The sequence below is a fragment of the Melanerpes formicivorus genome, unplaced genomic scaffold (genome assembly GCF_026170545.1).
Source record: "Melanerpes formicivorus ecotype bairdi unplaced genomic scaffold, bMelFor1.0.p_v2 SCAF_12, whole genome shotgun sequence".
NCBI classification, from domain to species: Eukaryota; Metazoa; Chordata; class Aves; order Piciformes; family Picidae; genus Melanerpes; species Melanerpes formicivorus.
In genome coordinates, this window is record NW_027142364.1 from 147,536 (window position 1) to 390,989 (window position 243,454).

General features: G+C 57.6%; 5 protein-coding genes across 10 annotated transcripts; 2 read left to right on the top strand and 3 right to left on the bottom strand.

The window, feature by feature from the left end:
- The first annotated feature begins 18,323 nt into the window (after positions 1-18,323).
- On the top strand, positions 18,324-33,802 carry CCNL1 (cyclin L1). The gene is made up of 11 exons (XM_068144876.1): positions 18,324-18,669; positions 18,933-19,007; positions 19,246-19,355; positions 25,757-25,877; positions 26,265-26,329; positions 27,871-27,970; positions 28,098-28,202; positions 28,686-28,827; positions 30,387-30,498; positions 30,607-30,705; positions 32,182-33,802. The coding sequence occupies exons 1-11, from the start codon at positions 18,373-18,375 to the stop codon at positions 32,531-32,533; spliced, it is 1,578 nt and encodes a 525-aa protein (XP_068000977.1). The 5' UTR covers positions 18,324-18,372; the 3' UTR covers positions 32,534-33,802.
- Positions 33,803-43,319: 9,517 nt separating this feature from the next.
- Positions 43,320-83,397, bottom strand: LEKR1 (leucine, glutamate and lysine rich 1). Its single transcript, XM_068145675.1, has 13 exons — positions 83,314-83,397; positions 83,019-83,100; positions 69,294-69,508; positions 64,297-64,416; positions 62,942-63,117; positions 60,481-60,666; positions 55,661-55,742; positions 50,737-50,814; positions 50,404-50,607; positions 48,921-49,014; positions 45,806-45,958; positions 44,576-44,875; positions 43,320-43,697 (listed from the first exon to the last, which is right to left on the bottom strand). The coding sequence occupies exons 2-13, from the start codon at positions 83,064-83,066 to the stop codon at positions 43,320-43,322; spliced, it is 2,034 nt and encodes a 677-aa protein (XP_068001776.1). The 5' UTR covers positions 83,067-83,100; positions 83,314-83,397.
- A 23,204-nt stretch (positions 83,398-106,601) lies between these two features.
- On the bottom strand, positions 106,602-151,318 carry TIPARP (TCDD inducible poly(ADP-ribose) polymerase). 5 transcript variants are annotated; one of them, XM_068144858.1, is made up of 7 exons: positions 151,182-151,318; positions 149,795-149,900; positions 126,997-128,012; positions 112,019-112,187; positions 110,568-110,752; positions 108,532-108,807; positions 106,602-107,339 (listed from the first exon to the last, which is right to left on the bottom strand). In XM_068144858.1, the coding sequence occupies exons 3-7, from the start codon at positions 127,947-127,949 to the stop codon at positions 106,892-106,894; spliced, it is 2,031 nt and encodes a 676-aa protein (XP_068000959.1). In that variant the 5' UTR covers positions 127,950-128,012; positions 149,795-149,900; positions 151,182-151,318; the 3' UTR covers positions 106,602-106,891. The 5 variants fall into 5 exon arrangements, with proteins under 5 accessions (XP_068000959.1, XP_068000963.1, XP_068000960.1 ...); XM_068144862.1 differs by lacking the exons at positions 149,795-149,900; positions 151,182-151,318 and adding an exon at positions 133,338-133,481 and having other exon boundaries at positions 110,568-110,749; XM_068144859.1 differs by lacking the exons at positions 149,795-149,900; positions 151,182-151,318 and adding an exon at positions 133,338-133,411.
- A 262-nt stretch (positions 151,319-151,580) lies between these two features.
- On the top strand, positions 151,581-156,560 carry SSR3 (signal sequence receptor subunit 3). Its single transcript, XM_068144863.1, has 5 exons — positions 151,581-151,763; positions 152,552-152,678; positions 155,013-155,111; positions 155,349-155,480; positions 156,033-156,560. Exons 1-5 carry the CDS (start codon positions 151,625-151,627, stop codon positions 156,097-156,099), a joined length of 564 nt encoding a protein of 187 aa, XP_068000964.1. The 5' UTR covers positions 151,581-151,624; the 3' UTR covers positions 156,100-156,560.
- Positions 156,561-160,350: 3,790 nt separating this feature from the next.
- On the bottom strand, positions 160,351-241,023 carry KCNAB1 (potassium voltage-gated channel subfamily A regulatory beta subunit 1). Of its 2 annotated transcripts, none has more exons than XM_068144864.1 (14): positions 240,111-241,023; positions 190,128-190,171; positions 178,249-178,286; positions 176,251-176,330; positions 174,989-175,033; positions 174,174-174,218; positions 173,738-173,781; positions 170,936-171,022; positions 165,790-165,875; positions 164,377-164,497; positions 163,712-163,806; positions 162,288-162,408; positions 161,467-161,555; positions 160,351-160,793 (listed from the first exon to the last, which is right to left on the bottom strand). In XM_068144864.1, the coding sequence occupies exons 1-14, from the start codon at positions 240,380-240,382 to the stop codon at positions 160,704-160,706; spliced, it is 1,257 nt and encodes a 418-aa protein (XP_068000965.1). In that variant the 5' UTR covers positions 240,383-241,023; the 3' UTR covers positions 160,351-160,703. The 2 variants fall into 2 exon arrangements, with proteins under 2 accessions (XP_068000965.1, XP_068000966.1); XM_068144865.1 differs by lacking the exon at positions 240,111-241,023 and adding an exon at positions 216,518-216,770 and having other exon boundaries at positions 160,355-160,793.
- Between the last annotated feature and the right edge of the window lie 2,431 nt (positions 241,024-243,454).

The following is a 243,454-nucleotide window of genomic DNA, read 5'->3' on the forward strand; positions in this document are numbered from 1 at the left end:
TGGCTCTGCCTGATGCACAACATCTCTGGAGAGCTGCTGGCACCTCCTTGGCTCTGCCAGATGCACAACATCTCTGGAGAGATGCTGGCACCTCCTTGGCTCTGCCTGATGCACAACATCTCTGGAGAGATGCTGGCACCTCCTTGGCTCTGCCTGATGCACAACATCTCTGGAGAGCTGCTGGCACCTCCTTGGCTCTACCAGCAAACCAAACATGGGTGCAGGGCATCCCACCCTCATGAACCTCCTTTCCCTCCAAAGCTCTGCCAGCTCCTGAGCCATGGCACACAATGGGCACAGACCATGTGTTGGCACAGGCCAGAAGGAGCTCTGTGCAGAGCTGGGTTGGACTTGGATGATCTTTGAGGTCTCTCGCAAGCAGATCTCTTCTGTGACTCTGTGAGGGCCAAGGCATTAAGAACACTGCATGGTGCTCTGGGTGCCACCCTGCAGGGGTGCTGCCAATGCCACTCTCCAGTGCTCTGGGTGCCACCCTCCAATGATGCTGCCAATGCCACCCTCCAGTGCTCTGGGTGCCACCCTGCAGTGATGCTGCCAGTGCCACCCTGCAGGGATGCTCTGGGTACCACCCTGCAGGAGTGCTCTGGGTGCCACCCTGCAGGGGTGCTCTGGGTACCACCCTGCAGGGATGCTCTGGGTGCCACCCTGGAGGGGTGCTCTGGGTACCACCCTGCAGAAGTGCTCTGGGTGCCACCCTGCAGTGATGCTGCCAGTGCCACCCTGCAGGGATGCTCTGGGTACCACCCTGCAGAAGTGCTCTGGGTGCCACCCTACAGTGATGCTGCCAGTGCCACCCTGCAGGGATGCTCTGGGTACCACCCTGCAGAAGTGCTCTGGGTGTCACCCTGCAGTGATGCTGCCAGTGCCACCCTGCAGGGATGCTCTGGGTACCACCCTGCAGAAGTGCTCTGGGTGCCACCCTGCAGTGATGCTGCCAGTGCCACCCTGCAGGGATGCTCTGGGTACCACCCTGCAGAAGTGCTCTGGGTGCCACCCTGCAGTGATGCTGCCAGTGCCACCCTGCAGGGATGCTCTGGGTACCACCCTGCAGAAGTGCTCTGGGTGCCACCCTGCAGTGATGCTGCCAGTGCCACCCTGCAGGGATGCTCTGGGTACCACCCTGCAGAAGTGCTCTGGGTGCCACCCTGCAGTGATGCTGCCAGTGCCACCCTGCAGGGATGCTCTGGATACCACCCTGCAGAAGTGCTCTGGGTGCCACCCTACAGTGATGCTGCCAGTGCCACTCTGCATGGATGATCTGGGTGCCACCCTGCAGAAGTGCTCTGGGTGCCACCCTACAGTGATGCTGCCAGTGCTACTCTGCATGGATGATCTGGGTGCCACCCTGCAGAAGTGCTCTGGGTGCCACCCTGCAGAAGTTCTCTGGGTGCCACCCTTCAGTGATGCTGCCAGTGCCACCCTGCAGGGATGCTCTGGGTGCCACCCTGCAGAAGTGCTATGGGTGCCACCCTGCAGTGATGCTGCCAGTGCCACCCTGCAGGAGTGCTCTGGGTACCACCCTGCAGGAGTGCTCTGGGTGCCACCCTGCAGGGATGCTCTGGGTACCACCCTGCAGGGATGCTCTGGGTGCCACCCTGCAGGGGTGCTCTGGGTACCACCCTGCAGGGATGCTCTGGGTGCCACCCTGCAGAAGTGCTCTGGGTGCCACCCTTCAGTGATGCTGCCAGTGCCACCCTGCAGGGATGCTCTGGGTGCCACCCTGCAGAAGTTCTCTGGGTGCCACTCTGCAGGGATGCTCTTAGTGCCTCAGGACTTTCTGCTCTCCTCAGTCCCTTCCTGCCTGACCAAAAGTTCCTTTCCCTTCTTCTTGCCCTTCTTTATCTGGAGGAGGGGGGCAAAAAACACTCAAGTTTGCTGTTCCTGGAGAGATTTGAAAGATTTCCTCTGGCTGGGGAAGAATTTTGAACACTGAACTCCTTTGACTTTTGGGTTGGGTTGGGTTTTTTCCCCCCTCCTGTTTCCTTTATGGGTTTGCTTTTTTGTTTCCCCTTCCTAACTGAGTGGAAGACCAAAAGTTGCTTTGTCCTCCCCAAAACTCCCCCCAAGTCATTCCCAGTTGGTTTGGTTTTTCTTTCTCCCCCTTCAAATGATTCCAGCCTGGAGGAAGAGGTGAAGGGAAAGGTTGAAAGCACAAAGAGAAGAGAGGGAGGGGAAGGAAAAAAAGAACAAGCAGCAGCTTGCAAGGGAAGAAATGAACCTGAAGATCATTCCCAGGCTGAGGAGAAATAAAAGCTGGGGTTTTCCTACCTAGGAAAAAAAAACTATGGAACTTTAGCCAAAAGTGGGATTTTTATGGTCAAAAAAATAGTGAAGAGGGAGGAAAAGAATCAGGGCAGGGGGGGAAAATCGTTTTAATGATCTTGAGTAAAGAGCAGCAGGGGCTGGGGAGGGGGCAGTGGTGCTGGGGGCTTGCCAAGGGTCATCCAAAGCTCCTGGGGAACAGGGAGAAAGAGGAATGACCTGGGATAGAAAGTGGGATCCAAGCCTCTGGAGCAGTGCTGCTGAGTGCAGCCTGTCCCCAGTGCTCAGCACGAGGCTTGTGTCTCCTGTCACAGCTCTGTCTGCTGGAGGGATCAGAGGGGTTAGAAGCTGTGTGGCCAAGCTGTCCTTCAGCTGTCCCCTGAAGGGCCACTACTGCCTCTACAGCAAATCCAGTTTCACCCTGGTCAGCCAGCAGCCTCCCCTGTGGATCCACATCATGTTCCTCTTCCAGCAGGTAGGTGCAGCTCCAACGTTCACCTTCTGCTTGGAAAACTTAGGTCAGTGGTTTCAAGCCTGCAGGCACCAAGCTGGGTGGCAGTGGTGCTCTGCTAGAGGGTCAGGAGGCTCTGCAGGGGCACCTGGCCAGGCTGGCTCCATGGGCTGGGCTCAGTGGGATGAGGTTCAACAAGGCCAAGGGCTGGGTCCTGCACTTGGGGCACAACACCACCCCAGGCAGGCTCCAGACTAGGGAAAGAGTGGCTGGAAGCTGCCTGGTGGGAAAGGACCTGGGGGATGTTGGACAACAGCAGCTGAAGGTGAGCCAGGGGGTGCCCAGGTGGGCAAGAAGGGCAGCAGCAGCCTGGCGTGGAGCACCAATGGTGTGGGCAGCAGGAGCAGGGCAGGGATTGTGCCCCTGTGCCAGGCACTGGGGAGGATGCATCCTGAATCCTGGGTTCAGTTTGGGGCAAAAAGGACACTGAGGGCTGGAGCAGGTCCAGAGAAGGGCAACCAAGCTGGGGAAGGGTCTGGAGAAGAGGGCTGGGGAGGAGCAGCTGAGGGAGCTGGGGGTGTTCAGCCTGGAGCAGAGGAGGCTGAGGGAGACCTCATTGCTCTCTGCAGCTCCCTGGGAGGAGGCTGGGGCCAGGTGGGGGTTGGGCTCTGCTCCCTAGTCTCAGGTGATAGAAAGGGAGGAAATGGCCTGAAATTGCACCAGAGGAGGGGTAGGTTGGAGAGGAGGAACAATTTCTTTGGTGCCAGAGTGGTCAGGGCCTGGCACAGGCTGCCCAGGGAGGTGGTGGAGTCCCCATGCCTGGAAGGGCTCCAGAACCCTGTGGCCATGGCAGCTGGGGCCAGGGTCTGGTGGCCATGGTGGGGCTGGATTGGATGTTGGACTGGGTGCTCTGGGAGGTCTTTTCCAACTGAAGTGACTCTCTGGTTCTCTGAAGCTGTTTGTGGAGGCACTGATGGAGCCACAGTCCCCAGCACATGGCCCTGCCCCACGGCTTGCATCCTTCCTTTGAGTCCCAGCGTGCTGGAAACACAGCAGAGTGATGCAGCTAGGGAGGTCCTGGGCCAAGGAAAGAACTCTGTGCTGTGAGGAGCTCAGCCACACCTCTCCTGCCTCCAATTAAAACTTGGAATTAAATAAAAGCCCAATTGGGCTGGCAGCTGAGTCTGGAAGGAGAAAGAGGGAAGGCAGCTCAGCCTTGCTGGGATGAGAGAAGGAAGAGATAGATAAGGAAAAGAAGGGAAGGAAGGAAGGGAGGGAAGAAAGGGAGGGAAGGAAGGGAAGGGAGGGAGGGAAGGAAGGAAGGGAAGGGAGGGAGGGAGGGAAGGAAGGGAAGGGAGGGAGGGAAGGAAGGAAGGGAGGGAGGGAAGGGAGGGAAGGAAGGAAGGAAGGAAGGGAAAGACAGAAAGAAAGGAAAGACAGAAAGGATCCCAGTTTTTTTGCACATTTCCTTCTGGAGCAAACATAGAAACCATTTCTTATTGATCCCCTTGGAAAGGTTGGGGTGCAGCAAGAGGACTGTGGCCAGCAGGTCAGGGCAGGGTCTCCTCCCCCTCTGCTCTGCCCTGGTGAGATGGAGATGGAGAATTGGGTCCAGGTCTGGGCTCCCCAGCTCAAGAGCCTTGGCTCTGGCTCTCCTGGCTGGCTGTGTGAGGACACTCATCTGCCCTTCCTGGAAGAGCTGCTGGCCACCTTGAGCTCTGTGTCACCTCCCCTGCACCTCTCAGGAATCCCTGCCTGGGGGGCAGTCTGTGGCCTCAAGTTACAGCCCAGAACACTTGGTCCTTCAGCATCACTTCCTCAGCCTCCTGCCAGCACCGAGGAGCACCCCAAGGCCTTTGGCAGGCAGGAGCTGGCTCACACCTCGGGGGCTGGAGGCTGCTCTCATCATGCAGCAGTTCTGCAAAGAGGTCAGGAGCGTGGGCTCAGCACCACAGAACCACAGAAGCATTCAGCTTGGCACAGACCCTCAGGAGCACCAAGTCCAACCCAGAGCCCTGCTCCGCAAGGCTCACCCCTAAACCACAGCCCCAAGCACCACAGCCAAACCACCTTCAAACACAGCCAGCCCTGGGGACTCCACCACCTCCCTGGGCAGCACATTCCAAGCCCTGACCACTCTGCATGGGAAAATATGTTTCCTACTGTCCAGTCTGAGCCTCCCCAGGGGCAGCTTGAGGCCATCCCCTCTTGCTCTGTCACTAATGACCTGTGAGCAGAGACCAGCAGCAGCCTCTCCACAACCTCCTTGCAGGGAGCTGTAGCCAGCCAGGAGGTCTCCCCTCAGCCTCCTCTGTCTCACACTAACCATCCCCAGCTCCTTCAGTCTCTCTCCATCAGACTGATTCTCCAGGCCCTTCCCAGCTTCCTTGCCCTGCTGTGCCCTGGCTCCAGCACCTCCACAGCTCTCTTGTCTTGAGCTGCCCAAACCTGGACACAGCACTCAAGGTGTGGCCACCCCAGAGCTGAGTGCCAGGGGACAATCTCCTCCTCCTCCTTCTTCTTGCACCATCAGCCAGCTGTTTGCTAGTCCCTGGCAGCAGCTGATGGGAACTCTGTGTGCCTCCAGCAGCTCCTCTGGGTTCACTTTGCATCACCACCAAACACCCCTGCCACGGGCTCCAGACCTGCCTGCAGGGCAATTGTCTCTTCCCTTAGGAGTAAACAACAGGAGGAGCTCCATGTGTCACAAGGTGCAGAGCCAGGCTGTGGTTTGAGGCTCCCAGCCCGAGGGAACAAACATTTGTGGCCAGTGCTGGTGGTGGTGCTTTGAAGAGGCCGAGGGGAGGACCCTCTTAGGCAACAGCAGAGTTTGTTTGTCCAGCTGGGCCTCACTTCTGACGTGGAAAAGCCACCAGTGCCTTGTTTTGGATGGTCCACACTAAGGGCAGAGCTGAATCCTGGTCCCATCTGATGGATGATGAACACTCTCCCTTCCGTGTGATCTCCTCTCCCCACTCTGTTGGACCTTGCTGACATCTTGTTCTGCTTCCTCCAGCACTCACAGCTGGAGGTGGAGGAATCCACCTGGTTTATTTTCCTTGTCTTCTTAAGCTTCTTGCCTCCTTCTCTGGAGGCTTGCAACCCCCTCCTGGCTGTGTTTCATAGTTTCATAGTTTCATAGTTTCATTCAGGGTTGGAAGGGACCACAAGGATCAGATAGTTCCAACCCCCCTGCCATGGGCAGGGACACCCCACACTAGATCAGCCTGGCCAGAGCCTCATCCAGCCTGGCCTTAAACACCTCCAGGGACAGGGCCCCAACCACCTCCCTGGACAACCCATTCCAGGGCTTCACCACTCTCATGGGGAAGAACTTCCTCCTCACCTCCAGCCTGAATCTCCCCACCTCCAGCTTCATTCCATTCCCCCTAGTCCTATCACTACCTGATATCCTGAGCAGTCCCTCCCCAGCCTTCCTGGAGCCCCCTTCAGATACTGGAAGGCGACAATGAGGTCACCTCAGAGCCTTCTCTTCTCCAGACTGAACAGCCCCAACTCCTTCAGTCTGTCCTCACAGGAGAGGTGCTCCAGCCCTCTGATCATCCTCCTGGCCCTGCTCTGGACACCTTCCAGCACCTCCACATCCCTCTTGGAATAGGGGCTCCAGAACTGGACACAGTACTCCAGGTGGGGTCTCACCAGGGCTGAGTAGAGGGGGAGGATCACCTCCCTTGCCCTGCTGGCCACACTTCTCCTGATGCAGCCCAGGATCTGATTGGCTTTGCGGGCTGCAAGTGCACACTGAGAGCTCATGTTGAGCTTTTTGTCCACCAGCACCCCCAAGTCTCTCTCCTCAGGGCTGCTTTCCAGCCAGTCCCTGCCCAGCCTGGATTTGTGCCTGGGATTGCCTCGACCCAGATGCAGGACCCTGCACTTGCTCTTATTGAACTTCATGAGGTTGGCTTGTGCCCACCTCTCCAGCCTGTCCAGGTCCCTCTGGATGGATCCCTTCCCTCCAGCTGTCTGCTGCACCACACAGCTTGGTGTCATCAGCAAACTTGCTGAGGGTGCACTCAGTGCCACTGTCCATGTCCCCCACAGAGATGTTGAACAAGACAGGTCCCAGGACTGATCCCTGAGGGACTCTGCTTGTCCCTGGCCTCCACTGGGACATGGAGCCATTGACAGCCACTCTTTGGGTGCGGCCATCAAGCCAGTTCCTTATCCATCTAGTGGTCACCCCTCACACCCATGTGTCACCAGCCTGGAGCCCAGGATGTGGTGCGGGACAGTGTTGAAGGCTGTGCTCAGCTCCAGGTAAATGACATCAGTTGCTCTCCCCTCATCCATTAATTTTGTCACCTGCTCATAGAAGGCAACCAGGTTGGTCAGGCAGGATTTGCCCTTGGCAAAGCCATGCTGACTGTTCCCAATCACCTCTTCACTATTCTTTTGAGCGAGTAGTGACTCCAGGAGGATCTGCTCCATGATCTTTCCAGGCACAGAGGTGAGACTGACTGGCCTGTAGTTCCCTGGCCTGTAGTTTCCTGGTTCCTCCTTCTTGCCCTGAGACCTGCTTTAGGAGAGGTTACTCTGGCAGTGGGGTTGGACTGGATGATCTCCAGGGGTGTCCCTTCCAGCCCCTAGCCTGCTGGGACTCATTAGGAGCTCCTGGCTGAAGAGACTGAAGGAGCTGGGGATGGTTAGTGTGAGACAGAGGAGGCTGAGGGGAGACCTCCTGGTTGTCTACAGCTCCCTGCAAGGAGGTTGTGGAGAGGCTGCTGCTGGTCTCTGCTCACAGGTCATTAGTGACAGAGCAAGAGGGGATGGCCTCAAGCTGCCCCTGGGGAGGCTCAGACTGGACAGTAGGAAACCTTTTTCCCCATGCAGAGTGGTCAGGGCTTGGAATGTGCTGCCCAGGGAGGTGGTGGAGTCCCCAGGGCTGGCTGTGTTTGAAGGTGGTTTGGCTGTGGTGCTTGGGGCTGTGGTTTAGGGCTGAGCCTTGCGGAGCAGGACTCTGGGTTGGACTTGGTGACCCCAATTCCCTCAGTCTGTCCTCACAGCAGAGCAGCTCCAGCCCTCTGCTCCTCCTCGTGGCCCTTCTCTGGACACCTTCCAGCACCTCCAGATCCTTCCTGGCACAGAGGCTCCCGAGCTGGACACAGAGCTCCAGCTGAGCTCACCTCCTCACAAGGCTGCACTGACAGATCCCCAAGCAGTGGAAGGAGTTTCTTTGGTGTTTCTTTGAGCTCTGGGTGCCTGGTGGCCCTTCAGAGGAGCTGAGGTGAGACATGAGGGGGAGGGAGAGCTCTTTGGAGTGTTTCCAACTGGAGTTTTATCCAAAGCCAAACAAGCCTGGAGAAGAGTAGGCTCAGGGGAGACCTTCTTGCTGTCTACAGCTACCTGAAGGGAGGTTGTAGCCAGGTGGGGGTTGGTCTCTTCTCCCAGGCACCAGAACAAGAGGACACAGTCTCAAGCTGTGCCAGGGGAGGTTTAGGCTGGATGTTTGGAAGAAATTCTTGGCAGAAAGAGAGATTGGCCATGGGAATGTGCTGCCCAGGGAGGTGGTGGAGTCACCATCCCTGGAGAGGTTCAGGAAGAGCCTGGATGAGGCACTTGGTGCCATGGTTTAGTTGATCAGATGGTGCTGGGTGAGAGGTCGGACTTGATGGTCTCTGAGGTCTTTTCCAACCTGGTTCATTCTATTTCTATTGTAAGTCCTCTGGAGCTGAGGGTTGGCTTTTGCAGTGCTGTGCTGCCTCCTGCCGGGTGAGGGACCCTGTGCCAGAGCCCTTCCCGCAGTCATGCACTGAAAAGTGGCTTTTTTTTTTCCACCCAAAGTGCAGGGAAGGGCTTTGCAGGGGTGGCTCCACCAGCAATGCAATAGGACATCTGCTCCCAGGCTGCCTGGCACAGGAGAAACCCAACGAGAAAGGCTGAGAGACCTTCACTGCTCTTCTCCAGGATCAACAATGCCAGAGAGGTTCAAGTGTGTGTGGAGCTCTCCACTCCCAGCTGCTCTCCCACCTGCCACCCATTCCCCATCTTTCCTGCCTCCAGCCTTCCCAATCCTTCTTCTCAATGCTGCTCAAGACCTAAGGAACAGCCTCAGTAACTGCTGCTGGGAGCTGATTGCTTCTCCTCTGCTCAGAGAACCAACCAGGTTGGAAAAGACCTCAGAGATCATCAAGTCCAACCTGGTACAGCAGCTCAGGGAGGGAAAGAGGTTGGATATTGACTCTGTGAATAATGAGTTGGTTAATGATGCTGATTGAGAGGGAGCTGAGCTAGGTGGTGATGAAGAAATGCTGAGGGGCCTGGGGCTGAGAGCCTGCAGAAGAGCAGCCCCAGAGGGGAGCTGAGCAATGCTTAGCAAGAGACAAAGGCTGGGGGGCAAGAGGCTGGGGCCAGGCTCTGCTCAGTGGTGCCCAAGGACAGGCCAAGGGGCACAAAGTGGCACCCAGGAGGTTGCATGTGAGCAGGAGGAGAAAGTTGTTTGGTGTGAGGCTGCTGGAGGCCTGGAGCAGGCTGCCCAGAGAGGTTGTGGAGTCTCCTGGTGTGGAGAGCTTCCAGCCCCCCCTGGGCACTGTGCTGCTGGGCAAGCTGCTGTGGGTGCCCTGCTGGAGCAGGGGCTTGGGCTGGGGGAGCTCCAGAGGCTCCCCTGTGCTCAGCACCGCTGAGGCTCTAACCTGAGTACTGGGCTGTGGTTTGGGTTCCTTACTCCAGGAAGGACTTTGAGGAGCTGGAGCAGGTCTAGAGAAGGGCAACCAAGCTGGGGAAGGGTCTGGAGAAGAGGGCTGGGGAGGAGCAGCTGAGGGAGCTGGGGGTGTTCAGCCTGGGGAGAAAAAGAGGCTGAGGGAGACCTCCTGGCTCTCTACAGCTCCCTGGAAGGAGGATGGAGAGTGAGGAGAAAGCTGAGCTCTTGGTGTCTCAGCCTCCCTTCTCGCCATCCCGAGGCTTCTCTGCAGGCTCGCAGCCCCCCACTAGATGGCAAACGACCACTGCCCAAAGCCCTCGGAGCCAGCTGCAAGGAAACGCGGCTCAAGCTCACCCCAACCTCTGCTCGCAGCTCCCCTCCCAGAGCCCAGGAGCTTCTCCAACAGCCTCCACGGAGTGTTCTTAAAGCCTCTTGCACCTTCCTGAATCCTCGCAGCGTGTTTGCAGCCCCCCAGGATCCCGGGCTGCATCCCAAGCAGTGTGGGGCAGCAGATGGAGAGAGGGGATCCTGCCCCTCTGCTCTGCTCTTGGGGAGACCTCAGCTGCAGTGGTGCTGGTGGGGGAAAAGCTGGGCAGGAGCCAGCAATGGGCACTGCCAGCCCAGAAGGCCAAGGGCAGCCCCAAGGGCTGCCCTTGGCCTTCTGGGCTGGCAGTGCCCATTGCCAGAGGTGGTTCAACCCCAGGGAGACCCTGGAGGGGAGCTGCTGGCAGGCTGGGGAGGGACTGTTCAGAAGGGGCTGTGGGGACAGGACCAGGAGCAATGGTTTGGAGCTGGAGCAGGGCAGAGTCAGGCTGGACACCAGGAGGAAGTTCTGCACAGGGAGGCTGGGGAGAGGCTGGCACAGGCTGCCCAGGGAGGTGGTGGAAGCCTCATCCCTGGAACCACTCCAGGTCAAGCTTGTTGGGCCCCTGAGCAACCTGCTCTAGTGTTGGGGATGACTTTCTTCAGTGTAGAGGGGGGGAGGGGGGCTGGGCAAGATGCCTTTGGAGGGTCCCTTTTCCAGCTGGTGCATTCTGTGAGCCTCTCAGCTTGTCTTGCTGCACAGAAGCAGCTCTCACACAGCTCAGCTCAGCTCAGGAGCTGCAGTGGCAGGCACCTGATCCACTGTCCTGGGCAAGAAGAGGTTCTTCTAAGCTATTTCCACTTCACAGAACCCCAGACCCCCGAGCTGGAAGGGCCCTCAAGGATCATCCTGTGCAGGTGAAGGCTTACCATAGTAGCATAGTATCATAGGCAGGGTTGGAAGGGACCACAAAGGTCAGCTAGTTCCAACCCCCCTGCCATGGGCAGGGACACCCCACACTAGATCAGCCTGGCCAGAGCCTCATCCAGCCTGGGCTTAAACACCTCCAGGGACAGGGCCCCAACCACCTCCCTGGACAACCCATTCCAGGGCTTCACCACTCTCATGGGGAAGAACTTCCTCCTCACCTCCAGCCTGAATCTCCCCACCTCCAGCTTCATTCCATTCCCCCTAGTCCTATCACTACCTGAGATCCTGAGCAGTCCCTCCCCAGCCTTCCTGGAGCCCCCTTCAGATACTGGAAGGCCACAATGAGGTCACCTGGGAGCCTTCTCTTCTCCAGCCTGAACAGCCCCAACTCCTTCAGTCTGTCCTCACAGGAGAGGTGCTCCAGCCCTCTGATCATCCTCCTGGCCCTGCTCTGGACACCTTCCAGCACCTCCACATCCCTCTTGGAACAGTGGCTCCAGAACTGGAGGCAGTACTGCAGGTGGGGTCTCAGCAGAGCTGAGCAGAGGGGGAGGATCACCTCCCTTGCCCTGCTGGCCACACTTCTCCTGCTGCAGCCCAGGATCTGATTGGCTTTCTGGGCTGCAAGTGCACACTGAGAGCTCCTGGTGAGCTTCTCCTCCACCAGCACCCCCAAGTCTCTCTCCTCAGGGCTGCTTTCCAGCCAGTCCCTGCCCAGCCTGGATTTGTGCCTGGGATTGCCTCCACCCAGCTGAAGGACCCTGCCCTTGCTCTTGTTGAACCTCCTGAGGTTGGCTTGTGCCCACCTCTCCAGCCTGTCCAGGTCCCTCTGGATGGATCCCTTCCCTCCAGCTGTCTGCTGCACCACACAGCTTGGTGTCATCAGCAAACCTGCTGAGGGTGCACTCAGTGCCACTGTCCATGGCACCCACAAAGATGTTGAACAAGACAGGTCCAGGACTGATCCCTGAGGGACTCTGCTTGTCCCTGGCCTGCACTGGGCCATGGAGCCATTGATAGCCACTCTTTGGGTGCAGCCATCAAGCCAGTTCTGTATCCATCTGGAGGTCCAGTTCTGCAGTGAGTCCCTGCTGGCACTGTGCTGGAGGAGCTCCAAGAGGGCTGAGCTGCCTGATGCTTTGCTGCAGTCAGTGGGAAACCTGCCACCGACTCAGAGCCCAGGAGGAGATTGCACTTCGATGCTGCAAGAGAAATAAAGCTCCTGGCAGAGGGGCAGAGAGGAAGAGGCAAGCTCCTGGTGGACCTGGTGGTTGTTCTTGCAGTCAAAAGAAACAGCCTGAAAGAGCTCTGGAGGTTAAGAAGGCTGCTGAGAAGGCTTTAAAGGCACAAGCAGAGCTTGCAGGGGCAGGAAGAGCTGGGGGAGCTCACAGACCATCAGCTCAGTCCCTGCAGTGGAAGCAGGAGGCCACCTTGTCCTCATCACTGTGGTCTCTGCTCTCTGACCTGCTGGTGGGAGCAGCCACTGGGTCAGGGATCCCAGCAGCTTGCCAGGTGATGCAGGCAAAGAGCTGCTCCTCAGCTTGGTGGAGAGCACTGGGAGGTGGTGCTGCAACACCTCTGCTGTAGAGCAGGAGAGGGTGAGGAGCCCCCCAGGGACGCCCCCCAGGGACGCCCCCCAGGGAGCCCTCACACCACTTCCATGGAGTCATAGAATTGTTTTGCTTGGAAGAGATCACTCAGATCAAGCCCAGGCCTCAGCCCAGCACTGCCAGCTCAGCACCAACCCATGGCCCTCAGCACCACAGCTCCAGGGCTTTGAAACCCCTCCAGGGGTGGAGACTCCACCACTGCCCTGGGCAGCCTGGGCCAGGCCTTGGCAACCCTTTGGGGTATGAAATTGTTCCTTATGGCCAACCTAAACTTCCCCTGGGGCCACTTGAGACCTCTTGTCCTGTCATTTGCTCCTTGGGAGCAGAGCCCAACCCCCACCTGGCTGCAGCCTCCTCCCAGGGAGCTGCAGAGAGCAATGAGGTCTCCCTCAGCCTCCTCTGCTCCAGGCTGAACACCCCCAGCTCCCTCAGCTGCTCCTCCCCAGCCCTGTTCCCCAGCCCCTTCCCCAGCTTGGTTGCCCCTCTCTGGCCCTGCTCCAGCCTCTCAGGGTCCTTCCTGGGGTGGGGAGCCCAGCACAGGAGCTGTGACCTTAGCAGTGCCCAGCACAGGAACAGAGTCTCCTCCCTGCTCCTGCTCTGGAGAGCCCAAGAGCCCTTTCTGGTAACTGCTGTGGCGCCTGAGGCCAGGCCCTGCTGGCACCACCCCTGCTCAGACCCAAGCTGGCAAACACACAAATGCCACTGGCTGGAGGGGTGGAAGCTTTGCCTGCTGTCTGCATGAGAGGAAGCACCTGCTGAAGCCACCAGGCCCCTGCAGCTCTCTGTTTTCTAGGCTCTGCAGCTGCTCCTGTGCTCTATCAGATCATGCTCTGGGAGGTGGCCACCCCCCCAGCCCCAGCCCCAGCCCCTGCAGCAGGATGTGGTCCTGTGGCTTCAGGGTGCTTGCTGCTGTAGCATGGCACCTCTCCCGGGCTTGCAAACTTGCTCCACAGCCTGAGCACGCCCAGGGTTGGGCTGGGGGCAAAGCTGCAGCTGGCCTGGGGAAGTCATCTCTGCTTCCTGCTGCAGAGTGGCTCACTGGGGCTAGGCCAGGGCTGAGCATGCAACCTGGATGGGCAGAAAACAGGAATGCCTCAACCCAGGCATGGTAAGGGCTGGAAGGGAGCTCTTGAGATCCTCCAGTCCCAGCCCCTGCTCCAGTAGGGCACCCACAGCAGCTTGCCCAGCAGCACAGTGTCCGGGGGGGTTGGAAGCTCTCCACACCAGCAGACTCCACAACCTCTCTGGGCAGCCTGCTCCAGGCCTCCAGCAGCCTCACACCAAACAACTTTCTCCTCCTGCTCAGGTGGAACCTCCTGGCTGCCACTTTGTGCCCTCTGTCCCTCAGCCTGTCCCTGGGCACCACTGAGCAGACCCTTCCCCAGCTTCATTGTCCTTCTCTGGATCCTCTCAGCCCCTCAGTGTCCCTCTTGGGGTGAGTGGCCCACAGCTGAACCCAGGATTCATGGTGTGGCCTCACCACTGCCAAGTACAGAGTCACTTTAAAAGCCCCAAGCTCAGGGGTGGTCCTGCCCTCCCAGAGACCAGCTCAGGGGTGGTCCTGCCCCTCCAGGGCCAAGCTCAGGGGTGGTCCTGCCCCTCCAGGGCCCAGTTCAGGGGTGGTCCTGCCCCTCTAGGGCCCAGCTCAGGGGTGGTCCTGCCCCTCCAGGGCCCAGCTCAGGGGTGGTCCTGCCCCTCCAGGGCCCAGCTCAGGGGTGGTCCTGCCCCTCTAGGGCCAAGCTCAGGGGTGGTCCTGCCCCTCCAGGGCCAAGCTCCTCTGAGCAAAGCAGTGAGCAGAGCTTGCTGCCTGCCCCTGGGAGGTCAGCAGCACAGCTGAGGGCCATGCAGCAGCCTGTTTTGTGTGCTGGTCCTCCCTGGCTTTGAGGTTTGAGGTTTGACCTAGCAGGGCTGAGTCAGGGCTGAGGTACAGCAGAAGCCACCTGCTGCTCAGAACCCCTTGGCAGCAGAGACATCCTCTGCTTGCTGTCACACCTCTGGGGGGGGACACAAAGCAATCCTCACCCCCTCCCAGAGCTGCCTGCCCACACTTTCCTGACAACCCCCAGCTGCCTGTGACCTCCTGTGGTGGTGGAACACATCCAACACAACCTGTGGGACACCAAAGCCTCTCCAGCTTCTGCCCCCCAGCCTCACCAGATGCTGAAGCACAGGGCTCCAGCCTCAAGTGTTGATGTCTTCACAGGTGGCCATGGCCTGGTCTCCTCTTCCCCTCAGCAGCCACCATGGGCAGGGTGCAGCTTTCAGTGCCCATCCCTGGAGGGATTTAAACCCCACATGGATGTGGTGCTGAGGTGCTCTGCTGAGACCCCACCTGGAGCTCTGGGTCCAGCTCTGGAGCCTCTGCTCCAGGGAGGATCTGGAGGTGCTGGAAGGTGTCCAGAGCAGGGCCATGAGGAGGAGCAGAGGGCTGGAGCTGCTCTGCTGTGAGGACAGACTGAGGGAGTTGGGGTTGTGCAGGCTGGAGAGGAGAAGGCTCCCAGGAGACCTCATTGTGGCCTTCCAGGATCTGCAGGGGGCTGCAAGAAAGCTGGGGAGGGACTTTTGAGGGTGTCAGGGAGGGATAGGACTGGGGGGGATGGAGCAAAACTAGAAGTGGGGAGATTACCCAGGGAGGCTGTGGCTGCCTCGTCCCTGGAGGTGTTCAAGGCCAGGCTGGATGAGGCTTTGAGCAACCTGAGCTGGTGGGAGGTGTCCCTGCCCATGGCAGGGGACTGGAGCTGGATGATCTTGAAGGTCCCTTCCAACCCAGAGCAGTCTGAGAAGCTCTGTGTGATGATTCCTATCAGAAGAGGCTGGGAGGGTTGGGGTTGTTCAGCCTGGGGAAGAGAAGGCTGCAGGGAGACCTTCTGGTGGCCTTTCAGTGCTGAGCAGAAAGCTGGGGACAGACTTTTGAGCTGGCCCTGCTGGGACACGCCGGGGGAGGATGGTTTGAACTGGAGGAGGTCAGATGTGTGCTGCACGTACAGATGAAATGTTGGACGCTGAGCGTGCTGAGACCCTGGCCCAGGTTGCCCCCAGTGGTGGGGGATGCCCCATGCCTGGCACCACTGCAGGTCAGGCTGTCAGGGGCTGTGAGCAGCCTGCTCCGGCTGGGGATGTCCCTGCTGGCTGCAGGGGGGTGGCACTGGGTGACCTCGGCAGGTCCCTTCCCACCCTGGGATCCTGTTCCGTGCCGTCCCCTGCTGCTGCTTTCCGCATCTGCAGTCTCACGACTCCAGACGAGGCCCCGTGGAGGCGCAGCAGAGGATGCCCGGCAGCCCGGTGGCGCCCGGCAGAGCGCCGCAGGAGGCAGCTACGCGCCGCGGCTGCGGGGACAGCCGAGGACACGGCCGGCGGGGGGCGGCCAGCTCCCCCCGACAGCACGGCGCACGGGGACGGGGCGAGTGCTGGACCTGCCACTCAACCCGAGACAGCCAATCGGATTGCGCCGGGGCGGGATTTTCCGTCCTGCTGGCGTGCCGTAGGGGAGTTAGTTCCGGCCCGGCCGCGGAGGGAGCGAGGTGTAGTGCGGCTCTCCCCGGGAGTGACGCGGCTGTGCCCAGAAGTGATGCAACCGCCGGGGACTTCCCGCTCCCCGCTTCCCGTCAGCCGTGGTTGTGACAGCGGGGCGAGCTCTGCTGCGGCCTGGCCCGGCCGGGCCTGGCGGGAAGCGCTGTGGGGCCGCCGTCGCCGGGCTTACGTTGGTGGGGGGAATCGCGCCAGGGCCGTTGTGGCCCTCCGCCGGCCCCGCGCTGAGCTGATGGCTGCCGGCCCAGCGGCCTGGTGCAGAGCGGCCTGGTGCAGAGCGGCCTCGGCGTGCTGCTCGGCTTGCTCCTCGGCGGGAGACGGTCCGAGCAGCCTCCTGCTGCCTGTCCCTACTGGCCCGGCCCGTTCCCAGCAGCTCTCGCAAGGAGAGGGGCAGCCGGTGCCGGAGGGAGCGCCCGGGCGAGCTGCTCCTGCCGGGACACCCTGCTGGCAGCTTTAATCCCTGGGAGCAGGGGAGGGTGGTGGAGCGCTGCGAAACCCTGGTGCAGCCCTCCTGCCGTTTGTGAGCAAGTGGTCGGTGGGCTGTCACCCCTCAGGCAGCACGGAAGGCTGCGGTGGGAACGCTTCCTGCCCTGACAGGGCTCTAGAGGACGGCTGGCGGCTCCCAGAGTCTGCAGCTGGAAGCAAGCGCATCTGAATGCGGCATCTCCGCCGGCAGAAAGCAGCTGAGCTACCGCAGACCCTCCTGCGATGCAAGCCTGGAGGGGCTCAGGGGAGACCTTGCTCTATACAGCTCCCCGAGAGGAGCCAGGCGGGGGCTGGGCTCTTCTCCCAAGCACCCAGCACCAGAACAAGAGGACACAGTCTCAAGCTGTGCCAGGGGAGGTTTAGGTTGGATGTTCGGAAGGAGTTCTTCATAGAAAGATTGGCCATGGGAATGTGCTGCCCAGGGAGGTGGTGGAGTCACCATCCCTGGAGCTGTTCAGGAATAGCCTGGATGAGGCACTTGGTGCCATGGTTGAGCCGATCAGATGGTGTTGGGTGGTAGGTTGGACTGGATGATCTCAAAGGTCTCTTCCAACCTATCCCCATTCCTATTCCATCCCCATTCCTATTCCATCCCCATTCCTATTCCATCCCCATTCCATCCCATTCCTATTCCTCTTCTATTCTATTCCCCCAAGGAGCAAGTGACAGGACAAGAGGAAACAGCCTCAAGTTGCACCAGGGGAGGTTTAGGTTGGCCACGAGGAGCAACTTCTTCCCCAGAAGGGTTGCCAAAGGCTGGCCCAGGCTGCCCAGGGCAGTGGTAGAGTCTCCATCCCTGGAGGGGTTTCACAGCTGTGGTGCTGAGGGCCATGGGTTGGTGCTGAGCTGGCAGTGCTGGGCTCATGGTTGGACTCCATGATCTTCAAGGTCTCTTCCAACTAAAACAATTCCATGAGAAGAAGAAAATTGCCCCCACAAAATATCACAGTAGGTAAAGCCAAGTTTAAGATCAGGTTTTATTTACCTGTGCACCAACTGACAAATCTTTACATTCTCTTCTAGTTTTCTCCAGGTGTGAAGCAAACCCAGAAGGATGTAGGGGGAAGGGGAGAAGCTCTTCTTTCCCTAATAAATGTGTTCATCTAGACCAGAGTCTTAGCAAATAAACAACAAGAATCGCTTGGCAGGACTGAGGAAACAATGAATTGGTAGCAATTAAAGCTCAGAACAGTGAATGGAGGTCGTGGCCCAAGCAGCTCCTACTCCTCTGTGCTGCTGAGTAGCTAAATGAGGCCTGGAGAGATTTAAACCCCACGTGGATGTGGTGCTGAGGTGCTCTGCTGAGACCCCACCTGGAGCTCTGGAGCCTCTGTGCCAGGGAGGATCTGGAGGTGCTGGAAGGTGTCCAGAGAAGGGCCACAAGTTGGAGCAGAGGGCTGGAGCTGCTCTGCTGTGAGCACAGACTGAGGGAGTTGGGGTTGTGCAGGCTGGAGAGAAGGCTCCCAGGAGACCTCACTGTGGCCTTCCAGGATCTGCAGGGGGCTGCAAGCAAGCTGGGGAGGGACTTCTGAGGGTGCCAGAGAGGGATAGGACTGGGGGGATGGAGCACAACTAGAAGTGGGGAGATTGAGACTGGCTGTGAGGAAGAAGTTGTTGCCCATGAGGGTGGTGAGAGCCTGGCACAGGCTGCCCAGGGAGGTGGTGGAAGCCTCCTGCCTGGAGGTGTTTGCAGCCAGGCTGGCTGTGGCTGTGAGCAACCTGCTGTGGTGTGAGGTGTCCCTGCCCATGGCAGGGGGTTGGAGCTGGCTGAGCCTTGAGCTCCCTTCCAAGCCTGGCAGTTGTGTGATTCTATGAACCCTCAGTGTGGGGACATCCAACTCCAGGCAGCCACCGGTGGGGCCGAGGCAGGGGCCTGGATTTGGCACCGGCGGGCGGTTTCAGCCACCGTACCTAGGGGAGAACGGCAGTGCCGACCCCAAACCGGGCCCCGCTCCCGCTGCCGGTGGCGGCCCCGAGGCCGCGGCGCCGGGCGGGGGCGGGGCCGGCGGGACTATTTGTTTCCCGTGGTGCGCGGCGCAGGCGCCGCTGTGTGCTGCGTCACGGCGCCGGGCCGCGCTAGTCTGTGCGTGGCTGGCTCGGGGTGCGGACGCCCTCCGCCATCATGGCCTCCACCACTACACAGCCGCCCCCCCCGCCTGCCGCCTCGGCCGCCGCCGCCGCTGCCACCACGGCCACGGCCGCCCCTCCGCCGCCGCCTCCCGCCGCTCCGGGAATCCTTATCGGCGACCGGCTTTACTCGGAGGTGTCGCTGACGATCGACCACTCGCTGATCCCCGAGGAGCGCCTCTCGCCGACTCCCTCCATGCAGGACGGCCTGGACCTGCAGTGCGAGACCGACCTGCGCATCCTGGGCTGCGAGCTCATCCAGGCGGCGGGCATCCTCCTTCGCTTGCCGCAGGTGAGTGCGGGCCCCGCGGCCTCGCCGTGCCGCGGCCGGGAGGAAGGGAGGCAGGCAGGGCGGGCGGTGGCCGCCATTGTGGCGCGGCGGGCAGGGCGTGAGGCGGCGGCGGCGGCGGGGGGGGGGCAGGGAGGGAGCGCGGCGCCAGCTGGTGCCTGACACAAAATGGCGGCGGCGGTGGCTGGGCCGCGGCGGTGGCTGGGCCGCCGCGACTGACTCCCGCTCCTCTCTGCTCTTCCTCCTCCTGGCTTTTGCCTCCCTAGGTGGCGATGGCGACGGGGCAGGTGCTGTTCCATCGGTTCTTCTATTCGAAGTCCTTCGTCAAGCACAGTTTTGAGGTGAGCGCGGGGCTGCGGCCTAGGCGGGGAGCGGAGGGGGGGGGGGGGGGGGGGGGGGGGGGCAGGGGGGAGCCTGTTAAGCGCTGCTCCGGGCCAGCCGGGCGCCCAGCAGGCTGCTCTCCAGGAGCCTTTCGCTCCCGGCCTGGGGTTGGGGGCTGCTTTTTCAGTTGTGTCATTTAGGCTTTAAAGAAAATAAATGAACTAACGACGTTCCTGTGGGAACGGGTCTTCCTTTCAGATTGTTGCGATGGCCTGCATCAATCTCGCGTCCAAAATCGAGGAGGCGCCCCGCCGGATAAGGGACGTGATCAACGTGTTCCATCACTTGCGGCAGCTAAGAGCCAAAAGGTAAGATCGGCTTCGTTAACGAGCCGCAGCCACTCTTTGTCACTAATGCACACTGCCAGTTTGTTGTTTTGTTTGGTTTTGGTTTGGTTTGGTTTTTTTTTTTTCCTTCAATTCACAGTATTTTTCCAGGCTAAGTTCAACGACCTAAAGTTGAGAAGGGAGTGCTCGTTGGCTGCGATGTAGGCAGTACAAGCTCAGTGCTGGCCTCTCCTCCCGTTGCTTTGGTTCACTTGGTAGATCTGGTTTTGTTCCTTAGCCCACGGGGTCGTGAGTCTTGGCTCTAGTTTTAGGTCCCTGGTTGTAGTTTTAGGTCTGCTGCTCGTTGATTTTTGTTTCTTTTTTTTGGGGGGTTTGGTTTTGGATGCCTCGTGGTTCTTGAAAGGTAGGCTTAGGTTTGAATAGCCAACCGGTGGGGTTGCTGTTACGTTCTCCAGACTCTCAACCCCGTCGGGTGCTCTTAATGGGGGTTTTTTGTGTTGCTCTGTAGCTGTCTAAACGCAGGGAATGGCGGCAATGAAGGATCAGTTAACAGATGACAGCTGAGCTTTTCCTAGTGGTGTTCCCATTGCCGTTCAGAAAAAGCCATTTTAGGAAGTATCTGCAACAAGGTATGGTGTGGCCTCCGGCGTTTGCAGCTTTAATGACTCTCCTTCACCAAGGAATGCGTATTTGAGGCTTGGAAGCTGAAGGCGTCTTTAATTGGCAGCTGTGAGAGCCGGGTGCTTGTGCTGGTGAAGTTGGAGTGTAAGCCCACCTGATCTGTGTGCAGACCTGGATCGTTGTCTGCTGAGCTGTAGAGCTGCTCTCGAGTTGTGAGTGCCTCACGCTGCTGTCTTTTGTCTGTAAAGCCGTGTATGTGTTCACCTGTAAAGCACATTAACTTGATGTGTTGGAAGGAACAAGGGATGCTTGAAGGGAAGGAGTTGTCCAGGTTGCTATTAAACACCGAGTTCCTTCAGCTTTATCAGGCAGCAGCGGTGCAGCCTGAGGCGATGTCGGCTGTGGTGGTAGTGGCTGATGGCTCCAAGTGTGAGTTAACCTATAGCTGAGGGACTTGATTTTTTTTCAGCTCAGTTCTCAAATTCCCATTTTGACTTCTCTGCCTCACCAGGTTACAGCAGGAATTTAAACCTTAGTGCTGTGTAACCTTCTCTGAGAAGCAGAGTAGAAGTCCCTTAGGGAAACCAGCTGTGTCTCGGTGTCTTCATGCTGGTTTTGCTTCTGTTGAACCTTCCACTTTTGCTTTTACTGCCTCGTGCTTGTGTTTTCCCAGTTAGCTGTAGAGATGAGAACGATCGGGTGCCATGCTTTGGAACTTAGCTTTGTCCTTTGACTTTTGAAGTTGCTGTCCCTCATGGCCCTGAGAGAAGTTGGTTCAAGATGTGCTGCCTGAATTCAGGGCCATTGTTTCTCACCTCGGTGATGATGAGGGAGTCTGCTTATTAGAGCTGTTGAAGCTGCTTCAGTGAGTGGTTTGTAATGTTCTGGCCTCAGTCCAGGGCAGGGAGGGTTAATTAATCACCACGACCATGCTTTTCTTCTCTGCGATCAGGATGCAAAGTAGTTGTTCCTTTGTGCTGTGTGAAGGCTCAGAGAGACTGAACTTAACCTGTGAACTTAAATCTTTCCAGCTAGCCTGTTCCCAATCAGAATGTCACTTGTGCATGTTACATGGTGCCTAAAATGCATCATGCCCAGAGAAACCGTGCACTCCTACCCATGCTTTTCTGGAGGAATGGGTACTGTTGCTCTGAGATTCTGACTTGAATCTGCATGAAACTAATCTTAAAAGATGCTGCAGTCTGACATTCAGACTTGCCCTTTTTTTTTTGTGTGTGTGTTTTTCCTTTCTTTTTGAGCAAGCAGGATGTAAAAAGTCATTCATTTTTTTTTCTGTACATGACAAGATGACAATTCCATCTGCTGGACACCTTATTAACTTCACCTCTTTTTTCCCTTGCAACCGACTATACAGCGACCAGCTACATTTACCAAAGCCTGGGTGATGTGGAGTGGTACATAAAGATGAAGCTGTCGTCATGGCAACAGTGAGTGAAGTATGGAAAATCCCCAAGGAGAAGCCAGTGCTCTGAGAATAGGTCACTGGAACCGGGGGACTAACAGGTTGGCCGCTGGTGAACCATTTGGAAGAACTCCTGTACCTTGTTATAAGCTTTTTTCTTTGCTGTCCAGGATTTTAGAACACTAGCTTTGATTTCTGTTCATTGATTTTTTTCATTTCTTTGATTATATATATATATATTATTTTCCCCCCTCCCTCCCCCCCCAAAGCTAACATTTTAGGCTGTAGTTAGTTTCTCACACACAACCCAGACCTTGAAACCAGCAGTTAGGCTGCTGTCCTTTCCTTTTCTTTTCTCCCCTTTGCCTCTAGTCTAGTATTTCTGTTAACCAAAGCCTTAACCCTGCATATGAAGTTGGAGTAGCTTGAGTAGGCTGTCTTGCTTTAAAGCTTTGGGTTCTCAGTTCTACTCTCTGTATAATTTGCAGTTTAAATCCAGTTTAAAAGAAACCCCAAACCCACGAGGATGACCCAAACCTTGCCTTTGTAAAGCTATTTATATCAATTGCTATGTAAGCAATGTACCTGTTGCATTGGAATACTCTGTCTGTAAGACCTGCAGTCCACTGGGTCGCTGCTAGGTGGTGTTTTGAATGCTGAGAAGCAAGAAAACCAAGTGTTGTGGACAAGCATTTTGGGTCTTCATGTAGTACTGCATGTAAAATGTCTGTGTGCATGGAGAAAAGCTCGTGTTATGAACGTACTGCTCTTGAAACAAAACCTCTGTGTGCCAAAACATCTGTGTTCTGAGCCAAGTGCAACTGTGGAACGTCTAGAATGTAGCTTGTGGTTGATCTGAAACGTGCCTGAAAGCTGCAGGAAGTCCTGGGAGTGGAACCAAATGTGACTCCTGATGTAATCTTGCCAATGCTTGGGTTCGAGATGCTCAGTCAGCTGCCTTTAACTTCTCTTGCAGCCAACAGGTTGGTGCAGTTGTGTGGGAAGTGGCCTGAATTCATGTCACACGCTGCTTAGAGCTCTTCAAAGTGTGCTGTAAACCCACGGTGCTTGGTACTCAACAATGTTGGAGCCAAACAGAACTCCCTTCCTTCTCTCTCCCTGCCTGGCAGCAGAGAGATGTGCTCTTTGAAACCAGACACTGCTGTTGTAAAGTACTTTGTGTGTGTGAGCAAAATGACACACAGGGCACTATGCCAAATTGTGAGACACTCCAAAGACACCAAAGGTTAATACTGCATCAGACAAAGCTGTAGCTGTGTTGAGAACTTAGCTTTTGGTTGCCAGAGGGACTTAGGAGAAGAATATTTGTAACTCATTTATTGCTACAAACCCCTAACAGTGTCTGGGGTGTTACACAGTCTAAATACAATGAAGTTTGTGACTTCAGTGGTGGATGGACTCACCAGGATGGGCTCTGTGTGCTCTCTGTTCTGATGTCTCCCCTGGAGCTTTAGTGCTCATCTAGAAGAGCAGATTCAAAGTAATAATGACTTGGCTCTCCAGGGCTGGAAGCTTCTGGTTTGTAAATGAGCTCAGAAGCTTTTTAATCTGTTTTGGGGTTTTGGACCTAAGATGATTATTTGTACTGAGAACTTAAGTACAGCAAAAGCAGTAGTGAAGTTCCTTCCTTTTTTTTCCCTCATGTTGAGAGGAAAGTTTTCCAAAGGGTAATAATCTCTGAGGTTTCTACTGATTAAGCAAAACAAAACTTTGCATTTATGGTGAAAGTACTGACTTGATAAAGCCTTACACAGTGGGCACCTGACCTTTGCCACCATAAGGTGCAGTAAAGCCTTCTGCAGACTTTGCTTTCTGCATTAAGTGGCTCAGAGGCTGCATTTGCCTTTATTTCTGGAAGTGCTGTCTGGGTCAAGTGTTGGTTTGCACAGCTTGTGTAGACCTCTAGAACTTGGGTCATAAGTGACCAGAGTAAGGTGGGGACAAGAGAGTAAAGCACACTTCAGAGTGTCTTAACTGAAAGTGTCCTGTGGCTTTGCTGTCAAAGTTGTACAACCCAAGTATGAGCTGATCCAAAGACTCTGCTGATCCTGAGGCCCTCTGGGAGGACAGTGAAAACTTGACATGCCCTAAGGCTCACAGTCTCTCTTCTTGCACTTCCAGCTGCCTGGCTGTGTTTCCATAATACTGGCTATAGGCAGCTTTCAGAGCATGCAGAGGTGTGGGGAGATAGTGATCTGCAGGCAGGGTGGTGAATGAGCCCATGCTGTCCCACTGCTGATTTGTTTTTTAGACTGGAAGTCCTAGCTGCCCTGTTTGATCCAAGATTTGTCACCTCTGAAGTGTGCTGCTAACAAGATAAGCTGAGCCTGGACACCTAGACTCGCTCTGAGTGATGCCTTCAGGTCCTGTGACTATAAAATGTAAAGCAATACTGGAGGAAATGTTGTTACAAACCCCAAGGTAGCTGAAACCATTTGGAATTGAGTTAGTTTTATTTATCCAAAGAGGTTCAGCTTGCTTCTTCCAGTCTCTCACTCCAGGCTGTTGTGTTCTGGAGTGGTAAGATAGAGTCACAGCCTCTGCTGAAGTAGTCACCTAAAAGAGGCTTCACAAAGTTTGCTTTTCCAGGTAGTTTGAGGAGAGAGCAAAGCCAAACCAAACAAAGCTCCTTTGGTGACTATGTTGTACCTAGGGCAGCTGAAACCCCAGGCCTTGCCCTGGTGAGCAACCCTCAGTGAGAGGAGGGACTTTTAGTTCCCATGGAAAACATTGCAGTCTTTGAGGAGACAGAAGTAGTAAGGCTTGTACTCAGACTGCAGGACCTTCTGGTACCAGGAAGCTGCAGTGATTCATTTCAGACCCCTCAGGAGCTGCTTCTCAGCCCTTTGGGAAGAGCAGGGATGTACAACAGGATGCTTTTGTGAGTGAAGTGAGTGGCTGCTTGAATCCTTTGGCCAATGGCCACGGGCATCCTTCCAGGTGACTGCAGCCATTGTAGCAGGAATTGTGGCTTAGTGAAGTTGGGAAGCCCTTCAGCTTGTAATTAAACCAACCTTTCCTTCCTGGGGTGGGAACTTGGGGCTTCTGAGTGATTTTTATCTGCTTTGCCTATCATGATCCACTTGTGGGACTTGCATGGAGTCCAAAGAGATGAGTTAGTAGCAAAATGTTTTGTCTGAGCAGAGAAGCTGGATTTTTCAGTCCACTGTGCAGTGCTTATTTTCCTTCTGAAGGTAATGAACAACTTGGTCACCAGTGCTTGGGCTGGACTAGGTTCAGCTTGTAAACAAAACTGGCTGTGTGACTGGTTGCACAAACATTCTGCTGTGTTGGAAAGCACATGGAATATGTGAGCAGCTCCAAAGAAGGATAATGCTGGTCTGTCTTGAGAGGAAATGGTATCAAACCCCCAGTGTGGGGTGCTGAAAGGTCAAACCTAAGCACAGACAAAGAAAATCTGACATGGAGTGTGAGATTTGGGCATAAAGCACCCAGTAACTCCTTGGAGTTAAAGACATGGAAAAAATTCTTTGCTGCAGAGTGGTCAGGGACTGGCAGAGGCTGCCCAGGGAGGTGGTGGAGTCCCCAGCCCTGGAGGTGTTCAAGAAACCTGTGGCCGTGGCACCTGGGGGCATGGCTTGGTGGCCATGGTGGTGCTGGGTTGAAGGTTGAACTGGATGAGGTTAGAAGGCTTTTCCAACCAAAACTCTGCTAAATGCTTTGGAGAGTTGAGGTGTTGGATTTGGAAGGAATTGAGAGTTGATAGTGCTGGAGTTGGGGAATCTTTGTGCAGTGAGCTCTTGGTTTACAACTGCCAACAGCAGAAGTGCCCCAGCAGCCCCTGGCCGGCGGGTGCAGCAGCGAGGGCATCTTGTCAAACGTTTTGGAGGTGATGATCTTTGCTTTCCTTCCCCTCTGTCACAGCAGCAGGGCTGTCTTGTTCTCTGAAGATCTCAGTCCTCTTCCAGTGCACACGAGGCTGCAGTCCTACAAAGCACAACCTTGCTACTTCCATGCCACCACCTAGCAAAGGTGTCCTGCTGGTTCCACCTTTACACCTCCCTCCTGAAGTGTAAAGGCTCTTTGAGCTCTTCACTGTCATCTTCATCCCAGCAGCTGGAGCCAGCATAGCCTGCACACACCATAGCCAAAGGTTCTTTTTTTATTTTCCTTCCCATTTTTTTGTTTTGTCTTGGCCACCTAATCCCTAGCTAGTGAGAAGCAGAAGCTTAAACTAGTTAATCTAAACTTGGACAGCACAAGATTAATGCTTAAACTTGCTTGCAGGAGTTGTAAAACGGTTTCTGTTGCCATTAGTTGGTTGGAAGGGAAAAGAGAGATGCCACTCTTTTTGGATATGCAAAACAGTTTTGATTTTATTTCTTGCAAACTATAGGACTCCAAGCCCCCTGATACTTGATCAGAACTACATAAACACCAAAAATCAAGTAATCAAAGCAGAAAGGAGGGTACTGAAGGAGTTGGGATTTTGTGTTCATGTCAAGCATCCGCACAAGGTGAGTTGTCAACAAGAATCCAGCTGTCAATGTTGTTCTGCCTTGGTGACATCGTTGTGAGCTGTGGGAGGAGAAGCACAGGCGTCAAAATGACCTGAGTCCTCCTCTCCATTCCTGACTACTTTAGCTCTCTGCCACAGTGCTGCTGACTGGGGTAGAAACTGGGCAGCGTTAAAGGTGCCTGGTTTGGAACGAGGGGGAGAAGTGGTGAGATGAGTTGCGTGAAGGGGGTTAGATGATGTGAGCTTACAGATTGGAAGCTTAGGAAATGAGACAGCATTGCTCTGGCTTGCTGTGTGATTGTGCTTGCTTCCTCCTTGTTGCTTTCCATGGCAAAACTGACGTTTTTCTTCTTTCCCCTCTCCTTGTTTTTTTCCCCCCCCTTAGATCATTGTTATGTATTTACAAGTCCTAGAATGTGAACGTAACCAAACCCTGGTACAGACAGCCTGGTAAGTTGCTATTTCCCATTCTTATGCTAAGCCAGGAAAATAGTAGCAGAAATAAGAAGCCTGCTGATCCCTATGCAAAGCAATCAGATGTAAGTTGTTGCACTTGGAAACAGAGCTGGAAAGCCTCTCGGTGCTTGTTTCTGCTTACTATTTTCGTGGCTTGATTCCAACCTCACCCACGGAGAACTCAATTTAACTTTGTTCTTTTTTCTACTCTTTAATTAAAGGGTAGTCCCTGATGGTAAGTCATAGAGCTCTGCCCTCTGCACCTCAGCCCATGACCTGGGGATGGCCTGTTTGGCTGCCCTTCTCTCCAGCCAACCCAGTGCAAGCTCTCATCCGAGATTCACTGAAGTGGTCCATATCCATCGGGCAGCATCTTCTAGTTCTGGCGGGGTGCCCACAGGATTTGTATATTTGCTTTCAGAAGTTCGCTGTTGACAATGTCTCTACGTGTGTTTTTATTCTGTTGTTGCCTAGCTACTGTGTAAGAAGTGGGTGGTTGTTGTTTCATCTTCGAAGGCCACCCGGGGGTCACCTCTCTGTAGCTGGTGTAGCGTTTGGCTAAACCGGAGTGTAACACAAACAGCAAGACCATTGCAGTGCATGCAGCATGTTGAACTTAGAAAGCCATACCTGGCCTGGTTTTCTCTCGAGTCAATACCTCCTGACTGCTCTTCCTTTCTTCCTGTAGCTCAGTTTAACTTAGAAATGGATGGAGCTCTCTGCTCTTTACCTGTACCTCTTGCCACCTCCTGCTTGGCAGTGCCACCCCGGGGGCAGAGCAGTAGCTTTAGCCAAGTGGGAGACCATTTACTAACGTGCAGGGCTTTTTCCAAGGCTCAGTGAGCAAAGGGGCTGCTTCTCTCTCTCTCTCTCTGGATGAAGTGAATGTGACTCGAGGCTCATTGATTTAAATGCAATGTCTTGATGAACTTCATAGGTTGCATCTAGCCTCTGGACAATGGTAGGTGCTAGCTGTGCCATGCTTTCCTGCTTGCATTTGAGTTTTAAGTGTGTTGATCTGGAAATACCAAGAGCACTGGTGTTCGAAACACAGCTGGGCAGATGAAAAGTGCTTGTTTGATTGTTAACTCCACTGGACAGTTCGTGGTATGTGGTCTAATGGCCATGGTGGTGCTAGGCCAGTGGTTGGACCAGATGATCTTAGAGGTCTTTTCCAACCAAAAGGATGCTGGGAGTCTATGTAACTTCACATACCTGCCTAGAAAGCAGCTGTTAACCTGCTGCTGCTTGCTTGGGGGTGGCAGAGCTTTGGCCATGGGGGTGTCCAAACAACACTGCAAAATCAGCTGAAAGTTTGGACCAGCTGATCTTTGAGGTCCCTTCCAACCTGGCATTCCTCGCGAGGTTGTTCCAGGGGCACCAAACGTAAAGACCCAATGGGGTGGTTCCAACCTGAGCCACGTGTTTTGTGTAATAACAGAAAAAATAATAAAGTCAATTGAGTCTCCAGTCTTTTTCTCCTCTAAATGCAGCTGCCAACCCGAGATCCAACCTCCCACCTTTCCCTCTTTCAGGAATTACATGAACGACAGCCTCCGGACAAACGTCTTTGTGCGCTTCCAGCCGGAGACCATAGCTTGTGCTTGCATTTACCTGGCTGCCCGAGCTCTGCAGGTGAGCGCTGCTGCCTGCCTTTCAGCCCCAACGACCTGGCTAACGACCTGCCTGACGGCTGCAAAGCTCGCAGACAAAAACCTGCTCTGCCAGCTCCTCCTCATCTCTCTTCCTCTCTTGCTTTCAGATTCCCCTCCCCACCCGTCCTCACTGGTTCTTGCTCTTTGGCACCACGGAAGAGGAGATTCAGGAGATCTGCTTAACGACTCTCAAGCTTTATACCAGAAAGAAGGTAACTCAGTCTCAAGCTGCGCCAGGGGAGGTTTAGACTCGAGGTGAGGAGGAAGTTCTTCACCGAGCGAGTCATTCGTCATTGGAACGGGTTGCCCAGGGAGGTGGTTGAGTCATCGTCCCTGGAGGTGTTCAAGAGGAGACTGGACGTGGCACTTGGTGCCATGGTCTAGTCATGGGGTCTGTGTTGATAGGTTGGACTCGATGATCCTCGAGGTCCTTTCCAACCTAAGTGATACTGTGATACTGTGAACTGGGAGCTGTTGGCTCTTTCTGGGCGAGGCTCAGTGCTGCCTCAGCTCTCCTCATTGCAGAGGCTCTGCCCTGTGGCTGCTCCTCCCCTGTTACTTGTTCTCACGCTGCCCCTCAGGAGTGAGCCACCTCACTGGGCAGCTGAGCAAAAGATGATGAAGCATTTTTAAAACATTAGATGAAAACATGAATTGAGTCAGGCCAGCTTCTCACCACAGTGCTGCCTTCACAGCCCAATTACGAATTCCTGGATAAAGAAGTAGAAAAGAGGAAGATGGCACTGCAGGAAGCTAAGCTGAAGGCAAAAGGTTTGAATCCAGATGGAACTCCAGCACTCTCAACCCTGGGGGGCTTTTCTCCTGCATCTAAACCATGTAAGTTCACTTTCTAAGCAGAAACTCCACACAGTAATACTTGAGTTCTAAATCAGTGTCTCAAGGTGATGAAAGGGGGGTGGGGGGGAAGGCAAGTTTGCTGCTTGAGCTGCTAGACAGGACAGTGAGACTCTCAAAACTTGTAACCTTGTAAAACACAGAGTAGAACCACTTTCAAACCAGTCTCACTGCCTTGAAAGAGCAGACTAGAGGGAAAAGAGATGGTTTGCTCCATCCTTCCACAGAAAGAGAGGGACACAGGAGTAACATGGACCCTGAAGGTCATTGTGATAGGAAAAGGTCTAGGCCCAGGGGTTTGCTGGGTGAGTGAAGAGACCCTGGATTTAATCTGTTGAGGGAAAGTGTCACAGTAATTCCTCATGGCTCCTTCTGCAGCAGGTGTCTCTGAAATTGGCTTTCTCTGCCTTTTTTGTGCTTGTGAGCTGCTCAGGTGTGGTGAGGGAGGACAGTTTGTGGTCAGGAAATGGAGAGGGAGGCTCTCAGTGCTGTCTTGGCATTAGAGTGACTCAGCTGCTGTCATGCATCTCTTGAGCCTGCCAGTAAAGCTGGAGGAGGTGTTCAGGGCACTTTGGGACATGGTGTAATGGCCATGGTGGTGTTGGGTTGCTGGTTGGACTCAAGTGATCTTAGCTTTTCCAACCAGAATGATTCTGTGATCTGTTGTTGGCCAACCAAATGTAAAGGCTGTCGTGAGCGTTGGTCCGGAGGGAGTGGTTGAAGGTAACAGCTGAGGCCCTTGAATGGCTGCTTCAGGAAGCTAAGGGATGCTCTGAGGAAAGCAGTTTCCTCCTCAAGAACAATACACCTGAGCTTGCAGCCATGTTTTGAGCTGGCAAATGTCCCAATGGGAGCTTTTTCTTACTCCTGTGGGGTGGGAGCCCAGGTTAGAAGAGTTTGAATGAAGGTAGGACCGTTGGTGGGGTTCTGAGAGACTGCTTAGAACATCACAATCTCCTGGGAGGAGGTTGGAGTCTGGTGGGGGTTGGTCTCTTCTCCCTAGTAACAAGTGGCAGGCCAAGAGGAAATGATCTCCAGCTGCAGCAGGAGAGGTTTAAGTTGGAGATCAGAAGGAACTTCTTCACTTAAAGGGTTCCCAAACACTGGCACAGGTTGAATCCCCATCCCCAGAGGTGCTTCCAAGAGGCAGAGATGCGGTGCTGAAGGGCTGTGGTTTAGCAGCACCCCTGGTAGAGTTTGATGGTTGGAATCATTGATCTTAAAGGTCTGTGGTCTTGAGGACCACAAGGGCAGCTCTTCTGTGCCATTTGGGCTGTGGTGGAGGAGCTCTCAAATGATGCTGGCTGCATGCTGTGAAGGCCACTGTGGTGTTCTCCCTGCTGCTGGCAGCTGGATTTGTTCTGTGTCCCCCCAGGGGCATCTCTGGGTGCCAGGAGTGTGCTGGAAGTGGAAAGCTGGGCTGAAACTGTAGCTGTTGAGCTGGTGCTGGGTTTGGACAGGGACTAGCAAAGGTGGGAAAGGAGACAGATGTGTTCATGATGATAAAGCTGCTAATTTGGAACTCCCAATTCAATTCCCAGCTTCCCCAAGAGAAGTCAAAACCGAGGAGAAGTCTCCGGTGTCTCTGAACACCAAACCCGTCAAAAAGGAGCCAGAGGAGCGGCAGCAGGCTTCAAAGAGCCCCTACAACGGGTGGGTACAAGCCCCTTCCTGCCAAGAGGGGCTCCTGAGCTCCTTCCTGGGGGCAACCAGCACCTCAGAAGTGTAACCCTGTGGTTTTTTTTTTCCCCTCCCCCTAAGCATGAGAAAGGAAAGCAAGAGGAGCAGGAGCAGCAGGAGCGCGAGTCGGTCGAGGTCACGGACAAAGTCGAGGTCACGCTCTCACACTCCCCGGCGGCAGTAAGTGGGGGGCTGGTCTTTGCTGGGGGGCTGTGGGGAGACAGCAGGGATTCTGGGGAGAGGGAGGGTTGTCCCTTTCATCTGGGGTACTTCAGCAGGGCTTTTTGTGGCTTAATGGCCATGGTGGTCTTAGGTTGAAGGTTGGTCCCTCCTGTGTGCGGTGGGTTGAAATCACACACCCCTCACCCAGCATGAAATTTGCCAGACCAGCTCAGCTGGAAGTGAGTTGTTTACATTGTGCTACTTCCTGTTCAAGATCTGTGAACAATTTTAAAGGCAGGGCCTAAAACTACCACACTGGTTCTAAGGGGCCACTCCAGGTAGCTTGTAGGTGCTTGGCACAGGTGCTACAGAAGGCAGCTTCCAAATGGATGGGAGAAGGTATCTGCTGCTCTTCAGGGCTTTGCTGCCTCTGGTAGCCATGGTAGCTGGGTTACAGTTACACCTGATGATCTTTAAAGGTCTTTTTCATCCTTAATGATTCTCTGAGTCTGTGACTGGGGAAGAGCAGGAGCTGTGCAGGGTCACTCAGTGGAAGCTGCTGGCTTTACATACATGTAGATATTCAAAGAGTCTTGAGGTTGACACCTGAAGCTGGAAGCTCCCAACTTGCATCTCAGTGAAGTATTGCTGACCCTGGGAAGACAAGAGGGCAACAACCAGTTTGCAGTCTGATGTCTAGGGGAAGCTCCTTGACAAGGTGGAGGAGCCATCACAAAAGGCACCACACTCTGGGTTTGGGCTTTTTATGAAGGAGCTCAACTCCTAGACATGTTTTGGGGTGCTCACTGTCATTCATTGTTGGTAAAAGACCTTTGAGATGGATGAATTCATAGAATGGGTTGGGTTGGAAGGGACCTTCAGGATCATCCAGCTCCAGCCCCCTGCCATGGGCAGGGACACCTCCACCAGCCCAGGTTCCTCAAGGCCTCATCCAGCCTGGCCTTGAACACCCCCAGGGAGGGGACATCCACAGCCCCCCTGGGCAACCTGTGCCAGTGTCTCCCCACCCTCACTGCCAAGAATTTCTTTATAACCTCCAGTCTCAGTCTCCTCTCTCCCAGCTGAAAGCCACTGCTCATTCCTTGTCAGAAGTCCCTCCCCAGCTTCCTTGTAGGTCCTTCAGTGGTGAATAATTAGGGACTCAATCTCAGAGGTGGTCTTCAACCTAAACGATACCATACTTTGATCACTTACATCTGTGGGAGGAAGTCTTGGATCTCTTCTTCCTGGGAACGATGTCTTCCCAGAAAGAGCTCTCAGGCACTGGAGGTGGTGGAGCCCCCATCCCGGGAGGGGTTTCAGAGCTGTGTGGATGTGGTGCTGAGGGCTGTGGCTCAGCAGCCCTGCTGGGACTGGGAGCTCTGGGTGCGTGGTTGGGCTTGCTTGGTCTCTCCCAAGCTCAGCAGCTGTACAGTTCTGTTGCAGTAAGCTGGAAGTTGAGCACTGATTTGACCTTCCCCCCCTCTCTGGCAGCTACAACAACCGTCGGAGCCTGTCGGGCACCTACAGCTCGAGGTCGCGGAGCCGGTCCCGCAGCCACAGCGGCAGCCCGCGGCGCCACCACAACCACGGCTCCTCCCCGCACCTGAAGGCCAAGCACGGCAGGGAAGAGCTGAAGAGCGCCAACAGACACGGCCACAAGAGGAAAAAATCCCGGTCCCGTTCGCAGAGCAAATCCAGGGAGCACTCGGAGGCCGCCAAGAAGCACAGGCACGAGCGGGGCCACCACCGGGAGCGGCGGGAGCGCTCCCGCTCCTTCGACAGGGCCCACAAGGGCAAGCACCACGGCGGCGGCCGCTCGGGGCACGGCCGGCACCGCCGCTGAGCCGCCGCCGCCCCCAGCACTGCCGCCGAGCCGCCGCCGGGAGGCACCGGCAGGGAGCCGGCACACCACGGACTGACTGCGCCGGGACAGCAGAGCCGCAGCCCCAGCTGAGGCATTAAAGCAACCCCAGGTTTCTGAGGCACCGAGCAGGCTGCTTTCCTTCTGCCTTTTTTTCTCTTCTTGTTTTGATTGTTTCTTCTCTTTGTTTGCATTCGTTTTTCTTTGCCTGGGTTCGTGTGGGGTTTATTTCCCTGTTGCTTGTGGAGCTCTTCTCTGGGTTTCTGTTGAGCTTTTTGTTCTTGTTTTGGTGGGTTTATGTTTGGGGTATTTCTTCTTTCAGTTGCTTTTCTGCTTGTTTGGGGAGGGTTGGAGCTTTGTTTGTTTGTTTATTTTGCTTGGGTTTTTGCCTTCCTTTCCCTTTTCTTCCCTTATCTTCTGTGGCTTTTTTTTTCCTCCCTTCTCTTCTGTTTTCCTCCCTTTTTTCCCCCTTAGTATTTTTTTCCTCCTCCTTTTTTTCCCTTCAGGGTTTTTTTTCTCCTCTTTTTTTCCTTCAGGGTTTTTTTCTCTCCTCCTCCTTTTTTTCCTTCATTTTTTTTTCCTTCAGGGTTTTTTCTTTCTCCTTTTTTCCCCCCTGTTTTTCTCTTCATCCTTTCCCCCCCTCCCCCCCAGTTTTTTCCTCCTCCTTTTTTCCCTCCCTCAGGTTTTTTCCTCCTCCTTTTTTCCCTCCCTCAGTTTTTTCCTCCTCCTTTTTTTCCCCCCTCAGTTTTTCTCCTCCTCCTTTTTTTCCTCCCCTCAGTTTTTCTCCTCCTCCTTTTTTCCCTCCCTCAGTTTTTTCCTCCTCCTTTTTTCCCCCCCGCCAGTTTTTTCCTCCTCCTTTTTTCCCTCCCTCAGTTTTTTCCTCCTCCTTTTTTCCCTCCCTCAGTTTTTTTCCTCCTCCTTTTTTCCCTCCCTCAGTTTTTTTCCTCCTCCTTTTTTCCCTCCCTCAGGTTTTTTCCTCCTCCTTTTTTTCCCCCTCAGTTGTTTTTTCCCTTCAGTTTTTTCCTCCTGTTTTTTTCCCCTGGTTTGCTTTCTGTTGGGCTGTTTTTTTCCCCCCTCTTGTTTGGTTGGTTGTTTTCCTGGGATTTTTGTTGGGGTTTCTTCTGTCTGTTTGGTTTTTCTCTCTTCATCGAGAACCCATTCTGGATTTTGGGGTGGGTTTTTTGTTTTTACTCTATTATTCTTTGTTTTGCACATCTTACCTTAGCAGTATCAAAGCTGGTGGCAAAGCCAGGGCCAGGTCCCCGTTGTCTCTGTGTTTTAGAGTCCTGTGTTGTTCATCCAGCTGAGAACTGGAGAATGGATTCCTGTCCAAGGGAGAGGAAAGAAAAAAAGAAAAAGGAAAGAAAGCAAAACTTAATCTTATTTTTATACCAGCCCACTGCAGACACTTCTATTTAAGTAGAGTTATTTGTTTAAAGGATGGTGGCTACCTTTCTTACACTGGTTTTAGTCTGCATGTGTTGAAAGATTTTTACAAGAAATAAAATATAAAGCTTTGGTTTCTTTCTTTTTTTTTTCTCCCCCCCCCCCCCCCTCCACTGCCTCTTGGATGTCAGAGCTGAAACAGTTCCCTTGCATTGCCTTCATTCCATCAGCTTCAGCCTTGCAGCTTCAGGGGGATGCTCAGAGAATTGGGTTGGGGGGGAAGGCACCTTGAGGACTATCCCAGGGGCAGGGACGCCTCCCACCAGCCCAGGCTGCTCCAGGCCTCATCCACCTGGGCCTTGGACCACCCAAAATGCTTTGGGTTGGAAGGCAACCTCCAAGCTCATGGTCTCTAACCCTGGCCTCATCCAGCCTGGCCTTGAACACCCCCAGAGAGGGGACATCCACAACCTCCGTGGGCCACCTGTGCCACTGTCTCCCCCCACTGGTGTTCATCAGGTGTAGATGTTGGTGTCCAGATTGCTCCAGCAGTGGGGGAGAGGAGTGTGGACCTCTGAAACTCACTGAGATGAGCAGAAGGGTGGAGAAGAGCTGTGGCCATGGAGATTTCTCTCCTGCAGCTGCTTGTGGTGGATGCCAGTACACCCATTCAAGAGCAGCCTTGCTGTGGCCCAGGGCAGCCTGATCTACTTGGAGGTGTCCCTGCAGGGGCGTTGGACAACAGACCTCTGAAGGGCCCCTTCCAAGCCAATGCAGTCTGTGAAGCTGCAGCTCTCCTCCAGCCAGATTGTGCCTGGAGGACAAAGCAGCACCTGGCTGAAGGGGTTGAGCTGGGGCATTTCTGTTTCCCCTTTCATGGCTGAGGGCAGAAGGAGGAAGAGTCTTGCTGCTGGGGCCTGGCAGGGGACAGCTGGGGGTGGAGGAGATGGAACAGGCCAAGAGGAACTGCATTGGAGCTGTTGGTTGCTGCTCAGGTAGCCTTGCCAAGGTGCTGGCCTGGAGCAGTCCCCTTGGGGCTGGAGATGGCAGAGCTCTTGACACTCCCCCAAATGCATCTAAGTGCTGTTGCTGAGGGCAAAGCCTGGGGGGAAGCCAGCTGGAGATGGGTCTGGTGTCCTGGTCACAGAGTCTGCAGAGCCCAAAGGGGGAACACAAAGCTGGCTGAGCAAAAGCTTGGCTGTAAGTGGGGCCTGGAGGAGATCAGAGAAATCTCTTCCAGGTTGTCTCCATGGGGTTTGTGATCTGCAGGACCCCTCCCATGTGGTGTTTGCTTTTGGGAGCCACTTGTTGCTGTGGAGACCAGGCAGCTTCCCTCCTGGCTACCAGTGTTGAGGAAGTGATGAAGCTCAGCTCTGAGGGAGCAGCACCAGCAGCTCCAGCTCTGGTGGTCATGAAGCATTAATTACCCTCCTGTGCTTGCAGTGCCCTTTGCTCCAGAGCTGGAGAGCAGAAGTTCCCTTCCCTGTCGAGCTGGTGAACATCTGGGGCTGGGGACATCCGTCTGCTGCAGCTGGCTGCCAGTGAGCCAGCAAGAAGCTGAGTGGTGGCTCTTGCACAGGAGCAGAAGTGCCTTCAGCCAGGCTGCCCTGGCCTGGGCTGTAGCTCAGGGCAGCTCTTGTTCCCCTCTGCCCCCTCCCTCCCTGCTTCCTGTGCCCTGCTTGTCCTTGCACCAGCACTGCTGGGCCCCCAGCCTGCTTCGGGGGGGAGGGGACCTGTCAAGGTCACCCAGGCCAAGCCCCTGCAGCCAGCAGGGGCAGCTGCAGCTGGAGCAGGTTGCTCAACCACCCTGACCTGCAGCTGGGGATGAGGCTTCTCCCACCTCTGGGCAACCTGGGCTGGGGTCTCCCCACCCTGCTGGTACAAAATGTCCTTATCTGGTCTGAAGGGGCAGGATGCCAAGGAAAGCAGAGGTGGAGCTGCTGCTGAAGCACAGGCAAGGGGGTTCTGGTCCTCCTCCCTCTTCCCCGTGCTTTCAGCCCTGCCTGTCTCCAGGGCATGACCTGCTGCTGCCACCACCACAGCAGGCAGGAAAGGTGGCTTGGGCTGCACCATCCAACCCAGGTGGCTGCAGGCCCTGTCCTGGTGAGGTGACAGATGGCAGCTGGGGAGAAGGAGGGCCAGGAGCTGCCCAGGCTGAGAGGAGCCAAGGGGAGGGCTGCTGGTAAGAGGAGCTCAAGGCTGCTGCTGGCAGCTGCTGGGTGAGACAGGAGGAGGAAATCCTTCCCCAGCAGCCTGGGGAGACACTGGAGCAGGTTGCACAGGGAGCTTGTGAAGGCCCCAAGGCTGGAAGTGTTGAAAGCCAGGCTGGGGAGTGAGACTGGATGATCTTTAAGATCCCTTCCAAATCACTCTGAGGTTCTGAGGTGGGGCCTTGAGCACCTTGGGCTAGCAGGAGCTGTCCCTGGGGGTTGGAACTGGCTGATCTCAAAGGTCCCCTTCCATGAACCTCTGCAACACTCCAAGGGGCTCAGGTCAAACTTGTGGCTGTCCTTCACCTCCAGCTCTGTTAAGGCTGTAGGAGGATGGACTTGGCCCAAAACCTTCTTCAGCTGGTTTGGGGAAACAAAAAGAGCTCTAAGACTGTTCCTGCTGGAAGCTCACCCAAAGCCAAGGCTCCAACCACCCCCAAGCCCCACAGGGGGGTGGCAGTGGTGCTGTGAAGGACAGCAGTAAGCTCCCTGCCATGAGGTGAGCAGAAGAGGGGTGGAGAGGAAGCTGTGCAAGAGCCTTGGGACATCCTTGGTCACTGCTGCTGCTGGAGGCTGTTCTTCCACCTCACCATTTCTCACCAGCCTGTGGCCTCTGTCCCTGCTCCTTGCTGCTCTCCCTGCTCCAGAGCAGGAGCTGGGGATGTGAGCTCTGGGGGGCAGGAGGTGCTGTGCCCACCTTGCCCTCTCTTCTGCTCTCCTCTCAGCAGGGCTGCCTTGCTTGGGTGTTGTCCCTCCCCACAGGAAAAACCTCTGCTGGGGAGGAGGCAGCTTTCCATCCCCACCTCCAGCCTGGCCCCCACCCAGCAGGACACACAGGGAAAGAGAAAGAAGTCCAAATGAGAGAAGCTGACCTGAAAAAGGTCTCTAGATTCCAGTGGAATGGGGGAAAAAAAACAACCACAAGAAGCATTTTTGGCTCCTCAGAAGCTTGCTGGAGAGGATGAAGAGCTCAGGCACACCTCAGAAGGGGGTCCTCTGGTGTGCCCCAACCCCTGAGGAGCAGCCCCCACAGCCAGCCTGGCTCTGGGGTTGTTTAGGCTGGAGAAAAGGAGGCTGAGGGGAGACCTCCTGGCTCTCTGCAGCTCCCTGAGAGGAGATTGGAGCCAGCTGGGGCTTGATCTCCCGAGGAGTAAGTGACAGCCCTGGCCCAGGCTGCCCAGGGCAGAGCTGGAGTCCCCATCCCTGGAGGGGTTTCAAAGCTGTGTGGATGTGGTGCTGAGGGCCAGGGGCTGGTGCTGAGCTGGCAGTGCTGGGGTAAGGCCTGGACTCCATGACCTTAAAGGTCTCTTCCAGTTTTGTGTGGCAGCTGCTGGCTGCCCCTGCTGCCGTTCTGGGTTCCCTTCTGTAGGTGGAAGTGTTGTGAAGCACAGAGAGCATGGGCCTGGCTGCACACCCGCAGCACCACCCCGGGCGTGCTGCCCTGCACACCACAGCCCAGCAGGAGGAAAGGGACAGGAGCAGAAGGAAAGGGAGAGGGCAGGAGCAGGAGGAAAGGAAGAGGACAGGAGCAGGAGGAAAGGGAGAGGATAGGAGCAGGAGGAAAGGGACAGGAGCAGAAGGAAAGGAAGAAAGGGACAGGAGTAGAAGAAAAGGAAGGGGACAGGAGCAGGAAGAAGGGGACAGGAGCAGGAGGAAAGGGACAGGAGCAGAAGGAAAGGAAGAAAGGGACAGGAGTAGAAGAAAAGGAAGGGGACAGGAGCAGGAAGAAGGGGACAGGAGCAGGAGGAAAGGGACAGGAGCAGGAGGAAAGGAAGAAGGGGACAGGAGCAGGAGGAAAGGGACAGGAGCAGGAGGAAAGGGACAGGAGCAGGAGGAAAGGGAGGGGACAGGAGCAAGAGGGAAGGAAAGGAAGGGGACAGGGTCTTGTCCCATCAAATGCTCCATCAGCATCCAGCTGCCAGGAGCCCCTGCTGGGTGCCCAGCAGCGATGGGAGAGTCTCACCTGCCAGGGGTGTGAGAGGCTCTGGTATGCAGAGCTGAGGCTGTGCAGCCTGGAGAAGGCTCCAGGGAAACCTTGGAGCAGCCTTCCAGTGCCTGCAGGGGGCTGAGCTGGATCTCCATAAAAGCTCAGAGTCATGGCCATGGTCTGCAGCAGGCAGGGTCAGCTTTGGGTTCTGAGCAGCTTCCTCTGCTGCAGCCCCAGCCCCAGCCCCCAGCCTGGCCCCTGCTGCCCACACTGCACAGCTCGTGGGGAGGGGAGAGGAACAGCAGGAGCAGCCCTGGGGGAATGTGGCATCAGCTGCTGCTGCTGCTGCCAGCTGAGTGCTCCTCAGCTGACCTCCACGTGGGAAAAAATGAGCTCCTAAGTCAAGAGAAGGCAACCACAGCTCCTTGGTGCTTTGGTGGCTGCATTCCTCAGGCACCTGTACAGTGACATGGACTGAGACCAGGAGCCCCAAACCAAGTCCCTCAGCAAGGCCACTGGGGCAGGACTGAGACCAGGAGCCCCACACCAAGTCCCTCAGTAAGGCCATTGGGGCAGGACTAAGACCAGGAGCCCCAAACCAAGTCCCTCAGCAAGGCCATTGGGGCAGGACTGAGACCAGGAGCCCCAAACCAAGTCCCTCAGCAAGGCCATTGGGGCAGGACTGAGACCAGGAGCCCCAAACCAAGTCCCTCAGCAAGGCCCCTGGGGCAGGACTGAGACCAGGAGCCCCAAACCAAGTCCCTCAGCAAGGCCATTGGGGCAGGACTGAGACCAGGAGCCCCAAACCAAGTCCCTCAGCAAGGCCATTGGGGCAGGACTGAGACCAGGAGCCCCAAACCAAGTCCCTCAGCAAGGCCCCTGGGGCAGGACTGAGACCAGGAGCCCCAAACCAAGTCCCTCAGCAAGGCCCCTGGGGCAGGACTGAGCCCAAAACTGCAGCAGCAAAGGCCAACTGCTGTCCTTGCAGAGGCTCTGGAGGCTGCTCTCTCAGTGCCTCTGTGACCAGCAGCTCTCTTGAAGGCCTGCAGGCAGGTCCTTGCCAGCTGGGCCTCCTCCACAGCAGGGAGGTGGTGGCAGGCCCCCATCCATCACTTTCCATGTCACCTCCATGGGCAGATGGAAAATCCCAACCAGGTCACACTGTTCATCAGCTCCTGCCAGAGCAGGGCTGCTCCTCACATAACATTTTCCATGGCATCTTCCCTGGCCCCTTGGAACGACTCAAGCCCAGGGGCTCCACCACTCCCCCCCCCGGGATCTTCCATGGCTAACACAGCTCCACATGAGGACATTTTCCTCCCTGCAACTTTCCTCTGCTAAAGGTCAGCCCAGCGTGGACCACCCTGAGTGATTTCCACCCTCCTGCTGCTGTCTGCCACCCCCAGGCCTCATCCTGGGCCTGGCACCACAGAACTTCTGATCATGGAATGGTGTTGGGTTAGAAGGGACCTTCAAGATCACCCAGTTCCAACCCCCTGCCATGGGCAGGGACACCTCCCAGCAGCCCAGGCAGCTCCAGGCCCTGTGTGATCTGATCCTGCTGGACACAACCCAAGGCAGTGTGGTGCTTGGGGAGGTGGCCACAAAGTCAGCTTGGGTGAACCACCTTCAGTCCCATGCAGGCAAACCTCTGCATTCATCCCCCCCAGGCACCACAAAGAGTGGCTGGGGCAGATTTCAAACATTTGCTGCCCCCTGAATGGAGGCAGAAGAAAAGGAGAAGCCTGAAGTGCCCAGGGAGGTGCTGGAGTCCCCAGCCCTGGAGGGCTTCCAGAACCCTGTGGCCATGGCAGCTGGGGCCAGGGTGGTGTGGGGTTGAAGGTTGGACTCCATGATCTCAGAGAGCTCTTCCAACCCAGCCAAGCCTCTGAGTCCCTGATGGGGAAAGCAAGGGAAGAGTTTTCCTCACCCCTGGAAGCCTGAGGGCACTCTGGGGGCAGCTCTGGTGGCTGCATGTGAGTGAAGCTGGCAGCAGCCAGGAGCTGCCTGCAGCTCTCCCTCCTGACCCCACTGCAGAGCTGTGGCCTCACTGCACTCTCTCAGCTGTGGGGCAGGCTGCTGGCAGGGGCCAGGCACAGTCCCACAGCAGCTGCCTGCAGGGCCCTGAGTTGGCTGTGCACAAAACCCAGCAGAAGCTTGGCTGCAGATTATTTCTCTTGGCAGGGTAGGGGCTGGAAGGGAGCTCTGGAGCTCATCCAGAACCAAGCCCCTGCTCCAGCAGGGCACCCCCAGCAGCTTGCCCAGCAGCACAGTGCCCGGGGGGGAAGAGTTGGAAGCTCTCCACACCAGGAGACTCCACAACCTCTCTGGGCAGCCTGCTCCAGGCCTCCAGCACCCTCACACCAAACAACTTTCTCCTCCTGCTCAGGTGGAACCTCCTCTCTCCCACCTACAGCTGTACTCTTGCTGCCCTAAGCCCTCCATTGTCTTCTCCTGTCCTCTGGCCAAGCCTTGCTTGCATCACTGCAGACCTTTCACACCCCACTGCCTCCAGCTGACTGCCTCCAACCTCTCCTCCATCCCTAACTGCCTCCACATCAAGCAGTCCCCAAGCTTTGAAGCACTTCCAGCAGCCACCAGCACACCAGGGAACGTGCCTGGAGAAGGCTCTGTTGGGATCTGCCACCTTCACCACTCCCGCTGTGGCCTCAGCAGGGCAGTCAAGAACAGGAGGAGGACCTCCTGGGCCTGCTGGCCACACTCTTCATGCAGCCAGCTCCAGCTTTGCTTGGCTTCTTCCAGCCCCTGCAGCTGAGGGCTGCTCCATGGCAAGCAAGATGATCATAGAGTCACAGAACTGGCAGGGTTGGAGGGGACCTCAAGGCTCAGCCAGCTCCAAGCCCCTGCCATGGGCAGGGACACCTCACACCACAGCAGGTTGCTCACAGCCACATCCAGCCTGGCTGCAAACACCTCCAGGCAGGAGGCTTCCACCACCTCCCTGGGCAACCTGTGCCAGGCTCTCACCACCCTCATGGGCAACAACTTCTTCACATCCAACCTGAATCACATCCTGCTGCTGACCTCAGCTCACCAAGCAGCCAAGGCTCCAGGAGGACAGCTGCAAGGAGGAGCTCCCTGGAGAGACAAAGAGAAGCCATGCAGGGCCCGGGTGTGGTTGGGAGGGGTTTTATTCACGCTGGGGACAGCTCCCAGCACGGTGCCATCACCCCAGGCACAGCCCTGGGGCTCAGATCTCTTCAGCAGGAAGATTCTCACCCCTCCTGCACTTCCCTTTCCATTAGCCCAACAAAACCCACTTGGAAGCCAGGGAAAACAAAAACCCCACCTCCACCCCTACCTCAGCAGTGGCTTTGCTGCTTCACACCATGCAGGCTGCCCCTGGAGTCTGCTCTTCACTTCACCACCACCTTCCAGCAGCCCAGCTGGAGCCAAGCATCAGCTCTGCAGGGTGGGGATGATGCTTCCATTCAAGGTTCTTCAATCCTTCCCAAGCAAGCTGGCTGGGCTTGGGCTGGGACAGGGAACCTGCCCCAGCTTCATTCTCCTGCTCTGGTTTTAGGGGGTTAAAAACCCTCCAGGCCCTCAGCAACCTCCTGCAGGAAACCACTTGATGGAGCAGCAGGAGCCACATCCAAACCAGCAACCAACCCCAACCCCAGCCCAAAGCACCTCCATTTCTGTAGAAGAACAGAAACCCAGCCCAGGTTTGAACCCTGAGCAGGGGCTGGCTCCAGCTGCTGCTGTCCCCCCCCACCTTTAAATGCTGCTGAGACACCCAAAGGCTTGCTTCTGGAGCCTGAGCTCTTCCAGTGTGGACAAACTCCATGTGCAAAGCTGCAGGCTGGGACCCCACCCCCAAGCCCTCCAGGCCAGCTCAAAGCTCTGTTGAGCACTTGCTTCCCTGCTTGCTGCTGCAGTATCCCAGCAGCAACCAAAGCCTGGCACCTATGGCAAAAGCTTCTCCCTCTGCTGGCCATGGCAAGGATGCTGAGAGGTGTGGGGAGCAAGAGGGTCACCTCTGTGGCACCAGCTGGGGATCTGAGTCCTGTGGAGAACACAAACACCCTCCAGGGGAGCAGTGCTGACCCCTCAGGAGGCACTGACTGCTCCCAGCTCAGCTGCTGCTGCACCAAGTGGCCTGGGACAAGCCCAGGCACTCCTGCTTGGCCTTCCAGACCTTCACCTGCACTTGGGGCACAGCAGCCCCAGGGGGGCTCCAAGCTTGGGGCAGAGTGGTTGGAAATTGCCCAGAGGAAAAAGAGCTGGGGGAGCTGGTTGGCAGCAGCTGAAGGTGAGCCAGGGGGTGCCCAGGTGGGCAAGAAGGGCAGCAGCAGCCTGGCCTGGAGCAGCACTGGGGTGGCAGCAGGAGCAGGGCAGGGATTGTGCCTCTGGGCTGGGCACTGGGGAGGCCACAGCTTGAGTGCTGGGTTCAGCTCTGGGCTCCTCACTACAGGAAGGACATTGAGGAGCTGGAGCAGGGCCAGAGAAGGGCAACAGAGCTGGGGAAGGGTCTGGAGAGAAGGGCTGGGGAGGAGCTGGGGGTGTTCAGCCTGGAGGAGGCTGAGGGAGTCCTCATTGCTCTCTGCAACTGCCTGAGAGCCAGGTGGGGGTTGAGCTCTTCTTCCAAAGGGTAGGATGAGAGCAAACAGCCTCAAGTTGTGCCAGGGAGGGCCAGGTTGGACAGGAAGAACAATTTCTTCCCCCAGAGGATTGCCAAGGCCTGGCCCAGGCTGCCCAGGGCAGTGGTGGAGCTGTGATTCTGTGATCTTTGGGACAAAGCCATAGGAAGTCTTTAACTCCTTGTTCAGAGCTTGGGGACATGCAGAGAGAGGAAGCTGTGCCCACGGGCAGTCCTCTGGGGCCACGGCTCTGCCAAGCTCTCATCATCTCCTCCACCTGTGACTGTGTCAGGGGGGTGGAGCTGGATGATCTTCGAGGTCCCTTCCCCCCCAAACCATTGTGAAGGTGCTGGCTGTCCCCAGAGAGAGCACTTGGTCACACCAGGAGCCAGCAGGTCAGCCACACCAGAGGGGACACGAAGCAGGAGACCTCCAGCAGGGTGCTGAGGGAAGGCAGTGCTGGCACCTGGCAGCTGCTTTAATGCCAGCTGCCGGGGCCGGGCTGCCCTGGGAGGCACAGCAGCCTTCGCCTCGCTGGGAGCGGCAGCTCCGCGCCGACAAGGCAACCCCGTCCCGGAGCGAAGAGCAGAGCGGACGCCCTCCTGGAGGCGGAGCTGCGCCAGCTGCCCAGCAGGCTGCCCTCAGGCCGTGTGCGTGCAGGCGGCCACCAGAGCCGGCCGGGCCAGCAGCCTCCTGCTCCTGGGCTGCTGCAGCGAGGTGGCCCTGGCCCTGGCAGGCCGCGGCGGGCTGAGGGCCGGCAGGGTCAGGCTGCTGTGGCACTTCCCGGGGGGCTCTGGGAGCTGCCGGGGGGGGCGGCGGCGGGGCCGGGCCGGGGCCGGGGCCGGGCGGGGGGCGGCGGCAGCGCAGCCTGGGCTGCCCCGCGGCGGGGGCGCTGCGGAGGAGAAGTTTGCGCTCAGCTTCTTGAGCTCCAGCACTTGCTCCCTGGCTTGCCTCAGGGCTGCGGTCAGCTCGCAGCGCTCCTGGCACTCCCTGCGCACCGTCTCCTGCAGCAGGCAGCTCTGCAAGCACAGAGAGAGGGCAGCTGCCAGCCCTGCCAGGGGCACAGCGACCCTGCCAGGGGCACACAGCCCTGCCAGGGGCACACCCGGGCTGCTCTGCTCAGCCCTAGCCCAGCACACACACAGCTGAGAGAAAGGAAGCAGCTCCTCTTCTCTCTCTCCTTTCCCTCTCCTCCCCCTCATTTCCCTCTCCCCTCCCCTCCCTCTCCTCCCCTCCCCTCCCCTTCTCCCTCCCCTCCCCTCCTCCCTCCCCTCCCCTCCTCTCCTCTCTGCTCCTCTCCTTCTTCCTCTCCTCTCCTTCTTCCTCTCCTCTCCTCCTTCCTCTCCTCTCCTCCTTCCTCTCCTCTCCTCCTTCCTCTCCTCTCCTCTCCTCCTTCCTCTCCTCTCCTCTCCTCCTTCCTCTCCTCTCCTCTCCTCCTTCCTCTCCTCTCCTCTCCTCCTTCCTCTCCTCTCCTCCTTCCTCTCCTCTCCTCTCCTCCTTCCTCTCCTCTCCTCTCCTCCTTCCTCTCCTCTCCTCTCCTCCTTCCTCTCCTCTCCTCTCCTCCTTCCTCTCCTCTCCTCTCCTCCTTCCTGTCCTCTCCTCCTTCCTCTCCTCTCCTCTCCTCTCCTCCTTCCTCTCCTCTCCTCTCCTCTCCTCCTTCCTCTCCTCTCCTCTCCTCTCTTCTCCTCTCCTCTCCTCTCCTCCTTCCTCTCCTCTCCTCCTCTTCTTCTTCCTCTCCTCTCCTTCCCCTCTCCCTCTCCCCCACCCCCGCTCCCCCCTCCCCCTCTGCTCCCTCTCCTCCCCTGCCTATGTGCTCCCCAGCAGCAGAAGGCAGGCTGTGGGCTGGAGAAGCCTGCAGCAGCCGCAGCAGCCAGGCCTTTCCTCAGCCCCTGCCTACCTCCTCCTGAGCCTGACTCAGGCTGTGGATCAGCTGTGTCCTCTCCTGGGTTAACTTTTCCAGCTCCTCTGCCTTGTGCTGCATTTCTCTCCTGATGCTCCCCAGCAGTGAGTCACTGCTGTTCTTTTCCATGGTCAGCTGGAACTCCAGCTCAGTAACTCTTCTTTTAAGGCTCTGAATCTCTTTCTCCTTATCCTCCTCCCTCTCTGCCAGCCTCCTCTGGGCCTCTTGGAGCTTCTTCTCCAGGGTTTCTGTCTCCATCCTCAAGCTGTTGGTGGCACTGGCTATCAGCCCAGGTATCTGCAAGGAGGTTAGACAAAACCTGAAGTGATTCACATCCAGGGGGGGTTAGGTCAGTACAAAATTAATGATCAGCCAAATGTTGACTCCAGGAAGGGGGAAAAAAACCATCCCACAAGGCCAGAAATACCCTCAGAGGCCACCAAAAGTGCTTTGGGTTTCCATTACCAGCCCCAAAGGATGGCAGAGGGCTGTGAAGGAACCAAGAGAGGCCTGAGGAGTGAGGCAGAGCCAGCTGCAGGAGGCTCAGCAAGTCCCAGGGCAAGGCCCTGCAGCTGGGTCAGGCCAGTGCCAGGCACCAGTCCAGGCTGGGAGCAGAGTGGCTTGAGAGCAGCCCTGAGGAAAGAGCCTTGGGGGTGCTGGGTGCTGAGCAGCTCCCCAGGAGCCAGCAGGGCCCTCCTGCAGCCCAGCAGGCAGCCCTGAAACATCCTGGGGGGAAATGTTGTGCCCCCCAGACACAGCAGCACAGAGGGAGGAGCTCTGCCCCTGCCACCTGCCCTCTATCAACAGTGTACAGAACCAGAGAGCTGCAGGGCTTGCAAAAGGCCTCCAAGATCCTCCAGGCCAGCACCAACCCAGCCCCACCATGGCCACAGGTTCCTGAACCCCTCCAGGGCTGGGGACTCCACCACCTCCCTGGGCAGCCTCTGCCAGGCCCTGACCACTCTGGCACCAAAGGCATTTCTCCTCCTCTCCACCCTCAGCCTGCCCTGGCACAGCTTGAGGCCATTGCCTCTCCTTCCATCACGGGAGCAGAGCCCAAGCCCCACCTGGCTCCAGCCTCCTTTCAAGCAGCAGCAGGGAGCAAGGAGGTCTCCCCCAGCTTCCTCTTCTCCACCCTCAGCTGCTGCTCCCCAGCCCTCTTCTCCAGCCCCTTCTCCAGCTCCCTTGCCCTTTTCCTCCCTTCTCTCCTGCTCCAGGGTCACTCACCTTCTTCTGGAGCTCTTCATGCTCCCTCTGGTACTTTGTGATGAGTCCTTGCTGCTTCTGTCTCTCAAGCTCTACTTCCACCCTGGCTTCCTCCTTGGCTTTCAGAATTTCTTCTCTGTGCCTTGCCTCCCTTTTGGCCAGCTCCATCTCCACCTGAGGCACAAGAGAGGCTTCCTGGTGTGGAGCAACTCATCCTCAGGTGCTCTTCACACAGGCTCACACAGCTGCCAGGCTTGGAAGGGAGCTCAAGGCTCAGCCAGCTCCAACCCCCCTGCCACGGGCAGGGACACCTCACCACAGCAGGTTGCTCACAGCCACATCCAGCCTGGCTGCAAACACCTCCAGGCAGGAGGCTTCCACCACCTCCCTGGGCAACCTGTGCCAGGCTCTCACCACCCTCCTGGGGAACAACTTCTTCCTGACAGCCAATCTCAATCTCCCCACTTCTAGTTCTGCTCCATCCCCCCCAGTCCTATCCCTCCCTGACACCCTCAAAAGTCCCTCCCCAGCTTTCTTGCAGCCCCCTGCAGATCCTGGAAGGCCACAGTGAGGTCTCCTGGGAGCCTTCTCCTCTGCAGACTGAGGAGCCACAGCCTGCACCCTGCCCCAGCTGAAGGGATGTGGCACTGGGCCCAGGGAGAGCTCAGGTGCTGAACAAAATGATTGCATCTGCTGGAGGCTGGGGAGGGGATGGCTTCCCCTGGCTGAGGTTGGCATGGCTGGAGCCTGCCCCAGAGGAAGCCCAGGGGAGATGTCTCTCAGGGTCCAGGGAGTCTGAAGTGGTGCTGGATGCCTACCTGTGAAATCACCTTGGAACCAGTAAGTCCCTGAAGCCTCCAGCTGGCCTGGGGGGCGCTGAGGGAGCTGGGGGTGTTCAGCCTGGGGGAGGCTGAGCGAGACCTCCTTGCTCTCTGCAGCTCCCTGGGAGGAGGCTGGAGGCAGCTGGAGCTTGGTCTGGAGGCTCCATGTGAGCAGGAGGAGAAAGTTGTTTGGTGTGAGGGTGCTGGAGGCCTGGAGCAGGCTGCCCAGAGAGGTTGTGGAGTCTCCTGGTGTGGAGAGCTTCCAACTCCCCCCGGGCACTGTGGTGCTGGGCAAGCTGCTGTGGGTGCCCTGCTGGGGCAGGGGCTTGGGCTGGGGGAGCTCCAGAGCTCCCTTCCAAGCCCCTGCAGGCTGTGTCAGTGCAGGTTTCTCTGGGTGGGGGGCAGACAACAGAACACTTCCGAGGGATGCAGAGGCAGCCTGCCCCAGGACAAAGCCAGCCCCGTGGCCATTTTTGGAGCTCTCTGAGGCTGTAATTGCTGTCTCCCGCTGGGAGCAGCCTCCCTCCCGCCCTGCCGTCAGGCTGAACAATCCGCAGCGATTATGCAGCCGGCCTGGCCTCCCTCTAAGACTCCATCCTGCCGCAGGGAGGTGAAGGAGGCACAAAAGGCAGAAACTGATCTTCATTGCTGATAGTCCTGAGACTAAGGACGGCTCCCAGACGCTCATCACCTCCTGGAGGCAGCCCCCGAGGGTCTCAGGCTGACAGCAGAACGTCCCAGCTATTGTTCAGGGGTCTTCTTCATTTCCCCTTCCCTCATTTGCCTCTTTTTTGGGGGGTTGGTTTTGTTTTGAATTCCTGACCTGAGCTCTGGCAAGGTTTTTGGTACTTAAGTGGCAAAGCTGCAGCTTAAAGCCAAGCTTACAGCTCCCAGCTGCTGGTGGGGAGGAAAGCAGTTTGGTTCTCCTCTCTCAGAGGCCTCTCCCAAGCTCCAGGGTCCTGTGCTGCTGCCCCACTCAGAGCTCAGGAGCTGCCAGGGGCTGGAACCTCTCCCAGCACAGAACGATCTGGGGGTGATGCTTGGCAGCAGCTGCAGATGAGCTCCCAGCCCTTCACCTGCACTTGGGGCACAACCACCCCAGGGAGGCTCCAGGCTTGGGGCACAGTGGCTGGGAGCTGCCTGGTGGGAAAGGACCTGGGGGATGTTGGTCAACAGCAGCTGAAGGTGAGCCAGGGGGTGCCCAGGTGGGCAAAGAGGCCTTCAGCAGCCTGGGCTGGTGTGGGCAGCAGGAGCAGGGCAGGGGCTGTGCCCCTGTGCCAGGCACTGGGGAGGCTGCTCCTCGAGTCCTGGGCTGAGTTTTGGGTCTCTCACTCCAAGGTTTGTCTCCTGGCCTCATCATCAGCTCCAGGCACTCAGGAGGCTTCTGCAGCTCCCAGCCCTGCAGGGGCTCAGAAATAGGCTGCACTGGCTGGAATCAGGGGCACCCCAAGAAGGACACTGAGGAGCTGCAGCAGGGCCAGAGAAGGGCAACAGAGCTGGGGAAGGGTCTGGAGAGCAGGGCTGGGGAGGAGCAGCTGAGGGAGCTGGGGGTGTTCAGTCTGGAGGAGAGGAGGCTGAGGGAGACCTCATTGCTCTCTGCAGCTCCCTGGGAGGAGGCTGCAGCCAGGTGGGGGTTGGGCTCTTCTGCCAGAGGACAGGATGAGAGCAAACAGCCTCAAGTTGCACCAGGAGAGGTTTAGGTTGGCCATGAGAAACAATTTCTTCCCTCATGGGTTGCCAAGGCCTGGCCCAGGCTGCCCAGGGCAGTGGTGGAAGGGTTTCAAAGCTGTGTGGCTGTGGTGCTGGGGGCCAGGGGTTGGTGCTGAGCTGGCAGTGCTGGGCTGAGGCTTGGACTGGATGATCTTCCAAGCACAACCCTCCTGTGACCCCATGACCCTAAGCTTCAGGCAGGAGTCTGTCCTGCAGAGCTGAGCCAAGGTCCCTGGAGGTCAGAGCTGCAGTGGGCTGAGCTCTGCTCCTCTCCCTCAGGCTTCCATGGAATTATGGGATGGCTTCAGTTGGAAGAGGCCTTTGAGGTCCTCCAGTCCAGCCCTTGCCTCACCCCCACCATGGCCCTTGCAGGGAACCCTCCCAGACTGTCTGGGAGCTGGGGAGTCAGGACCAGAGCTGAGCACCTGCCAGGCCTCCAGCACTCCTAGGGAACACCTCCTGCACCCAGCTCCAGGCTCTGCAGGGAGATCCCCCCCAGGCCCAGCTGCCCCCTGGCAGGTCTGCAGTGCCTGGCTCAGTGTCTCACAGCTGCCTGCCCCTGCAAGCAACCCCAGGAGCCACCCCTGGTGCCCACCCAGCAGTACCTTCTCCCTCCAGGTATCTTCACTCCTCATCTTCTGCCTCAAGGAGTCCTGCAGCTGCTCAGTTCTGTTCTGATGAGAAAGCAGCATTAACTCCCTGGAAACCACAAAAACTCTCATGTCAGTGCAGGCTCTGCCCAGCCTGCTGGCATGCCAGCTCCCTCCAGTTAGCTCCTTGCTGGAGACCTCACTGCCCTCTGGGGCTTGGCCTTCCCTCTTTGTTTGCAGCCCCAGAAGCCTGCCTGGAGCCCTGGGGCACAGCACTCAGCAACCACTCAGCTTCTGAAGTTTAAAGACAGCCTTAAAGTTGCTCCTCCTGCCACACACACACCTTGAAACCTCAGGAGCTGCAGGGCTAGAATCACAGAGCTGGCAGGGCAGGAAGGGAGCTCAAGGCTCAGCCAGTTCCAACCCCCTGCCATGGGCAGGGACACCTCACACCACAGCAGGTTGCTCACAGCCACATCCAGCCTGGCTGCAAACACCTCCAGGCAGGAGGCTTCCACCACCTCCCTGGGCAACCTCTGCCAGGCTCTCACCACCCTCATGGGCAACAACTTCTTCCTGACAGCCAATGTTCCACAAGCCCAGCTGTGAAGAGCCATGGGGCAGATCCAACCAGCTCAGGGCACTGCCAGCAGGAATTAAAAACCACTGCTAGGAATGGAATTAAAATCACCCAGCAGAGGTTAGAAGTTGACCTGCTGGGAAGTAGCCCTGAGGAGAAGGAGCTGGGAGTGCTGGGGGACAGCAAAGTCACCATGAGCCAGCAGTGTGCCCCTGGGGACAAGGAGGCCAAAGGTGGCCTGGGCTGCATGGAGAAGAGTGTGGGCAGCAGGGCAAGGGAGGTTCTCCTCCCCTCTGCTCTGCCCTGGTGAGGCCACAGCTGCAGTCCTGGGGCCAGTTCTGGGCTCCCCAGCTCAAGAGAGACAGAGACCTGCTGGAGAGAGTCCAGGGCCTGGAGCAGCTCTGTGAGGAGCAGAGGCTGAGAGCCCTGGGGCTGAGAGCCTGGAGGAGGGCAGCCCCAGAGGGGAGCTGAGCAATGCTCAGCAAGAGCTAAAGGCTGGGGGGCAAGAGGCTGGGGCCAGGCTCTGCTCAGTGGTGCCCAGGGACAGGCCAAGGGGCACAAAGTGGAATCCAGGAGGTTGCATCTGAGCAGGAGGAGAAAGTTGTTTGGTGTGAGGGTGCTGGAGGCCTGGAGCAGGCTGCCCAGAGAGGTTGTGGAGTCTCCTGGTGTGGAGAGCTTCCAACCCCCCCTGGGCACTGTGCTGCTGGGCAAGCTGCTGGGGGTGCCCTGCTGGAGCAGGGGCTGGGGGAGCTCCAGGGGTCCCTTCCAGGCCCTGCCACACTGGGGCTGTGTGAAACCAGCTCTGGTGCTTTGCTGACTCTCCTCTGCCCTTCAGCAGGTGCCAGTGGGAGCAGCTGAGGCAATGCTTTCATGGCTTTCCCCAAGCACAGCCCAGGCAGGGGCCTGTGCCCCCATTACCTCTCTTGTTTCAGCACCACCACCTCTTCCTCTGCCTGCTGCAGAAGAGCTTTCAGCCTTTCCAGCTCACTTTCAGACCGACCAAGCCTCCTCCTCAGCTCCTCCTCCTTCCTCTCTTTCTCAGCCACCTCCTCCTGGAAGTGTGTGCAGAGCTGCTGGCAAGCCAGGAGGGCTCCCTCCTTCTCCTTCAGCTCTTTGGTTAGCCTGCAGAGGAATCCAAAAGCATCACAGGCACTCCCCTCTGGGGAGCTGGAGCCACACAACCCCTTGTCCCAAAGCAGATTGTTTCCCCTCAGAACTGCCTGAGTCACCAAGCACAGCCTCAGCCTTTACCTGGACTCTGAGATTCTGCTCTCATATCTCAGCTTTCTCAGCTCATTCTGACAGGCTTCAAGCTCTGCTGCTTTCACCCTGGGGAAAGAGGAGCACACCATAAATGCTCTGAGGGGGTGTGTGTCCCCCCCACCCAAGAAGAGAGAGCCCTGCCTCAGGCAGTGAGCTCAGCTTGAGCAGCATGCAGCACAGCCTCCTGCAGGCCTTTGCCAGAGCCCCTGGCAGCTGAGGCAGAGGTGAGTGGTGGCTCCCCAAAGGGCACATCCTGCCTGGCCAGCCCTCTGCCTTTCTGTGAGGGACTTCCAGCAGCAGTGGGGAAGGGAAGAGCAACTGAGGGCATCTCCCTGGCCTTGACACTGCCCCACAGGACATCCTGCTGCTCTCCAGGCTGGAGGAGCATGGACTAGAGGGGTGGCCACTGCTGAAGGGCTGCACTCAGAACAGTCAATGTCTCAATGTCCAGATGGAGCCCAGTGGTGTCCCTCAGGGGTTGGTGCTGGCACCAGTGCTGCTTAACATCTGTGTCAGGGACAAGGGCAATGGTATTGAGGCTCCCTCAGCAAGCCTGAGATGACCCCAAGCTGTGTGGTGCAGCTGGAGGGAAGGGATCCATCCAGAGGGGCCTGGGCAGGCTGGAGTGAAGGGATCCATCCAGAGGGAGCTGGGCAGGCTGGAGGGAAGGGATCCATCCAGAGGGAGCTGGGCAGGCTGGAGGGAAGGAATCCATCCAGAGGGAGCTGGGCAGGCTGGAGGGAAGGGATCCATCCAGAGGGAGCTGGGCAGGCTGGAGGGAAGGGATCCATCCAGAGGGCCTGGCCAGGCTGGAGAGCTGAGCCCAAACCAATCTCATGGAGTTCACCAAGGGCAAGGTCCTGCTGCTGGGTTGGGGCAATCCCAAGCACAGATCCAGGCTGGGCAGAGAATGGACAGAGAGCAGCCTGAGGAGAAGGCCTTGGGGGGGGTCAGGTGGTGAGAAACTCCCCAGGAGCCAGCAGTGGTCCCTGGCAGCCCAGAGCCAGCTGAGTGCTGAGCTGCAGCCAGAGCAGGGAGAGCAGCAGCACAGGGAGGGGATTCTGCCCCTCTGCTCTGCTCAGCCCCCACCTGCAGCACTGCCTCCAGCTCTGGGGCCCCCAGCACAGGAAGGACCTGGAGCTGCTGGAGAGGCTCCAGAGGAGGCCATGAGGATGAGCAGAGGCTGCAGAACCTCCCCTGTGGGGCCAGGCTGGGAGAGCTGGGGCTGTGCAGCCTGGAGAGGAGAAGGCTCCAGGGAGACCTCAGAGCAGCTTCCAGTAGCTGAAGGGCTCCAGGAGAGCTGGGGAGGGACTCTGGACAAGGGCTGGGAGTGCCAGGATGAGGAACAATGGCTTTGAGCTGGGAGAGGAGAGACTGAGACTGGAGAGGAGGAAGAAATTCTTTGCATTGAGTCTGGGGAGAGCCTGGCACAGGCTGCCCAAGGAGGCTGTGGCTGCCTCCTGCCTGGAGGTGTTCAAGTCCAGGCTGGCTGAGGCCCTGAGCAGCCTGTGCTGGTGGGAGGGGTCCCTGCCCATGGCAGGGCCTTGGCACTGGGTGATCAGGAGGGTCCCTTCCAAGCCAACCCATTCTGTGAGTCTCTGAGTCTCTTGATCTCTTCTCTCTTGCATTCTCTGCCCCTGGTAAGGAGCAGACCCCCAGCAGCAAAGCCCAAAGCTCCTCCCTTGGAGCTCACAGGTTTGACCAGCTGGGAGCTGCCCTCTGCTCAGCCTCAGCCAGGTTCCCAGCAAGGTTCCTGCTGCAGGACAGCTGAGGTTTGGCAGCACTGCTGACAGGGTCCAGGGAGGATGTGACTGAACAGGAAGAGCTCAGGAGCTGTGCAGGTCAGAGCTGGAGGCTGCAGAGGGGCTTGCTCATCATGTCACCACTTCACCAGGGCCAAGCTTCCTATTTCCACTTCAGCAGCTACAGGATGTCCTTCTCTGAAGCTGTGCCCACAGCACACTGAGGATGTGGCTGCTGCCCTGGGAAAGCCTCAGCTGTTTGCTTAGCTGTGCTCAGGGAGGCCTCTCTGTCACACCCCACACTCACTGCAGCAGGAAACCACTGCAGTTGCTAAGCATCCCAAATATTTGCTGATCCCTTAGGAGGGGGTCCTCTGCACACAGGAACTGCAACCAGGAAGTGAAGAGCAAAGGAGGATGGAGCCATGGGGGAGTTGCAGGCAAACACACAGGAAGGCTGAGGCAGGCTGGGCTCCAGGCTGGCAGCACCAGCTCAGCACTCCTGAGCTTCCTAGTGGGAACAGTCCTTGGTCGTTCCTCAAGGGAACCCAGAAGGGAGCCCAGAAGGGAAGCCAGAAGGGAGCCCAGAAGGGAACTCAGAAGCAAATCCCAGAAGGGAACTCAGAAGGGAGCCCAGAAGGGAGCTCAGAAGGGAACTCAGAAGGGAGCCCAGAAGGGAGCTCAGAAGGGAGCCCAGAAGAGAGCTCAGAAGGGAGCTCAGAAGGGAACTCAGAAGGGAGCCCAGAAGGGAGCTCAGAAGGGAACTCAGAAGGGAACCCAAAAGGGAGCCCAAAAGGGAGCCCAAAAGGGAGCCCAGAAGGGGACTCAGAAGGGGACTCAGAAGGGGACTCAGAAGGGGACTCAGAAGGGGACTCAGAAGGGAACTCAGAAGGGAACTCAGAAGGGAGCTCAGAAGGGAGCCCAGAAGGGAGCTCAGAAGGGAGCCCAGAAGGGAGCCCAGAAGGGAGCTCAGAAGGGAGCCCAGAAGGGGACTCAGAAGGGAACTCAGAAGGGAACCCAAAAGGGAGCCCAAAAGGGAGCCCAAAAGGGAGCCCAGAAGGGAGCCCAGAAGGGAGCCCAGAAGGGAGCCCAGAAGGGGACTCAGAAGGGAACCCAAAAGGGAGCCCAAAAGGGAGCCCAAAAGGGAGCCCAAAAGGGAGCCCAAAAGGGAGCTCAGAAGGGAGCCCAGAAGGGAGCCCAGAAGGGAGCCCAGAAGGGAACCCAAAAGGGAGCCCAGAAGGGAGCCCAAAAGGGAGCCCAAAAGGGAGCCCAAAAGGGAGCCCAAAAGGGAGCTCAGAAGGGAGCTCAGAAGGGAACCCAAAAGGGAGCTCAGAAGGGAGCCCAAAAGGGAGCTCAGAAGGGAGCCCAAAAGGGAGCCCAGAAGGGAGCTCAGAAGGGGGCTCAGAAGGGAGCTCAGAAGGGAGCCCAGAAGGGAGCCCAAAAGGGAGCCCAAAAGGGAGCCCAAAAGGGAGCCCAGAAGGGAGCCCAGAAGGGGACTCAGAAGGGGACTCAGAAGGGGACTCAGAAGGGGACTCAGAAGGGGACTCAGAAGGGAGCTCAGAAGGGAGCCCAGAAGGGAGCTCAGAGGGGAGCCCAAAAGGGAGCCCAGAAGGGAGCCCAGAAGGGGACTCAGAAGGGGACTCAGAAGGGAACTCAGAAGGGAGCCCAAAAGGGAGCCCAAAAGGGAGCCCAGAAGGGAGCCCAGAAGGGAGCCCAGAAGGGAGCCCAGAAGGGAGCCCAGAAGGGAACTCAGAAGGGAGCTCAGAAGGGAGCCCAAAAGGGAGCCCAGAAGGGAGCCCAGAAGGGAGCCCAGAAGGGAGCTCAGAAGGGAACCCAAAAGGGAGCCCAGAAGGGAGCTCAGAAGGGGGCTCAGAAGGGGGCTCAGAAGGGGGCTCAGAAGGGGGCCCAAAAGGGAGCCCAAAAGGGAGCCCAAAAGGGAACCCAGAAGGGAGCTCAGAAGGGAGCTCAGAAGGGAGCCCAGAAGGGAGCCCAGAAGGGAGCCCAGAAGGGAGCCCAGAAGGGAACCCAGAAGGGAACCCAAAAGGGAGCCCAAATGGGAGCTCAGAAGGGAGCCAAGAAGGGAGCCCAGAAGGGAGCTCAGAAGGGAGCCCAGAAGGGAGCCCAGAAGGGAGCCCAGAAGGGAGCTCAGAAGGGGACTCAGAAGGGAGCTCAGAAGGGAACCCAAAAGGGAGCCCAAAAGGGAGCCCAAAAGGGAGCCCAGAAGCAAATCCCAGAGTGGATCCTGAAGTGAGTACTGAAGTGGATCCTGCAGGACATCCTATAGGGCATCCTAAAGTGAGTCCTGAAGCCCACAGCAGGGGGGTTGGAACTGGATGGTCTTTAATATCCCTTCCAACCCAAGCTGCTCTATCAGTCTCTGCAATGCTCCTCTGTGTCCCTTCCAACCCAAGCTGCTCTAGGAGCTGGAGTTGGTTAGCCTGGAGAAGAGGAGGCTCAGAGGAGACCTTCTTGCTGAAGGGAGGTTGTAGCCAGGTGGGGATTGGTCTCTTCTCCCAGGCAAGCAGCACCAGAACAAGAGGACACAGTCTCAAGCTGTGCCAGGGGAGGTTAAGGCTGGATGTTAGGAAGAAATTCTTCCCAGCTAGAGTGATTGCCCATTGGGGTGTGCTGCCCAGGGAGGTGGTGGAGTCACCATCACTGGAGGTGTTTAGGAAGAGCCTGGATGAGGCACTTGGTGCCATGGTTTAGTTGATCAGATAGTGCTGGGTGATAGGTTGGACTGGATGATCTCTGAGGCCTTTTTCAACTTGGTGAATTCTATTCCATTCCATTCCATTCCATTCTCTCAGTCTGTGCAATGCTCCTTCCCATGACACTTTGAGTCCAGAGGCTGTGTGTGACCTACCCAGCCCATCCTGCAGCTGGGGGTGAGCAGTGAAGTGCTGGCCTGAGCCGATGGAGCCCTCCCCTGAGTCCCACTCAAGCCATCCTCCCCTGCCAGACCTGCCCCTGCCCAGGCAGGGAAGGAGGAATGCTTCAGAGGAAGAGAACATCTCTGAGCTCCTGGTCACAGCCTCCTCAGCTGCCCCTGCCAAGCAGCAGGGCCTGGGTGGAAGTGCTGTGTTCCAGCTGTGTGTGCAGGGCCAGAGAGCTCAGCAGGGCCAGAGAGCTCAGCAGGGCCAGAGAGCTCAGCAGGGGGCAACCCTTACGTGAAGAGCTTCTTGTAGTGCTCCAGCTCAGCCGTCGCCTTCTGCAGCCTCAGCCCAGAGGTCTCCACCTGGTTGATTAAGTCTGGAAACAAACAAACAAACAGCTCACAGCCTGCATGGGGCACTGGGCAAAGCAGGCAGCCACTTCTCCACGAGGAAATCAGTCACTTCCCCACAGTGAAATAGACTCACTTGCCACAGTGGAATAAATTCCCTCCTCCACAATAGAAGAGTTGACTTCCCCACAGGGAAATCACTTCCCTTCCCCACAAGGAAGTCACTTCCCTTCCCCACAGTCAAATCACTTCCCTGCCCCACAGTCAAATCACTTCCCTTCCCCACAGGGAAATCACTTCCCTTCCCCACAGGGAAGTCACTTCCCTTCCCCACAGGGAAGTCACTTCCCTTCCCCACAAGGAAGTCACTTCCCTTCCCCACAGGGAAATCACTTCCCTTCCCCACAGGGAAGTCACTTCCCTTCCCCACAGGGAAGTCACTTCCCTTCCCCACAGGGAAATCACTTCCCTTCCCCACAGGGAAATCACTTCCCTTCCCCACAGTCAAATCACTTCCCTGCCCCACAGTCAAATCACTTCCCTTCCCCACAAGGAAATCACTTCCCTTCCCCACAGGGAGATCACTTCCCTTCCCCACAAGGAAATCACTTCCCTTCCCCACAGGGAAATCACTTCCCTTCCCCACAGTCAAATCACTTCCCTGCCCCACAGGGAAATCACTTCCCTTCCCCACAAGGAAATCACTTCCCCACAAGGAAGCCAATTCTCTTCTCCACAAGGAAGCACTTCACAGTTCCCCAGTGGGAACTCTCTCCTACCCAAGCATTGAGACCAACTTTCAGCTCAACCACTGAGACCAGCCTTGAGATCAAGCATTGAGAGCAGCCATGGAGACCAACCTTCACACCAGCCACTGAGAGCAGCCTTGAGACCAACCTTCACACCAGCCTCTGAGAGCAGCCATGGAGACCAACCTTCACACCAGCCACTGAGACCAGCCATGGAGACCAACCTTCACACCAGCCACTGAGACCAGCCATGGAGACCAACCTTCACACCAGCCACTGAGATCAGCTATGGAGACCAACCTTCACACCAGCCACTGAGAGCAGCCATGGAGACCAACCTTCACACCAGCCACTGAGATCAGCTATGGAGACCAACCTTCACACCAGCCACTGAGATCAGCCATGGAGACCAACCTTCACACCAGCCACTGAGACCAGCCTGGAGATGAAGCAGGCAGGCATGAACCTGTGCTGTGTCACTGAGTGTGTGCCCTGGACTGGCTGTGCCTCCCTCCACAGAGGCCATCTGCCCCCCAGCCTGTTCCTTCCTGGCTGAGGACTGCAGGGCAGTGGCCTTGCTGCTTCCCCCCAGGGCAGCACTCAGCAGCTCAGAGGGGGAATGCAGTTTCGTTTCCCTTCACTGAAGTGAGGTCTGGGGAAGGAGCAGCAGCCAGCCTGGGTTGAAGAGGCAACTTCTGACTCACCACAGCAGGCACTGATGGGAAGGAGGCCCTGGGGCAGTCCCTTGCCAGCTCTCACCGAGAAGCACAACAGCTCTGCTGGGCTGCACCTGCTGCCCTCACACACTCACAGGATGCATTGGCTTGGAAGGGAGCCTCAAAGGTCATCTTCTCCAGCCCCCCTGCAGGCAGCAGGGACACCTCCAGCTACAGCAGGCTGCCCAGGGCCACATCCATTCTGCAAGGACCCTCTGAGCTCTGTCCTCCATCCAGGTCACAGCCCACCTCACTGTGCCCTTTTCTGCCCACACCTCCTGAGCTCACCTAGGAGGATGCTATGGGAGACAGTGTCCTAAGGCTTGCTGAAGCTGAGCTGAGGTGGATTCCTTCCTCCAGCAGCCAAGTGGGGCCCCTCTGTAGCTAAACCAAACTCAGCAGCTAGCTGGAGGGAAGCAGGACAACTCTTCACCCCGCTGCAGCCAGCTCTTTCCACTTCCAGAGCCCCCAGGCACTGCTTCATCCATCCCATTTGCCACACTGCTCCTCCACCACCACACTCCCCAGCTCAAACCCTTCCCACCCTTAGCAGCTGGGCTGCTCAGCAGCATGTTCCCAGTTTTCACTCTGCAGTCCCCTCTAGAGCTCAAGAGGCTCACAGGCTGCTGTGCAACCTGGTCACCAGGGCTTGGAGCTGCCAGGACAGCAGGGGAGAGGACAATCTGCAGTCCCACTGCTCTGGACACCTTTGACCTGCTGCAGGGAAATGCCAGGCACCATGGAAAGCACACCCTGTGCACTGCCCTGCCTGGACTCACTGCCAGCAGGAGGGCAGAAACTCCAAGGGGCTGCCTGAGAAGGGCACCCAAGCCACTGTCCACCCCTAGAGTCACCTGGAAGCAGGCCAGAGGGCAAGGAGGCAAAGAGCTGCCTCTGTTTGCCCTTCCCTACCTGCTGGCTTTAACCAACAGTGGTTTGCAGTCATCTGCTGCTTGCACAGCACAAAGCCTGGAGGGAGCTGCACTCCCATGGCTGGAGGGCAGATGGAGGATCTGGGCTTCAACCACCCTCCCAGGAGCTCTGAGAGCATCCTCGAGCCAGCTGCCACCCAGCGCAGCTTGGAGGGAGGCCTGGGCCCCACCTCTGCAGCCTGTCCCAGTGCCTCTGGATGGATCCCTTCCCTCCACTGTGCCAAGCCCAGCACACAGCTGGGGGATTGCCCAGAGTGAAGCAGGAGGACACAGAGATGGTTCAGCCCTTCTAGAAGGTGATCACTGCTGCCAGGCCCTTACAGCCTCCCCAAAGTGCAGTCATGGATGACTTCTGACCATGAATCCCAGGAGAATGCTCCTGGCCTGCACCAGGCCTGGGAGGGGTGGGTTGGAAGAGGCCTTGGATTTTGTTATCTCAATCTGCAGCTGCCAAAATGTTGCCTGCAAACCCCCTGAACCTTCTGTTCCCTGCAGCAGGGCTGGGAGGCAGGAGCTGGGAGCATGTTCTTCACACAGAGAACCCAGCAGCACTGACTAATGAGCCCCTGGCAGTGCTCAGGGGAGCTGTGCTGGGCTGGTGACTAAGCTCTCCAGCATTCCAGCTGAAGAGGCTCCAGGGCTGGGCAGCACTTTCCCAAACCATGGCTTGTTCTGAGGCACCAGGCAACAGGGCACAAAGCACAGTGGTTGCCTCTGGTGCCCACCCCAGGCTGCACTGGGTGCTGGGAAGGGGACAGCCTGGGTGGGACAGAGAGCAGCAAGGAGGGGAGGATGTTGTTAGTGTGGCCAGCAGGGCAAGGAGAGTCTCCTGCCCCTCTGCTCTGCCCTGGTGAGGCCACAGCTGCAGTCCTGGGGCCAGCTCTGGGCTCTACAGTTCCCAAACAGGGAAGCACTGCAGAGAGTCCAGGGCAGGCTGGGAAGCTGCTGGGGGGCCTGGAGTAGCTTTGGGAGGAGCAAAGGCTGAGAGCCTGCAGAATAGCAGCCCCAGAGGGGAGCTGAGCAATGCTCAGCAACAGCTAAAGGCTGGGGGACAAGAGGCTGGGGCCAGGCTCTGCTCAGTGGTGCCCAGGGACAGGCCAAGGGGCACAAAGTGGCAGCCAGGAGGTTCCATGTGAGCAGGAGGAGAAAGTTGTTTGGTGTGAGGGTGCTGGAGGCCTGGAGCAGGCTGCCCAGAGAGGTTGTGGAGTCTCCTGGTGTGGAGAGCTTCCAACCCCCCCTGGGCACTGTGCTGCTGGGCAAGCTGCTGGGGGTGCCCTGCTGGAGCAGGGGCTTGGGCTGGGGGAACTCCAGAGGTCCCTTCCAGCCTCTGCCACCCCACAATTCTCTCATCAGCTCATGGCTGCCACTCAAACACATCACTGCTGAGCTCTCCTAGCAGGACTGCTGCACAGCATCAAGCACAAAGCCTGTCCCCAGCAGCAGGAGCTGGTAACCCACAAGAGGGCACCTGCAGCCTTCTCCTTTGCAGCCTCCTGGGTGCTGCTGGCCCTGGCACTGGATCCTGGATCAGTGAAATTCCTTCACCAGGAGCAGCACTGAGAGCTGCTGCTCTCAATCTGACCATGACATCCTGTGCAGAAGGCAGCATGGGAATGGCTGTGCCAGTTTGATGACTCAAGCCCCTGCCCAGGAACAGCACAGCCTCTCTGTGTGTGCCCAAGGTCTCCAAACATCTCAGCTTGCAGGAGAACAGGGACTGAGGACACACTGATAGGAATCAGCCTGCAATCAGGAGAGAGCATTTCCAGTGCTCCCTCTGCTCTTACCCTCCCCAAGAGGTCTCTCTGGACACTTGAGATGCACCAGCAAGGGAAGGCAGCAGCAGTCCTCAAGTGTAATGAAGCCAGGAGAAAAGAGGCTGCCTGAGCCTGCTCTGCAGCCCACCTCTGCTGCTGCCAGCCAGAATCCTCCCTGGCCTTCCACTCAGCAGCAGAGCATTGCTTGGAGTGTCCAGAGAACCCCAGAATGGCTTGGGGTGGAAGGGACCTCAAAGCTCAGCCAGCTCCAACCCTCTGCCATGGGCAGGGACACCTCCCACCAGCCCAGGTTGCTCAAGGCCTCATCCAGCCTGGTCCTGAACACCTCCAGGGAGGAGGACATCCACCTCAGGTTGTCCAGGAAGATTGTGGCTGCCTCCTCCCTGGAGGTGTTCAGGGCCAGGCTGGATGAGGCCTTGAGTAAGCTGGGCTGGTGGGAGGTGTCCCTGCCCCTGGAGCTGGATGATCTTGAAGGTCCCTTCCAACCCATCCCATCCCAACCCATCCCATCCCATCCCATCCCATCCTTTGGGCTATTTACCACCTTTTGCTTTCTTTCCCCCACCTTGAAATGGCCAAATCCTCTTACCTAAGGTTTCTTTCTGCAGTTCATGGCACTTGCTTTGGAGCTCCTTCCCTTGCTGCAGTGAGGTTTGAAGCTGTTGGGTTTTCAGCTCCACTGTGTCAGCCACCAGCCTGAGCTGCTTCACCTTCTCCTGGAGGCTTTCATTCTCTCTCTGGGCCTCTGCCAATTGCTGATTCAACTTGGGGACGTCTGAGGAGGGAAACAAATGGCACAGACTGCTGTGAGGATGGCCTCCTTCAGTTAAGCAAGGGTCCCAGCTGAGCTATGGCCTCAGTTTGATACAGGGCAGTGGAAGCCATGGACATTCACAACACACTCCCAGCAGGGTGGGGATGGAAGTGACCTCTGGAACTCACAGAATGGGTTGGGTTGGAAAGGATCTTAAAGCTCAGCCAGCTCCAAGCCCCTGCCATGGGCAGGGACACCTCCCACTGGATCAGGCTGCCTAAAGCTCCATCCAGCCTGGCTTTCAACACTCCCAGCCTTGGAGCCTCCACAGCTTCTCTGGGCAAGCCTCAGCACCCTCCTGGGGAGGGATTCCCTCCTCATGTCCAATCTCAATCCAGCTGCTCTCAGTTTGAAGCCATCAGCCCTCATCCTGTCCCTCCATGCTTTGGTCCAAAGTCCCCCTCCAGCTCTCCTGTAGCCTCCTTCAAATCCTGGAAGGCTTTTCTGAGGTCTCCCTGGAGCCTTCTCTTCTCCAGGCTGACCAAGTCCAACTCTCTCAGCCTGGCTCACAGCAGAGAGCTTCCAGCCCTGCCAGCATTGCTGTGGCCTCCCCTGGCCACAGCCCCTGTCTGTGCTGAGGGCTCCAGAGCTGCCCCAGCACTGCAGGGGAGGTCTGAGCAGAGCAGAGGGGCAGAATCCCCTCCCTGCCCCTGCTGCCCACACCGATGGGGCTCAGCCCAGGGCAGGCTGGGGCTGGGCTGGCAGCACTCAGTGCTGGCTCCTCTCCAGCTCTGCACCCCCAGCACCCCCAAGGCCTTCTCCTCAGGGTTGCTCTCTGCCCATTCTCCACCCAGCCTGGATTTGTGCTTGGGATGGCCCCAGCTGAGGTGCAGGACCCTGCACTTGGCCTTGTTGACCTTCACAAGGTTGGCTTGGGCTCAGCTCTGCAGGCTGCCCAGGTCCCCCTGCAGGGATCCCTTCCCTCCAGCCTGACAGCAAACAGAAGAACAAACACTCCAGAAAAGAAAGCTCAGATCCTGCTGACTCCCTCTGAGCCTGAGGGTGTCTGCACAACCTCTCATTCCCTCTATCAGCTTGGAGTAGGCAGGGAATGAGCAGGCAGGAGGGTAAGCCTGGGGGACAGGCAGTTAGGAGCTGCAGTCAGGGCTGGGAGTGCCTGGCACTGACACTGACATTGAAACTGCCTCTGCTGACACAGCCTGCAGAAGGCTGTGCTGCTCATGCTCATCCTCAGCAGGCAGGAAGGGCTCAGGCCACTCTGGTGGGAGCCAAGAGCTGCCTCAGTGGCCCCTGCAGCACAGCTGCCTCACTTAGCTGCACCAATCCACCACTGCAAACGTGAGAAGTGGCTTCTGAGGTCACAGAGAGCACAGGCTGCTGGGCTGCTGCTCCTGAAAATGAAGCTTAGGGACTTGCTGAGACACTCCACACCCCCCAGGCTTCACCTCAGCTCTCAACTTGCTGCTGCTGCTGCTTCACCAGCAGAAATATTTAGGAGGTGCACATCACCCACCACAGCCTCCTGCTCCTGCCCACAAGGACACCAAGCAGGGAGTGGTTTTGGCTGGAAAAGACCCTGAAGAGAAGCTGGAAAGGAGGAAGAAATTGCTGGCAGGGAGGGTAGGGAGACACTGGCACAGGCTGCCCAGGGAGGCTGTGGATGGCCTCTCCCTGGAGGTGTTCAAGGCCCTGAGCAGCCTGGGCTGGTGTGAGGTGTCCCTGCCCATGGCAGGGGTTGGAGCTGGCTGAGCTCTGAGGTCCCTTCCAAGCCATCCCATGACTCCAGGCTGAGTTTTCCATTCAGGTTGAGGCCACAAATGCACTGCCCTGAGGCTGCTGGTGTGCCACTGAGCAGAGCTCTGCCACTTGCCCTGCTTGAAGGTCACATCATCAGGTGAGAGACAACCACCTGAGCAACCTGCTGGGACTCAAGGAGTCAGAGCTGCTTGGAGTGCTTTGGCTTGAAGGGGTTTGGATGGAGCTTCTCCTCTCCAACCTGGGCTTGAACACCTCCCAGGGAGGAGGAGATCCACAACCTCCCTGGGCAACCTGTAGGTTGCCCAGGGAGGTTGTGGATCTCCTCCTCCCTGGGAGGTGTTCCAGGGCAGGTTGGATGAGGCCTTGAGCAACCTGTGCTGGTGGGAGGTGTCCCTGCCCATGGCAGGAGGGTTGGAACTGGCAGAGCTTGAAGGTGAATCTCTGACTCTCCTGTGCTACACTTCCCTGCCAGGAAAAGTTCTTTCCCTTGGCTAAGTTGGCTGCAGGATGATTCCACCTGCCAGAGCTTCTCTGCTGATGGCTTTGATCTGCAGCAAGAGCTCTTCTTTCATGGCAGCCCAGTGCTGCAGGTTGCTGCAGATGGCCTCCTTCACACTGTCCAGCTCACTCCTGATCCAAGTGAAGAGGGAGACAGCCTTCTTCAGAGCTGAGCAGTGGTGCTCCAGAGTGCTCCTGCAAGACACAAAAGAAGAGCAGCAGGAGGATGGCTGTGAGAGGACACAAGAAAACCCTCCTCTGAGTCAACCTGAGGAGCTGAAGCAACCTCAGCAATTACTGCTGGGAGCTGATGGCTTGTCCTCTGTTACAGCAGCTCAGGGGGTGAGGCTTGCTCCTCTGTATTGACTCTGTGAATAATCAGTTGATTAATAATGCTGATTGAGAGGGGAGCTCAGCTAGATGCTGATGAAGAAATGCTGAGGGGCTTGGGGCTGAGAGCCTGCAGAAGAGCAGACCCAGAGGGGAGCTGAGCAATACTCAGCAAGAGCTAAAGGCTGGGGGGCAAGAGGCTGGGGCCAGGCTCTGCTCAGTGGTGCCCAGGGACAGGCCAAGGGGCACAAAGTGGCAGCCAGGAGGTTGCATGTGAGCAGGAGGAGAAAGTTGTTTGGTATGAGGGTGCTGGAGGGCTGGAGCAGGCTGCCCAGAGAGGTTGTGGAGTCTCCTGGTGTGGAGAGCTTCCAACCCCCCCTGGGCACTGTGCTGCTGGGCAAGCTGCTGTGGGTGCCCTGCTGGAGCAGGGGCTTGGTTCTGGATGAGCTCCAGAGCTCCCTTCCAGCCCCTACCCTGCCAAGAGAAATAATCTGCAGCCAAGCTTCTGCTGGGTTTTGTGCACAGCCAACTCAGGGCCCTGCAGGCAGCTGCTGTGGGACTGTGCCTGGCCCTGCCAGCAGCCTGCCCCACAGCTGAGAGAGTGCAGTGAGGCCACAGCTCTGCAGTGGGGTCAGGAGGGAGAGCTGCAGGCAGCTCCTGGCTGCTGCCAGCTTCACTCACATGCAGCCACCAGAGCTGCCCCCAGAGTGCCCCCAGGCTTCCAGGGGTGAGGAAAACTCTTCCCTTGCTTTCCCCATCAGGGACTCAGAGACTTGGCTGGGTTGGAAGAGCTTCAGCAGGGGGCTGGACTGGATGAGCTGCAGAGGTCACTGCCAAGCCCCAGCACGTTCTGTGAAGACCAGCAATCAGCAGAGAGATCTCCCAGGGCATTGCTACCTCTGCAGCTCCTGGCTGCCCTCTGGGAGAGCAAGGAACTCCAGGGAGGCTATAAAGAGTCTTCTCCCTGCTTCTGCCTGCACCTCCTCAGGTCCTTGCACACCCTCACAGGAGGCTCAACATCAGCTTTCCTCTTTGGGTTCTTACCTGAGCTCTTGTGATTGATTGTGGGCAGCTTCTTTCTCCTCTTGGGAATACTTCAGGTCTTCTTTCAGGCTCCTTAATTCATCTTGCTTCTTCTTCAGCTCCACTGAGAGGTTCTTCAGCCTAGAAGGGAAAAGGACTTAAATTCATTCATTGAATCACAGAATGGTGCTGGGGGTTGGGAGGGAGCTCTGGAGCTCCCCCAGCTTAAGCCCCTGCTCCAGCAGGGCACCCACAGCAGCTTCCCCAGCAGCACAGTGCCCAGGGGGGGTTGGAAGCTCTCCACACCAGGAGACTCCACAACCTCTCTGGGCAGCCTGCTCCAGGCCTCCAGCAGCCTCACACCAAACAGCTTTCTCCTCCTGCTCAGGTGGAACCTCCTGGGCTCTACAACAAGCAGGAACCTCCCTGGGGAGGTTGTGGATGTCCTCCTCCCTGGGGAGGTTGTGGATGCCCTCCTCCCTGGAAGTGTTCAAGCCCAGGTTGGAGAGGAGAAGCTTCCAGAGAGGGGACATCCACAGCCTCCCTGGGCAGCCTGTGCCAGTGTCTCCCCACCCCCCCTGGCAAGAGGATGACTTCCTCATCTCCAGTCCCAACCTCCCCTCTCCCAGCTCAAAGCCACTGTCCCTCTCCCTTGGCAAAAGTCCTTCCACAGCTTTCTTGCAGTCCCCTTCAGGTGCTGGAAGACAGCTCTGAGGTCTCCCCCAGAGCCTTCCTCTTTTCCATCTGGGGAGGGAGTTTTACAAGGGCTGGTAGGGATAGGCTGAGGGGGAATGGGTGGAAGCTTGAGGAGAGGAGCTTGAGGCTGGAGATTAGGGAGAAATTCTTGGCAGTGAGGGTGGGGAGACACTGGAAGAGGTTGCCCAGGGAGGCTGTGGGAGCTTCCCCTCCCTGGAGGTGTTCAAAGCCAGGTTGGACAGGAGGAACTTCATCACAAACTGTTTATAGGATGAAGGAGGTTGGAAGAGACCTCAGAGATGATCAGGTCCAACCTGCCACCCAACCCCCCATGACTAACTAAACCATGGCTCCAAGGGCCACATCCAATCCCTTTGTGAACACCTCCAGGGATTGCTCAAGACCTCATCCAACCTGGCCTGGAACACCTCCAGGGATGGGATGAATCTTCTAGCCCCAAAAATAGAACCAGAATGAGCCAGAGCTGCTAAAGCCCAGTCCCTTGGGAAGCTTTCAACACTTCCTGCACACAGAGACAGTGAGCCACTGGCCTCCTGCTGACTCACTGTCAGGAGCAAAGAAATCATGTCTGCAGCCCCTGGCACTCTGCAAAGCTGAGGCTGGCAGAGGCACTGCCTTGCTCCTTGCCTCAGGACACAGGGAGGAGGGTTTAGAGTCAAAGAACTCCTCCAGAAGCAAGCCCTGTGCTGAATGTGCCTTAGGTGCACATCTGAGAAGGCTCCAGGGAGACCTCAGAGCAGTCTTCCAGTACCTGAAGGAGCTACAGGAGAGCTGGGGAGGGGCTTTGGAGAAGGGCTTCTAGTGATAGAAGGAGGGACAATGGCTTTGAGCTGGGAGAGGGGAAACTGAGACTGGAGATGAGGAAGAGATTCTTGGCAGTGAGGGTGGGGAGAGCCTGGCACAGGCTGCCCAGGGAGGCTGTGGCTGTCCCCTCCCTGGAAGCTTCTCCTGTCCATCCTGGCCTTGAACACCTCCAGGCAGGAGGCAGCCACAGCCTCCCTGGGCAGCCTGTGCCAGGCTCTCCCCACCCTCACTGCCAACAATTTCTCCCTGCTTGCCCAGGGAGGCTGTGGCTGCCTCCTCCCTGGAAGTGCTCAAGGCCAGGCTGGCTGAGGCCTTGAGCAGCCTGGGCTGGTGAGAGGTGTCTCTACCCCTGGCAACTGAGTGACCTGGAAGGTTCCCTTCCAAGCCAACCCATTCTGGGTCTCTCTGAGTGTCATGAGGCCAGCAGGGAGTGCAAAGGGCCACTTCCACCACCTCCTTGTCAGCTGCACTTCCAAGAGCCAGGGGAGGAGGCAGGAGAGCTGCAGTCTGTCTGCTCTGCTCAGCTGTGAGGAGGATGAGGAATGAAGATGTTATTTTGGTGCTGTTGAGCAGGAAGGGGGAAAGTTCAGTGGCTGCTGGAGTGCTGGCACCAGGAGAGCAGCGTGGGAACACCCTGCTCCCCAGCCCCTCTCCTCCAGCTCCCATCAGCTGTGAACATCAACATCCTCTCCCCCCCCTGCAGCCAGCATGCCTGCTGGGTGAGCACAGGAGGAAGCCTGCCCAGAGTGGGAGTTTGAATTACAACATGTTAACTGCTGGTGCTGACAAGGAGAAGAATAGCAGCAGAAGGAAGGCAGAGGGGGGAGAAAAAAAAGGAGGAGGAAGGAGTTTGCAAGGGCTTGTGGCCAGCAAACAAACAGCCTGCTTGTCCCCACAGCCCTGACAAGAGTAATTACCCTGTTTGTCTGCAGCAAGAGCCTGCATGGCACAGGGGCTCAGGGCAGGGGAAAAACAAAACAACCCCTTGAAAGCTCTGTCTGAGTCCCAGCAGGAGCAGCTGAGGCCTGCCTGAGAGATCTGCACCCTCCTTGCCTGGAGTCAGCAGGGACAGGAGGCCCAGAGCGGGCTGGAACCTGCTGTCAGGGGCACAAAGTCTCACTGAGCTCTCTTCAGCTCCAGGGACCTCCAGGATGTGCTCAGAGCTGGCTCTTAGAATCATAGAATCACCCAGGTTGGAAAAGACCTCAGAGGTCATCAAGTCCAACCTATCACCCAGCACCTCCTGACAGCCAGACCATGGCTCCCAGTGCCACATCCAAGGCTTTTCTGAACCACTCCAGGGACAGGGACTCCACCACCTCCCTGGGCAGCACATCCCAATGGCCAATCTCTCTTGCTGGGAAGAACTTTCTCCTAACCTCCAACCTAAACCTCCCCTGGCACAGCTTGAGACTGTGTCCTCCTGTTCTGGTGCTGGGTGCCTGGGAGAAGAGACCAACCCCCACCTGGCTACAATCTCCCTTCAGGCAGTTGTAGAGAGCAAGAAGGTCTCCCCTGAGCCTCCTCTTCTCCAGGCTAAGCAGCCCCAGCTCCCTCAGCCTCTCCTCACAGGGCTGTGCTCCAGACCCCTCCCCAGCTTTGTTGCCCTTCTCTGGACACCTTCCAGCCAGGGGACATCCACAACCTCCCTGGGCAACCTTTGTCTCTTGCTGAGCATTGCTCAGCTCCCCTCTGGGGCTGCTCTTCTGCAGGCTCTCAGCCCCAGGGCTCTCAGCCTTTGCTGCTCCCAGAGCTGCTCCAGGCCCCTCAGCAGCTTCCCAGCCTGCCCAGCAGTTCTCTGTCTCTCTGGAGCTGGGCAGCCCAGAACTGGAACCAATATTCCAGCTGTGGCCACAGCAGGGCAGATTAGAGGGGTAGGAGACCCTCCTTGCCCTGCTGGCCACACTCTTCTTCACCCCCCCCAGGACACCATTGGCCTTCTTGGCCCTGAGGGCACACTGTTGGCTCATGGTGGCCTCGTTGTCCCCCAGCACTCCAAGGTCCTTCTCCATGAAGCTGCTTTCTTCCCATCAGCTCCCCCCTCCCCTGTCCTGCTGCTGGGGGCTGCTCCTCCCCAGGTGCAGGACTCTCCATTCCTTCCTGTTGAACTTCATGAGGCTCCCCTTTACCCAGGTCTCCACCCTGCCCAGGCCTGGCCCCTCCTTCTTCTTCTTGCCCCCTACCCTTCAGGTATTGATAGGCATTGATCAGATCCCCTCTCAGCCTTCTCTTCTCCAGGCCAAGCAGCCCCAGGGGCTCTCAGCCTTGTTTTTCACACCCTCCCTCATCACCAACTCCTCAACAGCAGCAGCCCCCACAAAAAGCCAACTCCACTCAAGTGACCCTTTTTTTTTGCTTGGTGCTGCTTCCCTCCCCAGGCTATTCTGGAAGCAGTGACAGCCTCCTGCAGGCATGCACCACTCCCCAGCTGCAGCCCTTGCAGGCTCCCAGGGCAAGCCCCCACACGGCACTGCCAGCCAGGGGCTGTGTGGGCTGGGAGCTGTGCTGGAGGCTCCCAGCACTGCTCAGGCACTCCAGGCTCTGGGGACAAGTTCAGACTTTGCCCAGCCAGGTGGCTGCTGGGGCTCTGCTAAGCAGCCAGGTTGCACAAAGGTAGATTGAGTTGAGGTCAAATTCAACAAGCAAGAGAACCATGGCCTGGGCTGCAGCAACAGAAGTGTGAGCAGCAGGGAGGGGATTCTGCCCCTCTGCTCTGCTCAGGCCTCACCTGCAGCACTGCCTCCAGTTCTGGGGCTCCCAGCACAAGGACATGCAGCTGCTGGAGAAGGGCCAGAGGAGGCCACCAAGAAGAGCAGGGGGCTGGAGAACCTCTCCTATGAAGACAGGCTGAAGGACTTGGGGCTGTTCAGCCTGGAGAAGAGAAGGCTCCAGGGAGACCTTAGAGCAGCCTTCCAGGACCTGAAGGGGAGCTGCAGGCAGGCTGGGGAGGGACTGTTCAGAAGGGGCTGTGGGGATAGGATGAGAGCAATGGTTTGGAACTGGAGCAGGGCAGAGTTAGGTTGGACACCAGGAGGAAGTTCTGCACAGGGAGGCTGGGGAGACACTGGCACAGGCTGCCCAGGGAGGTGGTTGTGGCCCATCCCTGCAGACATTGAAGGTCAGCCTGGATGTGGCTGGAGGTGATCTGGCTGGAGGTGTCCCTGCTGACTGCAGGGGGGGTTGGACAAGATGACCTCTGAGGGTCCCTTCCAACCAGATGCCATCTGTGACTCTGGGCAGGGTGATCAGCAACACAAACCCTGTGTCTTGTGACCTCTCCTTCACTTTCCACGTGCTGACTGCTTCCAAAGCCTGCAGGAGCCCGGAGCTGCCTCCCAGAGGCCGTGCCAGCAGGTGCTGAGAGCTCAGCCTGGCGGCACACGTCTCAGGGCTGACGGAAGGCAGGCAAAGCTCAGCTGCGTTTTACAGGGCTTTGGAACGAAACGAGCTAATGGACAGCGAGGAGAACAACATCAGGCTAGGAAACAGGCTCTGACCTCTCAGCTTTGGCTTGGCTGTCAGCTCTGTAGTGCTCAAGGCCTTGGTAAAGGGCCTGCAGCTCTGCCTGGAGTCCTTTCTCCCGTTCCAGGCTTCCCTCGCACTCTCGGATCTCCTTTTCCATGGCTCGGACTTTGTCTTGCATCACTCTGAACTCATGCAGGATCAGATAGCTGACCCCACAGTACTTACACACTGTCTCATCCCGAGGCATCTGAGGGAAAGAGAAACATTGGGGAGGTGGTTAAGGAAGGCGTGGAGCAGCCCCGGAGCCCTCTCCGCCTGACACTGGAGGCTAATAACGACAGAGCTGCCCGCAGCCCCTCCTGCTCTGCAGCACCGCTCGCCAGGGGAGGCTGCTGCCCTCACAAACAGAGGCAAAACTCCCTGTCAGCAAGGTGGAATGGAGCTGGAGCAGCACACTGCCTTCCTGCAGGCCCCAGGGGATGGCTCAGCTGTGGGACTGGCTGCAGGGGAGCTCCCTCTGCAGCCCCAGACTGAAGGCCTCTGAGCTGAGGCTGATGGACTCAGGGCCACACAGCGGTTTGGGTCGGGAGAGACCTCTGAGGTCATCATGCTCAACCCTTCCCTAACTGTGCCAAGGCTGGGGCTGACCCATGGCCCCCAGCACCACATCCACACAGCTCTGAAACCCCTCCAGGGATGGGGACTCCACCTCTGCCCTGGGCCAGGCCTTGACAAGCCTTCTGGGGCAGAAATTGTTCCTCATGGCCAACCTAACCCTCCCCTGGCACAACTTGAGGCCATTTCCTCTCATCCTATCTCTTGTTCCTTGGGAGCAGAGCCCAACCCCCACCTGGCTGCAGCCTCCTCTCAGGGAGCTGCAGAAAGCAATGAGGTCTCCCTCAGCCTCCTCTTCTCCAGGCTGAACACCCCCAGCTCCCTCAGCTGCTCCTCCCCAGCCCTGCTCTCCAGACCCTTCCCCAGCTTGGTTGCCCTTCTCTGGCCCTGCTCCAGCCTCTCAGTGTCCTTCTGGGAGTGAGGGCCCTAAAACTGAGCCCAGGATTCCAGGTGTAGCCTCCCCAGTGCCCAGTCTGGGAGGACAACCCCTGCTCTGCTCTCCTGCTGCCCACACCACTGCTGCTCCAGGCCAGGCTGCTGGAGGCCTCCTTGCCCACCTGGGCACACCTTGGCTCACCTTCAGCTGCTGTTGACCAACACCCCCCAGGTCCTTTCCCACCAGGCAGCTCCCAGCCACTGTGCCCCAAGCCTGGAGCCTCCCTGGGGCGGTTGTGACTTGGCCTTGTTGAAGCTCATGGGGTTCAACCTGGCCATGTCCCCCTTGCAGAGCCCTGCTCCCCTCCAGCACAGCAACCTCCCCACCCAGCTGCATGTCCTCTGCCAACAAAATGCTGTGCTTGACACAGTTCATCCGTTCCCTCATGAATCTGTGATTGCCTGAGCCAGAGGAAAGGTTATTTACTGGGGGGGGGAGGAAGAGAGGCTGCCAGCTCCCATCCAGTGTAGCAGGAGCCAGGCTGCAAAGAGAAGAGTGAGCAGAATGATGTCACCCAGCAACCTTCAGCAATCCCCAACGAGGCAAGGAACTAATGATGACAATGGAGTGGCTGTGGCACTGGAGGGCTGTGGAAAATGTGAGCCATTTGCCAGGTGTGAAGCAGTCAGGGCTGATGGACGAGCCCCAGAGCACGTCAGGCACGTGGAAAGTGAGAGATCACTTCTTAAACTGAGGAACAAGCTGGGAAAGGGGCAAACCATTCAGCTTTGCAGGGAGCAAAGGCTTCACAAAGAGCAGCAGGGTCCATGTTATCTGGCTCCAGGGTGCACTTGGGACTCAGGTGTCTCAGGGGTTTGTGGCTGGGGTTATCATCCTCACTTCCTGAAGGCAGTATTCTGTGTGTCAAGTGACACAGAACTGAACCTGCACAGGAAAAAGGGGTAGAGCAAGACAAAAAAAGCCCAACCAGCCCTGCTCAAAAAGGTCTGCAGGGCAGCAGGGGACATGTAAGCACCAGCAGGTCAGAGCTCTGAACCCTGCAGGATTGAGCCTGCTCTTGGGTCCCCCCAGAAATGCAATGAAGCAGAAACGCTTCAAGGGAGACTGAGAGGACACTGAAAATACAGCCAGAGACAACCTCAAACAGCAAAGACAGAAAGGTATCAGGGAGCGTCCCAGGGCTGGAAGGGACCCCTGGAGCCCATCCAGAACCAAGCCCCGGCTCCAGCAGGGCACCCACAGCAGCTTGCCCAGCAGCACAGTGCCCAGGGGGGGTTGGAAGCTCTCCACACCAGGAGACTCCACAACCTCTCTGGGCAGCCTGCTCCAGCCCTCCAGCACCCTCACACCAAACAACTTTCTCCTCCTGCTCACATGGAGCCTCCTGGCTGCCACTTTGTGCCCCTTGGCCTGTCCCTGGGCAGCACTGAGCAGAGCCTGGCCCCAGCCTCTTGCCCCCCAGCCTTTGTCTCTTGCTGAACATTGCTCAGCTCCCCTCTGGGGCTGCTCTTCTGCAGGCTCTCAGCCCCAGGCCCCTCAGCATTTCTTCATCACCACCTAGCTCAGCTCCCTCTTAATCAGCATCATTAACCAACTGATTATTCACAGAGTCAATATCCAACCTCTTTCCCTCCCTGAGCTGCTGTACCAGGTTGGACTTGATGATCTCTGAGGTCTTTTCCAACCTGGTTGGTTCTCTGAGCAGAGGAGAAGCAATCAGCTCCCAGCAGCAGTTACTGAGGTTGTTCCTTAGGTCTTGATCAGCATTGAGAAGAAGGAGGCAGGAAAGATGGGGAATGGGTGGGAGAGCAGCTGGGAGTGGAGAGCTCCACACACACCTGAACCTCTCTGGCAGCTCTCAGCTGCTGAAAGGATTTTAAGCCAGTGACAAACCCCTGGAAGCTGGGAAAGTGCAGATTTGTACTGAGAATGTCCAAAGCCTTTGTTTTGCAGGGGTGGGGGGGAAGAGAGAGATTTTGAGGCACTGGGGTGAAAAGAACTCACATGGAAGAAAACAGCCTTCAGAAATTCTCCTTTAAAGGTTGATCATGTCCCAGACTCAGTAAACTGCAGCACTTTAACCACAGCTTCACTTTAGGAAGAAGTTGTTGCCCATGAGGGTGGTGAGAGCCTGGCACAGGTTGCCCAGGGAGGTGGTGGAAGCCTCCTGCCTGGAGGTGTTTGCAGCCAGGCTGGATGTGGCTGTGAGCAACCTGCTGTGGTGTGAGGTGTCCCTGCCCATGGCAGGGGGGTTGGAGCTGGCTGAGCCTTGAGGTCCCTTCCAAGCCTGGCAGCTGTGTGAGCCTGTGTGAAGAGCACCTGAGGATGAGTTGCTCCACACCAGGAAGCCTCTCTTGTGCCCCAGGTGGAGATGGAGCTGGCCAAAAGGGAGGCAAGGCACAGAGAAGAAATTCTGAAAGCCAAGGAGGAAGCCAGGGTGGAAGTAGAGCTTGAGAGACAGAAGCAGCAAGGACTCATCACAAAGTACCAGAGGGAGCATGAAGAGCTCCAGAAGAAGGTGAGTGACCCTGGAGCAGGAGAGAAGGGAGGAAAAGGGCAAGGGAGCTGGGGAAGGGGCTGGAGAAGAGGGCTGGGGAGCAGCAGCTGAGGGTGGAGAAGAGGAGGCTGAGGGAGACCTCCTTGCTCCCTGCTGCTGCTTGAAAGGAGGCTGGAGCCAGGTGGGGCTTGGGCTCTGCTCCCTGGTCTCAGGTGATGGAAGGAGAGGCAATGGCCTCAAGCTGTGCCGTAGTGTGAGGTGTCCCTGCCCACGGCAGGGGGCTTGGAACTGGCTGAGCCTTGAGGTCCCTTCCAAGCCTGACAGTTCTGTGGCTCTGTTATGCCCTGGAAGCACCAGGGCCAAGCTTCCTTTCCCCTCATTCCTTCTCCTTTCTCACCCCACTCCCTGCTTCCCCTTGCTCTGAAGCAGTGGGAAGCCCCAGGTCTGTTTTCCCTGGCAGCTGCAGAGCGTGCTCTGGAAATGTGAAACTGTCGGTGGGGAGAAGCAGCAGCAGCGGCTTCCAGAGCCCTGAAATGACCACACTGAGGAAAGGACAAAACGAGCTGTCAGGAGGGGCCTCCCAGCCCCAAAAGAACAGCTTGCTCTGGCAGCAGCCCTGCCAGGCACAGAGGCTTCAGCCCTGCCAGGAGGATCAGAAACAAACGAAAGCAGCCGGGGGCCTGAGCTCCAAAGATTTCTATACAGGCACTGAAAGCTCTTTCACTTTCCCGTTCCCTTTGGTTACGGAACTCAAAAGGAAACTGACAAGAAATGACTGGAGCCCAGCCTGCTGGAGGGCACCCCTGGAGCTCCCCCAGCCCAAGCCCCTGCTCCAGCAGGGGACCCACAGCAGCTTGCCCAGCAGCACAGTGCCCAGGGGGGGTTGGAAGCTCTCCACACCAGGAGACTCCACAACCTCTCTGGGCAGCCTGCTCCAGCCCTCCAGCACCCTCACACCAAACAACTTTCAACCTCCTGGGTGCCAGTGTGTGCCCCTTGGCCTGTCCCTGGGCACCACTGAGCAGAGCTTGGCCCCAGCCTCTTGCCCCCCAGCCTTTAGCTCTTGCTGAGCATTGCTCAGCTCCCCTCTGGGGCTGCTCTTCTGCAGGCTCTCAGCCCCAGGGCTCTCAGCCTTTGCTCCTCACAGAGCTGCTCCAGGCCCCTCAGCAGCTCTGCAGCCTCCCCTGGACTCTCTCCAGCAGGTCTCTGTCTCTCTTGAGCTGGGCAGCCCAGAACTGGAACCAATATTCCAGCTGTGGCCTTACCAGGGCAGATTAGAGGGGCAGGAGACCCTCCTTGCCCTGCTGGCCACACTCTTCTTCATCCACCCCAGGACACCATTGCCCTTATAGGCCAAGCAGGCACATTGCTGGCTCAGGGTGACCTTGCTGCCCCCCAGCACTCCCAGGTCCTTTCCAGCTGGTTCCCCCTCAGCTGTGCTGCTGCAGGAGGTTGTTCCTCCCTAGCTGCAGGACCCTAGCCTTGCCTGGTTGAACTTCATGAGGTTCCTCTGCCCAGCTCCCAGCCTGTGCAGGTAAGGTGCCTGAGGAGCACTGGGTGAAGGGAGGAGGGTGGTGAGTGCTGGAGCTCACAGCTGGAGCTCACAGCTGGAGCTCAGCATCTCCTGGGTGTGAAGGATGCTCAGCCAGCTCTCCTTCCATTTCAAACCCATTACTTCCTTCTCTTGATCTCATTAGGAATCCTGGATGAGATACAAGGAAGAATTTTCTCCACTGGGCAGGGCCTGCTGTGACAGCACAAGGGCGGGGGGGGGGGGGGTGGCTTGAACTCAAAAGGGCAGATTCAGAACTGCAGAGAAGGAAAAAGTTCTTCACCACGAGGGCAGAGAGAGACCTCGGCCCAGGGTGCCCAGGGAGGTGGTAGCTGCCCAGCCCCTGGCACCAGTGCAGGTCAGGCTGTGTGGGGCTGTGAGCAACCTGCTGGAGCTGCAGTGTCCCTGCTGAGTGCTTCCTCTCCCTGCTGGCAGCACACACAGTCCCCTTTCTAGTCAGAGTTTCATTTTCTGTTTCTTCCAAGCTCTGCTTTCCACCTGATGCTTTCCTGCTTTGCATTTGACAAGATGACAGCAGCCCTGTGACCAAATGTCAACAGTGACACACAGACCCTGAAGGCAAGAGCCATTTGACCAGGGCGTGGAGTGAGAGAGGAGGGCTGATTGCTTCAAACTGGGCAAAGATGGATTGAGATGAGGCACGAGGAGGAAATCCTTCCCCAGGAGGGTGCTGAGGCACTGGAACAGGTTGTCCAGGGGAGCTGTGGAGGCTCCAAGGCTGGAAGTGCTGCAAGCCAGGCTGGATAGGGCCTTGAACAAGCTGATCTGGTAGGAGGTGTCCTTGCCCATGGCCAGGGGCTGGAACTGGATGGACAGAATTGTTTGGGTTGGAAGGGACATTGGAGATCTTTAAGGCCCCTTCCAACCCCACCCCATCCTATCCACCTGAGAAGTCCTGTCAGGTTTTTCCATGAAGAAGGTGGGGACACACTTCTTGCCCAGCTCAGCTAGATGAATGTGATGACACTAAGCTGGAAGGAGTGGCTGATACAACAGGACAGGACATGGGCACAAACTGCACCCCAGGAGGCTCCATCTGAACAGGAGGAGAAAGTTGTTTGGTGTGAGGGTGCTGGAGGCCTGGAGCAGGCTGCCCAGAGAGGTTGTGGAGTCTCCTGGTGTGGAGAGCTTCCAACCCCCCCTGGGCACTGTGCTGCTGGGCAAGCTGCTGGGGGTGCCCTGCTGGAGCAGGGGCTTGGGCTGGGGGAGCTCCAGAGGCTGTGTGTGTCTGTCAGGAGCAAAAAGCTCCTCCTGGCACAGCCAGATCCTAGCTGTTGCTACAGGAGGGTGAAAGGGGAACAGGAACCTTCCCCCCCCCAGCAGCAAGGCTCTGGATCAGGGCAGGAACAGAACCAAGCTGCTCAACACCACCCCAGGGTCTCCATCTCAAGCTGCTCAACACCACCCCAGGGTCTCCATCTCAAGCTGCTCAACACCACCCCATGGGCTCCATCTCAAGCTGCTCAACACCACCCCAGGGGCTCCATCTCAAGCTGCTCAACACCACCCCACGGGCTCCATCTCAAGCTGCTCAACACCACCCCAGGGGCTCCATCTCAAGCTGCTCAACACCACCCCAGGGGCTCCATCTCAAGCTGCTCAATACCACCCCAGGGTCTCCATCTCAAGCTGCTCAACACCAACCCATGTTCTCCATCTCAGCAGGATCTCATCATCCTCAGGCTGGAGGCAGGCAGCAGGGCAGGAAATCAGTTTCAGATCTTTCTGAATCTGTTCCCTCAGGTCAGACAGTCCCCAAAAGAGAGAGGTTGGAAGGGACCTCTGGAGCTCATCCAGTCCAAGACCTTCTTGCTCCCTAACAACTCCCTGAAGGGAGGTTGTAGCCAGGTGGGGGTTGGTCTCTTCTCCCAGGCACCCAGCACCAGAACAAGAGGACACAGTCTCAAGCTGTGCCAGGGGAGGTTTAGGTTGGATGTTAGGAAGAAATTCTTCCCAGCTAGAGAGATTGGCCATGGGAATGTGCTGCCCAGGGAGGTGGTGGAGTCACCATCCCTGGAGGTGTTTAGGAAGAGCCTGGATGAGGCCCTTGGTGCTATGGTTGAGTTGATCAGATGGTGCTAGGTTGGACTGGATGATCTCAAAGGTCTTTTCCAGCCTGGTTCATTCCAGAGGGCTTGGACTGGGTGAGCTCCAGAGGTCCCTTCCAAGCACTGCCAGGCTGGGCTGTGGGGATTCTGCAGCCCAGCAGCAGCAGCTCTTGCTGCCTCCCCAGTTCTCCATCAGGGCTGAAAGTGCTGTAGCCAGGATTGGCCAAGCCCCCAAACCCCCTCCCCTGCAGTTGTCCAAACTGCTCTTGTGCAGCAGAACACCACAGGTCAAGGCAAGGAAATCCTCACCCAAGAGTCCCTGGGTGGCAGCTGGCTGCTCCTCAACCCTTCCTCTCTATTCAGCCTGCTTTCTCTACTTTCTTTTCCCTCTGGTCCTCCTCTGCCACTCCACTTTCATTTCTCTCAGGCCTTTCATCCCTCCTGCCAAAGCAGCTAATCCCTGTTGTGCAAGCACTAAATCATTCCTCACACCACACACACACACACAGCTGATGTGCTGGGAAGAGTCTCCTGCTGGCCCAGCAACACTTGGAGAACCCTCTGATTGGAATGGACTTTTCATCATCATCATCATCATCATCATCATCACTCAAAGCAAGCTTTTTAAGGGCCTCAGCAGAAACTTCACTTCTTGAAAGCAGTCTGTGGTGAGCCAAGGCTGCAGGCAGCAGCTGCTCACACAGGTTGTAAAGCTAAGCCATGGATGATGATTTGTTTGCTCCCCTGCCATAAAAAAGGAAAAGCAGTTGCAAAATAAAGCCCGAAGCAGCCCGGGGCTTGCTTTGAATGCAGAGATGAAGGCTGCAAAACATGGGCTGGGAGTCAAAGCAGCACATCCTGCCCTCCAAATCTCATTCAAAACATGCCCTGGAAGGATCCCTGGGGCAGGGCAGGAAATGCTTCTCGGCTTTCAGGTAGCCTGGGGGGGGGGCGGGTTGGGGGTTTCTTTTCTCCTGCCTGCGAGCGAAGCGAACTTCACGGCTCAGAAAAGCCTGGGTTGTGCTGGTAGGACCTGCACAGGCTGGCCCCAGCCCTGCAGGGAGCTCACACAGGGCCAGGAGGCCACAAGGACAGCGCTGGAGCTGCCCTCCAGCAATGAACTGCCCCACAATGAGATGCCCGCGGAGAGCCGGGGTCGTTTAACCCTTTGTGAACCACAGCCTGGCCTCACAACACTGACCCTGGAGCCACAGCTGCAGGGAAGCCTCTCCTAGCTACAAGCCAACTGCTCCTGTTCCTGCAGGCACTGAAACCCTTCCAGCTCAGGGAATCATAGAATCAAGCAGGTTGGAGAAGACCTCAGAGGTCATCAAGTCCAAGCTGTCACCCAACACCTCCTGACAGCCAAACCATGGCTCCAAGTGCCACATCCAATCCCCTCTTGAACACCTCCAGGGACAGGGACTCCACCACCTCCCTGGGCAGCACATTCCCAGCACCAAGCTTGCAGGAAGGGTACAGAAAAGCAGGAGCTAGGGAACACCTCACAGCCTCAGCCTGCAGATGACACCAAGCTGAGTGGTGAAGATGCCAGGCTTGAGGGACAGGATCCGTCCAGAGGGACCTGCACCAGCTCAAGAAGTGGAGCTGTCTGAGACCCAGGCCAAGGTGCTGCACCTGGGTCAGGGCTCTCCCTGGTATCAGCCCAGGCTGGGCATGCAGGGCTGGAGAGCAGCCCCAGGAAGAAAGCCTTGGGGGTGCTGGGGGTGCAGAGCTGGAGAGGAGGCAGCACCAAGCACTGCCAGCCCAGCCCCAGCCTGCCCTGAGCTGAGCCCCAGCAGTGTGGGCAGCAGGGGCAGGGAGGGGATTCTGCCTCTCTGCTCTGCTCAGACCTCCCCTGCAATGCTGGGGCAGCTCTGGAGCCCTCAGCACAGACAGGGCCAGGAGAGGCCACAGCAGTGCTGGCAGGGCTGGAAGCTCTCTGCTGTGGGACCAGGCTGGGAGAGTTGGACTTGGTCAGCCTGGAGAAGAGAAGGCTCCAGGGAGACCTTCTGGTGGCCTTGCAGTGCTTCAAGGGCTGAGCAGAAAGCTGGGGACAGGCTTGTGAGCAGGGCCTGTTGGGACAGGCCAAGGGGGGATGGTTTGAACTGAAAGAGGAAGATTGAGACTGGAAAGAAGGAAGAAGTCCTTCACCAGCAGGGTGGTGAGAGCCTGGCCCAGGTTTCCCAGAGAGGTGGTAGAAACCCCATCCCTTGTCCAAAGTCCCTCCCCAGCTCTCCTGTGGCTCCTTCAGGTACTGGAAGGCTGCTCTAAGGTCTGCCCAGAGCCTTCCCTTCTCCAGGTTGGCACAGGATGCTCCCTCCCGTTCCTTCTCCATATGATCCTCTAGCAGGCTGCAGCTCTGGGAGCAGCTCTGTCACCGCTTCAGGCACTGATAAACACTTGGAGAAGCTCCTCCATCCACCAAGAGCATGGAGAGGAATGCTGAGAGCTCTGGTCTCTACCCTTCTGAGGCAGCTGCTTGCTCAACTGTCAGCACTTCAAGCCGCCCTCCAGCCAGCCAGCTCCGAACAGCAGCTGAAATCACATGGCTCAGCACACCCCCTCCAGACAGACACTGGTGCTTTGGCCTCCCAGCTGCACGTTGGGAGCATCTGCTCAGTTTGGCAGAGCCAGCCACAGCCCCCACCAGGCCTGCTCCTCTTAGGAGCAATCTCAAAGAGAGCCTCCAGAAGAGAGGCTGCAAAGCCCAAGAACCTGAGGGGAATTACAACATCTGTGCAGGGAAGGAGGAAGGAGCTGGGGAGCAGCACTTGCAATCAAGCTGTGGGGCTTGTCAGCCTGCTGCAGCTACACTGCAAGGCAGCTGAGTGCAGAGCTGAGCAGCAGCAAAGGCTATGTCAAAGGCAAAGGTTCCCTGAGCCCCAGCCCTTAGGCTGGCATTGCCTCTGAGCTAGCAGAGCTCACACGAAGCTGCCTGGGAGGGCAATGTGAGCCTCTTCCTGGGGGGATCTCCCAGTCCTGCTGTGGCTTCTGCAGAGGGATAGAATAGAATAGAATAGATCAGACCAGGTTGGAAGATCATCAAGTCCAACCTATCATCCAACACCACCTAATCAACTAACCCATGGCACCAAGCACCCCATCAAGTCTCCTCCTGAACACCTCCAGTGATGGTGACTCCACCACCTCCCCAGGCAGCACATTCCAATGGGCAATCACTCTCTCTGTGTAGAACTTCCTCCTGACCTCCAGCCTAAACCTCCCCTGGCACAGCCTGAGACTGTGTCCTCTTGTCCTGGTGCTGCTTGCCTGGGAGAAGAGACCAACCTCTGCCTGTCTACAACCTCCCTTTAGGGAGTTGGAGAGAGCAATAAGGTCACCCCTGAGTCTCTTCCTCTCCAGGCTAAGCAACCCCAGCTCCCTCAGCCTCTCCTCACAGGGCTGTGTTCCAAGCCCCTCACCAACTTTGTTGCCCTTCTCTGGACACCTTCCAGCATCTCAACCTCCTTCCTAAACTGAGGAGTCCAGAGCTGGACACAGGACTCCAGGTGTGGCCTAACCAGTGCAGGGTACAGGGGCAGAATGACCTCCCTGCTCCTGCTGGCCACACTCTTCCTGATGCAGGCCAGGATGCCCTTGGCCCTCTTGGCTGCCTGGGCACACTGCAGGCTCATGTTCAGCCTACCATCGACCAGCACCCCCAGGTCCCTCTCTGCCTGGCTGCTCTCAGCCACTCTGACCCCAGCCTGTAGCTCTGCCTGGGGTTGCTGTGGCCAATGTGCAGCACCTGGCACTTGGATGTGTTCAATCTCCTGCCCTTGGACTCTGCCCATCTGTCCAGCCTGTCCAGGTCCCTCTGCAGAGCCTCTCTGCCCTCCAGCAGATCAACTCCTGCCCCCAGCTGGGTGTCATCAGCAAATTTACTGCTGATCAACTCAGTGCCCTCATCCAGATCATCAATGAAGATGTTAAAGAGGATGGGGCCCAGCACTGATCCCTGGGTCACACCACTGGTGCCTGGCTGCCAGCTGGCTGTGGCACCATTCACCACCACTCTCTGGGCTCAGCCTCCAGCCAGTTCCTAACCTAATCCAAGCCAGGGGCTGACAGCTTGGCCAGGAGTTTGCTGTGGGGGACAGTGTCAAAGGCATTGCTGCAGTCCAGGTAGCCCACATCCACAGCCTGCCCCACATCCACCAGGCAGTCACCTGGGCATAGAAGGAGATCAGGTTGGTCAGGATGTCTTTGTTCAAGGGGCACTGCAGAGCTGAAAGAGATCTCAACAGATTGCCTGCCCAGTGCTCAAAGCACTGAGAAGATGGAGGAGGACCAAGAAACCTTTGCCTGGGCTTCAGCAGCAGCTCCACCTCTGCTTCCTTTGGCATCCTGGCACTTCAAGCCTGGTACTTCAGACTAGATAAGGACATTTTTTACCATCAGGGTGGTGAAACCCTGGCCCAGGCTGCCCAGAGATGGGAAAAGCCTCATCCCTGGAACCACTGCAGGTCAGCTTCTAAGGTCTCCCTGGAGCCTTCTCTTCTCCAGGCTGCACAACCCCAACTCTCTCAGCCTGGACCTTATAGGATCTGCTCTGCTCAGGATGGCTCAGAAATGGTCTCAGAGGTTTCCCAGACAGCTCCAGGGAGCAGGTCTGCAGGCTGTGCCAGCCTGAGCACACAAAGCTTGGGAATTACTTCCTGATGATTAGGCAGCTAACAATAAACAAACACCTAAGAGGCCAGCAGGACTTCTTGTTGCCCAAGCGAAAGCTTCACAGTGTTCCAGAGAGTGGCTGTGTCCCACTGGTGTCCAGCAGCACACATGAAGAGCCTCCCTCCAAAGTGAGCTCATCTGAACAGCAGCAACTGTTACAGGGAGCAGCTTCTGCCCCCCCTGGAGCAAAGAGCAGCCTCACACAGGCCGAGAGCACAGCAGGCAGCTGGAGGGGAACGTTCTGTTCCTCTGTGCTCTGACACTCCTTTGGAACAATTCCATCAGGCCTGCCCAGGTCACTCCAGAGCTCCAGCAACCAAACATGAGGGAATAGCACAGAACAGCACAGACCAGAGCAGGGTGGAAAAGACCTTTGAGATCATCCAGCCCAACCTATCACCCAGCACCATCTGATCAACTCAACCATGGCACCAAGTGCCTCATCCAGGCTCTTCCCAAACACCTCCAGGGATGGTGACTCCACCACCTCCCTGGGCAGCACATCCCAATGGCCAATCTCTCTTGCTGGGAAGAATTTCTTCCTCACCTCCAGCCTAAACCTCCCCTGGCACAGCTTGAGACTGTGTCCTCTTGTTCTGGTGCTGGGTGCCTGGCAGAAGAGACCAACCCCCACCTGGCTACAACCTCCCTTCAGGGAGTTGGAGAGAGCAAGAAGGTCTCCCCTGAGCCTCCTCTTCTCCAGGCTAAGCAACCCCAGCTCCCTCAGCCTCTCCTCACAGGGCTGTGCTCCAGACCCCTCCCCAGCTTTGTTGCCCTTCTCTGGACACCTTCCAGCATCGCAACCTCCTTCCTAACCTGAGGGGCCCAGAACTGGACACAGGACTCAAGGTGTGGCCTCAGCAGTGCTGAGCACAGGGCACAATGACCTCCCTGCTCCTGCTGGCCACACTGTTCCTGATGCAGGCCAGGATGTCCTTGGCCTTCTTGGCCACCTGGGCACACTGGGTTTGGGGGGGGGAGGTGTGGAATCTGAAGCAGCCCCCAGCACTGTGACAGATGAGAATCTCAGCCTTTCCTCCTCACCTATGAGAATGTTCCTCTGCTGCCTTCCTACAGCATCAGAGTGCAGCTCAGCTTCACACAGGCTCACAGAGTTGTCAGGGTTGGAAGGGACCTCAAGGCTCAGCCAGTTCCAACCCCCTAGCATGGGCAGGGACACCTCACACTACAGCAGGTTGCTCACAGCCCCAGTGACCACATCTAGAACAAGTCAAGCATTTTAGGCCAAAAATCATAGAAAGGTAGAGGTTGGAAGGGACCTCTAGAGACCATCCAGTCGAACCCCCCTGCCAGAGCAGGGTCACCCAGGGCAGGGCACAGAGGAACAAATCCAGGTGGGTCTTGAGGGTCTCTAGAGGAGATTCCACAGCCTCTCTGGGCAGCCTGCTCCAGGCCTCCAGCACCCTCACACCCAACAAGCTCTTCCTCAGGCTGAGGTCAAACTTGCTGTGCTCCAGCTTATGGCTGTTGCCCCTTGTCCTGCCACAGGACACCACTGACAAGAGCCTGGCCCCTTCCTGACACCCACCCTGCAGATACTGATAAGCGTTTGTAAGGTCTGAGCCTTCTCTTCCCAGGCTAAGCAGCCCCAGGGCTCTCAGCCTTTCCTCAGCAGACAGCTGCTCCCCATCAGAGAGACGTTGCAGTCCTTTCATCACCCTTGTAGCCTCTGTTGGACTCTCTCCAGCAGGTCTCTGTCTCTCTTGAACTGGGGAGCCCAGAACTGGACACAGTGCTCCAGCTGTGGTCTGAGCAGAGCAGAGCAGAGGGGGTGGAAGTCCCTCCCTTGTGCTGCTGGCCACACTCTTCCTCATGCCCCCCAGGACAGCAGACAAGGTGCCAGCGCTCAGAGGCCAGTGAAGCACCCCCCAGTGACTGAGTCTGTGCCCTCCACACCTCGTGGCTGTTTGTATTTACACCGGGTCCTACCTTGAGGATCTCCTCGGGCAAGGCGTGCAGGGGGCCGCGCCGCTCCATGGCCTCCCGAAGCTCCGCGCCGCGCCGCGGGAAGCTGCCAGAGGTCACAGGGAGGGTCAGAACCTGCCGCCGCCGCCACCGGGACCGCGCAGTTCATGCTAGAGACAGCCCGGGGCCAGCCCCGAGAGGCCTCCCGCGGGGCCGGGCCGTGATGTGGGGGGGAGAGAGAGAGAGAGAGAGGAGCGGGAGCAGCGCGGAGGGGAGCGAAGGAAAGGGGGAAGGGCGGCGGCGGAGGGGCACAACCCACCCTGGGGCAGAGCGGCGCGGAGCCGCCGGGCCGGGGCGGGCGGAGCGCGGCGCGGGGGGGAGGCAGGGAAGCAGCCGGGGCGGCCATGTCCTTACCGCGGCGTCCTGCGTAACCAGGGCAACGGCGCGCGGCGGCGGCGCCATGACGTCACCGCGGGGGGGCGGCGTCACGGGGGACGGCGCGGGCTCGCGCAAGGATGGCGCAGGGGGGCAGGAGGAGGCGCAGGGGGCAGGAGGAGGGGCAGGGGGCAGGAGGAGGGGCAGGGGGCAGGAGGAGGGGCAGGGGGCAGGGGGCAGGAGGAGGCGCAGGGGTATGGGCATGGGTATGGGGGGGCTGCACAGGCCTTCCACGGCCAGCCCTGGCATAACGGAGCCGGCCCTTTGGAAAGCAGGGATTAGGAACGGGAGGAGGTGCAGCCAGGGCAAGGGCAGGCTCCTGCCCCTGGGGAGGAACAACCTCCTGCAGCAGCACAGGGAGGGGGAACCTGCTGGAGAGCAGCTCCATGGAGAAGGAGCTGGGAGTGCTGGGGGACAGCAAAGTCACCATGAGCCAGCAGTGTGCCCCTGGGGACAAGGAGGCCACAGGTGGCCTGGGCTGCATGGAGAAGAGTGTGGCCAGCAGGGCAAGGAAGGTTCTGCTGCCCCTCTGCTCTGCCCTGGTGAGGCCACAGCTGCAGTCCTGGGTCCAGCTCTGGGCTCCCCAGCTCAAGAGGGACAGAGAACTGCTGGAGAGAGTCCAGGGCAGGCTGCAGAGCTGCTGAGGGGCCTGGAGCAGCTCTGGGAGCAGCCAAGGCTGAGAGCCTGCAGAAGAGCAGCCCCAGAGGGGAGCTGAGCAATGCATATAAGGATGTAAATGTCAAGAGGATGGAGCTGGGCTTTCAGTGGTGCCCAGCAACAGGACAAGGGACACTGGGCACAAACTTAACACCACAGATTTCACTTAAAGGTGAAGAGAAACTTTTTTGGTGTGAGGGTGCTGGAGGCCTGGAGCAGGCTGCCCAGAGAGGTTGTGGAGTCTCCTGGTGTGGAGAGCTTCCAACCCCCCTGGGCATTGTGCTGCTGGGCAAGCTGCTGTGGGTGCCCTGCTGGAGCAGGGGCTCGGGCTGGAGGCAGCTCCAGAGGTCCCTTCCAACCTCCACCATGCTGGGATTCTGTGAGCTTCATTGTCAGGCTTAGAGCTGGCTCTGGAGGGGGTCACAGCATGAACGCAGACTCGGTTCTGCTGAAAGGCTTTGCTTGGTTTGTTGCCCCAAACCTGACCTTCCTGCCCAGGTGAGGGCCATGTCAGAACCATTTGTGTGCTGCCAGCTCTCAGTGGCACCCACCTGAATCCACAGCAAAGCAGTGAAAATACAAGATGCAGGTTTTCAGTATAGCCCCACTGCAACTGAATTAACGTCACGTTGTCCGCTTCTCTATGTGCAGGCCAGGAAACTGCCACGAGGCTCACTTTTACCCTACCCCATCCTCTCTGCCACCCCAGCCATCTGCTTCGTCCCCCCAGCCTCCAGCAAGGGAGTTGGCGCAGCCTGAGCCTCTCCACCTGAAGCTGGCACAGCCCTGTGCCGCGGTGGCTGAGGGGCCGTGAGCACAGCAATGCTGCTCGGCTCCCACAGCCCATTTCCAGCCTGCCTAAAGCCATTCCTGCATGACAAAGCTGCTTCTGGGAGCTCAAAGCACCTTCTGGGTGCACAGTGCAAGCCCTACCTGCCCGAAGCATTTCCTGGATGCCCAAATCAAATCCTGTGAGCCCAAAGCATCTTCTGGATGCCCAAAGCCTCTTTTTTGTTTGGTATGCTCAAAGCATTTTCTGTGTGCCCAAATCAATTCCTACCTGCCCAAAGCATTTCTGGATGCCCAAGGCATCTTCTATATGCTCAAAGCATTTTCTGTCTGCCCAAAGCACTTTCTCTATGCCCAAGGCATCTTCTATATGCCCAGGGCATCTTCCATATGCCCAGATCAATCCCTATATGCTCAAAGCATCTTCTACATGCCCAAATCAACTCCTACAAGCCCAAGGCATCTTCTGGATGCCCGAAGCATCTTCTATATGCTCAAAGCATTTCTGCCTGCCCAAGGCAGTCTCTCTATGCCCAGATCAATCCCTATGTGCTCAAAGCATCTTCTATATGCCCAAAGCATCTTCTATATACCCAAATCAATTCCTATAAGCCCAAAGCATCTTTTATATGCTCAAAGCATTTTCTGTATGCCTAAACCATTCCTCTCCATGCCCAAATCAATTCCTGTGTGCCCAAAGCCATTTTCCACACACCCAAAGCAATTCTGTATGCACAAAGCACTTTTCTGTGTGCCTCTGGCAGTTCCTCTATTCTCAAAGCCATTTCTACACGCCCCAAGCAATTCCTGTGTGCCCAAAGCATTCCTGTATGCCTAAAGCAAGTCCTGAGTGCCCAAAGCAAGTCCTGTAGCAAGTCCTATATGCCCAAAGCAGGTCCTGTGTGCCCAAAGCAGGTCCAGTAGCAAGTCCTGTGTGCCCAAAGCATTCCTCAGTGCCCAAAGCCAAGTCCTGTGTGCCCAAAGCAAGTCCTGTAGCAAGTCCTATATGCCCAAAGCAAGTCCTGTGTGCCCAAAGCAAGTCCTGTAGCAAGTCCTATATGCCCAAAGCAAGTCCTGTGTGCCCAAAGCAGGTCCTGTAGCAAGTCCTGTGTGCCCAAAGCAAGTCCTGTGTGCCCAAAGCAAGTCTTGTAGCAAGTCCTATATGCCCAAAGCAAGTCCTGTGTGCCCAAAGCAAGTCCTGTAGCAAGTCCTATATGCCCAAAACAAGTCCTGTGTGCCCAAAGCAAGTCCTGTAGCAAGTCCTATATGCCCAAAGCAAGTCCTGTGTGCCCAAAGCATGTCCTGTAGCAAGTCCTATATGCCCAAAACAAGTCCTGAGTGCCCAAAGCAGGTCCTGTAGCAAGTCCTATATGCCCAAAATAAGTTCTGTGCGCCCAAAGCAGGTCCTGTAGCAAGTCCTGTGTGCCCAAAGCAGGTCCTGTAGCAAGTCCTATATGCCCAAAATAAGTTCTGAGTGGCCAAAGCAGGTCCTGTAGCAAGTCCTGCGTGCCCAAAGCAAGTCCTGTAGCAAGTCCTATATGCCCACACCAAGTCTTGTGTGCCCAAAGCAAGTCCTGTGTGCCCAAAGCGGGTCCAGTAGCAAGTCCTGTGTGCCCACAGCAAGCCCTGTGTGCCTAAATGTATTCTTATATACACAAAGCAATTCCTGCATACCCAAAGCCTCTTCTCTTTGCCTAAAGACAACTTCAACGTGCCCAAAGACATTCTTCTAAAGCCCAAAGCATTCCCCAGGAGAGGCATTCCCCACGGAAAATAAACGTAAGAGCTAGCCACTAAAAGCTGGACAGAGGCGAGGTGACCTTCCCCTGGCCTCGTTAACCTGATGTAATTTATGCACGGATTGCTCTCAGCTGCAAAGGGTTTGCTCTCTGGGGCAGCTCTGCGAAGGGTGAAACATCGGTAACGGTTTCTTTTCAGGGCAGCTGAAGAGGGAATAGGGCTCGGTTCCTTTTTACTTTGGTGGAGTAAGCCTGTCCTGGGCGGGATGCGGGGGGGAGCTTCTATTTGCTCTTCTGCAAGGAGGAGGGGGAGCTGCTGTTGAAGAAATAGTGAATTTTGCTGGAAAACAAAGCAAAGGGTCCGAGTAGCAGCTGCTGCAAGGCTACAGGGAGAGCCTGGCCCCCCGCTCCCCTCCTCGGCTTTGCAGGGGGGAGTCCCATGGCTGTCTCCTCCTTCCCAGCCCCTGGCGTGACCCTCTCCATCCTCCTCAGCTTTGCAGGAGGGGGGTCCCATGGCTGTCTCCTCCTCCCCAGCCCCTGGCGTGACCCTCTCCATCCTCCTCAGCTTTGCAGGAGGGGGGTCCCATGGCTGTCTCCTCCTCCCCAGCCCCTGGCGTGACCACGTTGCGTGCTGACCTGCGTGCTCCCGGTGCATGCTTAATCCCCCGGGCTGGCAGCAAGCGGAGCCGCACGCCGCAGTCGTCCCCACCAGCCCCCCTGCGCACCACCTCCCGTAACCTCCTCCCCAGCTCTTCGGGGATGAGGAGGAGGAGGAGGAAGGGGGCGGGGGTGTCCCGTGTGGAATGGCGTGGGAGCGATACCGAAATCGTGGAGTCATAGAATGGTTTTGGGTGGAAAAAGCCCTTTCAGATCATCCAGCCCAAACATTCCCTAACTCTGCCAAGGCTGGGGCTGAACCACGGCGCTCAGCACCACATCTACACAGCTCTGAGTCCCCTCCAGGGACGGGGATCCAACCACCACCTCCCTCGGCAGCCTGGGTCAGGCTTGGAGAACCCTTTTGAGGAAGAAATTTAACTTAAATTTCCATCCTAAACCTCCCCTGGGGCAGCTTTGAGGCCATTTCCTCTCCTTCTCTCACTTGAGGCTAGGTAGGAGCCCAACCGCCACCTGGCTGCAGCCTCCTCTCAGGGAGCTGCAGAGAGCAATGAGGTCTCCCTCAGCCTCCTCTCCTCCAGGCTGAACACCCCCAGCTCCCTCAGCTGCTCCTCCCCAGCCCTCTTCTCCAGACCCTTCCCCAGCTCTGTTGCCCTTCTCTGGTCCTGCTCCAGCTCCTCAGTGTCCTTCTTGCAGTCAACTCCAGGCTATTTCTGAGCTCCTTCAGAGCTGGGAAGAGCAGGAGGCTGCTGAGTGCCTGGGGCTGCTGATTCCTCTCGTTCCTTGGGAGAAGAGACCGAGCCCCACCTGGCTCCAAGCCTCCTTGCCAGGGAGCCGTGGAGAGAGCCAGGAGGTCTCCCCGAAGCCTCCTTCTCTCCAGACACCACCGCAGCCCAAACACCAAACTCCCCCTTCGCGTGCGAGCGAGAAACCAGCACGAAGAGCTGCGGGGTCGAGGTAAAAACAATACAACACGGTACAATACAGTAAAGTTTATTCAAATAAAATAAAACCTAAAAAAAAAAAAAAATCGCCTATAAAAATAAAATATAAAATAGAACCATTTAAAATAAAATATAAAATAGAACCATTTAAAATAAAATGTAAATATAAAATAGAATAAAGTACAAAAGATGAAATAAGAGAATAAAACCTAAAATAAAATACAAAGTAAAATAAAAAAATAAATAAATAAAATAAAAAAGTATTTAAAAAAATAAAATATGAAATAAAAATAAAAGAAAACAAAATAAACCAAAGCAAAGCGAAACGACCAAGCGCGGCCGTTTCCCACCCCGCACCCAGCCCAGGCGGGGGGTGGCTGCGGGGCCGCGCCCGTGTGGGCGAGGGCAGGGGAGTGGGATCGCGTGTGAAGGGCGGCTCGCCCCCCGCGGAGCTCTTTAATTAAGATCGGCATTAAGAGCGAGACGGGGCCGGGAACGCCTTTGATGGGCGCGGAGAGCGAGGCAGAGCCCCGGCCGCGCCTCGCCGGCATCTGCTCCCTCTGCGTGATGGCGGCGGGGGGGGGGGTGGGTGTGGGAGGCGGGCCGGGAGCCCGGCGCCTCTCACGCGATGGCCGCTTAACGTGCCGGGGAAGGGTGTCGTGAGGCGGCCAGCGGATCAGCGCGGATCACCACGGCCGGGGGCGGACGAGGGAGGCGGGGGGAGGGAGGCGGCCGGCACGCAGTGAGTGGGGAGGGCTGGCCCGGGGGGGGGGGGGGCTGCTTGCTCCCTTCCCGCCGTCCGGCTGCGTTCCGATGAGATCAGAGCGGAGGGGAGGGGGGACGAGGGGAACCTGTGCTAAGGGGGAACCTGCCCTTGGCGGGGAGCCTGCACTGAGGGGAGCCTGCGCTTGGCGAGGGGAGCTAGACCTGAGGGGGTTGAGAGATGGTATCCAGGAGAGGCTGAGCAGAGCCTGGGCTGAGGGGTCCAGTGCTGCTTCCCACCCTGCTCTGGAGGAGCTCCTCGAGCTTGCAGGATGCCCACACAGACCCCCAGCTCTGCCCCGGGACCGGGCTGGGCTGTGAGGGTGTCTGTGCCAGGCCAGGCACACGTGGCGTGGCAGCAGCCTGCGCCCTGCGTGCCAGCCCGGGGCCGGCGGCACCGCTCGGGATCAGGTTGCGGGCGGCGGGAGCAGCTCCAAGGACAAAGGAGCAGGCGAGAGATGAGTGCGTGACACGCAGCAGTCATGAGCCAGCTCTTTCCATTGTTTTCCGGCAGGCTTTGTACCTTCTCGGCCACACGTGGGAAGCCTCCCGCCGCTCGCAAACCCCCAGCCCGGAGGAGCAAAGTCCGTGACAGCAGGCAGCTGGGGGAATAAAAGCTAATCGGCACCAACACCCTCTTGGCACCAAAGGCAGGGACCTGCCAGAGGGGGTGTGCCGAGCCGTGCCTGCACCTGCAGCCTCTCCTGGGCTCAAGCCCCACTCTTCCTTCTCTCCAAGCCCCCTGGTTCCAGGCTGTCTTTCGTTCGCACGATCACAACACCGGCACTGGGACATGGTTGGGGGGGGGGGGGGAGGGGGGTTTGCAGCCTTGGCTCTAAACAACTTCCCCATGGCAGCTGCTTGTTCCAATTGTTTTGCTGGGTCAAGGCAGAGCTGGAGGAGCCCTTCCTTATCTCTGGGTGCCGTGGGGAGCTTTGTGGAGGAGCAGGAAGGGTCCCGGTGCCGGGATGGGAGGAGGGGAGCTGGCAGGAACCGTGCAGAGCCGAGGGGTCAAGGGAAGGGCAGGGCTGGAGCGGCGGCCGGCAGGGAGGTCACCCGCGGTGCGCCGTGCACCTCCCGCGAGTTCTCCTTCCCAAGCTGCGGTGTTTGCTGGGTTGGTTTGATTAGTTCTGCTCTCCCCCCTCCACCACCACCTTTGCAAATGTCACAAGGACGTAGGACGCGTGGTGGGAGAGCAGCTGCGCTGGGAGGATGTTTGGAGGAGGGATCTGAACATGAGGGCTACCTACCAAGGTCAGGCAAGGGCTCTCTGTGCGGAGGGAGAGGATAGCAAGTTTCCAAAGCACCGCCAGCAAGATAAGAATCAGGACAAACACGAGGGAGCAGGGGGCTGGTGATACGTGCAGGAAGGCAGAGGTGAGGCCAGGGTAGCCGTGTGGGGAAGCTGGCCGACAGAGAGTGAAAGAGGAGCGTGCCCAAGGCACTAGGGATCCCTTGGATCCCGAGGGAGGAGATCCCAGCCCTGCTGCTGCTGTGCCATTGCCAAGTCCAAGGCAAGCCTTTGGCCGCCAGAGCACATGAGGTGAATCAGAGAAGGAATGTGTGTGATTAAGCAGCAGCTGAGTGCCAGAAGTGAAGAGCTGTCAAGGAGAGCATGAGGAGAGAGCGTGTGTGTCTGGAGAGAGGACATCGGGTCTCTCTGCCACCACAGTATCTTGAAAGGGAGCACAAGAAGCTCGCTGGCAGCAGGAGGACTTGGGAAGGGTGCCAGGGACAGCGTCACAGAGAGGAGGCTGAAGAGGGAAAGGAGCAGCGCAGAGCTTCAGCACTCAGTTAGGAGTGGGCACAAAGGGCAGGAGGACGTGGCCGGGCAGCCAGCAGGACTGGACCTGGGGAGGAAACAACCCAACCAGAGCCCAGACCCCTGGGAGGTGTCTGGCGGGGGGCGGGGGGAGAGGGATTCAAGGTTTTGTTCTTTTCTCTTTGAGGCATTCCCGGGCGCCTGAGCTCATCGTATCTAAAAGATCACCTGCGGCTCAGGGACAATGGTGGCACTCCTGAGGGCTCCCCGGGCGAAGAGCCGTCAGGGTGAGGTTCATCCGGGCAGAACTCAGCACTTTCCCAGCCGCCTGCTAGGAAACTCCCACGGGAATCGGCCAGCCCATAAATCTCTCTCCTTCCCCCACCCAGGAGCAGGGTGATCTGCTCTCTCCTCAGTTAAGCACACACTCGGGGAGGGAGGGAAGGAGGGGAGAACAAAACAACACGAAAAACCTTTCTGCTGTTCAACAAAAACCTGAAAATCCTGCCAAAAACACCCCAGGACCTCCCTACGGGAAGGGACTGAGAGTGGCTGGAAGCAGACAGAGGTTACTCACAGCCTTCCTCAGCTCCTCAGAGAGAGACAGCAGGCAATGGTGGAGGAGGTATGGAAAAGTTGAAGGAAATGAAAGAAACAGGAAAAGGAGGGGGGGAACAAAAATCAACATCAACAACCCCCAAAACAAACAAAGGCAGCTTGGAGGTTTGGAGAATAACACCCAGGGAGATGGTGAAGCTGAGCTGAATTTAGGAGGCAAGATTGAGGATTGAGAGTGGAGATGAGGAAGAAATTGTTGAGAGTGAGGGTGAGGAGACACTGGCACAGGCTGCCCAGGGAGGCCAGGGATGAGAAACAGCTCAGCAGCTTCACTGCCCCCTCCTTGGAGGTCTGCAGGGTTGGGTGATGCCTTCCTCAGCAATCCATGATGAAGTTTCTCCTGTCCAACCTAGTCTTGAACACTTCCAGGGAGGGTGACATCCACAACCTTGGCAGCCGAGGCCTGTGGCCACCTACTGTAACCTGCATCACTTACTGCCCTGATGCCAGCTGAGCTGACAGCTCCTGAGAGCCCCTGGAGTTCAGAGCCTCATGGCAGGCATCCCTGCAAGAGGAACCAGCTCAAGTCATGAAGGGGTGGCTCCAGGGCTCCTGGAGCACATAAGAGCAGCTGGATGGGCAAATGATGATGATAAAAGGGCAGCCAAGCTGGGGGAGGGTCTGGAGAACAGGGCTGGGGAAGAGCACCTGGGGGTGTTGAGCCTGGAGGAGAGGAGGCTGAGGGAGACCTCATTGCTCTCTGCAGCTCCCTGGGAGGAGGCTGGAGCCAGGTGGGGGTTGGGCTCTGCTCCCTGAGCTGCTGAGGCACAGCTGGAAGGTTGCTCCTTGCTGAGCTCCCAGAGAGGCTCAGCACACCCACAGCGAGCTTCTGCTGCCTGATTTCTGTGCTGCTTCACCCCTGAGGAAGGTTCACCACAGGTTCATGCCCAGCTGCTGACCAGAGCTCGGTGCCTGTGGTGTAAGATGCAGCTGCCCAGCAGCTGATCTCTGGGGGGGAGGCAGGAGGTCAGCAGGCTAGAGGCAGAGCCATGTCATGATGTGCAAAGTGCTGCTGTGGGCTGGCTCCAGCTCCTCTTACTCACCTGCCAGCAGTCAGGAGAGCTGCAGCACTTGAGCCATGAGGTGATTGTGAAATGGGGCAGTGTTGCCCTGTCACTATGGAGTCACTAAGGGAACTGCCACTATTTGCTTTCTGTTTACACAACACTTCACCAACAGCCTTGCACCCAGCCCTGGTGAGCTGCAGCCACACTTCTCCATGGGCACACCATGGCCATGAGACTTGCCAGAGCTTCCTGGGGCTCTCAAATGAAGAGGCAGGCATGGGGCTGGCTCTGCTGGGCCTGGGCTCACTGCAGGCTGCTGTGGTGCAGGGGGCTGAGAGGGAGTGGAGGGGACACATTCAGGGGAGATACAAGGCTGGTAAAAACACTGGCTCAGGGTGCCCAGAGAGCTGGGAGCTGCCCCAGCCCTGGCACCACTGCAGGTCAGGTTGTTTGGGGCTCTGAGCAACCTGCTGTGGTTGGGGATGTCCCTGCTGGCTGCAGGAGGGTTGGAGTAGATGACCTTGAAGGGTCCTTTCCAACCCAAACTCTTCTCTGTTTCTATGAGCTGTAGCCATGTGCACCTCTTTGACCACTGAGGCTGCAGCTGGTGGGGGCAGAGGGAAGGTTGCCCAGGGCTGAAATGACTGCTGAGGGACTCAGGGCAGCAAGGTGCAGCCTTGCATTCCAGCACTCCCCCTGGGAGACTGGACCATGCTGGGGGGGGGGTCAGCCACCAGGGTGACTAAGAGGCTGCTGCCCCACATGCTGGGCAGCCCCAGCTGGGAGTGCAGGAGCTCAGGACTTCAAGCCAGGGGTCTGCACGCCCCCAGCTCACACCAGCCCTTCCCACTGCACCCTGGCTGGATTCACAGCAGAGCAAGTGGATTCCCAGCAAGGCCTTTGGAGGTTCCCTTGCTGAGGTAACTTCATCCCCAGGGCAGTTTTCCTTTCAGGTGGTGCTGGTGGGGGGTGACAGGGTGCCCAGCTGCAGCAGGAGGAGCAGCAGGCACGGGGCTGTCACAGGGCATTACTCACATCCTCAGCCACAGCAAAGCCACCCAGAGCAAATCTCACATCCTGCAGCTTGCAGGCTCCTCTCACAGCCGGGCTTTGGCTTCCCTGCTGAACACACACTCAGGCCAGAGCAGCTTCCTGACCCTCACCTGATGGCCTTTCTTCACAGAGGGCTGTGGGTTTGCTGCAGGAGTCTGCAGAAAGCCTTCTCCAGCTGCTGCTGCATGGGTGAAGGCCACTGACCACTTCCCTCCACAGGGCTGGAGCTGCCTGGCAGCCCAGCTCAGCAGGACAGAATGTGTCCCACGGTGCTTGCACTCTTCCTTCCTACCATTCCTCCGTGGGAGGACACCAAGCTAAGGAGCAGAACCACCCTCTGACATCATCCCAGCGTGGGGGGGCTGGAAGGGATCTCTGGAGCTCCCCCAGCCCAAGCCCCTGCTCCAGCAGGGCACCCACAGCAGCTTGCCCAGCAGCACAGTGCCCAGGGGGGGTTGGAAGCTCTCCACACCAGGAGACTCCACAACCTCTCTGGGCAGCCTGCTCCAGGCCTCCAGCACCCTCACACCAAACAACTTTCTCCTCCTGCTCACATGCAACCTCCTGGCTGCCACTTTGTGCCCCTTGGCCTGTCCCTGGGCACCACTGAGCAGAGTCTGGCCCCAGCCTCTTGCTCCCCACAGCTCCTTTAGCTCTTGCTGAGCATTGCTCAGCTCCCCTCTGGGGCTGCTCTTCTGCAGGCTCTCAGCCCCAGGGCTCTCAGCCTTTGCTGCTCACAGAGCTGCTCCAGGCCCTTCAGCAGCTTTGGAGTCTCTCCAGCAGTTCTCTGTCCCTCTTGAGCTGGGGAGCTCAGAGCTGGCTGCAACACTCCCCAGCACCCTCAGAGCAAAGAAGTTTCTCCTGCAGTTCAGATGGGACCTGCTGGGTTCCAGTTTCTGGGATCCAAGTCAGACACCCCTCCCAAAGGCTCTGTGGCTCCAGGAGCTCTGCAGTGCTTGGCTGGCTGAGCTGGGACCAGCAGAAGCAAAGTGCTGCTGCCTGCTCCCTGTGCAGCATCCCTCTGGCTCTGCACTGCAGGGCAACAGGGTTGGTAGCACAGCAGATACTCAAGGTAGTAGCTCTGGAGTGCAGGAGGGACACAGTCACAGCCCCGGGGAGGGGCAGCACATCCTGCTGGGGGCCCAAGCCCCAGTCCCCACCCTGAGATTAAAGGCACATTCAATATTTATCTAGCTGGCACACCCCATGGGGATGAAGGTCCAGCACTGCCCTGCTGCTCCAGAAACCCAAGGAGAAGAGCCAGGCCCTGCCCCAGCAGGAGGTGGCCCCAGGAGGAGGTGGCCCCAGGCTGAGGAGCCCTGGGGAGGTTGTTTGCCTGAGCTCTCCCCTGCCCTGCCCCTTCCCATCCCTTATCAGTGGGGGCCAAGGGTGGAGGCTTTGTTTCAGTGCTGGCTTCTGGCTCCAGGTTGTTCTGCAGGTGAGGACCTTCCACTGGGACCTTCAGCCCCTGCCTGACTTGTGTGAGAGGCTCCTGCCTGGAGTGGCCATGGAATGGCTGAGGAGCTGGTGGGGGGCTTGGTCTGGAGAGGAGGAGGCTGAGGGAGACCTCCTTGCTCTCTGCTGCTGCTTGAAAGGAGGCTGCAGCCAGGTGGGGCTTGGGCTCTGCTCCCTGGTCTCAGGTGATGGAAGGAGAGGCAATGGCCTCAAGCTGTGCCAGGGGAGGCTGAGGGTGGAGAGGAGGAGAAATTCTTTTGCTGCAAGAGTGGTCAGGGGTTGAACACTTCCTTGCCCTGGGCAGCCTGGGCCAGGCCTTGGCAACCCTTCTGGGGCAGAAATTGTTCCTCATGGCCAACTTAAACCTCCCTTGGGGCCACTTGAGGCTGTTTGCTCTCATCCTGTCACTTGCTCCTTGGGAGGAGCCCAACCCCCACCTGGCTGCAGCCTCCTCCCAGGGAGCTGCAGAGAGCAATGAGGTCTCCCTCAGCCTCCTCTCCTCCAGGCTCAACACCCCCAGCTCCCTCAGCTGCTCCTCCCCAGCCCTGCTCTCCAGACCCTTCCCCAGCTCTGTTGCCCTTCTCTGGCCCTGCTGCAGCTTCTCAGTGTCCTTCTTGGGGTGCCCCTGATTCCAGCCAGTGCAGCCTATTTCTGAGCCCCTGCAGGGCTGGGAGCTGCAGAAGCCTCCTGAGTGCCTGGAGCTGATGATGAGGCCAGGAGACAAACCTTGGAGTGAGAGACCCAAAACTCAGCCCAGGACTCAAGGAGCAGCCTCCCCAGTGCCTGGCACAGGGGCACAGCCCCTGCCCTGCTCCTGCTTCCCACACCAGCCCAGGCTGCTGCTGCCCTTCTTGCCCGCCTGGGCAGCCCCTGCCTCACCTTCAGCTGCTGTTGACCAACATCCCCCAGGTCCTTTCCCACCAGGCAGCTCCCAGCCACTGTGCCCCAAGCCTGGAGCCTCCCTGGGGTGGTTGTGCCCCAAGTGCAGGTGAAGGGCTGGGAGCTCATCTGCAGCTGCTGCCAAGCATCACCCCCAAGGCCCTTTCCCATCTGAGGGCACCAGAGCTGGCAGGGCACCTCTGCTATGAGGACAGACTGAGGGAGTTGGGGTTGTGCAGGCTGGAGAGGAGAAGGCTCCCAGGAGACCTCATTGTGGCCTTCCAGCATCTGCAGGGGGCTCCAAGAAAGCTGGGGAGGGACTTTTGAGGGTGTCAGGGAGGGATAGGACTAGGGGGGATGGAGCAAAACTAGAAGTGGGGGATTGAGATTGGCTGTGAGGAAGAAGTTGTTGGCCATGAGGGTGGTGAGAGCCTGGCACAGGTTGCCCAGGGAGGTGGTGGAAGCCTCCTGCCTGGAGGTGTTTGCAGCCAGGCTGGATGTGGCTGTGAGCAACCTGCTGTGGTGTGAGGTGTCCCTGCCCATGGCAGGGGGGTTGGAGCTGGATGAAGTTCCAAGTCTGACAATTCCCTGAGTCTGTCAACCCTTCCCTGGCTGACAGCCACGCTGCTGCTGCTCTGCCTGCTCCCTGCCAGCCCTGAATGTCAGAGTGCCTGGAGCTGCCCCCTGCTCTATTTTAAGGCCAGCAGTGACTTACCACCCAGGTGTCACCTTTCAGAGCTCTTCAGACTAGATGTGAGGACCTCCCTTCACCTCACTCCTCCCCAAGGAACACCTTCCTGGCTGGGAGGAAGGGATCAAGCCCAGCAGCAGAGGAGGAGATGAGCCTGCTGGAAGGTACCTCAGACCCAGCTGCCTGTCCAGAGCCTTTTCCTTTGCAGACTTGCACAGAGAAGCACAGAACTGGGTTGGAAGAGCTGCTTCAAGAGACCAAGTCCAGCCTTCAGCACACCACCACCATGGCCATCAAGCCTCAGGTGAAGATGGAGCCACAGAAGCCAAGAATGGGTTGGGTTGGAAGGGACCTTGAAGGTCATCCAGTTCCACCTCCCACCAGCCCAGCTTGCTCAAGGCCTCATCCAGCCTGGCTTTGAACACCCCCCAGGGAGGGAGGCAGCCACAACCTCCCTGGGCAACCTTCAGGTTGCCCAGGGAGGTTGTGGCTGGCTCCCTCCCTGGAGATGTTCAAGGCCAGGCTGGGTAGGAGAAACTTCATCAGAGGTTGCTCAAGGCATCATCCATTCCCCATGAGCCTCCTGGAGAGCCTCATCTTCTGGTAGCCTCCTCTCACCTTTCAGGCCCTTGGGGTTGAGTTGAGCCCCTCAAAGCAGCAAAGCAACAGCAAGAGAAGTTGTTTGGGGTTATTTTTCTTTCCCCTCCCCTTTTCCTTTCTCTCATGGTTTCCAGCCCAGCTCTTTCCCTGCTATTTTAGGAGCTGCTGGGATTTCCCCCTGCTAATGCACAAGAGATGATCTCCACTGGGGTATTAGCAGGCAGCCAGGAAATCCTTGCTGGGTGCCAAAACTGAGCCTCCTTTCCTCAGCCTGTGTTTGTTTGCCTTTCCCTTTGCAGCTCTGCTGCCTTCCTGACCTCTTCTCCGTGGAGCAGGGAGAGGCTGAGCTGCAAAGGAGCGAGCAGAGATTCCTCTGCTGGATCCACTGAGGAGACAACCAGCAGGGTGCAAGGGAAGCAGGGCAGGGCCTGCTTTCTTCTCCCTGTGAAGGTGAGGTGGCAGAAGGCAGCACTGCAGGGAGCTTCAGCTGGCTTGGAAAGCAGCAGTGCTGCATCCTCTGAGTCCCTCTGCCTGCAGTGTCCTGACAGGATTAGCTTCCACTGCTCACTGATTGGGTTGGGTTGGAAGGGACCTTGAAGGTCATCCAGTTCCAAACCCCCTGCCATGGGCAGGGACACATCCCACCAGCACAGGCTGCTCAAGGCCTCATCCAGCCCGGGCTTCAACATCCCCAGGGAGGATGAATCTCCCTGGAGGTGTTCAAGCCCAGGTTGGATGAAGCCTTGAGCAACCTGGGCTGGTGGGAACTGGATGACCTTCAAGGCCCCTTCCAACCCATTCCATGAATCCCTGAACAACCCCAGAGCCCCTCTCCAGCCCTCCTGCAGCCCCCCCTCCAATTCCTAGCAGCAGCAGTGGCCTCCCCAGGAGCTCCTCTGGGCTTGCTCCTGTGCAGGGTCACCCAGGGCTGGTCCCACAGCAGCACAGTGCCCAGGGGGGGCTGGAAGCTCTCCACACCAGGAGACTCCACAACCTCTCTGGGCAGCCTGCTCCAGGCCTCCAGCACCCTCACACCAAACAACTTTCTCCTCCTGCTCAGGTGCAACCTCCTGGCTGCCACTTTGTGCCCCTTGGCCTGTCCCTGGGCACCACTGAGCAGAGCCTGGCCCCAGCCTCTTGCCCCCCAGCCTTTAGCTCTTGCTGAGCATTGCTCAGCTCCCCTCTGGGGCTGCTCTTCTGCAGGCTCTCAGCCCCAGGGCTCTCAGCCTTTGCTCCTCACAGAGCTGCCTCAGTCCTATCACCTTGGTGCAGCACCTCCAGAGGTCTGTCTAGCCTTGGACCTCCCACATGGCAACTTGGGGCCCTGGTTCAGTGGCCACAGTGGTGTTGGGCTGGATCATCTTGGAGGTCTCTTCCAACCCAAACAATTCTCTGCCTCTGTGACTCTCCACCAGCTCCTTCTGCTTCCCCTCCCCCTGCAGAGCTGCACTTTCCCTGTGCCTGAAGTGCCACATGAATTCAGTCACATTATTTCTGCTCTAACATCCCAGGCTTGCATCCAAGGCCCAAAATCCACCCCCAGCCCCTCTGCTAGCAGCCTGCAGCAGGGCAGTGCTCAGCCTCTGCTTCATTTCCAGCCTCTGACCTGTACATAAGATTTCAACCCATTCCTGACTCAGCTCCACAGTGAGATCAGCCAAAACAAGCAGCCCAGCTCTGAGCTGCTGCTGCAGGATGCTGGAGGCTGCTGCTGGGGCTCCTGCAGCCTTGGCAGCCCCAGCTTTGCGTGCAGGCCGAGAGGGGCAGCTACAGCCAGGCTGCTGCAGGGCAGGGGAGGAGGCAGAGCTGTGTCAGGAGCTAGCAGAGAGGCTCCTCGTGGATGTGGCACTCCCCCAGCTGTTCCCTGTGCTGCCAGGGGAGCTGATCTGTGCAATCTGCTGCCCTTACCCAGCTAATCCTCCCTGCGCTCAGGCCTCCCTCCAGCGCTCCTCTGGTTGCCCTCAGCTGGGCTCTCAGCTTCTGAGGGCAAAGACCAGCAGCACTGCCCAGCCCTGCTGAGCCCTGCACTGCACTGCCCAGCACTGCTCAGCCCTGCTGAGCCCTGCACTGCCCAGCCCTGCTGAACCCTGCCCTGCCCAGCACTGCTCAGCCCTGCTGAGCCCTGCCTAGCACTGCCCAGCCCTGCTGAGCCCTGCCCAGCACTGCCCAGCTCTGCCCAGCCCTGCTCATCCCTGCCCTGCACTGCCCAGCTCTGCCCAGCCCTGCTGAGCCCTGCCCTGCCCTGCCCAGCCCTGCCCTGCATTGCCCAGCCCTGCTGAGCCCTGTCCTCAGCTCTGGGGCCCTCACTCCCAGAAGGACACTGAGGGCTGGAGCAGGTCCAGAGAAGGGCAACCAAGCTGGGGAAGGGTCTGGAGAGCAGGGCTGGGGAGGAGCAGCTGAGGGAGCTGGGGGTGTTCAGCCTGGAGCAGAGGAGGCTGAGGGAGACCTCATTGCTTTCTGCAGCTCCCTGAGAGGAGGCTGCAGCCAGGTGGGGCTTGGGCTCTGCTCCCAAGGAACCAGCAACAGGACAAGAGGAAATGGCCTCAAGTTGCCCCAGGGAAGGTTTAGGTTGGCCATGAGGAACAATTTCTGCCCCAGAAGGTTGTCAAGGGCTGGCTCAGGGAGGTGGTGGAGTCCCCATCCCTGGAGCTGCTCAAGAAGGTTGTGGCTGTGACTCCCTGGGCCTTGGCTCAGTGGCCATGGTGGTGCTGGGGGATGCTTGGCCTCCATGACCTTGCAGGGCTTCTCCAAACAGTTCCAGGATGCCTCTTGAAGGGCATCAGCAGTGGACATGGTCCTGAGTTGGCACACTCCAGGCTCCTAAAGGAAACCATGCAAGGCCACTGTGGGTAATAAGGAGGTTGTGGAGGTGTCTTGGGGAGCTGTGTGAGGCTTGGAAGGGATGGCAGAGGAGCTGCTGCTGGGAGAGCAGCTGCTGGTGGCCATGGTGCAGCACACGTGGTGCTGAGCTGGTCCATTGCACCACTTGGGTCTCCTGAGGCATTTCTCCACAGGGCCCCACGTGCTGCATGCCATGGAGTGCTGGGCTCCTGTTCCCAGAGGAGAGGAGCTCTCTGCTGACAACCCTGGGAATGCTGGAAGGGCTGAGCAAGAAGCTCCTCAGCAGGCCGAGGCAGTGAGCAGAGGATTTCCTGCTCCCCCTTGCCAGAAGACTGCCAAGCCCCCAGCTCTCCAGCTGTGGGCCTGGCTGCTCTCCAGCTGCTCCTTGGAGGATGCTGGACAGGAAATCGATGCCAGAGGGCAAATATTCTTCCCAGCTTCCTTCCCAGAGCAGGCAGGGATGTGACCTGGCTAGACTGACTTCCTGCAGGCTCCCCCGGCAGCATCCCCGGCAGCACGTTCAGAGGTGAGGCAGAGGGGCAGGGCAGGCAAACAAACCCCAGCCTGCCAGGGGCCTGCACCACCAGCCTGCAGGACACACAGCCCCTGGGGGAAGCTGCTGCTCTCCCAGGCCGGGCTGGAGAAGCTGCCAAGCTGGGATCTGCAGCAGCAGTGTGGTGTCCTCAGCGTGGTTGGAGGCTCCGGCTCGGAGGAGCTTTGGTGCCACATCCCTCAGAGCCAGGCCATAGAAGGGCTTCAGGTGGAAGGGGCAGGGACACCTCCCACCAGCCCAGGCTGCTCAAAGCCTCATCCAACCTGAGCTCCAGAGGAGGAGACCCCCAGAAGCCCTACCAGGGACAAAATCATGTCTGGAAAGCTGCTTGCAGCTTTGAGTCAAGCCCTGCTGAGCAGCTCCCAGCCAAGCAGGCAGGGCCGGGCCGGGGGACAGGCAAAGCCTGGCTGCCAAAAGTCAGGGAGGGGAGGAGGGAAAGGCAAGGAGGCAGAGCAGCCAGGCCAGCCCCAGCTTCTCTTCCCCCAGCCCGGGAGATGAAGCACAGGGCAGGGCAGCCAATGCTGCCCTGCTCCACACGCCCTGCAGGAGAGCTGGGCTGGGCTTTAGCGCTCGGCCAGCACACGACGTGCAGGGAAGACACAGAGCAGCCCCTGCCTATCAGGAGGAACAATCTGAACAGCTCACACCCCGAGGTCTCCCTCTCGGAACAACCTCCCCCAGCAGCTCATGCAGACAGCCCAGGAGGGCAGCTGAGCTCCACCTGCCCGCAGGGAGCCTCCCGGGCTCCAGCCCTGGCAGCCCTTCAGCCTCACCACAGATGGAGTTAGGCTGAGCTCTGGAGGCCCTGGGGCATGCTCCTCCTCGGGACAGCTCCACTCAGCACCACTGAGGGTCACAGCAGCAGGATCTTACCACCAGAGAATCACTGCAGCTGGAGAAGGCCTCCCAGATCACCCAGCCCAGCACCAGCCCAGCCCAGCACCAACCCAGCACCAACCCAGCCCAGCACCAACCCAGCCCCGCACCAGCCCAGCCCCACCATGGCCACCAAGCCCTGGCCCCAGGTGCCATGGCCACAGCTTTCCTGACCCCCTCCAGCCATGGGGACTCCACCACCTCCCTGAGCAGCCTCTGCCAGTCCCTGACCACTCTGGCAGCAGAGGAATTGTTCCTCCTGTCCAACCTCAGCCTCCCCTGGTGCAGCTTGAGGCTACTTCCTCTCCTCCTAGCTCTTGTTCCTTGGGAGCAGAGCCCAACCCCCCCCTGGCTGCAGCCTCCTCTCAGGGAGCTGCAGAGAGCAATGAGGTCTCCCTCAGCCTCCTCTGCTCCAGGCTGAACACCCCCAGCTCCCTCAGCTGCTCCTCCCCAGCCCTGCCCTCCAGACCCTCCCCCAGCTCTGTTGCCCCTCTCTGGCCCTGCCCAGAGGTGCCCAGGCTCAGAGCTGGCTGTGCTTTGGCCATCACTGCTGGCCTGGCTAGGAGCTGCTGAAGGCTGGAGGGATCCAGAGAGGACACCAAGCCCTCTGCCCAGGCCCTGGTGAGCAGCAAGAGCCCACAGAGGTCAGAGAATGCCACAGTGGGTTGGCCTGGAAGGACTCTTTAAAAGCCACCTAAGCCCAGCACCCCAAAGCTTGGGGGGCCTGAGTTCACCTACCCCCAGGCACGCTGGGGTGCTCCTGCACAGCCAAGAGTGGCAGCTCTTGCCAAAAGGTGGGGGGGGGAGGGAAAACCCAACCCAAATCACCCAAAAGCAGCAAACCCCAGCTTGGGTCAGTGCCCAGGGCAGGCTGCTGCTGCTGGCAGCCCTGGGGGACCCTGCTGCAGGCCACCCAAGGCACAGCCTGCTGTGGGGTAAGGCAGAAGAAGCAGGAGAAGGAATGGGAGGTGGTGGAGCAGGGCCTGGGGGGAGCCCCTGAGCCAGGCAGGTTGTTTAGGCTGGGGCAGATAAGCTGGGGGCCTAGGGTGACATCAGGGGGTAGGCATGCAGGGAGCTGCTGCAGAGGGAAGGGCACCAAGTGCCTGCTGCTGTGGGGAGGACCTGGAGCAGCTGCTCACCTCTGGCCTCAGCTGCAGCCCCAGGCACTCAGCAGCCTCCTGCAGTCCCCAGCTCTGAAGGAGCTCAGAAACAGCCTGGAGTGGCTGCAGGGACACTGAGGAGCTGCAGCAGGGCCAGAGAAGGGCAACAGAGCTGGGGAAGGGTCTGGAGAGCAGGGCTGGGGAGGAGCAGCTGAGGGAGCTGGGGGTGTTCAGCCTGCAGGAGGCTGAGGGAGACCTCATTGCTCTCGGCAGCTCCCTGAGAGGAGGCTGCAGCCAGGTGGGGGTTGGGCTCTGCTCCCTGGGAGCAAATGACAGGATGAGAGCAAACAGCCTCAAGTGGCCCCAAGGGAGGTTTAAGTTGGCCATAAGGAACAATTTCTTCCCCCATGGGTTGCCAAGGCCTGGCCCAGGCTGCCCAGGGCAGAGCTGGAGTCCCCATCCCTGGAGGGCTTTCACAGCTGTGTGGATGTGGTGCTGAGGGCCAGGGGCTGGTGCTGAGCTGGCAGTGCTGGGGTAAGGCTTGGACTGGATGATCTTCAAAGCCTGTTCCAAGCACAACCCTCCTCTGATCCCATGCCCCTGGCTGGGATGGACTCAAGGAAAGGATCCACTCAGAGCTGATCCCTGCCCTGCTGCCAGGGCAGGCCCAGAGGTTCATGCATAGCCCACAGGAGCTCATCTCCACTAACCTGAGCCTCTGTCCCCCCAGGAGCTCACCCTGCAGCACCTGCAGGGCTGCACCCTGGGCATATTTGGTTCCTCCATATCCTTTGGACTTCAGGAAGAATTTCCCTGCTGCAGGAGTGGTCAGGCCTGGAGCAGGCTGCCCAGGGAGGTGGTGGTGGAGTCCCCAGCCCCCCCAGGGGAGGTGTGGATGTGCTGCTGGGGGGCTGTGCTTGAGTGGTCATGGAGGTGCTGGGGGGAAGGTTGGACCTGATGGGCTCAGAGGCCTCTCCCAAGGTTGGACTCAGTGATCTCAGAGGTCTTTTGCAACCCTCATGGTGGACTCTGTGGCAGCAGTGGAGGCAGAGGGGCTGCAGGCTGCTTCCTGGGGAGCTGCTGGGCAGCTGCAGGGGCCTGAAGACTGCTCCAAGCCCAAACAAGCCCCAGGCAGGGAACTGCTGCCTGGGGAGGGGAAGGGAGGAGAGGAGCAGCAGCTGATTTATAATGGTCTCATTACACTGGAGAGACAACTTGTACCCAGCAGAGCTGGGGAAGAGGCAGCCCCAGGCAGAGGCAGGGAAGAACAAGCCCTCAGGTCAACCTGACACAGCCTGGCAGAAAACAGCCTCTGGAGCCACCAGAGACAAAACCTCCTGCCTGGGGAGGATTGGGTTGGCTGCTGTGACGTTGGTGTGGCAGTGACAGCCTGCCCTGGGCTGGCCCCTGGGGGAGGAAGCCCAGCAGCAGGAGATGCTCCTCGCTGCTGCAGCCCAGCTCCAAGTGCTCACTGCAGGGTGCAAACCTCCAGTCTCCACCTGGAAAAGAATCCTCAGCCCCCCAGAGTGGAGCTGCTCCTGGGGGCTGTGCCAGCAGGAATCACAGAGAACTGTCAGGGATGGAAGGGACCTCAAAGATCAGCCAGGTCCAAGCCCCCTGCCATGGGGCCTGGCTGAAGCCTCCTGACCCAAAGCCTGGTCTGCAGCAGCTCATGGAGCTTGGCCCTTGGAGCTGCTGCTGCTGAACTCTCCCTCCAGCAGCAGGAAGCCCTGGCCCAGCTGGTGCCCACCCTGCTGCACTGACCCTGGCAGCAGGACCTCCTCCTGGCCCAGCTGGTGCCCACCCTGCTGCAATGACCCTGGCAGCAGAACCTCCTCCTGGCCCAGCTGGTGCCCACCCTGCTGCAGTGACCCTGGCAGCAGAACCTCCTCCTGGCCCAGCTGGTGCCCACCCTGCTGCACTGACCCTGGCAGCAGGACCTCCTCCTGGCCCAGCTGGTGCCCACCCTGCTGCAGTGACCCTGGCAGCAGGACCTCCTCCTGGCCCAGCTGGTGCCCACCCTGCTGCAGTGACCCTGGCAGCAGGACCTCCTCCTGGCCCAGCTGGTGCCCACCCTGCTGCACTGACCCTGGCAGCAGAACCTCCTCCTGGCCCAGCTGGTGCCCACCCTGCTGCAGTGACCCTGGCAGCAGAACCTCCTCCTGGCCCAGCTGGTGCCCACCCTGCTGCAGTGACCCTGGCAGCAGGACCTCCTCCTGGGCCAGCTGCCAGCAAAGGGGTTTCTATCCCAGGGCTAAGCAAGGGTTTGGGAAGCAACCAGAGAGCTCCTCTGGAGGGGCCCAGGAGCACCTTCCAGCTTCAGCTCTTCAGCCTGCTGCCAGGAAGCTCTCAGTGCCTCCATCTCTGGCCTCCCTCATCCCCAGCCCCTCCTCTAACCACCTGTGGAAGCAGCAGGCATCAAGTGCAAGGCATGGACAGCAGAGCCTGGGATACCTAACCCTGGGGGCAGTGTCCCCCTGGCTCCCAGGAGATGTGAGGGCACTGCAGGGGGTGCAGCAGCCTGCCCAGGGAGCCACACACAGCCTCCACCCCTGACCAAGCTGACCCTGCTTGGAGCTAGACACCTCCCAGGGCTCCTTCCCACTTGAAGGACACCACCTGAGGAGCCTTTCCCACCCCCAGCCCTTCTTCAAGCCACTTCCCTGCAGAGCTGTCCCCAGAGCTGCTGTGAGGAGAGGCTGAGGGACATCTCCCACTCCAAGGTCATTCTGCTTCTGAAGAACTGCAGAAGCTGGACAGCCTCAAACATCCCTGCTGTGAGGTGCAGGCCAGAAGGTCCCTGCCAGGCAGGAGGCACCAGGGTGGACAGGAGGCAGGCAGCAGGCTCTGGCTGTGTCACCTCTGGGGCAGCTGCCACTCAAACATCAACCTGAGGAGCAGCCTCCTGACCCTCTGCCCAGCTTCCAAACCACCCCCTGCTCAAGCTGTTCCTTCCCCCTGGCCACCCAGATGCCTTTACCCTGCAGGCCAGAGCAGCTTGTCTCATGACAAACCCTTCTGGCATCACTCACCATGCCCAGGCCAGTGCTGGACCTGCTGCCTCCAAGGAGCTGGAGGTGGTGGCCTGGTAGGGTCCCCAAACACAGGTGAGAGTTGGTGGAGCTCTGCAGGATGCTCAGGGATCACACCACAGCTCCCAGCCCTTTCCCATGGGCCTGGAAACACCACACACAGCCCAGAAGCTTCCTCTTGGCACACAGGGACCACTGGCCCCCAGCCCAGGCTGCTCAGGGCCTCCTCCAGCCTGCCCCTCAACACCTCCAGGCAGAGAGCCTTTGGTTTTCACCTGGTTTCCTCCTCAGCTCCCTGAGAAGTGGCAGCACCAAGTGCAGGACAAGAAAAGGCTCCTCTGCATTCCCTCCAGGCCACAGCCCAGAGCCTGCTGGGCAGCCATGGCTCAGCCCTGCATGGGATGCTGTGGATCCATGGGCAGGGAGGGATCCTGCTGCAGAAACCTCCCAGCTGGCTGCAGGGCAGAGCCAAGCTGCAGAGCAGGCAGTGAGGGGCAGCTGGGAAGCCTGGAGGAGGGAGCCTGCCACGGAGGGCTGGGAGGCAGCAGCTGGGATGTGCAGCACAGAGGAAGGGGCTGTGGTTTGCCTCTCCTCCTGGGGCCAGCTCTGGAGCAGGAGCTGCTCCCTCAGCCTGCTTCACACTGCAAGAAGCTGCCTTGGGAGGAGGCACTGGGAGGAAGTTCTTCCCCATGAGGGTGGAGAGACTCTGGCACAGGCTGCCCAGGGAGGCTGTGGCTGCCTCCTGCCTGGAGGTGTTCAGGACCAGGCTGGATGAGGCCCTGAGCAGCCTAGGCTGGTGTGAGGTGTCCCTGCCCATGGCAGGGGGGCTTGGAGCTGGCTGAGCTCTGAGGTCCCTTCCAAGCCATCCCATGACTCCAGGCTGAGTTTTCCATTCAGGTTGAGGCCACAACTGCACTGCCTGAGGCTGCTGGTGTGCCACTGAGCAGAGCTCTGCCACTTGCCCTGCTTGAAGGTCACATCATCAGGTGAGGGACAACCACCTGAGCAACCTGCTGGGACTCAAGGAGTCAGAGCTGCTTGGAGTGCTTTGGCTTGAAGGGGTTTGGATGGAGCTTCTCCTCTCCAACCTGGGCTCCATCAGCCTAGGCAGATGGCTGTGGCTCTGCTGATCCCCCAGGAGTGGCCCCCTTGAGGGCTGTGAGAGGAGGCTGTGCAGGTGGGACACAGAGAGAGGGTTTGGAGGCAAGGGTCCTTTACTACCATAAATAACCGGCGGCTGGTAACAAAAGGCACAGATCTGTCAGCTATAAACAGTGAGGGAGGGGGCTCAAGGAGGGGGGGGAAATACCCCTATTTACACTTTGCACAGACAGCATCAACCAGCAGAGTCAGGCTTGGGTGCTTCAGAGCTTTCCAGTCCTCCCCAGGCAAGCCAGCAGCCCCGGGGCCGAGCTGCGGCTCCCGGCGGCCGCCGCTCCCCCGAGGCTCTGCCGGGGGCGGGGAGGGGAGACAGCAGCAGGAGGCTTCAGATGGAGACAGTGCTGCTGACCTCCTCGTACTGGATGATGAAGTAGGGGTAGCTCTGATCGTCGTTGAAGATGACGAAGATCTGCGGCTCGAAGAAGTTGTCCACGCAGGAGTCGTAGAGGTCGCTGGTGAGGCTGCCGGGGCTGAGCGGCGGCGGCCGCCGCATGCCGGGGCTGCCCACCGCGAACCTGCCGGTCAGCACCTTGGCCAGGAACATGTAGTGCAGGCCCTTGGGCGACTTCCTGCAGAAGTTGTGCGAGTAGCTGGCCTTCCTGGCGAAGTAGCTGCCCTGGCCGAACATGGTGGCGTGCTTGCCGCACAGCCGCGGGTCGAAGTTGTGCTTGCAGATGCCGTCCACCACCTCCGGCGAGGTGCCGTGGAAGAGGTGGCGCTCGGCCAGCAGCCGCTCCGGCCCGCCCAGCCGCCGGCACATGTGCTCCTTCTTCCTGCGGCACACACACAGAGACAGGTTAGGAACGCCCCCGGAGCCCCCTGCCCAGCCCCCAGCCCCGCCGCCGGCACATGTGCTCCTTCTTCCTGCGGCACACACACAGAGACAGGTTAGGAACGCCCCCGGAGCCCCCTGCCCAGCCCCCAGCCCCGCCGCCGGCACATGTGCTCCTTCTTCCTGCGGCACACACACAGAGACAGGTTAGGAACGCCCCCGGAGCCCCCTGCCCAGCCCCCAGCCCAGCCGCCGGCACATGTGCTCCTTCTTCCTGCAGCACACACACAGCCAGGTTAGGAACGCCCCCGGAGCCCCCTGCCCAGCCCCCAGCCCCTCAGCCAGCCCCCAGCCCAGCCCAGCCGCCGGCACATGTGCTCCTTCTTCCTGCAGCACACACACACAGCCAGGTTAGGAACGCCCCCGGAGCCCCCTGCCCAGCCCCCAGCCCAGCCCCTCACCCAGCAACTCCTGACAGCCAAACCATGGCTCCCAGTGCCACATCCAAGCCTTTCCTGAGCCCCTCCAGGGACAGGGACTCCACCACCCCTGTGAGCAGCACATCCCAATGGCCAATCTCTCTTGCAGGGAAGAACTTCTTCCCAACATCGAGCCTAAACCTATCCTGGCACAGCCTGAGACTGTGTCCTCTTGTTCTGGTGCCTGGGAGAAGAGACCAACCCCCACCTGGCTACAACCTCCCTTCAGGGAGTTGGGGAGAGCAAGAAGGTCTCCCCTGAGCCTCCTCTCCTCCAGGCTAAGCAACCCCAGCTCCCTCAGCCTCTCCTCCCAGGGCTGTGCTCCAGACCCCTCCCCAGCCTGGTTGCCTTTCTCTGGCCCTGCTCCAGCTCCTCAGTGTCCTTCCTGGAGTGAGGAGCCCAAAGCTGAACAAAGCACTTCAGTGCTTTTGAGGGGAAATGGTTGGAATGGATGACCTGGAGAAGGCCCTGGCTGCACTCCAGCACCTCAGTGTCCCCCTTGGAGCGAGGTGGTGACTGGAGGGGCACCTCCAGACACAGCAGAGCACATCTGGAGCTGAAGCACCTGAAAGATCTCCTCCAACCCAAAGGATTCCAGGACTCTGATTCTCTTCTGCCCAGTGGCCAAGGTCTACTTCTCAGCCCCAAACCCCAGCTGTCAACTCTCTCTCCCCACCCACCACCACAGCAGCAGGATCTTGGCCCTTCTCCTACCTTTTGTATTTCTCCCAGAGGAACTGGTTCTGCACCCTCAGGATCTTCAGGATCTTGTATTTGGTCTCTGGCACAGTCTTGTGGAAGAGGTTATAAATGGTTCTGTAGCTTTTGTCTTCACTCTCAACAGGCACTTGGATGAAGTCCTGAGCTGGATCCATACTGATCCAGGTCTCAGGATAGAAGTTTGGAGAGGTAATGGCAGTTGGAGATAAGGCTTGGGATGAAGCTGGGTCAGCTGCTGGAGAAGGGACTGGAGAGGTAGCTCCCAAGGTCCTGGGTGAGAAAGGAGACAGAGGTTCTGCTTCAACAGGTCACAGGCTGGAGAGCTTCTGACCACGCTGACATCACCAAGAGGATCTTCCCTCCCCTGGAGGGGCTCCAGGCCTGCTTGGATGAGGCCAGACATGAAGTTTCTCCTGCCCAACCTGTCCTGGTGGGGTTGGCAGGGACCTTTGGAGATCCATCCAGCTGAAGCAGGGCACCCACAGCAGCTTGCTCAAGTCTCATCTGAATCAGCTCCCTCCAGCTTGAAGCCACCAGCCCTCACCCTGTCACTCCTTGCCTTGCCTCAGCAGGCCCTCTCCAGCCAGGCTTCCCTGCTGGAAAACCTCACCCACCAAGCTAGCCAAGCATCACACCTGGAAAGCTCTGCCCAGAGCCCCACTCGAGCTCAGAAGCCCTTCCAGCCCCACTGCAGCACTCACAGCCCCTGGCGGCTGGGCCCCGTGTGCCACGCAGGGCCGAGGACTCCCAGCCCTCTGCTGAGAGGACAAGCTGCTGCTGACTGCTGAGCTCTGCTCAGAGGCTCTGCAGCTGCTGAGCTCACAGAGCTGGCATGTTTATCAGCTGTCATCACCAGGCACCGGGGTGCAACCCTTCCCTCAGCCTGCCTGGCAAGGGTGAGGCTGCTCGGCCCTGAGCAGGCGGCGGTGCAAACAGGGCAGCTCTCCTCCTGCCTGCAAACTGCTGCAGGGTGGGGAGAGACTGGCACAGGGTGCCCAGGGAGGCTCTGGATGCCTCCTCCCTGCAAGTTTCTCCTCTCCAAGCTGGGTTTGAACACCTTCCAGGGAGGAGGGCATCCACAACTTCCCTGGGCAACCGTCAGGTTACCCAGGGAGGTTGTGGACGTCCTCCTCCCTGGGGATGTTCAAGCCCAAGTTGGATGAGGCCTTGAGCAAGCTGGGCTTGAAGGTGCTGGAGGTTGGACAGTACTCTGTCAAGCTTCAAGTGCAGCTGTGCTGTAGGGTCTGCCCCACAAGGGACATCACCACCTCAGACCTGATCAATGATCCTGCAGTCCCAGCATGGTGAGGTTTGGAAGGGACCTCTGGAGCTCCCCCAGCCCAAGCCCCTGCTCCAGCAGGGCACCCACAGCAGCTTGCCCAGCAGCACAGTGCCCAGGGGGGGTTGGAAGTTCTCCACACCAGGAGACTCCACAACCTCTCTGGGCAGCCTGCTCCAGGCCTCCAGCACCCTCACACCAAGCAACTTTCTCCTCCTGCTCAGGTGGAACCTCCTGGGTGCCACTTTGTGCCCCTTGGCCTGTCCCTGGGCATCACTGAGCAGAGTCTGGCCCCAGCCTCTTGCTCCCCACAGCTCCTTTAGCTCTTGCTGAGCATTGCTCAGCTCCCCTCTGGGGCTGCTCTTCTGCAGGCTCTCAGCCCCAGGGCTCTCAGCCTTTGCTGCTCACAGAGCTGCTCCAGGCAGCTCTGGAGCCTCCCCTGGTCTCTCTCCAGTGCTTCTCTGTCCCTCTGGAGCTGGGGAGCCCAGAACTGGCCCCAGGACTCCAGAGGTGTCCCTCTGGGACAGAGCACCAGGGACAACAACTCCCAACCTTCCCTGGAGCCTCCCCTGGACTCTCTCCAGTGCTTCTCTGTCCCTCTTGAGCTGGGGAGCCCAGAGCTGACCCCAGGACTGCAGCTGTGGCCTCACTGGGGCAGAGCAGAGGGGCAGCAGAGCCTCCCTGGAGCCGCTGGTGGGGCAGAGCAGCAGGGAGAGCAAGCCCCAGGCCTCCCTGGTGCCGGGATACCTACTGCAAGAAGGGCATCAGCAGCACGCAGGAGCGAAGCAGAGGCCTCCTCTTGATCTGCTTCCTGAAGCAGGCACTCTGCTGGAAGCCATCCCTGATGTTGAGGATGTATTGGTTGTGCCAGGTGATGAAGCGAAGCTCCTTCAGCCCCCGGCCCGCCGCCGCCTCGATCAGCCGCACCACGGCCTGCTTACAGGGCACACAGGGGATCAGCAGGCAGGGAAGGAGCACCCAGCTGGCACTGCCTGCCCTCAGGAAGGCAGCTTGCCACCACCACCACCCCCCAGTAACCCCTCTCTCTTGCTCCCTTTCCCCCTGCTCTGAGGGCAGAGGGCTTTGAGAGAGCCACCAAGGGATATCTTGGGGGAAGAGAAGACTCTGGGGAGACCTCAGAGCAGCCTTCTGCTACCTGAAGGGGCTCCAGGAGAGCTGGGGAGGGGCTTGTGACAAGTGACAGGATGAGGGAGGATGATTTTGAGCTGGGAGAAGGAGACTGAGACTGGAGAGGAGGCAGAAGTTGTTGAGAGTGAAGGTGGGGAGGCACCAGAACCTGTGGCCCCCAGCGCCATGGCCACAGGTTTGTGGAACCCCTCCAGGCATGGGGACTCCACCACCTCCCTGGACAGCCTCTGCCAGTCCCTGACCACTCTGGCACCAAAGAAGTTGTTCCTCCTCTCCAACCTAACCCTCCCCTGGCACAATTTCAGGCCATTGCCTCTCCTTTTATCACCTGAGACCAACCCCCAGCTCACTGCGACCTCCTGGCAGGGAGCTGCACATAGTCCATGAGGACCACAAGAGGTTTGGTTTTCTCCTCTCCACTTTCTCAGGCTCTGCAGGACAGGAGGCAAAGGCTCTGAGCTGGGAGAGGGGAGACTGAGACTGGAGAGGAGGAAGAAAGTCTTCACACTGAGGGTGGGGAGAGCCTGGCACAGGCTGCCCAGGGAGGCCCTGGAAGCTTCTCCTGTCCAACCTGGGCTTGAACACCTCCAGGGAGGAGGACATCCACATCCTCCCTGGAGGTGTTCAAAGGCAGCCTGGATGAGGCCTTGAGCAGGCTGGGCTGGTGGGAGGTGTCCCTGCCCATGGGACTGGCTGAGCTTGAAGGTCCTTTCCAACCCAAACCGTGGCCAGCGACACCTCCTGCTTGCTCACAGCCTCATCCAGCCTGGCCTTGAACACCTCCAGGGAAAGAGCCTCCAACAGCTTCTCTCTGCAACCTCTTCCAGTGCCTCACCACCTTGCTGGGGAAGAATCTCCTCCCCAGGTCTGATCTCAGTCCAGCTTCTCCCAGTTGGAAGCCAGCAGCCTTCCTCTGCCCCTCGGTGCCCCCAGGTGGGGGTCGGAAGCTCAGGGAGGAGAGAGCCCAAAGCCACGGATGGAAGCCTGAGCAGATCCGGCGAGGTTTGGCTGGGTTGCAAGCCCCAAAAGCAGGCTGTGGAAGGTGTTCAATACCTCAGAGTACTCTCTCCAGCCAAAGTGGTCCCTGCAGAAGTACTTCCAGACTGTGTAGTAGCTGGAGGAGGAGCTGGGGCAGGCCGGGGTGGACAGGCGCCGCATGCGGTCGAACTCCCCGGTGTCGTACAGCTTCATGGTGTTCAGGTCCAACCAGAACTCGTGGCTCCTGGGGGAGCAAACCGAGGCAGAGAGAGCTCTCACTCCCTGGAAGGCACTCCAGAGGCCATGCAGAGAGAGAGAACACCAGGCAGAGCCTCTTCAGAGCTGGCCTCAGCCTGGCTGAGCTCCTGGCGCAGGAGGCCTGTGGCCGCCAAGCCCTCCAGGCTGGGAAAGAGCTTTCTGGTGGTGGAGGCCAGGTGGAGGCCTCCTGGGCTTGATGTGGGCACAACACAGAGGTGAGAGCCTGCAGCAGGACGCTGAGGAGCTGGGAGGGCCACACCTCCAGTCCTGGGCTCAGGTTTGGGACCCTCACCTCAAGGGCACTGAGCTGCAGGGAAGGGCAACGAAGCTGGGGAAGGGTCTTGAACACAAGTCCTGTGAGGAGCAGCTGAGGGACCTGGGGGTGCTCAGCCTTCAGGAGAGGAGGCTCAGGGGAGCCCTCATCACCCTCTACAGCTCCCTGGCAGAAGGCTGGAGCCAGGTGGGGGATGGTCTCTTCTGACATGCTCAGCCTCACCAGCTTGCTCAAGGCCTCACCCTGCCTGGCTTTCAACACTGCCAGGCTTGGAGCCCCCACAGCTCCTCTGGGCAACCTGTCCCAGTGCCTCAGCAGCCTCCAGGGGAAGGGTTCCCTCCTCATGTCCAACCTAAACCCAGCTCCTTCCCACCTGAAGCCATCACCCTCACCCTGTCACTCAGTTTGGTGACAGGTCCCTCTCCAGCTCTCCTGCAGGACCCCTTCAGCTACTGGGAGGCTGCTCTGGGGTCTCCCTGGAGCCTTCTCTTCCCCAGGCTGAACAGCCCCCAGCATGGCACAGGATGCTCCCTCCCTTCCCCCTTCCTTCTCCATATGATCCTCCAGGAGACTGAACAGCCCCAACCCTCCCAGCCTGTCCCCACAGCTCCAGCCCTTGCACCTCCATGGCCCTCCAGAAGCTGGAGATGTCCTGCCCATGGCAGAGGGGTTGGCCTGGATGATCTTCCAGGCCCTTTCCAACCCAGCCCAGGCTATGGCTGCCTGATTTGAGGGGCAGCTGCCCCCGAGGGTGGCTGTCCCTGCAGCAGGAACTGCTCCACCCAGCAGCTTCTCCTTTGCCACCAAAACAGGGCCTCCTGGCCAGCCCCCTGGGCATGGCTCTCCAGGAGCCACCACACAGCCACAGCAAGGAGATGGAAATGCTGTCAAGGTGACCCTTCCACACCACAGCCCTGGCAGCTTTCAGAGTGTTCCCTGCTGGAGCCAAGCTCCTTAGGGTCAGCAGTACCAGAGGGACCCAGCTCTGGGGTGGGAGGGGGATTCCAGCAACACCCCCAGCCCCAGCTCCAGCTCCAGCCCAGCAGTGCTAATTCAAGCTGACATTCCACAGCCCACCACCCAGCTCCCAGCACAGGACAGGAGGACAGCAGGAAAACCCAACCCTGGCCACAGGGACCCCCCAGAAGGGACTGAAATCAAAGGGAGAGCTTCAAAACAAGAGCCCAAACAAACCCACCCCCTGAAGCGTGTGGAGGGACCAAAGCAGCAGGGATGACCCCACCCTGCTGGTATGTGGTCAGCCTGTTCCACAACAACCAGCTACAACCTACTTGATGGGAAAACAATGTGTGAAATCATGAGGAAACCATCTCCCTGCAACACCAACCCCCTGCCAGAGCAGGGTCACCCAGGGCAGCTCACACAGCACAGCCAGCTGGGGCCCCAGGCTCCACACCCCCCCTGGGCAGCCTGCTCCAGCCCTCCAGCACCCTCACACCAAACAACTTTCTCCTCCTGCTCACATGGAACCTCCTGGGTAACACTTTGTGCCCCTTGGCCTGTCCCTGGGCACCACTGAGCAGAGCCTGGCCCCAGCCTCTTGCCCCCCAGCCTTTAGCTCTTGCTGAGCATTGCTCAGCTCCCCTCTGGGGCTGCTCTTCTGCAGGCTCTCAGCCCCAGGGCTCTCAGCCTTTGCTCCTCACAGAGCTGCTCCAGGCTCCTCAGCAGCTTTGCAGCCTCCCCTGGACTCTCTCCAGTGCTTCTCTGTCCCTCTTGAGCTGGGCAGCCCAGAGCTGGCCCCAGGACTCCAGAGGTGTCCCTCTGGAACAGAGCACCAGGGACAACTCCCAACCTTCCCTGGAGCCTCCCCTGGACTCTCTCCAGTGCTCCTCTGTCTCTCTTGAGCTGGGGAGCTCAGAACCAGCCCCAGGACTCCAGAGGTGACCTCACAAGGGCAGAGTAGAGAGGCAGGAGACTCTCCCTGGAGCTGCTGGTGGGACAGACCACCAGAGACAACAACTCCCAACCTTCCCTGGAGCCTCCCCTGGACTCTCTCCAGCAGTTCCCTGTCCCTTCTTGAGCTGTGGAGCCCAGAGCTGGCCCCAGGGCTGCAGCTGTGGCCTCAGCAGGGCAGAGCAGAGGGAGCTTTCCCTGGCTGCCTCCTGGGGGTGCTTCCCCCACAGCCCCAGCAAGGCAAAGTGAGGGAAGGTTTTCCCCGCCTCCAACAACCCAAAGCTGTGCACAGCTCACTGAGGATCTTTGGTCAGGTGTTGGAAGAGGCTGCCCTGGGAGGTGGTGGAGTCTCCATGGAATGGTTTGGGTTGCTCAAGGCCTCATCCAGTCTGGGCTTGAACATCCCCAGGGAGGGAGGCAGCTACAACCTCCCAGGGACAGCCCAGGGAGGTTGTGGCTGCCTCCCTCCCTGGAAGGGATCTTCAAGATCACCCAAGTTCCATCCCCCTGCCATGAGCAGGGACACCTCCCCCCAGCCACCAAGCTGCTCAGGACCTCATCCAACCTGGCCTTGAACACCTCCAGACAGGAGGCAGCCACAGCAACCTGTGCCAGGCTCTCCTTCCCCTCACTGTCATGAGCCAGCCCTGGAGGCTTTCAGGAAATGGGTGGCCATGGCCCTTGGGGACATGATGGTTTCATGCTCATGGCTGCTGGTCAGCCTGGATGATCTCAGAGGTCTCTCCCAACCAGAACCATCCTCTGACCCCCATCTCTGCTGCTGGCAGCCTGCAGTGAGAGGAGCAAGCAGCTCTGGAAGCTGTGTGAGAGCAGCAGGGAGGATGCCAGAGGAGCTCTCTCAGCCCTGAGGAATGGCCCAGGCTGGCTGCTGGCTGCTCCTGCTTGGAATTGCTGACATTTTTCTAGCTGCCTCTATCAGTTTCCCCCTCCCTGGGAGCATGCTGAGGACACCAGGGCCACTGCTCCTTGCCTTACTCCGGGGCTGGAGGAAGCAGCCAGGCAGCGAGCAGCTGCTCAGGAACCCTCCAGGCATTCCTCACCGGGGGCCTGGGCACCACACCACACATCAAGGACTCCTCTCTTCCCACTCCTGCAGGGACCTGCTCACCCTGGCTGCCTGCAAAAGGTCACAGTGTGGCTGTGGGAGCCACCTCTGGGGTGCCTGAGACCCTGGCAGCTTCTCCTCTCCGACCTGGCCTTCAACACCCTCCAGGGAGGAGGGCATCCACAACCTCCCTGGGCAACCTTCAGGTTGCCCAGGGAGGTTGTGGATGCCCTCCTCCCTGGGGATGGTCAACCCCAGGCTGGATGAGGCCTTGAGCAGCCTGGGATGGTGGGAGGATTTGGCACTGGATGACCTCTGAGGTGCCTTCCAGCCCCATCCAGTCTGTGACCCTAGGAGCTCTTCGGTCCCTTCCCTGCCAGCCTGGCTGCACTTGGTAACACTCAACAAAGCATTTCTCCAGCTCACCCAGGAGCAGCTCTGGACATGGTCTCCCAAGCCATGCCATTGAAGCAGCTCCTCTGTGCACTCCAGAGGCTGGGAGCAGCTGGGGGGGGAGGCAGGGGAGCAGAGGAGCTGGGGCGAGCGGTTGCGTGATGGAGCTGCTGGCTCCGGCTCCAGCCCGGCAGTGATGAGAGAGGATGTGACAACTGCAGCCAGCAGCTGCCCCAGGCCTCCAGACAGCTCAAAGACCCCACAACTAGGGTGCAGCAGCAGCAAGAATGGGAGATGCTGAAGGTTCCACCTGCTGTGTGCTTCAGACCACCCCCTTCTCTTCACGGAGGGGGACCCAGACCTGCTGAGCTGCAGTGGGCACCACCCGGAGCAGAAAGAGCCCTCCAGAAGGTAGGGATCCAGGGTAAGAGGGAGAGGAGGAGAGGGAAAAGCCAGCAGCAGGGCAGGAGGCCACAGATCAGCACCTTTCCTGCCCTGCAGGGAGCATGAGAGCACTCAGAGCTCAGCCTGCACAGCTCAGTGGCCCCTGGGGAGATCACAGCCTCAAGCAGGTTGGGAAAGACCTCACAGATCATCAGGTCCAACCTGGTACCTAAGAGGTAAGAGGTTGATGCCCCTGCAGCAGCCTTCAGATGCTCACAGAATGGGTTGGGTTGGAAGGGATCTGAAAATTCATCCAGCTCTAAGCCGCTGCCCTGGGCAGGGACACCTCAGGCCTGAGGCTGCCCAGGGAGGTTGTGGATCTCCTCCCTGGGGGTGTTCAAGCCCAGGTTGGAGAGGAGAAGCTCCATCCAAACCCCTTCAAGCCAAAGCATCCCATGCAGCTCTGGCTCCTTGAGTCCCAGCAGGTTGCTCAGGTGGTTGTCCCTCACCTAATGATGTGACCTTCAAGCAGGGCAAGTGGCAGAGCTCTGCTCAGTGGCACACCAGCAGCCTCAGGCAGTGCAGTTGTGGCCTCAGCCTGAATGGAAAACTCAGCCTGGAGTCATGGGATGGCTTGGAAGGGACCTCAGAGCTCAGCCAGCTCCAAGCCCCCTGCCCTGGGCAGGGACACCTCCCACCAGCCCAGGCTGCTCAGGGCCTCATCCAGCCTAGCCCTGAACCCCTCCAGGCAGGAGGCAGCCACAGCCTCCCTGGGCAGCCTGTGCCAGAGTCTCTCCACCCTCATGGGGAAGAACTTCCTCCCAGTGCCTCCTCCCAAGGCAGCTTCTTGCAGTGTGAAGCAGGCTGAGGGAGCAGCTCCTGCTCCAGGGCTGGCCCCAGGAGGAGAGGCAAACCACAGCCCCTTCCTCTGTGCTGCACATCCCAGCTGCTGCCTCCCAGCCCTCCGTGGCAGGCTCCCTCCTCCAGGCTTCCCAGCTGCCTCTCACTGCCTGCTCTGCAGCTTGGCTCTGCCCTGCAGCCAGCTGGGAGGTTTCTGCAGCAGGATCCCTCCCTGCCCATGGATCCACAGCATCCCATGCAGGGCTGAGCCATGGCTGCCCAGCAGGCTCTGGGCTGTGGCCTGGAGGGAATGCAGAGGAGCCTTTTCTTGTCCTGCACTTGGTGCTGCCACTTCTCAGGGAGCTGAGGAGGAAACCAGGTGAAAACCAAAGGCTCTCTGCCTGGAGCTGTTGAGGGGCAGGCTGGAGGAGGCCCTGAGCAGCCTGGGCTGGGGGCCAGTGGTCCCTGTGTGCCAAGAGGAAGCTTCTGGGCTGTGTTTGGTGTTTCCAGGCCCATGGGAAAGGGCTGGGAGCTGTGGTGTGATCCCTGAGCATCCTGCAGAGCTCCACCAACTCTCACCTGTGTTTGGGGACCCTATCAGGCCACCACCTCCAGCTCCTTGGAGGCAGCAGGTCCAGCACTGGCCTGGGCATGGTGAGTGATGCCAGAAGGGTTTGTCATGAGACAAGCTGCTCTGGCCTGCAGGGTAAAGGCATCTGGGTAGCCAGGGGGAAGGAACAGCTTGAGCAGGGGGTGGCTTGGAAGCTGGGCAGAGGGTCAGGAGGCTTTGAGCAGCCCTGTGCTGGGGGGAGGGGTCCCTGCCCATGGGACCAAGCACTGGCTGAGCTTGAAGGTCCCTTTCACCCCCAACCATTCTGGGAGCTGAAGGTCTCCCCCAGCCAGGTGCCTGTGAATCATCTCTGCTCTTTCCACTCAGGAAGCCCAAGGCTCAGTAGCTGCTCTGCCCAAAGCTGAGCTCTCTGAGTGCTCTCAGCACTCACATGTGGTTTCCAGCCCTCCTGCTGGGTTCAGTTCCGTGTCAGCAGCCTCACCACAACCAGGCCTGAGAGGAGGGGGGGAAAGAGACACCAAGCAAGCAACAGAAGGGCTCCAACAGGAAATGAAACTCAGCTGCCACCAGAACAGCTGTGAGACCCTGCAGCCCTGAGAGCCAAAGCCTGCTGCTGGGCCTGCTCAGCTCCTCTCTGCCTCAAGCAGCTCCTCCCTGCAGCAGCACAGCCACCTGAGAGGGAGGAAATGAAGAGAAGAGAGGCAAACAGCTATGCAAAGCTGGCAGGCTCTGGGCTGAAGGCTTGGGCACCTTGAACCCTCTGGCTGCAGGAGATCCTCCCAAGGCAGAGAGCCAAAGTCAACAGCCTGGCATCTTATTGACAGCTGTGGGTGAGGGACCCAGTCAGTGTTTGACCTGCTCTGCATGGAGCCAAACCTCAGGGAACAGGCAGCATCCCCAGCCTGGCCTGGAAGGGACCTTCAAAACCATCCAGTTCCAACCCCTCACACCAGCCCAGCTTGATCAGGGCCTCATCCAGCCTGGGATTCAACATCCCCAGGGAGGAGGACATCCACAACCTCCCTGGGCAACCTCAGGTTGTGGATGTCCTCCTCCCTGGAGGTGTTCAATCCCAGGCTGGAGAGGAGAAACTTCCAGGGAGGGCACATCCACAGCCTCCCTTGGGCAACCTTGTGCCAGGGTCTCAGCCTCCACACTCTAAAGAATCCCTTCCCAGTCTCCAGCCTCAATCTGCCCTCCTCCTCCTCCTCTTCCTGAGGTCTCCCTCAGCAAAGCTACTGAGCCAGGCACAGCAGATCTTGCCCAGCAGCAGCCAGCACAGCCCCCACCAGCACCAACAGAGACTCACAGATGGCATCTGCTTGGAGGGGACCCTCAGAGGTCACCTTGGCCAGCAGCAAGCAAGGGCCCAGGTGACCCACAAGGGGCACAGAGTGGCAGCCAGGAGGCTCCATGTGAGCAGGAGGAGAAAGTTGTTTGGTGTGAGGGTGGTGGAGGGCTGGAGCAGGCTGCCCAGAGAGGTTGTGGAGTCTCCTGGCACTTGGAGCCATGGTTGAGTTGATCAGATGGTGCTGGGTGATAGGTTGGGCTGGATGATCCCAAAGATCTTTTCCAACCTGGTTGATTCTGTTCCATTCAAGCCCCCTGGCAAGGCAGGGTCACCTAGAGCAGGCCCCACAGGAACACAGCCAGGTGGGTTTGGAGCATGGATGTGCTGTGCTGCTCCTGCCAAGGAACACACAGCTGCCCACGAGGCACTGGGCTGAAGTGGTTCCTTCAGGGGGAATCACAGAGCCACTCAGGTTGGAAAAGGCCTCCAAGCTCAGCCAGGCCAACCCTAGAATGGAATAGAATAGACCAGGTTGGAAAAGACCTTTGAGGTCATCCAGTCCAACCTCTCACCCAGCACCATCTGATCAACTCAACCATGGCTCCAAGGGCCTCATCCAGGCTCTTCCTAAACACCTTCAGGGATGGTGACTCCACCACCTCCCTGGGCAGCACATCCCAATGGCCAATCTCTCTTGCTGGGAAGAATTTCTCCCTCACCTCCAGCCTAAACCTCCCCTGGCACAGCTTGAGACTGTGTCCTCTTGTTCTGGTGCTGGGTGCCTGGGAGAAGAGACCAACCCCCACCTGGCTACAGCCTCCCTTCAGGGAGTTGGAGAGAGCAAGAAGGTCTCCCCTGAGCCTCCTCTTCTCCAGGCTAAGCAACCCCAGCTCCCTCAGCCTCTCCTCATAGGGCTGTGCTCCAGACCTCTCCCCAGCTTCAACCCAGCACCACCATGGCCACCAAACCATGCCCCATGCCATGCTGTGGCGGGGTTTCTTCTCCCTAGGATCACATTCTGCCTCCAGGACTCAGCTCAAAGCCCTCCTGACTCCCCCCAGAGCCCTGTGCAGGCAGCAGGGACTTGCCCATGGCTGCTCCTGCTGAGCAAATGATGGCCACAGCCTCCTCCTGGCCCTCCCCAAGGCTGCAGATGGGGAAGGCTCCCAGGCTGTGCCTCCTGCCTTCCCTGGGAGCTGCTTCCCTCAGCAAGCTGCTTCACCACTCCTGGAAGCTTTGTTTCAGCCAGGCTTGGTTTGTTACCCTGAACACACAGGGAACAGCCTGACCTCAGCCTGCAGCCAGGTGACAGCTGCTGCCCAAACTGCCCTTTGTTTGGGGAGGTGAAAGGAGAGAAGGGACCCAGGAGTGATCTGCTGCTGCCTACAGCAGCTCCAGAGCAGCAGCAGCTCCAGAGCAGCAGCAGCTCCAGAGCAGCAGCAGCTCCAGAGCAGCAGCAGCTCCAGAGCAGCTCAGCAGCAGCTCCAGAGCAGCTCAGCCCAGCAGCTCCAGCTGCCCCAGCAGCTCCACACCAGCTCAGCCCAGCAGCTCCAGCTGCCCCAGCAGCTCCACACCAGCTCAGCCCAGCAGCTCCAGCTGCCCCAGCAGCTCCACACCAGCTCAGCCCAGCAGCTCCAGCTGCCCCAGCAGCTCCACACCAGCTCAGCCCAGCAGCTCCAGCTTCCCCACAGCCAAGGGCTTGTATTTCACATGGAAATGCTACCATCAAGCAGAGCAAACAGGAACCCCCTGGCACATACCATGGGAAAGCAGGAGGCAAACCCTTCTAAACCCACTCCAGATGCTTCTTTTTCTTGCACTTGGGAGTCTCTGTCTTGCATTCCTTCCAGGGAGGAATTCAAGGGAGTTGAGAAGCCCTCAGCTGTGTACACTGCAGGATTTCCAGGAGCTGCAGGGCCAGGCACAGCCACTCTCAGCTGCCTCCTCAGCTCTGCTGCTCTCTCCTGCACTGTGGCAGCCTTGCAAGTCACAGATAAGTCTCTGGATGTAACTGTCCCACTGACCATGGAGCTGCTCTGCTGTGAGGACAGACTGAGGGAGTTGGGGTTGTGCAGGCTGGGGAGGAGAAGGCTCCCAGGAGACCTCCTTGTGGCCTTCCAGGATCTGCAGAGGGCTCCAGGAAAGCTGGGGAGGGACTTTTGAGGGTGTCAGGGAGGGATAGGACTGGGGGGGATGGAGCACAACTAGAAGTGGGGAGATTGAATGTGAGGAAGAAGTTGTTGCCCATGAGGGTGGTGAGAGCCTGGCACAGGTTGCCCAGGGAGGTGGTGGAAGCCTCCTGCCTGGAGGTGTTTGCAGCCAGGCTGGATGTGGCTCTGAGCAACCTGCTGTGGTGTGAGGTGTCCCTACCCATGGCAGGGGTTGGGACTGGCTGAGCCTTGAGGTCCCTTCCAACCCTGACAGCTCTGTGATCCTCCTCCTGCAACACCACATCTGAGCAAAGCCTGTGAGCTGGCTGTGGCTCCTGGGGGAGTTCACTGGTGGTCACTGCAACCTGCCTTTCCCTTCTGTTCCCTGGGTGCTGTTGTGTCTCCTGGCAACAAGGTGCAGCCAGCAGCCTGCTGGAACCTCGCAGCCAGGCTTGCCAGCACGCTGGGGCAGCTCCATGGCTCACATGGGGACTGCATGATTTGGCTGAAGCTATTAATCTCCTGTGGTCAGACCAGCTTCACAGGGCCCCCTATCTCTTCCCCACACTGCCTGCACAAAGGGAATGGCTGCTCAGCAGTCTGCAGGGCCCCAGGAAGGCCTTGCAAGAAGCCAGCCTGTTATTGTTCCAGGGCTTCCCTCCTCTTGGTGCCACTGGTGATGAGCCAGCAAAAAACCCCACAGGGTTCAGCTGCAAGGGGTGCACAGAAGGCTTTGGGTTGGAAGAGGCCTTAAAGATCAGCCAGCTCCAACCCTCCTGCCATGGGCAGGGACACCTCCCACCAGCACAGGTTGCTCAAGGCCTCATCCAACCTCCCCTGGAACACCTCCCAGGGAGGGAGGCATCCACAACCTCCCTGTAGGTTGCCCAGGGAGGTTGTGGATGCCTCCCTCCCTGTGGAGTGTTCAAGCCCAGGTTGGAGAGGAGAAGCTCCATCCAAACCCCTTCAAGCCAAAGCATCCCATGCAGCTCTGGCTCCTTGAGTCCCAGCAGGTTGCTCAGGTGGTTGTCTCTCACCTGATGATGTGACCTTCAAGCAGGGCAAGTGGCAGAGCTCTTCTCAGTGGCACACCAGCAGCCTCAGGCAGTGCAGTTGTGGCCTCAGCCTGAATGGAAAACTCAGCCTGGAGTCATGGGATGGCTTGGAAGGGACCTCAAGGCTCAGCCAGCTCCAAGCCCCCCTGCCATGGGCAGGGACACCTCACACCACAGCAGGTTGCTCACAGCCACATCCAGCCTGGCTGCAAACACCTCCAGGCAGGAGGCTTCCACCACCTCCCTGGGCAACCTGTGCCAGGCTCTCCCCACCCCCCTCACTGGCAAGAACTTCTTCCTCACCTCCAGCCTAAATCTGCCTTCCTCAAGCTCCAATCCATTCCCTCTTGTCCTGTCACAAGGAGCCCTTGTGATGCTCTAAACAGTTTCAGTCCACTTCCACCTGCAGGAAAGGTTCTGCAGACCCTCCCTGGGGAGAGTTTGACTCAGCAAGATGAAGCTCAGCTTGCTTCAGAGACTCTCTCTCCACTCCAACCCCAGTTTCACCCCACCTCCAGCCCCCCCCCAGAGCCCTGACCCAGGGCACACCTGGAGTTTCTCAGCTCCCCCCCTGCCCTCTGTGACTTCCCTCCTGCTCACAGCCATGCCATGTGCCTGGCAGCATGCCCCACCAGTTGCTTCCTGGCCAGCTCAGACAGACAGAAACTCTCTGTACCAAAGAGAGCAAAACCAACACCCAGCAGACTGGAAAGCTGCAAGGTTAAGAGCAGAGGCAGCCAGCGACCGCCCGGGGCTGGGGGGGTGAGCAATCCTCAGGCATTGTTGCTTTTGCAACTAATCACTCAGTAAAGGACACAGAGGGGCCAGGAAGGGCAAGCAAGCTGCTGAAGGGGCTGCACAGAGCAGGGCTGGGGAGGAGCAGCTGAGGGGGCTGGGGGTGTTCAGCCTGGAGCAGAGGAGGTTGAGGGAGACCTCATTGCTCTCTGCAGCTCCCTGAGAGGAGGCTGCAGCCAGGTGGGGGTTGGGCTCTGCTCCCTAGGAACAAGAGATAGGACAAGAGGAAATGGCCTCAGGTGGCACCAGGGGGTGTTCAGGATCACAGAATCACCAAGGTTGGAAGAGACCTCAAAGATCATCGAGTCCAACCTGTCACCCAACACCTCATGACTAAACCATGGCTCCAAGTGCCACATCCAATCACCCTCCAGGGATGGGGACTCCACCACCTCCCTGGGCAGCACATTCCAACAGCTAACAACTCTCCCTGTGAAGAACTTTCTTCTCAGCTCCAGCCTAAACCTCCCTTGGCACAGCTTGAGACTGTGTCCTCTCGTTCAGGTTGGACATTAGAGGAAACCTCTTCCCTGAAAGGGTTTCTAAGCACTGGGAACAGGTGGCTGAATCCCCATCCCTGCAGGGGTTTAAAAGAGGCAGAGATGTGGTGCTGAGGGCCATGGGTTAGCAGCAGGCTTAGAGAAGAGGAGGTAGACTCAGGGCTCTGGGGAGACCTTAAAGCACACCCAAAGCTTTCCAGAGGAAAGCTGGGGAGGGACTTCTTAGAAGGGCTTGTAGAGACAGGACAGGAGGGAATGGAGTGAAGCTTGAGGAGGAGAGATTGAGACTGGGGAGGAGGAAGACATTATTTCCAGTGAGGGTGGGGAGACCCTGGCACAGGCTGCCCAGGGAGGCTGTGGCTGCCTCCTGCCTGGAGGTGTTAAAGGCCAGGCTGGCTGAGGCCCTGAGCAGCCTGTGCTGGTGTGAGGTGTCCCTGCCCTTGGCAGGGGGTTGGAACTGGGTGGTCTTGAAGGTCCCTTCCAAGCCAACCCATTCTGTGACTCCCAGCTCCATCCTTTGGGACATGTAGGCCAGGTGTGCAGCACTGGATTGTGTGCCACAGGCTCCAGAATGGAGACCTGGGTGCCAGCTGGCCCAGAGCTCAAGCTGCAAGGAGCAGCAGGGATCTGCCTCCTTTCTGCCCTTGCTGCTTCCTTTGCAGAAAGCTTTGCAAAGCCTTAGGGGAAAATGGAAGCTCCTCTGCCTGCAAACAGCAGAGCTCTCAGCTGGGAAGTTGGTTTGGGTGCTCTGAGCAGATCTGTTTCAGCACAATGTGGCCTTCCAGTATCTGAAGGGGGCCTACTGGAAGGCTGGGGAGGGACTGCTCAGGATCTCAGGCAGTGATAGGCCTAGGGGGAATGGAATGAAGCTGGAGGTGGGGAGATTGAGGCTGGAGGTGAGGAGGAGGTTCTTCCCCATGAGAGTGGTGAAGCCCTGGAATGGGTTGTCCAGGGAGGTGGTTGGGGCCCTGTCCCTGGAGGTGTTTAAGCCCAGGCTGGATGAGGCTCTGGCCAGGCTGATCCAGTGTGGGGTGTCCCTGCCCATGGCAGGGGGGTTGGAACTAGCTGATCCTTGTGGTCCCTTCCAACCCTGACTGATACTATGATACAATTCTGCAGACTGGGAGGATTTCCCCATGGAGAATGAATCTTGTTTCCTACTTCACTTCCACTGCCAGGCTGGGAAGGGGATTGCATGTCCTGGGATTCTGCTGCTGTCCTCAGGCAGAAGGATGAATCCACAAGCTGAAGGAGCCTGAGTCTTGGTGCCTCACCCAAGCAGGGGAAGGCAAGGACTTGGTGTCTCAGGAGAGATCTCAGCATGGCAAATGCAAATGAAAGCATGAAGGAGGAAGAAGAGGCTGACTTTCTTCAGGAAGGAAGGAGGGGAGGCAGGCAAAACAAACCCCCCAAGGACAGCTGGCCAATGCAAACTGAAGTTTTCCCTCCCCAGCTGCAGCAGGGTGGCTTTGAACAGGGATTGGAAGGAGATAAGGGCAGGGCAGATAAGATAGGAGAAATTTGCCTCCTGTGCTTCCTCCAGAGGCAACAAGAACACCAACCCAAACCCAGAAGAGCAGCAGCAGCAGCCCCCAGCCTGACTCAGGGGGAACAGGGACTACAGAGGCCTGCTCAGCTTGTCAACATCAGCACTCCCCTGCCAGGGGGAACAAGCAGCAAATGTTTTCAGACCTCAGGGGGCAGGAGCAAGCCCGGCCCCGATGAAAGCAAAGCAACTGGAAAGCTCTTTTCTCCTGTCAGAAAAGCAGGAGATCAAAAAGACTGCTATGGAAACAAGAACTCCTGGGGAGTGCTTTCACCTTTGGAGGAGACAAAAGGGAGGTGATCAGCAGCTCGGGAGTTGTTCACCACCTGACACCACCCCATGTACACCGGAGGGAGGGTGGGGAGAGCCTGGCACAGGCTGCCCAGGGAGGTTCTGGATGCCTCCTACCTGGAAGCTTCTCCTCTCCAACCTGGGTTTGAACACCTCCAGGGAGGGGGGACATCCACAACCTCCCTGGGCAACCTGAAGGTTGCCCAGGGAGGTTGTGGATGTCCCCCCTCCCTGGGGATGTTCAAGCCCAGGCTGGCTGAGGCCTGGATGATCCTGAAGGTCCCTTCTGACCCAAAGCAGTTTGGGACTCGGTGATTGTCAGCTATGGGAAGTTTCCAGTCACAGGACTCAAAAGCACCTGACTGTAGATGCTTAGAATCACTGAACCCTTTGGCTTGTGGGAAAGCCCTCTGAGATCATTCAGCCCAACCTCCAACCCAGCCCCACCGTGGCCACCAGACCCTGGCCCCAGGGTTCTGGAACCCCTCCAGGCATGGGGACTCCACCACCTCCCTGGGCAGCCTCTGCCAGGCCCTGACCGCTCTGACAGCAAAGGAATTGTTCCTCCTCTCCAACCTAAGCCTCCCCGGCACAATTTCAGGCCATTTCCTCTCCTTCTATCACCTGAGATTAGGGAGCAGAGCCCAACCCCCACCTGGCTCCAGCCAGGGAGCTGCAGAGAGCAATGAGGTCTCCCTCCCTGACTGAACACCCCCAGCTGCTCCTCCCCAGCCCTGCTCTCCAGCTTCTCCTTCCCCAGCTTTGTTGCCCTTCTCCAGCTCTTCAACATCCTTCTTGGAGTGAGGAGCTTGAAGCTGAACCCAGGATTGTTAGTGGTGACCTGGCAGTGTTGGGTTCATGCTTGGATCTGATGATCTTCAAGCTCTTTTCCCACTAAAGTGACTGGTTCGATTCTCTGAGGGCTGTGCCTGGAGTGCCCACAGTCCAGCTGGATGCAGAGGCACAGAAGGCAGCTGCTGCATCATTCCTGTTTCAGTGGCTGCCAAGGCTCAGCCATGCTGCCACTTCATCTCATACAGCAAAAAAAACAACCAACCCCAAACCACCACCAAAACAGAAGAGAGACTAATTAGGAGGCTGGAGCCCAAGTGATGGTACCCAACACTCTTGACAACCCTCTCAGGTCCTGCTCAGCTGAAGCGCTCTCATTTCACATGCTTCAAGTCCCTCAGCTTCAAAGAATCAGGGAAGCAAGGGATGCCAGGAGTTGGAAGGGACCTCTGGAGATCATTGAGTCCAACCCCCCTGCCCAAGCAGGGTGACCTAGGGCAGGTCACACAGGAACACATCCAGATGGGTCCTGAAAGCCTCCAGAGGAGGAGGCTCCACAACCCCTTTGGGCAGCCTCCTCCAGAGCTCCAGCACCCTCACCCCACAGAAGTTTCTCTTCATGTTGAGGTGGCACCACCTGGGTTGCAGGTTGTGCCTGCTGCCCCTCATCCTGTGCCAGGGCACCACTGAAAAGAGCCTGGCCCCTTCAGCCTGTGCCCCAGCCTCCAGCTGTTTGTAACCAGGAGCTGTAACACCATTTTCTCTTGTGGTCAACTTGTACGATAGGGCTGAAAGAACATCAGCACAGGCTGTGGAAAACACTTGTAGACAAAACAGCAGGGGGGGAGGGAAAACAAACCACAACCCAGGGCACTTTCTGCTCTCTCTCTCTCTCTGCCCAGTGCTGCTGAGGGAGGGGATTCAGTCACCTACCCATATGTCACTCTGATCCTGTCGTTGTCAGGGTTGCAGTAGAGCCTCTCCAGGTGCTCCTGGGAGTCGTTGGTGACGCTCTGCCAGCTCTGGGTGGCCGTCCTCCTCACCTGCCAGTGGTAAGGCAAGACTGTGTGGTGCTTGGGACAGTCACTGCCATAAACACAGGTGCCCTGGAGGAAATCCACACAGATCTCGATCCCATCTTCCTGGTGGGTGTGATACTGCAGCTGGTTCAGCAGCTCAAACACCAGATCTAGAGAAGCTTCCTCACTCTTGTCCTGGAAGATCCCGGCGCCCAAGGTACTGCTTGGGTTCAAACTGTATTGCCCTGGGCAGCTGCACTCCTGCAGCAAGCCAGATGTGTAGCTTTCCAGAGTCTTATCTGGGAACAAAGGACAAGCTGCACCATCAGCAGCAGCTGGGTGCAAAGGGTGATCCTGGAATGATTCATTGCTGTTTGCAGCAGCAGCAGCAGTAGTTGTTCCAGGAGCAGTTTCTGGCGAGAGGCTTTGCTCTGCCGACTCCTTGTCCTGCTCAGGATGCCCAGAAGAAGGATCAGCTGCTGCCAACTGGCTCTGCCCATCTGGAGCTGCTGGCACCACCACTGCCAGGTTATTTTCTGCTTGGGGACAAGAGGTACCAAGGTCCAGAGCCTTCTTCACGGCGGGCTCACACAAATCACTGCGGGCAGCGCTCTGGCCTCGGGCCACGAAGACCCTGCCCAGGGTGCCAGCTCCCAGCAAACTGCTAAAGATGGGCCTCAGGGCACGCAGGGTCTCTGCGTCCAGCCTCTTCTGCACTTGCTGCTTCTTCTTGAAGCAAGGCTTCACCGGGGGGATCTTCTCAGACAGGCTGATCTGAGGGGGAATGTCCTCTGCAGGAGCCTGCTCCATGCCCGGGTCGGGAGCCGTCTCCACCACGCACTCCACCACCTCGAGTTGGGTGTCCATCGTGCGCAGACTCTGCTCCCTCCGAATCGCTTTCAGACGTCCCAGAGCCTCCCAAGAATCAATCTGGGGCAGAAAGGAAAACGAGACGGTTAATCTCTCTAATTGCTCGGGGTTGACACGAACGAGATCGCCCCTGGAGAGGATGGGGAGCCGGCGGCGGCGGCAGACTCCTCCCTCCTCCGTGGCTGCGGGTCGCCCCCAGGCACGTAAAGCATGAAACCAGCTCAAGTCAGCCTAATTAATCCCAAACACACTCTCATCGGCTCCTCACACATGAGATCTCACAGCCACTCCGGCACGCACACACACAGGCCCCGGGGGGGCCAGGAAAGGGGGATGGGCTGGGGCTGGCCTCCTCCCGCGGCTGATGTTGATTATTACACAGAGCTCCAGCTGATTAGATTCTAACCAAGGGAACCGAAAGGCATTCCTGGGCCTCCCTCACACGGAGAGCAGCAACATCGGCAGGCCAACAGCCCTAGGTGTTCCCAGCACACTTTAAACACTCACGGGCCATTTATTCCCCCGGCAGATCGGGGGGGGGGGGGGGGGGGCAGATGTGCACATTGCCGCCGCGCTCCGCCTCCCCCCTCCACCCAGCCCCAGCCCGAGCGCTGCTGCCTTAAACAAAGGGCAAATTTCACCCCGGCTTAGGAGGGGCCAGGGTTTAATCACGCAACTGTTTAGCTGGGAGATGCCCTCCGAGATCATCGAGTTCAACCTTCAGCCCAACACCACCACATCCATTAAACCATGGCCCCAAGCGCCGTGCCCGCACCCCCGGGCACTCCACCGCCTCCCTGGGCAGCCTGTGCCAGCCTCTGACCGCTCTTGCGGCAAAGAAGTTGTTCCTCCTCTCCAACCCAACCCTCCCCTGCCACAATTTCAGGCCACTGCTTCTTGTCCTATCACCTGATACTAGAGAGAAGCGACCAACCCTCACCTCACTGCAGCCTCCTCTCAGGGAGCTGTAAGAGGTCTCCCCTCAGCCTGCCCCTGACTGAGCACCCCCCAGCAGCTCCCTCAGCTGCTCCTCCCCAGCCCTCACCTCACTGCAGCCTCCTCTCAGGGAGCTGTAAGAGGTCTCCCCTCAGCCTGCCCCTGACTGAGCACCCCCCAGCAGCTCCCTCAGCTGCTCCTCCCCAGCCCTGTCCTCACTGCAACCTCCTCTCAGGGAGCTGTAAGAGGTCTCCCCTCAGCCTCCCCCTGACTGAGCACCCCCAGCTGCTCTTCCCCAGCCCTGCTCTCTACAGCTCCCTGAAAGAAGGTTGCAGTGAGAGGTCTCCCCTCAGCCTCCCCCTGACTGAGCACCCCCCAGCAGCTCCTCCCCAGCCCCTTCCCCATCTTCGCGGCCCTTAATCCTCGGGGGGTTGGCGGCAGGAATTCCAAGTGCTTCCAACCCTGTTCCTCCTGCTCCACATCCGCTCCCAGCCCCACGTCCCAGACGCTCGGAGGTTCTCACATGCCCACGGAGGTTCTCACATGCCCACGCACTCACTCTCTCACCCTGTGACTCAGCCGGCAGAGGCTGCGTGCACTCTGTCACCCTGCTGTCACCCACCACGCACGGCTGCTCAACAGCAGCTCCAACCAAGCCCCGAGGAAAGCAGGAAGGAGGCAGTTACCGAGGAACGGAGAAGAGAAAACCAACCCAAACAAATCATTTTGTGATGAGAAACTCCTTCCCCCCCACCCCACCCCCTCCTTTCCCCCCACCCCACCCCCGAAGTATAACTCAACAGCCTGGCTTGCATGTCACCAGACAGCAAGCTGCATGCACCTTTTAATCAGGCATCTTGTGCTGTTTGAGTATATTTAATTAACCCCTCTCGAATCTCCTCACAGGCAGGCTGCAAGCTCAGCCTGGGGCACATTGAGGGCTTGCTGCTTGGATAAATGCATTCACAGAGCCACAGAACACTCAGGGCAGGAAGGGACCTCAAGGCTCAGCCTGCTCCGAGCCCCCTGCCGTGGGCAGGGACACCTCACACCACAGCAGGCTGCTCACAGCCACATCCAGCCTGGCTGCAAACACCTCCAAGCAAAAGCAGCTTCTCATCTCAATACAAAAATCCCAAAAAACAGGAGTAGGGGGGAAAAAAAACCATCCCAAACCAACCCCCAACCTTGGCAATAATTTCTCACTGCAGCTGATCTGCTCTGGAAAACTTTTCACCGAGGCTTCCTTATTTTGGAACAATCATTTCCCAAAGCTTTGGCATCGCCCTGGGAACCAGCACGTCAGGAGTGCCAGGGGAAAAAACCACCAAGAAGGAAGAGCTTGCACCTCTCCAGCTTCCTACTGCTAGAGTAAACTCACAGCAACTATTCCTGGCTGGAGTTGCAAGCAACCGTTTCCAGGTGAAGAGGGGAAACAAATGATTCAAGCCCCCAGTCCCAGAGGGAGGAAATCCCAAGACTCCATTTCTAGATGAAAATATTCCAAGCCCCCAGCTCCTAGAGGGAGACAACCCCCCCAAGCCCCCATTTCTAAATGAAAATATTTCAAGCCCCCAGCTCCAGAGGGAGAACTCCCCCCCCCAAGCCCCTATTTCTAGATGAAAATATTCCAAGCCCCCCAGCTCCCAGGGGGAGACAAACCTCCCAAGTCCCCAGTTCTAGAGGGAGAAATTCCAAGCCCTCATTTCCAGAGAGAAAAATCCAAGCCCCCATTTCTAGATGAAATTATTCCAAGCCCCTACTTCCAGAGAGAAAATTCCAAGCCCCCACTTCCAGGTTAAAAATCCAAAGCAACTATTTCTAGATGGGGGGGGGGGGGAGAGGGGAAAGAAAGCAAACTGTCCAGCAATCATGTCTAGGTTGAAAATTCAAAGCAACTATTTGGAAGGGGGGGGGTGGGGGGCAAACCCCAAACATTCCAGCCCCCATTTCTAGGTTAAAAATTCAAAGCAACTGTTTCAAAGTGAAAACTTCAAGCAGCTATTTTTAGCTATGAATAAATAAAGAAGAGAAAGAAAAGAAACATTTTTTCAGGTGAAAAATCCAAAGCCAACCTCTTCCCCGGTTGATTTTTTTCCAGCAACTGTTTCTAGATGAGTATTTCCAGCAGCTCCTTGGCTGCCACTCGAACCGAGCTCCCAAACCGCTGCTGTCCTCTGTTACCCTTCCACGGCCACACGGAACGATTCTCTTCTCTGCCTACACCAAGCTTCGGAGGTACAAAACTCCTCCCTCCCTTCCGACAGGACTCGGCTGCTTCACTTCATGGTCGCCCAGGTTTAGCAACCCCCGAAAGAGGCGAGAGGATCCACTCCCCCCCCCTCCCCCCAGGGGTTGTGCGGTACCCAGGAGCTGAAGGAGTGAGTTCTGCTCCTTTCCAGCCCTACTTTTAGCGCTGCTTCGATATTTGTCCTGCTGGCTTGGTTATCGGTTGCGTTTGGCTGTCGGATGTGAAGAGGTGCCTTAAAGGGCTGGATCCCTCCCGCCCTCCAAACAGCTCCCAGGATAGAAAGCGGTGGGAGCGGAGGACACCGGAGTTCGTTTGCCTTTCTGTTTCAGCCTTTTTAACCCACATCCTCCCTCCCCCCCCCCCCCCCCCCCCAACCCCCAACCCAGTCGCTGTTCTTCCGAAAGCAGCCCGGCAATGTTGTGCTTGCACAACCCCTATCACCGGGGACTGATCTCCCGGAGGGGAGATCTCAGCCCTCCTCCCCACCCCCATCATAGTATCATAGTATCATTCAGGGTTGGAAGGGACCACAAGGATCAGCTAGTTCCAACCCCCCTGCCATGGGCAGGGACACCCCACACTAGATCAGGCTGCGCAGAGCCTCATCCAGCCTGGGCTTAAACACCTCCAGAGACGGGGCCTCGACCACCTCCCTGGACAACCCACTCCAGGGTTTCACACCAACCAACTTCACACCAACCACATTTCCTTTCCTTTGCCGAAGAAAGCAAAGTCTAGCGCTCCTAAAAATCAATTAAAACTATCAAAGCAACAGCTCAAACCCAACCCCAACGACAGAAACCAGCCCCAGACCTAAGTCTCTGGCAGGGCTGCAGCCTCTCGACGGGAAGAAACCTACCGGCTTGCGCTCTCCCCTCCAGTCAGATTCCAGTCAGCCTTTTGACCCAATTCAAAGGATTCCTTCCAAACAAGATTAATCTCCTGCGGCGTGCGAGTAGGGTAGAAAGCCCTTCCCCTCCTGCCGCAGCCGGGCGCCGCTCCCACACCGCTCTCTCCACCTTAAACACGCAGAACCCGGCGGCTGCGCTGCCCCCGGCCCAGCCTGCTGCTGGAGTTGCCTTCGGGGTTACCAAGAGACGGCGGCGGGGAGAGGCGGCTGGCTCGGTGGGGAGCGAGAGGCGGAGGAAGAAGAGGAGGAGGAAGGAAAGGAGCCGAGCCGCGGCGCTGCGGGGAGCGCTCCCCGGGCCGTCCGCCGCCCTGCCGGCCCCGCCGTCGGTATCCCAGCGCCCTGCCCGTTCCTCTGCCCCTCACATCTCCTCGCTGCTTTAAATATCGCTTCCCAGCCTGCTCGGGCAGGCAGCAGCTGCGAGGCCCGGGGAAGAGGAGGAGCTGCGGGAGCAGGGGGAGGGAGGCGGCGGCGAGGCCGCTGCCCACCGCCCCTGCCGGGAAGCCGACCCGCCCCTGCCGCTCCTCCTTCCCCCAGCTCCGGTAACCTCCCTCCTGCCCCGGCAGCCTGGCCCCAGCCCCGGCAGCTTCCCCCTGCCCGGCACCCCCCCTGTACCCGGCCCCGGCAGCCTCCTACCCCCTGCTCCGGTAACCTCCCCCAGCCCCTGCAGCCCCTTCCTCGCTCCAGGCACACTCCCTTTGGTGCCCCGGCAGCTTCCTCCAGCCTCTGTAACTTCCCTCCAGCTCTGGCTGCCTCCCCCAGCCCCTTCAGCCCCCTCCTTACCCCGGACAGTTTGGATCCCCCAGCAGCTTCCTTCAGCTTCTCCCAGCCGCGACAGCTCCCTCCAGTCCCTCCAGCCACCCCCAGCCCCGGCAGCTTCTCCCAGCCGCGGCAGCTCCCTCCAGCCACCTCCGGTCCCAGCAGCCACCCCCAGCCCCGGCAGCCTCCCACCCGCTGCTGCGGTAACCTCCCTCAAGGCTCGGCAGCCTGTACCCAGCCCCAGCAGCTTCCTCTCGATGCCCTGGCAGCCTCCTACCCGACCCTGCAGCCCTTTCCTTACCCCGGGCACCCTCTCCCCGGTATGAAAAGCCAGAGCCGGTGCAGCCTGCCCTGTCCCCACACGCTGTTGTGGCCATCGGAGCCAACTCCGACCCTTTGGCGTGCCCCGAGCCCCCCGCGCCGAGCCCCCACCTCACCAGGGACACCTCCAGCACACGGCGAGCTCCTCCCCAGCAGAGCCCGGCTCAGAGAGCCCTTTCCCGTCCGGAGTTTCACCACCCCAGAGCCTTACCCAGGGGCGCTTCCTCGGGGCAGAGCCAGGGGCGGGCGTCCCTGCTGGCACGGCAGGAGGGAGCCGCTGCCCGGGACATGCCAGCCGAGCGGCACGGCAACCCTCCCGAGGCAGGCAGCAGCACACACTCCTGCCTCTGAAGCTCCAGCCCTTGCTGGATCTCACAGGGTGTTGCTCAAGGAAGGCTAATTAATGACTAAGAAGCAAACCAGAAGTTCATCCTGGAACGAAGTCACCGTGACTCACTTTCTGTACCTACACGGCGTGAGCTCAGCCCACATCTCACACGGAGCTGCCAGCACTTGGGGCTGGGCCTGGGTGACACTAAACAGCCAGAGAAACCAGGAGGAGAAACTGGAACCAAGGAGGTTCCACCTGGGCAGGAGGAGCTTTGCTGGGAGGCTGCTGGAGGCCTGGAGCAGGCTGCCCAGAGAGGTTGTGGAGTCTCCTGGTGTGGAGAGCTTCCAACCCCCCCTGGGCACTGTGCTGCTGGGCAAGCTGCTGTTCAGCAGTGCCCAGGGACAGGCCAAGGGGCACAAAGTAGAACATCAGAAGTTCCATCTAAGCACGAGGAGGAACTTCTTTAATGTAAGGGTGATGGAGAACTGGAGCAGGCTGCCCAGAGAGGTGGTGGAGTCTCCACCTATGGAGACATTCCAAACCCAACTGGATGTGCTCCTGTGAGACTATACTGGTGTCCCTGCTTTAGCAGGGGGCTTGGACTGGATCATCTCCAGAGGTCCCTTCCTGCCTCTGCCATCCCATCTTCTATATATGGAACAGGGAGGTGGTGGAAGCCTCATCCCTGGAGGTGTTTGCAGCCAGGCTGGAGGTGGCTGTGAGCAGCCTGCTGTGGTGTGAGGTGTCCCTGCCCGTGGCAGGAGGGTTGGAGCTGGCTGAGCCTTGATGCTCCCCAACCCAATCTGTGATTCCACAGCCAGAGACACTCCAACACCCATTTCCCCCTCTTGGTGGGTGATGTGGCCAAGGCAGTGATGCAGCTGCAAGGTAATGGTGCTGTGTGTGCTGTGTGTGTGTGAGAGAGAGCTGCTGGCCCTGTCCTGCCGGAGCTGCCTGCAGCCACCCAAGCCGTGTGACTCAGCGGGGAAGCGTCCCAGGCTGCCACACCAGCAGCTGCTCCCTCCAGCCCCCACCGTGCTGCCTCACACGCACAGCCTGCAGGCGGCAGATGACAGCCTGCTGATGGCTGTGGGACAAAGGCAAGTTCCCTCTGCTCCGGATGGCTTCCACCTACCAAATGCCCCCGCTGGAATTCACTCTCTTCCCTGCCTTTTTGTTCCCCCCAGCATGACAGAATTCCACACTCCCAGCGTGGCAGGGGGTGGAAGGGACCTCTGGAGATCACAGAACTGGCAGGGTTGGAAGGGACCTCAAGGCTCAGCCAGCTCCAACCCCCCTGCCATGGGCAGGGACACCTCACACCACAGCAGGCTGCTCACAGCCACATCCAGCCTGGCTGCAAACAACTCCAGGAATGAGGCGTCCACCACCTCCCTGTTCCATATATAGAAGATGGGATGGCAGGGGTTGGAAAGGACCTCTGGAGATCATCCAGTCCAAGCCCCCTGTTAAAGCAGGGACACCAAGATAAAGTCTCACAGGAGCACATCCAGTTGGGTTTGGAATGTCTCCATAGGTGGAGACTCCACCACCTCTCTGGGCAGCCTGCTCCAGTTCTCCATCACCCTTACATTAAAGAAGTTCCTCCTCGTGCTTAGATGGAACTTCTGATGTTCTACTTTGTGCCCCTTGGCCTGTCCCTGGGCACTGCTGAACAGCAGCTTGCCCAGCAGCACAGTGCCCAGGGGGGGTTGGAAGCTCTCCACGCCAGGAGACTCCACAACCTCTCTGGGCAGCCTGCTCCAGGCCTCCAGCAGCCTCCCAGCAGAGCTCCTCCTGCCCAGGTGGAACCTCCTTGGTTCCAGTTTCTCCTCCTGGTTTCTCTGGCTGTTTAGTGTCACCCAGGCCCAGCCCCATGCAGCAGGAGCTGGGGGAGGTTTGGGATCCAGCTCCTATTCACTTCTGAACTGCTCAGCTGAGGGAAGCAGAAAGGTTCCTGCCCTTGCTCTGCCTACCTCTCAAGAGCTTTCCAGCCAGCCAGGCTCAGTGTGTGGTGGCAATAACCTGCAGAAATGGATCCCTCAGCTTCCTTCATCCTCCCCATTAAGAGGTTGAGAAACTGCACTTTAAAAGAGCAGCCTGAAGGCAAGCAGCAATAACAACAACAACAACAATAAAATGATGAATCACAGGATCATTTGGGCTGGAAAAGATCTCCAAGATCACAGAGTCCAACCATTAAGCCAGCACTGCCCAGCCCACCACCAAGCCCTGTCCCTCAGCACCAAGCTCGGGCAGCCAGCCCTGTGTGCCCCCTGGGCACGGTGGCAGTGCCTGGAGCCGGGCACTGGAATGATTTGGGTGAGCAGGGACCTTCAAAGCTCAGCTAATCCAACCCCAAAGGATCAGCTGCAAATGAACTGTCTGCAGCAGCAGCCAGGCACGGCCTTGCCCTCTGCCTGGGCCTGACAAAACAGGAGCTTGCTTTGCCAAGCAGGGTGAGTGGCTGTGTGTCACATCCTCCTTCAGCCAGCATGCTCCTGCACAACCTCTCTGAGCAGGGCAGAAACCCTCTGCGTGGAACGGCTTGGCTGATGCCTGAGAGAGAAAGCAGCAGCATGCAGGGATGAAGGAGAGGCTGAGGCAGCAGCAGGGCTGGAGGGATGGGACTGGGGGGAGACAGAGGCCTGGGATAACCTGGAACCACCCCCCTGCCCCAAACAAATGGATAATTAAAGGAAACCCATCAAGGCCACCCCCACAGCTACAGAAAGAGCCCGGGAGGACCATGAAAGGATGAGCTCAGCGCTAAGTAGAGGCTGAAATCCTCAGCAGCAGGAAGAGAGCTCTCATTATTTCTTTCAGATGGTAAATGCAGCAGGGAGAATGCAGCCATTTACAGCTCTGACTTGCAAATAGTGCAGCAATCACTCCCTGCACACTTCACTTCTCTGCTGATGAAAGAGGGGAAGTGTCTCTGGCCTCAAGCTTCGGCCCAACGAGAAGTTCTCAGGTTCCAACAGGGCTTTTGTTCGCCCCTGGTGACAGCACCAAAATCCCCTTCCCCACCTCACCTCTGCAACAAGGAACACTCTTCACTTCCCAGCACACAGGAAGGTTAACTGACCCACCCCCCAGGATGCAGCAGGCTCAAAGGGACCCTCACAGGTCACCCTATCCAAGCCCCCTGCAGTCAGCAGGGCATCTCCAACTAGATCAGGTGGCTCAGGGACCCATCAGGCTCCCAACTCGATCAGGTTGTTCAGGGTCAAACTTGATGGGCCTTAGATTAAGTCAAGACACAAAGAGGGCTGCTGGGTGGCACACAAGGTCTGCTCCTCTGGGGCCCAACACACACAGCTTGGGGCTGGAAGGATACTGGCTGCTGGGGGGCACAAAAGATCTGCTCCTCTGGGGCCCAACACACACAGCTTGGGGCTGGAAGGATGCTGGCTGCTGGGGGGCACACAAGATCTGCTCCTCTGGGGCCCAACACACACAGCTTGGGGCTGGAAGGATGCTGGCTGCTGGGGGGCACACAAGATCTGCTCCTCTGGGGCCCAACACACACAACTTGGGGCTGGAAGGATGCTGGCTGCTGGGGGGCACACAAGATCTGCTCCTCTGGGGCCCAACACACACAGCTTGGGGCTGGAAGGATGCTGGCTGCTGGGGGGCACACAAGATCTGCTCCTCTGGGGCCCAACACACACAGCTTGGGGCTGGAAGGATGCTGGCTGCTGGGGGGCACACAAGATCTGCTCCTCTGGGGCCCAACACACACAGCTTGGGGCTGGAAGGCTGCTGGCTGCTGGGGGGCACACAAGATCTGCTCCTCTGGGGCCCAACACACACAGCTTGGGGCTGGAAGGATGCTGGGGGGCACACAAGATCTGCTCCTCTGGGGCCCAACACACACAGCTTGGGGCTGGAAGGATGCTGGCTGCTGGGGGGCACACAAGATCTGCTCCTCTGGGGCCCAACACACACAGCTTGGGGCTGGAAGGATGCTGGGGGGCACACAAGATCTGCTCCTCTGGGGCCCAACACACACAGCTTGGGGCTGGAAGGATGCTGGGGGGCACACAAGATCTGCTCCTCTGGGGCCCAACACACACAGCTTGGGGCTGGAAGGATGCTGGCTGCTGGGGGGCACACAAGATCTGCTCCTCTGGGGCCCAACACACACAGCTTGGGGCTGGAAGGATGCTGGGGGGCACACAAGATCTGCTCCTCTGGGGCCCAACACACACAGCTTGGGGCTGGAAGGATGCTGGCTGCTGGGGGGCACACAAGATCTGCTCCTCTGGGGCCCAACACACACAGCTTGGGGCTGGAAGGATGCTGGCTGCTGGGGGGCACACAAGATCTGCTCCTCTGGGGCAGTTCCAGCCCTGTCTGCCTTGCACAGACTCCTGCTCTCTGCATTTTCACCCCCCACAAGCTCTGATCTCAGCTCTCTCTACAATGCTGCCAAGCAATCCAACAGGAAAACACCTGCTGCATTTCTCCATTCCTGGCCACAGTATCAGAGAACTCTCAGGGCTGGAAGGGACCTCAGGGCTCAGCCAGCTCCAGCCCCCTGCCATGGGCAGGGACACCTCAAACTACAGCAGGTTGCTCACAGCCACATCCACCCTGGCTGCAAATACCACCAGGCAGGAGGCTTCCACCACCTCCCTGGGCAACCTGTGCCAGGCTCTCACCACCCTCCTGGGGAACAACTTCTTCCTTACAGCCAATCTCAATCTCCCCACTTCAGGTTTTGTTCCTCCACACCCCCCCCCCCCCCAGCCCTGGCTTGGGCTGCCCTGGCTAAGAAGGTGCCAGGGCAAGGGGATGAATGCAGCCAGCCAGCCATCAGGGCCTATCCTTTCCCCACTTCACACGTTCTGGGGATGCTTTTGTCTTGCAAACTGCTTCTGCACCTGGGCTCAGCTCCTCCCTCCAAGGAAAGGATGAGAACCTACCAGCAGCTTCCTTCCCAGGGCATCCTCTGGGGAAGGCAGCTCGGTGTAGTCCTGCCCTCCGTGGGGCTGAAGGAATCCTGCATACAGCACATCAAGAGGGGGACTCCTCAGGGCTTCCCTCCACGAGATTGCCCTCTCCTGTCTCCCAATCACCCTTCCAATGTCTTCCCAAGGGCTCTACAGCAATGGATTTTCCACCAGGTGCTGAGCAGTGCATTACCAACCATGCCACAGGAAATCCTGGGAGCTCTTGGCCTGGAATACTCTGCTGCAATGAATCTTTGCCCTGCAGCTTTGGCTGCTGGAACAATTAAGCCCAGAGACAGAGTGAGGCCTCTCCAAGGCTAAGCAGCAAGTCAGAGGCTAGGGGAAGGGGGATGTAGGTCCCCTTGGGTCACACAACAGCACTGGAGCTGGTTAGCACTTCCAAGGGAGCACCCAAGTGTCTCCTGCCTCTTTCCTGGCTGTGGAGCAGCAGATTTGAATGGCCAAAGTCGAGGGAAGAACAAAAACACAGGCAGAAAAATTGTTCCTCTTGAGCTGCTGAATCCTCCCTATCTCCTTCTGCCCCCAGAGTCAGAGCCCTTCTGCTTGGCTTCAAGTGCCTCCAGGGGCTCTCCCCCTGCTAAATTCATTGGCAGGATGGAAGAGGAACCTTTCTCACCTAAATGAAACTGAAACTCAGGCCTTCAGCTCCGCAGCTCCTTTCCACTCCCCTTTCTTTCCCCCCCTCTCTTTCTTTCCCCTTTGCCATTGGAATGCTTCCAGAGGAGCCAAGCAGATGGTGCTTTTCCATACCACTGCTCAGATGAGGAGTGCTGAGCACCTTCAAACAACATTCCAAGCCCTGCCCCTGCTCCCAGGTGGGCCTGTGCCAGCAAGTCAGGTGAGGTGAGTGCCAAGGGGAAAGGAAATGTCAACAACAACAGCTTCAGAAGGGAGCAGATGGGGAAAGAGAGGCCCTGAGAATGGAGCTGCTCAGTCAGGTGTGCCAGCTCTGCCAGGCCAAGCAGCCTGCTGCCAGAGTCCACTTCCCATCAGAGAATGGCAGGCACACAGAGAGCAGAGATTCAGGGAACTGGTTGGGTCAGAAGAGAGTTTCAGCCCCAGCTGAAAGGTTTCAAGCATCTGCTCCCCACAGCCAGGGGAGACAAAGAGGGGGGGAGCTTGAAGAGGCCTTCTTGGTGCTTCTGCTTTTGGCCACGCCTGCTGCCAGCTCTTCCTACAGCCTTGGGGTGAGCACCTAACAGGGCTGGGATCCAGCAGCACTCCACTGGCCCAGCTCTGAGTCACACAAAGCCTCTGAGACAGCTGAGGAGAGTTTCTACCACCTACAGCACAGCCAGCAGGACCAGGGAGGGGATTCTGCCCCTCTGCTCCACTCTGCTGAGATCACAGCTGGAGCTCTGGGTCCAGCTCTGGAGCCTCTGTGCCAGGAAGGCTCTGGAGGTGCTGGAAGGTGTCCAGAGAAGGGCCAGGAGGAGGAGCAGAGGGCTGGAGCTGCTCTGCTGTGAGCACAGACTGAGGGAGTTGGGGTTGTGCAGGCTGGAGAAGAGAAGGCTCCCAGAAGACCTTGTTGTGGCCTTCCAGGATCTGCAGGGGGCTCCAAGAAAGCTGGGGAGGGACTTTGGAAGGTGTCAGGGAGGGATAGGACTGGGGGGGATGGAGCAAAACTAGAAGTGGGGAGATTGAGATTGGCTGTGAGGACGAAGTTGTTCCCCATGAGGGTGGTGAGAGCCTGGCACAGGTTGCCCAGGGAGGTGGTGGAAGCCTCCTGCCTGGAGGTGTTTGCAGCCAGGCTGGATGTGGCTGTGAGCAACCTGCTGTGGTGTGAGGTGTCCCTGCCCATGGCAGGGGGGTTGGGACTGGCTGAGCCTTGAGGTCCCTTCCAAGCCTGGCAGTTGTGTGATTCTACAGTCCACACCTAGAGCCATCCCTTCTGCACAGAATTGGCTTGGCTGGAAAAGACCTCCCAGATCCTCCAGTCCAACCTTCAAGCCAAGAGCACTGGGACCATTAAACCATGGCCACATGAAGCCCTCCAGGGCTGGGGCCTCCACCACCTCCCTGGGCAGCCTCTGCCAGTCCCTGACCTCTCTTGGGGGAACAAAACTCTTGCTCACATCCACTCCTGCTTCTCTTCTCTCCTTTCCAAGCTGCATCCATGAAGAGCTGGGTCCATTCTCTGTGGTTTCTTCCAGCCTGCCTCCACACTCAGCCTGGCCACTTCAGCGGTGTGATTGGTTTTAAGCTAATGAAGTGCTCGCTGTGTTTACAGCAGGGTGAAACCAGGCACTGGCTGTTCACTAAAGAAAGGGAAGAGAGAGGAGGGAGGGACCCAAGTGCCTCCTGGACTCGGGCAGCCTGGCCTGCAGTGACACCTGCTGGCCTCCATCCCTCCTTGGTCCCCCTGGAAACGGCCACAGGCCACAGGCCAGGTTGTTTAGGTTGGACACGAGGAAGTTTCTCCATGGAAAGGGTTGTCAAGGCCAGGAGCAGGCTGCACCACTGTCCAGCTTCATGCTGCAGCCTTAGGAGGAGCCTGGGACCCTCCTCTGCTGGGGACTGAGATGATCAGAAAGTGACCAACTGAAGTAATTCCTGTTCCTCCCTTGTGCCCTGTTGCTACTCCATAGAGACAGGAACCTTAGACCCCTCTGCTCTGTCCTGGTGAGGCCACAGCTGCAGTCCTGGGGACAGCTCTGGGCTGCCCAGCTCAAGAGAGACAGAGACCTGCTGGAGAGAGTCCAGGGGAGGCTGCAGAGCTGCTGAGGGGCCTGGAGCAGCTCTGTGAGGAGCAAAGGCTGAGAGCCCTGGGGCTGAGAGCCTGCAGAAGAGCAGCCCCAGAGGGGAGCTGAAGGCTGGGGGGCAAGAGGCTTGGGGGGCAAGAGGCTGGGGCCAGGCTCTGCTCAGTGGTGCCCAGGGACAGGCCAAGGGGCACAAAGTGGCAGCCAGGAGGTTCCATGTGAGCAGGAGGAGAAAGTTGTTTGGTGTGAGGGTGCTGGAGGCCTGGAGCAGGCTGCCCAGAGAGGTTGTGGAGTCTCCTGGTGTGGAGAGCTTCCAGCCCCCCCTGGGCACTGTGCTGCTGGGCAAGCTGCTGTGGGTGCCCTGCTGGAGCAGGGGCTTGGGCTGCTCCAGAGCTCCCTTCCAATCTCCACCACTCTGTGACTGTGTGAAAGGGGAGGATCAGGACTGCTGCACAAACAGGACTACAGGAAAGAGAGCTCTAGTTCACAATGAACCTTCCTAACCTGCTCACCTGGCAAGCATCACACAGCCACCCATGGACCTGGCACTGGGCAGAGAGAGAGGCTTGGGGGCATCAAGCTGATGAAAGCATCCAGCCAGCCTGGAAGCTGAGTGAGACACCTGAGTTAAGGCACCAAAGTGATCCCACCCTGGTCTGCTTTGCAGGCATTCTGTGGCGCTGCTGCACCCTCTGGTGGAGGTCTCTCAGAGCAGTGGAAACCATGTGGAGTGTGGAGACCCTCAGGCTGGGCTCTCCCTGGACACGCAGAACACAAACTGATGGATGTGACATTGTGGAGCTGCAGAAGGGTTTGGAATGCTCATTCTGAACCAGCTCCCCCAGCCCCCACACCACACAGCTGGGGTCAGAGTGGCTGAGAGCAGCCAGGCAGAGAGGGACCTGGGGGTAGGGATTGATAGCAGCCTGAACAGGAGCCTGCAGTGTGCCCAGGGGGCCAAGAAGGCCAAGGGCATCCTGGCCTGCATCAGGAACAGTGTGGCCAGCAGGAGCAGGGAGGTCATTCTGCCCCTGTACTCTGCATTGGTTAGGCCACACCTCGAGTACTGTGTCCAGTTCTGGGCTCCTCAGGTTAGGAAGGATGTTGAGATGCTGGAAGGTGTCCAGAGAAGGGCAACAAAGCTGGGGAGGGGTCTGGAGCACAGCCCTGTGAGGAGAGGCTGAGGGAGCTGGGGTTGCTTAGCCTGGAGAAGAGGAGGCTCAGGGGAGACCTTCTTGCTCTCTCCAACTCCCTGAAGGGAGGTTGTAGCCAGGTGGGGGTTGGTCTCTTCTCCCAAGCAGCCAGCACCAGAACAAGAGAACACAGTCTCAAGTTGTGCCAGGGGAGGTTTGGGCTGGAGATGAGGAAGAAGTTCTCCATAGAGAGAGAGATTGGCCTTGGGGATGTGCTGCCCAGGGAGGTGGTGGATGCCTCCCTCCCTGGGGGTGTTCAAGCCCAGGTTGGCCAGGAGAAACTTCATCAAGGTCCCTTCAAGCCAAACCACTGCATGAATCTCTGCCTCCTTGAGTCCAAGCAGGTTGCTCAGGTTGCTGTCTCCCACCTAACGTGATCTTCAAGCAGGGGAAGTGGTAGCCCTCCTCTGGATCACTGATGAGGACACTAGAGAGTACTGAGGCCTGGGGAACACTCCTTGAGCCTGGCTACAGCCTGGAGCTGAGGGCATTCCCCACCACCCTTGGGGCCCAGGCAGGTTTTAAGGCAGTGAGGCTCCCACCCAGCCCAGCCAGGGGGATGAGTTCAGTTGTTTTCCATTCTGTTTGCCTTGCTGCTGCCTCCAGAAAGTGTGGTCAGCTCCACACTGCCTCTGGGATGAGTGCTGAGCAAGCCAGCCCAGGAGAAGCTGCTCAGCAATGACTTCATTCATCTGGCCTGCAGGCAGAGCACAGCAAGCAGCCCTGTGGAAAAGCTAAAGGAGGAAAGTGGAACAGATGAGAGCATCTGAAGAGACCAAAAACTGGGTCACATCTGCCACCCTGAGCTCCCTTCAGGCACAGCTTCACAGCAAGGCAGCAGACTCCAGCTCTCAGGCAGCCAAGGGGAGCACAGCAAAGCATCCCTGCAGCAGCTCAGAAGAGAGCAGCTCAGGGATGTGCTCTGCTGGGTTCACCTCCATGCTGCTGCATGCATGAGGTGGGGGAGAGGTGGGGAAGGCTCCTGGGGGTCTGGAGCTGCCATTATCTTTCTTGACAAACCCTCAAAGGAGGTTGGAGCCAGGTGGGAGCTGTAACAAGTGACAGGAGAGAGGAAGCAGCCTCACAGAACTGCCAGGGCTGGAAGGGACCTCAAGACTTAGCCAGTCCCAACCCCCCTGCCATGGGCAGGGACACCTCACACCACAGCAGGTTGCTCACAGCCACAGCCAGCCTGGCTGCAAACACCTCCAGGCAGGAGGCTTCCACCACCTCCCTGGGCAACCTGTGCCAGGCTCTCACCACCCTCATGGCCAACAACTTCTTCCTCACAGCCAATCTCAATCTCCCCACTTCTAGTTTTGCTCCATCCCCCCCAGTCCTATCCCTCCCTGACACCCTCAGAAGTCCCTCCCCAGCTTTCTTGCAGCCCCCTGCAGATCCTGGAAGGCCACAAGGAGGTCTCCCTGGAGCCTTCTCCTCTCCAGACTGCACAACCCCAACTCCCTCAGTCTGTCCTCACAGCAGAGCAGCTCCAGCCCTCTGCTCCTCCTCCTGGCCCTTCTCTGGACACCTTCCAGCACCTCCAGAGCCTTCCTGGCACAGAGGCTCCAGAACTGGACCCAGAGCTCCAGCAATCCACACAGTAATCATAGAATCACATCCTCCTGTTCACTAAGGGAGGTTTGGGTTGGACATGAGGAACAATTTCTGCCCCAAAAGGGTTGTGAAGGCCTGGCCCAGGCCGCCCAGGGCAGTGGTGGAGTCTCCATCCCTGGAGGGGTTTCAGAGCCCTGGAGATGTGGTGCTGAGGGCCCTGGGTTGGTGCTGAGCTGGCAGTGCTCAAAGGTCTCTTCTAACCAAGGGGATTCTGTCATTCTGTGATGACTGCAACAATCTTCCCTGTTTCTAACCCAGAGGAAGATGACAGAATCCCAGGGTGGTAGAGGTTGGAAGGGACCTCTGGAGAGGCTCAGGGTGAGGAGAAAATTCTTCCCAGCAAGAGAGATTGGCCCTGGGAATGTGCTGCCCAGGGAGGTGGTGGAGTCCCCATCCCTGGGGGGTTCAGGAAAGGCTTGGATGTGGCACTTGGAACCATGGTGGGGTTGGCAGGAGGTGCTGGGTGGTAGGTCATAGGTCGAACTGGATGATCTCTGAGGTTGATTCTATGGCTCTGTGATCAAGTCCAACCCCCTGCCAGCACAGGCTCACCTACAGCAGGCCACACAGCAACACACTCAGGTGGGTCTGGAAGCTCTCCAGAGATGGAGACTGCACCACCTCCCTGGGCAGCCTGTTCCAGGCCTCCAGCAGCACTCTGAGCTGGGTTAGGAACTGGCTGGAGGCTGAGCCCAGAGAGTGGTGGTGAATGGTGCCACAGCCAGCTGGCAGCCAGGCACCAGTGGTGTGCCCCAGGGATCAGTGCTGGGCCCTGTGCTCTTTAACATCTTCATTGATGATCTGGATGAGGGCATTTAGTCCATCATCAGTACATTTGGGGATGACACCAAGCTGGGGGCAGGAGTTGATCTGCTGGAGGGCAGAGAGGCTCTGCAGAGGGACCTGGACAGGCTGGACAGATGGGCAGAGGCCAAGGGCAGGAGATTGAACACATCCAAGTGCCAGGTGCTGCACATTGGCCACAGCAACCCCAGGCAGAGCTACAGGCTGGGGTCAGAGTGGCTGAGAGCAGCCAGGCAGAGAGGGACCTGGGGGTGCTGGTCGATGGTAGGCTGAACATGAGCCTGCAGTGTGCCCAGGCAGCCAGGAGGGCCAAGGGCATCCTGGCCTGCATCAGGAAGAGTGTGGCCAGCAGGAGCAGGGAGGTCATTCTGCCCCTGTACACTGCACTGGTTAGGCCACACCTTGAGTCCTGTGTCCAGTTCTGGGCCCCTCAGTTTAGGAAGGAGGTTGACTTGCTGGAAGGTGTCCAGAGAAGGGCAACAAAGCTGGGGAGGGGTCTGGAGCACAGCCCTGTGAGGAGAGGCTGAGGGAGCTGGGGTTGCTTAGCCTGGAGAGGAGGAGACTCAGGGGTGACCTTATTGCTCTCTAACAACTCCCTGAAGGGAGGTTGTAGCCAGGTGGGGGTTGGTCTCTTCTCCCATGCAAGCAGCACCAGAACAAGAAGACACAGTCTCAGACTGTGCCAGGGGAGGTTTAGGCTGGATGTTAGGAAGAAGTTCTACACAGAGAGACTGACTGCCCATTGGAATGGGCTGCCTGGGGAGGTGGTGGAGTCACCATCACTGGAGGTGTTCAGGAGGAGACTTGATGGGGTGCTTGGTGCCATGGGTTAGTTGGTTGGTTGGGTTTGATGTGATGATCTTGAAGGTCTCTTCCAACCTGGTTTATTCTATTCTAACCCAACCATTCTCCTCTCCTCCCAGAGGCACAGCTCATTCCTCAAGCCTTCCTCTCCAAGCTGTGTCTGACAGCACCCCTGCCTCAGCCAGTGCCATCCCTCCCCAGCCTGCTCCTCCAGCTGGCTTTCTGGGGCTACCTTCTAAACCACAGCCAGAAACCACTGGGCTGAACAAAGGAAACAGAACCCAGCCAGGTGAGATCTCCAGTTTTAAGCCCCAGAGTGCTCCCAAACAAAGCAGCACACAGAGGAACTGGAAAGCCTCTCCTGCAGGCTGCTCAGGTTGTGTTTACTCAAGGCAGGTTTGGCTTTTGTGCCTCAGCAAGCCCCACTCAGCTGACCCAGCCCTCAGCACTTTAATCCCCTGCTGCAGGAGAGGGTTCAACACAGCCAAGCCAACAGAGGGCTCTGAGCAGCTGGGAACAAAGAGAGGCTTTGAGTCTCAGCTGCAGCCAAGCTCCTGCTCTCTGCTCTGCTTTCATTCTCCACACAGCTCAGCTCCCAGCACTGAGGCAGCAAAGCTGGGATTCAGATCTCACCTGCATGGGAAAACTCAAAGCAGTGTTCAAAGCCATGGAATTCACTTCCCAGCTGAGTGCTGGGGAGCAGAGGGGAGGGGATGGAAAAGGCAACATGGAAAGCAACCTGGGCAGGTCTCCTCTAGCCAGGGTGAGAGTGCAGAGCTCCCTCCAGCATTGCCAGGCACAGCTCAAGGGGAAGGCTTCCTCCTGAACCTTACTCCTGCAATGAGCAATGTGTCCTTGAGGCCAAGAAAGCAAATGACCTCCTGGGGGGCATGGCAGAGTGTGGCCAGCAGGCCCAGGGAGGGTCTACTCCCTCCCTACTCTGCCATAAGGAGGCCACAGCCGCAGTCCTGGGGACAGCTCTGGGCTCCCCAGCTCAAGAGAGACAGAGAACTGCTGGAGAGAGCCCAGGGGAGGCTGCAGAGCTGCTGGAGGGCCTGGAGCAGCTCTGTGAGGAGCAAAGGCTGAGAGCCGGCAGAAGAGCAGCCCCAGAGGGGAGCTGAGCAATGCTCAGCAAGAGACAAAGGAGCTGTGGGATGACCTCCAGAGGTCCCTTCCAACTCCTCTACCCTGGGATTGTGTGATACTGATCACAGCCCTGCAAAAGGACACACTGCTGAGGGTGCTTAGGAATCCCTCTGAGGGACACCTGAGGACAGCAGCCACCAAAAGCACTACTGAGCACCAGCTGCTGACAGCAGCTGCACAGCACTGCACTTCCCTTTCAGCAAGAAGAGTCTGCTAAGCAGCAAAGTGATTCTAATCACCTGCCTTAGAGACTCTGCCTTCCAGTCCCCAACTCCCTCAGTCTGTCCTCACAGCAGAGCAGCTCCAGCCCTCTGCTCCTCCTCGTGGCCCTTCTCTGGACACCTTCCAGCACCTCCAGATCCTTCCTGGCACAGAGGCTCCAGAACTGGCCCCAGAGCTCCAGCTGTGGTCTCAGCAGAGTGGAGCAGAGGGGCAGAATCCCCTCCCTGGCCCTGCTGGCCACACTTCTCTTGCTGCAGCCCAGACTCTGCTTGGCTCTCTGGGCTGCCAGTGCTCACTGCTGGCTCCTGTTGAGCTTCTCCTCCCCCAGCACCCCCAGGTCCTTTTCTCCAGGGCTGCTCTCAAGCCAGTCCCTGCCCAGCCTGTATCAATGCCTGGGATTGCCCTGAGCCAGCTGCAGGACCTTGCCCTTGGTCTGGTTGAACCTCATGAGGTTGTCATGGGCTCAGCTCTGCAGCCTGCCCAGCTCCCTCTGGATGGATCCCTTCCCTCCAGCCTGCCCAGCTCCCTCTGGATGGATCCCTTCCCTCCAGCCTGCCCAGCTCCCTCTGGATGGATCCCTTTCCTCCAGCCTGCCCAGCTCCCTCTGGATGGATCCCTTCCCTCCAGCTGTCAGCAGCACCACACAGCTTGGTGCCATCAGCAAACCTGCTGAGGGAGCCTCATTGCCACTGTCCATGGCAGCAGCAAAGATGTTAACCAGGCCTGGTCCCAGTGCTGACCCCTGAGGGACTCCCCTTGGCCATGGACCACTGCCAGCCACCCTTTGGGTGCAGCCCTCACTCAAGCCAGTTGTGTACCCACTGAGTGGTGCTTCCATGGAACCCATCCTGCCCCAGCCTGGGGCCCAGGAGCAGCAAAGACACAACCTGTGCCCTTCCAGAGCATTGCCCACCACTGCTGTGCTTTAGACAGGAACTGGGGAAGGGTTGCAGAGGCAACAGCACTCAGGTTCCTGGTGCCAGGAGAGGTTGGCTCTGCCCTTGTTCCTCTGGCTCTGGCTCCTCATGCTGCCCATGGCTTCTGAGCAGGACTCAGCCAAGGTGCTGCCAGCACAATGGAGGCTGCAGCACTCAAGCAGGACCCTGAGTTGTTTTGACAGAAATCAGGGGCCCAAGTTACTTCTAGGGCAGCAGGGCTGAGGAAACCCAAGTGAGTCTGCAGCCCCAGTGAGTGTTTGCTGTGGGCAATGCTCTGCCTGCAGCCACAGCTGGCCAGGGCCAGGGCTGGCAGAAAAGCAAAGGCTTCAGTTGCTTTCTCAGGGCCATCTTTCAGCATGCCACTGCCTGGAGCAGCTGCTGTCCATCATCCTTACAGGCTGCTGCCCCACAGTGCCAGCAGCCTGCCCAGGGAAGCACAGAGCAGGGACAAGCTCAGCTTCATCCCACTGCACCCTCCCACTGCTCAGGGACTGCTGCTGCCTGCTAGGTGCTTTAGGAAGGAGCCAAGACCAACCTCCACTGCTGTTGGGGAGCCACTCTCACCAGGGATCCCCCAAGGCCTTCTAACAGCAAAACACCAGCTCAGACAACACTTCAGGTTGGAAAAGCCCTCTGGGTACAACCATCAGCCCAACCCCAGCATGGCCACCAAACCCTGGCCCCAGCTGCCATGGCCACAGCTGTCTGAACCCCTCCAGGGCTGGGGACTCCACCACCTCCCTGGGCAGCCTCTGCCAGGCCCTGACCACTCTGGCAGCAAAGAAATTGTTCCTCCTCTTCAACCTAACCTCTCCCTGGTGCAGGCTGAGGTCACTTGCCTCTGGCAGAAGAAGTGGCTGCAGTAATTTCAGACCATGCTCATGTAACCCAGAGGGGCAGTACATTGGAAACAGGCAGGAGGAGGTACCCAAGTGTCACATAAATGGCTTTGAGCTGGAGGAGAGAGGTTCAGACTGGAAATGAGGAAGAAAATCTTGAGAGTGAGGGTGGGGAGACCCTGGCACAGGCTGCCCAGGGAGGCTGTGGCTGCCTCCTGCCTGGAGGTACTCAAGGCCAGGCTGGATGAGGCCTTGAGCTACCTGTGCTGGTGGGAGGTGTCCCTGCCCATGGCAGGGGGTTACAGTTAGGTCCCTTCCAGCCCAAAGCATTCTTTGATGCTATGACCTTGAGGTAACAATGTGCTAAAGCATCTCTGATGAGCTCAGTGACATCCACACAGAAAATCAGCTCATCTGAACCCCACACCCCCACAAGCTCCTTGTTACTGTTAAACAAACCTGCTGTGGTTTGGGGGTTAGTTTGGTTTGTTTGGGGCTTTTTCCCCCTTCCATTTTAAGCCACAGAAACAATTAGAAGAGACAGAATCACAGAACTCGCAGGCTTGGAAGGGAGCTCAAGGCTCAGCCAGCTCCAACCCCCCTGCCATGGGCAGGGACACCTCACACCACAGCAGGTTGCTCACAGCCACATCCAGCCTGGCTGCAAACACCTCCAGGCAGGAGGCTTCCACCACCTCCCTGGGCAACCTGTGCCAGGCTCTCACCACCCTCCTGGGGAACAACTTCTTCCTCACAGCCAATCTCCATCTCCCCATTTTGGGTAGCTCACTATCATTACAACCCCATGAGGCCTAGGAGGCATCACCAGCTTGCTCAGCAGCACCAAAAGCATCTCAGCACAATGCTGCAGGTAAGAGCCAGGCAGAGGAAAGCTGCTTGTGCTGCTGAACTGCAGCAAGGATTCATGCACCAGCAGCTGCTGACCAGCCCCAGAGGCCACATCTCCCAGTACCATCACTGGGACCCAGCAGAGGTGTCCCTGCCTGTGGGATGAGGAGCAGGAGGAGGCTGAGGTGGCAGCTGAGAAGCCCCAGGCCTGCCTTTGTGCAGCAGCACAGCTGCCCTTGGTACTCACAGGTGTTTCTGAGCTTCATCTGCTGGGCTGAGGTGTTGCTTCATCCAGCCCAGCTCCAAGGCAAGGGGAAAGGTCTTGCTAGCAGCAGCACAGCTCCCAGCACTGCCTGTAGAGAAGAGGGCATTAGTGACAGCACTGCACACAGGCTGTGCACAAACACCTCCCAGCAGGAAAGGCCACCCTCAGCCTGGGCATCTGCTACAAACTCTAAAGCCTCTACAATCACAGAAGTGTTCAGGTTGGAAGAGACCTTTAAGGCCTTAACCCAGCACTGCCAGGCCACCCCCAAACCACACCTCAGCACCACAGCTTGGAAACCCCTGCAGGGATGGGAGTGACAAACCTCTACCATCACAAACTTCCAGAGCCAGGCTCAGGACCCAGCTTCATCAGGGCAGCAGCTCCACAGCTGCATCACACCAGCAAAACCTTCTTTCCAGGCAGACCCTGGTGGTAGTTCCCAACAGCTCTGCAGGCTCCCACATGCCACAACCCCAGTCTGCAGGAGGAGTGTTAAAAGCCATGCCCCAGGGAGCACTTCCCATGGCTCTCCCAATGGGAAGCATGTGGAGAGACCAGGGAATGCTTCTAGAAGGCAAAACAATGAGGTTGGCTCCACTGGACTTGAAGCCCAGCATGGGGGAGGTTGGAAGGGAGCTCTGGAGCTCCCCCAGCCCAAGCCCCTGCTCCAGCAGGGCACCCACAGCAGCTTGCCCAGCAGCACAGTGCCCAGGGGGGGTTGGAAGCTCTCCACACCAGGAGACTCCACAACCTCTCTGGGCAGCCTGCTCCAGGCCTCCAGCACCCTCACACCAAACAACTTTCTCCTCCTGCTCAGATCCAACCTCCTGGCTGCCACTTTGTGCCCCTTGGCCTGTTCCTGAGCACCACTGAGCAGAGCCTGGCCCCAGCCTCTTGCCCCCAGCCTTCAGCTCCCCTCTGGGGCTGCTCTTCTGCAGGCTCTCAGCCCCAGGGCTCTCAGCCTTTGCTCCTCACAGAGCTGCTCCAGGCCCCTCAGCAGCTCTGCAGCCTCCCCTGGACTCTCTCCAGCAGGTCTCTGTCTCTCTTGAGCTGGGGAGCCCAGAGCTGGCCCCAGGACTGCAGCTGTGGCCCCACCAGGGCAGAGCAGAGGGAGAGAGAACCTCCTGGGCCTGCTGTCACACTCTTCTCGCTGTCCCCCGGGCGCCCTTGACCTTTACCGGCGCCGGGGCCGCACCGCTGCTCCCGGGTGAGCTCCGGCACGCGTGACCCCAGCACAGCACACACCGGCACCGCCAGCCCCACCGGTTCTAGAAGGCACCGGTTCCGGCGGGGCAGGACATTCCCTCAGCCCAACCGTTCCTCAGCCAGCAGCCCCGGGGCGCCCGCAGGCCCCTCCCGCACCTACCTGCCTCAGCCACCGGGCCCGGAGCTCGCTGCCGCCGGGGACCTGCCGGGGCCGGGCTCCGGAGGCAGCCGTACGGCGACGGGAGGCAGCAAGAGCCACGGCGGAGCCGGGGCATCCAGAGCCATCGCGGCCCCAAGGGCTGCCAGCCTCCCGCCAGCTGCTGCCAGCTTCCCGCCGCCGCCCCCCGGAAGTGCTCGGCCGCGGCCCCGCCCCGCCCCGCGCGTCCCTGGCGGCCTGACCCGGAAGCGCTTCCCGCAGCGCTGAGTGTGCCCGGCCCCGCCCCGCGCGTCCCGCGCGTCCCCTGGCGGCCTGACCCGGAAGCGGTTCCCGCAGCGCTGACGGTGCCCGGCCCCGCCCCGCGCGTCCCGCGCGTCCCCTGGCGGCCTGACCCGGAAGCGGTTCCCGCAGCGCTGACGGTGCCCGGCCCCGCGTCCCGCAGGCTCATGGCTCCCAAGGGCGGCCCCGGCGGGCGGCAGCAGTCGGAGGAGGATTTGCTGCTGCAGGACTTCAGCCGAAACCTCTCGGCCAAATCCTCGGCGCTCTTCTTCGGCAACGCCTTCATCGTCTCCGCCATCCCCATCTGTGAGCCGCGCCGAGCGCCCGGGGCGGGGAGAAGGGGCAGGCCCCGAGCGGGGGAAGCAGACCCTGACGGGTGGCAGCGGATCGTGAAGGGGGGGGGGGGGGGGGGGGGGGGGCAGGAAAGCAGGTCCCGAGGAGTGGCAGCGTACCCCGAGCAGGGGAAGCAGATGATGAGGGGGGGGAGCAGATCATGGGGGGAAGCAGACCCCGAGGAGTGGCAGCTGACCGTGGCGGGGAGGGGGGTCAGAGGGGAAGCAGGCCCCGAGGAGTGGCAGCAGGCGCCGAGGTGGGCAAGCAGATCGTTGGGGGGCCGGGGGACACACGTTGGTTAGAGGTTTCCCGCAGCCCTCTTGGGGCTCCCGGCCCGCCGCAGTCTGGGGGCTGCTTGAGCCTTCCCTTGCCCCCAGCTTCGGTGCGGCGCCCCCCGCAGGGTGCTGCCGGCTGGCTGCGTGCGGTGCTGGGTCCGGCCCGGGCGGGGGGGGGCTGCCTCGGGGGGGTGCTGGGCGGATGGAGGAGCTGCCGGCGGAGCTGTGACGTGTCAGTGGCGGCGCTGCCCGCGGCGGGCAGGCTGCTGACGTGGTCCCTCGCAAGGCCCCTTCCAGCCGCAAGCACAAGGGATTTCTCTCTTGGAAAAGCATTTTGAACGCAGTTCGAGCACCTCCACCCCCATCCCCCGCGGCTGGTTCGGCGGGAATTGGCTCTGGGGTGGCAGGAGCTGTGTAGGACCCCTGTGGAGGAGGCAGAGGGGAGGGAAACCGCTCAAAGTGTGGTGTTTTTTTGTCCCTTCTAAGGGCTTTACTGGAGGATATGGCACATGGACCTTGTTCAGTCTGCAGTTCTCTACAGTGTTATGACCCTCATCAGTACCTACCTGGTAGCTTTTGCCTACAAGAATGTCAAGTTTGTCCTCAAGCACAAGTAAGTGTTTGGGGGCTGGGGGGGAGCAGAATGGATTGGTCAACAGTCTAGCACAAGTCAAAGCACTTCTTGGGGGGTTTTTAATGCAGAGAAATGTCTGCAATACTACTCCAGAAGCTGTTCTAATCAGAATTATCTCCTCATTGGCTGCTTTGGGGTTATTTTTCTATCTTGTAATTATGTGTGCCTGGCAGGGACACCTCACACCACAGCAGGTTGCTCACAGCCACATCCAGCCTGGCTGCAAACACCTCCAGGCAGGAGGCTTCCACCACCTCCCTGGGCAGCCTGTGCCAGGCTCTCACCACCCTCCTGGGGAACAACTTCTTCCTCACATCCAATCTCAATCTCCCCACTTCTAGTTTTGCTCCATCCCCCCCCAGTCCTATCCCTCCCTGACACCCTCAAAAGTCCCTCCCCAGCTTTCTTGGAGCCCCCTGCAGATCCTGGAAGGCCACAATGAGGTCTCCTGGGAGCCTTCTCCTCTCCAGCCTGCACAACCCCAACTCCCTCAGTCTGTCCTCAAAGGACAGTTGGATGGTATCAAGAAGTCCTTTCCACCCCCCTCACCACTCTGGGATTCTCTCATTCTGTAAATAATTAGTCTAAATTAGTGTAATTAGTCTTTCTTCCCAGAAAGAGTAATTGGCCACTGGAATGTGCTGCCCAGGGAGGTGGTGGAGTCACCATCCCTGGAGGTGTTCACAAAAGGCTTGGATGTGGCACTTGGAGCCATGGCTTAGTTGTCAGGAGGTGTTAGGGATTAGGTCAGAGGTTGGACTTGATGATCTCTGAGGTCTTTTCCAAGCTGCTTGATTCTGTGATTCTGAAACTCCAAGGAATCAGCAGGAGGAATGGTCTCTCAGCTCCCTCCCAGCTTGAGCCAGTCTAGGATTTTCATATTGCTTGTTAGAACAGAATAGGAGTAGGATAGGATAGGAGTAGGATAGGATAGGAGTAGGATAGGATAGGAGTAGGATAGGGTAGGATGGAGTAGGATAGGGTAGGATAGAATAGAATAGAATAGAATAGAATAGAATAGAATAGAATAAGAACAGAATCTGCTGGAGGGCAGAGAGGCTCTGCAGAGGGACCTCGACAGGTGGGCAGAGTCCAAGGGCAGGAGATTGAACACAACCAAGTGCCAGGTGCTGCACAGTGGCCACAGCAACCCCAGGCAGTGCTACAGGCTGGGGTCAGAGTGGCTGAGAGCAGCCAGGCAGAGAGGGACCTGGGGGTGCTGGTTGATGGTAGGCTGAACATGAGCCTGCAGTGTGCCCAGGCAGCCAAGAGGGCCAATGGCATCCTGGCCTGCATCAGGCAGAGTGTGGCCAGCAGGAGCAGGGAGGTCATTCTGCCCCTGTACACTGCACTGATTAGGCCACACCTTGAGTCCTGTGTCCAGTTCTGGGCTCCTCAGTTTAGGAAGGAGGTTGAGATGCTGAAAGGTGTCCAGAGAAGGGCAATGAAGTTGGTGAGGGGCTTGGAACACAGCCCTGTGAGGAGAGGCTGAGGGAGCTGGGGTTGCTTAGCCTGGAGAGGGGGAGACTCAGGGGTGACCTTATTGCTCTCTCCAACTCCCTGAAGGGAGGTTGTAGACAGGCAGAGGTTGGTCTCTTCTCCCAGGCAGGCAGCACCAGAACAAGAGAACACAGTCTCAGGCTGTGCCAGGGGAGGTTCAGGCTGGAGGTGAGGAGGAAGTTCTACACAGAGAGAGTGATTGCCCATTGGAATGGGCTGCCTGGGGAGGTGGTGGAGTCACCATCACTGGAGGTGTTCAGGAGGAGACTTGACAGGGTGCTTGGTGCCATGGGTTAGTTGGTTGGGTGGTGTTGGATGATAGGTTGGATGCCATGGTCTTGAAGGTTTCTTCCAACCTGGTTTATTCTATTCTATTTATTCTCTTCTAGAGTAGAATAGAATAAATTCTATTCTATTCTAGAGTAGAATAGAATAGGAGTAGAACAGAATAGAATTAGAGTAGCATAGAACAGAATAGAATAAGAGTAGAGTAGAGTAGAGTAGAGTAGAGTAGAGTAGAGTAGAGTAGAATAGAATAGAATAGAATAGAATAGAATAGAATAGAATAGACCAAACCAGGCTGGAAAAGACCTTTGAGCTCCTCCAGTCCAACCTCTCCCCCAGCACCATCTGATCAACTCAGCCTTGGCACCAAGGGCCCCATCCAGGCTCTCTGTTGCCCTTCGGCTCAGCCAACCTGTTTGGTGTCGCCACAAAGCTTCCCCCTTCAGTGTGAATGCAACTCCCCCCCAAGCCCCAGGGAAGCTTTCCCTTGGCTTTTGCAGCTTCAAGGGGTGGTTTCTCCTTCTGCAGGGTGGCACAGAAAAGGGAAGATGCTGTTTCCAAGGAGGTCACTCGCAAGCTCTCCGAGGCAGACAACAGGAAGATGTCTCGGAAGGAGAAGGATGAAAGGTAACTCTCTTGGGCCCTCCTGGCTTGCAGCAGTGCCTGGAAGCTTTAAGATCTCCAGGCAGGTTGTTAGGGACTAGCTCTGGGCTGGATTTGAATGTGCAGATGCAGGGGTTTGGCTTCAGTGACTGAGTTTGGCAGCTGGCTGGGCCAGGAGCAGCAGTGGGTGTCAGAAGGGTGGCTCTGAAGGGCTGCCCTGAATCTCAGTCCCCCCAAACCAATCTCTCTTCTTGCTCCCAGGATTCTGTGGAAGAAAAATGAAGTTGCAGACTATGAAGCAACAACTTTCTCCATCTTCTACAACAATACTCTCTTCCTGGTCCTGGTCATCATTGCTTCCTTCTTTGTGCTGAAGAACTTCAACCCCACTGTGTATCCTTCACTGCCAAGCTTCAAACAGGGTCTTGGTCATAGGTTCATAGAGTGGGTTGGGTTGGGAGGCAACTTAAAGATCATCTAGGTCCAACCTCCCACCAGCCCAGGTTGCTCAAGGCCTCATCCAACCTGGGATTGAACATTCCCAGGAGGTTGTGGATGTTCTCCTCCCTGGGAGTGTTCAAGCCCAGGTTGGACAGGAGAAACTTCCAGGGAGGAGGACATCCACAACCTCCCTGGGCAACCTGGGCCAGGGTCTCACCACTATCATCCTAACAAATCTCTTCTCTGCTGTCTGAATCTCCCTCTTTCAGTTCCAAACCATCCCCTCCATGTCCTGTCCCAGCAGGCCCTGCTCACAAGCCTGTCCCCAGCTTTCTGCTCAGTGCCTTGAAACCCTGCAAGGCCACCAGGAGGTCTCCCTGGAGCCTTCTTTCCTCCAGGCTGAACAACCTCACCTCTCTCACAGCAGAGGTTCTCTTTCCACTCCCTCTGTCCAAAACAATTCAAGCTATGAACCAAGGCACATCCTTAACCTTCTCCCTCCAGGAACTACATCCTGTCCATCAGTGCTTCCTCTGGCCTGATTGCTCTGCTGTCTACAGGATCCAAGTAGACCCCAAACCCCACAGCAGTTGTGTTCTGCCATCCCCCAATGGAGGAGGGACACACATGGCTTGTTTGGGGTTGTTTTTTATACAGGGTGGATGCTTGAGGGTCTGGCAGGGAGGGGTTGGCTCCAATCTGATTGAATTGCAGCTCCATTTGCTGTCTTTCTGTGGTGTTAGGCCATAATTCCCTTCTGGTTGGGTTTTGCTTAGCAGTGGGGGGGGGGGGAGAAGCCTGTGAGCAGTTACCAAACCTCACTGAGAAGCACCACCTAGGTGGGGTGGGGCCACAGGCACACCTTGAAGGGACTGCTGGCACACCAGCACAGGGGGTTGCACTCAAAAGCTTGCCCCAGGATCTCTCCTGTGGGGTTGGGGACTGAGCCAAAGCCACTCAGCATGAAGGGACAAAGCCACCACGTCCTGGTTGTTAACTTGGGGAGCTTTAATAAAAGGTTTGCTTTGGTCAGTTGGTTCTTTGCATCTCCACTCTTAATGAGGGGGAAAGGGAGGGAATAAAAAGGTCTTTTCCTGGGCAAGCAGTGGGAGCAGGCTCTGTGTGTGGGGGGAAGGAGAGCTCAGCTCTGCTTCCAGAAGAGAGCAGTCCTCAAATGAGAGGCTCCTAGAATGGTTTGGGTTGGAAGGGACCTTCAAGATCATCCAGTTCCAACCCTCCTGCCAGGGGCAGGGACACCTCCCACCAGCCCAAATTGCTCAAGGCCTCATCCAGCCTGGCCTTGAACACCTCCAGGGAGGAGGGCATCCACAACCTCCCTGGGCAACCTCAGGTTGCCCAGGGAGGTTGTGGGTGTCCTCCTCCCTGGGGAGGTTGTGGATGTCCTCCTCCCTGGAAGTGTTCAAGCCCAGCTTGGGCAGGAGAAACACTTCCAGGGAGGGGACAGCCACAGCCTCCCTGGGCAACCTCTGCCAGGGTCTCCCCACCCTCCCTGGAAAGGATTTCTTCCAGTCTCAGTCTCCCAGCTCTTGAAGCTCTTTCCCCACCTCCATGATTCTGACAAGCCCAGCCCTTTGCTCCCCAGCTCTACCCAACTCCCCCACCCCAAGCTGATTGTCCCTTGACCAGGGGAGGCAGCTGAAGGGCAGCATGGCCCTGAAGGGGCTGGGGTGATACATCCCCAGCTTCCACCCAAACCCCTGCTGGCCCCAAGTGCAGCTGGCTGTGAGCAAGAGGTCTCCCAGGAGAAGATGAGATGCACAAAATGCTTTTATTGTGTCCAAGCAGAAGTCAAGGTCAGAACTGCCTTGCTGGGTAGTACAGCAGCCAAGTTCAGTTACACACAGCTCATCAGAGTAAGTACAGGAGGAGACAACTCAGGTAGTAGGATCTGCTCAGGTGGCTCACACCTCCTGCAGCTCAGCCTGGGGGGAAGGGAGGAGGATACAAGGGTCCTACAAAGAACTGTACATAGCTGAGCCTCCCCCCCTTGGAAATACTCCAGGAGCAAGAAGTGCTGACTGAAATCATCTTACAAAGCCAGCTGGTGCTAGAAGGTGGGGAAAGGAGCAGAGAAATATTTACTACCAGCTGCTGGGGAGGGATGAAAGAACCAAAACAACCCTAAATATGTCTTAACATTCCTGCATGGTTTACTTATGGCCAGTTCCAGAAGTTAAAGCACTGACTCTGCCCTTGTGGCCCAGAGGGCCAATGGTGTCCTGCAGTGCAGCAGGAAAAGTGTGGCCAGCAGGGCTAGGGAGGTTCTCCTCCCCCTGGGGAGGCCACACCTGGAGGCCTGTGTCCAGTTCTGGGCTCCCCCAGTTCAAGAGAGACAGAGACCTGCTAGAGAGAGTCCAAAGGAGAGCTATGAGGATGCTCAGGGGACTTGAGCAGCTCTCCTGTGAAGAAAGGCTGAGAGCCCTGGGGCTGCTGAGGCTGGAGAGGAGAAGGCTGAGAGGGAGCTGATCAATGTCTATCAACAGCTGAGGGTTGGGGGGGGCAAGTAGCAGGGACCAGGCTCTTGTCAGTGGTGTCCTGAGGCAGGCTAAGGGGCAATGGGCACAGACTGGGACCCAGGAGGTTCCACCTCAACAGGAGGAGAAACTTCTGCCCTGGGAGGCTGCTGGAGGCCTGGAGCAGGCTGCCCAGAGAGGTTGTGGAGTCTCCTTCTCTGGAGCCTTTCCAACCCCACCTGGATGTGTTCCTGGGTGCCCTGTCCTGGGTGCCCTGCCCTGGCATGGGGGGGTTGGATTGGATGACCTCCAGAGGTCCCTTCCAACCCCCTCCCATCCTATGCCTGTATGAAAAGTGACCCTTCCACCACAGCCTGCACCTGGTTGTGCCTGGCCTGGTTTTAGCTTAAATAATTCCTACCCTTAAGAAGCTCCTTGGGCTTGGCTGGGATGGCTCTGTCTCCAAGCAGGCAGAAGCAGAGGCAAGGTTTCTGCAGCTGCAAAGCCCCCCAGTGGCTTACCCTGGGCTGAGGTTTGTGCACTCCAGACCTGAGAGAATGATGGAGTTAGGAGCTGCGCTATCTAATACAGCCTGGGGGGGGGGTGGGGGGGTGATGAGGTGGAGAGCAGCCCTGCAGAGAAGGACCTGGGGGGTGCTGGTCGGGGAGAAGCTGGGCAGGAGCCAGCAATGGGCACTGGCAGCACAGAAGGCCAAGGGCAGCCTGGGCTGCCAGTGCCTATTGCCACAGATGGAGAGAGGGGATCCTGCCCCTCTGCTCTGGGGAGACCTCACCTGCAGGGCTGGGGCCAACTGTGGGACCCCCAACACAAGAAGGACCTGGAGCTGATGGAGGGGGTCCAAAGGAGGCCACCAAGATGCTCAGAGGGCTGCAGAACCTCTCCTGTGAGGACAGGCTGAGAGAGTTGGGGCTGTTCAGCCTGGGGAAGGCTCCAGGGAGACCTCAGAGCAGCCTTCCAGTACCTGAAGGGGAGCTGCAGGCAGGCTGGGGAGGGACTGTTCAGAAGGGGCTGTGGGGATAGGATGAGGGCCAAGGGTTTGGAACTGGAGCAGGGCAGAGTTAGGTTGGACACCAGGAGGAAGTTCTGCACAGTGAGGCTGGGGAGACACTACCCAGGGAGGTGGCTGAGGCTCCATCCCTGGAGACATTCAAGCTCAGCCTGGATGTGTCCCTGGGCAGCCTGCTGCAGCTGGAGCTGTCCCTGGGGCTGCAGAGGGGTTGGACAGGATGCCCTTGGAGGCTGCCCTTGGAGCTGCTGCCCTCTCTGCAGCTGTGGGAATCCCTCCCTCGCTCCCTGCCTGCCCTCCTCCACTCAGCTCAAGAGGGCAAACCCTGAAAGTTTGAGCTTCTGAGCTCTTCCCCCTGAAGCAACTCTCGAGCTGAGGCTTCCCCAGGGGTGGCTTTTATTCAGACCTGAAGCTGCAGCTGGCTTTGTTCTTTTGGTTTGGTTTGTTGTTAGTTTTTTTTTCTTCTTCTTCTTTTTCTGTTGTCTTCATTGAAAAAATAAATCTGTACATCCTTCTTGGCATGCCCAAGTGCCTGAAGCTTAGAAAGGAGTCATTGCTGCTGCTGCTTCTTCTTCTTTTTTTTGCTTTACAAGTGTTTTCTTTTGGTTGGTTGTTGGTTTTCTACAGCACAAAGCAGGAGGTGCTAAGAATAGAGTCAAAATCAAACTGGAGTTGATCAAGAGGAAGAAAATCCGAGATCATTCTTGGTTAGGAGAGAGAGGGAGAGGGGAAAGGGAGAGAGAGAGAAAGAGGGAGGGGGGAAAGGGAGAGAGGGAGAAAGAGGGAGGGGGGAAGGGAGAGAGGGAGAAAGAGGGAGGGGGGAAGGGAGAGAGGGAGAAAGAGGGAGGGGGGAAGGGAGAGAGGGAGAAAGAGGGAGGGGGGAAGGGAGAGAGGGAGAAAGAGGGAGGGGGAAAGGGGGAGAGGGAGAAAGAGGGAGGGGGAAAGGGGGAGAGGGAGAAAGAGGGGGGGAAAGGGGGAGAGGGAGAAAGAGGGAGGGGGAAAGGGGGAGAGGGAGAAAGGGGGGAAAGAAAGAGGGGAGAAGAGAAAGGGGGGAAAGAAAGAGGGGAGAAGAGAAAGGGGGGAAAGAAAGAGGGGAGAAGAGAAAGGGGGGAAAGAAAGAGGGGAGAAGAGAAAGGGGGGAAAGAAAGAGGGGAGAAGAGAAAGGGGGGAAAGAAAGAGGGGAGAAGAGAAAGGGGGGAAAGAAAGAGGGGAGAAGAGAAAGGGGGGAAAGAAAGAGGGGAGAAAGAGGGGAGAAAGGGGGGAAGAAAGAGGGGAGAAAGGGGGGAGAGAAAGAGGGGAGGGAGGGGGAGAGAAAGGGGGGAGAAAGGGGGGAGAAGAAAGGGGGGAGAAAGGGGGGAGAAAGGGGGGAGAAAGGGGGGAGAAAGGGGGGAGAAAGGGGGGAGAAAGGGGGGAGAAAGGGGGGAGAAAGGGGGGAGAAAGGGGGGAGAAAGGGGGGAGAAAGGGGGGGAGAAAGGGGGGAGGGAGATTTTGACTGTGCTTTGAAATTTCACTGCAGGTTAGGAGCAAGAGCAGGCAGCTGGAAGGATCCAGCGGCAGGAGAAGACAGCGAGCAGCAAGCAGGCTGCTGAATGGTTCTGGTGGGAGTAAGTCAGAGCTGTCCTGGTGCACAGAGCCCTTGGGAGACCATGCAGGCCAAGGAGCTCCTGTGGCACCTTAGGACCTGTAGTCCTTCTTGCTGTAGGGCTTGTTCCCCAGGATGTTGTCTATCTCGTTGACAATGTGGGAGGTCATCTTTGGGAGGACCTGAAGGGGGGAGAGACCTGATGGTTAATGGAGCTTCCATGAGTGAGAGTCCACATGGACACCTACACCTCACCACAGGAAAGCTTCCTCCAAGGGTGTCCACACTGACACCTACAGCTCAGCTCAATAAAGCTTCCTCCCAGGGTGTCCAAATGTACAGCTCACCACAAGAAAGTTTCCTCCCAAGGTGTCCACATCGGCAGCTGCAGCTCAGCTCAATAAGGTTCCCTCCCAGGGTGCCCACATTGGCACCCACAAGTCACCAAGTAGTGGCCATGGTCTTGTTGGACTTGATGATCTTGGAGGTCTTTCCCCAGACTGGGTTGGGTTGGAAAAGGCCTCCAGGATCATCCAGTCCAACCTTCAACCCAAGCCCACCGTGGCCACCAAACCCTGGCCCCAAGTGCCATGGCCACAGGGTTCTGGAACACCTCCAGGCATGGGGACTCCACCACCTCCCTGAACAACCTATTCATAGACTCACAGAATGGGTTGGAAGGGACCTTCAAGATCACCCAGCTCCAACCCCTCCCACCAGCCCAGCTTGCTCAAGGCCTCATCGAGCCTGGCCTTGACCACCTCCAGGGAGGAGCCATCCCAGGGTTGGTGTTGTCCCCCCCAGCATGGAGCTGACCCCTCCACCTCAGCTGAGATGCCACCACCTTGCACTTGCCTGTATGGCTCCAAGGTTCTCTATCAGCTGCTCTGGGTTGGAAGATCCTAGGAGGACAGAGCTCACCCCTTCGTTTCTCAGGCACCATGCTGGGAATAAAGCCAGAAGATGGTCAGGAACCTGCTCCAGCCCCTAGCATCTGCCAGAGCTTCTCTCTCTGTTTGAAGGGTAAGGGCATTGTTTGGCTGAACAAGATGCTGCCAAGAGCCTGGCCCCAGCCTCTTGCCCCCCAGCCTTTAGCTCTTGCTGAGCATTGCTCAGCTCCCCTCTGGGGCTGCTCTGCTCCAGGCTCTCAGCCTTTCTTCATAGGAGAGATGTTCCAGTCCCTTCATCATCCTCATAGCTCTCCCCTGGACTCTCTCCAGCAGTTCTCTGTCTCTCTTGAGCTGGGAGCCCAGAGCTGGCCCCAGGACTCCAGCTGTGGCCTCACTAGGACAGAGAAGGAGAACCTCCCTTGTCCTGCTGCCCACACTCCTCCTCATGAACCCCAGGACATCACTGACCTTCTTGGCCCTGAGGGCACACTGCTGGCTCATGGTGGACCTTGTTGTCCCCCAGCACTCCCAGGTCCTTCTCCACAGAGCTGCTCCCCAGCAGGTCCTCCCTCCCCTCCCCTGTGCTGCTGCAGGAGGTTATTGCTCCCTGGGCACAACCAGAGGAGTCCCTGAGCTCCAGGGGCTCGTGCAAGGTTTCCCCTGCACTCCCCTTTCAACACCCCCTAAACCTGCACTTCAGAGAGCTTCCCCCCAGCCCAGGAGGATGGTGTGACACCATCAGAGGGGGGGAAGGTGTGTTGGCACTGTGCCCTCCCTGGCACCTACCCACGGCCAGCTGTGGCAGCGTGCAGCCCAGGCGCTCGGCGATGGGCGACAGATCCTTCAGCTTCCCCTGCTGCTTCCTGCCCTCCTCGCTGATGATCTTCTCCTTCAGCCACTGGTAGCACTGCAGATCACACAAGCACAGCATGCCAGGGGCTGGAAGGGACCTCTGGAGGCCATCCAGTGCTCTCCCACCCAGGGCAGGGCACACAGGAGCACATCCGGGGGGGTTGGAAGCTCTCCAGGGAAGGAGACTCCACAACCTCTCTGGGCAGCCTGCTCCAGCCCTCCAGCAGCCTCACACCAAAGAAGTTTCTCCTCCTGTTGAGGTGGAACCTCCTGGGTCCCAGTTTGTGCCCATTGCCCCTTGGCCTGTCACAAGACACCACTGAGCAGAGCCTACCCCCTCCACTTGCCCCCCACCCCTCAGCTGTTGATAGACATTGATCAGCTCCCTCTCAGCCTTCTCCTCTCCAGCCTCAGCAGCCCCAGGGCTCTCAGCCTTTCTTCATAGGAGAGATGTTCCAGTCCCTTCATCATCCTCATAGCTCTCCTCTGGACTCTTTGCAGCAGGTCTGTGTCTCTCTTGAACTGGGGGAGCCCAGAACTGGACACAGGCCTCCAGGCGTGGCCTCCTCCAGGGCAGAGCAGAGGGGGAAGAGAACCTCCCTAGCCCTGGTGTCTACTGAAGCACACAAGAGAGCATCTCCCACCATGGAAAACTTAAAGCATTTGAAAATGCCACATCCAGCCCAGGAGGCAGCAGCAGCAGCTCAGGAACAGCTCTTTGGTACCAACAGCAACCACAGCAGGACTTGGTTGGCTCTTGGTGGAACCTACATAGCATCATAGAATTGTCAGGGCTGGAAGGGACCTCAAGGCTCAGCCAGACCCAGTCCCCTGCCATGGGCAGGGACACTTCACACCACAGCAGGTTGCTCACAGCCACAGCCAGCCTGGCTGCAAACACCTCCAGGCAGGAGGCTTCCACCACCTCCCTGGGCAACCTGTGCCAGGCTCTCACCACCCTCATGGGGAACAACTTCTTCCTCACAGCCAATCTCAATCTCCCAGTGATGGCGTTTTGCTCCATCCCCTGCAGTCCTATCCCTCCCTGACCCCCTCAGAAGTCCCTCTCCCTCCAAAGGCAGTGTTTAGAATGATCTCTGTTGTCCTTTTTCCCTACACCCAGTAGTGATTTGTTTACTTTTCTGCTCAAGAGCTGTGAACAGCTTTAAAGGCAGAGCCTAAAGCTACCAGAGCACTGCAGTGGGCAGCCAGAGCCTCTTCCTCAGCCAGGGCCTCCCCACTTTGGAGTGTGGCTGCCAGAGAAACTGAGCTGATCTCTGGACACAGACCATGCAGCAGCTTCTCTCCCCAGGCCTCTCTTCCCCCTTCCCCTTCTGTCTCCTGCTCTCCAACCATACCTTTAGTGCAGCCCTTGAGCTTTCTGGGACCCCATTGCCATATTTCCCTGAGATGATGCCACAGGCAAGTGGAGACCACGTCATGGCTCCAACTCCTGCAGAGAAACACAAAGAGAGAGAGTTTTCAGGGGGAGAGGAGGGCTGGGAGCACGCAGAGTTCTATCCAAAAGAGGACTTTCTGGCTGAAAACAATAAAAGCAGGGCAAGTGCTGCATGGTGAGGCTTGAAAAGGACCTCTGAGCAGCATCTGGTCCAGCTGCCCTGCTAGCACAGGTTGTTCATCCAGAACCACCTCAAGAGAGCCTCCAACCCCAGCCTGGCTCCTGCTCCAGCCAAGCACCTGAACTCCTGAGCAGATAACTCTCCAAAGGGCTTTTCCCAGTGCCCCAAAGCGCCTCTTCCCAGTGGCTCAGAAGACACACTTGGAGACATCAGCATCCCCTGCTGGGTCTCCAAGAGCAAGCACAGCCCTGGCAGCTGACCCCTATTTCTCCCAGGGGCACACTGAGCTGCTTTTACCTTGCAGGACATCAGATGGGTCACTGTCTGCCCCCCTTCAGGGCAGGGATGGAGAGCACTCTTCCCCTCCAGAGCCCCAGGTGAAGCTCTTGGTGCTTCATCCTGCAAAGGCAAGAGCCCAGAGTGCCAGCAGGCCCCCACTGTACCTATTTTATGGTATAACTCAGGCAGCTGAACCTCCACCTTCTCCCTCTGGAAGAGATGGTACTCAGCTTGCTCACACACGGGGGGGATCATGTTGAACTGCCTGGCCACAGAGTAGGCTTCCTGCAGACAAAGCCAGCAGAGAAAGAACTTTGTTAAGCAGAATCACCTTGCAGGGCAGAACCCAGCAGCCAACCCTCCTGGAGGCTCCAGGAGCCAACAGCCTGAGGTCCTGCTGCCCCTAGGCAAGCTCCTTCCCATCTACCAAGGTGGGGACCAGCCCCAGCCCTGCCTGCGCTGCTGTCCCACTGCCCCTGTGCCCCACCACCACCCTCTGCCTCCTCCAGCCCAAAGCTGCTTCACAGCCAGCTCAGTGGCAACCCAAACAACCTGCCAGCTGAGAAAGGATCCCAGACTGGTTGGGGTTGGAGAGGACCTTTCAAGGTCACCCAGCCCAAGCCCCCAGCAGGGGCATCTGCAGCTAGAGCAGGTGGCTCAGAGCCCCAAACTGGCTGACCTGGCATGGTTGCAGGCATGGGGCAGCTCCCACCTCCCTGGGCAACAAGAAATGAGGGGGAGAGGGCAGGACCCTGGTGGCCTCAGCCCGAGGCAAAGCCTGGGCATGGCCTGTTCAAAGTGGTGGTGACCGTGGGGCTCCTGCCCTGTGTGGGGACCATCCCCAGCAGAGCAGCAGCTCCAATGCTCCTGCAGCTGGGAGCCACATCACATGGGCAGGGACATGCAACAGGCACTCCACCCAAAGCCCTGAAGCCAGCCCAAATGAACCAGCCCCCAGTTGAATGAGCTGAGACATCAGCCCCCTGCCAGCCTGCCTCCTCCCCATGAGCTCGGCTCCTCTTGGAAGAGGTTTTAGCAGGATCACAGATCACAGGATGGCAGGGGTTGGAAAGGACCTCTGGAGACCTTCCAGTCCAAGCCCCCTGCCAGAGCAGGAGCAGAGAATCCAGCACAGGTCACACAGGAACACATCCAGACAGGGCTGGGAAGGCTCCAGAGCAGGAGACTCCACAACCTCTCTGGGCAGCCTGCTCCAGGGCTCTGTGACCCTCACAGTGCAGAAGTTCCTCCTGATGGTGAGGTGGAAGCTCCTGTGCTGGAGCTTATTAAAGCCCTGTGAGCAATGCCAGACACATGTGTGACACCTTTCTGAGACCAGCATCTCACCAAGGCCAGGCTGGGTGCTGCCCCCGTGGCACACAAAGGAATCAAACATCTCCTGGAGAGCGTGATCTGTGTGTCCCAACACAGCCACAGGGTGAGGTGGGAGGGTGCTGGCTGCAGCAAACCTCCAGGCCTCCTTAGCCCAGAAGCATGAGGCCCAGGCTGCTGGCCGGCTGCCAGCAGGATGGAGGCTGAGCAAGGCTCCAGGGCTGCCCTCCCCAGCCAAGCCTTACCATGATCTCCATGGCGCTCCAGCGTGACGTGCCCCAGTACATGGCCATGCCCTGGTTGATGACGTGGGTCATGGCCCTCACAATCTCTGCAGGAGGAGAGGGGGAGGAAGAACAGACCCAAAGGTGGTGTGAGAACCGCAGGGAGGCCTCTTGGTCAGCGCCAAATCCTCCCCAGAGCCACCCAGGAATCACAGAATCAATCAGGTTGGAAAAGACCTCAGAGATCATCAAGTCCAAGCTGTCACCCAGCACCTCCTGACAGCCAAACCATGGCTCCAAGTGCCACATCCAAGCCTTTGCTGAACGTCTCCAGGGATGGTGACTCCACCACCTCCCTGGGCAGCACATCCCAAGGGCCAATCTCTCTTGCTGGGAAGAACTTTCTCCTCCCCTCCAGCCTAAACCTCCCCTGGCACAGCTTGAGACTGTGTCCTCTTGTTCTGGTGCTGGGTGCCTGGGAGAAGAGACCAATCCCCACCTGGCTGCAACCTCCCTTCAGGGAGTTGTGGAGAGCAAGAAGGTCTCCCCTGAACCTCCTCTTCTCCAGGGACCAAGGACCTGAGCACCTCCAGCACTGATCAGCACCTCTGCTGCATCCTCCCTGCTAGGGCAGGGCTGGGGGAGCAGTGGAAGTGTCAGAGTGGAGACATTGATCCCCCAGAGGGTGGAGAGATGCTTCTGTGCCAACTCTTGCCCAGCACCACCTGATGAAGTGTCTGTGAAAACTCGACACAGGGGGGCAGCAGGGCTGAAAAATCAGCTGAAGGATGGAGCAGGGGGGAAAGGGGGCTTGCATTTGCTAACTACCAGCACCCCTCTGCCACCGAGGGCAGGACAGCAGGGCTTGGAAAGGACCTCTGGAGATCACCCCCTGCTCCAGCAGGGCACCCACAGCAGCTTGCCCAGCAGCACAATGCCCAGGGGGGGTTGGAAGCTCTCCACACCAGGAGACTCCACAACCTCTCTGGGCAGCCTGCTCCAGGGGTTTGTCACCCTTCAATTAAAGAAGTTCCTCCACCTGTTCAGATGAACTTCTGATGTTCAGTTGGTGCCCACTGCTCCTTGGCTTGTCCCTAGGCACCACTGATCAAAGCCTGGTGCCACCCTCCTGCCACCCACCCTTGAAGCATTGATCAGCATTGATGAGATCCCCCTCAGGCTGCTCTCCTCCACACTCCCCAGCCCCAACTCTCTTCAGCCTTTCCTCCTCACAGAGAGGTTTCGGTGCCCTCAGCATCTCTGGAGCCCTTTGCTGTGCCCTCTCCAGCAAGTCCCTGGAGTCCCAAGAGCTGGACACAGCAGGGCAGAGCAGAGGGGGAGGAGAACCTCCCTAGACCTGCTGGGCATGCTTTTCCTGCTGCACCCCAGCATGCCCTTGGCCTCCTTGGCCACAAGGGCACAGTGCTGGCTGCCGATCCTCCTCTTGTCCATGAGGACTCAGAGGCCTTCCTCCACCCATCAGCTTCCCTCCCCTCTTCCTTTTGGGGAGGCAGAAGGGTTGATGGAGAGCTTCTATCAACCATCTGGTGGCCAAGCCCAGCCCTACCCCTTGACACATCCCAATCCAGCCAACACTTTTCCCTATTTCCAAGCATTTCAGCCCCAGCCTTGGCCCAGCCCTCCCTCCCCCCCCCCCCCCCCACTGCCATGCTGCCACTCTGCTGCCCACAGGCGTGCTGGGTGCCACGGGCAGCTCCACCACCACCCTCCCATCCCTCCCATCCTCCCATCCCTGGCACCAGCTGCAGCTTCTCCCTGCATTCAGTTGTCTATTTTTTGCCAGGCTGCCACGGAGGAGTTTTGCTAAGCCTCTCATCACACGCCTCTTACACATCTCAGTCCAGGCTTGTTTGCCTTCCTCCCACCTCTACTCCTTTCCACTTAAAATGAAGTCAACTCAGAGAGGGGAAGGGGGAAAAAAAGCAGCAAAGCAGCTGAAATCTCTCTGCTGTTGTTTCCCAGAGCTTGCTCCCAAGGGGATGGAGAAGGCTTGTGAAGAGCAACCCCACCCTGGGTCCCTCCAGCCTGGCACAAGTGGCAGCCCTTCAGGCTGGGGAGAGGTTCTGAAGCACAAAGGAATTGTTTCAAAGGCCAGAAAGCAGCCCCCCAGCAGCAGAAGGAAAAGTTGAGAGCAGCTGAAAGGTCTCTGATAGCAGCCCTGTCACCTTCCCTCCTTGCTTTGCCAGCTCTGCAGCTTGTGCCCAGTCCCTCAGCACTGTGACAATGTTTGGGGGGGGGGGGTCTCGGCAGGGGGCTCCCCAGCAGCCTCTGTCCATGCAGTCAGAGCTGTGCTGCCCATCAGCTGGGACAGCTCTTGTGGTGACAGAGAGCATCTGCAGGAGCAGTTGGGGGATCAGAGCTGAATGCAGAGAATGGGTTGGGTTGGAAAGGATCTCAGAGCTCCTCTGCTCCAACCTCCCCACCATGGGCAGGGACACCTCTCACCTAGGCTCAGCCTCACCCAGCCTGGCCTTGAACACCCCCAGGCAGGAGGCAGCCACAGCCTCCCTGGGCAGCCTGTGCCAGAGCCTCAGCTCCCTCCTGCTGAACAACTTCTTCCTCAGCTCCACTCTGACCCTGCTCTGCCTCAGCTCCAAACCATTTCCCCTTGGCCTGGCTCAGACCCCCTCAGCAAAAGTCTCTCTGCAGCCTTCCTGCAGGATCCCTTCAGGTCCTGGCAGGCAGCTCTGAGGTGCCCCTGGAGCCTTCTCCTCTGCAGGCTGCACAGCCCCAGCTCCCTCGGCCTGTCCTTGTGTCTGACACCCACAGAGGACAGCAGACCCCAAGCAGTGGCAGAGGAACCTCAACCTGCCTGCAGGCAGCAAGTGGAGGACCCAAAAGGGTCAGCCCCAGCTCATCCTCTGATGGATTTGGTTATCCCTTGCAGCACACCACCCCTGTGAGCAGAGCCCTCACCTGCTGGCACCAGCAGGGCACCTCTCTGGGGCACCTCTCTGGGTCACCTCTCTGTGGTTCTCCCTCAGGAGCTGCTGTTTGCTCAGATGGGAAAAGCCTGGGCACAGCAAGGAGAGGGAGCAGGGCTGGTGCCTTGTGAGGGTAGCTGTGCACTGCCTGTGCCTGCCAGGCAGTGAGGAACCAACAGATGGCTCAGCAGATGCTCAGGGAGGGAAGTGGCTTAGTAGGTGAAGCATAAAAAAAGCCCCAAGTAGAGAGGCAGCAGCAGCAGGAGCAGCACCAGGCCATTCATAAGGAGAAATGTCCTTTTTTTCACCCTGCTGCCAGCCTCACCCAGCACCAGGGCTGCTGCCAGGGGCTGCTGGCAGGATCTGCAGCGTCCTGAGAGCCCGAGAGGCCTGGGCTCAGCTGTGCCACGCTGGCACGGGGCGGGGGATGTGCCGAGCACTGCCTCATCAGATGGCAACCGAGTGAGCAGGGAGGTCATTCCCCTCCCCAGGCTACATCATCTCAGCTCCCTTCACCTCAGCAGCTGCTGCAGATCCTTGCACTGCTCCTAAACTCCCAGGCCAGCTCCTCGGAGCCACAGCTGGCGGCACTGCTTGGCCAGCAGAGTGGCAGTGCCACCCACCCGAGGCCCCCAGCAGGTCACTCGGCTCCACGGTCACTAAGCAAGGAGCTGTCAGCGCTGCGGAGGGTCAGGCCGGGAGCTGCAGAGGGAGCTGCCAGGCTCCGGGGCGGGTTGGAGCTGCGTGTGACAGCTCCCGCAGCCCGCAAGCCTTTCCCCCTGCGAGGCTGACTCCCTGCCGCCGTGTGAATGGTTGTGTGAGCTCCCGGGGAGGCGGGGAAGGAGGGGAGGGACGGGGGCTGGAGGCCGCTGAACAGGGCACGAAGGCCAGAAGGTACTGAGGGGTGCAGGACTGGGCTGCACCAGCAGGCACCAACACCCCCCAGGGGGCTACAGCAATTAGCAAACCTCATTAAGGCTCGCAGGCGCCCGCGGCTCCTCCGCCTGCCCAGCTCCACTCCCTGCCGGGAATGCTCTGAGCTCAACCAGGACCGTGCCCACCACGGGGGAGGGCTGGGCAGCTGAGCACCAAGGGTGAGCCCAGCCCTGGGCAGAGCAGCACTGCTCTCCGTGCCCAGAGGGTCCCCACCGTGCCCCGAGGGGACCCTGCCGTGCCCTGGGTGTCCCCACCGTGCCCCGAGGGGACCCTCCCATGCCCTGAGGGGACCCTGCCATGCCCTGGGTGTCCCCATTATGCCCCAAGGGGACCCTGCCATGCCCTGAGGGGACCCTGCCATGCTCTGTGTGTCCCCATCATGCCCCAAGGGGACCCTGCCATGCTCTGTGTGTCCCCATCATGCCCTAAGAGGACCCTGCCATGCCCTGAGGGACCCCTGCCATGCTCTGTGTGTCCCCATCATGCCCTGAGGGGACCCTGACGTGCCCTGGGTGTCCCCATCATGCCCTGAGGGGTCTTCACCGTGCCCCAAGGGGTCCCCACGATGCTCCAAGGGGACTCTATCATGTTCTGAGTGCCCCCACCATGCCCCGAGTGTCCCCATCATGCCCCAAGTAGCCTTCACCATGCTCCAAAGGGAGCCTACCATGCTCCAAAGGGAGCCTACCATGCCCCAGGGGGTCCCCACCATGCCCCAAGAGGACCATGGCATCACCCAGCCAAGCCTGGCAGAGGCTCAGCTGGTGCACCTCATGCCCTTGGGGCAGTGACCCCGGGAGCTCAGCAGCTGTCTCTTGTTTCTGGCCATGCACTGGGTCGGTTTGGGGCAATCTCGGGCAGGCCTGGTGCCATGTGGGCAGCCCAGGGCACAGCAGTGCTGCCATGGTGCCCTCTCCAGAGCTGGCAGCAGCAGGGCTATGGAGATAGAGGTCTCCTTCGACCCAGAGGCAACCTGCCTTAAAGTGCCACCCCAGACCCACTCCAGCTGAAGGAAGCAGGGAAGGAAATCAACCCCAAGAAGCTGGAAGCCCTCCCTGGGCCAGGCAGGAGCCTCCAGCTCCCACCCAGGAGCCACAAACTCCTTTGCCTGGAGCACAGCCCAGGAGGAGGTGCAGCAGCAGCAGCTCCCACAGCAGGGGCTTCCTTTCTCACAGCTTCCCCACCTCAGGACTGAGCCCAAAGCCCTGGGTTTCACCTCCAGGCAGCCCCAGACCAGGCCAGGGGGCAGCCAGGTCCCAGGCCGGGGGGGGAAGCCTCCCACTGACCTTCCATGGGGGTGTTGTTGTCCGGCCGGTTGGCGAACACCACGTCCACGTACTCCAGCTGCAGCCTCTGCAGGGAAGCCTTCAGCCCTGGGGACGGCAAAGCAGAGGCAGGAGCAGCTCAGAGCCAGCCACACAGCTGCTGAGGGCTGCGCTACATACTCTGGGGGTGGGGTGAGAGCTGGCTGAAGGTCAGAGCTCAGAGGGTTGTGATCGTTGGGGCAGGGTCTGCCTGGGGACCTGTGGCTGGTGCTGTACCCCTGGGGTCAGGATTGTGACCAGTGGGGCAGGGTCTGCCTGGGGACCTGTGGCTGGTGCTGTCCCCCTGGGGTCAGGATTGTGACCAGTGGGGCAGGGTCTGCCTGGGGACCTGTGGCTGATGCTGCACCCCTGGGGTCAGGACTGGCTCCAGTCTTGTCCAGCAGCTTCAGCAAGGACCTGGAGGAAAGGCCTGAGTGGACCCTTGGCCAATTTGCTGATGGCACAAACTGGGAGGAGAGGCTGAGCCCCCCCAGGCTGTGCTGCTTCAGCCTGCCCTGGCCAGGCTGAGAGCTGGGGGAGAGGAAGCTCAGGAGGTGCAGCCAGGGCAAGGGCAGGCTCCTGCCCCTGGGGAGGAACAACCTCCTGCAGCAGCACAGGGAGGGGGAACCTGCTGGAGAGCAGCTCCATGGAGAAGGAGCTGGGAGTGCTGGGGGCCAGCAAAGTCACCATGAGCCAGCAGTGTGCCCCTGGGGACAAGGAGGCCAAAGGTGGCCTGGGCTGCATGGAGAAGAGTGTGGCCATCAAGGGAGGTTCTCCTCCCACTTTACTCTGTCCTGGTGAGGCCACAGCTGCAGTCCTGGGCACAGTTCTGGGCTCCCCAGCTCAAGAGGGACAGAGAACTGCTGGAGAGAGTCCAGGGGAGGCTGCAGAGCTGCTGAGGGGCCTGGAGCAGCTCTGTGAGCAGCAAAGGCTGAGAGCCCTGGGGCTGAGAGCCTGGAGGAGGGCAGCCCCAGAGGGGAGCTGAGCAATGCTCTTGGTCCTTAGGAGCAGAGCCCAGTCCCCACCTGGCTCCAGCCTCCTTTCAGGGAGCTGCAGGGAGCAATGAGATCTCCTCTCAGCCTCTTCTCCAGTCTGAGTCCAACCATCCTCGACCCCTTTCAATGCTGGTGCTGAACCATGGCCCTCAGCACCACATCCCTGCCTCTCTTAGCCCCTTCCCACGGCCAAGGGCAAGCCAAAGCTGCCAATACAGGACAGGAAACTCAGCCTCCTGCTGCTTTCTGCCAGGCAGAGATCAAAGCAAGACCTCCTCCACCTCCTCTGCTCCCTCCTCCTGCCCTCAAACGACCCTCAGCATGGCACATGAGACTCAGTTCCCCTCTCCTCATTTCCCTTGGCAGCAAACAGCAGCTGAGCCAAGCAGTGCTGTAATCAACTAGGGCTTAGCTCACAAATCATAGAGGAGCCTTAATTAGCTCCACATCCCCTGAGGAGAATCACTTCCACCTGCTGCTGGGTGGAGGGAGCTGCTCTGGTGGGATTGCAGCCCTGGATTGCTAACCTGGGGCTGCCCTGGTGGGATTGCAGCCCTGGATTGCTAACCTGGGGCTGCCCTGGTGGGATTGCAGCCCTGGATTGCTAACCTGGGGCTGCCCTGGTGGGATTCCAGCCCTGGATTGTTAGCCTGGGGCTGCCCTGGTGGGATTCCAGCCCTGGATTGCTAACCTGGGGCTGCCCTGGTGGGATTCCAGCCCTGGATTGCTAACCTGGGGCTGCCCTGGTGGGATTGCAGCCCTGGATTGCTAACCTGGGGCTGCCCTGGTGGGATTGCAGCCCTGGATTGCTAACCTGGGGCTGCCCTGGTGGGATTCCAGCCCTGGATTGCTAACCTGGGGCTGCCCTGGTGGGATTGCAGCCCTGGATTGCTAACCTGGGGCTGCCCTGGTGGGATTCCAGCCCTGGATTGCTAACCTGGGAAGGCTTTATGTGAGCAGTGAGGTTGCTCTCCCTGTTTGAGGAAAGGTGGTAGAAGTGGTAGAATGGGTTGGGTGGGAAGAGACCTTCCAAGGTCACCCAGTGCAATCCACCCTGCAGTCAGCAGGGACATCCCCTGCTAGAGCAGGCTGCTCACAGCATGGTTCCAGGGATGGGACATCCACCACCTCCCTGGGCAGCCTGTGCCAGGCTCTCACCACCCTCCTGGGGAACAACTTCTTCCTCACAGCCAATCTCAATCTCCCCACTTCTAGTTTTGCTCCATCACCCCCAGTCCTATCCCTCCCTGACACCCTCAGAAGTCCCTCCCCAGCTTTCTTGTAGCCCCCTGCAGATCCTGGAAGGCCACAATGAGGTCTCCCGGGAGCCTTCTCTTCTCCAGACTGCACAACCCCAACTCCCTCAGTCTGTGCTCACAGCAGAGCAGCTCCTGCCCTCTGCTCCTCCTCGTGGCCCTGCTCTGGACACCTTCCAGCACCTCCAGATCCTTCCTGGCACAGAGGCTCCAGAACTGGCCCCAGAGCTCCAGCTGTGGTCTCAGCAGAGTGGAGCAGAGGGGCAGAATCCCCTCCCTGGCCCTGCTGGCCACACTTCTCTTGCTGCAGCCCAGGCTCTGCTTGGCTCTCTGGGCTGCAAGTGCTCCCTGCTGGCTCCTGCTGAGCCTCTCACCATCAAGTCCAACTTTCTACCCATCACCTCCTCGACCACCAGACCACATCCTACTCCTTTTTTGACCACCAGGTCAAGCAGCCCTGGCTCATGGGAGGCCATCCCCCCATGCCAGGGCCAGTCAAGCATGAGCAGCCCCCAGCCCCCAGCCCCACGTACCTTCAATGATGTGTTTTCTGGAGAGCCCTCTTTCTGTCTCAGCTCTGCAAAGGACAAACACAGGTCCATGGCTGCTAGAAGGCTGAGGTGGGAACCATCATGCAGGGTTGGGTTTCTATCCTGCTTTGAGCCACCCCAAAAGGGAGTCAGAGCAGAGACCCCCACACCTCCTGGGGGCTCAGGGACAGCAGCCTCGGGGATGGTGACCACAGGATGCCAGGGGTTGGAAGGGACCCAAAGAGATCCTTGAGTCCAACCCCAAATGAGCAATCCCTCTGCTCCCTGAGCATGGTCACAGCCCTGCTCTGGGCCTGGCCTGGCTGTGAAGCTCCTGTCCAACACTTCCAAGCCCCCCTCCAAGGTGCCACGAGCTGGTTGCACGACTGTGGAAGAGCAGAAGCAGGCAGCAAGCACCACGAGGGACTCTGACACTTACTTTCCACCCCAGTAGAGCTTTGTTGTTATGACCAGGCTGGACCTCCTGCAAACAGAGCAGAAACATCATCACTGCTACCAAACTGACACCAGCTGAGGAGCATGGCCCCTGGGCCAGCAGCAGTGCTCCAGCTTCCCACACTGGTGGCCATGCCTGGCTCCTCAGCAAGCATCCTGTTTAGAGCAGGTTCCAGGGGCCCCTTCTCCCCCTCCACCATGCTCAGCTCTGCAGCAGGCAAGGAGTGACCCCAGGCTGGTGTCCAGAAACTGAAGTGAACTCAAGTGAAGTGACCAAGCACAGAGGTCAGGTTTTAATTCTGCAGGGAGCCAGCCCCAGAGCCCTTAGCCAAGGGCTGCAGTGCTGCTTCCTCCTCACAGCCAAGCCCAGGGCTGCTTGTTACAGAACCTGCAGCTTTGTCCCAGCCTGAGCTCATTTCCCACTGGAAAAAAAAACAAAACCCTGCTGGGAAGTGTCCTGTGGGGAGTGAAGCTCTCCCTGAAGCCCTGCTGCAGCATTTGGAACACTCAAGCCAAAACTACAGGGCAAAAAGGACCAGCAGGTGGAGGGAGGTTCTCCTGTCCCCTCTTCTGGAGTCTGGGGCCAGCTCTGGGCTCAAAGGAGACAGAGAAGTGCTGGAGAGAGTCCAGGGGAGGCTGCAAAGCTGCTGAGGGGCCTGGAGCATCACACATGCAAGCTCCCAGCACTGCCTGGGAAGTGCAGCACTTGCTCCTGGGCCAGCAGCTCCTGCAGTGACTCCTGGCCAAGGCTCCCTCCTGCTTGTGGGTGCCAGCAGATGCCAGCCAGGGGTACAGTACCTCCAGCCCTTCTTCTTCAGGATGTTCCCCAAGATGATCTCAGCCCTGCAAAAGGGAGAGAGCCACAGTGAGGGCAGGCAGAGGATGCTCAGTGCCAGCTTCTCTGGATGGTGCCACCCAGATGCCAGCCTGCAGCACCCTTCCCATCCCACCCTCCCATCCCTGGGTGACAGTCACCCCAGTACTAACCAGGACAGGTCACCTCCATCAGCACAAAGCATCTCCCCCACCCACTCCCATGGGGACAAACCTCCCCCCTCATGCCCTACATCTGCTCTGGGAAGGGGCTTTGTCCCCACGGCAGGGAGGTGATGCCCCCAAGCCACCTTTTCCCCTAAGCACCCAGCTGGGCAACCCAGGCAAAGCCAAAGTCCTTCTGGATGGCTGCTCCTTCTTCTCAGCTCCATGGTGGCACTGAGAGAGCCTTAGCTCTTCCTCAGCCAGAGCTGCTCCTCGCTGCAGGAGCTGTGCCCAGGAGCTGTCCCCAGTACCATTTGTCACCATTAAGATGAGTGCTGGCTTCTCATTTATTCAGGAGAGTTTTTGCTCCCTCTGCCAGCAGCAAGTGGCACCAGTGACAGGCTTCTGACAAAGAGGTTGGGGATCAGTTCTGTTCTTCTTCTTCTTCTTGAATCACAGAATGGGTTGGGTTGGAAGGGACCTTAAAGATGACCTAGTTCCAGTCCTGTGCCGTGAGGCAGCCTGGTCTTGAACACCTCCAGGGAGGAGAACATCCACAACCTCCCCAGGGAGGAGGACATCCACAACCCCCCTGGGCAACCTGAGGTTGCCCAGGGGGGTTGTGGATGTCCTCCTCCCTGGAATTGTTCAGGACCAGGCTGGGTGAGGCCCTGAGCAGCCTGTGCTGGTGGGAGGTGTCCCTGCCCATGGCAGGGGGCTGGAGCTGGATGGCTTTGAAGGTCCCTTCCAACTCAAACCCATTCTGTGATTCCAACCCAGGTGGCTCAAGGCCTCATCCAACCTGCCTTTGAACACCTCCAGGGAGGGGACATCCCCAGCATCCTTCTGCCCACCCTCTTGGGGAAGAATGTCCTCCCAGCATCCACTCCAAACCTCGCCTCTTCCACTGCTCCCCTTTTGCAGAGCGCCCCAAACCACCAAGGCTTTCCTCTCCCCCGCTTTGAGCAGAAGGGACTCTGCCAAGCACCTCCAGAGCCTGAGCCCCCTCCTTCAGGAGGGATTGTGCCCCAGAGCCCCGTGGGGGGAGCTGAGGGCAGAGGAGCAGGGCGCTGGGCACTCACTTGCCAGCGGCATAGACCTCGGCCGTGTCGAAGAGGTTGACGCCGCTCTCGTAGGCGATGGTCATCAGCTGCTCAGCCACCTTGGGGAAGCACAGACAAGTGAGCAGGGGGAGAGCACAGCCCAGAACATCCACTGGGCCATCCCACACTGGAAACAGCCCTGAAGGTGCAGCACAGGGGGTGGGAGGGCTGTGGGAATGGGTGGGTGGGGGGTAAGACCTTATGGTAGGGCAGCCGAGGGCTCACGTGCTGGCCCCAGGAGCACCACAGGCCAGGTTTGCATCAGCTCAGGTTTGCATCAGCTCAGGTTTGCATCAACTCAGGAATCCCTTCTCAAAGAGGCTTTCTGGCAGCCCAGAATTTCACAGGCTTAGAGAAGGTTCTCTGCACATCTGTGGTGTTTGAGACCAAAAGGACTTCGTTTGGGGCTCTTTGGCTGCCCACCAGGCTGCCCTGCAGCTCTCCAGGCTGTATAAAGCCCTGAAGGTCATTCATGGGGTTGCCAGCAGAACACCAGGAGTCCTACTGCTCCCTGGGGGTGCAGCACAGGGGTTGGGAGGGCTGTGGGAATAGGTGGGCAGGGGGTAAGACCTTATGGTAGGGCAGCCGAGGGCTCACGTGCTGGCCCCAGGAGCACCATAGGCCAGGTTTGCATCAGCTCAAGTTTGCATCAACTCAGGTTTGCATCAACTCAGGAATCCCTTCTCAAAGAGGCTTTCTGGCAGCCCAGAGTTTCACAGGCTTAGAGAAGGTTCTCTGCACATCTGTGCTGTTTGAGACCAAAAGGACTTCGTTTGGGGCTCTTTGGCTGCCCACCAGGCTGCCCTGCAGCTCTCCAGGCTGTGTAAAGCCCTGAAGGTCATTCATGTCCTTCTGCAGTCCCACTGCTGCCTGAGGGCTTCTGCACCCAGAGCAGGCTGGAAGTGGATGAGCACCCAGGCACGGTCAGTGTCCTTTAAGGGCAGGGTTAAGACAAGGACAGGGCTGTGTTTCAGTCCTCTTGTGCCATGCATGGACACTTGGACTTCTCCTAAGCAAGGAGGGCAGGAAAACTTCCAATCAAAAGCCATAGACTGGTTTAGGTTGGAAGGGACCTTAGAAATCATCAACTCCAACCCCTTTGCCACAGGCAGGGACACCTCCCACTGGAGCAGGTGGCTCAAAGCCATCCAGCATGGCCTTGAACAGCTCCAGGGACTGGGCAAATCCTCTCACCCCAGCCTGCAACACCAAGAGCCAGGCCTGAACTCAGCAGCCCACCAGCAGCAGGAGAAACACCAAAGCCCAAGGGACTTCACAAGCCAAGGAAGCTTTGAGTTCATCCTGCTCTGGGCTCCTACCAGAGTTCCTTTGGGGGTTTCTGCTGCACGCAAGAGGGGAGGAAGCCAGGAGGTTGCTCTCCTTGTGATGCCTGGCATCTGCAGGGTACCTGGGATGGAGGAAATCCCCCCCTGCTGCCCAGGGCTCTGCAGGATCGTTCCCCAAGCTTAAGAGCCATCTGGCATGGGCAAGAGGCAAACCAAGCTCGGGATTGCTGTGGATTTCATCTTAGGATGTCCAAAATAAATAGTAGTAAAGTAAAATTCCATCATCAGGCAGCCCCTTGGGAGCCCAGCCCCTGCTTGTGCCTGTGACACCTGTGGGGAGGAACTCATCTCCAGTGGCTGCCCCAGGAAGGGGAAGGAGGGAACAGCATGGAAATAATGATGATGATAATAAAGCTAGTAATAGTAATAATAATTATTATTAATAATAAAAAGGTCATTTAAGGGGGTAAAAAAAAAGGGATTTGATTAAAGTTGACCCCTGGAAATGAAATGCCAGGTTCATGAAGGTGGTTTTTGGAGCAGGGGTTGGTGTTGCTCGGCACAGCAGCTCTCTGCCAGCTCCCCTGGCTTTGGTAGCCATGGTTGCATTGGCAAAGATCTCAGAGGTGAAAACATCCCAGACCTGGGGGGAGGGATTTGGTGCCTTTGCCTCCCAGCCAGCCTCACTCACCTCGTCGGAGATCTGCCCTCCAAAAGTGACCCATGTCCCTAGAGAGAGCAAAGGAGTCTGTTACCATGGGAGGGGTTGGCCAAGGAGCCCCCAGAATGGAGGCTTCTTGGGCTCAGATGGGGTGAAAATGGGGAAAAGGGGGTTAAAAGTGGCTTTACACGGGGCTACATGGGGTTGAAGTCAGGTAAAATGGGGCTAAAAGGGACCAAATTGGTTTCAATGGGGTTAAAATGAGGTTAAAACTGGGTTAAATGGGGTTTAAATGGGGCCAAAGGGGCTACAGCTGGGGTAAATGGGGCTGAAATTGGGTTAAATGGTGTTAAAATGGGGCTGAAATTGGGTTAAATGGGGTTTAAATGGAGCTAAAAGGGCTAAAATTGGGTTAAATGGGGCTAAAATTGGATTAAATGGGGTTTAAATGGGGCTAAAATTGGGTAAAATGAGGCTAAAAGGGCTAAAATTGGGTAAAATGTGGCTTAAGTGGGGCTAAAACTGGGTTAAATAGGGTTAAAGTGGGTTAAATGGGGCTAAAATTGGGTAAAATGGGGCTAAAAGGGCTAAAATTGGGTAAAATGGGGTTAAAGTGGGGCTAAATGGGGCTAAAACTGGGTAAATAGGGTTAAAGTGGGTTAAATGGGGCAAAAATTGGGTAAAATGAGGTTAAAATGAATATAAATAGGGCTAAAATTTGGTAACATGGGGTTAAAATAGGGCCAAAACTGGGTAAAATTGGCTTAAATGAGGTTTAAATGGGGCTAAAACTGGGGGAAAGGGGTTAAAATGGATATAAATGGGGCTAACATTTGGTATAATAGGGTTCAAATGGGGCTAAAACTGGGTAAAATGGGGTTAAAATGGGGCTAAATGGGGCTAAAAGGGCTAAAATTGGTTAAATGAGGTTAAAAGGGGATAAAATGGATATAAATGGAGCTAAAACTGGGCGTAGTGGGGTTAAATTGGAGTTACAAGGGATTAAAATGGGGTTAAAATGGGACTTAAAAGGATCCAAAGCTGGGGAAAATGGGGTTAAAAGGGTCCAAAATGGGGTCAAGGGATGTTAAAAGGTGATTAAAGGGGATTAAATGGGGTTAAAAATGAGGCTACAGGGTCTGCAAGGGGGTAAAAAGGGGGTGAAAAGGGGAGAAAATGCATCTGAATGCATCTCTCAGGCTGCCCAGAGAGGTTGTGGAGTCTCCTCTGGACAGCATCCATCTCCCCCTGGGCGCTGTGCTGCTGGGCAAGCTGCTGGGGGTGCCCTGCTGGAGCAGGGGGAGGGGGTTGGACTGGATGATGTCCAGAGGTCCCTTCCCACCTCCTCCATGCTGGGGTTGTGTGAAATCCAAAGTGACTCTTCCCAGGAGCTTTCCCAGTGCCCCCCAGCAGCACAACCCAGGAGCAGAGCTCAGGCTCTGAGTAACTGCAGCTCCAACTCCCTTGCAGGCTTTGGGTTGTCATTATTAGGAGCAACCTGAGGCACTCTCTCTTTCTGACCAGAAAGAAAAGGACTGCCCCGTGGTGGGAAGGGGGTGGGGATTTAACTGGATCTTCCCTGTTATTTCAGCATTATTTCAGCTGCCTTTCTGGGGCACATTTCCTGAGCCACTGGCAGCGAGAGACAGCAGCGAGCTGGGGAAGCGCCAGGTCCCCTATGGGACCCTGCTCAGCCAGCACATCCTCAGCCTTGGCACACACCCTTCCTGCCCTACCTCATCTGACCTTACAGACCACCTCCTGGCAAGCCCTGCTGAGAGGAGCCCAAGAGAGGAGCTGTGACATCATCTGTGCCTTCTGTCACCTGGTCATGAGGTCACTTTGGGCCACAGCACAACTTCTCCCTGGGCTTTGAGATCCACACACCAGCTGGGTGTAGCACTGCACCTGACTCGTGGAATCAGAGGATTGTCTGGGCTGGAAAAGACCTCTCAGATCATCCAGCCCAACCAGCAACCCAGCCCCACCACAGCCATCACACCCTGGCCCCAGGTGCCATGGGCACAGGTTTCTTGAACCCCTCCAGGCATGGGGACTCCACCACCTCCCTGGGCAGCCCCTGCCAGGCCCTGACCGCTCTGGCACCAAAGACATTTTTCCTCCTCTCTAACCTAACCCTCCCCTGGCACAATTCCAGGCCATTGCCTCTCCTTCCATCACCTGAGATTGGGGAGCAGAGCCCAACCCCCACCTGGCTGCAGCCTCCTCTCAGGGAGCTGCAGAGAGCAATGAGGTCTCCCTCAGCCTCCTCTTCTCCAGGCTGAACACCCCCAGCTCCCTCAGCTGCTCCTCCCCAGCCCTGCTCTCCAGACCCTTCCCCAGCTTCATCACTGTTCTCTGCACCCACTCCAGCCCCTCAATGTCCTTCTTGGAGTGAGGGACCCAAAACTGAACCCACTGTTCAATGTGCAGCCTCACTTGGCTCACAAAACTCTACAGAAGGTAAAACTTCTCCTTGTTTTGTCCCCCCCTAAGGCAGGCAGAGAGGTGCAGGCTCCAAGCTGGAAAGTTCACTGTGATTTTGCAAAGTAGCTCCCAAAGAGCAAGCAATAGGGTGGGAGAAAACAGCCTCAAGTTGCACCAGGGGAGATTTAGATTGGACCTGAGGAACAATTTCTCCCCCAAAAGGGTTGTCAAGCCCTGGCCCAGGCTGCCCAGGGTGGTGGTGGAGTCTCCATCCCTGGAGGGGTCTCAAAGCAGGGTAGATGTGGTGCTGAGGAACAAGGTCTAGTGGCCACGATGGCATTGGGTTGATGGTTGGACTCAACCTTAGAGGTCTTTTCCAACCTTAACGAGCCTGGAGACATTGATATCTCCTTAATGTCCATGCAGACACTCAAGGTCAAACTTGATGAGGCCCAGAGCAACCTGATCTAGCTAAGGATGTCCCTGCTCACCGCAGGGCAGCTGGACAAGGTGAGCTGCAAGGGGCTCTGCCAACCTGCTGCATCCTCTGATCCTGCAACACGGTGCCAGCAGGGCTGGGTTGAGCTCTGATGCTGCTGAGGGAGGGGGAAAATTGAGTTCCTGCTGCCTGAGGAAAGGAGTTGGTGCAGCAGGCAGTGCACCCACAGCTTCATTAAAGATGCATTGGGTAGCTGCTGCCTCACAGCAGGCACAGGAGGTGAACCTGGAGCAGGAGGCAGCACGCAGCTCATGTGCCTGCTGCTAAGGCTGGGGCTGCTTTGATCAGCCCCTGCTTGGAGACAGAACAAGAGCTGGAGCCCTTCACACAGCCTTGCTCTCTCCCCCTGAAAAAAACAAAAGGCTCAGCCTGAAGCTGCTTCTGCATCAGGGCTCTTGGAGGACAAACCAAGAGGAATCTGTGGCCCCAGGGACAGTGGTGTCCTGGGGTGCAGCAAGAAGAGTGTGGCCAGCAGGTTGAGAGACCTCCCCCTCTGCTCTGCCCTGGTGAGGCCACAGCTGCAGTCCTGGGGCCAGCTCTGGGCTCCCCAGCTCAAGAGAGACAGAGAACTGCTGGAGAAAGTCCAGGGGAGGCTGCAAAGCTGCTGAGGGGCCTGGAGCAGCTCTGTGAGGAGCAAAGGCTGAGAGCCCTGGGGCTGAGAGCCTGCAGAAGAGCAGCCTGGGGGGAGAGCTCATCAATGCTGATCAATACTTACAGGGTGGGTGGCAGGAGGGTGGCACCAGGCTTTGTTCAGTGGTGCCCAGGGAAAGGCCAAGAGGCACACAGTGGAACATCAGAAGTTCCATCTAAGCATGAGGAGGAACTTCTTTAATGTAAGGGTGATGGAGAGCTGGAGCAGGCTGCCCAGAGAGGTAGTGGAGTCTACACCTATAGAGACATTCCAAACCCAACTGGATGTGCTCCTGTGAGACTATCCTGGTGTCCCTGCTCTGCCAGGGGGGTTGGACTGGGTGACCCCCAGAGGTCCTTTCCAGCCTCTGACATTCTATGCTGAATGGTTCCTGGGTATTTAAACCCAAACTCTGGATTTCCATCAGGGGAACCTGAGCTCTGCAAAAGCCAAACCTCCACAGAGCAGAAGCTCAAAGCAGAGCAGAACCCACACATACTTCTAATTAATTTTCCACTCTTAGAGGACAATAATTCAGTGATTCATAGAATGGGTTGGGTTGGAAGGGTGCTCAAGGAGCATCCAGTCCCAGCCCCCCTGCCATAGGCAGGGACACCTCACACCACAGCAGGTTGCTCACAGCCACATCCACCCTGGCTGCAAACACCTCCAGGCAGGAGGCTTCCACCACCTCCCTGGGCAACCTCTGCCAGGCTCTCACCACCCTCCTGGGGAACAACTTCTTCCTCACAGCCAATCTCAATCTCCTCACTTCTAGTTTTGCTCCATCCCCCCCAGTCCTGTCCCTCCCTGACACCCTCAAAAGTCCCTCCCCAGCTTTCTTGGAGTCCCCTTCAGATACTGGAAGGCCACAAGAAATTCTCCTCAGAGCCCTCTCAAGTTAGATTGATTCACAGAATGGTTTGGGTTGGAAGGGACCTTCAAGATCACCCAGCTCCAGCCCTCTGCCATGGGCAGGGACACCTCCCACCAGCCCAGGCTGCTCAAAGCCTCATCCAGCCTGGCCTTCAACACCTCCAGGGAGGGGGTGCCAGCATCACCTACCTGGTTAAAGACCTCCAGGAGGGTCTTTCCTCTTATCACTGGTGGGGAACACTCTGGTCCCACCCCCTCCCAAGACAAAAGTGGGTTTCAGGCTCTCATGAAGCTGCTTTCTGCAGCTGAAACAATGAATAAATAGCTAACTGAGATGCTAACTGGAAGCCTGCTTTCCATGCTCAGGCTTCAGAAGGGTTATTTTGGTAGGAAATCCATTAAAATGAATCTCTGCTGAGGGGGGAAATAAAATGAAAGAATAAACCAGGCTGAGCTTATTTATCCCAAAGTGATTCTTTTGCCTCTTTTTCTCTTTGCTCTAACAGGCACACAGGTCCCCAGCACCTGCAGGAGAAGAAAAGGAATTATTTATGCACCCCCTGCACTGCACTGCTCAGCCTCTCACATCCACAGGGCTCCACCAGCACACCACCAACTGGGCCCTGGGGGCATACAAAACACTCAGGTGCTGGGGGGCTCCTCCCTGGAGTCCATGAGCTGAAGGTCCATGCTGACCTTCAGCTGCCTCCCCTGGTCATCTTCTAGCACCAGCTGGCTTTGTAAGATGATTTCAGTCAGCATTTCCTGCTCCTGGAGTACTTCCAAGGGGGGGTTCAGCTCTGCACAGTTCTATCATAGAATCAATAAGGTTGGAAAAGACCTCCAAGATCATCAAGTCCAAGCTGTCACCCAACACCTCATGAATAACTAAACCATGGCTCCAAGTGCCACAACCAATCCCCTCTTGAACACCTCCAGGGCTGGGGACTCCACCACCTCCCTGGGCAGCACATCCCAATGGCCAACAACTCTGGGAAGAACAGAGGACCCTTGTATCCTCCTCCCTTCCCCCCAGGCTGAGCTGCAGGAGGTGTGAGCCACCTGAGCAGATCCTACTACCTGAGTTGTCTCCTCCTGTACTTACTCTGATGAGCTGTGTGTAACTGAACTTGGCTGCTGTACTACCCAGCAAGGCAGTTCTGACCTTGACTTCTGCTTGGACACAATAAAAGCATTTTGTGCATCTCATCTTCTCCTGGGAGACCTCTTGCTCACAGCCAGCTGCACTGGGGACCAGCAGGGGTTTGGGTGGAAGCTGGGGATGTAGCACCCCAGCCCCTCCAGGGCCATGCTGCCCTTCAGCTGCCTCCCCTGGTCAAGGGACAATCAGCTTGGGGTGGGGGAGTTGGGTAGAGCTGGGGAGCAAAGGGCTGGGCTTGTCAGAATCATGGAGGTGGGGAAAGAGCTCCAAGAGCTGGGAGACTGAGACTGGAAGAAATCCTTTCCAGCGAGGGTGGGGAGACCCTGGCAGAGGTTGCCCAGGGAGGCTGTGGCTGTCCCCTCCCTGGAGGTGTTTCTCCTGCCCAAGCTGGGCTTGAACACTTCCAGGGAGGAGGACATCCACAACCTCCCCAGGGAAAAGGACATCCACAACCTCCCTGGGCAACCTCAGGTTGCCCAGGGAAGTTGTGAATGCCCTCCTCCCTGGAAGTGTTCAAGACCAGGCTGAATGAGGCCTTGAGCAAGATGGGCTGGTGGGAGGTGTCCCTGCCCACGGCAGGGGGCTAGAACTGGATGATCTTGAAGGTCCCTTCCAACCCAACCCATTCTAGGAGTGGAGGTGTTTAAGAAGAGCCTGGATGAGGCACTTGGTGCCATGGTTTAGTTGATCAGATGGTGTTGGGTGATAGATTGGACTGGATGATCTCAAAGGTCTTTTCCAATCTATCCTATCCTATCCTATCCTATCCTACCCTACCCTATCCTATCCTATTCCTGGTGTGGAGAGCTTCCAACCCCCCCTGGGCACTGTGCTGCTGGGCAAGCTGCTGTGGGTGCCCTGCTGGAGCAGGGGGCTTGGGCTGGGTGAGCTCCAGAGCTGCCTTCCAACCCCCGCCCCATTTATCTACCACTCCCATGCTGAGGTGGGAGGGGGATGCCTTCCTAAGCAGCAAGTTTGGGGGAGACACAAGCAAGAGATCAGCCTGGGGAAGGGAAAAGGAATGATTCAAAATAAACACCTTTAAAAATCCCAGCCAAAAAAAAACCCAACCACCAAATTCCCAACCAAACCCCACCCAAAGCCCTCACTTTCTGCAGTTTGTTTTTCCTCCCCACCTCTTCCTGCTGGCTGTGGAGGTTGTGAATCATCCTCAGTGGCTGTTGGAAATGCCAAGCACCTTCTGCAGGGCTATTTCTGTCGGGGTTGAGCAGCGGGCAGCGAGCTGCGCTGCAGCCCCCCCCCCCCCAGCAGCAGCTCTGGGAGCAGGCACCCACCAGCCCCAGCACACACCAACCACCTGCTGTGCTCCTGGCACTCAGCCCTCACACAGCTTCTCACTTCCCTCACCACAGCACAGACCACAGAGTCTCAGCACCATGGGGCTTGGGAGGGACCTCTGAGGATCATCTCGTTCATCCCACATCAACAAGGACCTCTGAGGACCATCTTCATGCCACAGGGAAAGGGACCTCTGGGGATCATCTTCATCCCACAAGGAAAAGGACCTCTGGGGATCATCTTCATCCCACAAGGAAAGGGACCTCTGAGGATCTTCTTCTTCCCACAGGGAAAAGGACCTCTGAGGATCATCTTCATGCCACAGGGAAAGAGACCTCTGAGGATCATTTTCATGCCACAGGGAAAAGGACCTCTGGGGATCATCTTCTTCCCACAAGGAAAAGGACCTCTGGGGATCATCTTCTTCATCCCACAGGGAAAGAGACCTCTGGGGACCATCTTCATGCCACAGGGATAAGGACTTCTGAGGATCATCTTCATGCCACAAGGAAAAGGACCTCTGGGGATCTTCTTCTTCCCACAAGGAAAAGGACCTCTGGGGATCATCTTCTTCATCCCACAGGGAAAGGAACCTCTGGGGATCATCTTCATGCCACAGGGATAAGAACCTCTGAGGATCATCTTCATGCCACAGGGAAAGGGACCTCTGAGGATCATCTTCATCCCACAAGGAAAAGGACCTCTGGGGATCTTCTTCTTCCCACAAGGAAAAGGACCTCTGGGGATCATCTTCATGCCACAGGGAAAGGGACCTCTGAGGATCATCTTCATCCCACAAGGAAAAGGACCTCTGGGGATCTTCTTCATCCCACAGGGAAAGGAACCTCTGGGGATCATCTTCATGCCACAGGGATAAGAACCTCTGAGGATCATCTTCATGCCACAGGGATAAGGACCTCTGAGGATCATCTTCATCCCACAGGGAAAGGGACCTCTGGGGATCATTATCTTCATCCCACAATACTCCAGACATGACCTCACCAGGGCAGAGTAGAGGGAGAGGAGAACCTCCCTTGACCTGCTGCCCACACTTGTCTTGATCCACCCCAGGTCACCACTGTCCTTCTTGGCCATGTGGGAACACTGCTGGCTCATGGGGAACTTGTCCACCAGGTCCTTCCCCAAGATCTCCTGCCCCTTGCCTTGGGAAGCAGCTTCCCAACTGGATATTCCCACCTCCAGGAATTAGTCAAAAGTGGCTTTGGCTCCATTTCCACCACAGCCCAGCAAGGTGTGATGGTTGCTGGGCTCTCTGTGCTGCCAAATCCACCAGCTCACAAAGTCACTGCCAGCAGATGTGTCACCTCTGCAGGGAACAAAAAGAGTTCCTGGCTGGAAGCTGAAGCTTCTCCTCCTGCCAGTACAATTTTATCCCTGGCTGGATCCTGGCACATGGCTCTGGTCTGGCACTTGAGCCACCAGCAAACCACAGCATCACACAACTGCTGACTGGAAAAGACCTTTAAGACCATCAAGTCCTGGACATTAGTCCTTGGCTAAACCATGTCCCTCACCACCACATCCACAAAGCTCTTCAACACCTCCAGGGATGGGGACTCCACCTGGACAGCCTGGGAACCCTTTCAGTGAGGGGATTCTTCCTAACATCCAATGCTCAGCCCTGCATGCTCTAAGCACCTGGGTGCAGGCTGGACCCTTCCCCACCATCCCAGGCCAGTGGATGTTTGAGCCTCAAACTGAAGCCCAGAGCCTCAAACTGATGCCCCAAGCCCCAGACTGAAGCCCAGAGACTCAAGCTAAAGCCCCAAGCCCCAACCTGAAGTCCAGAGCCTCAAACTGATGCCCCAAGCCCCCAGACTGAAGCCCAGAGCCTCAACCTAAAGCCCCCAAGCCCCATTCTGAAGCCCAGAGCCTCAAACTGATGCCCCAAGCCCCAACCTGAAGCTCAGAGCCTCAACCTCCAGGTCAGAGCCCCAAACTGAAGCCTCAGCCTCAAGCTCCAAGCCCCAAACCGATGCCCAGAGCCCCAAGCCGAAGCCCAGAGGCTCAACCTAAAGCCCCAAGTCCAAAACAGAAGCCCAGAGCCTCGAAGTGAAGCCCCAAACTGATCCCAGAGCCCCAAACTGAAGCCCCAAGCTGAAGCCCCAAGCCCCAAACTGGAGCCCCAACCTGAAGTCCTGAGCCCCAAACTGGAGCCCCAACTTGAAGCCCCAAGCTGAAGCCCAGAGCCTCAAACTGAAACCCCAAGATGAAGCTCAGAGCCCCAACCTGAAGCCCTGGGCCCCAAACTGGAGCCCCAAGCTGAAGCCCCAAGCTGAAGCCCAGAGCCTCAACCTGAAACCCCAAGATGAAGCTCAGAGCCCCAACCTGAGGCCCTGAGCCCCAAGATGAAGCCCCAAGATGAAGCCCAGAGCCTCAACCTGAAGCCCCAAGCTGAAGCCCAGAGCCCCAACCTGCAGCCCAGAAGCTCTCCCCCACCCAGAGCAGCCTTTTGCTCCCTGCTCAGCCCCCACTCCTCCCACGCAGCTGCACTCACAAAGCCTCTCAGTAAATTTAGCTGCTGCTGCTGCAGCTCCACATGCTTGAAATCACAGAACAGCTCTGCAAAATGTTGGCTTTGGGGTTTTTTTTCCTTCCCCTTCTCTCCTCCCCCCCCCCCCCCCCCCCCCCCCCTTTCTCCTGCTGCTTCCTTCCCATCCCTTTCCTCCACCACAACAGCTAAGGCTGATAAATCAAACCTCTGCACAGAGAAGACAACTGCTTTCAAAGGCTTGGGTCTATTTTAGCCAGCAGAAGAGCTCTTCTTGGCACAGCAGACCTTATTTATGGCTTGTGGTGCAGGGTGACTTTCACAACCCACTCTAGTTTAAAAATCAACTCTCCAAGCCTGTTAAGAAGAAAACCCCAACAAACCCCAAACCAAATGACCTAAACCCTGGGGCACAGTTGGAAGCAGCTGGGGAGAGAGCAGGGAGCTGGGAGGGGATGCCCAGAGCTGCAGCAGGTACCAGATGTGGGCAGAAGGCAGCTCCCTGCCCACTTCTGCTGGCACCCCTTCTGCCCCCAAGGCAGGACTGTGGGAGTCCAGCACAGCCAGCTGCTTTCCTCAAGGCTCACAGAATGGGTTGGAAGCACCTTCAAGATCAGCCAGCTCCAACCCCTTGCCATGGGCAGGGACACCTCCCACCAGTCCAGCTTGCCCAAGGCCTCATCCAGCCTGGCCCTGAACACCTCCAGGGAGGAGGCAGCCACAGCCTCCCTGGGCAGCCTGTGCCAGCCTCTCCCCACCTTCACTGCCAAGAATTTCTTCCTCATCTCCAGTCTCCATCTCCCCTCTCCCAGCTCAAAGCCATTTCATAGAATCATAGAATCATAGAATCAAACAGGTTGGAAAAGACCTCAGAGATTAAGTCCAAGCTGTCACCCAACACCTCCAGACAACCAAACCATGGCTCCAAGTGCCACATCCAAGCCTTTAGTGAACACCTCCAGGGATGGTGACTCCACCTCCTGGAGTACCTCCCTGGGCAGCACATCCCAATGGCCAATCTCTTTTGCTGGGAAGAACTTTCTCCTCCCCTCCAGCCTAAACCTCCCCTGGCACAGCTTGAGACTGTGTCCTCTTGTTCTGCTGCTGGTTGCCTGGGAGAAGAGACCAACCCCCACCTGGCTACAGCCTTCCTTCAGGGAGTTGTAGAGAGCAAGAAGGTCTCCCCTGAGCCTCCTCTTCTCCAGGCTAAGCAACCCTTTCATCCTACCACTACAACATTCCAATGCCTCTGATCCCTGGGGAACACAAAGCCCAACTCAGCATGGGGCTGGAGCAGAGCAGAGCAGAGCATCCATCCCCTGGTCAGAGGAATCTGTACACATCCCTGGGACCTTCACACTTGTGATGCCCCAGCCCTGCACAGGATGGTGCTTGCAGGGAGCAAACACTCTCCTCCTCCCCACAGCTCTTGGGGGTTTCATACAGATGGACTTTAACGTGTTCTCCACATGAACGCTTCAGCTGCCAGCAGTTACTTGCATGAGTGAAGCCACCTGGAGCTGTCCAGCCTCACCCAGCAGCTGCTGGCCAGAGGCACCACTGCAGGAGCTGCAGGGCCAAGCCTGGGTGCGCTGCAGGGCTTATGGAGGCTCTTTTGGTTAAACATTGATAAGATAAATGATTGATAAGGGATTCTTCAGCTCTCACCTCAGCACACAACAGAAACCATGAGGTGAAAGAAAACCAACACAGAGTCACAGAACTGTCAGGGCTGGAAGAGACCTCAAGGCTCAGCCAGTCCCAAGCCCCCTGCCATGGGCAGGGACACCTCACACCACAGCAGGTTGCTCACAGCCACAGCCAGCCTGGCTGCAAACACCTCCAGGCAGGAGGCTTCCACCACCTCCCTGGGCAGCCTGTGCCAGGCTCTCACCACCCTCATGGGGAACAACTTCTTCCTCACATCCAATCTCAATCTCCCCACTTCAGGTTTTGCTCCATCCCTCCCAGTCCTATCCCTCCCTGACACCCTCAAAAGTCCCTCCCCAGCTTTTCTGTAGCCCCCTTCAGATCCTGGAAGGCCACAATGAGGTCTCCTGGGAGCCTTCTCCTCTCCAGACTGCACAACCCCAGCTCCCTCAGTCTGTCCTCACAGCAGAGCTGCTCCTCCTCGTGGCCCTTCTCTGGACACCTTCCAGCACCTCCAGAGCCTTCTTGTAATAGAGGCTCCAACAGATTATGGCAGCTCCCAAGGCTGGAGTTCTGACATGTAGAGGTCTTGAAGGCACTCTTAGATATCTCCTGTGGAGGGTTGGGGGGTGGTCAGGTCAGGTTAGAAGGTTCCTCAGGGGTGCTATGAGTGGAAAGCATCACTTCATACCAGGGGCAAACAGCCTGGCTGGTGTACAGAACTCTTAACACACCTAAAGGCTTCTGCTAGGAGGCACCTGCAAGACCCAGCAGAGGCTGGAGCTCTGAGAAGGCACTTTTTAGGCTGCAGTACAAGAGCAGTGTGTGGTTTCTGACCACAGAGGTTACTCACCCAGCCCCAGGCACGAGACTCTCAGCCCAGATTTCCCCAGGTTCCTAGAAGGAAAAGGAAATCATTAGGAAACTGTTGTTAAGCCCTCGAGGGACAAAACTTAACCCCATGGGAAAGCAGCAGCTGGAGAGGAGAAGCCTGGTGCTGTTTGCATTGGAGTCTGGAGAGGCTGGGCATTGGCACAGGCTGCCCAGGGAGGTGGTGGAGTCCCCAGCCCTGGAGGGGTTCCAGAAACCTGTGGCCACGGCACCTGGGGCCAGGGTTTGGTGGCCATGGTGGGGTTGGATTGAAGGTTGGACTGGATGAGCTTGGAGGTCTCTCCCAACCAGAACAAGTCTATGGTTCTAGGATGGTAAGTCCTTGCCCAAAAGAGGCAGCTTCTGCCTCAGCTGTTGGCTTGGGGAAGGCTAAATGCTCTGCCCTCTGCCTTTGCCTCACTAAGCTGTGGGAGAAGCTGTGTGGAGCTGGGAATAAATCCAGATGCATTCAGTTGTGTCTCACACCTGGGGACCCCAGGTCCTGATGACCTTGGGCTGGTTGCTGCTGGGGACCCAAACCTCCTGCAGACCTTGGGCTGGTTGCTGCTGGGGACCCAAATCTCCTGCAGACCTTGGGCTGGTTGCTGCTGGGGACCCAAATCTCCTGCAGACCTTGGGCTGGTTACTGATGAGGTCCAAACCTCCTCAGACCTTGGTCTGCTTAGTGCTGGGGACCCAAGCTCCTGCATTCCTCCTTTAGAACAAGACACCCCACAATTTGCCAGCCCAAAGGGAGGCAGCACCTCAATCCCTGCCACCAGCTGCCTCACAACATTGAGCTCAAGTTCTCTCACACAATCACAGGATGGTAGGGATTGGAAGAGACCTCTGGAGATCATCCAGTCCAAGCCCCCTGCCAAGAGAAGGTCACACAGGAACACATCCAGGTGGGTTTGGAATCTCTCCAGGGATGGAGACTCCACCACCCCTCTGAGCAGCCTGCTCCAGGGGTTTGTCACCCTTCAATTAAAGAAGTTCCTCCCCCTGTTCAGATGAACTTCTGATGTTCAGTTTGTGCCCACTGCCCCTTGGCCTGTCCCTGGGCACCACTGATCAAAGCCTGGTGCCACCCTCCTGCCACCCACCCTTGAAGCATTGATCAGCATTGATGAGATCCCCCTCAGGCTGCTCTGCTCCCCACTCCCCAGCCCCAACTCTCCTCAGCCTTTCCTCCTCACAGAGAGGTTTCCTTCTAGAATAAACCAAACCAGGTTGGAAGAGACCTTCAAGATCATCGTGTCCAACCCATCAATCAATCCAACACCACCTAATCAACTAACCCATGGCACCAAGCACCCCATCAAGTCTCCTCCTGAACACCTCCAGTGATGGTGACTCCACCACCTCCCTGGGCAGCCCATTCCAATGGGCAATCACTCTCTCTGTATAGAACTTCTTCCTAATATCCAACCTGAACTTCCCCTGGTGCAGCCTGAGACTGTGTCCTCTTGTTCTGGTATTGGCTGCCTGGGAGAAGAGACCAACCTCTGCCTGTCTACAACCTCCCTTCAGAGAGTTGTAGAGAGTGATAAGGTCACCCCTGAGTCTCCTCTTCTCCAGGCTGAGCAACCCCAGCTCCCTCCCCACCTCCCAGAGCTGCAGACAAGATGGTGAGCCCTGAGGCCAGGACATGTGCCCCAGATTGAAGCCCTAAGCTGAAGCCCATCCCTGCAGCACAACCCCCACCCCCCCTTTCATCACACCTCCCTGCTTTAACCTCTACCTCTGAGCTGCATCTGGGCAATTGCACTGCCAGAGGAAGGATCATTTAGGGACCCTCCTCCCACCTGCCCCTGCAGAGAGCTGCAAGCAGCCAACCTACTCTGTGCTCTTGGATCTTTAGTTTGCTGTTGTCATTTGCACTCATTTTGTTAGGTTTAATTGTTTTATTTGATATGATTTTGGAATGTTTAATTTTATTATTATTATTTTATTGACTTTATTCTTTTTATTTTAGTTTCCATTTCCATTTAATTTTTATAGCGTTTTATTGTTTTGTTTTCGTTTATTTTTCATTTTCATTTGAGCTAAATTTTTTCTTTTTATTTCCTTTTTTGTTTTGTTATTTTTTTAAATTATTTTTATTTTATTTTAATTTCTTAATTTTTTTATTTTATTTTTCCTATTTTTCTCAATTTTAATTTTTATTTTTATCTTAATTTTAATTTTAATTTTTATTTTTAATTTCTTTTTCATTTTCAATTTTTTTATTTTCTTTTTTATTTCTTTTTTATTTCTTTTTAATTTCATTTTAATGTCTTTTTAATTTATTTTTTATTTAATATTTTATTTCTTTTTATTTCTTTTTATTTTCTTTTTTATTTATTTTTATTTTAATTTTTAATTTTTTCCCTTTTAATTTCTTTTTATTTTTTATTTCCTTTTAATTTCTTTTTTTTGTTTCTTTTTTATTTCCTTTTAATATATTTTAATTTATTTTTATTTTCATTTTTTAATTTCCTTTTTATTTCCTTTTAATTTCCTTTTAATCTCCTTTTTATTTCTTTTTTTATTTCCTTTTAATATCTTTTTATCTCTTTTTTATTTACTTTATTTCTTATTTTATATTTTTTAATTATTATTATTTTTATTAATTTTTGTTGTATTTTCTTTTTCTTTTATTTTTTGTTTTGTAATTACTTTTATTAATTTTTTGCTGTATTTTCTTTTTCTTTTAATTTTTATGGGGTGGGGGGGGTTGTTAATTTTATTTTTATTTTTATTTTTTCATTTTCTTTTTTTTTAAATTTTATTTTCACTTTATGTTTTAATTTTTAATTGTTTAAAATTTAAATGGAATTTAATTTTCTCTTATTTTTAATTTATTTTTTAATTTAATTAAATTTAAATTTTAAATTTAATTTTATTTATTTTTTAAAAATTTAATTTAATTTAATTTTTTAAAATTTAATTTAATTTAATTTTTAATTTAATTTAATCTAATTTTTAATTTAATTTAATTTAATATATTTTTTAATTTAATTTAATTTAATTTCTTTTTAAATTATTTTGTTTTATTTTATTTTATTTTATTTTATTTTATTATTCTCGACGAATTCTTTCAAATCCAAACCGCGTTTTTTAAGCCCTCCAGCTCCCCTATGATGAAAGCAGTTCAGACAACTGCCCTGACATCAGCAGGGCTCCTGCCTTCCTCTTTCAGCTCTTTTCACCTGCTTCACCCCGGGGCCGTTCAGCTGCTTGCTCACAATTTCCCACATGGCCTCCCCGGGGAGGGCAGGGCAGGGCTGCCACCATTCCAGCCCTCACCCCAAGACCCTGAGAGCCTGGCACAGGCTGCCCAGGGAGGTGGTGGAAGCCTCCTGCCTGGAGGTGTTTGCAGCCAGGCTGGATGTGGCTGTGAGCAACCTGCTGTGGTGTGAGGTGTCCCTGCCCACGGCAGGGGGGTTGGAGCTGGCTGAGCCTTGAGGTCCCTTCCAGCCCTGACAGATCTGTGATTCTAAGACCACCCAAGGCTGCTCCTGTACCCCAACATTTACCATGGAAACATCCCAGACAGACACAGATTTGTCCTGGAGTGGCTGCTGGAGAAGCTGGAGCTGCATTTCCAGCTCCAAAAGCCCTCCAGGCTCACAGCATGCTTGGAGTAGGCAATGACCTGATTCCTTTCTTTCCCCTTCCCTTTTCTGGTATTTTTTTTAATCCTTTTTTTTCCCCTTCTTTTCCTGAGTGAAAGCACAGCAGGACCCCTGCCTAGCAGAGCCCAGCCCTGCCCAGAGCAGCAGCAGTGACGCTAATCCCTCTCCTGGGCTGCTAATCCCTCCCCTGCTCACCACCGCCACAAAGCTCAACCCTTTGCCCAAGGTAAAAGGACAAAGCCCCAGCAGCCTCCTGCCTGCCCCAGAGCCTCTCTGCCAACCTTCCATCAGGACAGAGGAGCCCAGCAGCATGGCACTGGGGCTTCCAGCTCACTTCTGGAGACAGTTCACCCACTGCAGGGTCACAGAATCATGTTAGGGGCTGGAAGGGACCTCCAGAGATCATCCAATCCAAGCCCTTCTGCCAGAGCAGCATCACCTAGAGCACATCATACAGGAACACATCCAGGCAGGTCTTGAATGTCTCCAAAGGGGCAGATCCTCCAAGGATGCCCTTTGGAGAAGTGCTGCTGTGCACTGCCAACCAGTTTGGGCTTGTTTGGTCAAAGCATCCAACTGTTTTGGTTGCACTCCAGAGACCTTTTCAAGGTCCCATCAAGGCCAGTCATGGACCCAGCACTGCCAGCTCACCACTAAACCACCTCCCTCAGCAGCACATCTGCAAAGCTTCCCACAGAGTCATGAAGGTTGGCAAAGACCTCTAAGGTCACTGAGTCCAACACCACAACCACCACCAAACCATGGCCTGAATTTCCCTCCTGGGATGGGGACTCCACCACTGCCCTGGGCAGCCTGGGCCAGAGCTTGACAACCCTTTGGGGGAAGAAATTGTTCCTCATGTCCAACCTAAACCTCCCCTGGAGCAACTTGAGGCTGTTTCCTCTCATTCTCTCACTTGTTCCTTTGGGAGAAGAGCCAAACCCCCACCTGGCTCCAACCTCCTTTCAGGGAGCTGTAGAGAGCCAGAAGGTCTCCCCTCAGCCTCCCCTTCCCCAGGCTGAGCACCCCCAGCTCCCTCAGCTGCTCCTTACCAGACCCTTCCCCAGGTTTGTTGCCTTTCTTTGGACAAGCTCCAGCACCTCAATGTCCCTCCTGGAGTGAGTGGCCCAAAACTGAACCCAGAATTCAAACTGTGTCCTCATCAGTGCCCAGCACAGGAGGGGAATCCCTGTCCTGTGGTGCTGGCCACGCTCCTGCTGGTGCAAGCCACTGCTGGGTCACACCAGCCTCCCCCAGCAGCAGGGTCTGTCTCAGGCTCTCAGCCCAGGTACCAGCTGTCCTGTCCTCCTTCCCCACAGGTCCCATGCCACAAAGCCACACCAGGGCTTGTCCCTCTGCAAGCTGGGGAGCTGGGGTGTGAAGCACACATGTGGAAGCAGAGCCCTGTGTGAAGCACAGCCCTGGAGAGGGGCAAACAGCTCCCTGCAGAGCCCGGTCCAGGGACATCTCCAGACAGAAGTGCTGTGTTTGGATTTCCAGAGCTCAGCTTGGCATTTACTCAGCACACTCCTGCCCAGGGTGCTCAGGCAGTGTTGTGTCTGTGGTCAAGAGGCAGTACTGACAATGCCAAATCATGGAATCATTAGGCATGGAAACGACCTCTAAGCTCACTCAGTCCAAACCCCAACCCAGCACCACCAGGGCCTTCAAGCCATGACCTGAAGTGCAAGGCACACAATGCCAGCGTGGCAGGGTTGGAAGGGACCTCTGGAGATCACCAAGTCCAAACCCTCTGCTTGCTGAACTTCCTGCAGTGCAAAACCCCTCCTGCAAAAATGAGCTCAGAAGCTGCTCAGGAGAAGCTCACCCGAGCCTTTGCCTCAGCCTGGAGAGCATCAACAAGTCAGAGCCCCCAGCTCCCCCCATTGTCCCCAGTCCTCCAGCTGCCTGCAAGTGCTTCATCTAACTGCACCCTTGGATGGAGGGCTGGACAGCCTGGAAGTGGCCACAGCAACACATGGAGCCGGCTGCAAACCAGCCTGGTGGGGGTGATCCCTCTCACCAAACCAGCCTCATGCTGCTGCTGGGCCAGAGCAGCAGTTTGGAAGAGCAGCAGCTCTGGAGACTTGGTCCATGAGGAGGGCTCAAAGATGATCAGAGAGCTGGATGAGCTCCCAGGCTGGGAGAGTTGGGGCTGCTCAGCCAGGAAAAGAAAAATCTCCAGAGAGTCCTTAGAGCTGTGTTGCAATGTTTGAAGGGGACCTGCAGGAAGGTTGGGGAGGGAATTCTGACAAGGGCTTGGAGTGACAGGATGAGAGACAAGGGTTTGGAACTGGAGCAGGGCAGAGTTAGGTTGAACATCAGGAGGGAGTTCTGCACTGTGAGGCTGGGGAGACACTGGCGCAGGCTGCCCAGGGAGGTGGTGGAGGCTCCATCCCTGCAGACATCCAAGGTCAGGCTTGATGGAGCCCTGAGCAACCTGCTCTAGTTGAGGATGTCCCTGCTGACTGCAGGGGAGGTGGACTGCATCATAGAATCAAGCAGGTTGGAAAAGACCTCAGAGATCATCAAGTCCAAGCTGTGACCTAATCCCTAACACCTCCTGACAACCAAACCATGGCTCCAAGTGCCACATCCAAGCCTTTTGTGAGCACCTCCAGGGACAGGGTCTCCACTGCCTCCCTGGGCAGCACATCCCAATGGCCAATCTCTTTTGCTGGGAAGAACTTTCTCCTCACCTCCCCTGGCACAGCTTGAGACTGTGTCCTCTTGTGCTGGTGCTGGGTGCCTGGGAGAAGAGACCAACCCCCACCTGGCTACAACCTCCCTTCAGGGAGTTGGAGAGAGCAAGAAGGTCTCCCCTGAGCCTCCTCTTCTCCAGGCTAAGCAACCCCAGCTCCCTCAGCCTCTCCTCACAGGGCTGTGCTCCAGACCCCTCCCCAGCTTTGTTGCCCTTCTCTGGACACCTTCCAGCACCTCAACATCCTTCCTAAACTGAGGATGAGGTTCAAAGGTCCCTTCCAAGCCAATACATTCTGTGTTTCTCTGCCCACTAAAACCCCAAAGAACAGGAGAAGAAGAAGAAGGAGGAGAAAAAACCAGACACCCAAGAGCAAAGATTTCTGTGGATGCTGACATCTGCTGTGCAGCTTCCAGCTGTGTGTCTGGAGCTGTCCCACACCCACAGGCACAGGCAGCTGTGCCCAGCAGCTGCCTGCACAGGGCTGGTTGGTTGATGTTACCAAGTGGTTGATGTTACCAGGTAACATCAGTGAATGGTTTCCAAGTAACCAGGCAGCAGAAGCCCTTTTGTGATCCACTGCATTGATTTCCCAGGCTGAGGCCAGTAACCTGGAGCTGAACCAGCAGCAAACAGCTCATCCTAACCACCAAGGGCAGGGAGCAGTGGCCAGGGCTGACGAGATGATGCAAAACTACAACCCAGGAGGCTGCACCTCAACCTCAGGAGAAGCTTCTTTGCTGCGAGGGTGCTGGAGCAAGACCTGATGGGACTCAACACCTCCAGCCTGAACTCTTCTGAAACCAAAGCCTCAAGCCATGCACTGCCACAAGCTGCTCACCTCCAGCCCATGGCCAAGGGCAGCCAAGCTTGGACACTGGAGAAACCTCCTGAGAGGATGGGGTGGGGTGGATGGGAGCAGCCCCAGGGTCAGGGGGCTCAGTGCCCATGGTAGGAGCTGAGCAAACCTCAGCTGAGGCACCAAAGCCTTTGATGAAGGACATTTGCAGCCACCCTCAGCACTCTGGAGCCCACAGGACACCAGCTGGGTTTGGGAAGGGATGGGATGGGATGCACCTTGCTGCTTTTGCTCTTTGGACCTCTAAGCACAGGCTCGCAGCCCTAGGGCTCTTCTCCAGGCTCTCAGCCTCAGGGCTCTCAGCCTTTGCTCCTCACAGAGCTGCTCCAGGCAGTTTTGCAGCCTCCCCTGGACTCTCTCCAGGCAGTTTCCTGTCCCTCTTGAGCTGGGGAGCCCAGAACTGGCCCCAGGACTACAGCTGTGGCCTGACTAGAGCAGAGTAGAAGGGAAGTAGAACCTTGCTCACTCTGCTACCCACACTCTTCTTCAAGCCCTCCAGGGATAGGCTGTGAGGGCTCACTGCTGGCTCATGGTGACCTTGTTGTCCACCAGCACTTCAAGGTCCTTCTCCACAGAGCTCAGGTGGTATTGCCCTGGCAATGAACAGAGTGAGGGACCCACACACACTTGGAGGCACCAAGTCTCCCCAGAGCCCAGCCCTGCACACTGCTGTGACACAGCTTTCAATCCCAGGTGACACTGTCCCCCCCTGCTCAGGCAGGAGTGGAGCCAACACCACCATCCCCCCAGCACTGGTGGCTCCACCAGCTTGTACTGGCAGCCCAAGCTACCCCTTTGCAGCTCAGGGTACCCTGAGGCACCAAAAGACCTTCCCCTTGAGCAGGCTCTTCCAAGCAGAGGGCACATCCCCTTCCCATGGGAGCTTCCTGCTGGTGTCCCACAGGCAGGGCTGTGGGATCATGGCTCCAGGATGCCCACAGCACTCTCCCTGGCACCATCCACCTACCAGCAGCCCCCAGCAGCAGCTGCTGCTGCTAGATGCCAGCCACCACCACGCAAACAACCAGGCAGCACCACCTGCAAGCAGCCCCAGGAGGGGAGAGGCTGGGAAGCAGGACTCAGCCCAGCACTTGCCAGGGCTAGGAGCCTGCAGCCAACTGGGAATGGCAGCTTCCTGCTGGGAAGGAGCAACTGGAGCAGCAGGATCCAAGCAGGTGGCACAGACACAGGGCTGCTTACCAATCCTCTGCCACTTGGCAGTGCCTCACCAAGGGAAAGAAGATCTCATTCTCTCTTGCTAGAGGAGGGAGCTGCACTGCTCCTCATCCTCCCCCTCCTCCATCCATCCTTCCCCCATTCAGCTCCCTAACATTGGGTGGGGGGAGGGAAAAAAGGGCATTTTTTCTTGTCAGCCTCTGCTGTGGGCAAAGGCAAGGAAATGCTAACCAGAGAGATCCATCAGATGGTAGAGATGGGAACAAGAGTTTGGTCTGTGCCTGAGGAACCAAAGGGGCTGACAGGCAGGCACAGGCCAAGGTGCTCTTTGGTTCAGCATCAGGAAGGCAAAAAGAGACACAAAGGGAAAAGGAACCAAGAGAGGAACAGAGAGGAGGGAGGAGAGCAAGGGGAGGGAGGCACCTGGGATCCATTCTGACAATGAACAGGCAGGGGGGAAAATGACAATTGTTCAAGCCTCAAGAATAAAAGAGAGTGAGAGGCAGTGCCAGGGGATTTTTTCCATCCTGAAGTGGCCAAGGAGGAAGATTAGATTGTGTCTGAGAGGGTAATTTTGGTTTACAAGACAAGAAGCCAAGGGTTGAAATGGAGATGAATATCTGGCAATGGAAATTGAGAACACTCTGACTGTGCAGGAATCCTAACCCCATTCAGCTCCTGCCTCCAGGAAGGCTGTGTGGTGGGAAGAGCACCCCAGGGCTTTGCTGGCTGCCTGCAAGCCTGAAATCATTCCTGTAATGAGGAAGGAAGAGCAGACAGAGGGGAGCTGAGCAATGCTCAGACATAGCTAAAGGCTTTGGGGCAAGAGGCTGGGGCCAGGCTCTGCTCAGTGGTGCCCAGGGACAGGCCAAGGGGCACAAAGTGGCACCCAGGAGGTTGCATCTGAGCAGGAGGAGAAAGTTGTTTGGTGTGAGGGTGCTGGAGGCCTGGAGCAGGCTGCCCAGAGAGGTTGTGGAGTCTCCTGGTGTGGAGAGCTTCCAACCCCCCCTGGGCACTGTGCTGCTGGGCAAGCTGCTGTGGGTCCCCTGCTGGAGCAGGGCTGGACTGGGTGAGCTCCAGAGCTCCCTTCCAGCCCCTACCCTGCTGGGATTCTCCCAAGGCAGCTGCAGAGCTTTCTCCTCCTTGCTGGTTTTGCCTTTAAGAGCTTTGCTCAGGCCACCCTGCCCCCTTGCCAGCACAGCAGAGCCCAGTGCTCACATGCTCAGCACCAGCAGTGACTTCAAAACTCCTTCTCCATCCCCAGGAGCCTGCAGATGGGACACTCCTGCAGTGTTTAACCAGAGCTTTTCCTTTCCTCAGCTCCACTCCATGCTGCTGCCAGGGCTGCTTCCCCCTGCAAGAGCTTTCTGCAGACCTCTGCTGCCTCAGCAGCTCCGTTGGGGTGGCCAATTGTAATCCCTTGGTCATTAAGGGCTCATCTCACCCAGCTGACAGAAAACCCTTTGCAAGCTGAGGAGCACACAGTCATAGAACCACTCAGGTTGGAGAAGACCTCAGAGATCATCAAGTCCAACCCATGACCTAATCCATAACACCTCCTGACAACTAAGCCATGGCTCCAAGTGCCTCATCCAAGCCTTTTGTGAACCCCTCCAGGGACAGGGACTCCACCACCTCCCTGGGCAGCACATCCCAATGTCCAATTCCTCTCTCTTTCTGGGAAGAAAGACTAATTAGACTAATTATTTACAGAATGAGAGAATCCCAACGTGGTGGGAGGGTGGAAAGGACCTCCTGCTTTCATCCAACTGTCCTATGAGGACAGGCTGAGGGAGTTGGGGTTGTTCAGCCTGGAGAAGAGAATGCTTCCAGGAGACCTTCTTGTGGCCTTCCAGGATCTGAAGGGGGCTCCAGGAAAGCTGGGGAGGGACTTTTGAGGGTGTCAAGGAGTGATAGGACTGGGGGGGATGGAGCAAAACTAGAAGTGGGGAGATAGTCCTTGCTTCCAAGCCAGTGGTGCCCAGGCTGGAGCTCATTTAGCAGCAGTGGGGACTGCCAAAGACCTCCAAGATGGAGATTCAGACTGAAGGGAAGGAAGAAATGTTTGACAGGGAGGGTGGGGAGAGCCTGGCTCAGGCTGCTCAGAGAGCTGGGAGCTGCCCCATGCCTGGCACCACTGCAGGTCAGGTTGTTTGGGGCTGTGAGCAGCCTGCTCTGGCTGGGGATGTCCCTGCTGGCTGCAGGGGGGTGGCACTGGGTGACCTTGGAAGCTCCTTCCCATCCTGGCTCATTCTGAAGTCCTCATCCAGCCTCTTGCAGTCATCTGCTGCCTCCTTAATGGCTTTTGCAGCAACTTACAGTTTAATTATCCCCTCAGAAGGGGAAGGGGAAGTGCTGACAGTGCATCCAGGGCTGGGCAAGACCAACAGGAAGATCTACATTCTTCTCCAGTCTCCAGCAGATTCCTCCTGTGTGGGCAGTGGGACCTGCACAGCCTTGCCCTGTGCCCTCCTGCCTGCTCTTCTATGTTGGGTTATGGGCAGCATCCCAAGGCTGAGCTGGGTTAGCCTTGCAGCAAAGTCTTAGGAGAGGTGAGAGCAAGGGGGGCGTGAGATGAGCCTGGAGCAGAGAGCTCTCAGGAGGAGCAGGCACAGGGATCCCAAGGAGCCAGGAGAGGAAAGCCAGAGGGCAACACAGCAGGACACTGAGGGACTGGAATGGGTCCAGAGAAGGACAACAGAGCTGGGGAAGGGTCTGGAGAGCAGGGCTGGGGAGGAGCAGCTGAGGGAGCTGGGGGTGTTCAGCCTGGAGCAGAGGAGGCTGAGGGAGACCTCATTGCTCTCTGCAGCTCCCTGAGAGGAGGCTGCAGCCAGGGGGGGGTTGGGCTCTGCTCCCTTGGAACAAGAGATAGAACAAGAGATAATGGCCTCAAGTTGTGCCATGGGAAGGTTAGGTTGCAGAGGAGGAACAATTTCTTTGCTGCCAGAGTGGTCAGGGCCTGGCAGAGGCTGCCCAGGGAGGTGGTGGAGTCCCCATGCCTGGAGCTGTTCAAGAAACCTGTGCCCATGGCACTTGGGGCCAGGATTTGGTGGCCATGGTGGTGCTGGGTTGAAGGTTGGCCTGGATGAGCTTGGAGGTCTCTTCCAACCCAAACAATTCTCTGAAGCTTGGCAGAAGCCATCCAGAGGGAGGATTTGGGCAAACATCAGCATGGTGACATTTCAGTGGCCAGCTGCTGAGGAGGCAACAGGGAACAGCAGAACCCTGCAGCCCCTCGTGGCACCCTCAGACCTTGGGCCCCTCCAGCGAGGCACCTGGGGGTCACAACAGGAGGAAGGTTCTCATGTTGTGGCCAAGCACCTCAGTGTTCCCTGGGACAAGCAACCCTTCATCTCCCTCTCTTCATCTCCCTCCATCTCTCCCTCTCTATCCATCCCTCCATCCATCTCTCTATCCATCCCTCCATCCCTCCATCCATCTCTCTATCCATCCCTCCATCCCTCCATCCATCTCTCTATCCATCCCTCCATCCATCCCTCCATCCATCTCTCTATCCATCCCTCCATCCATCCCTCCATCCATCTCTCTATCCATCCCTCCATCCATCCCTCCATCCATCTCTCTATCCATCCCTCCATCCATCTCTCTCTCCATCCCTCCATCCATCTCTCTCTCCATCCCTCCATCCCTCCCTCCCTCTCTCCATCCCTCCCTCCCTCTCCATCTGTGCATCCACCCATCCACCCATCTCTCTCTCTCTCTCCATCTTTCTACCCTCTGTCCCACTCTCTCTCTCTCTCTCTCTCTCCCTACTCCCCCCCCCCCCCATCTATTTATCCATCAGGCAGCAGAAGCAGCAAGAGGCTTTTTGACGGGAAACCAGAGGATTTAAATAAGATCTCTGCACTCACACACACAATGACTAAAGCATTTTCTTCTCCACACCCACAGAAGAATCATCAGCCTCAGAGGAGCTTGGCAGCAACCAGATCATGCTGGTTTGCTGCTTGCTCCCACCCCTCTTTAATTGCCCTGTGCTGGTGGGAAGCCAGAAACACAAACCCAAGGGGTGGCTCTCACATGGATTGGTCCTACTGAAGCAGCCCTGGGGGTAGGTGACCCCCAGGACCTCATCTCACGAGCACCCATGGGGGGATGTGCTGGTGGCTGGGGGGTCCTGGGTTGGTGGGTTGGGCCATGGATGCCAATCTCTACCAGAAGCACAAACCCAAGGGGATGGAGCTCACATGGATCTGCCCTACTGAAGCATCTCTGGTGGTAGGTGACCTCCAGGATGCTGTTTCACAAGCTCCTGTGGGCTGCCAAGGAGGGATGTGCCTTGGGGGGAGGGGTCTTAGGTTGGTGGGAGCATGGCTCAGCCCCCTGCAGGGCATCCCCAGTACTTGGTGCCCACACCATGGTGCCCACAGCCATGCTGGCAGCCTCAGGGGGAGGGAGGTGTGTGTGGGAGGCAAATCCCAGACCTCCCCCCAAGGCATCTCCAACCATTCCAGCATGCAAAGGCCATGCAGAGAGCATAGATGGGGGGGAAGGAGATGGGGCTGGGGGAAGGGGAGAGAGGGCTTGGGATGGAGCTGGGAGACTCAGGAAGGGCAGCTGGGAAAAGCATCTGCAGGTGCAGAGAGCTTCACACAGCTGTCTCCACGGAGGCCCTCCAGCACTGCTAGAGAAGCAGGGAATGGTTTGGGTTGGAAAAGCCCTCTGAGCTCATGGGGGCCCAGCAGCAACCACCACGGCCGTGAAACCACGTCCCCAAGTGCCACATCCACATGGCTCCTCAACACCTCCAGGGGTAAGGAGGAAATGAGGCCTTGGGGCACCCCAGGCCTGCCACAGCCTTCCTCAACCAAGCCCCAAGGTGGTGATGCAGCCCCCAGCAGTCTGATGAGCCCTGGCATGGTTTCCTGCCTGTCAACTGCAGAGCCTTTGGGTCTATTGCTACCAAAAATGGAGGGGAGGGGAGGGGAGGGGAGGGGAGGGGAGGGGAGGGGAGGGGAGGGGAGGGGAGGGGAGGGGAGGGGAGGAAACCACCAACCAACGAACCCCAAAGTGTCCTCTCCTGAAGCTGGTGGTGGGGGAAAGAAGGTTGCTTAGAAACATCCCCATTAGTGCTCCACAGCTGCTCCTCTCTGCACAGCAGAGGAATCCAAGCTGGCATGTGCTCCCTCAGAGCAAACCAAACAAAGAGGCTGTTTCAAGGAACAACAAGAAGGTGTTCAAGGAACAAGGAGGTGGTGTTCCAGAACCCTGGGGCCGTGGCACTTAGGGCCCTGGCTTAGTGGCCGTGGAGGGGTTGGGTTGAAGGTTGGGCTCAGTGACCTTGGAGGGCATCTCCAACCCAAACAATTCTGTGGTTCTCTCAAACTCTCCCTGGCCCAGCTGCTTCCCAGGAAGCCCTCTTAGCCCACCCCCACTCCTGTGCTCCCCCCAAAGCCACAGAGAGCTGCCCTGAATCTCCTGAGCTGGTGGAAATGGCTGCACCTTGCCCACCTGGATCAAAAGGGGCCACAAGGGGCAAGTGTGGCTGCTGCTTGTTCCCAGCAAGGTGGGCTGGGACCCCCCACATCCCCACCCTGGGGGGGCAGAGGCTGTGCCTCAAGCCAGGAGAGTGTCTGAAGGGATCCCCTGGGCAACAACTGTGATGTGGCAAGGAAGTGATGGAGCCTCCACTTGGTGCCCAGGGCTTCACAGCCCTTTGGGGGAAGAAATTGTTCCTCATGCCCAACCTAAACCTCTCCAGGGGCAGCTTGAGGCTGTTTGCTCTCATCCTGTCACTTGGGAGAAGACACCAAGCCCCACCTGGCTCCAGCCTCCTTCCAGGGAGTTGGAGCCAGAAGGTCTCCCCTCAGCCCCAGCTCCCTCAGCTGCTCCTCACCTCTTCTCCACACCAGCAGGAGGTGAAAGATACCAAGCAGGAGACCTTCCCTGCTGCCGGTGGAACACCAGCAGAGACAAACCCAGGCACCGCTGCTCTGCTGAGAGCCGATAGGAGGTGGCTCCTGGGGTGATGCAGACCTCAGCTTGGCTGCAAGAAGGACAAGAAGCTAAGCATGGATGATGTGGGGAGCCAAGCAGGTGGCATCTGGCCCCCAGTTCTAGGCTCCTTTCCTTCTTCCCACCCTGGTGGGGCACTGGGTGCATCGGAGGTGGCTTCAGCTGAAGCTCCCCAGGACTTCTGAGGGGTGGTGTGGGGGGGGGAGGAGAGGCTGCATCCTCTGAGAAGTTGCAGATGACACATTCAGCTGGAGAGAAGGCAGCAGAGAGGAGCTGCAGCCAAGGCAGGGGCTGCAAGCTGGCTCCAGCAGATGGTGCCAGGCTCAGCCCCGGCCCCACGCCCCGGCCCTGCCGCCAGCCGGGCTCCGGCGTGCCACGATCCTGCCCACGCCAGCACTGCTGCCCCAGCACACAGCCTGCAGCCCAGGGAGGCTGGGGCACCCCCAGGGAACAGACAGACTCTTCACAGAAGCCCAGCCTGGTGGTAGGGTTTGGAAGGGAGCTCTGGAGCTCACCCAGCCCAAGCCCCTGCTCCAGCAGGGCACCCACAGCAGCTTGCCCAGCAGCACAGTGCCCAGGGGGGGTTGGAAGCTCTCCACACCAGGAGACTCCACAACCTCTCTGGGCAGCCTGCTCCAGGCCTCCAGCACCCTCACACCAAACAACTTTCTCCTCCTGCTCAGATGCAACCTCCTGGCTGCCACTTTGTGCCCCTTGGCCTGTCCCTGGGCACCACTGAGCAGAGCCTGGCCCCAGCCTCTTGCCCCCCAGCCTTTAGCTCCCCTCTGGGGATGCTCTTCTGCAGGCTCTCAGCCTTTGCTCCTCACAGAGCTGCTCCAGGCCCCTCAGCAGCTCTGCAGCCTCCCCTGGACTCTCTCCAGCAGGTCTCTGTCTCTCTTGAACTGGGCAGCCCAGAACTGGCCCCAGGACTGCAGCTGTGGCCTCACCAGGGCAGAGCAGAGGGGCAGCAGAACCTCCCTGGCCCTGCTGCCCACATTCTTCTCCATGCAGCCCAGGCCACCTTTGGCCTCCTTGTCCCCAGGGGCACACTGCTGGCTCATGGTGACTTTGCTGTCCCCCAGCACTCCCAGCTCCTTCTCCATGGAGCTGCTCTCCAGCAGGTTCCCCCTCCCTGTGCTGCTGCAGGAGGTTGTTCCTCCCCAGGGGCAGGAGCCTGCCCTTGCCCTGGCTGCACCTCCTGAGCTTCCTCTCCCCCAGCTCTCAGCCTGGCCAGGGCAGGCTGAAGCAGCACAGCCTGAGGGGGCTCAGCCTCTCCTCCCAGCTTGGTGCCATCACTAAACTGGCCAAGGGTCCACGGGTGGGGCAGAAGTGGCTGGGCAGAAGTGGCTGAGCAGAAGTGGCTGAGCAGAGTTGGCTGTGCTGGCAGCAGCTGCTGCTCTGTGCCTGGGTGGGGATGCTGCAGCGGGGGCAGCGCTGGAGTTGGTGTTCCCAGGGGGAAGAACTCTGCTGGAGGGGCTCCAGTTGCAGCAATCACATCCTGGATCGCTGCACAGCCCACAGCTCTGCTGCCCCCACCATGGCTCATCAGCCATGGGACCCGAGGAGGCAAGGGAGGAGGAGAAGGAACAATATTTGTCATGCTGCAGAGGAGTTTCCCAAGGGCAGAGCTTCACATGTCTGAGGGAATTACCTTGTCCTGGAGGGGGGTGGGGTGGATAAAATGAAATAAAATAATGAAACCCTGTAGTTTCTGAAGGATTGGAATGGATTAAGGGATTGGCAGAAAGGAGAGGGAGGAGCAGGACCTCTCCAGCACACCTCTGACCACCCTCCAGCACACCCCTGACCACCCTCCTCCTCCAGCACACCCCTGACCACCCTCCACCTGCCTGTGGGAGCTGAGCTCCTGGTGCTGCATCACTCTGAGGGTTGGGCACCCCAGGAACAGGTAGAGTCTGACCACCTTACACTGCCTAAGTCCATTCCCACTTCACAGAATCACAGAGCTGTCAGGGCTGGAAGGGAGCTCAAGGCTCAGCCAGCTCCAACCCCCCTGCCATGGGCAGGGACACCTCACACCACAGCAGGTTGCTCACAGCCACATCCAGCCTGGCTGCAAACACCTCCAGGCAGGAGGCTTCCACCACCTCCCTGGGCAACCTCTGCCAGGCTCTCACCGCCCTCATGGGCAACAACTTCTTCCTGACAGGTTGGATGGAGCTTTGAGCATCCTGGTCTAGCAGAAGCTCAACCTCCCCAGGAAGCTTGGTGATCTTTAAGGTTGCTCCCAGCCCAGCCCAGGGTGCGTGGCCATGGTGGTGCTGGGCTGCTGCTTGGACTGGGTGGCCTCAGAGGTCTCTCCCAGCCCGGTTTCCAACTCCCTCTGGCAAGCTGCAGCCTGTGGGTAGGCTTTGCACAGGAAATTGCTGGGTTTAACATCTCGGTGCTCACCGCGGCTCTTGCATCAGCTTAATGAGACACGAGAAACCCAGACCACACCGAAGGCAGGGCAGCTGCAGCCTCCTGGAGAGCCATTACGAACCGCAGAGCAGCGCAAATTAGCACCGAATTTGTTTACTCAACTGGTTCCTTTCTCTCCTCTCGAGTTATTCCTCCCTTTTCTTTGTGGCCATTACCTCCCAGCCCCCGGGGGGAAACCTCCTGGTGAATTCAGCGTCAATCCATTCTGCTCACTGGGTCGGGCTTAATTGACGGCAATACAGTGAAGACCAGACGAGGAGCCATAAAAAACCAAGCTGAGGTGGAGAGCCGCTGAGATAATCTGTCATTTGGCATCCAAATAACTGTGCCATTTGCATGCCAGGGCTTAAACCAGCTGCGAGCTGCGGGCAGGGCGTCAATAAATCACAGAGTCTGAAATATCTGCGGTAGGCATCACAGCATCCCTGAACTCCAGCAGGGCAGGGGCTGGAAGGGAGCTCTGGAGCTCCCCCAGCCCAAGCCCCTGCTCCAGCAGGGCACCCCCAGCAGCTTGCCCAGCAGCACAGTGCCCAGGGGGGGTTGGAAGCTCTCCACAACAGGAGACTCCACAACCTCTCTGGGCAGCCTGCTCCAGCCCTCCAGCACCCTCACACCAAACAACTTTCTCCTCCTGCTCACATGGAACCTCCTGGCTGTCACTTTGTGCCCCTTGGCCTGTCCCTGGGCACCACTGAGCAGAGCCTGGCCCCAGCCTCTTGCTCCCCAGCCTTTAGCTCTTGCTGAGCATTGCTCAGCTCCCCTCTGGGGCTGCTCTTCTGCAGGCTCTCAGCCCCAGGGCTCTCAGCCTTTGCTCCTCACAGAGCTGCTCCAGGCCCCTCAGCAGCTCTGCAGCCTCCCCTGGACTCTCTCCAGCAGGTCTCTGTCTCTCTTGAGCTGGGGAGCCCAGAACTGGCCCCAGGACTGCAGCTGTGGCCTCACCAGGGCAGAGCAGAGAGGAGGAGAACCTTCCTTGCCCTGCTGGCCACACTCTTCTCCATGCAGCCCAGGCCACCTTTGGCCTCCTTGTCCCCAGGGGCACACTGCTGGCTCCTGGTGACTTTGCTGGCCCCCAGCACTCCCAGCTCCTTCTCCATGGAGCTGCTCTCCAGCAGGTTCCCCCTCCCTGTGCTGCTGCAGGAGGTTGCTCCTCCCCAGGGGCAGGAGCCTGCCCTTGCCCTGGCTGCACCTCCTGAGCTTCCTCTCCCCCAGCTCTCAGCCTGGCCAGGGCAGGCTGCAGGCAGCACAGCCTGGGGGGGTTTCAGCCACCCTATGATGAATGCTTGGAGCATGATGCAAGGACAAGAAGACACAACTGACACACTGGTGAGAGATACCTGCTCTCACTCACAGCCCTCCAAAAGCAGAAGAGATTTGTCTTCTACTCCCAAACTATGAACTACTCAGAGAACCATTTTGGTTGGAAAAGACCTCTAAGAGCACCAGGTCCCAGTGTCACCCAAGCAGGCTTTGGGGATGCAGTTCCAGCATCAATAATCCCAGGCTGGCTCAGAAGAGCTTTGCTCTTTAACAGAAGCTTCCAGCCCCCAGGTCAGCCGAGGCTGCTCAAAGCAGTGGAAGAAAGCCCAGGAGAAATTCATTATCCTGATGGCAGCCACACCTCCCAGGCAGGGCTCAGGGCCTTTGCAGGGCTCTGACCCCCTCCCAGGCAGGGCTGCCTCCTTTACAAGTGCTCAGCAGCTCTGCCAAGGACCTTTCCAGGGAGGGGGAATGGCTGTGGGGTACATCCCAGGAGGAGGTTTGTTCTTCTCCCCATCCAATGAGCCTGGGAGAGGAGCTGCTCTGGAGCACCTCCGGCCTCTGGGTGGGACCTGCCTGCACAGCCCACAGGAGGGAACCAGAGCCAGGAGAGGTCTGTACTTGTTGGCAAATCATAGAATCACAGAACTGCTTGGCTTGGAAAAGACCTCCAAGATCATCCAGTCCAAGCCTCAGCCCAGCACTGCCAGCTCAGCACCAACCCATGGCTCTTAGCACCACAGCCACACAGCTTTGAAACCCCTCCAGGGATGGGGACTCTACCACTGCCCTGGGCGGCCTGGGCCAGGCTTTGACAACCTTTCTGTGGCAGAAATTGTTCCTCATGGCCAACCTAACCCTCCCCTGGGGCAACTTGAGACCTCTTGTCTTATCTCTTGTTCCAAGGGAGCAAAGCCCAACCCCCACCTGGCTGCAGCCTCCTCCCAGGGAGCTGCAGAGAGCAATGAGGTCTCCCTCAGCCTCCTCTCCTCCAGGCTGAACACCCCCAGCTCCCTCAGCTGCTCCTCCCCAGCCCTGCTCTCCAGACCCTTCCCCAGCTCTGTTGTCCTTCTCTGGACCTGCTCCAAGCCCTCAGTGTCTTTCTTGGAGTGAGGGCCCCAGAACTGGACCCAGGATTGGAGTCCCCACAGATTCCTTCACTACCTTTGCCAGGGAATCCTTTCTCAGGCAGAGGAGCAGGGGGAGAAATTCTTTGTGCCATGATGCTTCTCTTGTGCCTTTCATGGTCCATGTCTGGTGTGCAGATCCCACAGAGCACTGCTCTGACCATGCTACCATTCCAGGGGAGGGGAAGGAGACATCCCACTGGATCCACCAGAGACAGCCACCCACCAGCACACTGCAATGAAGCAGCAGCTGCTCATTAATACAGATCAGAGAATCACAGAGCTGTCAGGCTTGGAAGGAACTTCAAGGATCAGCCAGTCCCAACCCCCTGCCATGGGCAGTGACACCTCACACCACAGCAGGTTGCTCACAGCCACCTCCAACCTGGCTGCAAACACCTCCAGGCAGGAGGCTTCCACCACCTCTCTACCACTGTTCCTGCAGGTGGGAAACTGACTAAGCACACGTGAGGGTGGTGAGAGACACTGGAACAGGCTGCCTGGAGAAGCTGTGGATGCTCCATTCCTGAAGCTGCCCAGAGTTAGGTGGGGTGGAGCTCTGGGCAACCTGGTCTAGGAGGAACTGAACCTACCCAGGGATTGAAGCCTGAGCAGGGGACATTGGTTATCTTCACAGGGAGGGTGGTGAGGTGTGGTAGTTTTCAACCCACCACATGAGGCATTGGAACGAGTTCTGGATGCTCCACCCCTGGAAGTGTTAAAAACCAGGCTGGATGGGGCTTTGAGAAGCCTGCTGTAGTGGGAAGTGAACCTTCCCAAGGAACTAAATGATCTTTAAGGTCCCACTCAACCCAAACCAGTCTATGATCAGGCTTGGAAGGGAGCTCAAGGCTCAGCCAGCTGCAACCCCCCTGCCATGGGCAGGGACACGTCACACCACAGCAGGTTGCTCACAGCCACATCCAGCCTGATTGCAAACACCTCCAGGCAGGAGGCTTCCACCACCTCCCTGGGCAACCTGTGCCAGGCTCTCACCACCCTCATGGGCAACAACTTCTTCCTCACATCCAGTCTGAATCTCCCCACTTCTAGTTTTGCTCCATTCCCCCCAGTCCTATCCCTCCCTAAAATGTCCCTCCCCAGCTTCCTTGTAGCCCCCAGTACTCCAGATGCAGTATTCCTTAATCCCAGACACTTTCCCACTAACCTGAGCATCCTTTCCATGTTTGTGTGCTTCATCTCAGTTGGGAAAGACCTTTCAGATCATCAAGCCCCACCACTAAGCCAGCAACAACCCATACCTGCAGGCAGACTGAAGGAAACAGAACCCAAACCTTCAAGCGGCTGCTGACTCTTTAGCCAGCAGGATGCAATGCCCTCAGCTGGAACACAGCCAGGACACTGTCTCTGTGCCACCAGGGATGCTGGAATGTCCCTCAGGCTTGCAGCAGCCCTGGCAAGCAGCAGCAGCAGCAGCCAGGAAGTGAGCTGGGAAGAATAAATCCCAAGCAAGAGAAGGCTTGAGCAGGTCATGCTGCAGTGGGCCTGCTGCAAGCACTGGGATCTCATGGAATCACAGGATCCCTTGGGCTGGAGAAGACCTCTGAGGTCACCAAGTGCAACTGTTAACCCAGCACAAACAGGGCACCACTAAACCCAGCCCCACTGCACCAGGAGAAGGAAGCAGACAGGCAGCAGCACCACGTCCCTGGCCAGCCTGGTCTTCTCCAGCCCCTCCCTGCACATTCAGCTTCACCATAAGGCTTTGGCCTCCAGAGCAGCAGCTGATGCTGAGCACTCTGCCACCTCGGGCTTTGGTTGCTAAAGCTCCTCCAGACCTTGCAAAACACAGCACACAATCCTTGCACAGCCAATGGTCTGTGGCTGCAAGCAGCACCATGCCTCCTGCAGCTTCTGGAGCAGCAGGGCAGAGTCTTGGCAGCCCTGACCCAGCAGGCTGGGTCCCAGGCTGGGCTATCCACAAAGGCTTTTACTGTAGTGACCTCCTTACAGCTCTGCTGGCCACTACTAATGCCCACCCTTGGAGCCGGCACAGGCAGGAGCCCCAGTCTCATGGTGGCACAGTCATGGTGGCCATGAGAGGCTTGTGAGATGGGGCTGAGCATCCTGGGGGCCATGAGAGGCTTGTGAGATGGAGCTGAGCATCCTGGTGGCCATGAGAGGCTTGTGAGATGGGGCTGAGCATCCTGGGGGCCATGAGAGGCTTGTGAGATGGGGCTGAGCATGCTGGTGGCCATGAGAGGCTTGTGAGATGGAGCTGAGCATCCTGGTGGCCATGAGAGTCTTGTGAGATGGAGCTGAGTATCCTGGTGGCCATGAGAGGTTGTGAGATGGAACTGAGCATCCTAGTGGCCATGAGAGGCTTGTGAGATGGGGCTGAGCATCCTGGTGGCCATGAGAGGCTTGTGAGATGGAGCTGAGCATCCTGGTGGCCATGAGAGGCTTGTGAGATGGGGCTGAGCATCCTGGTGGCCATGAGAGGCTTGTGAGATGGAGCTGAGCATCCTGGTGGCCATGAGAGTCTTGTGAGATGGAGCTGAGTATCCTGGTGGCCATGAGAGGTTGTGAGATGGAACTGAGCATCCTAGTGGCCATGAGAGGCTTGTGAGATGGGGCTGAGCATCCTGGTGGCCATGAGTGGCTTGTGAGATGGAGCTGAGCATCTTGCATCAGCCAGAAGGGATGAGTTTCTGCTCCAAGGGATGGGTTTCTGCTCCAAGGGATGGCTCCAGCCTCTCCACACCTTGTCCCAGGCTCTGCACCAGCCACAGGGTCAGCATGGACCATTAACTCCACCAGCTTGCCTTTGCAGTTCCAAGTGTGTTGTTTCTGCTGGCACTGGAGCTAATGGCCCAAGCTGCCACCATCAATTATTTATGAGGACAAATAGATGGAGGAGGTTGGTAAATAGGGTCCCTGGTGCCCAGCTGCAGGCAGAGCTCTCAGAAAGGGCTATTTTTGAACTGCTGATGGCCCCAGATTGGCAGCACAGCCCCAAGCCCTGCATGGCTGAGCTCCCTGCCACGTCCTTGGGCATGGATCAGGCTCCCAGGGAGCTGGGTTGCTCTGGGAGAAGGCTTTGCCCTGCTCATAGCATCATGAAGGCTGGAAAAGACCTCTAAGATCATCAAGTCAACCATTACCCTGACACCACTGTGCCCACCACTCTGCCAGGGTGAGCAAGGAAGGCTGGTGGTAAGCCTCACAAGTCACTCAAGGCCACTAGGATGCTCAGCTCCATCTCACAACCTCTCATGGCCACCAGGATGCTCAGCTCCATCCCACAACCACTCATGGCCTCCAGGATGCTCAGCTCCATCTCACAACCACTCATGGCCTCCAGGATGCTCAGCTCCATCTCACAACCACTCATGGCCACCAGGATGCTCAGCTCCATCTCACAACCACTCATGGCCTCCAGGATGCTCAGCTCCATCTCACAACCACTCATGGCCACCAGGATGCTCAGCTCCATCTCACAAGCCTCTCATGGCCCCCAGGATGCTCAGCTCCATCTCACAAGCCACTGAAGGCCACCAGGATGCTCAGCTCCATCTCACAACCTCTCATGGCCACCAGGATGCTCAGCTCCATCTCACAACCTCTCATGGCCACCATGCACGTGTTACCCCAACAGCAGGGCTCCTGCCTTTACCATCTCCAAGGCTGGGTGGCAGAGCTATAAGGAGGTCCCTACCATGACAGCCTTTGTGGAGAGCCCAGCCTGGGAACCTCAACCCTGCTCGGGCCGGGCCGTCAAGGAGCTGCCCCGCTGCTCCAGGAGCTGCGGGAGCCGTGGTGCTTCTCGCAGTCAGGGCATACAGAGCAGCATTACAAAGGATCAAAGGGAAGAGCCTCTCCCGGCGCCCGCCCTGCGCCGCGGCTGTCCCCGGCGGTGACAGCAGGGCTGAGGTCTGGGGAGGTCCCGTTCCAGCCACGTCCCGACAGGGAGGATGCAGAGCGGGGCTGAGCAGATGCTACAGCCAAGGTTTGCTCCCGCCAGCGCCGCAGGAGCGCACCTGAGCCCCGGGCCGTGCAGATGCTCCCTGCCGAAGCCGCCTTTTCGTTTTCCTTGCCTGTAAACTTTTGCCGTTTCTCTCCCCGCCTGGGCTCTGAACTGGAGCGGGGCCAGAAATGTGTCATCTGCTGCAAAGCCCCCGAGCTGGCTCCGCTCCCGCCCCCACCCCTGTCACAGCCACCGTCACTGTCTCTCCCTTTTACATAATCCCACTGGCACCAGGAGCTCCTGGCAGCCGCGGGAAGCATCCCGGGGTCGGGAAGCATCCTGAGGTCGGAAGCATCCTGAGAGCGGCTGCGGCAGCCCTGCCGGAGCGGGGTGGCACAGCACTTAGGGTCTGAGGGGGGGGTGTGGAGTCGGTATTTTTAGCCTGAAAGAGGGGTCAAGCTTAGCTAGCAGCTCGGTTTGAGCAGCACACGCCTCAGAGCTCAGCACCAGGGATGGCACTGGAGCAGAAAACGAGCTGGGAAGGACTTCAGCTTCCAACGCAAGGGAGCCGAAGGCGTCACAGGATTGGAATCGCTGGGGATGGCTTTGAGCTGGGAGAGGGCAGATTGAGACTGGAGAGTAGGAAGAGATTCTTGAGAGTGAGGGTGGTGAGACACTGGCACAGGTTGCCCAGGGAGGCTGTGGCTGCCTCCTCTCTGGAGGTGTTGAAGGCCAGACGGGATGAAGCTTTGAGCAACCTGGGCTGGTGTGAGGTTGGGCAGGGTGTGGGAGCTGGATGATATTCAAGGTCACTTCCAGCCCAAACCATTCTATGATTTCTGAGCCACTGGGAAAAGCCTTTGGCTTCTCCAGGTGCTGGATTTTCCTCAGCCCCAGAGAAGAACCCCCAAATGTCAGCTCCATCACCCTTGGTCAACATCTTCCCTAACTCAAGGTTCTCTGGATTCAGCAGCAGCAGCATTGCAGCTGAGCCTGGGGGTTTAGCCAGCTCCAAACTCCCCTCCACTGCTTCTCCTGGGGGAGAAATCAGCTCTGGATAGGGAAGAGATTCAGGAGCAGAAAGAGGGATTAGTCATAAAGATAAACCATCAGCCTTGTCTCCAACAAGATGCTATTCCTGATGCACCTCCCTAGGTCAGGGCTGGGCTCAGCACCAGCAGCTAAGACCTTTTCTGGAAGGAGCAAGGAAGGGGGCACCAAGAAGCCCAACTTTGGAGGCTGCAGGAAGCATTTGTGGCAATGTGGGCAGCAAAGAACTGCGATTAGCTGGTGTGCCAGAGCCCTGGGGCCCGTGGGGAATCAGCAGAGATGACTGGCTGGGGGGCACGATCTGTCCCTGAATGACAAGATCATGACCCTGTACCACATGAGCCAAGACACCTCTGCCTGGGATGTCTTGTGGAGGAAGGGGAAACTGAGGCAGGGAGCTGCAGTGGCTTGGGAAGGGCTGCAGGAGGGGGACAGGGAACTTCTGCCTGACATCACTTCACCAGCCCTGCTCCTCCAGGATTGCCTTTGTTCCACAGGATTGCCCCTGCTCTGCTGGGATTGCCTCTACACCACTGGGATTGCTCTTACTCCACCAGGGTTGCCCTTACTCCTCTGGGATTGCCCTTATTCCTCTGGGATTGCCCCTGCTCCACCAGGATTGATGACAGGCCAAAATATATAGACATGGAGAGTTGCCTGTCTTTGAGCAGGACCCAACAGCACCCCCAAAATTCTGCCCTGCCCACAGCCAGAACCAGCTCATAGCACCCAGCAGCTGGGACTGCCACCTCCCTGGGATCACCCTTGCACCACTGAGCCTGTCCCACCACCCCCAGCACCCTGTCCAACTGGGAGCTGGGTCCAGGCTATGTTAATCAGCATTTTGTTCTCACCACAGGCTCCTGGAGCATCACCTGGACCACTGCTGCTGCCAACACAAAGCTGGGGAGTGTGGCAATGCTCCTGCTAGAAGCTGGTCATGGCTGAACAACGGGAATGAGCAGTGGGAATGGCCAGGCTTCCACCTGGGAAGAGTTAAGCTTCCACTTGGGCAGAGCCTCCGTGTTAATTACCAGCGGCTCCAGCAGGTTACACCCAAGCATCTCACTCCCTCTGCTTCCATACATCCCACCACCGAGGTTCCTGGAGAGTTAACATGGATGTCTGCAGAGCTCCAGGACTGTCCAGACCAAGCCTTTGTGCCGAATCTGGGTTGCACATGAGGGTGTGAGCCCAGCCTGGCTTTGCAGCAGTCCCAGGGACCATCGGAGCAGCCTCACGGCACAGCTGCATCCTCGCCCCGCGCCGGCTGCGCAGGACCATCAGCCATGATCCCGTGGGCTGGGAAGAGGCTGGGAGAAAGTTGCCTGCACTCTGTGTGCCCCTCACCACCCTCCCCATGCCCACGGAGACCTCCTCATGCCAGCTCTGGGATGCTCAGGGATGCAGCAGCCCTGCCTCAAGCAAGGGGTGCAGAGCATCATCCCTGGGCTGTTCCGGGCTCAATCCCATCACTCATTACTGGCCAAAAGGGACATCCCGAGCAGGCAAAAGCCAAAGTCACTCCAATCCTTCTCCTTTGCAGCTGCAGGCAGGGCACAGAAGCTTAGCAGCTGCCCGCTCTGAGCCCTTCAGACTCAAGTCCCAGCCAGCCACTCTTGCCTGCCTAGGTTAGGAGGACTAAACCCCGGGAAGCTGCACCAAGCCTTTTGTCACAGCACTCATTATTTTGTCTGCATTTTTCCACCCCACCCTCACGAAGAGAACCCCAACTCAGCAAGGGACCACTGTGACGGAGCGATGCCCGAGGCAGAGGTTTCTCTTCCCCTCCCTACTCAACACCCTGCAAATGAACTTTTCCTGCCCCAGCCCGGGCCGCGCTTCGCTAATGGCTTTCCCAATCGCTCTCCCTGCTCGGTAGCAGCGACACAACTTCTCCTCGCTCGCTTAACCAGCAAGCAGCTTAACGCCACTGTCGTAAATCCGGAGTGATGGACAGAATCCCCTCACGTTTTGCGGACCCAATCACCGCTCCGGCTGCCTGCAAACCCCTCCGACACCCCCGGCGCTGCCCGCTCCTGCGGCGCGAGTTGAGACCTCGCCGTGGTGAGCCGAGCGGAGAAGCTCCTCCGCAGGATGAGATGCCCCCAGGCAGGCAGGCAGGGAGGCAGACAGGGAGGCAGGCAGGGAGCTCTTTAAAGAGGCAAAGTAAACGAAGAGCCACCGCACACTGCCAGGGAAACAAAAGACCCCGTACCCTCAGCGTTATCTCATACCTATATTTCATGCCCGTTTGCTTTGCGGTGGATTCTTTGAGGGAGATGTGGTGCTGAGGGGTGAACGTCCCCAGGCTGCGAGCGATAATCGCCACCGTCCGGAATTTCGCCCGGGCTGCGTTCACTACGTTGGGGGTCGTGCTGTTCTGCTTGCTGATGAGCCTGTCGTCACCATTTCGACTCTTCAAGTTGTGCTCCGTGCAGGCGATGGACACTTGCATCGTGCCCTCGTTCCCCCGGTAGGCACCGGCCGGGTTGCAGCCCCCCGCGGCTGCCCCCCGCCCACCCCCCCAAAAAAACAAAAAACAACAACCCTAAACGTTCCTGGAGGAACCCACCGACCTCCAACTCCCAGAAGTAGCCGAGGGGGCTCGGAGCTGTGATGCTTGGCAGGAGAGATGCCCCCAGAGTTGGCACAGCGAGGAGAAGAGGAAGGTCTGTGCTGGCCGTCCCCTCGCTGCTCAGACAAAAGCATCCATCCAGTCAGGCGCTGGTGGAGGCAGGGAGCTGCCTCTTCATGGTGAGCTTCCCGCAGCCCTCGCTCCGGCTCGCTGCAGCTGGCTGCCGGCGCCTGGGTTTTAAATCAATGCAGACATGCAGCAAGCCTTCGCTTCCATCGCCCTCTGGACCACGAAAGTGCTGAGCAGGCAACCTTCTCCCCAGCCTGGCACCTGCCAGCCCCTAGGACCGGCGATGCCCATCGGATGCCGCGGATGCAGCTACATCCCACCCAGCGCTGGCAGCGGGCTGGGGGGCGGTGCGTGGTCCAGCCACAGCTTCTGCAGCAGCTGCCGGGATCCCCCCTTGGCAGGATCCTGCGGGGAGCTTGGGAATGGGCCTTCTTTGTGCTCAGAGGAGCTTCAGGAGGATTCTTCCCGGGGGGAAAAAAAGCGCTGCCGGCATGGCTCGGAGAAGCCCGCTCCTGGGTTTTTTTGGTGTTAAAATGGGCTAATTATGGCAAAGCAAGCAAGCAAGCAGTAAGAGGAGAGGGGGAGGGAAAGCGATCGCTCCGCTCCCGAGTTAACGCCTTCATCCCGCTGCTCCTGGCGCCCGGAGCCGCTGCCTGGCAGCAGTGCCAGGGTTAATCCCTTCTCCCCCCCAACCCGACCAGCCGCAGCGCCAAGCCTCTGAAGCAAGCAAACCGTCCCCGTCCTTCCCTGCTGCAGTTCCAAGTGGGAGCCCAGCTCCGAAGTGGTGGTTTCTCCGGTGCCACATCACCCTGTGCCACCTCTGCAAGGGTGCTGGGTTTGGGTGCCAAGGGCAGGGGCAGCCCAGGGAGCCCTAGGCTGCTTGAGCTGCGAACTGGAGCAGTGGGAGGCTGAGGGGGTGGTTTGGAGTCACCTCCAGGAACTCTGACCATTGCTGCCAGCCTGGCAAGGAGCCCTGGGGGAGGATGGGTGTAGGTGGGGGGCAATTTGGGCACACCCTGTGTGCATACCCATGGGGTGTGCATGGGTGGTAGCACAGATCAAACAGGCTGGCAAAGGCTGGGGCTGTGGTTATCTGCTTGTCCTTTCCTCAGTCCTGCACAGGCTGGGGGGAAGTGGTCCTCAGACTCCTTTAATCTGCCCTTGGAGCCCCAGGAGGGCTGAAGTGAGGCTGGAGGCACCTGCAGAGTGGTTCTCCAAAACCCATTCCTAACTCTGCCCCTGGAGCCCCAGGAGGGCTGGGGAGTGGGCCAGGGTGAGGCCTGGGGCATCTTCAGAGGTGCTGTCATCCACCTTCTGTTCACTGCCCAGGCTGCTGAGGACATTATCTTGTTAGGGTCTGAGTAGCCCCAGGGCTGGAGTTCCCCCAACCCCTCTGGCGACCTCCCAGGTTCTCTCCTCCTCCAGGCACAAGAAGGTGGAGCAGAAGTGGTGGCCAACAGGAGAGGAGTTGGGGCTGCTGGTATGCTGCTGCTGACCCATTTTGAACCCAGGATGATAAACCTTTGATGTCCTCAGCTGCAGTGGGAGCACACCGTGGTTCTCTTCCCCTGCCAAAGAGGGAAGGTATGAGAGCAGCTGGGGGGGGGGGGAGGGGGCAGCTGGCAGCCAGCCAAGGCCACCCACCACCCAGGCTGACAGGGTGAAGAGCTTCTGATGAGCTCTTTGCAGTTGCTTTCTCTAATGGCTCATTAATGCTTATGCAGCACATTTCTTGGAGGGTGGAAAGCATTAAACCAAAGCACGATGAGCAACAGCTCAGCATGCAACAGCCCCAGAACCTCCCAGCCAGGAGGGACCCCTGGAGACCCTCTCAGCTGTGGGTTTGGGGCAGATGGACTCCTTGGTGCAAGGCTTGGAGAAAAGGAGGCCAGAGCTCCTCAGGGAGTTGGGGAATTGTTTGGGTTGGAAGAGGACTTTGAGATCATCAAGTCCAAACCTCAAGTCAGCGCTGCTAGGTCATCACTAAACCACGACTGAGTCCAACCCTCCACCCAGCACTGCCAGCTCAGCACCAAACCATGGCCCTCAGCACCACATCTACACAACTCTGAAACCCCTCCAGGGATGGGGACTCCACCACTGCCCTGAGCAACTTGGTCCAGGCCTTGGCAACCCTTTTGGGGCAGAAATTGTCCCTCATGTACCAACCTAAACCTCCTCTGGTGCAACCTGAGGCCATCTCCTCTCATCCTGTCTCTTGTTCCTAGGGAGCAGAGCCCAACCCCCACCTGGATCCAGCCTCCTCTCAGGGAGCTGCAGAGAGCAATGAGGTCTCCCTCAGCCTCCTCTTCTCCAAGCTGAACAACTACAGTTCCTTCAGCTACTCCTCCCCAGCCCTGTTCTCCAGACCCTTCCCCAGCTTAGTTGTCCTTCCCTGGACCTGCTCCAGCTCCTCAATGTCCTTCTTGGAGTGGCCTAAAACTGAACCCAGTACTCAAGGTGTGGCTTCAGCAGTGCCCAGTCCAGTTGGACAATCACTTTGGTTGGGTGGAAAGCAGAAGGCTAAGCCCTAAGCAGCTGAACCAACCCCTGCAAGGCTCTGAGATCCCAACACAAGCTTTAGCTTGGAGACTTTGCAGAGCCCTCTCACAGTGAGTTGTGACAGATGACCCAGAACTGCTGCTGCACAGCCAGCAAAGAGTCTGCCACTGGGGGCCACAAGCCAGGAGCTCACTGACACCAAGATGCTGTGTGGCAGAGGCTCTCCTAGGGCACCCTCCAGGTCTCCATGGGACTGAGGGATGCAGCTTGAGTGATGGTGGTGACCCTTCCAAGGGCACTGCCCGGCCCAGCACATCCAGCTCCACCCAGACCCAGCACCCATTCAGGTTTTGGAGCCCAGCTTTGCATTCCAGAGCCCAAAGCAAGGCTGACACCCCTGAGATTCCTCCTCTCTGGTGGTCGTGGGACACCCTCTGGCTAGGCAAAGCTGCTTGCAGAAGATTCACAGAGTGCATGGGGTTGGAATCAAGAGAGCTCAGAGGTCATCTTGTCCAACCCTCCCTGCAGTGAGCAGGAGCATCTCCAACTAGATCTCCAACTCTGACATCTTGTTCCACTCTTCCAGAGAGCTCTTGCTGCAGCCAGAATGGTGGCACTGGGGCCTGGAGAGGTGCCCAGGTCACCATCCATCACCCATGTCCTGCTCACCATCCCTGCTGCCACAGCTGCCCATGCTCCCAGGTGCCAAGGGAGGGGACAGACAGGCTCTGTGCTGGCACCTCCTGCAGAGGAGATGAGCACAAAGCTGCTTAGCTTCAGAGAGGGGCTTCAGCCTGTGCCAAGGGAATGTGTTTGAACACAGGATTTGCTTCATCGGCCTGAGCAAGATAATCACTGCTGGGCTAAAAGTCTTTGGGTAAGATGATTTTATGTCATGAAAATCCTCAGTCTGTGGAGCATGGGGTACGTGACAGCCTCAGCAGAGGACAGTGCCCCTGGCCAGCCTCTCCCTGCCACTTCAGTGCCACCAAAGCCCCAAGGCTGTGGCTGTCTGCCAAGCCACAGGGAACCACTGGCACAGGTTGCCCAGGGAGGTGGTGGAAGCCTCCTGCCTGGAGGTGTTTGCAGCCAGGCTGGAGGTGGCTGTGAGCAACCTGCTGTAGTGTGAGGTGTCCCTGCCCATGGCAAGGGGGGTTGGGACTGGCTGAGCCTTGAGGTCCCTTCCAGCCCTGACAGCTCTGTGATTCTACGCTCTGCCCCTGAGGAGGAGGAGGAGGAAGAGTGCTCATTAAACACACTGCTCACAATGCTTCAGCAAGCAAATCTCTTCCAGGCTCATAACAACCAATTCTCTTGGAAAAGACCTCCAAAGGTCATCACACCCAACCCTCAGCCCAACCCCACCATGCCCACTAAACCACGTCCCCAGGTGCCATGGCCACATATTCTCTGAACACCCCCAGGGATGGAGCCTCCAGCACCACCCTGGGCAGCCTGTGCCAGTCCCTGGCCACTCTTGAAGGCAAAAGACATTTCCTAATCTCCACCCTGAACGTCTCCTGCTGCAGCTTGAGGCTGTTTCCTCTCAACCCATCACTTGTTCCTTGGGAGAAGAGTCCAACCCCCACCTCACCCCAGCCTCCTGTCAGGGAGTTGCAGAGAGCCAAAAGGTCTCCCCTCAAGGTTTTTTTCCTCCAAGCTGAACACCCCCAGGTTCCTCAGCTTTGGTGCTGATGATTTAAAACCCCATTTCTGGGGGGAGTGCCCTGGCCCAGCCATGGTGAGGCCATAGCTGAGGGTCTCTGACCCCAGGAGCTCAGCTGCTACCTGGGCAGAGCAGAAACCCTCAGGAGGAAGCCACCCCCACATTCATTGCCCTGCTGGCATCTGGCTCAACTCTAATGAGAGCTGAGCAAGGCTTGGGCATTTTTCATGCCAGTTTGGATTTGGTTATTGCCTCATCTCCTCCTGAAGGATCTGAGGTGAAGAGCCAAGGGCAGGGCAGGGCAGGGCTCAGAGTTTGGCTCAGTGTGCCCCCACCCAGGGCTGGGCTGAGGCTGCTTTATTTACAGCCCAACCATAACACACTGCAGGGGCTACAGAATCACAGAATGCCCTGGTTGCAAAAGACTTCAAGAGCACCAAGTCCAACCATAACCTAGCATCTCCCTGTCCACAGCTCTCAGACAGTGTCCCTAAGCTCCTCAACCGATCAGCTTTGCAACCCCTTCAGGGATGGGGACTCAACCACCTCCCTGGGGAGCCTGTTCCAGGCTTTGAGAACCCCTTCAGTGAGGAAGTTTCTTCTCACATCCAACCTAAAACTCCCCTGCTGCAACTTGAGGCCATTTCCTCTCATCCTATCACTTCTTACCACAGAGAAGAGACCAACCCCAAGAGCCTTGGGGGTGCTGGGGGAGGAGAAGCTCAACAGGAGCTCTCAGTGTGCACTTGCAGCCCAGAAAGCCAATCAGATCCTGGGCTGCATCAGGAGAAGTGTGGCCAGCAGGGCAAGGGAGGTGATTCTCCCCCTCTGCTCAGCCCTGGTGAGACCCCACCTGGAGTACTGCCTCCAGTTCTGGAGCCTCTATTCCAAGAGGGATCTGGAGGTGCTGGAAGGTGTCCAGAGAAGGGCCAGGAAGATGAGCAGAGGGCTGGAGCACCTCTCCTGTGAGGACAGACTGAAGGAGTTGGGGCTGTTCAGTCTGGAGAAGAGAAGGCTCCCAGGTGACCTCATTGTGGCCTTCCAGGATCTGAAGGGGGCTACAGGAAGGCTGGGGAGGGACTGCTCAGGATCTCAGGGAGTGATAGGACTAGGGGGAATGGAATGAAGCTGGAGGTGGGGAGATTCAGGCTGGAGGTGAGGAGGAAGTTCTTCCCCATGAGAGTGGTGAAGCCCTGGAATGGGTTGTCCAGGGAGGTGGTTGGGGTCCTGTCCCTGGGGGTGTTTAAGCCCAGGCTGGCTGAGGCTCTGGCCAGGCTGATCTAGTGTGGGGTGTCCCTGCCCATGGCAGGGGGGTTGGAACTAGCTGATCCTTGTGGTCCCTTCCAACCCTGACTGATACTATGATACTATGAACCCCCAGCTGGCCCCAGCCTCCTTTCAGGGAGTTGGAGAGAGCCAGGAGGTCTCCTCTCAGCCTCCTCTTCTCCTGCTGCTCAGCAGGGCCTGCATTCACCTACCTGTGTTGTTCCACTGCTGATTTTGGTCCCTTCTGGGAGGATGGAGCCCTGGGAGCTGACAACAGCTCTTGTGTGCTAGCAGAGTCAGCCCTGGCTCAAAACCTGCTAGAAAAATGCATTTTTTAACTAAAGGGGAAAAAAAAACCCAACCCAAACCACCACCCCCTCCTCCCCCCCACTGAATGGAAACTTTGCTCAGCCTTCCTCAAGTGCACTTCCAAAGGAACCCAACCAAAACAGGAGGGCTGTTTGCTCCAGGAGCTCAGTGCTTTTGTTCTGCACCTCTGTTCCTCCCCAGGCTTCCAGAGCTGCTATCAAGTGTTCTCCACGGGCTTAGATCCACCCAAAGAAAAGCCACAAATCAGTGGGGGCTTGGTGGAGCTGCTGCTTCAGGCAGGGTTATTCCTCAGTGAGCATCCTGAGGATGCTGGGAACCCTGTGGGAGATGCATCCTGTGCTCAAGCCTCCTGGGTGGCAGCCTTCCTTATCTCACCAATGTCCATATCAGCCCAGTTTAGGGAGGCAGAAGGGACCTGCTGCAGTCAGCAGGATTTAAGCCCAGCAGGAATCCTGCTTCCAAAACAGCTCTCTGAGGTGGAGTGAGAAGGCTGCAAGATGCACCCAGGCTGGACTGCAAACTGAGCTTCACTGACCCAGGGACAGCTTGTTGGGACATAAGGACAGGTTTGTCCTGAGTGTGGAGGAATTGATGGGCAGTGGCAGGTGGAAAGCTGGGAAGTGGTGCAGCCACCATGGGAGTTGGTGAAGCCACTGTTCCTGGAGGGGTCCCAGAAAGGTGTGGACATGGCACTGGGGGGCTTGGTTTAATGGTTGTGATGGTGTTGAGTTGATGGTTGGATTCCATCAACCCACCTTAAAGATCATCCAGCAGGGACACCTCCCACCAGCCCCAGCTTGCTCAGGGCCTCAGCCAGCCTGGACTTCAACACCTCTGGGATGCAGGCAGCCACAGCCTCCCTGGGCAACCTGTGCCAGTGTCTCACCACCCTCACCCTCAACAATTTCTTCCTCATCTCCAGTCTCAGTCTCCCCTCTCCCAGCTCAAAGCCATTGTCCCTTGCCCTGGCACCCCAGCCCTTGAAAAAAGCTCTCCTGAAGCCCTTTCAGGTACTGGAAGGCTGCTCTAAGGTCTCTGGACAAGCTGTGCCAGTGCCACAGCATCCTCACAGAGAAAAAGGTCCTCCTCATGTCTAATCTAAACCCAGCTTCTTCCAATTTGAAGCCATCAGCCCTCATCTGTGGCATATTAAGGCACAGACCCCCAGCTCATGCTGTCACTCCATGCCTTGGTCAAAAGTCCCTCCCCAGCTCTCCTGGAACCCCTCCAGTTACTGGAAGACTGCTCTGAGGTCTCCCTGGAGCCTTCTCTTCTCCAGGCTGAACAGCCCCAACTCTCCCAGGCTGAACAGCCCCAGCTCTCCCAGGCTGGCCCCGCAGGGGAGGTTCTCCAACCTCTGATCATCTTGGTGGCCTCCTCTGGACCCTCTCCAACAGCTCCAGGTCCTTCTTGTGCTGGGGGTGGCACCAGCTGGAGAAACAGGCTGAGGCTGGCAGCAAAGCAGAGGTTTTCCACCCTGCCACACTCATTCTCCAGACTCTGCACACAGAGGATGCAGATTTCCCCCCACCCCTCCCTGCCTGCTTTTTGCCCAACCCCACTGACAGCCCCATTCTGAAGGGAGCCCAGCCTAGGCTGTGTTCTTCCAGCTTGGCTGCACTTGTCAGAGAGGAGATCCCAGGCAGTGATCTGTTCCCCTGTCAGGCAGCCACGTCAGGGATCACCCGAGCATCGCGTTGTGCCAGCTTCAACCCCGCAGATTAACGCAGAGGAAGGAATATGTTGCTAAGGGCTGGGCTGACTGAATGGCACCCAGCTCCATTCTGGGATGCACCAGAACAGATGGATGAGTAATTACCCTGCAACAACTTCTGATTCCTTGAGATGAGCTGGCAGAGGGGCAGCATAAAAGATGAGCTCCGGCAGGCTGTGTTGTTCCCACGACTCGCTTGCAGTGGATGCCCCTTCAGCAAACAGCCAGGAGCCCTCAGCCTCCACTTGAGCTGCATCCTTCCACAGCCAGCCTGGGGACCTGCCCTCCTTGGTGAGGAAGCTGAGAGCCTGCCAGTGATGATCTGACAGAAAGCAACCCTGAATAATCAGCACTATTAATACAGCACCTGCCCAAAGAGGCCTTTGCTTAAGGAAGAATTTGAATTCTCCCCCTTCACCTCCTCCTCCTCCTCTCTCCTCCTCCTCCTCCTCTATTATTCCTTCTCCTTCCCTCATTTCATTCTCTCACCTCCTCTTGTCTTTTTCTCCTTCTCTCTTCTCCTTCTTCCTTCTCCTACCATTCTCTTCCCCTTTTCCTCATTCTCATTCTCCTTCCTTCTTCTCCTCCTTCTCATTCTCCTTCCTTCTTCTCCTCCTTCGCCTTCCTTCTTCTCCCCTTTCTCTTTCTCCTTGCCTCTTCTTTTCCTTCCGTCCTCTTTATCCTTCCTCTTCCCTATTTCTCCTTTCTCCTTCCCTCTTCTCTTCTTTCCTTCTTTTTCCTCCTCTTCTTTCCTTCTTTCTTCTCTTCCTCTCATCTCCCCTCTCCTTTCTCTTTCCACACTCATTTTCTTCTTCTCTCCTTCTCCTGCAACTCTCTTCCCCAGTTCCTCTTTCTCCTTCCCTCTTCTTCTCCCCTTTCTCCTTCTCCTTTCCACTTCTTTCCCTCGTTACTGTACTTCTCTCACCTCCCTTTTCCTCCTCCTCCTCTTCTCTTCTTCTCTTCTCCCTTCCCTTCTTTCATAGTTTCATAGTTTCATAGTTTCATTCAGGGTTGGAAGGGACCACAAGGATCAGCTAGTTCCAACCCCCCTGCCATGGGCAGGGACACCCCACACTAGATCAGGCTGGACAGAGCCTCATCCAGCCTGCCCCCTGTCTAGCTGTCCATGCAGGAGGCCCAGGACAAGATCCCACCAGCTGCATCCAGCACAACCACCCCAAGACCTCAGTCCCTGCCCCCCAGAGCAAACTCTTCTACTGCAATAATGAGAGGCATCTGCTGGAACTCTTCAGGGAGGGCAATGATCACATCCCCCAGCACAATGCCATTTGCTGAAGGGCAGCAGATTACTCAGGACTGATCTGCAGCCCAATTAATGCCAGCGTTGCCTTTCCAGGCTCCTCTGCGGGGAACGTGATCCAGCCAAACCCCTGGCATCAGCACTTCCTCACCACCCAGCTCCCAGCCTGCCCTGCTGGTGGAAAAAAGTCCTCATTTCAGGGCTTCTGAAGCCTGCTTTTCACCTGAACAAGCAACTTCTCCCACCAGGAGGTCTGCCCAGAGCAGCGTTTGTGTCTGCCCGGGGGTCCATAGAATCACAGAACACAGAGCAGTAGGGGTTGGAAGGAGCCTCTGGAGCTCATCCAGTCTCACCCCCTGCCACAGCAGGGCAGGTTGCACAGGAACACATCCAGATGGGTCTTGAAAGTCTCCAGAGGAGACTCCACAACCTCTCTGGGCAGCCTGCTCCAGGCCTCCAGCATCCTCACACCAAAGAAGTTTCTCCTCACGTTGAGGTGGAACTTCCTGAGTCCCAGCTGGTGCCCATTGCCCCTTGGCCCGTGCCTGGGCACCACTGACAAGAGCCTGACCCCTTCCTGGCAGCCACCCTCCAGACCCCCTCTCAGGCTGCTCTTCTCCAGGCCTCTCAGCCTTTCCTCATCAGACAGAGATGTTCCACTCTGTCCATCATCCTCACAGCCTCTGTTGCATCCTCCCCAGCAGATCCTTGTCCCTCCTGAACTGGGGAGCCCAGAACTGGACACAATGCTCAGCCACAGGTTCATAGAGTGGTTTGGGTTGGAATGGACCTTGAAGACCACCTATGTTCCAACCCCCCCTGGCAGTGGCAGAGACACCTCCCACCAGACCAGCTGCTTTTTGCCCTTCCAGAGCCCTCTGCAGAGTCTTGCTCACGTTTCTCTCACCTCAGAGCAGTGTGATGGCATCTCAGTAAGTTAAACACGAGGCACTGACAGCTCTTCAGGTGATCTCCAAGCCCTGCCAAGCGCTTCCAAGCCAAAGATCTGCTTGTACTTTGCTGGGGCCAGTGCTGGCCAGGCAAGTCCTGAGCACATCCCAGAGAAAGGGCCCTGAGCAGCCACTTTGCTCCTGGAAAGGCTCCCATTTAATTAACAAAAGGATCTGCAAGAGGGCTGTCGCTGGATGCCAAAGGCACAACTGCTCATTAGGTCCTCGGAGGAGAGGAATAATCACTCCTGAAGTCTCCAGGGCAGTCAAGAGAAGATGTGCATTTCATCACCCCGGCTGGGCATGGGCAGCCAAGAGCTGGCCTGAGAGAAGAGCTGCTTGAGGCTGGACAGCTGGGGATGGCAGCTCACCCCAACAGCCTCCTTGATGCCAGGGGACAGCAAAAGGGGGAGCAAGAGGGCCAATGGGGTCCTGGGGTGCATTAGGAGGAGTGTGTCCAGCAGCTCCAAGGAGGTTCTCCTCCCACTCTGCTCTGCCCTGGTGAGGCCACACCTGGAATATCTCATCCAGCTCTGGGCTGCCCAGTTCAGGAGGGACAGGGATCTGCTGGAGAGCTCCCAGGGTGGTGAAGGGACTGGAGCACTGCCCTGGGAGGAGAGGCTGGGGGACCTGGGGCTGTTTAGTCTGGGGAAGGGAACACTGAGAGGGGATTCATGAATGTCTGAGGGCTGGTGTTCAGGAGGGAGGGGGCAGGCTCTGCTCAGCTGCACCCTGTGGTAGGACAAGGAGCAATGGATGTAAGCTGCAGCACAGGAGGATCCACCTCAACATGAGGAGGAACTTCTTCACTGTGAGGGTCACAGAGCACTGGACCAGGCTCCCTTCCAACCCCTAACATCCTATGATTCTATGATCCCCAGAGAGGTTGTGGAGTGTCCTCTGGAGACTTCCAAGCCCCATCTGGATGTGTTCCTGTGTGAGCTGTGCTGGATTCTCTGCTCCTGCTCTGGCAGGGGGGTTGGACTGGGTGATCTTCAGAGGCCCCTTCCAACCCCTAACACACTGTGATCTGGACACACTAAGGACCTCCATGTGCTTTACAAACCTCCAGGAGGAGGCAGCAACCATGCTGCTCGGACTCTGGACAGGTTGTGCTGTCTTCTGGAGTCTTTGTGGCACAGGGACGAAGCCAAGCAGCTGTGAAACTGCAGGTTGAGACCAAGGGACTAAAGCTTCTCAGGCAGCAAGCAGGGCTGCAGCAGCAGGAAATCCAGCCCTGGCACAAGCTGCCTTTCAAGGCAGCCTCCCTGGGCAGCAGCAGCACACAGCAGTCCCCCCTGCACATCCACCTGCTGGGGAGGTGCAGATGTAGGCAGGTGGTCACCCCAGTATGGGGCAAAACACAGGAGAATGGGGAAAAAATAAACTTCAACTGAGCCTTCTGGTTTGCTTAAAACTGGGGGGGAGGAGGAAAGCACCTTCTGAATCAAAGAGCAGTGCAAAGAGACACCCTGCTGAGCTCCAGACCCTCTGAACCCTCAGTTCAGGCTTGCAGCAGGATGATCAACAGCCCAGAGGAGGGGACTGAGGGAGCATCCTGAAATAACTTCAGTCACACCTCATGTTTCCTGGAGTCACAGAGCTGTTCTGGTTGGAAGAGACCTTTTAAGGCCCTCGAGCCCAAGCAGTAACCCAGCACTGTCAGCTCACCCTCACCACAGGAGGGGAATAGGATTTCTTACTTCAGGGAGGGAATGTCCCACTACAAGCAGTGATGCCCAGGGACAGCACAAGGGGCACAAAGTGACACCTGGGAGGTTCCATGTGAGCAGGAGGAGAAAGTTGTTTGGTGTGAGGGTGCTGGAGGCCTGGAGCAGGCTGCCCAGAGAGGTTGTGGAGTCTCCTGGTGTGGAGAGCTTCCAACCCCCCCTGGGCATTGTGCTGCTGTGGATGCCCTGCTGGAGCAGGGGCTTGGGCTGGAGGAGCTCCAGAGCTCCCTTCCAGCCTTGGATTCCCTCCGCTTCCTCAACCACACTGCTTTCACCCCAGCCCCCCCTATTCATACATGACACAGGCAAGGGACCTGCAGGACTCACCCGGGGAGCCCCTGCAGGACCCTCCCGGGGAGCCCTGCAGGACCCACCCGGGGAGACCCTGCAGGACCCTCCCGGGGAACCCCTGCGGGACCCTCCCGGGGAACCCCTGCGGGACCCTCCCTGGGAGCCCCTGCAGGACCCTCCCGGGGAATCCCTGCCGGACCCACCCGGGGAGACCCTGCAGGACCCTCCCGGGGAACCCCTGCGGGACCCTCCCGGGGAACCCCTGCGGGACCCTCCCTGGGAGCCCCTGCAGGACCCTCCCGGGGAATCCCTGCCGGACCCACCCGGGGAGACCCTGCAGGACCCTCCCGGGGAACCCTGAAGGACCCTCCCGGGGAACCCCTGCGGGACCCTCCCTGGGAGCCCCTGCAGGACCCTCCCGGGGAATCCCTGCCGGACCCACCCGGGGAGACCCTGCAGGACCCTCCCGGGGAACCCTGAAGGACCCTCCCGGGGAACCCCTGCGGGACCCTCCCTGGGAGCCCCTGCAGGACCCTCCCGGGGAATCCCTGCCGGACCCACCCGGGGAGACCCTGCAGGACCCTCCCTGGAGACCCTGCAGGACCCTCCCGGGGAACACTGCAGGACCCTCCCGGAGAGCCCCTGCGGGACCCTTCCGGGGAATCCCTGCCGGACCCACCAGGGGAACACTGCAGGACCCTCCCGGGGAGCCCCTGCAGGACCCTCCCGGGGAGCCCCTGCAGGCCAAGGAACCTACCAAAAAAACCCCAAGGAGCAAGTGGAAACTGAAATCATTTGGGAAGAGGATGTTTGCCATCAGCGCTGCAGGTTGGAGAGCCTCAGCAGACCAGAAGCAAGGGCAACTCCCCCCCCACCCCCCACCCCCATTCATGCAAAACCTATGCTGGCTTTTAAGCCAAGGCCACATCTGGATGGGGCTCTATAGATCAGGCTGCACAGGAAATTGGGAGAACCTCCAGGCTGTAAGCTATATCCCAATAAATATAATGGGAATGTGCTCTGAGCAGATTAGGGGGGGATTAGGGAGCAGGATTACAGGAGCACACCAGGGCCCCCTCAATAGATTTTTGCCATCTAAAGATTAAATGTTTTAAAGCTTGGAGGCATGAAAGGAGCCTGGCCAAGGGAGCCTGGCCAAGGGGCTGTGGCAAAAGGACCACTCCCACATTTCCTCCTTCTGTGGCAGCCCTGTCAGGGGTGTAAAGATGATCTCGGAAGGAGGGATGGAGAGTGTGATCTGCCCGCTCAGCCCCGGAGCGTTGCTCCACCTCCTGTTGCACTGGGCAAGGTCAGCCAAGCAGAGAAGCATCGTCAGATGATGAGGGAACTGCACATAGCTGCAGCAGCGCCTTTCCCTGGCCCTCATCTTGGCTTCCTGCCACTTCAGACCTTGCTGTGCCAGAGGTTAAATCCATCCCGTGGTGTTTAACAGCCTCTGCTGGCCTCGCCTGATGCCTAACAGGATTTTGAGCACGCTCCTGCTTTCTGCATCCCAATCATCCCCTGGCAGGGAGTTCCCCAGGTCCACTTCCAGGGCACAGGAACAGCTGGGGAGGAGCAGCTGAGGGAGCTGGGGGTGTTCAGCCTGGAGGAGAGGAGGCTGAGGGAGACCTCATTGCTCTCTGCAGCTCCCTGAGAGGAGGCTGCAGCCAGCTGGGGGTTGGGCTCTGCCCCCAAGGAACAAGCAACAGGACAAGAGGAGATGGCCTCAAGTCACACCATGGAAGGTTCAGGTTCACCATAAGGAACAAGTTCTGCCCCAAAAGGGTTATCAAGAGCTGACACAGGCTGCCCAGGGCAGTGGTGGAGTCTCCATCCCTGGAGGGGTTTTAAAGCCATGGAAATGTGGTGCTGAGGGCCATGGGTTGGTGCTGAGCTGGCAGTGCTGGGCTGAGGTTTGGACTGGATAACCTTAAAGATCTTTTCCAACCCAAGCAGCCCTACAATTCCATGCCAAGATGCTGGAAAGGTGGTTTCTGGGGGATTTTTTTGTGCCTCCCCTGGTTCCCAGGTCACAGGAGCCAGGGAGCTGTCAGAGGCTGCTGTTGACTTGGAACATATCTGCTGTAATTCCTGTCAATCATCTTCCCCCTGAGCTCAAAGCCTGTCTAATCTCCTGCTGCAGAGACAATCCCAGCACCCACAGCCCTCTGCTTTCCACAGCCCAGCTTAATGGATCCATTTGGGATGGGATGGCCAGGACTGCCTGGGGGATTTGAAACGCAGAATCACCCAGGTTGGAAAAGACCTCAGAGATCATCAAGGCCAACCTAACACCCAACACCTCCTGACAGCCAAACCATGGCACCAAGTGCCACATCCAAGCCTTTTGTGAGCACCTCCAGGAATGGTGACTCCACCACCTCCCTGGGCAGCACATCCCAATGGCCAATCTCTCTTGCTGGGAAGAACTTTCCTCTCACCTCCAGCCTAAACCTCCCCTGGGGCAGCTTGAGACTGTGTCCTCCTGTTCTGGTGCTGGGTGCCTGGGAGAAGAGACCAACCCCCACCTGGCTACAACCTCCCTTCAGGCAATAAGGTCTCCTCTGAGCCTCCTCTTCTCCAGGCTGAACATCAGCTCCCAGAAATGTGTGAACCCCAGCAGTTCACTCTTCTGCATCTTAAGTTGCGTGCAGTGGTGGTCACCTTTCTATCTACAGAACTCAGGGGTGGAGAGGACTTGCTAAGTTCCTTCTGCAGGAGTAGTCATCTTTTGGTCCATGCTGGCCAATGCCTTTGGCTCTCACCACAAAGGAAAGGAAAGGGAAGGAGAATTGGGACCAAAAAGGAGAAGGGAGAGGGGGGGAGAAAAGGGGAAGGGAGAGGGGGGGGAGAAAAGGGGAAGGGAGAGGGGGGGAAAAAGGGGGAAGGGAGAGGGGGGGAAAAAGGGGGAAGGGAGAGGGGGGGAAAAAGGGGGAAGGGAGAGGGGGGGAAAAAGGGGGAAGGGAGAGGGGGGAAAAAGGGGAAGGGAGAGGGGGGGAAAAGGGGGAAGGGGGGAAAGGGGGAGGGAGAGGGGGGGAAAAGGGGAAGGGGGGAAAAAAGGAGAAGGGGGAAAAAGGGGAAGGGGAGAAAAAGGAGAAGGGAGAGGGGGGGAAAAGGAGAAGGGAGAGGGGGGAAAAAGGAGAAGGGAGAGGGGGGGAAAAGGAGAAGGGAGAGGGGGGAAAAAAGGAGAAGGGAGAGGGGGGAAAAAGGAGAAGGGAGAGGGGGGAAAAAAGGAGAAGGGAGAGGGGGGAAAAAGGAGAAGGGAGAGGGGGGAAAAAGGAGAAGGGAGAGGGGGGGAAAAGGAGAAGGGAGAGGGGGGAAAAAAGGAGAAGGGAGAGGGGGGAAAAAGGAGAAGGGAGAGGGGGGAAAAAAGGAGAAGGGAGAGGGGGGAAAAAGGAGAAGGGAGAGGGGGGAAAAAGGAGAAGGGAGAGGGGGGAAAAAAAGAAGGGAGAGGGAAAAGAGTCGATCTCCAAAGGGCTGCTTGCTGGTCAGTCACCCTACAAGAGCTGCCGCTCAGCAGCCCCCAGGCCCCAGCCCTTAGCTTCACAGCAGCAAGCAGCACGGAGAGGGCAGCATCCCAGCGCCTTCCCAGGCTGCAGCAAACCGGGGGGACGGCTGCAGGGGGGGTCACTCCAAACACGGGGAATGTGCCAGAGGCTGGAGTGCTGGGGGCAGAACTTGCCCTGCCGGAAGACTTCCTCGGCCGAGTATAAAGCAGACAAAAGGCAAAGAGCAGCCCCAGCCCGGCCGGGCCGCTCCGGCAGCGCCTCAGGACTCCATGACCTCCATAAATACTTTCCACGCAGAACATTTGCCAGCAGCATGTTCCTCAGAAGCTGCCTGGCTGCTTTGCCAGACACAGACATATAAGATTTCACCTCCAGGCTCTCCAGCTGCAGCTGCCCAGGCACTCAGATGCTATTTTAGCCCTGTGAGAGCAGAGGAGCGAGGTTTGGGAGAGCACAGGGAGAGCCAAGCTCACACAGTTTGGGCTCAAAAACCACAGAATCCCTGAAAGGATCCTCCAGGGAGGCTGCAGAGAGACTTTTCACCAGGGTGTCTAAAGACAGGCTGAGGGGGAATGGTTTGAACCTGAGGCAGAGCAGGGTTAGAGTGGAGCTGAGGAAGAAGTTCTTCAGCAGGAGGGTGCTGAGACTCTGGCACAGGCTGCCCAGGGCAGTGGTGGAGTCTCCATCCCTGGAGGGGTTTCAAAGCCCTGGAGCTCTGATGCTGAGGGCCATGGTTCAGCAGTGAGCTGGCAGTACTGGGGTAAGGCTTGGACTGGGTGATCTTAAAGGTCTCTTCTGTGACAACCATCAAGCCAAGCACACTGATGTTGTCTTCACCTTTCGTCCCCCTGCCTACTCCCTCTTTCCCCAGGCTGTCCCAGGCTCCCTGCATGGATGAAGTCCCCTCCTTAGATGCTCTTCCTCACACACAACACTTGTACTTCACAGCCTGATGCCTGCCAGACTCTGGTGCTCAGCCTTTCAGTCCATTTGCTCTGGTTTCAGGGCATAGACAAGGACAGAGATCCCACTGAAGCACCTGCCATGGTCACAACACCCCTGCTCTCCATGTGCCTTGCTCCACTCTTCAGCTGTCACCTCTTTCATGCTCCTGAATAAAGGAGTTTTCATTACACCACCAGACAGAGTAGTTCCTTCTACCCAGCCTTGAAGGAGGTAGTTCAGCAGACGGCCACAAACAAGCGGTGTTAGAAGAGAAAGGTCAGATTCAGAGCTTGAAGAGGTCACAGGCAGTTGGCTTTTGCTCAAAGCTGTGTTCAAAACACCCAGAAAAGAAAAGCCAGGAGAGCAGACAGCCTCCTCAGAGAGCAGACAGCCTCCTCAGCATTTGTGAGCCTGCCTGCAGGTGTGAATGGCCTCCTGGGCAAAGGCTGCCCATGGTGCCAGGTGGTTGCTCAGTCAGGTTCCTTATTGAATCATTTAGGTTGGAAAAGACCTCACACAATCACAGAAACATTCAGGTTAGAAAAGACCCTCAGGATCACCAAGTCCACCCCAGGACCCTACTGTACAAGGCTCACCCCTGAACCACAGCCCCAAGCACCACATCCAAACCACCTCTAAAGACATCCAGGCTTGGTGACTCCACCACCTCCCTGGGCATTCCAATGCCAGAGATCCAAAATCATTGAGTCCAACCAGAAGTTCCTCATAGGTCAAACCATTTAGAGTCAGAGATTCATAGAATGGGTTGGGTTGGAAGGGACCTTGAAGATCATCCAGTTCCAACCCCCCTGCCATGGGCAGGGACACATCCCACCAGCCCAGCTTGCTCAAGACCCCATCCAGTCAGCTCCAGGGAGGGGACATCCACCACCTCCCTGGGTCTGTCCCTTGCTGCAGCACAGCCAGCCCCCAAGGAGCCCAGCAGAGGGCCTGCAGCAGTACCTGTACTTCATGCCTGTCTCAGCTCGGGTGGTGTCTTGCAGGGCCAGCCCGTGCAGGTGCAGGAACCTCTCCAGCTGCTTCAGCTCCAGGTCTCTGCTCAGCTTGCCCGGCCAGCCCGTGGCAGGAGGGCAGGCTCTGGGAGCCAGGCTTTGCCTTTTCCCTCTTAGGAGCCCTTCACTGGGCTTCTGCAGGCTTGGCTTGGGGGCTGGGATGTCTGCACAGGCAGCCTTGTACAAATGCATGGTCCTCAGGTGCAGCTGCAGAGACCCTCGATGCCCAGCAGATGCTGTGAGGAGCTTCCACCCTGTGCTCTGCTGCCAGGAGAGCCCAGTGCCACCCAGCTCCCAGCAGCACAAGATGGGATGGGTTGGGTTGTGCTGCCCAGGAGGACCTCAGGACTACACAGTGGTATTTTCCTCCCGCCCATTCTTCATATCCTTGCAACTGACTCCTTTCAGTTGATGCCCAGGATGGATTCCAGCCAAGCTCAGCAACCTTGTTCCTCTGCTGAAACCTCTCATGGTCAAGGGCTGCAAGGGACAAGGGCTACCAGTGGGAATGGAGCACCCACCCCATTTCCCAGCTCTTATATTTAGATGATGAGAAACATTTGTTTGGGATCCCATCCAAGGCAGTAAAGCAAGTGTTCTCCCAGGGTTTATTTCGGGGCTTGGCCTGGGCAGATGAGTGCTGCAAGCAGCTCTCCTGCAGCTCAGGAAACCCTCTTGTGTTCTCACAGTCTGTGGTGGACTCTCCTAGCTTAGGTTTCCTGGTCTGCAACTCTCCCCAGTGCCTCCAAGCCCTCCCCAGCACATCCAAGCCCTCCCCAGTGCCTCCAAGCCCTCCCCAGTACCTCCAAGCCCTCCCCAGTGCCTCCAAGCCCTCCCCAGTGCCTCCAAGCCCTCCCCAGCGCCTCCAAGCCCTCCCCAGCACCTCCAAGCCCTCCCCAGTACCTCCAAGCCCTCCCCAGTGCCTCCAAGCCCTCCCCAGTGCCTCCAAGCCCTCCCCAGCGCCTCCAAGCCCTCCCCAGCACATCCAAGCCCTCCCCAGCACATCCAAGCCTCCTGGAGCTTTGATGATTAGCTGAAAGAATCAGACTCACAGAACTGTCAGGCTTGGAAGGGACTTCAAGGCTCAGCCAGTTCCAACCCCCTGCCATGGGCAGGGACACCTCACACCACAGCAGGTTGCTCACAGCCACATCCAGCCTGGCTGCAAACACCTCCAGGCAGGAGGCTTCCACCACCTCCCTGGGCAACCTGTGCCAGGCTCTCACCACCCTCATGGGGAACAACTTCTTAATGACATCTAATCTGAATCTCCCTACTTGCAGTTTGGCTCCATTCCCCCTAGTCCTGGGAGGGAGAAGCTGGCCATCTTTTGAGGAAGGATTGAGCGCCAGGCACTGGAGCTGGGGCAGGGAAGGAGGAGCAGCTCCTGGGAGGCTGTGTGCACCCCCAGCAGCCCATGCAGGGATGGAGAAGGGCTGTGGGAGGGGAGCTGATCCCAGCAGCAGATCCAGAATCTCTTGGCTCCACACAACCAACTGCCTTGGTTGGAAGAGACCTTCAAGCTCACCCAGTCCAACCTTTGACTCAGCACTGAAGGGTCACCACTAAACCATGTCCCTAAGTGCCAGGTCCACCTCCAGGGATGGTGACTCCACCACTGCCCTGGGCAGACCATTCCAATGTTGGAGAAGCCTTTCAGTGAAGAAAGAGAGCAGCAGGTGAGGACAGGGGCACAGGGCTGAGCACTGTGCCTAAACCTCAAAGTGCCAAGGCAACAGAGCTGTCAGCACTGCTGAAGAGCAAAGGCAAAGTTCCTGCTTCTCAGGACCTTCATCCCTCAGAAGGGGTGGGAGAAGTGGCACAGCTTTGGGTGCAGGATCAAAGCCATCACCACAGGCATCCAGCACCCTCCACAGTCCAGACTGCATCCAGAAGGATCTGAAAAACCTTTTCTGGCCAACACTAGCCCACAGTGAGCCAATGCTGACCACAGCCTGGAGGCAGATTTCTGAGGCTCTTCTGCTCCAGGAGGCTCCAGCCCTGTCCTGCCCTTCAGTCCCAAACACACCAGGAAAAAGAAGTGAAATAATCAACTGCTGGAGGTATCATGGACTCAGCTAATCCTTAAATCTTCCAAAGCAGATCAAGAAAGACTGATCCCAAGCCCAGAACATATTTCAGAAGATTAGAACTCAATGTCACAGAGGGGAGCTTGGCCTGGACAGTTGGATCCCCCAGGGACTCTTTCTCCTCAACTCTTGTGTCAGGGCCCTGAGGACACTAATCAACCTCAATGTCCCTGATGTCCCAGGCTGGGGTGCTGGGAGAGCTCCTGGCCTGCCACCCCCCCAGCCCCCCAGCTCCATGGTCCCATGGCTGACACCCATCCTGCTCTCGTGGTGCTGGCTGAGCTGAGCCATCCCCAGTGGGATGCAGGTGGTGGTTTGGAGCTCTGCTCTTTGCAGCTCAGGTGCCCTCAGTGGAGGTCCCCTGTGACCACAGCCACGTCCACCTCTCAGGAAACACATTTTCCCCTCCGAGCAGTGGAACACCAAAGGCAGAGGCTGTGATTCATAGATTCACAGCATGGTTTTCACCCACTTCCAAACTCCTTGCCATGGGCTGGGACACCTCCTGCTAGCCCAGCTTGCTCAAGGCCACATCCAGCTTGGCTTTCAGCACCTCCAGCCTGGAGCCTCCACAGCTGCTCTGGACAACCTGTTCCAGTGCCTCAGCACCCTCATGGGGAAGAATTTCTTCCTCAGGTCTAATCTAAATCCAGCTCCTTGCAGTTTGAAGCCATCAGCCCTCACCTGTCACTCCCTGCTTCTGTACAAAGTCCTCTCCAGCTCTCCCAAAAGTTATTCCACAGCACTTTGCTTTTGCAGGTCCTTTGAACACCAGAAGGTGCCTGACCACGAGCTGGTGTGGCCAGTGAGCACTGCATCCAAGAAACTGAATCAGGGGATCCCAGACTGGTTTGGACCAAACAGATCAGGAGAGGGACCTTAAAAACCATCCAGTTCCAGCAGGGACATCTACCACAGCAGCTTATTCAAGGCTCCATTCAAGCTGACTTTGAACACTTCTAGGCTTGGAGCCTCCACAGCTTCCCTGGGCAACCTGTTCCAGTGCCTCACCACCCTCCTGGGGAAGGATTTCCTCCTCAGGCCCAAACTGCTCCACCTCAGGCTCCAAACCCATCCATGTGCCTTTCCTGGGGCTCCTCAGACATTTCTGCTCTCAGCTGCTCACTCCATCCCCCACAGCTTCCTCTTGCTGCCATTTCAATTCTCCTTATTGCTACCCTAATGATACATACTGACCATTGGAATGGGCTGCCCAGGGAGGGAGACTCCAAGAAGAGCCTGGATGAGGCACTTGGTGCCATGGTTTAGTTGATTAGATGGTGCTGGGGGATAGGTTGGACTGGATGATCTCAAAGGTCTTTTCCAACCTGGTTAATCCTATCCTATCCTATCCTATCCTATCCTATCCTATCCTATCCTATCCTATCCTATCCTATCCTATCCTATCCTGGTTTTGATTCATTTCTAATCCCAGCACATCTGCAAGACCTCTCTTTGTGCCAAGCACCTCAGGCAGCCCCCTTCTGTCTGGGATTAGGGCAGATCTCACCCCAAATCCCTGCTGTTATTGATGCATCACTGGGCAAAACAGTGAACCCCCCTCCCTGTCTGGCAGCAGCTCAGCCCTTCATGGTGGAGGAAAGCCACAGGCTCCCTGTCCCTGAAGCCACTCTGAGCCAGTACAGCCACCCTGTCCCCACCAGGCTGCTGCTCAGGGGTGGGATGGAACCAGGATGGCACCACCAAGCAGCTCCTATGTAGGTTCCTGTTTCTTTAAGGGTCTTAGTGGGGGCAGGAGATTAGGGGGTTGCACATCTCATTTCCACTAATACCCAGATCCCCTTAGATTTATTTTAAGGAATAAGATCAGATTCTGGAGGCTGTGACATTTAACATCCATTAGAAATTCAGCAGCTGGAGGTTTTTCCACCCTGAGTGGTTGGTTTGCTACTGCCCAGCCCCAAAGAGGGAAGGAGAAGGCGGGGGACAAAGACTGGAGGCCAGCAGCATCCAACACACAGCTTTCCTGCTGTTTTCTCCTATCACCCACACAACAGCAGCAACTTCTCAACCAAACTCCAGCCCCTTGGATGAGAAAGCAGATGAGAAGCAAGGCTGAGCAACCACAGGCAGCTTGTGCTGAAGTTCAGGAGGCTAAGAGATAAGGCAGGAGAGTTTTTAGCTCTGCAATGGGCACCAGCTCTGCACTGGGCATCCATCACAGTGCAGGGAAAAAATAACAACCCTGGATAATCAGAGAGTGGTTAGGGTTGGAAGGGACCTCAAGGATCAGCCAGTCCCAACCCCCCTGCCTTGGGCAGGGACACCTCACACCACAGCAGGTTGCTCACAGCCACAGCCAGCCTGGCTGCAAACACCTCCAGGCAGGAGGCTTCCACCACCTCCCTGGGCAACCTCTGCCAGGCTCTCACCACCCTCCTGGGGAACAACTTCTTCCTCACAGCCAATCTCAATCTCCCCACTTCTAGTTTTGTTCCATTCCCCCCAGTCCTATCCTTCCCTGACACCTTCAAAAGTCCCTCCCCAGCTTTCTTGGAGCCCCCTTCAGAAAAGTTAGAAAAGGCAAAGCCCCAAAGGGTTTGCATTGTTGTTATTATCATCAGCATGATAGAATCATTAAGGTTGGAAAAGACCTCCCAGATCATCAAGTCCAATCTTCTACCCTAAACCTCCATGGCCACTAGAACAGGGGAATAATCAGAAAAGTCAGAATAAAATGTTCATGATGATGGTGATGGTTATTATGGTTTGGGTTGGAAAGGACCATGCAGCTCATTCATCCCTTCCATGGGCACAGACACTTTCCACCAGCCCAGCTTGCTCAAGGCCCCATCCAAGCTGGCTTTCAACACCTCTAGGCTTGGAGCCTCCACCACCTCCCCGGGCAACCTGTTGCAGTGCTTCACCACCCTCCTTGCAAAGACCTTCCTGATGTCCAATCTAAACCTAACCTGCTGCTGCTCCTCCTCCTCCAACCGATCAGGAAAGTCAGAACAGTGGAGACAAAAAGGTTTCTATTACTGCTGCTGTTATTATTATCACCATCCAAATCAGCAGCAAGGTCAGAGCTGAAAAGACTTATTACTACTATTATTAACAATTATAGGTTTATTATTGTTATTGTTATTTCTTTTACTGGTTGGGGTTGGAAGGGACCTTAAAGATCACCCAGTTCCAACCCCCCTGCCATGGGCAAGGCCACCTCAGACCAGCCCAGGTTGCTCAAAGCCAGCATTTCAGAGACTAAAAGATTCTCTATTGTTGTTGTTGTTATTATCATCATTATTAATCATCATCGTTATTAATCATTATCATCAGCGTTATTAATCATTATCATCACCATCACCCAGATAATCAGAAGAGTCAGAATGGCAAAGATAAATGTTTGCATTATTACTAATCATCATCATTATTGTCATTGTTACTCTTGCCATAATTATTATCGCTACCATCATCATCATCATCACCTCAATAATCAGAAAGGGCAGAATGGCAAAGACAAAAGAGTTTGATTATTAATTATTATTATTATTATTACCACTACCATCTAAATAATCAGAAAGGGCAGAATGGCAAAGACAAAAGAGATGATGATGATGATGATGATGACCACCATCATCCAAATAATCAGAAAGGCCACGAGAGCAAAGACCAAAGAGTTTGCTTATTGTTAGCATCATCACCATCACTATCACCTAAATAATCAGAGAGGTCAGAATGGCAAAGATAAAAGGGGTGAGGATGATGATGGTGATGACTGTCACCTAAACGCCCAGAACGATCAGAGTGGCAAAGGAGAAAGGTTTTTATTGTCGTCATCATCATCATCATCGTTCTGGGAGTGCTCAGGAAGGGCAGAGCAGAGCGGGAGCCCCGAGAGCCGCTCCTCACGCCCCCCTCTCGCAGTGCTGCCCCGAGGGCAGGGCCGTACCTGTGCGGCATGCCGGTGGTGTAGGCGATGGTGTACTCGTGGGACAGTTCGCACACTCGCAGGTACCAATTCATCTCCAGCTCCCGCAGCAGCGCCAGGCGCCGGGCACGCTGCTGGGGCTGCCCGCCGCGGCCTCTGCTCTCCTTCCCGCTCTCCGAGGTGCTCTTCAGGGCTCTCTCCCTGCTCCCCAGGGAAAGCACCGACTGCTTCCTCAGCTTCAGGCTCTCCTCGGCGTTTTTGTTGCCCATGGTGCCCGTCCGTGCCGCCAGCATCTTGCCTGCCGCCCCCTTGCCACCGCAGCCCCCTCAGCACCGAGCGGTTGCCCTCGAATGGTTTCAAACCCGATTCCCGGCGGCGTTTTTCCTCCCCCTAGGACCTGGGGCTGGCCACAAAGCTGTAATTAGATACGTGGCTGTGGAGCTTAACCAGAGAGAAGAGCTGTGACCTTCTCATGGAAACATCTGTGGGAGCCTCCTGTGCCCCCGGGGCTTCGTTTCGCAGCGGCCGAAGAGGACAGGTCACAAAAACTCGGCAGAGAAAGGTGTGCCAAGCAGAGCACCCCAGCTTAGGCTGGCACAAACCTGAGTGTTGAGGTGGGGAGAGGTGGAGAAAGCAAAGGGTCCAGCTGCTGGAAGGGCTCCAGCTCGGGTAGGTGAAGTCCCACGTGTGGCTCAGACGGCAACCCCGCGGCCGCTGGGGCTCCCCCCAGCCAAGTGCAGCTCCTGCAGCAGGGTCCTCACCAAGCTGTCCCCTCCATCCCTCCTCCTCCTCCCACGTGCAGTCTCTTCCAGCTCCTCAGGTCATCCCATCCAGCAGGAACTTCCATTCTCCAAGGGATTCATGGAAACAGAGCTTTGCTCACCTTTGAGACGAGGACCAAGCGAAGGCTTCTCCGGCTTCTGGGGCTGGAGGAGCAGAAGGTGCTTTGGGAACAGGTCTGAAAGGAGCCCACACTAGGGCTGAATTAATTTCCCTCTCTGGCCTGGAATGTTAAAGCTGCTGCAGAGATTACAGCTCTAATCACACTTTAGGAGCAGGAACATCTCCCTCTTTGGAGAGAGAGAGACAAAGAGGGGGAAAGCCCTGCAAAGACCAGCAGGGGTTTAAAGCACTGCCCTGAAAAGAGCAGCAATCGGCCACCCCTGCCCTGCTCAGGAGGTGTGTGTGTCCCAGGGGAAAGGCAGCCTCCAGAGGGATCAGGGCTGGATGGAGAGCTTCCTGGAATCAGGGAAAAGGGGGCTCTGGAGGTCCCTGCCCTGAGCTTTGCAGGTCCCCAAGGCTGGAGACTCCCCCAGCCCTCTGCAGCCTCTTCCCACCTTGCATCAGCATCTGCTGAAAAAGCTCATCCCAAGTCTATCCAAAAGCTCCAAGGCTGTGGTTGGTGTCTCCTGCCTCAGCACCTGCCACTTCCCAAGACAGTTTGGATTCACCACTTCCCTCCAAGCACCCCCAAATCACTCTTGGGTCTCCTCTCAGCCAGCCAGGACCAGCCTGGTGCTCACCACTCCTCCTGGATCTGGATCCTTCCAGGCTCTGGCCACCCTGGCATCTTCCAGGGGGTCCCCTCCAGGCTTTCAGGAGCTGGGGACCTTCCAAGCAGGCATGGTCCTAGGTTCCCCCAAGGAGCCTGGCATGAGGTTAGCCCTGCTGACAGAAACAGCTCTCTGCCAGCTCATTGCCTTCCAGGAAGTGTTTGGGTTCAGAAAAGTCCTTTTTAGGTGTTTCTGAAGAAAGCAGCTCCCTTCCCTCTGGGAAGAAGTCCTACTGCAGGATTTGGTGTTACCCAGCAGGTTTCATGGAGAAGGCACCAAAATGTGTGCTGGGAGTTCAGCCAAAACCTAGGAAAAGGAGTTCTAAAACACTCCTCTTCTGTGCCCCTTCTCAGGTGCTTCCTCACCCCTCAGGAAGCCTTCCAGCACTCCCCAAGAAGGAAAAGATTTCCAGCAACTCCAGAAGCCTTTAAATCAACCCTGAGCAGCCAAACCAATACACAGAAGGGGCTGGGTTGGAAAGGGACCTCCAAGATCATCCAGTTCCAACCCCCTGCCCAGGTTGCTCAAGGCCTCATCCAAGCTGGCCCTGAACACCTCCAGGGAGGAGGCAGCCACAGCCTCCCTGGACATCCTCTGCCAGTCTCTCCCCACCCTCATGGGGAAGAATTTCCTCCTAATCTCCAATCTAAATCCAATTTCTTCCAGCTTGAAGCCATCACCCCTTGCCCTGTCACTCCATGCCTTTGGCAAAAGTCCTTCTCCAGCTTCTCCTGTGGACCCTTTCATGTACTGAAATGCCACCAGAAGGTCTCCCCAGAGCCTTCTCTTCTCCAGGCTGAAAAGCCCAAACTCCCAGCCTGTCCCCATAGGGGAGGTGCTTCCTTCCTCTGATCATCCTCATGGCCTCCTCTGGCCCCTCTCCAGCAGCTCCAGGTCCTTCTCGTGCTGGGGGCCCCAGAGCTGGATGATTTTAGGTATTGTACATATCTATAAGTTGAAGCTTGGTAAGGGTCTTCAAGTTCTTTCACATGGAAGCTGGCTCCAAGAGCCCCCCAGTAAAATCCTTAAACTCCTGTATCAATCATAGATTCATAGAGTGGGTTGGGTTGGAAGGGATCTTCCAATTGTTCAATCAGGTTCCTCACAGAATCAACTAGGTTGGAAAAGACCTTCAAGACCATGGAGTCCAACCAGAAGTTCCTCATAGGTCAAGCCATTTGGAGTCAGAGATTCATAGAATGGTTTGGGCTGGAGAGGACCTTAATGATCATCCAGCTCCAACCCTCTGCCATGGGCAGGGACACCTCCCACCAGCCCAGCTTGCTCAAGACCTCATCCAGCCTGGCCTTGGACAGTTCCAGGGAGGGAGCATCCCTGTTGCTGTGACGTTGTGCTTGCTCAGCTCCCTGCGGTGATCGTTCCCTTAATCACCGACACAGCCTGCAGCTCCCCAGCACCCTCACAGGTATCAATCACCTGAAGAGCAAACTGAAATCAACTGCAGAAGCTGCCAACTCCTTCCCCTCTGCCAGGAGCATTGTTGGTGGACAGGAGGCTATTGTGAGGCTGGATGTCCTCATTTAGGAGGCAACGCCAGTGGCAGGTGGCTCCTGGATGATTCGATATTGTGGCAGGTAAAGAGACCTGCCTGAGCTCATAAAAGATGCAGCAAGATTGTTCTCCTGAAAGCAAAGCTGCCTTGAAATATTGATAGCACATTTCTGCACCCCTGGGGAGGGGCTTGGCTTCCTCACCAGCTTGCCACGTTGTGCTGTGGATGTCCAGCCTGCCTCTTGGAGGGACATCTTCTAGGGGGAACAAGCCCTGTGAGCATCTCACCCAGTCCTTCAC

Bases quoted from the DNA above. Each gene is read 5' to 3' on its own strand.
- SSR3 (XM_068144863.1), top strand. From the start codon at position 151,625: ATGGCTCCCAAGGGCGGCCCCGGCGGGCGGCAGCAGTCGGAGGAGGAT. The intron at 151,764-152,551 runs GTGAGCCGCGCC...GTCCCTTCTAAG, and splicing joins CGTCTCCGCCATCCCCATCT to GGCTTTACTGGAGGATATGG. The intron at 152,679-155,012 runs GTAAGTGTTTGG...CTCCTTCTGCAG, and splicing joins AAGTTTGTCCTCAAGCACAA to GGTGGCACAGAAAAGGGAAG.
- CCNL1 (XM_068144876.1), top strand. From the start codon at position 18,373: ATGGCCTCCACCACTACACAGCCGCCCCCCCCGCCTGCCGCCTCGGCC. The intron at 19,008-19,245 runs GTGAGCGCGGGG...TCTTCCTTTCAG, and splicing joins TCGTCAAGCACAGTTTTGAG to ATTGTTGCGATGGCCTGCAT. The intron at 19,356-25,756 runs GTAAGATCGGCT...TGCAAACTATAG, and splicing joins CGGCAGCTAAGAGCCAAAAG to GACTCCAAGCCCCCTGATAC.
- KCNAB1 (XM_068144864.1), bottom strand. From the start codon at position 240,382: ATGCTGGCGGCACGGACGGGCACCATGGGCAACAAAAACGCCGAGGAG. The intron at 176,331-178,248 runs GTGAGTGAGGCT...TGCTTCCCCAAG, and splicing joins GAGGGCAGATCTCCGACGAG to GTGGCTGAGCAGCTGATGAC. The intron at 162,409-163,711 runs GTATGGTTGGAG...TGTGATCTGCAG, and splicing joins GCTCAAGGGCTGCACTAAAG to TGCTACCAGTGGCTGAAGGA.
- LEKR1 (XM_068145675.1), bottom strand. From the start codon at position 83,066: ATGGAGCGGCGCGGCCCCCTGCACGCCTTGCCCGAGGAGATCCTCAAG. The intron at 50,608-50,736 runs GTAAAGGCTGAG...ATTCCTCTGCAG, and splicing joins AGCAGAATCTCAGAGTCCAG to GCTAACCAAAGAGCTGAAGG. The intron at 49,015-50,403 runs GTAATGGGGGCA...TGTGGTTTCCAG, and splicing joins GTGGTGCTGAAACAAGAGAG to GGAGTTAATGCTGCTTTCTC.
- TIPARP (XM_068144858.1), bottom strand. From the start codon at position 127,949: ATGGACACCCAACTCGAGGTGGTGGAGTGCGTGGTGGAGACGGCTCCC. The intron at 110,753-112,018 runs GTATTGAACACC...GTGCCCTGTAAG, and splicing joins GCTGGAGAGAGTACTCTGAG to CAGGCCGTGGTGCGGCTGAT. The intron at 107,340-108,531 runs GTAGGAGAAGGG...TGTGTGCCGCAG, and splicing joins CTCTGGGAGAAATACAAAAG to GAAGAAGGAGCACATGTGCC.